Here is a 236,656-nt window from a genome sequence, read left to right on the forward strand (position 1 = left end):
TCTTCATCACACATATTAGAGCCCACTCAGGTCTTCCAGGACCTATGGCTCAAGGAAATAAAACTGCTGACTTGCTAGCAATGCCTATATTTAAATCACCTATAGAGGAACATTCAGCCCTACACACAAATGCTCGCCGTTTACATGTGAATTACCAAATTCCATGGAGGCAAGCTAGAGAAATCGTAGAAAACTGCAACGTATGTGCACCGTTAACAAAAAAGACTCACATAGCAGGAGCAAACCCAAGAGGCTTACAGTCTAACGAACTTTGGCAAATGGATATAACTCAAACAGATTTATTTCCAAGGAAACCTTATCTTCATGTTGTGGTGGACACTTATTCTCGGTTTATGTGGGCAATTCCCATGTCTTCTCAAAAATCTAAGGCTGCTTGTAGTTTTCTTTTACAATGTTTCTCTGTGATGGGTATTCCATATTCTATAAAAACTGATAATGGGCCAGCCTATGTTAGCAAAACTTTTGAATTTTTTTGTAAGGAATGGCAGATAAGACATCTCAGAGGAATTCCTTACAATTGTAGGGGACAGGCCATTGTAGAAAGGACTCACAGAACCTTAAAAACTCAATTGCAAAAAAATAGAAAAAGAGGTTTACCACCAACGGATTTGCTGTCTTTGACTCTTATCACACTAAATTACTTTAACTTACCCCAAGGGGAAAGCTACACTGCAGCGGAAAGACATTTTAAAGAAGATATTCAGAGACAAGAAACAACCCATAAACCTATTTGGATCAAGGAGGATGAAAAATGGATAGCTGGCTATCTTCTCCTAAGAGGAAGGGGTTATGCCTATGTTTCTATAAATGATGACCCTCCCAAAAAATTTTGGGTTCCATTACGTCTTGTTAGAAATCGGGCTAGCACAAATGATCAGGTTCAGACTACAAACTCCCCTTCAGAGAAAAAACAGAATACTTCAGACACTAACAGCAGTAATATTACTAAGGTCTCTGGGGCAGGGAACGATTTAGCTGTCACACACCATACAATGAGTGAGACTGATGGTAGTGATAAACCCTTACACTCCGAGATGCAAAAGGAAAGACAGGAACCTGTCTTAACTGGGCTCCAAAATATAGGAAACTCTTGCTACATGAACTCAATATTGCAATGCTTGTATAATATTTCAGACTTAACTCAGTATTTTTATAAAGATCATTATAAAAAGGATATTAACAAGAAAAATCCGATGGGGCATGAAGGTAAATTAGCCGAAGAATTTGGTCGGCTCATCAAAACCATGGGAAATGGATTTCATAGATATATTAACCCTGAAAGCTTCAAAGTAACAATTGGTTTACTTAATGACCAGTTTGCTGGACACAATCAGCAGGATCCTCACGAACTACTGATGTTCCTAATAGAGGGATTACATCAGGACTTGCTTACTGTAAATCTAATGACAGACAAAACTACACATCTCATGGGAAATGAAAATTATGAACAATTTAGTCCAGAACACCAAAAGGCTCATAAATCTATTATTTATGATCTCTTTCAAGGACAATTCAAATCTATACTCCAGTGTCTCACTTGCCACCAAAAGTCTGAGGTTTATGAGACATTTGTTCATTTGTCTTTGGCTGTTACATCTACAGATAAATGTACATTACAGGAATGCCTCTCTGAATTTTTTAAAGAAGAAGAATTAAGAAATGACAACAAAGTTCTGTGCAACAGTTGCAAAAATAGAAGGGATTTTTCAAAGAAAACGTACTTATGGAAACTGCCACCAGTACTTATAATACACTTGAAACGTTTTGCTTTTGATGGCAAACAAATAAAAAAATTGCATACTTATGTAGATTTTCCTTTAGAAGACCTCAATTTAGAGGAATTCACTTCAGAGAATAAAAGCAAGATTAAGAAATACAACTTATCATCGGTGTCAAACCATTATGGTAAAGTTCACTATGGACACTGTACTTCATACTGTAAAATTGCTGCAAAACAACACTGGATCAATTTTGATGACAAGAAGATCAAAAAAGTCCCTAATACATTGGTGAAATCCACAGCAGCATACATCCTGTTTTATACTTCTTAGAGATCTACAATGAACACCAGATAATCATTTTACTTCCTTATCAGTTGCTATTAATGCTCTAGGATTCTTTCCACAGGCATGATCAATGAATATAGATTGAAAATCATGAATCCCCAATGTGTTTCCTTGTAGGATGGATTTATGTCTTAATTTCATTATTGCTCTAGGTCTCAGTTAATCATGAAATTTTACAAATTAATTTAGTCAAGGTTCACCTGAAAGAGAAATTTCTCATCATATTAATGTTGTTTTTCTTTCTAGGTATACTCATTTAACGACTTTCACTCTTTTTATTTTAACATCATTGCTTTATTTCCCTCAATTTAGGTTTTAAGACGCTTACATAATGATAATTTTAGGTGGACTTTCTTCACAGTGCTTCTTGCCTATGATTGATTATCATAAAGTTACTGTTATACAATAACTTTGTATATATACTGATATACACGTATAGTAGAGTTGTCCATGTTTGTATTATGCATGAAATTCTCTTTCAGATCTGCTAGGCAAAACCATAAAAAAAAAAAATTTTTTTTTTTGTGAATTTGAAATGATTTATCTAAACAATTGCCGGCTATTACATTTTAAGGAGCTTTTAATTGATTCAGCTGAATTCTCTTTTGCTCTATTTTGGATCCTTTCCAACAAATATTTTTTAGTATGAGTGAGTGTTATGGCCATATTTTTTGTGAAGTCTGTGTATGTATGTCTTGTTTAGTGTCTGTCTGTTCTGCATATTTTGTATATAGTTTCCTTTTTCCTAACTTTATCTTCCCCAAATTAGTCTTCCTTATCCTTCCTTCTCTCTTCCTAGTCCTTAACATTTTAATTTTCAGGATTTCACATGTGCAACCCATCTCCTTCACCCACAACTACAAGCTTCCTGATCTCGGCGGGAAGAAGAAATCCATGACTGTTGGAGTTTTACACCATATATGCTGCAAACTTGTTGGAAATGAAGCCACCTGGGATTTGTGTCACAATGTAACACCAGAGAAAAGATCCATGGACAAGACCCACAGTCTCTGGATCCCAGTTAAACTGTGCTATCTGAATTTCTGGTTTTCCATCCACATACAAAATGCTATTGTTGACCGTTTCTACAATGGCTACCCCAAGATTGCACCGATCCCAAAGGAAATACAGAAGCCCAACCAACTTATGATGTAATGATGTAACGCTTGGGGATGCCCCAACACATGGATGACTGTACTGGCCTTCCTTCTTCATTCAGCTTGATGTTATCTCCTGTACAAGGCTTCAACCGGCTTTTCCAGACCCATCAAGTGTCTTCTGCCGGTCTTTTTGGAGTTCCAGACCCCTCATATTTACACATTGGTATTGAACTCTGTAGAAATTACATCTGTTGTTTTTCCTATAACTGTAATCCTTTGAAGTTATGTTTGGTACTTCGCTTCTTTTGACTATCGTAATTAATGTTTTTTTATTTTAGTTTTTAATATTAGGAATCGATGTTGTATTACATTAAGGTTTTGCTTTCTTGACTTTAGGTTTGTGAGTTATATATTATTGTCTATAATTTCCCAAATGATATTTTTGTCTGTTCTCAGGGTTTTTTGCGTGGGCGCATCATAGGCAAAATACTAGGTTTATAGAAGGTTCCATCCATTTTGGATGGGCCCTCAAGTTGTTTATTTACACAGGGAGGGTCTCTGCCTTAAACATTTTGTTTTGGTTTGTGACTTAAGCTCCCATCTATAAATAGTCGACATCAATTTCAGACATCTTATGGACTTCAGACCGGATTAAGAACTTGGACTAAGTTCAGATACCTATTGATCATCATTGCAGTGGCTCCCCACTGTGCAGAGGGTGTATGTGCCACTTCTTCCGAAATAAAGGCCTAGTTCAATGCCCTCAAAGATGGGCTTTCTGGTCTACCTGAACTTGAATAAAAATGGAGCTGGAGAGATAGCATGGAGGCGAGGCGTTGGCCTTTCATGCAGAAGGTCATTGGTTCAAATGCCGGTATCTGCCAGGAGCGATTTCTGAACGTGGAGTCAGGAGTAACTCCTGAGCACTGCCAGGTGTGACCCAAAAACGACCACCACCACCACCTACAACAACAACAAATAAAGAAAAGGTGCTTCTTCTTGCCTGCTACACAACCTTTCTGGTGTCTCTTCGAAAGATCTATGTACGTCTTAGATTTATCTTCTCAGGAGCTTGTAGTTGATTCCTTGATACATGTTTCTGGTTTTAGACACCCTGTGCTTAGGTTAGAAGTTTTTCTTTACATTTTCCTGTGATGCGCTTATGCAAACAGCCACTCTTTTATTATTGACTAATTTTTCTTTTAATAATTGTAGACAATATTGTTTGTTTACTAAAAACAAAAGGGGGAATTGTTGTGTATGTAAATATTTTGGGGGATTACTATGTTGCTCACCCTAATCTGATTAGGTGATTGTGCCCTACCCTAGGGTGTGACCTGGCATTCTGCCCCCACCCTAGGGTAGGACCTGATTCTGCTTCCACCATTGGTTGGTATCTGATCCCACCATTGGGTGGGACCTGACTCTGGACTATAAGAGCAAGGGTCTGTGGAAGGCGAGAGGCTTTTGCTGGCTGGAACTGAATCGGAGTCTTTGGACTTCAGTTTTGTCCATCCAAATAAAGCAAATATTTCCACGAGCCTGATTGTCTGCGAGCTGTTTACCCGCCGTTTCACCTCAGAACCGTGGGCTAGACAGGGTGGCAGATACGTGCTACGAGCTGGAAGAAAAGGGCCTCATTCTCCATCCCTCCATCAGTCAACCTCTTCAGGGGCTGTCCTGCTACACAATACTTTGCTGTTTTGATAACTATTGCTTTGTAATACAGTTTAAAGTTGGGGAAAGTAATGCCTCCCATAGTCCTTTTCCCATTGAGTCCTTTAGCTATTCGAGGGTATTTATTGTTCCAAATGAATTTCAAAAGTGTTTGATCCACTTCTTGAAATAATGTCATGGATATCTTTGGAGGGATTGCATTAAATCTGTATAATGCTTTGAGGAGTATTGCCATTTTAATTATGTTAATCCTGCCAATCCATGAGCAGTGTATGTGTTTCTATTTCCCTGTCCCTGTGTCCTCTCTTATTTTTTGGAGCAGAGTTTTATAATTTTCTTTGTATAGGTCCTTCACGTCTTTGGTCAAGTTGACTCCAAGATATTTGAGATAGTGTGACACTAATATGAATGGGGCTGTTTTCTTAATATCCATTTTTTCTCTATCATTATTGGTGTATAAAAAGGCCATTGATTTCTCTGCCTGTCAATTTGCATTATGAATTACTGTTTCTAGAAGCTTTGTTGGGAGTCTTTAGGGTTTTCTAAGTAGAGTATCATGTCTCTGCAAACAGTGAGAGCTTGACTTCTTCCTTTCCTATCTGGATTCCCTTGATATTTTCTTCTTGCCTAATCACTATAGTAAGTAATTGCAGTACTATGTTGAAAAAGAGTGGTGAGAGAGGATAGCCTTGTCTTGTACCAGAATTTAAAGGGAAGACTTTTTTTCACCATTGCCACTGGCTTGGTGTTTCATTTTCATCTTGCTTAGAGTTTTTATCAAGGATGGGTGTTGAATCTTATCAAATGCTTTCTCTGCACTTATTGATATAATCATGTGATTTTGATTTTTCTTGTTGTTGATGTTGTGTATCATGTTGATAGATTAACAGATGTTCAACCATCCTTGCATTCCTGAGATTCATCTTTTTGATCCATTTAACACTGTGTCTTTTAATTGGTGCATTTAGTCCATTGATATTGAGGAAGATGATTGTTATAGGATTTAATGTCATCTTTGTGTATAGGTTTGGTGGTCTGTCTTTAAAGTTGACCTTTCCTTTGCTGGCTTTGCATCTGTGAATTTTCTGAACTGTTGCTTATCCGTGAAGCTATGTATCCTTCCTTCAAACCTGTATGTAAGGCTAGGTGCAGTATTCTACGTGAGGCACTCATTTTATTATGTTTTGTCACAGTACCCCACAGCTGTCTTCTGGCCGTGAGAGTTTCTGGTGACATGTCTGCTGTAAATCTTTTTTTTTATTTTATTTATTTTTTAAATTTATTTAAGCACCAATTACAGACATGATTGTGTTTGGGTTTCAGTCATGTAAACAACACCACCCATCACCAGTGCAACATTCCCATCACCAATGTCCCAAGTCTCCCTTCACCCCACCCGACCCCCGCCTGTACTCTAGACAGGCTCTCCATTTTCCTCATACATTCTCATTATTAGGACAGTTCAAATGTAGTTATTTCCCTAACTAAACTCATCACTCTTTGTGGTGAGCTTCCTGAGGTGAGCTGGAACTTCCAGCTCTTTTCTCTTTTGTGTCTGAAAATTATTATTACAAGGGTGTCTTTCATTTTTCTTAAAACCCATAGATGAGTGAGACCATTCTGCGCTTTTCTCTCTCTCTCTGACTTATTTCACTCAGCATAATAGATTCTGTGTACATCCATGTATAGGAAAATTTCATGACTTCATCTCTCCTGACAGCTGCATAATATTCCATTGTGTATATGTACCACAGTTTCTTTAGCCATTCGTCTGTTGAAGGGCATCTTGGTTGTTTCCAGAGTCTTGCTATGGTAAATAGTGCTGCAATGAATATAGGTGTAAGGAAGGGGTTTTTGTAGTGTATTTTTGTGTTCCTAGGGTATATTCCTAGGAGTGGTATAGCTGGATTGTATGGGAGCTCGATTTCCAGTTTTTGGAGGAATCTCCATATTGCTTTCCATAAAGGTTGAACTAGACGGCATTCCCACCAGCAGTGGATAAGAGTCCCTTTCTCTCCACATCCCCGCCAACACTGTTTATTCTCATTCTTTGTGATGTGTGCCATTCTCTGGGATGTGAGGTGGTATCTCATCGTTGTTTTGATTTGCATCTCCCTGATGATTAGTGATGTGGAACATTTTTTCATGTGTCTTTTGGCCATTTGTATTTCTTCTTTGTCAAAGTGTCTGTTCATTTCTTCTCCCCATTTTTTGATGGGGTTAGATGTTTTTTTCTTGTAAATTTCTGTCAGTGCCTTGTATATTTTGGAGATTAGCCCCTTATCTGATGGGTATTGGGTGAATAGTTACTCCCACTCAGTGGGTGGCTCTTGTATCCTGGGCACTATTTCCTTTGAGGTGCAGAAGCTTCTCAGCTTAATATATTCCCATCTGTTAATCTCTGCTTTCACTTGCTTGGAGAGTGCAGTTTCCTCCTTGAAGATGCCTGTAATGTCCTGGAGTGTTTTGCCTATGTGCTGTTCTATATATCTTATGGTTTGGGGGCTGATATCGAGGTCTTTAATCCATTTGGATTTTACCTTTGTACATGATGTTAGCTGGGGGTCTAAGTTCAAGTTTTTGCAAGTGGCTATCCAATTGTGCCAACACCACTTGGTGAAGAGGCTTTCCCTGCTCTATTTAGGATTTCCTGCTCCTTTATAAAAAATTAGGTGATTGTATGTCTGGGGAACATTTTCTGAGTATTCAAGCCTATTCCACTGATCTGAGGACCTATCCTTATTCCAATACCATGCTGTTTTGATAACTGTTGCTTTGTAGTACAGTTTAAAGTTGGGGAAAGTAATTCCTCCCATATTCTTTTTCCCAATGATTGCTTTAGCTATTCGAGGGTGTTTATTGTTCCAAATGAATTTCAAAAGTGTCTGATCCACTTCTTTGAAGAATGTCATGGGTATCTTTAGAGGGATGGCATTAAATCTGTATAATGCCTTGGGGAGTATTGCCATTTTGATGATGTTAATCCTGCCAATCCATGAGCAGGGTATGCGTTTCCATTTCCGTGTGTCCTCTCTTATTTCTTGGAGCAGAGTTTTATAGTTTTCTTTGTATAGGTCCTTCACATATTTAGTCAAGTTGATTCCAAGATATTTGAGTTTGTGTGGCACTATTGTGAATGGGGTTGTTTTCTTAATGTCCATTTCATCCTTATTACTATTGGTGTATAGAAAGGCCATTGATTTTTGTGTGTTAATTTTGTAGCCTGCCACCTTGCTATATGAGTCTATTGTTTCTAGAAGCTTTTTGGTAGAGTCTTTAGGGTTTTCTCAGTAGAGTATCATGTCATCTGCAAACAGTGAGAGCTTGACTTCTTCCTTTCCTATCTGGATTCCCTTGATATCCTTTTCTTGCCTAATCGCTATAGCAAGTACTTCCAGTGCTATGTTGAATAGGAGTGGTGAGAGAGGACAGCCTTGTCTTGTGCCAGAATTTAGAGGGAAGGCTTTCAGTTTTTCTCCATTGAGGATAATATTTACCACTGGCTTGTGGTAGATGGCCTTCACTATATTGAGAAAGGTTCCCTCCATTCCCATCGTGCTGAGAGTTTTGATCAAGAATGGGTGTTGGACCTTATCAAATGCTTTCTCTGCATCTATTGATATGATCATGTGGTTTTTATTTTTCTTGTTATTGATGTTGTGTATTATGTTGATGATTTACGGATGTTAAACCAGCCTTGCATTCCTGGGATGAAACGTACTTGATCGTAGTGGATGATCTTTTTAACGAGGCATTGAATCCTATTTGACAGGATTTTGTTGAGGATGTTTGCATCTGCATTCATCAGTGATATTGGTCTGTAATTTTCTTTTTTGGTAGCGTCTCTGTCTGGTTTAGGTATCAAGGTGATGTTGGCTTCATAGAAGCTATTTGGAAGTATTTCTGTTTGTTCAATTTCATGAAAGAGTCTTGCCAAGATTGGCAGTAGTTCCTCTTGGAAAGTTTGATAGAATTCATTAGTGAATCCATCTGGACCTGGGCTTTTGTTTTTCGGCAGACATTTGATTACTGTTTTAATTTCATCAATGGTGATGGGGGTGTTTAGATATGCTACATCCTCTTCCTTCAACCATGGAAGATTATAAGAGTCCAAGAATTTATCCATTTCTTCCAGGTTCTCATTTTTAGTGGTGTAGAGGTTTTCAAAGTAGTTTCTGATTACCCTTTGAATCTCTGTCATATCAGTAGTGATCTCTCCTTTTTCATTCCTGATACGAGTTATCAAGTTTCTCTCTCTCTCTCTCTTTCTTTGTTGGGTTTGCCAGTGGTCTATCAATCTTGTTTATTTTTTCAAAGAACCAACTTCTGCTTTCGTTGATCTTTCGGATTGTTTTTTGAGTTTCCACTTCGTTGATTTCTGCTCTCAGCTTTGTTATTTCCTTCTGTCTTCCTATTCTTCGGTCCTTTTGTTGAGCATTTTCTAGTTCTATTAGCTGTGTCATTAAGCTACTCAGGTAAGCTCCTTCTTCCTTCCTGATGTGTGCTTGCAAAGCTATAAATTTTCCTCTCAGTACTGCTTTTGCTGTGTCCCATCAGTTCTGAGAGTTTGTGTCTTTATTGTCATTTGTTTCCAGGAACCTTTTGATTTCCTCCTTGATTTCATCTCGGACCCACTGGTTATTGAGCATGAGGCTGTTTAACTTCCAGGTGTTAAAGTGTTTCTTCTGAGTCCCTTTGGAGTTCACAAATAATTTCAGAGCCTTGTGGTCAGCGAAGGTAGTCTGCAAAATTTCTATCCTCTTGATCTTATGGAGGTATGTTTTATGTGCCAGCATGTAGTCTATCCTGGAGAATATCCCATGTACATTGGAGAAGAATGTGTATCCAGGTTTCTGGGGATGGAGTGTCCTATATATATCCACTAGGCCTCTTTCTTCCATTTCTCTCCTCAGGTCTAGTATATTCTTGTTGGGTTTCAGTCTGGTTGACCTGTCCAGTGTTGACAAAGCCGTGTTCAGGTCCCCCACAATTATTGTGTTGTTGTTGATATTATTTTTCAGATTTGTCAACAGTTGTATTAAATATTTTGCTGGCCCCTCATTCGGTGCATATATGTTTAGGAGAGTGAATTCTTCCTGCTCTACGTACCCCTTGATTAATATAAAATGTCCATCTTTGTCCCTTACAACCTTCCTGAGTATAAAGTTTGCATTATCTGATATTAGTATGGCCACTCCAGCTTTTTTATGGGTGTTGTTTGCTTGGATAATTTTTCTCCAGCCTTTTATTTTGAGTCTATGTTTGTTCTGACTATTCAGGTGCATTTATTGTAGGCAGCAGAAGGTTGGATTGAGTTTTTTGATCCATTTAGCCACTCTGTGTCTCTTAACTGGTGCATTTAGTCCATTGACGTTGAGAGAAAGAATTGTCCTGGGATTTAACGCCATCTTTATTTCAAAATTTGATGTGTCTTTTGGGTAGTCTTGTCTTAGATTAGGTCTTTCAGTTTTTCTCTTAAGACTGGTTTTGTGTCTGTGAAGTTTCTGAGCTGTTTTTTGTCTATGAAGCCATGTATTCTTCTGTGAAACCGGAAAGTGAGTTTTGCTGGGTATAGTATTCTGGGTGAAGCATTCATTTCATTCAGTCTTGTCACAATATCCCACCACTGCTTTCTGGCATTGAGTGTTTCTGGTGACAGGTCTGCTGTAAATCTCAGGGAAGCTTGCTTGAACGTGATTTCCCCTTTTGATCTTGCTGTTTTCAGAATTCTGTCTCTATCTGTGGGATTTGTCATTGTGATTAGGATGTGTCTTGGGGTGGTTTTTCTGGGGTCTCTTTTGGTTGGTACTCTTCGGGCATGCAGGTTTTGATCACATATATTCTTTAGCTCTGGAAGTTTCTCTTTAATGATGTTCTTGAATGTTGATTCTTCCTGGAAATTTTCTTCCTGGGTCTCTGGGACTCCAATGATTCTTAAGTTGTTTCTGTTGATCTTATCGTAGACTTCTATTTTCATCTGTTCCCATTCTTTGACTAATTTTTCCATTGTCTGCTCATTTGCTTTAAGTTTTTTGTCCAATCTCTCCTGCTGTATGGAATTGTTATGTATCTCATCTTCCACAGCACCAAGTCTATTCTCAGCTTCTGATACCCTGTCCCAGAGCTTATCCATTTTGTCATTCACTTCGTTTACTGACTTTTTCAGTCCTGTTAGTTGACATGTTATTTCAGTTTGGAGTTTTGTGATTTCTGTCTTCATATTTTCTTGGTTCTTATTAGTGTTCTGTTCAACTCGATCCATGGTTTCTTGGAGTCCGTTGAGCATCTTCCATATTGCTAGTCTAAAGTCCTTATCTGAGAGGTTGATTAGTTGGTTGGTCATTATCTGGTCCTCAGAATTGTCATCTTCATTCTCTATGTCTGATGCTGGCCTGCGTTGTTTCCCCATTGTCACACTTGTATTGTTGGTTTTTCTACGTGTTGTGGTGGTATTCATTGTCTATATGATGCAGGCAGCACACTCCTTTGGCTCCTCCCTTTCTGGATGGGCTGACTTGCCTCTAAGGGAGGGGAGTCCTCCGTGGATGAAGCCTCACACTGGGGCAAATCTTAGGCCCGAGCATGCATCAGAGAAGACAGTCCGGAGAGAAATGTTTGCTTCTGTGATATAGCGCCGTTCTTAGTGTGATTTTTCCTTCTTGTTCCAATGGAGTTCTTTCCTTAGAAAGAGTGCACGGCCGCGTAGCGAAGCAGAGCGGCCATGCTCCGCTGGTGCCTCTTTTTGCCCCACTCGCAAGAGTTTCACACAAGAGGACAGTAGACAGACATAGACAGGTCACATTCACAGTTTTTCACAGTTGGGCCCCACTGGGCCGGTGTACTTTCACGGATTTTCCCCGCCTGGTGTCACACACATGGAGCCGGCTTTTGCAAAGCTTAGCCGGTTTTCATGCTCTGTAGTCCCTCCCTGAAAATGGCGTCTGGGCGAGCGAGGTTTCTGGAGCCTCTTTTTGCCCCACTCGCAAGAGTTTCATGCAAGAGGACAGTAGACAGACATAGACAGGTCACACTCACAGTTTTTCACAGTTGGGCCCCACTGGGCTGGTGTACTTTCGCGGATTTTCCCCACCTGGTGTCACACACAGGGAGCCGGCTTTTGCAAAGCTTAGCCAGTTTTCATGCTCTGTAGTCTCTCCCTGAAAATGGCGTCTGGGCGAGCGAGGTTTCTGGAGCCTCTTTTTGCCCCACTCACAAGAGTTTCATGCAAGAGGACAGTAGACAGACATAGACAGGTCACACTCACAGTTTTTCACAGTTGGGCCCCACTGGGCCGGTGTACTTTCATGGATTTTCCCTGCTTGGTGTCACACACAGGGAGCCGGCTTTTGCAAAGCTTTGCCGGTTTTCATGCTCTGTAGTCCCTCCCTGAAAATGGCGTCTGGTCTGCTGGAAATCTTAAGGATGCTCCTTTGATTGTAACCCCCCCAGTGATACTCAGGTTTTACTCCTGGCTCTAGGCTCAGAAATTGCTTCTTGCTTGGGGGACCATATGGGACCCTGGGGGTTTAAACTGTGGTTCATTTTAGGTAAGCCACATGCAAGGCAAATGCCCTACTGCTGCGTCATTGCTCCTGTCCCCTAATTTCTCTTTCTTGATCTTGCTGCTTTCAGTATTCTGAAATACTGGGTCTTTTATAGCTGGTACTCTTCAGGCATGCATCACTAGCTTGCATGCTGTCATTAGCTCTGGAAGTTTCTCTACAATGATTTTCTTTTTTTTTTCTAATCTATTTTTTCATTTAAACAACTTTATTACATACATGATTGTGTTTGGGTTTCAGTCATGTAAAGAACACCACCCATCACCAGTGTAGCATTCCCATCACCAATGTCCCAAATCTCCCTCCTCTCCACCCAACCCTTGCCTGTACTCTAGACAGGCTTTCTATTTCCCTCGTACATTCTCATTATTAGGATAGTTCAAAACGTAGTTATTTCTCTAACTAAACTCATCCCTGTATGTGGTGACCTTCATGAGGTGAGCTGGAACTTCCAGCTCTTTTCTCTTTTGTGTCTGAAAGTTATTATTGCAAGAATGTGTTTCATTTTTCTTAAAACCCACATATGAGTGAGACCATTCTGCATCTTTCTCTCTCTCTGACTTATTTCACTCAGCATAGTACATGTACATAATACATGTACATCATGTATAGGAAAATTTCATGACTTCATCTCTCCTAACAGCTGCATAATATTCCATTGTGTATATGTACCACAGTTTCTTTAGACATTCATCTTTGAAGGATATCTTGGCTGCTTCCAGAGTCTTCCTATGGTAAATAGTGCTGCAATGAATATAGGTGTAAGAAAGTGATTTTTGTATTATATTTTTGTGTTCCTAGGTTATATTCCTAGGAGTGGTATAGCTGGGTCGTATGGGAACTCGATTTCCAGTTTTTGGAGGAATCTCCATATTGCTTTCCATAAAGGTTGAACTAGATGGCATTCCCACCAGCAGTGGATAAGAGTTCCTTTCTCTCCACATCCCCGCCAACACTGTTGATTCTCATTCTTTGTGATGTGTGCCATTCTCTATGGTGTGAGATGGTACCTCATAGTTGTTTTGATTTGCATCTCCCTGATGATTAGTGATGTGGAGCATTTTTTCATGTGTCTTTTGGCCATTTGTATTTCTTCTTTGTCAAAGTGTCTGTTCATTTCTTCTCCCCATTTTTGATGGGATTAGATGTTTTTTTCTTGTAAAGTTCTGTCAGTGCCTTGCATATTTTGGAGATTAGCCCCTTATCTGATGGGTATTGGGTGAATAGTTTCTCCCACTCAGTAAAAGCTCTTGTATCCTGGGCACTATTTCTTTTGAGGTGCAGAAGCTTCTCAGTTTACTATATTCTCATCTGTTAATCTATGCTTTCACTTGCTTGGAGAGTGCAGTTTCCTCTTTAGAGATGCCTTTAGTCTCAATGTTCTGTCAGTGCCTTGTATATTTTGGAGATTAGCCCCTTATCTAATGGGTATTGGGTGAATAGTTTCTCCCACTCAGTGAAGGCTCTTGTATCCTGGGCGCTATTTCTTTTGAGGTGCAGAAGCTTCTTAGTTTACTATATTCTCATCTGTTAATCTCTGCTTTCACTTGCTTGGAGAGTGCAGTTTCCTCTTTAAAGATGCCTTTAGTCTCAATGTCCTGGAGTCTTTACCTACGCGTTTTTCTATATATCTTATGGTTTCGATCTGATATCAAGGTCTTTAGTCCATTTGGATTTAACCTTCATACATGATGTTAGCTGGGGGTCAAAGTTCAATTATTTGCAATTGGCTAGCCAGTGGTGCCAACACCAATTGTTGAAGAGGCTTTCTTTGCTCCATTTAGGATTTCTTGCTCCTTTATCAAAACTTAGGTGATTGTATGTCTGGGGTACATTCTCTGATTATTCAAGCCTATTCCACTGATCTGAGGGCCTGTCCTTATTCCAATACCATGCTATTTTGATAACTATTGTTTTGTAGTACAGTTTAAAGTTGGGGAAAGTAATTCTCCCATATTCTTTTTCTCAATGATTGCTTTAGCTATTCGAGGGTGTTTATTGTTCTAAATGAATTTCAAAAGTGCCTGATCCACTTCTTTGAAGAATGTCATGGGTACCATTTGAGGGATCGCATTAAAGCTGTACAATGCTTTGGGAAGTATTGCCATTTTAATGATGCTAATCCTGCCAATCCATGAGCAGGGTATGTGCGTCCATTTCTGCATGTCCTCTCTTATTTCTTGGAGCAGAATTTTATAGTTTTCTTTGTATAGGTCCTTCACATTTTAAGTCAAGTTGATTCCAAGATATTTGAGTTTGTGTGGCACTATTGTGAATGAAGTTGTTTTTTTAATGTCCATTTCTTCTTTATTACTATTGGTGTATAGAAAGTCCATTGATTTTTGTGTGTTAATTTTGTAGCCTGCCACCTTGCTATGTGAGTCTATTGTTTCTAGAAGCTTTTTCATAGAGACTTTAGGGTTTTCTAAGTAGAGTATCATGTCATCTGCAAACAGCAAGAGCTTGACTTCTTCCTTTCCTATCTAGATTCCCTTGATATTTTTTCTTGCCTAATCGCTATAGCAAGTACTTCCAGTGCTATGTTGAATAGGAGTGGTGAGAGAGGACAGCCTTGTCTTGTGCCAAAATTTAGAGGAAAGGCTTTCAGTTTTTCACCATTGAGGACAATATTTGCCACTGGCTTGTGGTAGATGGCCTTAACTATATTGAAAAAGGTTCCTTCCATTTCCATCTTGCTGAGAGTTTTGATCAAGAATGGGTGTTGGACCTTATCAAATGCTTTCTATACCTCTATTGATATGATCATGTGATTTCTATTTTTCTTGTTGTTGATGTTATGTATTACGTTGATAGATTTACAGATGTTAAACCAGCCTTGCATTCCTGGGATGAAATCTACTTGATTGTAGTAGATGATCTTTTTAATGAGGCATTGAATCCTATTTGCCAGGATTTTGTTCAGGATATTTGCATCTGTATTCATCAGTGATATTGGTCTGTAATTTTCTTCTATGGTAGCATCTCTGTCTGGTTTAGGTATCAAGGTGATGTTGGCGTCATAAAAGCTATTTGGAACTGTTCTTGTTTTTTTTTTCATTTTATAAAGGAGTCTTGCCAGGATTGGTAGAAGTTCCTCTTAAAAGGTTTGAAAGAATTCATTAGTAAATCCATCTGGGCCTGGAATTTTGTTTTTGGGCAAACATTTGATTACTGTCTTAATTTCCTCAATAGTGATGGGTATGTTTAGATATGCTACATCCTCTTCATTTAATTGTGAAGATTTTAAGAGTTAAAAATTTTATCCATTTCTTCCAGGTTTTCATTTTTAGTGGCATAGCGTTTCTCAAAGTAGTTTTTGATTACCCTTTGGATCTCTACCATATCAGTAGTGATCTCTCCTTTTTCATTCCTAATACGAGTTATCAAGTTTCTCTCTATCTTTCTTTGTTAGTTTTGCCAGTGATCTGTCAATCTTGTTTATTTTTTTTTTTAAAGAACCAACTTCTGCTGTCGTTTATCTTTTGGATTGTTTTTTGGTTTCCACTTCATCAATTTCTGCTCTCAGCTTTGTTATTTCCTTCTGTCTCATTAGTTTTGGGTCCTTTTGTTGAGTACTTTATAATTCTATGAGCTGCGTCATTAAGCTATTCAGGTATGCCCCTTCTTCTTTCCTAATGTGCGCTTGCAAAGCTATAAATTTTCCTCTCAATACCACTTTTGCTGTGTCCCATAGGTTCTGATAGTTTGAGTCTCCATTGTCATTTGTTTCTAGGAAGGTTTTGATTTTCTCTTTGATTTCATCTCGGACCTACTTGTTATTCAGTTTTAGGCTGTTTAACTTCCAGGTATTGAATTTTTTTCATCTGTGTTTCTTTGTAGTTCACATATAATTTCAGGGCCTTGTGGTCAGTGAAGGTACCCTGCAAAATTTCTATCCTCTTGATATTATAAAGGTATGTTTTATGTGCTAGCATGTAGTCTATCCTGGAGAATGTCCCATGTACATTAGAAAAGAATGTGTATCCAGGCTTCTGGGGGTGGAGTGTTCTGTATATATCTACTAGGCCTCTTTCTTCCATTTCTCTTTTCAGGTCTAGTATATTCTTGTCGGGTTTCAGTCTGGTTGACCTGTCAAGTGTTAACAATGCCATGTTGAGGTCTCCCACAATTATTGTGTTGTTATTGATATTATTTTTCAGATTTGTCAACAATTTTATTAAATATTTTGCTGGCCCTTCATTCAGTGCATATATGCTTAGGAGAGTGATTTCTTCCTGCTTTACGTATCCCTTGATTAATACAAAATGTCCTTCTTTGTCCCTTACAACTTTCCTAAGTATAAATTTTGCATCATCTGATATTAGTATGGCCACTACAGCTTTTTTATGAGTGTTGTTTGCTGGGATGATTCTCCTCCAGCCTTTTATTTTGAGTCTATATTTGTTCTGACTATTCAGGTGTGTTTCTTGTAGGCAGCAGAAGGTTGGATTGAGTTTTTTGATCCATTTTACCAATCTGTGCCTCTTTACGGGTGTTGAGAGAAATAATTATCATGGGATTTATTGCTATTATTGTGTAAAAGTGTGGTGTGTTTTTTGTTCTGTCTTGTCTTTAGAATAGATCTTTCAGTTTTTCTTTTAAGGGTCGTTTTGAGTCTAATTTTTGAGCTGTTGTTTATCTGTGAAGCCATGTATATTTCCTTCAAACCTGAAAGTGAGTTTTGCTGGGTGCAGTATTCTTGGCGAAGCATTTATTTTATTGAGTTTTTTCACTATGTCCCATCACTGCCTTCTGGCCTTGAGTATTTCCGGTGACAGGTCTGCTGTAAATCTCAAGGATGTTCCCTTGAATGTAATTTCTCTTTTGAATCTTGCTGCTCTCAGAATTCTGTCTCTATCTGTGGGATTCATCATTGTATCTAGGATGTGTCTTGGGGTGTTTATTCTGGGGTCTCTTTTAGTTGGTACTCTTCGGGCATGCAGGATTTGATCGCATGTATTCATTAACTCTGGTAGTTTCTCTTTAATTATGTTCTTGATCATTGATTCTTCCTGCAGATTTTCTTCCTGGGTCTTTGGGACTCCAATGATTCTTAAGTTGTTTCTGTTGAGCTTATCATAGACTTCTATTTTCATCTGTTCCCATTCTTTGAGTAATTTTTCCATTGTTTGATCATTTGCTTTAAGGCTTTTATTTCCAGTTTCTTCTGCTGTATGGAATTGTTATTCATCTCATCTTCCAGTGTACTAATTCTATCCTCAGCTGCTGTTAACCTGTGGGAAAGCTCAACCATCTTTTTCTTCAATTCATCTACTGAATTTTTCAGACCTGTTATTTGACCTGAAATTTCAGTTTGGAGTTTTCTGATTTCTATCTTCATATTCTCTTGATTCTTGTTAGTGTTCTCTTCTATACTTTCTTTGAGTTCTTTGAACATCTTCCATTATGCGACTCAAAAATCCTTATCTGAGAGACTGACTAGTTGGTTGGTCATGTTCAAGTCATCAGAGTTGCCATCGTCATTCTCTATATCTGGCGCTGGCCTGCATTGTTTCCTCATTGTCACACTTGTATTGTGGGTTTTTCTACGTGTTGTAGTTGTATTCATTGTCTAAATAATGTCCACGGCCCAGAAGCGAAGCAGACTGGCCATGCTCATCTGGCTCCACCCTTTCTGGGCTTGTAAACTCACCTCCAGGGAAAGGTCCAGGGAAGGCGAGCTGTCCTCAGATGAGCCACACACAGGATGAAATCAGGCCGAAAATGGAGCACAGCACAGAAGACAGGCAGATATGGGTGGTTGCATCTGAGTTTCAACAGAGTTCAGCGGCTTCCCCTTTCTGGGCTTGTAAAGTCAGCCATTTCTTACTCACTCACTGGCTCGCTGGGTAGCTTCAGAATGCAGTTTTTGGGGGGTTCGCTTCCCAGGGCTCTGAGGAGAGCTTCCAGGATACAGAAAAGACAAAGAAGCACAGGACAGGGCTCTCTTCAGGTCCCTAGTTTCCTCAGAACAAGCACAGCAGGGCGGAGACTCCGCAGGTGAAGCAATCAGCACTTCACCTTGCAGTCCTCACAGTGAGCCATTTCTTACTCACCTACAATGATTTTCTTGACTGTTGATTGATTCTTTCTGGGGTTTGCTCCCTGGGTCTTTGTGATTCCAATGATTCTTATGTTGTTTCTGTTGAGTTTATCAAAGACTTCTATTTTCATCTGTGACATTCTTTGAAGATTTTTTTCATTGTCTGAACATGAGTTTTAAAGCTCTTTTTTTTAAAAATTTCTGTTGTATGGAGTTGTTATGCATTTTATCTTCCAGCTCATTGATTCTGTCCTCAGAGGCTTTTACTCTTTTGGAGAAGCCTTTCAGTGAGATATTTATTTTACCTACCAAGTTTTTTATCCTGTAATTTCAGCTTGGTGTTTTTTTTTTTCATTTCTATTTTCATTTCGTCTTGATTCTTATTTGTGGTTCATTTTGCTCCTTCTAGGATTTCTTTCTATGAGGATTTTCCACATTGCTTCTATAAACTTCTTTTATCTTCCTTCCTTCCTTCCTTCCTTCCTTCCTTCCTTCCTTTCTTCCTTCCCTCCTTCTTTCCTTCCTTCCTTCCTTCCTTTCTTTCTTCCTTCTTTCTTCCTTTCTTCTTTCTCTTTCTTTCTTCCTTCCCTTTTTCATTTTTTCTCTTTCTTCCTCCCTCCCTCCCTCCCTCCCTCCCTCCCTTCCTCCCTCCCTCCCTTCCTCCCTCCCTCCCTCCCTCCCTTCCTCCCTCCCTCCCTTCCTCCCTCCTTCCTTCCTTCCTCCCTCCTTCCCTTTTTCCTTTCTTCCTTCTTCCCTCACTTCCTCCCTTCCTCCCTCACTTCCTCACTTCCTCCCTTCCTCCCTTCCTCCCTTCCTCCCTCTCTTTCTTTCTTTCTTTCTTTCTTTCTTTCTCTTTCTTTCTTTTTTCTCTTTCTTTCTTTCTTTCTTTCTTTCTTTCTTTCTGTTTTTTTAGGGGGGTTGGGCCACACCCACCCAGTGACACTCAGTGATTACTACTGGCCATGTGCTCAGAAATCACTCCTGGCTTGGGGGGACCATATGGCACACGGGGGGATTATACCACAGTCTGACCTATGCTAGCATAGGCAAGGCAGATGTCATATCACTTGTGTCACTGCTCCAGCCCCAGCTTCTCTAAACTTCTTATCTTAGAGGCTAAATAAGTGGTCAGGACTTTTTGGGTCATTGGGCTGCAATCTTCATTCTCTTTGCGTGATAGAGGCCTGCATTTTTCCCCATTGTCATGCTTGTAGTGTAGTGTTTTCTATGTGTTGTTCATTGGCTAAGAGATGTACTCTGCAGTGAAGCAATAGGAGTAGCCAGAAAAAATAGTGAGAGAGTGGGAACCGGAGTGGTGGTGCTAAAGGTAAGGATTCTGTCTTGCAAGCACTAGCCTAGGACTGAATGAAATTATATCCTCTGGTGTTTCATATGATTTCCCAAGCCAAGAGCAATTTCTGAGTGTGTAACCAGGAGTAACCCTGAGAGTCACCAGTTGTGCACCCCCAAAAAAACAAAAAAAGCAAGAATGAAAGAAAGAAAAAGAAGGAATGAAGGGAAAGAAAGTGAGAAAGTAAGAAATAAATAAAGAGTGAGAAGAAATGAAGGAGAGAAAGAAAAAAGGAATGAAAGAAGGAAGAAGGAAAAAAGAAAAAGAAGGGGCCAAAGAGATAGTATGGAGGTAAGGCATTTGCCTTTCATGCAGAAGGATGATGGTTTGAATCTCAGCATCCCATATGGTCCCCTGAGCCTGCCAGCGGTGACTTCTGAGCGTCGAGCCAGGAGTAAGCCCTGAGCGTTGAGCATGTGATGCCCTTCAAAAAAAAAAAAAAAGAAAGAAAGAGGGAAGAAGCAACTAAAAAAGAGCAAGAAAAGAATAAAGAATAAAGAAGAATGAAAGAAAAAAGTAAGATTAAGAAGGAAGAAAGGGAGGAAGAAAAAGTGAGAAAGAAAAAAGAAAGAAAAAAGAAAGGAAGGAAGAATGGAAAAGTTGAAGGAAGAAAAGAAAGAAAAAGAAAAAGAGAGAAGAAAAAAGAAAGAAAGAAAGAAGAAAAAAGGAAGAAAGAAAGAAGAAAGAATGAAAAAGAAAAAAGAAAGGAAGAAAGAAAGGAAGAAAAAAGAAAGAAAATGGGGTACATAAACAGGACACAGGAGATGACGATGAAGGTGCAACCACTCACCAAGATAGGTGCATTTTAAGTTATTATCAATTAATATAATAAAATACTAGTAATTGATATTTAAGTAAAAAGTAGTACTGGATCATGACTCAAAGGCAAAACTAAATCTCGATTAGTCTAATACATGACCGATTATCAATAAATTGAGAAATATTTCCAATGTATAAAAAGTTCAAACAAATTTTATGGATGATTCACTGTCGTGGAGAAAAATCTTAACTGCCCACTCCTTAAGCAATGTTCATTAGAGTGACTGCCTTCAAAGAGCACAGTATGGAAAATGGAATAAAAGAGTCAGCTTAGCAGGGAAAAGTCTGAGAAATACCATCTCTGCCAAGTGATGAAGATCATTGTCAACTGCAATAAATCAGGTAAACAGTCTATTTTCTGAATAGGGTGTAATGAGAATGACACTTTGCCTTTGAGGTTTTTCTCTATAGAATACTGAAATCCCGTTCTAATCCTAAAGAAAACATCACACAAATCCAAGCTGAGAAATAGACTACATATTTGGTCCAATTGTACAAAGATGTTAAGATTATCAAAAACAAGGAAAGTTTATGAAACCATTTATCATACATAAAAGAAAGTAAAGATGACATAACTGCTAAATAAAAAAAATTAACTCTGGCTTTGATTCTGAACATAAAAAGCAAAGTAAAGAAGAACTAAGAAAAAATGAGACAAATTAATAAATTTAGTTAATAATAGATTAATAATGTTGATACATTAATTGTACCAAATGTATCCTAATGGCACAGATGATAATAATAGAATACAGTTCCAAAATATATATGAACATTTCATTTCTATAATATTTCTGTAAATCACAGATAATTCTAAAATTTAAATAAATAAAAGTTAGTTTGAATTGCTGTATCAGCTACATTTAGATGTAGATAGCATTTCACCATATAGTTCTAACAAAGTAGATTAAAATTAACAAAATATCAAAAGATGTTTTCACAGTCAAAGTAATAAATTGTACTAAGACATCACACTTGAAAATATTTGCAAATTTTGAACAGGTTTCCAGCAATCTCCATGCCGACCTCCTCTGCTATCAAGTTGGCAGGCTACAATGATATCTCCTGAAGTGGGTTGACAGTTCTACTCATAACACCTCACACAACTTACACTGGTACTTTGTGTAAATGAATGAATGAACACGGATATAGAGGACAGGAGAAATACACAGCCTGTTTTTTTAGAGACTTCCATGATGAATAATTACAAAGAATTACCATTGGCCCAACAGGACCCCAGCGAATGGGAAGATGAATAGAACCTCTCCAAACTCAATGAGTAAAAATTACAACACAGGAGACTACCAGTATTACCCAGTTCCCATGTTGAAGATTTTTATTGAACTCAAAAATGATGGCATAGATGATAAAAAACAAGAAAGTGTGAGAGCAGACATGAAAAACTACTCTCAGAAGTAACAGAAACGAATAATATTGTTGGTGACATTAAAAAATAAGCTATAAAATGTCTGAGAACCAAAAAAAAAATAACATTATCTAAGGAAAGATCAAGGAGTCCAAGAGGAAATGCAGGAACACTTAAGAAAACAGCTGAAGATAAACATTAAGTTTGAAAAGATATGAATAGCACATCAAAGATCTATGAGATGAGGTCAGGAGGAACAATATATAAATCATCAGAGTCCCTGAAGGAAATGAAAGCAAATTTAATGAAGAACGCCTATCAGTAGTTAAAGAAATCATAGATGTGAATCTTTAGGAGCTGAGGAAAAAAGGCACCGAGCTCCAAGAGGCCAAGAGATCCAAGGGTCCAGGAAAACAGACTCAAAAAGAAAAACTCCAAGACACATTATAATCAGAACAATAAAAGGAAAAGTTACACAAATCTCAGATATATTTCCAGTGATCCATGCAGGGGTAAAATCTTATACAAAGGGCCTTCTGGTTAAATATTATTTGGAGTGAGTGAAAACAGCCATCGTGCTAAAATTATGACACTTTAGTGGGCCTTCTGTTTCATTCCCTACGGAGATACAAGGTCTGACAACCAATGGTGCTATGGTTGCCCTCTAAGAAAGCTTTTCAGGAATTTTTTTTCTTTTGGTTTTTGAGTCACACTCAGCAGTGCTCAGGGGTTACTCCTGGTTCTATGCTCAGAAATCGCTCCTGGCAGGCTTGGGGAACCATATGGGATGCCTGGATTCAAACCACCTTCCTTCTGCATGCAAGGTTAACACCCTACCTCACTTTCCCAATAATTAACTAATACTTCTTTTACATTGAATGGTCTATAACTATTCAGATGATTTTGTTCTATATTCAGAGATTTTTATTACACACCAATAAAATACTTAAGATTCTATATCATATATTTTAAAAGAAAGCATATATTCTCTTTTAGAATAAAACACACTTTTATAACCTATTCAACTTTTTTTTTAATATAATTTTTATTTTGATCATAGTGTCTTACATATTGTTGACAATAACATTTTAGGTACATATTTACATAAAATCAGGGGGGATTTCCATCCCCAAATTGTCCTCCCTAATCCTCCGTTTTTGTTCTACCTCCCATTTCCTCTTCCCTCGCCCCCAGGGCGGCTAGAATATGTGGTCCCCTCTGTATCCAACCCACTACTTAGTAGTCTTGCACCTGTTTGGTCTTGATGCCTCCCTTATCTCCCCCTCTAACTGTAGGCAGGACTAGCTAGTTCAAGTTGCGTGGTTTTGCCTGAAAAGGAGAAGATAAATAAACTGGGGTAAGAGTCTAATACTCCCAAAATGGGTGGAATCCTTCTAGAGGCTCTCATCATCGATTTGGGAGATGAAGGAGAGAAAGAAGGTGAAACACTCCACCAGTACCAAAAAAAGTGTCAATTATCCAGTGAGGACTCCAGCTATATCAATAATCACCACAAAAAACAGACGAAAAACAAAGCAAAACAGACAAAAAACAAAACAAAACAAAACAAAACAAAACAAAAAACACCAAAATCACGCCATGGTCTTGAAATAAGAAACATGGCATAGCACATAACGAAGGAAAAGAAAAGAATAGAAGAAAAAAAAAAGTATATTTGGGGACAACGATTTCAATAATCACACCCAAACAGAGAAATCAACCAAAATAGATAGGTAAATAAAAATAATAATAACAATAATAAATGAAGGTAAAAAAATATATATATATATAAAATACCAAGGTTTTGTGCTTTTTGTATTTTTGTTTTTCCCCTCCTGCCCTGGCACAGTAAATATTGGGGTCATTCGAAAAGGAATTCACATGGCCTAAGAAATATGGGGTTTCTCCGTCCTTGGAGTATACTGTCATGGGATCAGCTCTAGACTTTGCTCAGGATCATTTTTTCCTCCTGGTGGTGTTTTTTGGTGTGTGGAAGACTTCTGTTCTGTCCAGGGTGATACACTCAGAGCTCTGTGTTTAGAGGTCTCAGTATCTGCACAGATCCTGAAGTACGACTTATGGTGAAGTCAGTCTTTGTGGTTTTAGAGGTTCTGTTACCTCAGTGTCGTTTTAGTCCATCTTCTGTGGTTGGTGACCTTGGTCTTTGCACTGAACCTAGGATGACACCTAGGTTAGCGTCTTTCTTTTTGTTTCCAGAAGGCCCATTCTGTTGCAGTTGTCTCTGTCAGACCTTTGGGACTGGGGATCATGTTTATTGTGCAAGTCATAGTTCAAACCCTAAACTAGGGCTTTTTTATTGGTCCAAGATGTACACTGTCTGGTTGTGGTTCTAGTAGCCAGTCATCTGTAAGTCACGATCTTGGCTTTTGGACCTACCAAATGGTGTCGAGTCTTCTGGTTTTGTCTTGTCGTTAGCTGGTAAGGTAGGCTAATCTGCTCTAAGGTCAAGTTGTTCACATTTTCCTCTTTGTCAGGATATCATGTTAGAGCTGGCCCTTGTTTTTGACCCCGCAGTATTAAGGCTGTCCCGGATGGAGTTTGTTTCCTGCAGCTGTTGTGAAGAGCTGTGTTGCTTCTATGTCTGGGATCCAGGGTTCAAGGCTGGATGAATGGTATATAATCATCTGAGGTCTAAGTGATTCCACATGACATATTTTCAAGGTAGGAGATATCCCTGTATTGTAAACAACTATGAGTTCCTATCTCTAGTAGATAAGAGCTCTTTTTTTTTTATATGTAAGATTTCCCCATTATTTAGTGTGTCTTTGCAGGGGGAGGTGGAGCTACATTGTATTGTAGGTGTGGTTGGGGGTGGACAGAGGGGATAACAGACACAGGTCACATGCCCAAAAATGATAAAATATATATATATATATAATAAAATAAAATAAAATAAATAAAAATGTATGTGCTCGCAAATGTATATATAGGACCAACATTTAAAAAAATAAATAAATTTAAGAGAAAGAAAAAAAAAAGGAAAAAAATAACTAAAATGAGTTAGCGAAGTTTTTAAAGGACCAAAGTGGTGCAAAAGACTACCTAACATTTGGGGGAGAGCAGGTAACGAGGTGGTGTATTACAGGTCTTATGCCTATGTTGGAAGTACAGTTTTTCCCATTGTCTTTTGGGTTTTTCTTGTGATGTGTGGGTTCCCAGGCATCTTCCTATCACACCCCCTGACCTTCTTCAGGTTGGTACAAATTTGCGGCAGGGAGGTCTTGGAAGAGTTCTCGCATTGGGGATACTTTTGAACCTAGGTCCGGTTTCAAGAAACAGTCCACGTTAGGGGGAGTTGGTAGGGAGGGCCTCGCAGCATGAGTCCACAGGGGAGTTGGCTGTCTTTTCTTGCCCGGGACGAGGTGTGGGTTTGACTGGGTGTCCCTTCTCTTGGGTGCTGGGTACTGGTTCGTTGGAGTAGGAGGTCGATCTTGTTGCCTAATAGATTAAGGACTGAGGGTGAAGTGTTTTAATATAGAGGGAGGTCTGGATGGGATTGAGGGGTGGAGGGATAGTTGGATTTCCAGAGGGGGGAAAGGGTAAGGTGTATGGAAGGGGTAGAGAGGGAGAATAGAGAAAAATACATTAGAAAGAAAGGGAGAAGAGAAAGAATAGAAAGTAAAGAAAAGAATAGAAAAGAAAAAAAATAACCAAGAAAGTGGTGAGAAGAGAGGAGAGAATAGCAAGGGAATGCTGGTTTGCTTGAATGTGTTCAGTGAATAGAGCATGTAGTTTGGGTCTGTACGTCGCTGTTACTGCTTCGGTGGTCTGACTGGTCACGTGCTTGAAACCCTAAAAGAAGGTAAACCTAGAGATAAAGTGTATGTTAAAAAGTTTTCTCAGGGCCATCTCGTAGTGCAAACTGGGTATGGTATCTCGTGTGGTATCCCGAGCTGCCATCTTAGCTTGTCCGCCCTTTGTATCCAAGAACGCCTGTGGACAGAAAAGCTGAGAGGTTATTTTAAATATAGTAAGATAGAGGCATTAATACGTAGTTTTATGAGATGTTTCCATTGGAGTCAGTGGTTTGCCTTGGTATTCTTTATCTGTGTTCCTGTATACGATCTCTACAGGATTAATATGGGCCATTATTGTAGAAGGTTGATTACGTACCTGTTCTCTCTACGCTGCTGTTCTGGTGTTGCTGTTTTCTTTGTGGTATAATGTGTAGTCGAGAGTTTGTGTTGTTCCTTTTTCATGTGTTTTGGGCACTGTTCCCAGGTATATGTTGACTATTACAGTGATTGGAGTTTCTACCCTGTTAGACCCTGTTATTTGAGTGTTAAATATTAGTTGTGATTGAGATGTATGTTCTATGTGCTTCAGTATAGTGCTACCATTCTGTGTTTATCTTTTGTCTTATGACTTATTTCGTTTAACATAACATGATCTAAGTCCATCCACGTTGCTGCAAAATCTGTGATTGTATCATTTCTGACTGCCATGTAATATTCCATTGTGTATAGATACCACATCTTAATGATCCATTCATCTGTTGTTGGACATCGCGGTTGGTTCCAAGATTTGGCTATTATACTGAGTGCTGCGATAAATAGTGGGGTGCACACGTATTTTGGAATGAATGTTCTTCCAACTTGGGGGTATATACCTAGGAGTGCAATTGCTGGGTCAAAAGGGAGCTCAATTCTGAGTTCTTTGAGTACTCTCCAGACTGTTCTCCATAGATGTTGGACTAGGGGGCATTCCCACCAGCAGTGGATGAGAGTTCCCTTCATACCGCATCCACGCCAACAGAGATTGTTCTCAGTATTTTTGATGTGCGCCATCCTCACTGGTGTAAGGTGGTATCTCATTGTTGTCTTGATTTGGATCTCTCTGATGATGAGTGAAGGTGAGCATGTTTTCATGTGTTTGTTAGCCATCCTTCTGTCTTCCTCAGAGAAGTGTCTATTCATTTCTTCTCCCCATTTTTTATGGCTTTATTTGGTTTTGAGGGGCTCAGTTTTCTGAGTGCTTTGTAAGTTCTAGATATCAGCCCTTTATCTGATATGTCTAGTAAAAAGATTTTTTCCCATTCTGTTAACTGTCTTCTTGCATTAAGTATGGTTTCTTTCGCCATGCAGAAGCTTTTTAGTTTGATGTAGTCCCATTTGTTTATGTTTGCTGCTAAGGTTCTTGCCATTGGTGCTTCATTCTCGAAGACCTTTTTGATATATAGGTCTTCGAGTGTTCTCCCTATTTTATTCTCAATAAACTTTATAGATTCGGGTCTGATTTCAAGGTCTTTGATCCATTTTGAGTTGACTTTTGTATATGGAGTGAGGTATGGGTTGATTTTTACTTTCGTACATGTGGTTTTCCAGTTGTGCCAACACCATTTGTTGAATAGGCTTTCTTTGTTCCATTTCAGATTCTTGCCTCTTTTATCAAATATTAGTTGGCTGTATATCTGGGGGTTTATGTCTGGGAATTCTGTCCTGACCCACTGGTCTGAGGTCCTGTCTCTGTTCCAGTACCATGCTGTTTTGATTACAATGGCTTTATAGTATAGTTTCAAGTTAGGTAAGGAGATGCCTCCCAGCTTCTTGTTTTTCAGTATGTGTTTGGCTATCCTGGGTCTTTTGTGGTTCCAGATAAATTTTGTAAATGATTGTTCTAATTCGTTAAAGAATTGTGTCTGGATTTGGATAGGGATTGCATTAAATCTATATAGGAGTTTGGGTAGGATAGTCATTTTGATTATGTTAATTCTACCTATCCATGAGCATGGGATGTTCTTCCATTTCTTTAGATCGTCTTCAATTTCTTTCTGGAGTGTTTTGAAGTTTTCCTGGTATAGGTCTTTCACTTCTCTTGTAAGGTTGATTCCTAGATACCTGATATTTTTTGATACTATCTTAAATGGAATTGTATTTTTAATCTCTCTCTCCTCAACTTCATTGTTTGTATATAGAAACGCTACTGTCTTTTGTGTATTGACTTTGTATCCAGTCACTTTGCTGTATTGGCTGATTGTTTCTAGGAGTTTTACTGTGGACTCTTTAGGGTTTTTAATGTATATCATCATATCGTCGGCAAATAGAGATAGCTTGTGTTCCTCTTTCCCTATTTGAATTCCTTTGATTCCCTTCTCTTGTCGGATTGCTATTGCTAGAACTTCTAAGGTTATATTGAATAAGAGTGGAGAGAGTGGACAGCCTTGTCTAGTTCCTGACCTTAGTGGGAATGCTTCTAGTTTCTCGCCATTAAGTATAATGTTGGCTGTAGGCTTTTCATATATAGCTGTATCTATCTTGAGGAAAGTTCCTTCTAACCCTATTTTGCTGAGTGTCTTTAACATGAAAGGATGTTGGATTTTGTCAAACGCCTTCTCTGCATCGATTGATATGATCATGTGGTTTTTGTCTTTCGTGTTGTTGATGTGATGTATCAAATTGATTGATTTGCGTATGTTGAACCAACCTTGCATTCCTGGTATGAATCCCACTTGGTCGTGATGTATGATCTTTTTGATGAAGAGCTGGATTCGGTTTGCTAAGATTTTGTTAAGTATCTTTGCATCTATGTTCATTAGTGAGATTGGTCTATAGTTTTCTTTTTTGGTGGTGTCTTTGCCTTCTTTGGGAATGAGTGCGATATTAGCCTCATAAAAGGAGTTGGGGAGGATTCCTGTTTTTTCTATGGTTTGAAAAAGCCTATGGAAAAGTGGTAGTAAGTCTTCTTGAAATGTTTGATAGAATTCACCTGTAAATCCATCTGGGCCTGGGCTTTTGTTCTTAGGGAGTTTTTTAATTACATCTTCAATTTCCTCTGAGGTGATTGGTCTGTTTAGGCTTTCTAGGTCTTCCTTTTCCAGTCTTGGAAGAGGGTGTTTGTCTAAGAATCTGTCGATTTCTACTGGGTTCTCTAGCCTAGTTGAGTATAGTTGTTCATAGTATGATCTCATGATATGTTGTATTTCTTGGGGTTCTGTTGTAATCTCTCCCCTTTCATTTGTGATCCTACTGATTTGGGTGTTTTCCCTCTTTTTTTTGGTGAGTTTTGCCAATGGTTTTTCTATCTTGTTTATTTTTTCGAAAAACCAACTCTTGGTCTCATTGATTTTTTGTATTGTTTTCTTGGTTTCGATGTTATTTCTGCTCTGGTTTTTATTATTTCTTGCCTTCTGGTTGTGGTTGGATTTCTCTGTTGCTGTTGTTCCAATTCTTTGAGGTGATCTTTTAAACTGTTGGTTTTGTTATTTTCCTGTTTCTTGACATAGGCCTGTATTGCTATGAGTTTCCCCCTAATTACTGCTTTTGCTGTGTCCCATAAATTTTGACATGTTGTCTCTTCATTGTCATTTGTCTCAAGGAATCTTTTTATTTCTTCCTTGAGTTGTTCTTTGATCCAACTGTTGTTGAGTAGCATGTTGTTTAATCTCCAGGTACTAGTTTTTCTCCATTGCTTCTTCTTGACATCAATTTTAACCTCTGTTGCATAGTGATCTGAAAGGGTACTTCTTATGATCCTTACCTTTGTGGTCTTATATAGGTTGGCTTTGTATCCTAATACATGGTCTATTCTGGAGAAGGTTCCATGTGGGTTTGAGAAGAATGTGTATTCTGCTTTCTGGGGATGGAGGGCTCTATATAAATCTATTAGCCCTAAATCTTCTAATTTTTCATTTAGAGCTCTTATTTCTTTGCTATTTTTCTATTTTCTTTTTTTCTTATTTCTATTTTCTATTTTCTTATTTCTTTGCTATTTTTTGCTGTTTGGTGGATCTGTCCAGTGGTGATAGTGGAGTATTGAGGTCCCCTACTATTATCACATTTCCCTTCATGTGTTTCTCCAGGTTTGCCAGTAGTTGCCTCACATATTTTGCTGACTCTACATTAGGTGCATAGATATTGACCAGGGTTAGTGTTTCTTGATCTAATGTTCCCCTGATTAGTACGTAGTGTCCCTCTTTGTCTCTGATCACTTTCTTGAGGTTGAATACAATTTGGTCTGATATAAGAATGGCTGTCCCTGCTCTTTTTTGTTTTCCATTGGCCTGAATAATTACTTTCCATCCTTTTATTCTAAGCCTGTGCTTATCCTGTAACTGTAGGTGTGTTTCTTGCAGACAGCAGAAGTCCGGTTTATGTTTCCTAACCCAGTTCTCTACTATGTGTCTTTTAAATGGAGAGTTTAGTCCGTTCACATTTAGGGACATTATTGATAGAGAGGACTGTTGTGCCGTTGTATTGTGTGGAGTGGTTGTTGTTACAATCGGGGGTTTAGATTGTGTAATTTGTCTCTGAGTAAGTCGTTTAGGATCGGCTTGGTTTGCACAAATAGTTCAAGTTCGTTCATGTTTGAGAATGTTTTTAGTCTGCCCTCCCATATGAATGATAGTTTTGCTGGGTATTGGACCCTGGGTTGGAAATTTCTTTCATTCAGTCGTGTAAATATGTCATTCCACTGTCTTCTTGCTTGAATTATTTCAAATGGAAGATCCGGTTTGATTCTTATGTCCTTTCCTTTGTACTTGAGGATTTTTTTCTCCCTTATTGCTTTCAGGAGTTCCTCTTTGTCTTTGTTTTTTGCCATTTGGATTATTATGTGTCTTGGTGTGGGTTTATTAGGGTCTATTTTATTCGGGACTCTCTTGACTTCCTGGATTTGTCCTGACGTGTCTTTCCAGAGTGTGGGGAAGTTCTCTGTTATTATCTCCCTGACTACTTGTTCTTCCCCCTTCCCTTTTTCTTCCCCTTCTGGTATACCCACAATTCTTAGATTGTTTCTTTTGTCTTTATTCATTAGATATTGGATTTTTCCTTCCAGTGCTTTGCCTTTTATTTCTTTGTTGGTTTCTTGATCTTTTTTTGATTGTAGTTTTCCTTCGAGTTCTTCGATGTGCTTCTCCAACTCTGTGTTTCTGCTCATAAGGCTTGTTACTTTGTCTTTTAGGTCCTTCACTTCTTTTTGTATGAATCTCTCATGTTCTTTGACATTTCTTCTTTAATTTGGCTGATTCGTTCATCCATGGTTTTCTTATACTCGGTTGCTAGGGTTTCTTTCATTTGTTTTAGTAATTCTTGCATTTCCTTTCTCATGCCCGCTTTTAGGTCTCCTTCCCATGGATCTGTGCGTTTTGCTGGACTTGGAAACTTGATAGGGTTTGTCATGTTGTCTCCAGTTATTAGGGATCTCCTTGATTTACGCATAATTCTTTGTGTTTAATGGTGTGTTTTGGAGTGCTGTGGCTTCTAATTTCGGCCTGTTTTGGTCCTCTTCCTGAAGGTGTTTCTAGAGGGTGCTGTTGGGTGGGCTTGTTGAACCTAGCTCTTTCTCCTCCCCTTTGCTACCTAGAGTTCAGCCTTCCTGCAGTGGTTATTATGGCTTTTCTGCTCCTTATTTCTGTCAGCGGTGCAGTTCCACTCCTGGCCAAAATGTTTGCTGGCGTTGTTGAGCCTAGCTCTCAATCCCCCCTCCTTTCTCTGGGAGTCAATGGAGCTCCGCCCCCTCCAAACCTCCCTTGAAGGAGTTCCCTCAGTCCAACCCTTGAGGCTCTGCCCTCGCCCTTGGGGAGTCCCTGGTCCGCTCCAGGGCCCAAGGGGCTGGACTGCTCTAGGTCACCTGAGAGTCCAGATGGCTGGCCCTATCTCCCCCATCTATTCGAGTCGCTCAGCTTACCTTTCCAGGCATCCACCCGGGGGGAGGGACTCCCCTAAGTCTCTCTGGGCTGTGCACGGGGTCCTGACGCCGGGCAAAGACACAGAGACTCACCCGGGTCTCTGTTGACGGCGCGCAGGGGTCCTAATGCCGGGCAAAGACACAGAGACTCACCCAAGTCTCTGTTGATGGCGCACAGGGGTCCTAATGCCGGGCAAAGACACAGAGACTCATCCGGATCTCTGTTGACGGCGCGCAGGAAAGACACAGAGACTCACCCGAGTCTCTGTTGACGGTGCGCAGGAGTCCTAATGCCGGGCAAAGACACAGAGACTCACCCAAGTCTCTGTTGACGGCGCGCAGGGGTCCTAATGCTGGGCAAAGACACAGAGACTCACCTGGGTCTCTGTTGACGGCGCGCAGGAAAGACACAGAGACTCACCCGAGTCTCTGTTGACGGCGCGCAGGAGTCCTAATGGCGGGCAAAGACACAGAGACTCATCCGGATCTCTGTTGACGGCGCGCAGGAAAGACACAGAGACTCACCCGAGTCTCTGTTGACGGTGCGCAGGAGTCCTAATGCCGGGCAAAGACACAGAGACTCACCCAAGTCTCTGTTGATGGCGCGCAGGGGTCCTAATGCCGGGCAAAGACACAGAGACTCACCCAAGTCTCTGTTAACGGCGCGCAGGGGTCCTAATGCTGGGCAAAGACACAGAGACTCACCTGGGTCTCTGTTGACGGCACGCAGGAAAGACACAGAGACTCACCCGAGTCTCTGTTGACGGCGCGCAGGAGTCCTAATGGCGGGCAAAGACACAGAGACTCATCCGGATCTCTGTTGACGGCGCGCAGGAAAGACACAGAGACTCACCCGAGTCTCTGTTGATGGCGCGCAGGGGTCCTAATGCCGGGCAAAGACACAGAGACTCATCCGGGTCTCTGTTGACGGCGCGCAGGAAAGACACAGAGACTCACCCGAGTCTCTGTTGACGGCGCGCAGGAGTCCTAATGCCGGGCAAAGACACAGGGACTCATCCGGGTCTCTGTTGACGGCGTGCAGGAAAGACACAGAGACTCACCCGAGTCTCTGTTGAAGGCGCGCAGGAGTCCTAATGCCGGGCAAAGACACAGAGACTCCTCCGGGTCTCTGTTGACGGTGCGCAGGAAAGACACAGAGACTCACCCGAGTCTCTGTTGACGGCGCGCAGGGGTCCTAATGCCGGGCAAAGACACAGAGACTCACCCAAGTCTCTGTTGACTGTGCGCAGAAAAGACACAGAGACTCACCCGAGTCTCTGTTGAAGGCGCGCAGGGGTCCTAATGCCGGGCAAAGACACGGAGACTCACCCAAGTCTCTGTTGATGGCGCGCAGGGGTCCTAATGCCGGGCAAAGACACAGAGACTCACCCAGGTCTCTGTTGATGGCGCGCAGGGAAGACACAGAGACTCACCCGAGTCTCTGTTGATGGCGTGCAGGGGTCCTAATGCCGGGCAAAGACACAGAGACTCATCCGGATCTCTGTTGACGGCGCGCAGGAAAGACACAGAGACTCACCCGAGTCTCTGTTGAAGGCGCGCAGGAGTCCTAATGCCGGGCAAAGACACAGAGACTCCTCCGGGTCTCTGTTGACGGTGCGCAGGAAAGACACAGAGACTCACCCGAGTCTCTGTTGACGGCGCGCAGGGGTCCTAATGCCGGGCAAAGACACAGAGACTCACCCAAGTCTCTGTTGACTGTGCGCAGAAAAGACACAGAGACTCACCCGAGTCTCTGTTGAAGGCGCGCAGGGGTCCTAATGCCGGGCAAAGACACGGAGACTCACCCAAGTCTCTGTTGATGGCGCGCAGGGGTCCTAATGCCGGGCAAAGACACAGAGACTCACCCAGGTCTCTGTTGATGGCGCGCAGGGAAGACACAGAGACTCACCCGAGTCTCTGTTGATGGCGTGCAGGGGTCCTAATGCCGGGCAAAGACACAGAGACTCATCCGGATCTCTGTTGACGGCGCGCAGGAAAGACACAGAGACTCACCCGAGTCTCTGTTGACGGCGCGCAGGAGTCCTAATGCCGGGCAAAGACACAGAGACTCACCCAAGTCTCTGTTGATGGCGCGCAGGGGTCCTAATGCCGGGCCAACCTATTCAACTTTTACCATAACATTTTCTTATTTTTACCATAACATTTCCGTCTTTAATCTTACTAAATTGTAATTTTGTAGGATATTTTTTTTTGTTTGTTTGGGGTTTTTTGTTTGTTTTTTGGGGGGCCACACCTGTGACTCTTAAGAGTCACTCCTGGTTAAGGACTCAGAAATCACTCCTGGCTTGGGGGACCATACGGGGTGCTGAGAATGAAATGAGGTCCACTCTAACTCTGCTGTGTGCAAGGAAAACACCCTATGACTGTGCTAACTCCGGCTCTATATTTGTAGGATATTTCTAATTCACATTCACTTGAAGATATATTTGAATATAAGTAGTCACACTACTAATTTTTGAATGATATATCTATAGAAAGAGAGCTTTAAAGTATACTTATTTACAATTTTGTGGAATTTAAAGAGCGTAGCTTTGATCATTGGTAAGTCTGTAGGTGTTCCCACCTCCACAATACTTTTATAAAAGAAAAATTTCTTAAATATGGAATACAAAGAAACTTAGTAATGGAATAGCAAATAGCCAAAGTGTTTGGAATTGGTTATTTTGTCTCTAGAAATGAACTTACATGGGAGGGTTGTAGCTTTGTAGAGATCCAAAAGACATTGGTGGAGGGACAGAGGGACAGAGAGTTTGGTGGTAGGGATGGGTGTGATTAAAATTATGTGTGCATAAAAGTAGAATTAATAGTACTGTAATCTTAAAGTACAATATCTCAATGCAAATAATTAAAAATATGTTGTAGGCTTTTGCTTTTGTATTAAAAGGCACCAATCTTAAAAACATTAAGATATAAGCAACTATCTTTTCAAGTAGAAAAGATAAAAAGAAACGAAGTCATATTCTAAAATATAATAAAGTGATTCAAAATGTCTATATAATAGTAGTGCAAAGAAACAAAAAGTTACAGTGAAAGGTTCAAATCTACTGGAAGCATATTTAATTCAAGCATTACACTTTGCAAGCTAATTAAAACCAGTAAGATGAGAACTGCTAGCATAACACCCAAGTATATAGAGCAAGCAACACAGTGGTATTGCTGTAATTTGTAGATTTGGATAAAAAAATAAACATAATGAGAAAGAAAACAGAGTATTTATAGTTAAAGAAAAATGTTATTTTTATAGTTATATAATTTAATTTATTTTATTTTTATTTATTTATTTTTATAACAACTTTATTTAAGCACCATGATTACCAACTACATGGAATCCAACTACAATCATGTTTGTAATCATAATTAAGAAAAGATATGTCAAACTATGAACACATTTTATAAAGAAATAATCTCCTGGAAAAAATGTACAAAAATGTTCAGTTTATAATGACAGAGCAATTATATGCCATGAAGAAATAGAAACCTGACAATCAATTCTTCTAGAGATTGATCACAAACTTATTTAAATTTCAATGCTTTAAAAGTTAAGCAAATAAAAAAAAAAGTTAAGCAAATGACAGAGAGACAGATAAACAGGGCCTAAGGCACTTACCTTGCATATGGCAAACTCCTGTTTAATAAGGCTCCATCTTGGGTTCCCCAAGCATCATCAGAAATGATCCCTGAGCACAAAACCAGAAATATGCACCGAGCACCAGTTGGTGTGGCCCCAATCACCCTCTCCAAAATATTAAGTAAAAAAAATCCAACGATATTGTTTGAAACATTTAAAATCCATAACAATATTTTATTTATAAAATGATGTTTCTAAGACAAAGTCATACTAGCTACCTTGCTAAAAGTAAGATAAGGCTTGCAAAGGACACAATCAAATGAGTTAACACTGAATCTTAGAGTCTCTGATTCTTGAAAAAATGTGCTTCACCCTGACTCTATTCCGACCAATACACTATCTCAATATATTAAATAATAAGAAAGCAATACAGTCATATAGAAAAATAATGTCATTGCCACTAAAGACATATAATTATGAACATAATTAGTCATAATTAATGGAAAAGACATCTAATTACCTTCCTTGATATATGATAGAAAAATATTTAGAATAATTCTTCCCTATACAATTAAAAATGCAATCTTAAAATAATAAAGAAATTTAATTTACCTATTCTCTAATGCTGGATTATGGGATATCTGTGAAAAATGAAAATATGTATTAATTTATTAGCATTTTATAATAGCACTTAAATATAAAACATAAGAATGATATGTTATTAGAAATTTAATTGTCAATTAAAAAATTCAGTTATACTGTTAAACTCAAATAGGTGCATAACTTCCAAATTTGCTTTCAGTCTAATGTTCATTTTACTTTTGAAACACAACTAATATATTTTTAAATGAAGATTAATTTAGTAAAGGTGAAAGAAATACACTGGCACTTTTGACTGCTTGATAATTATGCAGTTTAACTTTGTGGCTAAAGGGGAAGGAATTAATTGTGTCTGTCTTGTAGCTTTAACACAGATCATTTATCAAGATTCACTTATTTAACAAATGTTTATTGATCACAAAATTTGCACCAAACACGGTGTGCCATAACTCAGAGACAACAACTATGAGCAAAAATTTAAAAAGTGGCCCCTTGATGTAGTGAGAAAGGAACTCTTATTCACTGCTGGTGAGACTGCTGCCTGGTCCAACAACCCCTATGAAACATAGAATGGAAGTTTCTCTGTAAACTCAAAATTGAGTTGCCATATGACTCAGCAATCCCTCTCGGGTATCTGTTGTGTCTGTAAACATTTTATGGGATTATTATGTTACTGACCCTACCCTGACCTGTGATTGTGCCCTACCCTAGGGCATTCTGCCCCCACCCTAAGGTGGTACCTGATTCTGCTCCCACCATTGGGTGGTACCTGATTCTGGGAGATAAAAGCAAGGGTCTGTGGAAGGCGAGGGATGCTGAGGCTTTGGGCTTCAGTCTTGTCCACCGAATAAAGCTAATATTTCCACAAGCCTGACTGTCTGCGAGCTGTTTACCCTCCGCTTCACCTCAGAACCGCTGGCTGAACAGGGTGGCAGATGCGTGCTCCGAGCTGGAGGGGAAAGACCTCATCCTCCATCCCTCCATTAGTCAACCTCTTCAGGGGCTGACTTGCAACAGGTATCTATCCCCAGGATAGAAAACAATTCATCCAAAAGAATGTATGCACACAGGTATTCATTGCAACACTCAGTACAATACCTAATACTTAGAATCAACCTAGATATCCAACGACAGATGAGTAGATCATGAAGATGTGGTACATATACACAATGGAATAGTGGTAAGAAATAATACAATCATGCGATTTTTAGCAACATGGATGGAACTAGAAGATGCTATGTTAAATAAAGCAAGCCAGAGGAAGAAGAATAAATGCAGAATGATATAACTTGTATGTGTTATTTAGAATTACTGCACAAAGAAACACAATGGCCTAAATGGTAGATATCTCGAATATCGTAGATATCAGGGTCTAGCAAGGTGAAGGAAACAAACTGGATGGAAGAGAAGAAACACAAAAGCCTGTATTCTCTTTTATATTTCAAAGAAACCTGAAGCAATGGTTACAGCTGTTTAGAGGGTGTTCAATCAAATGCTCTTTATAGAGCTCTTTAGTAATGTTCTAATAGTTTTATCCACAAAACCAGGTGCAGATTGGTGCATTTGGGAGCCAGGAACTCCTACCACAGTGCTCACTATAAGAATGTTTTAGTGTCTTAATTTTAATATATAGATAATAATTTTAAATCTGTTCTCAGTCATTTCTGGAGATACAGGTTGGTAGCCCTAGTTTTGCATTTCAGTACTCTATCATATTAGACTCAAAATATAGTGCTCATTATAGTGATGTCTTAACAAAATACTCTAATTTATCCATTTTTATTTGATTACACCTGCTATTATGATCTAATGTTTATGTCCACAGATACCAGTGGAATAGGCAACTGAACACCAGAGACTCTTGTTCATTAATTATGCTTTCACAAATTTTTTCTCAATTCAAGCTAGTTTATTGTTATATCATAATGCCCATATTTTTATGCTCTAGACCTGGTAGACAATACTTCATGGGGTATCATCTTACAGTTCTTACTACCATATTGCCTAGTACTCTAAACATGAAACTTATGAGTGTTCTAAGAATACTCCATGCATAATTTAACTCTGGAAGCCTTTATTTAGCAAAGTTTACCCTCACTAATGATAATTTGCCTCAAAACTGGAGAATCATTAGGCTGTGAGAGCTGAGTGGTTAGACATTGGACTCGAAACTGGACAATCTTTCACCTTGATTTGCTGGCTTCATATTGTTTAAGCACTCTGACTCTTTCACAAAGGTCAGTTCTTCAACTACAACCTATGGATCAATCTTCAATGTGTGTGTGTGTCTGTGTGTGTGTGTGTGTGTGAGAGAGAGAGAGAGAGAGAGAGAGAAAGAGAGAGAGAGAGAGAGAGAGAGAGAGAGAGAGAGAGAAAGACAGAGACAGAGACAGAGACAGAGAGAAAATATGTGGTGGACACCTCTATATCTGTCTAATCTGTATTGTATATAATGCCTGTCTATATTGTATATTGTCTCTGTTATATATAAAACCTCCTTTACCCCACCCTTACATACAAATCCACTTTACAAATCCTCTTCTATCCTTTCACCCCTCTTAACCTGATCTGTTATTTCCCCCTATTTAAGCCTCTTTACCCTCAGTTCTTAACTACTCAGGAACTGGAACCTTCCCCTGCCCCAGCAAGCTGCCAGCTGGCTTTAAAGTGAAAGGACATCTTCCCAGCCTGCCTTATCTCAGCCCAGGAAGAAGCTGCCACCACCACTCCTGCTGACTCACTCTACTAGGCCCTTGTTATCCCACTTCACCTCACCTCACTGTCGACTGTTGCTTGATATAGGATTCAGGTAGGAAGAGACCATAAGCTTTAGGACACTACCTGATCCCTGACTTCTGCAAACCATTTTCCAGACTCCACAAGACCATGATACAGGTTGAAATTGTGCTCTGGATTTTATTTTCCCCTCCAGACTATTTCAAAAATGGTGAGAACTAAAATACTTGAACCAAATTCAATAACAATAGAATCAAGAGATCCAAACTATAACAATCTAAACTTAAAATGGGCCTGTTAAACTGGCAGGCCAGTGGGCTAAGAGGGAGGTATAGGATACAGGCTGGGAACTTTGGTGGAGGGAGGGAAATACTGGTGGTGGGAATAGGTGTAATTCATTGTCACTGTATGTCTGAAATTCAACTATGAAGAACTTGTAATTCACAATGGTTTCAATAAAAAAAAATTTTTTTTTGCAGGGTCACACCCGGCAGTGCTCAGGGGTTTCTCGTGGTTCTACGCTCAGAAATCGCTCTTGGCAGGCTCGGAGGACCATATGGGATGCTGGAATTCAAACCACCAACCTTCTGCACACAAGGCCTGCACGTCTTACCTCCATGCTATCTCTCTGGCCCCACAATAAAAAATTTTTAAAAGTAGTCCCTTGACTCATAGGGTAAAAGAGATATTAAATAAATGCTTGAACAAAGGTTGAGTTGTTTTACAATACTACCAGGAATAACAAAGCAGTGCTATATAATCTAGTTAGAGAGTTATAAATAGCTTCTCTGACAATCACACTTGAGAAGAGATAAAAGAGCAAGTGAAAGTTGCTAAATGGAGAGAAAAGAAAAAATTCCTAGCTAGAGGGAAGAATTTATGCTAACTCCTTATGATAAAGATGATGACCCATGAATAGACTTTGAAGATCATAATAAAAACGTTTTACCTTGAGAGTTGGAAAGCATATAGAAACTCAACCATAGACTTCCATAATAATTTTTGCATTATAAAATGAGACTGCAGACTATTATATGAATACATGATGAGATGGGGTTGGCCTGAATAAGGGTAGATATAGTATTCAGGAGTCAGATATTGAAACTTAAGACATGACACTTTCTCCGGAGACTTAATAAAGTGAACCAATTTGTAAGCCATTTAAAAAACTTATAATGGGGCCGGAGAGATAGCACAGCAGTAGAGCATTTGCCTTGCACACAGCCAATCTAGGACAGATGGTGGTTTGAATCCTGACATCCTATATGGTCCCCCATGCCTGCCAGGAGTGCTTTCTGACTGCAGAGCCAGGAGTAACCCCTGAGCGCCTATGGGTATGACCCAAAAACCAAAAAATAGTTTTTTAATGATATGTACTTGTCCAGGTGATAGATTGAATACAAAGTGGTGAATAAAAAAGATAAAGGGAAACAGAGAGAGAGACATCATCATCTAGTATTCTGGCTAATGCAACTCAGTGTATTTTGAAGCTATTTGCTGAGGTAGACCATGAAAGAATATTATTTGAATGTGGGTAAAATAAAGTAAAATGGAATGAATTCATTAGGAAAGGTTTACATCAAATTTTTAAATACATATCAAAAAGAGTGAGGGAAATAGCACTTCAAAAATGATAAGATAAGAATTTCTGAAAATTTATTCTCCATAAAACCAATGAGACCACTCACAACAATGATCAAAACAAACTTTTATTGAGCCTATGAAAATTAACCCATCTCATAACAACATTGTCTATAAGAAAAGAAAATGGTGAATTTTAGAACTAAGATCTAGATCTTGGTTTTATAGGTTTTATCCTCAACACCCTTTTCCTGGCTCTAGAGGAGTTCTGAGAACCCATTAACTCATATGTAGAGTAGGCTTTCTATTTCCTAAAACCCCCTGATCTCCAGAAGATGATCCAAACTTCACCTTTCTAGTAGCTCTTAAATAAAGCTCGATGTCATGGCTTGCCTTCTTTGACCTAATTCTGAGCTCCTGCTGCTTGAGCAACTGCAATACAAATTAAAAACTGTAATTTTTATATAATTACAATTATTCCCTGTATATTTTAGGCCACACACATACACACACACACACACACACACACACACACACACACACACACATATATATATATACCAATATATAAGCTAGGTGACTAATGTATGAAATTATTTCTTTTATTACCAAAGTCAATGCATCAGTAGATTTTATACCTCATGAATATCTGCTACCTTTACTTTGTTTATTTACATATTTATATTTTGCCACTATCTGACCATACTCAGGGCCTCTTTCTTGTCTGTGGTCAGGGATGACTTTTTGCAATGTTGGGAAGATCATTTGTGGTGATGGCGATTAAAACAGGGTCAGCTGTTTGTAGAGAAAGCTTCTTAACCTCTGATCCTACTTGTTATTTATGAGTCTACACAAAATATGAATGGGAAGGGGGTTCATTTATAAGGTTATATTATCATTCCTGACATCTTTCACCTCATGACCTTCAAAATGACATTACATTAGAGATGGGCAATTTCAAACTCTAATTCTAAAAAGCAAACACTTTATCCATAATAATAATGATATTGCTGAAAACAGTTCTTAGTGGTATTTGATTTGGAGGGGCTTTGGATGGCTTATTAATAAAGTGCCTGCCTACGGATACAAGAAAAGGAGTCAATCTCAGGCATCACTCCAAATTCTGTGCCTGATTATGGTAGCATAGGCCTTGGCAGCTGAACATTTGCATCAAGTATTTAAACCAGCAGTCATCATCACAATAACAGTAAAGGGAAGGGAAAAGCAAATAAATTAATAAATTAAATGATTTAAAAAGTAAAATACTAGCTCTAATAGGGTTCCAGGATTATGAGTCAAGAAGAGAATCTTCTGAAAAATATTGCATACATGGTTCACACAGGCTCAGAGTCATAACAACAGGGTGTATTCCAATGGCAAGTTATGTGTTCTACATCTGTGAGGTCCTTGGTTGAATACGTGGTTCTATCACAAATAAGTATTAGAGCTATTAGGAGAGAGCATAAATATGTCAACAGTTATTTTGAGACTGACCAAAGAACAGCAGTCAGTTTAAAGGAGTCAGCTAGAAAGATGCAACTCTGAGGTCCTTTATTGCTTTTGGTTAACAAAACCAAATCTCAGGTCAGAGCTAAAGGTAGAAGGAGGCACCCATCATCATTGAATGATGATTCAAATGTAAAGGACAAATCATCTTTAAGGCAATGCTACTTACTTTGAGAATATTTGAAGTTTCCTAAAGAAAGATAGAGATGAGCATAGTTTATTTATGGGTGAATAAAAAAGAAATTTAGAGGCCAAAAAATAGTACAGTAGGGAAGACACCTGGATCTCTTTGATATTGTATATGGTCCTCCTTGGCCCACTAGGGTAATCCTAGTAATAACAGGGGGCCAGCTTAAGTTCTCAGAACCACCAGGTGTGGCTCAGAAAGCAAGATGTGAGTGAATGAGGGAATGTGATAAAGTATTCTTTTTCCATACAAATGATATATTAAACCACTACTCAATTTTTATGGACTGATTATATATAATATATATAAGATAGACTAATTTGGAGTATATTAACTTTTCTAAGTATAATAAATATAGCATAACATCAAATAAAATACCCTTTTTCTTGAATCTATTGTCTTTTATAATTTTAGTTGTCGTTATCTGCTTTGCCCACATTAGAGTCTTATCCAAAGAAGAGCTCAGATCTATTCAAACTCTCTTGGCATGATATCCTGCTGGTACTGAAACCATAAATACTAATATCAGAACTATCAACAAAGAATAGAGTGGGCTCTCATTGGTGAACTTGGTTTTGACAGTGGATAAACTTACAAGGTCAACAGTGAATTTTAGATGTAGGATTTTGAAAGGTGGGAATAGAAGAAATTGAGATAGGTGGTGGATTTGAATCAAGTGTATTAGGGATAGCAGTTGTATTCCTTAGCCTCTCTGTGCATTGGTTTTTTTTTCCCTGTAAGTGACAATAATATCTTCTTCATAGAGTGCAATGATGGCTAAATAATGGTGGTAAATCTTTGTGTATCTGGTATGTAACAGGGCCTTAATCAATGTAACTATCTTTATTATACCTGTTATTAAGTCTTATTTTAGATCAAGACAATGAAGAATATAAAAAATGCAACATTGGGGGGTCGAAGAGATGGCATGGAGGTAGGACATTTGCCTTGCATGCAGAGGGACGGTGGTTCGAATCCCAGCATCCCAATGGTCCCCGAGCCTGCCAGGATTGATTTCTGAGCCTAGAGCCAGGAGTGGCCCCTGAGCGCTGCCTGGTGTGGCCCAAAAAACAAACAAAAAAAAGCAACATTGTTGGGACAGAGTTATAGCACAGCTGTAGGGTGCTTGCTCTGAATGTAGCTGATCCAGGATGGACCTTAGTTTGATCCCCAGTATCCCATATAGTCCCCCAACCCAGGAGCTATTTCTGAGCGCATAGCTAGGAGTAACCCCTAAGCAAAAAAAAAAAAAAGCAACATTGTTGTGGCATTACAAAAACTGTCAAAATACTATAATTCATCATAAATAGCACTAGTTGATGCAGTTCCATATTTTAGGAACTTATTTCATGTTCACATGAAGGGTGAGAAAAAAATAAAAATAGCACAGTTCTAGAATCCACTAAATCATTCCCTTCACTTTACCTGTTACAGTAAAAGGAAAAGATTTATCTAAAATGAGATCATGTAACAACTGCAGAATGAGAAGAATGAAAGAAAAGTGCCAATATTTATAAGAGACATTCTCTACTTCACAGATAAAAAGCAAAACAGAAACATCTTTCTTATGTGACTATGTTTGCACTAAAAGATCTTATACACACACACACACACACACATATATATATATATATATGAATTTTTACAATACATTTCAGTGGGATATATTCACATTCTTGTATATCTTACAAAGAAAAATTAGATAAACAGTTTACACAGTGGTATAGATAATTCCAAATTTTCATTCATATAATTTTTATTCTTCTCTACACTTACAGATGTCATGACATCATAACTGTATCTTGTTCACCTGTGTGTACTATATAACATATTATGGTACACTCCAATGCTGACTAAATATAGTTTGAATGATTGAGAAATTGAGAATGGTTATGTATGTAACCATATCATCTCCACTAGAAAGAATAAAGAAAAATATAGTTTTTTTAGACATGGAGAGGCAGGCAAAGACAGTCTCTATACCTGATAATTCTATCAGAAAAATAATGTAATACAGTAGGAAATGATGACAAAAGGGTATAAATTTAAAATAGCACAAAAGGGTTGTGTGACTCTGTGTGTGTGTGTGTGTGTGTGTGTGTGTGTGTGAGAGAGAGAGAGAGAGAGAGAGAGAGAGAGAGAGAGAGAGAGATCACAATAACTGCTGAATAGATAATGGACCCAGTCAGTAGTACAACCCCTGGAGAAATCATCCCTTTTAGAAATTCTAATTGCTCATCTATATGTAATTAAAACTTTGTCACATATAAGAGTAGAGTTGTGTCTTTGTCCACAGTTACAAAAAAAATTTTTTTTTTAAGTCCACATTCATCAGGCAGCTAGGGCTGCCTCCTAGCTCTGTGCTTAGGGATCACTTCTGGCAGACTTGAGGGACCACAGAGATGCTGGAGATAGAATCCAGGTGTTACACATGCAATGCAAATACCGTCGCAAAAGTCCTATTGCTCTGGCCCAGCAGCTACCACCGATTTTTCTGCAGCTGTTGGAAGCTAGTGAGTCTCAGTGCAGTAGTGCTAATTAACAAATTGTCCCTCGCAATGACCAGATATGCATTATAAATACATTCTCCTATAGGCTGGATTTAGAATTTTACCCTGTCTTAATCTGTGTTTTATGCCTAAAAACTGATTTCTGTTTAGTGGTGCTTCAAAACTTACGACAGATTGGAAAGATGGATGTACTCAAGCAAGGTCATCTCTGATTCTTTCCTAAGGAAGTCTGTACATCTATCTATTTATAGAATATTTAAAACATTTGATGCAAGCCTAGCCTACTGTGCAGGGTGACTTTTAATCTTGTCACCTTCTTCCAGGAAACTATTTATTTATATTTATTAAGTTTACAGAGGCTGATTTATTAAGGCAGAATAAAATAAATCCTTCAGGCAAACAGAAACATTTTATAATCCTCATCCATCATTTGTTCTCTATTAGAAATTTTATAGTTATCATAAAGCCAGGAAGAACAATAAACACTGCACACCAGACACAGTGCCAAAAAATTATACAGATTGTCTCATTTGATTTTCACAACAACCTATCTGATGGGTATAATTATGATCCAATTTTACAGAAGTAGAAACAGAGAAAAAGACGTTGAATCATTTGTTAAGGTCAGTAAGATAGTAAACAGTGCATAGAGCTTAAAGTCAGTATGATCTTAAAACAGGGCTTAGTCCTTAAATATACTTTCTCTAAGTACTGGATCATTCCTTACCAAAGGTTTCAACTTCGGTTTTGTATTGAAAGTACAGAGTTCCTAAAATTTTTCTGTACTTAAGAACCTAGGGAAGAGAAAAAGAGCATGTACAGAGCCTATAGTTATTCCCACAACAGTATGCTTCAAGGGGGGAGAAACCCGTTATCTCTTAGGCCAAGGGAACTCCCTTTCTAATCTCCCCAATTTTTACTATACCTATGCAAAAAAAAGCACACATTAATTTTTTTGTTATTGTTGTTGTTGTTGTTGCTTTTTTCTTTTTTGTGTATGCTTTGTTTTATTTTTATTTCAGGACCATGGTTATTGTTTGGTTGTTGTCTTTATTGCTGTGGTGCTTTTCTGGTTCTTTTGTTTGATTTTTTTTTGTATGGTTTTTATGTTTTTTTCCTTTTTCCCTTTCTTCTCTTAAATTGATTTTTATAGCCTCTAGAAGGACTCCTCCTGTTTCTTTCTTGTTTGATTTTATCCTCCCTTTTTTCCTTTCTTTTTTCTTCCCTCCAAACAGAACCACATAACTTGAACAATCTTGTTCTGCCTCACAAATTGAGGGGGGAATAATGGAGGGTACCAAGACCAAACAGGTGTGTACCAAGACACAGTAGAAATAAAATAGAGCAGAAATAAAAAAATTATAGTACTTAAACACCAAATCTAAAGACAACGACAACAGAATTGAAACCCAATCTACAACAAGCTAGACACAGAGAGGACAGCAGCCTGGGGGTCAAAGGAGGGGATATGGGATGCATGCTGGGAACAGAGGTGGAGGGAGGACAACACTGGTGGTGAAAATGCCCCTGAATCAATGTCACTATATATCTAAAATATTACTGTGAAAGATTTGTAATCCACTTTGGTCAAAATAAAAATTATTTAATTAAAAAAAAGAACTACAATAAAAAGGACCAGAGAGGCAGTGTAGTGGATAGGACATATATCTTGCCTACAATCTACCCAGATTTGATCCATAGCAGCCCAAATGGTCTTCCAAGCCCACCACGAGTGATTCCAGAGCATAGAGCCAAAAGGAACCCTGAGCATTGCGCTAAGTGCAGCCGAAAAATCAAACCAAAACAAAAAGAAATTATTATATAAGATATAAATTTCAAGGGGCTGGAGCAGTGGCACAAGCAGTAAGGCATCTGCCTTGCCTGTGTTATCCTAGGACAGACCGTGGCTCAATCCCCTGGCATCCCATATGGTCCCCCAAGACAGGAGTGATTTCTGAGAGCATAGCCAGGAGTAGCCTCTGAGCGTCACATGGTGTGGCCCCAAAACAAAAAACAAACAAAAAAGATATAAATTTCAAACTAAATTTGGTGGATGATTAAAAGGATTTTGCTTTTTTTCCTTGCTAGCTTATTTTAGAATTTAACCCTGGTAAGAAGCAATCAAATGTAATTTGCAAAAAAATTACAGCCAGACTGCAAAACCAAGAATGTAAGTAGAATCTGGCCTGCACTAAGAATGCTTAGATATATATGCCAATTACAGATAACAAATCTAGTTATTGGGGATCAGACTTGGTTTGAAATAGCAGAAGCTTTCCTGCTTTCCTACAGTTACTACATGAAATTTGCATTACAAATAAATGCAGAGAAATACATTAGTCTTATTATTTTTCAGACTAGCTTGAATCTTTATTTGTTCATGTTACCTCTCTTTTTTCCTTTCCTTATATTTGTTTATCATCCACTGACATGCATTTGATGATAGTACAAAATAATAAATAAAAAAGAAACGTGCTCTTCTTGATGAATAGTTTATGACTTTTAAAAAAGTAAGGAATTCCTATTTTTTCTTTCTTTTTTTTGGGGGGGGGGGGTTGGGGCCACACCCGTTTGACGCTCAGGGGTTACTCCTGGCTATGCGCTCAGAAATCGCCCCTGGCTTGGGGGGGACCATATGGGACACCGGGGATCGGCTAGCGCTTGGAAGACAGACACCTTACCTCTAGTGCCACCTTCCTGGCCCTGAATTCCTATTTTTCTATTTAACCTTTAAAAACATGACTAACATACCATATTTGCCAGAGTATAAGATGACCGGAGTATAAGACGACCCCTAATTTTGCAGTTAAAACATAGTTTTAGGCCTATATTCGCTGTATCAGACAGAACTTTCCCGTGCTGCAACTGTATGTACCACAGTGAGCCAATCACAACAAGCAAAATTTCAAAGGTTATACTGTAATAGACGTCCTCTCTGACTCTGGCTAATCTGAGCAGGCTTTTTACAGTGTAGATTCGGGTCCAGAACTTTGTCTAATTTGCATGCATAAAAAACCTGCTTGGATTGGCTGAGTTAGAGAGGCAGTCTGAGCAGCCTTGCAGTGATTGGTGCCGGATGGAGTTGGAGAATTCGTTTTGTGGCAATATTTAGACAATTTTCGTTTAGCGGCATATTGAAACATTTTTCGGGATATACTTGGCATATAAGACTACCCCGATTTTTGGTTGACTTTTTTTTGTTTCAAAAATCGTCTTATACGCTGGAAAATACAGTACCCCATCAAAAATGGGGAGAAGAAATGAACAGACATTTCCTTTATTGTTTTGTTTTTGGGCCACATCTGGTGATGCTCAGGGGTTACACCTGGCTATATACTCAGAAATTGCTCCTGGCTTGAGGGACCATATGGGATGCTGGGGACCAAACTGCAGTTCGTCCTAAGTTAGCGCATGCAAGAAGACACCATACTGCTTGCACCACCACCTCAGCCCCTGAACAGACATTTCCTTAAAGAAGAGATACAGATGGCCAAAGGCACATGAAAAATCTCTCCTCGCCATTAATCATCATGGAGATGCAAATAAAAACAATGATATATCATATCATGTCACAGAGACTGGCACACATCACAAAAAACAAGAACAACCACTAATGGCATGGATGTGGAAAGAAAGGAACTTTCATTCACTGCTGGTGAGACTGTTGTGTAGTCCAGCCTTTCTGAAAAACAAGATTTATTTTTTATATTATATATTTTATAGATAAAAATGATGGATATTTTAATATGGATATTCCTTAAAAACTGGACATTGAACACTCATATGATGCAGCAATGCCACTATTAGGGATATACCCTAGGGCCATAAAGACAATACAAAAAAATCCTCTGCACTCTTATGTTCATAGCAGTGCTATGTACAGTAGCCAAAGTATGGAAATAACCCAGATGCCTGAAAACAGATGAGTGGCTAAAGAGACTGTACTACATTTACACAATGGAATACTATGCAGCTGTTAGAAAAAAATGAAGTCAAGAATTTTTCCTATACATGGATGTATGTTGCATTAAATAATTAACGATGGGGCTGGATGGTGGATGATGCCATCCAGCCCACATGGCTCTGCAACCTCCATGCAGCCGGCGAGTTCCAGGCCCAGGTGAAATCACTCACACGCAGGCTTCAGGAAGAATCATCTTTATTTATGCCCTAGCCACCACAGGTGTGTGGCCTATGTCAACCTTTTAAGCATTCAGCTATATTTTGCTAGCCCTGCATCTTATCTCCTGTTAGCCATCTTCCCTTTGGGCTCCATGCGGCCCAAAGATCCAAAAGCCAGGAAGCCAAGCCAGGCCAAGAGAGAAACGGCAAAAGGGCCCGAATCCCCTGGCTCAGAGGTTTATCTATCCACCTAATAATCGGCCGTACATGGTTCTTCATTTTCGGACCTCTTATGAACTGCTGACTGGACTAGAACTCATCTTGGATTGAATTCAAGTACATATGGATCTTATTTACTTTGGCGCCCATTGTGCGGGTGTGTGTGTGTGCCTCTTCCTTCGAAATAGGGGCCTAATTCACTGCCTCCAAAGATGGGCTTTCTTCTGCTCAAACTGGACTGGAATGGAAAATGTGTGTCTTCTAACCTGCTACGCAGCCTTGTGAGCATCTCATCTAAGGATCTCTGTCTCCGAATTACTTTCGGGCTTTGTGATTGCCCCGGGAGCTCCCCATGGCCTATTAGGTCCTGAATATTGGAATTTCTTACTCGACTTCTGCTTTTCAAGGGAATACTTACTCGGAATTGATCATCTTGGATGCTGTAGATTTTATTCTACTCTGGAGCTTGTAGTTGATTCCTTTACATCTGTTTCTGGTTTTGAACACCCTGTGTTAGGCTAAAAAATTTTTTTCTATACTTTTTCCCGTGATGCACTTATGCAAAAAGCCACTCTTTTACAATTGCTTAGTTATTCTTTTTACAATTAAAAAAAATATATATATATTATTTATTTCTGTACATTATTATTGTTTATTGTTTCTTTACAAAAAAGGGGGAATTGTAGCATATGAAAAAGTTTCCATAAGATGATTCTTGGAATTGTATTTAAAAGTGTTTCCTTAGGATTGTTCTGTGACTTTTGCCCCACCTAACCCTTCCAGGTGGGGCGCTGTGGAGTTGGCAATAAATAGCTTGAGGGACAGGAGTGAGGGGTCCTTCTGTGAAAAGCTGCTGGCTGCAGGAGGATTCTCTGGCTCTCCTTGCCCGATCTTTTAAACCCTATCGTTCTTGTCTGTGTGGATTATTACTTGCTGTGGATAAATATTACCAAGGTCTTCCCCCGAAAGGGGACAAGGGGATGGGAAGTAATTTCTCATTCTGGGGACTGTTCTTGGATTCACAAATACCCAGCCAAGATAACGGCGAAGATATCTTGCAGATGTATATGGAGACTATTATGTTGAGTGAAATAAATCTGAGGGAGATAGATTTACAGAAAAGTCCTACTAATTTGCGAGCTTTAAGAAAAATAATAGTCAGTATAGTAAGACTACCCAGGGACAATAGATATGAGGTCTGGAAGGACCGTCCATGATATGTAGCTTACCACAAAGAATGTTAAGTTCAGTTAGAGAAATAACTACACTAACAACTATCATGACAATGATAGAGAGAAATACAATGCCTATCTCGAAGATAGGCAGGGGATGGGAAAGGAGGAAATGGATATTGGTGGCAGGAAAGTTGCTCTGGTGAAGCAGGTGTGCATTTTATGGCTGAAATTCATTTAGAAACAAGTTTGTAACCATGGTGCTTAAATAAAGAAATTATTTTCATCAAAATAAAATAAAGAAAGAAACATAAGTAACATAAGCAGAATTAGATTTCTGGTTTAAAAACCGAAGGAAATTTAAGATACATAGAATTACATATTAATATCAATATTTTATAATTAATAAAATTTTATAAAAAATATTTGAGGGCCTGGAGAGATAGTACAGCAGCGTTTGCCTTGCAAGCAGCCGATCCAGGACCAAAGGTGGTTGGTTCGAATCCCGGTGTCCCATATGGTCCCCTGTGCCTGCCAAGAGCTATTTCTGAGCAGACAGCCAGGAGTAACCCCTGAGCACTGCGGGGTGTGACCCAAAAACCAAAAAAAAAAAGAAAGAAAGAAAGAAAGAAAGAAAATATTTGAGGGGCTGGAGAGAGAGCACAGCGGTAGGGTGTTTGCCTTGCACACACTTGATCCAGGGAGGATGGTGGTTTGAATACTGGCATTCCATATGGTCCCCATGCCTGCTAGGAGCAATTTCTGAGCACAGAGCCGGGAGTAACCCCTGATAGCCGCCAGGTATAACCCAAAAACCAAAAAAAAAAAAAAATGAAAAAAGAAAAAAAAAGGATGTATTTGAGTTTGGGAAATGCATCATAATAATTTATTTTATTGTTAGATAATATGGATAACATGTTTTGATTTTAAAAATGCCCATCTGTTATCAAGCTGGGGAACGATAGCAGTTGTCTATGTTTTATTTTTATATTTCTACATTTAATCTTCTCTTAATAATAATTCCAGGATTTATCTTCCAAATGTCACAACGATACAAATAAATGTCTTATTCTACAGGAAACCAATGTGTATTCCTCTAGTAAAAAGGCAGAATCTATCCAAGACCCCACTAATAGAAGTAAAAAATACTGCCAACTTTTATGATAATAACACGTTATCCTACTTCAGTATGAGGAGGTTTTATAGAAAATTTGTATTTTATACTCCGAGGAGATATGCACTTCCATATATTTAAAATTTATGGAAACTATGACTTGCACTTTCCACAGAGATTAAATGAGTATGGGGATGATATTCAGAGATGATAGAAATGAGGATTAGGAGACCCAGTCTCTGGTAAGAAGCTTTCTACAAATAATGAAGAGTACAGTTAGAGAAGGGTCTACTATAAAAGTGCCATGCATAGCACCCCTTTATTAACAGTGGTGCAAACCACAGTGTCAAAATAAAGAAGGGGTAGGGGTGTTAGGGAAGAGGGCATCAGGGAGGATGAAAGGGAAACTATTGACACTGGTGGCAGGAAATGTACTCTGGTGAAACTTGTTGTACATTGCATGACTGTAACTCAATCATGAATAAGTTTATCTGTGGAAAAAAACACTGTAGTATGAAAAACCTTGTAATCAACTAGTTTAAATAAAAATTTAAAAAATAGACAAAATGCTATGTAATAACCAAACCCATACTGCAATTTTGCATGGCAATAAAAAGCACTAAAGTGTCAGAACTACAAAAAAAAAAAATAGAAAGAAACTGAGGTCATGAAAAGGTCATTCTTAGTTTAAGCTACACAGCAAACCAACCAATAGCAAGATATGATCACACTGATAATTTTGAACTGGACTCCTATTATTTGTAAAGGATGAACAGGCTATGGCATTAAGCAAAACAAAACTCAGTAATTAAATAAACCATATTTGGTTTAGAAAAAAAATTTAAATCTTAAAAGCAATGATAAAAAATACCTAAAATAGTGAAAAAATTGTTGATAGATATTTAAAGCCTAAAATTCCAAGAGAATTTTCACCTATAGTTTATAATATTTAGCCAGAAGTCTCCTTGCTATACTATTATACTTTAAATAAAATATAAATCACACTGTAAAGATAAAAACTTAGGGAAAAAAGTCAAATTATGGAAGTTGCAGTTCAGAAGTGTGAAACTTTCTCCCATACATGAAGGGAACTTCTGTTGTCATTTTTTTAGTGGACATCAAAGGAATAGGAAACTATTGAAAAAGAAAAAGGGCCTGTTAGATTATCACTAATATTACCTGCAAGTCTAGCTTTGTGGGTGCATCACAATTCCTTGCATGTTAAGAGACATCCAGGAAAAAACATATTTCAAAATCTATTTTCAAGCAGTTTAATTGTTCACGGTATCCATGGAACCGTGGATTCAATTCTATACTGAACATAAAGGAGATTTTTTTCAAATTTCTCTGAAAGATATTTTTATGGAATAGATATTTCAGATCACCCCAGAACTTAAAAGAGAAAAAAATAACAACATGGAATATAAATGATAAGGTAAAAAAATATCAATGTACAAAGAGGACTAAAAATGGAAAAGTAAAAGTACAAGTGATGCCATTCTATCTCTACATTTTCCTCTGAATGATGCTGAATGCAGCAATTAACCTAGTACCAACCTCCACCCACACTTCCCACTGACACTGTGGAGTTCTCAGAGCATCAATTATGAGTGGCACATAACACAGAATTGTTAAGTTGCTCTTTTCCCATCTCTCCTAGTCTCTAAATGTTTTATCTCAACTGCTAATATGAAAGTTCCATTGCCATTCAATGTAAATACTTTTTTTAGATCTATAGAATATATATGTTCCATAAAAATAAATTTGTTTACTCTTTAAGTACCTGTTACACATATCTTTCTCTGCACACTAGCCCCAAAAGTGGCAATTGCTATGTAATAAAAACTAATTAGAAAACCTTTTATTAGAATACTATATGCAAAAAAATAGAAGTAAATGTAGAAAAATACTTCCCAATAATTTCTTAGGCCTTGATGCCATTTTACATTTTTGCATAGGCTTTCTTTTTAGTTTCAAAATTGGTGTTAATAATAATTTTAATAGAAATGACAGAAATGATTATGGGTATGTATGACATGTTAAATCTCTATAGGTACTTGCTCCATCTCTCTCCTCATCTAGTTCATTTTTTCCAAAACATTTCATCTAAATGAGTATATCGTCATTTCAGATCTCATCTTGGAATTGAGAGTTTCCAAAGTAATTTCCTAAAGCTCCTAATGAAAAATCTTACCCTTCATGTACTATAGTACTTTTTATATTATATTTACATTAAAATATTTCATCTTCCCCCATTATTTTATTGTTTTTTCTATACTTTTTAGGGATAAGTAAACTAAAATAATTACTAGGAGTTAAAAAAACAGCAGATTGTTTTAGGACATGTACATAGAACATTTTAGGGAGGATAAAGAGTGAGAATTAAGAAATCAGAACAAACATAAGGAAATACATGGAGTTAAGAAGTTTTGTGGCACCAAAGCAATGACAAGAATGAAAATATACTTGCTGACTAGGAAAAATATTTGCTAACCATTCATCTGAAAACAGGGATAAAGCTAATATTTAAGCTACCTAAAACACTAGTAAAACTTACAAGAAAAATTCAATATCATTAAAAAATGGGAAGAACAAATAACATTTTTTTCATGTAAGGTGTTCAACTGGCCAATAGGTATATGAAAAAAATATTCTGCCTCAATGATCATTAGGGAAATGCAAATCAAGCAACAATGAGATCAATCTCCACAACAGTGAAACTAAACACATAGAGTTCTTGTGCTTATGAGGAAAAAGAAACCTCATCCAGTACTAGGGGGAGGTTGACTGTTTCAACTATTTTGCAAAACAATATTAGACACTTCTTAAAATAATAAAACTAATATTTGAGCTTCTATTTGACTTAGCAACAACATTTCCTGGTTTCTAGATCCACAGTCTCAAAAACTTGTCAGAGGAAAAAAGCATTTGTATTCTCATATTCATTGTAACACTATGCACACACAATAGGTAAAATCTAGAAACAAATAATTGTTCAAGAACAGATTGAATAATAACATAGTCCATGGTACATATACACAATAGAATGTCATTTGGCTATTTAAAAAAAGAGATCAAGTTGCCATATGGATCCATATGAGTGAATTTAGTGAGGACAGGAATATATAGAGATTTAACCTCTTCATGCATGGTAAATAAGAATAAAACACATTAAGAGGGGCTATGGGATAGTATAATTTGTAAAGTTCTTTTTTCTTTATTTAAACATCTTGATTAAATATATGATTGTAATTAGGTTTCAGTCATGTAAAGAACACCCCTTCACCAGTGCAACATTCCCACCACCAATGTCCCAAATCTCCTTCCATCCCACCTGTACTCCCCCACCTGTACTCCAGACAGGCTTTCCAGTTTCCTCATTCATTCACATGATTACAGTAGTTCTCTGTGTAGTTATTTCTATAACCACACTCACCACTCTTTGTGGTGAGCTTCATGAAGTGAGCTGGAAGTTCCAGACCTACTCTCACTGTCTCAGGATTGTTGCAAAAATGACTTTTATTTTTCTTAAAACCCATAGATGAGTGAGATTATTCTGCGTCTCTCTCTCTCCCCCTCTGACTTATTTCACTCAGATGATAGATTCCATGTACATCCATGTATAGGAAAATATCATGACTTCATCTCTCCTGACAGCTGCATAATATTCCATTTCTTTAGCCATTCGTCTGTTGAAGGTCATCTTGGTTGTTTCCAGAGCCTGGCTATTGTGAATAGTGATGCAATAAATATAGGTGTGAGGAAGGGGTTTTTGTATTGTAGTTTTATGTTCTTAGGGTATATCCCTAGGAGTATAATAGCTGGGTCGAATAGGAGCTCAATTTCCAGATTTTGGACTAGACAGCATTCCCACCAGCAGTGGATAAGAGTTCCTTTCTCTCCACATCCCGCCAGCACTGATTGTTCTCATTCTTTGTGACTTATGCCAATCTCTGTGGTGTGAGATGGTATCTCATCGTTGTTTGATTTGCATCTCCATGGTGATTAGTAATGAGGAGCATTTTTTCATGTGCCTTTTGTTCATTTGTATTTCTTTTTTATCAAAGCGTCTGTTCATTTCTTCCCCCCATTTTTTGATGGGATTAGATGTTTTTTTCTTATAAATTTCTGTCAGTGCACTGTGTATTTTGGATATCAGCCCCTTATCTGATGAGTGTTGAGTGAATAGTTTCTCCCACTCGGTGGGTGGCTCTTGTAACCTGGGCACTATTTCTTTTGAGGTGCAGAAGTTTCTCAGCTTAATGTATTCCCATCTGTTGATCTCTGCTTCCACTTGTTTGGAAAGTCCAGTTTCCTCCTTGAAGATGCCTTTATTTCAATGCCTTGAAGTGTTTTACCAACGTGTTGTTCTATATACCTTATGGTATCAGGTCTTATATCAATGTCTTTAATCCACTTGGATTTACCTTCATACATGATGTTAACTGGGGGTCTATGTTCACTTTTTTTGCAAGTGGCTAACCAGTTTTGCAAGCACCACTTGTTGAAGAGGTTTTCCCTGCTCCACTTAGGATTTCTTGCTCCTTTGTCAAAAATTAGGTAATTGTATGTCTGGGGAACATTGCCTGAGTACTCAAGCCTATTCCACTGATCTGAGGGTCTGTCATTCCAATACCATGCTGTTTTAATAACTATTGCTTCGTAGTACTGTTTAAAGTTCGGGAAAGTAATGCCTCCCATACTCATTTTCCCTAGGAGTGCTTTAGCTATTCGAGGGTGTTTATTGTTCCAAATGAACTTCATAAGCGTTTGATCCATTTCTTTGAAGAATGTCCTGGGTGTATTTAGAGGAATCGCATTAAATCTGTGCAATACTTTGGGGAGTATTGCCATTTTAATGATGTTAATCCTGCCAATCCATGAGCAGGGGATGTGTTTCCATTTACGTGTGTCCTCTCTTATTTCTTGGAGCAGGGCTTTATAGCTTTCTTTGTAAAGGTCCTTCAAGTCTTTGGTCAAGTTGACTCCAAGATATTTGAGTTTGTGTGGCACTAATGTGAATGAGATTGCCTTCTTGACTTCCTTCTCTTCCCTATCATTATTGGTGTATAAAAAGGCCATTGATTTCTGTGTGTTAATTTTGTAGCCTGCCACCTTGCTATATGCATCTATTGTTTCTAGAAGCTTTTTGGTAGAGTCTTTAGGGTTTTCTAATTAGAGTATCATGTCATCTGCAAACAATGAGAGCTTGACTTCTTCCTTTCCTATCTGAATTCCCTTGATATCTTTTTCTTGCCTGATCACTATAGCAAGCACTTCCAGTACTATGTTGAAGAGGAGTGGTGAGAGCGGACAACCTTTCTTGTACCAGAATTTAGAGGAAAGGCTTTTAGTTTTTCTCCATTGAGGATAATATTTGTCATTGGCTTGTGGTAGATGGTTTCAACTAAATTGAGAAAGGTTCTTCCATTCCCATCTTGCTGAGAGTTTTGATCAAGAATAGGTATTAGATCTTATCAAATGCTTTATCTGCATCTATTAGTATGATCATGTGAATTTTATTTTTCTTGTTGTTGAAGTTGTGTATGATGTTGATAGATTTATGGATGTTAAACCATCCTTGCATTCCTGGGATGAAACCTACTTGGTTGTAGTGTATGATCTTCTTGATGATGCATTGGATCTTATTTGCCAGAATTTTGTTGAAGATCTTTGAGTCAGCATTCATCAAGGATATTGGTCTGTAATTTTCTTTTTTGGCAGCATCTGTCTGGTTTTTTGTATCAAGGTGATGTTGGCTTCATAAAAGCTGTTTGGGAGTGTCCCCGTTTTTTCTATTTTATGGAAGAGCCTGGCTAGGATTGATAGTAGCTCCTCTTGAAAGATTTGAAAAAAATCATTATGAACTCCATCTGGGTCTGGGCTTTTCTTTTTGGGCAGATGTTTGATTATAGTTTCAATTTCCTCAGTAGTGATGGAGGTGTTTAGATATGCTATATCCTCCTTACTTAACTGTGGAATGTTATGTGTCCAAGAATTTATCCATTTCTTCTAGGTTCTCAAGTTTAGTAGCATAAAGTTTCTCAAAGTCGTCTCTGTTTACCCTTTGGATCTCTTCAATATCTGTCGTGATCTCCCTCTTTTCATTTCTAATACGGGTTATCAGATTTCTCTCTCTCTTTCTTTGTGAGTTTTGCCAATGATCTATAAATCTTGTTTATTTTTTCAAAGAACCAACTTCTGCTTTCGTTGATCTTTCAGGTTGTTTTTTGGTTCTCCACTTCATTGAGTTCTGCTTTCAGCTTTGTTATTTCCTTCTTTCTTTCTATTTTTGGTTCCTTTTGTTGGTCATTTTCTACTTTTGTGAGCTGTGTCATTAAGTTATTCAGGTATGCCCCTTCTTTCTTCCTGATGTGTGCTTGTAGAGCTATAAATTTTCCTCTCAGGACCACTTTTGCTGTGTCCCATAGATTCTGGCAGTTTGTGTCTTCATTATCATTTGTTACCAGGAAAGTTTTGATTTCCTTTTTGATTTCATCTCAGACCCCTGGTTGTTCAGTAGCAGGGTGTTTAATTTTTAATTGTTAAAGTTTTTCTTTTGTGTGCCTTTGTAGTTCACATCTAATTTCAGAGCCTTGTGGTCAGCAAAGGTAGCCTGAAAGATTTCTATCCTCTTGATTTTATGGAAGTATGTTTTATGTGTCAGAATGTAGTCTATCCTGGAGAATGACCCATGTACATTGGAGAAGAATGTGTATCCAGGTTTTGGGATGGAGTGTCCTATATATATCCACTAGTCCTCTTTCTTTCATTACTCTTTTCAGGGCTAGTATGTTTTTGTTGGGTTTCAGTCTGGTTGACCTATGAAGTGTTGATAGGGCTGTGTTGAGGTCTCCCACAATTATTGTGTTATTATTGATGTCTTCTTTCAGATTTGTCAGTAATTGTACTAGATAATTTGCTGATCTCTCATTGGGTGCATATATGTTTAATAGTCTGATTTCTTCCTGTTGCACATATTCCTTGATTAGTACAGAGTCCATCTTTGTCCCTTACCACTTTTTTGAGTCTAAAGTTGGTGTTATCAGATATTAATATGGCCAGCTTTTTTGAGGGTGTTGTTTGCTTGGATGATTTTCCTCCAGCCTTTGATTTTGAGTCTATGCTTGTTCTGACTATTCAGATGTGTTTCTTGTAGGCAGCAGAAGGTTGGATTCATCTTTTTGACCCATTTTGCCACTCTGTGTCTTTTAATTGGTGAATTTAGTCCATTGACATTGAGGGAAGTGATTGTCATAGGATTTAATGTCATCTTTGTAGATAAGTTTGCTGTGTTGGTCTCTCTTGTCTTAGAGTAGACCTGTCAGTTTTTCCTTTAAGGCTCGTTTTTCATCTGTGAAGTTTCTGAGCTTTTGTTTATCCATGAAGCTACGTATTCTTCCTTCAAGCCTGAATGTGAGTCGGCTGGGTGCAGTATTCTCAGTGAGGTATTCATTTCATTCAGTTTTGTCACAATATCCCACCACTATCTTCTGGCCTTGAGAATTTCTTGTGACATGTCTGCTGTAAGTCTTAGGAATGCTCCTTTGAATGTAATTTCCCTTTTTGATCTTGCTGCTTTCAATATTCTATCTCTATCTGTGGGATTTGTCATTGTAATAAAAATGTGTGTTAGGGTGTTTTTCTTTGGGTCTCTTTTAGCTGGTACTCTTCGGGCATGCAGGATTTGATTGCATGTAGTCTTTAACTTTGGGAGTATCTATTTGTTGATGTCTTTGACAGTTGATTCTTTCTGGAAATCTCCTAACTGGGTCTCTGGTACTCCAATGATTCTTATGTTGTTTTTTGTTGAGCTTATCAAAGACTTCTATTTTAATCTGTTCACATTCCTTGAGTACTTTTTCCATTGCCTGTTCATTTGTCTTAAGGTTCTTTTCCAATTTCTTCTGTTGTGTTGAGTTTTTCTGCATCACATCTTCTAGTACCCTGATTCTCTCCTCAGCTGCTGTTACCCTGCTGGCGAGGCCATCCATTGAGTTTTTCAGTTGAGCTACAGTGTTTTTCAGATCTGTTATTTCAGTTTGGAATTTTCTGGTTTCTGTCTTCGTATTCTGTTCAGATGGTTTCTTTTAGTTATACAAACATCTTCCATATTTATATTCTAAGTTTCTTATCCGAGAGGTTAATCAGATGGTTCGAATTTCTTAGGTCATCTGAGCTATCGTCTTCATTCTCTGTGCATGGTATTTACCTGCGAGGTTTCCCCATTGTCACACTTGTAGTGTGGTTTTTCTTGCATGTTGTAGAGGGGTTTATTGGTTAGAAAGAGTGTGTGGCCGTGTGCTCTCTGCTGCCTCCAGTTGACAGTTTTTTGGGGGTGCACTCCCTAGGCTTCTGAGGAGACCTCAGGTATTCAAGAAACACAGACAGGCACAGGAGAAATTTCCTTTGAAGTCCTCAGAGTGAACAAAGGTACAGCAGGGCGGAGCTTCCGCAGGCCAGAGAGCTCAGCTTATTGGATGGCAACCCCCAGAGCTGGAGTTTACTCACTGGGCAGATTCAAAATGCAGTATTTTGGGGGTGCGCACCTAGGCCTCTGAGGAGACCTTCAGGTATTCAAGAAACACAGACAGGCACAGGAGAAATTTTCTTGAAGTCCTCAGATTCGTTTCTAAAGTTCTTGCCTTGCTATGAACTGACCTTGATTATATCCCTGATACAAATACGGTCCCCTGAGCCCATCAAAAGTTATACCTGAATTCAGGGTCAGGAGGAAGCCCTAAATCCAGTTGGATGTGGCCCCAAAACAAAACCGCAATAACAAAATTAACACAATAAGATAACTGTAAAATGGCTGAAGATAACCAAAAGTGAGAATTGGTTTACAGACCTGAGCTTAACAGAGTGGTGGACTGCTGAAAGCATAAATTGAAGGGATACTGCTGGAGTCTGTGGTGATGGGGTGTTGCATACATAAACCCCAACATTAATAGAATTATAATTTTTTTAATTTTGTGCCACACCTGGTAATGCTTATGGGTTACTCCTGGCTATGGGGTCAGAAATCACTCCTGGCTTGGGGGACCATATGGGATGCCAGAGGATCGAACCATTGTCTGTCCTGGGTCAGCCACGTGCAAGGTAACTGCTCTACTGCTGTATTGTTTTTCCGGCCCTGAATTATATGGTGTCTAAAACTAAGACACAAAATCAGGATAGCAAATAATTATTTCATACCAACAATTCTTGGGTATTAACGAGTCTTCTACAGCAATAGTCATTGGCCCTGTTAAAACTAATGTGTTTTTCTTTTAAATTATTGCTTAGGGAACACACTAAAAGCTCAGGAGTTGTGCTAAGGGAACCCTGCAGTGGTGGGGATTAAATTCAGAGCTCTGGGACTTTTACTTCTTACCATTGGCTCAAAACAAGCAGGTGTATTTTTTTTTTTTTTGGTTAATGTCTTTTATGTCAATTAAGAAAATAGCATTAGGCACTATCCAAGCAGCCAACCACACTATAATTTAGTGAAAAGGCCTGTCTCCTTTGCCTTAGCAGGAATGGATTCACTTCATATGTGACAAAATCATTGCAAATTAATAAAAAACTTTCATCTCTATTGTTTTATCTATTGAAAATTTGTAACCATCTCTTCCTGAAAAGAATTTTGAATCAACTATTTAGGCACTTCTTGTCACATCCACCCTCGGGAAACGTGAAAGGAAATTTCTTAGGTGATGACCAGTGTCTCCACAGTACAAATTCTGGCCCTTCCATACCAGGTTCTATGTTTAACTGTTTGTTGCTTTCACCTGCCTTCTATGTTACAGCCATGTTCCCAACTCATATTTTAAAAATAAAAAACTGTTATTTCCTGATTTGTTGTATTTCTGTTAAATTCAGCTGGAATAGATTTCAGTTCTATCCCCATCCAAAATGATCTTTGTTTCTTGTTTTAAATGGTTTCTTTCTTTTTCTTTCTTTCTTTCTTTTTCTTTCTTTCTTTCTCTCTTTCTTTCTTTCTTTCTTTCTTTCTTTCTTTCTTTCTTTCTTTCTTTCTTTCTTTCTTTCTTCTTTCTTTCCTTCTTCCTTCCTTCCTTCCTTATCTTTCTTTCTTTCTTTCTTTCTTTCTTTCTTTCTTTCTTTCTTTCTTTCTTTCTTTCTCTTTCTTTCTTTTTCTTTTTTCTTTCTTTCTTTCTTTCCTTCCTTCCTTCCTTCTTTCCTTCCTCCTTCCTTTCTTCATTCCTTCCTTCCCTCTTTCCTTCTTTTCTTCCTTTCTCTTTCTCTTTTTCTTCTTTCTTCCTTTCTCTTTCTCTTTTCTTTCTTTCTTTCTTTCTTTCTTTCTTTCCCTTTCTTTCTCTTTCTTTCTTTCTTTCTTTCTTTCTTTCTTTCTTTCTTTCTTTCTTTCTTTTCTTTCTTTCTTTCTTTCTTTCTTTCTCTTTTTCTTCTTTCTTCCTTTCTCTTTCTCTTTTCTTCCTTCCTTTTTCTTTCTTTCTTTCTTTCTCCTTTCTTCCTTCCTTTTTCTTTCTTCCTTCCTTTCTCTTTCTCTTTCTCTCTTCCTTCCTTCCTTCCTTCCTTCCTTCCTTCCTTCCTTCCTTCCTTCCTAATAAATTTATTTTTAATTATGAGGATAAAGATGCAAAGAAAGAGGACAAGGTAAAGTTACAGTGGAAGGACAAACACCCATAAACAAAATTCTTAGAAAAAAACCCTTGCTGATACCTTAATTTTGAACTTTCAGCCAAAGAACATTAAGAAAAGTAAAATAGAACCCATGTACAATTACTTTGTCCCTCAAGTCCCCAGATTGTGGTACATTATAACATTTCTTAGCAGTACACAAAGCAATCTAAAGCCATAAAATTTATGTAACTCCTTAAACTTTGAAGGCATAGTATTTTCTTACAATTCCTTGCACATGCATATTAGTTTAAATTAACCTCAAAAGTTTAAGTGGTGTTTTTTTTTAAGGATTAGAGTCAAAGGAGCACTGTAAAAAGAGTGTTAGAGTTGCAGTTTTTGTTTGCATAGGCCCACCAAAATATGAGGGACATGGAAAGGAAAACCCTTGGCCTAAGTACAAGGAGACTCTACCCCTGAAGTTTCCTGGCATAAGACCAACTCTAGGCTCCAGGCAGACTAGTTTGTCCAATCCAAGTCATTGTCAGTAGTGCCAATGCACTTTTATTTTTCACAGTCTCTGTTGTTGGTATCATTGTTCTGTATTAAAGCTCCTGGAAGCTGCATATCCTAAATTGAAGTCAGGAAGGGTAGAGTGTCCTCTAGTTTCACCTCACAATAAAAGGCAATGCAGAGAGCTCTGTCCTGTAAGCATGTTGTTGTTGTCAAGTCTTCTTAGTGTTGAGGGAAGTCTCTTTTGAGCAGGTCAATGTCAGAGCAGCGGTAGGGTCTTCCCTGGTAGAGGATTGCTTCCAGATGATATTATAAATGACCTTGGATGTTTTGTAGTTAGCTTCCCTGGTTCAGGGGTGAATGGAGAATGCCCATTCTTCTGAGGCCTGTGCCAGGTCATTATGTCAATGTTCAGGGTGTAAGGACCCATTGCTCTACAAGATTTCTGTGTTCCTACCTCTATTAGATAAGAACTTATTTGTATGTATAATATTTTCCCATTTTAATGTGCCTATGCAAACAAGGAACAATGCCACATGGCATTATAGGCCCATATGGGGGCTACAAGAACAAGTCCAAAAATCCCCATGACATGGTTAAACATAAGCATTAAACTGAGGGACTCCTTCACCGAATATTCTTTATTGAACAGCTCACAGAGAGAAGAAAAGACAAAAAGTGGGGAAAATCTTCACTGTATAAGGAAATATTTAGTAAGAGTTATAGCTCTCAAAGAAAATAGACATAAAATATTAGAAAGCCATATGTGTCCATGTTAAGTCTTTTAAAATAGTTGGGGGTTGTTAAATCCAGTGCACTGAAGTTAAAAAGGGTAAATGGGGTATACTGTTGGTTGGGGGTGATAGAGTTAAGGAGTGAAAATGAGTTTTATAGGGGTGTGCGAAAGGGCAGAATACCAGATGGACATTCTACATACACAAAACATAACTTAAGGATAGGATATACTATTATATATACCGTGTGCATCGCCCCCACGGGGTTTTGAACATGTAGACTACTAAGAAATTGGCAGAGTTTGCCTTAGTAAAAATGAACAGCTCTAAGCTCCCTCAATTTGGACCCACCTTTTCTGGCCACCTGGGCTGCCACCCCAGGAAGGCCTGGAGGCAGGGGGGCAGGAGAGGGGACGGCTGAGGGCCTACCAAGGACCCCAGCACGCCCAAGCTAGGGAGAAAGCCTTCGACCTGGGGTCTCCTCAGACCCCATGCCGGCTAGAGCCAGCTTCCAGATCAAGAAAGAATTCGGTAAAGAACTGGAAGCCAGGAGCTACCAGCCTTCCTCCCTGTGCCCTACCCCCCTTCACTGGGGGAAGGGCGGGGAAAGCTTGGGACCCCATCCAGGAGGGACCACCCGACACCCACCCCAGGAAGGCCTGGAGGCCGGGGGGGGGGCAGGAGAGGGGACGGCTGGGGGTCTATCAAGGCTCCTAGCATGCCTAAGCTAGAGAGAAAGCCTTCGACCTGGGGTCTCCCCAGACCCTATGCCGGCTAGAGCCAGCCTCCAGATCAAGAAAGCTTCTTTCTTTTCTTTTCTTTTCTTTTCTTTTCTTTTCTTTTTTTTCTTTTCTTTTCTTTTCTTTTCTTTTTCTTTTCTTTTCTTTCTTTCCTTCCTTCCTTCCTTCCTTTCTTTCTTTCTTTCTTTCTTTCTTTCTTTCTTTATTTCTTTCTTCTTTCTTTCTTTCTTGTTCTTTCTTTCTTTCTTTCTTTCTTTCTCTGTCTTTCTTCCTTCTTTCTTTCCTTCTTTCCTTCCTTCCTTCCTTTCTTTCTTTCTCTCTTTCTTTCTTTTTTTCTTGTTCTTTCTTTCTTTCTTTCTTTCTCTGTCTTTCTTCTCTTTTTCGTTCTTTCTTTTTCTTCCTTCCTTTTTCTTTCTTTTTCTTCTCTCTCTTCATTCTTTGTCTTTTTCTTTCTTTTTTCTTTCTCTCTCTCTTTCATGCTTTCATTCGTTCTCTCTTTCTTCCTTCCTTTCTTTTCTTTCTTTCTCTTTCTCTCTCTTTCTTTTTCTTTCTTTCTTTCTCTTTCTCTTTCTTTCTTTCTTTCTTTCTTTTCTTTTTCTTTCTTTCTTTCTTTCTTTCTTTCTTTCTTTCTTTCTTTCTTTCTTTCTTTCTTTCTTCTTTCTTTCTTTCTTTCTTTCTTTTCTTTCTTTCTTTCTTTCTTTCTTTCTTTCTTTCTTTCTTTCTTTCTTTCTTTCTTTCTTTCGTGCCACAGTTGGTATAATTGAGGTTTCCTCTTTTCTCTGTGTCTATAGTTCATTGCTGTTTGTTCTTGAAGATCACATGTAGTATAAAGGATAGAACCTGTGATTGCTACATCCAAGGCAAATGCTGTACACACTGCTTTCATCTCACTGAAAATTCTGCTGTTTTAAAGTTCTAGCACAAAGTCATTTGCTTGGGAAATGGAAACCAAAACAATAATGAGGTATGATCTCACACCACAGTTCATAAAGAACAAAAAATGCTGCTGCTTGGATGTAGGAAGAAAGGAACTCACATTCACTGCTGGTTGGAATGCAGTCTAGTCCAGCTTTTATTGAGAAACAATTTAGATATTCCTCAAAAAACTGGAAATTGAGTCCCACATGATCCACTAATATCACTCCTAGGGATATACCATTTCTAGAAACACAAAACCACAATACAAAACATTCTTTGAACTCCTATATTCATTGCAGAAATAGCCAGAATCTGGAAATATATCAGATACCCAACAATAGATTGTTGGCTAAAACAAACAAACAAACAAACAAAATAACGGTAGTATATCTATACAATGGAATACTATGCAGCTGTTAGAAAGAAACAAAGTCATGGAGACTGAGTAAAATGTGTCAGAGGAAGAGAGATAGACATACAATAGTGTCAATGATGTCTTGGTCTGGACACTGTAGGGAATTCTAACATTCTGAGGAAAGTGGGCACAGGGCTTGGTGAATGACAAAGTCACACTCATTTGTGGGGGTGAATCTGAATTGTGTTTCTTATTGAATTGTACATTGATGTATTTAAACATGAATTTTATGTGTGAGAGAGCACCTGCATCTGCTTCCCTGCAAGGTTTAAAAATTGTACTTTGTTGTTACAAAAAGCTTATCAATACATACTGTTTGTTTTATAAGTTTCTTTACAATAGACAATTTATAGGCCTTTAGTGTGGGTTATAAAGCTTCTGAATGTTAAAATCCAATTAAAAGACAGAGGGGAGTTGAGTCAGAGACTTCTCTGGGATCAAAAGAGCAAATTTTATCATCTAAATGTATTTTACTCCCAGGCCAGACCTTGTGTATATAAATTCTGATATAAATTAAAAGATTAGCAAGTTTTCAAGGTATTCCTCTGAAGGATTTCTTTCATCTGAGTGAGCAGACTGCTTAAAGATACAGAGCATCTTTTAAAAGAATAACTTCACTTTGAGGATTACAAAGTTAATTTTATGTTTCTCTTGATGTTGATTTTCTTAGGTAAAGTGATATTTAATCAAGTTCATATTTGCCCTACTTATTTTGTTATCTGTAGTTTAATGCTCAACTATATACATAATTAGAATAGCAGCAGATAGATTCTTATTAGGCCAAATAAATGTTTGTAACTATTACTAAGCTTGAGAAACACCAACCTCACTTTTCAAGGAGACAACTTGTCTTTGAGGTCTTTTCTCAGCCATCTGTGCTGGTGGAGCCCAGAGGGTCTTTCAATTTTACCTTTTCTTAAACTGTGGTGGCAGTCTTACTTATATGTGAGAATTAAGAAAATAAAGGACAGTATGGTAATAATACCCAGAGACAATAGAGATGAGGGCCAGAATGTCCAGACCTTGGTATGAAGCTTATCACAAAGATTGGTCACTGCAGTTACAGAAATAAATGACAACTACCCTGAGAATGACAGTGTGAGAGAGAAATTGAATGCTTGTTCTAAAGACAGGCAGGGGTTGAAGAGGAGGGAAATGGGCAACACTGGTGGCAGGAAAGTAACAATGGGTGAAGGGTGGTGTACATTCTATGACTGAAACCCAACAACAAAATTTTTCTAAGTATGGTGCTTAAATACAGAAATTATTTTTTTAAAAAGACACCCCTTTAATTAATGCTTCCCTGTTTTATATGATATTTAGTACAATGTATGTTGTGATAACTACATATCTCACCCTTTTCAGTAGAAAATTTTGATAGCTTTTTTTTACTTTGAGAGAACACATTTTATCTTTTTCTTAAAAATATCAATTGGAGAGGCCGGAGTAATAGCACAGCTGTGTGGCATTTGCCTTGCATGCGGCTGACCCAGGACAGACTGTGGTTCAATCTCCTGGCGTCCCATATAGTCCCCCAAGCCAGTAGCAATTTCTGTGTGCATAGCCAGGAGTAACCCCTGAGCAGCACTGTGTGTGACCCAAAAAAACAACAACAAAAAATATCCATTGAACACAATAGATTAAATACCTTGTATAAAGTAAGTAATCAATAAGTACCATTGAACCAATTTTCAGTATATAATATATTTAAATAAAGTTTCTTTGCTAGAAGGTATAGATCAGTCACTCCTCTTTAGCAACCCATTTGTATTTATTTTGCATTGATTATATGTCAAGCAATGAGCATACTATGGCAAATCAAAAATTGTACTTCTGCTTATAAAATTTATAACCATAGCACACAGGTGAACAAATTGTCATCTTTGAATTCAAGTAATATTATTTGCTAGGAAAAGTCAAGTAATTTATATAACCTCTCTGTATTTCATTTTTCCATTGCTTGTTAGAATCAATATTACTTACCAACCATTCTGGTTCAAAATATTATTACATTTCATTTTTACTCTGGAGAAGTACACTCAGGTGGAGGCTACATATGCAATTCATATATGTCATTATCAATACCATCCTGATTTTTTCAGAATCATATTTCCTCTGCACAAACCAATCCATAGGTGGCATACAGTTATTTAGCAAGTCATTTTTGTCACATAGGAATCAAAGTCAATGTCAAACTGGGTATCTTCATTAGCCTAATATACCTTATTAAGGTGAAGTTATTAAAATTAAGAATTAGCAAGTAATGATTTACACATGTGATATAGCCATGTTAAAAAGTCCTGGCTAGAAAATACTGAGTGTTGTCTGCTGCTTTCATTTTTCTTAGATAGCTAGGATGTAAAGGATGATGTTTCTCAAAGCTCACTGCTCCAGAAAAAAAACTGAGATCACTAAAATATGGAGAGAGTTCACTAGCATTTACTTTGAGTTGTAGTGGAGTCAGTCACAAAGTCACCCAGTATCCATTTCTTACTGGAAGGAACTTCTCAATAGAGTGAATATGGCCAGACACTATCAATCAACTCAAGAACAGAACATTCTTCAAAGTCTGATTCAACTTGGATCTCTGCTCATTTTTTAACAAAATTATATTGTAAGGTTATTTTAATTACAGTTTACCTTTCTCCAAACCAATTAGGTCTTAGCAAATGACAGCCTCTATAACCCAAATCAAACAAGTCTTTCCACGGGACATTCCTCAGTTTCTTTACAAATTTCTAATTTGTAGACTCATTAAAACAAAACTTAACATATGAATGGTATTATTTTATTAGATATAAACCATTAGAGACTATTTTTGATAGATATCATTCTCACTGATATAAGATGGCTCATTGTTATCTTGATTTGGCTTTCTCTAAAAGTATGTCATGTTGAACATTTTTTCATGACCCTATTGACCATCCATTGGCCTTCCTCAGAGAAGTGTCTATTCATTTCCTCTTCTAATTTTTTGCTTGGAGTTATAGATTGAAACAAGGTCATTTATATTGAAATTTATTTAGAAATAGGTGATGCAGAGAAAGGGAGAAGTGTGTATTTATGATAGAACATGGACTTCTCCAGAGTAGAAATAGACAAGCAAAAAATAGATAAATACTGTGCTAGGGACAACATGGACTAGAAGGTCAAGCCTGCTGTTTGAGTTTTTATAAAGGAGAAATGCACATGTATGTGTCCATGTAGCTGTATGTTTATATTTTTTGAAAGACAATACAAAATCGTTGTTAAAAATTGGTTTGTAATGAAAGTAGGCATTTCTAATATACTTTGAGAACTATTTTCCATGTATGTTATCTTACACTTAAAATTTGAACACAAAAATACTTTGTGAAATAAAGAATACACATAAGCTATGTAATATGTTTAATAAAGAGTTTACTTACTTGACATAAATTAAAAAATGAAAAATTGCTTACTCTAGTTAAAATTGCCTTGATTTAAGATTTAGGTAAACTGCTATTCAACTTGATTTGCTTCTACTGATGTATGCAAAATTTGAGGTGATAGAAACCTGAAGATACTCAGGTTTAAAGATCTTCATTTGCCTGATTCTCATTCTGTTTGAATCCTTAAGATATCACATTAAGTCATATTAGATTTTTTTTTACTATATGCTTTGAACAAGCAGTAAAATTAAGAATCTTTGAAAGATATTTTTTTTTCAGAAATATTGTATTTTAGGATGTCGATCTTTCCTGCTTAACTCTAGATTGGGGAATGGTATAAGAAGATGACAAGCTTTAGAAAGATGCATTTAGAGGATAATAAAGTCCATGTAGGACAAGAAAGGCAAGGAAGGAAGACAGGATGACAGGGAGGAATTTAATCCAAACCCAATAATAGTTTTAAAAATATGCATTTGATTGGACCCAGAAATACACTTAATCACAAATATATTAAAAATACCATAATTTGCTTTAGCACATTTGAGGATAAACAGGAGAGTTTGGAACTATTTTGGTGTCCCTACCAATGTCATATTTTCCTTTTAAACTGACAAAATTATGTCCTCAACACTTCTGTAGTAAAATCTGTAGTAACCCCCCTCCCCCAAAAGAAACTTTTGTATAGTTTTTAGCCCGTGGTGTAAACACTCTCAGTGACCGATCTTAAGAGACTGACAATTGTGCCAATGAAAGAGAATTTGGAACAAGGTAGTTGTGATCTTCCCCACTAGCTAAGACTATTGGGTTTATCTATTTTATTATTAGTCCAGGATTTTTGGGTAACATTTATTCTCCACAAAGAATGGAATTTCTCAGGTTAAACTAAATCTCTCAAAACAGAATAGTAGATAGTATATAAGAAATGCATGATAAACATTTGTTGGAGAAAAGGATAGTTTTAAATCAGGATTAAATATATCAAAAATTCAAAGATGCAGCTGTAAGAAAAACAAAATTTCATATCCCTCAGATGTGTGGTTTCTAAAACCTTAAAAATATCTCCTGCATCAATGAAAGAAAGAAGTGAGTCCAGTATCACTTTTAAGATGATTTAACTGACTTCTTTTATATACCCCTTAGGTCTCCCCAAGGTTGGGATGCATAAATAAAAAAGAATTAGAAGCTTTGAATTTAGGTCTCATTACAAAAAGATCAATCATAGTTTCCAACTTTGAAAATAGAAAAATGTTCATTTCAAAATGAAACAAAAATAGCATTTTATATTCTATGCATTAAATAGGCATAAATAAAACACTCCAGAATCAAAGTTTTATACCTATTATATGAGCTATAACAAAATCAAAATAAAAGATATTTACAATTGGCAGTATAGCTTTAATAACCTAAAATAATGCTAATAAGACAATAACTGAGGAATTCAGATTTTAAATTTACTTTACTCAAAGGTTTTAATTTCTTTGAAATGGAAGGTCATTAGAAATGACTTATTTCATCTTAAATTTTCTAACATCCACCTTTAAATTAATCATGTTGCTACTATGGCTCAATTTTTTTTTTTAGCCCAGAGACTGCAGTTGTAAATTTCCTTGTATTGTATGATGGTAAAAAAGCAATTCATGAAAGGGCCATTACAATTCCATTAATTATACTATGTTTACAACTGGACTCATGATGGTCCCTTCAAGTTGGTATTATACTTCAAAATAAATGGCCAGTTGTTACCTATGTATTCTCTTTCTCTCCCATCTCTGGCTTTATTTCCTATTTCTCAGAATATCCTTCTCCTTATTTCTTTGTTGTTGTTGTTGTTGTTTTTTGAAGCATTGTGATTTAAAATCCTGTTGTGAATGATTTCATGCATACAACATTCTAATACCACACTTTACACTTTGGGATATAGTTTTAGGTTTCCCTTTTTTGGCTCTATGCTCAAGAATCACTCCTGGCAGGCTCAGGGGACCATATGGGATACTGAGGATTGAATCTAAGTTGGCTGCTTGCAAGGCAAATGCCCTACCTTTTGTGTGCTCCAGCCCCATAGCATCTTTTCATCATGGTAAGCTCATTCTATCTTGTAAACTGGACATTATTTTAGAAGCAATTCAATCATCAACTTATGTATTATTTACAAAATAGTGAATTACTGATATCTCTATTCAGACTTTAAAAACCATTTTCCTTTCTTTGTAGAATATACACCAAACAAATATAGGACTTTATTTGTTGTTTAAGATATCTGGTGCCTAGAACAGTTCAAGGTATATAGTAAATCTACCAAGTGCTTGTTGAGTGAACAAGCAAGTAGTTTATCATTAAATCATATGATAAAATGATTATAGTAAGATCCTCAATATATGGTGATAATAAAAACCCTACAAATATTTATGTTCCAAAACATAGGCTGGCATTTCATCTTAATCTAGTGCTATTTTGACAAAGCTGTAAGAATTAAGGAAGATAATTTGTTATCTTGATTCAGTCAAAAAATTCTAACACCCAGGGCTGAAAGAATTCCAGTTTAAAGGTGCTATTTTTTTCACATGAAACTGTGGTTATTATATTCAATTTATAATCTAACTAAACACATATTCATGCTATGCCAATGCTTTTGCAAACCTCTTGATTTTGTCATATACTTTGAAAAGATTAAATTGAATAGTTCCTTTTTTCCACCCCTAAATTGAATAGTCCTTAATGTTACTTTAATAAATTAAATGAATAATTGGGGAAAGAGATTGCACAATATGAGTAAGGCACTTAGTTGACACAGGGTTATCCCTGATTTGATCACCAACACAGCATATGGTCCCCTAAATATGACCAGGAGTGACCTCTGTGCACAGAGCCAAGAGTAAGCGCTGAACATGGTTGAGTCCCAAAACAAAAACAAAAAACAAAACAAAGAAAAACTTTGAATATTGTTTTTAATAAGAACAGACTGTATAAAGTAAGCAGACTTTTAAATAATCACCACTATTTACATAGAATGGGGTAAATATATTTTTTCCATATTTAACTAAAACTCCTCCACTAATTCTCTTTGTATATATCTGAAACATAATAAAAAGAGATTTGTATACATCTGGAACTCTAAGATGAAAATATAAAGGCACTAAATATTCAATAATACAGAATGAAGTGTAGGTTCATAGTACAAGCTACAGGGGCTACACTCCACATGTTACTGACTATTAATATAAGTTGCTCACCCCTTCTGAGTCTTTTTATTCATAAAATGGGATAACAATAATATGATTTTTAAAAGTTGAAGGAAAAGGAAAGAAACCAGCTTAACCATAAGCCTGGCACATTGTTCAGTAAGTATAGTACTTATTCAATTAAATAATTTCCTTGAAAATAGTCACCACTAAATGAATTAGCTAAATAAAAGTTAGTTTAAATGAGTTTTTTTTTTAACAATTCCTCATAATAACAAACACTCAACTAAACAACATGTGTATGAATAAACACAGGATATTTACATCAACATCACCTTCTAGACAGACATGACTCAAGTAATATCTTAGGACTTGGTAAGTCACAGCTACAAAGGAAAGGAAGAGTTCAAGGTAATTTCTTTATGTCTCTTTGTACCTAGAAGGCTCATAAATTTTATTCAAGAGAAAATAATTGTTTATATTTAATAAAAGCCAGTTTTAATAGTGAGATACTTATCCTCTATGATTTGAGCTAAAGGCATTTATTGACTCTGCAGAAATAGTTGTTAAGATGATTTGTGCTTCCTTTTACTTTCTCTTTTAATCATTACGAAATTCAAACAGAAATAGACAGAGAGGATGAGGATAGTGCCGATTTCCATTTAGGGAGCACAAAGCAAAGATCCCGAAACATGCAGTTAAAGATTTAGGGAGATATCTGAAAACAAAAAAGACAAAAATCCTACTTCATAAAACTCAGAATCTAGGATTTGTACTGATAGAACTACAACAATGGTCTTTTGACTGACATTAAATTTTCATTCAAAATACTGTAGAGTAGGGGACTGGAGAGATAGTACAGTGGTAGGGCATTTGCCTTGCATGTGCTCGACCTAGGATGGACCTGGGTTTGATTCCCAGCATCCCATATAGTCCCTCAACCTGCCAGCAGCGATTTCTGAGCAGTTTCAGGAGTAACCCCTGAGCGCTACCAGGTGTGATCCACCCCCCCACAAATACTGTAGACTATTAAGAGAGAAATACATTGGTAGTCAAGAGATTTGTGAATATTCAATTTTTGTTCTCCATTAACAAATGAGACTTGATATATCTTGCTAAATCCTGAAATGTTCTTTAATGCTATTGGGTGTGTATTTATATACATACATACATACATACATACATACATACATACATACATACATACATAATTCAACTGTTCTCTGCTGCTTGATTTAGGGAATGTCATATGATGTGATGTGCTATGACATGGAAAATGATTGTCTTTTTTATTTTTGTTTTTAGTTTTGGGCCACACCCTGTGGTTTTCAGGGGTTACTCCTGGCACTGCACTCAAATATCCTTCTAGGCAGACTTGGATGTAGGGGGCAATGTGATGCTGGAGATTGAACCCAGGTTGGTCTCAGGTTGGCTGCATGCAAGGCAAACATTCTACCCACTGTGCTATCATTCAGGCCCAGCATGAAAAATTATAAAAAAAATTGTTGCTTCCTCCTTAATCACCACCAAACTTTCTTTCCGTGGTCCCTCAGAACCATTGCTCCACACACTTCGCATAGCTTATTCACTATCTGTGTCCCAGAGCAAAGAGAACTGTCCAGGAAGAGCAGAGTCTTATTAATCTTTGCACGGCAGGGACCTAGAACAAGGTTTGCCCCCCACCCCATGTTCCAATCTTTGTGCATCTGTTCACACAGAGCATCGTGAAATCTTAACAGGCTCTCACCAAACTCAACTAGATGGCAGTTAAACTCACTCATTTTCTGGAATCTCAGTTAGATTTCCTTTTCAATCCTTCTTTTGAAAAAGATGATGTGACTTCTGACTGTTACAGAAAAAATAACACTTAAACTTTAAGACCAGGATTTAGTCTGAAAACATGAAAAAGTATAAGATTAGGCTATTACTTAAGTATGTTTTTAGGAACAACCAATAATCTGACATTCTCATTTAGTGATTTCCTTCCTTCCTTCCTTCCTTCCTTCCTTCCTTCCTTCCTTCCTTCCTTCCTTCCTTCTTCCCTCCTTCCTTCGTTCCTCCTTCCCTCCTCCCTCCCTTCTTCCCTCCTTCCTTCGTTCCTCCTTCCCTCCTCCCTCCCTTCTTCCCTCCTTCCTTCGTTCCTCCTTCCCTCCCCCCTCCCTCCTTCCTTTGTTCCTTCTTCCCTCCTTCCTTCGTTCCTCCTTCCCTCCTTCCTTCCTCTCTCCCTCCCTTCTTTCTCCTTCCTCTCTCCCTCCCTCTTTCCTTCTTCCTCCCTCCCTCCCTCCCTCATTCCTTCTTCCTTCCTTCCTTCCTTCCTTCCTTCCTTCTTCCCTCCTTCCTTTGTTCCTCCTTCCCTCCTCCCTCCCTTCTTCCCTCCTTCCTTCGTTCCTCCTTCCCTCCCCCCTCCCTCCTTCCCTCCTTCCTTTGTTCCTTCTTCCCTCCTTCCTTCGTTCCTCCTTCCCTCCTTCCTTCCTCTCTCCCTCCCTTCTTTCTCCTTCCTCTCTCCCTCCCTCTTTCCTTCTTCCTCCCTCCCTCCCTCCCTCCCTCATTCCTTCTTCCTTCCTTCCTTCCTTCCTTCCTTCCTTCCTTCTTTCCTTCCTTCCTTCCTTCCTTCCTTCCTTCCTTCCTTCCTTCCTTCCTTCCTTCCTTCCTTCCTTCCTTCCTTCCTCTCTCCCTCCTTCCTTCGCTCCTTCACTTATTCCCTTGCTCCCTCTCTCCCTTCTCCCTCCCTCTTCTCCCCTCCCCTCCTCCCCTCCCCTCCTTGCTGCATGCAAGGCAAACGCCCTACCACTGTGCTACAAACTGCCCCATCCTGCTTTTTTCCCTCCTTTTTTAACCATGAGACCATGAGATTTAAAGATCCCCAGAAACCTATACTACAGTATAACGAGACACCTAAATATTTTCTTATGCAACAGTAATTTCCTTTGCAATTTCATAGTGGAAACAATTCTGTACTGTCAAAGGGAAGTGGGTGGAAGCAACTCTGTCATTTCCACCCTAAATCTGGAAGGTGAAACTAGTCTGTTATCATTTTTGAATTCTGCCGATTATCCGGAATTTTCTGCTTAATTTTTTAACCAGTTAAGGAACCAAAACTCTCTGCAGTGGAGAGAGAGGGGGGAAAGCAGGTTTTTTTATTTTTAGCCACCCTGTAGTTGAAGGTTCTAGAGAATGAATCTTGAGCCACTGATCACAAAGTAACCCTATCTTTCTCTAAAGCCATCTTCCACCCTGTCAAGGAAGGAAGGAAGGAAGGAAGGAAGGAAGGAAGGAAGGAAGGAAGGAAGGAAGGAAGGAAGGAAGGAAGGAAGGAAGGAAGGAAGGAAGGAAGGAAGGAAGGAAGGAAGGAAGGAAGGGAGAAAAGGAGGAAGAAAGAAGGGAGGAAGGGAGGGAGAAGGAAGGAGGGAGGGAAGGGAGAAGGAAGAGAGGGAGAGAAGGAAGAGAGGCAGAGTGAGGGAAGGAGAAAGAAAGAAAGGAAGGTAAAAAGGAAAGAAAGGAGGGAGGGAGGGAGGGAGGGTGGGAGAAAGGAGGGAGGGAGGGTGGGAGGGAGGGAGGGAGGGAGGAGAATGACCCCAATTAGGCCACTCTAACATTTACTAAGTGTCAAGTCTGAGTTACAATCGCTTAGAGACCAGCTTTGTCAAGCTCTAGGTACATTTTTCTGATTTAAAACAAAACAATCCTTTTTTACCAAGAGAAACAAAACAAACTATTGCTGATCAAGTCAGTGTTCAGGAAGTTCTTTTCCAAACCTGAGTTCAGGGTAACCCCTGGAAGCTCTGCCTAGAGGCCGTTACCCTGCCAGCAGTTCGAGTCAACATTCCACGGACCAGTAACAGACCTTCCCAGACACGACCACGGGCGAAACCATAAGGTCGTGGCCCCGCGCGGCGTCTTTCCTCTAAAGACGCGGCGAGTGGATGATCTGGTCAGAAAAAAACAAATAACAAAGCCCCCCAAAACCCCAGAAAAACAAAATTCTTCTTTGCATCCCCTCCCCCGGCTCCCCCATCCCCCCCCCCCAACCCCCAGCTTTCATCCGCCTCAAACCCGCGGCCACTAGGTCCCTTCTCCGGCGCGCAAAGTTGCGCCTCGGCGCCTCGGAGGGGCGCGCTGCTGGGGCGGCGGGGCTCAGGGGTGCGGCGCTCCCCGCTCGCTGCCAGCTCAGCCTCCATCTGGGCCTTCCGCGCCGCCGCCGCCCGCCCAGCCTGGTCCTGCAGCCGAGCGTCCCTCGGGCTCCCGGGCAGACATGGCGACCCTGAGCGCTGTGCAGCCGCTGTCGCTGGACCGAGGTAAGGGCAGTGCGCGCCCCGCTGGCTCCCGGGGACCCCCAGGCACCCGCGCGCAGCGCCCAGCCCGGCCCGGGCTTGGCCGGCCCCGGCGCATTCTGCAGCTCCGGCACCGGGGCACCGGCGCACCGGCTCCGTGCTTGGGGAGAGCGCGGGGAACGTCGGGGTTCCGGGTTCCGAGATAGACCCAGGCGCGGCCCCCCGGAGCCCGCACGACGGCCGGGGGGCGCCACCCCAGGGAAGAAGCGCGAAGTTTGTGTCGGTGCTGCGGGCTGCGTGGGTTCCCCTTCTCCTCCGCACCCGTGATCGTGGCCTGCTAAGGTGCAGGGCGCAGGGGCGCTTTAGGGGCGCCCGGGCTGGGCGCGGAGCTCGCCAGCGCGCAGAGGGCGAGGTGGGGCGCAGGCGAGGGTTGCCGGGTGCGGGGAGCAGCGCGCAGACCCGCTGGTCCCCGGATGCCAGCTTGGAGGGCACCAAGCTGGAGGGAACCCGTTTCTCTTGGCCAGCCAGGCGGCCTTTGGGGCTCCAAGCCCGCTCAGCGCCGTGTCCCGGGTGCCGACCCCGAAATAGAACTTGCGACCCTGCGATCCCCTTGCACGGGGGTTTTGGGGATGCGGCGTCCGCCCAGGACCTTCTCGGGCTGCAGGTGTGTGTGTGTGTGTGTGTGTGTGTGTGTGTGTGTGTGTGTGTGTGTGTGTGTGTGTGTGTGTGTGTGTGTGTGTGTGTGTGTGTTGGCTGGAGGGGCTTCTCGGGCTGCAGGGGTGTGTGTGTGTGTGTGTGTGTGTGTGTGTGGCTTGTGTGTGTGTGTGTGTGTGTGGCTTGAGGGGCTCCTCCGAGCGGCTGTCATCTGTCCCCCGTGCTCCCTTGTCCCCTTGGCTGCCTCACGCCCGGTCCCTCGACTCTGCCCCTTCTTGTCCCTGTCCACAGCTGCGGGATTTAGTACCCCAAGCGGCCATTTGGAGGAAGATGCTTTAGTCCAATATGCTCCCTAAAAATACACTTTATAGGGAATGAAACGGGTCTTGGCGATGGGCGGTTGGGGGCGCAAGGGAAAAAAAAAAAAAGATCATTCGGCAGTTGAGTGAACTCAGTGGGCTTAAAATTTGGAGCGATTGTGGGTCACTTAAATGCAATCTCTTGGTGCCAGAATAGATGCTCTGTGGTGCCCATAGCAACCTTACTTGGGAGGAGACTTGAAAGGTCAAGAGGAGCTGATCCGGGACTGGGAAATTGTGGATGTGCAAACTGGTGAATTAATAACAGTCATTCCAGGGCTTACAGATCCATTGTATAAGCCACGATTTCTTCCCCAGAGCAGGGCATGGGCATAGTAGGGTGAAGCGTTGCCACTCAGAGCCCAATAAATGGCAAACTCTTAAAAAAGGATGGTATCCCGAGTGTTCACGTTGCCATGTAAGGAACTCCAGATGAATCACCACCGTCTTTTAAACATCGAGTCAAATAACTAGATGAGGAGGAAAAGAAAGACCAGGAAAAGAAAATGTCCTGGTTGTGAATTTTCAAGACTGCTGCCCCCATTGCTACTGAAAATGCATGACCTTCCCCCCACCCACACCCACACAGTCTTTTGAAGCATCCCTTAGTTGTAGAAAGGAAGTATAATTAGATTAAGACCATTTCTCAAAGTTGCTCTGTTTCACAGCCGGACTGGACCTGTCCCCTGCTGGTGAGATTAGGCAAAGCTAAAAGAGTCCCTGGATGTATGTGGGATTCATTTACTGGCGCCTCCCTGCAAAAGTCCATCATTTACCGATGACGCATGAGGACATCATTGCTGTGCACTGAGTCTGCATAGAAAAATAATTTCTCTCTTTTTATTAAAGTATAATTAATCATAGAATTAGATGAAGCTAAGGAATTTAAATTTTTCCTACTCAAAAAATTATGTCTTTGTTAAAAGACAGTACAAATATGACTCAGATTTAACTCTGACCTTGAATGGATTTATTTGCTTATTGGGGCCTCGGTTCCCTTCTGTGCCATGCAAGATCTTACGTTATGATTCAAACACAGCTTCAAGAGTGTCCAGTTTGATGAATGAATAGTAGGACTCAGTTTTGGGTCTCATACTGGAAGATTTTTTCTAGGTTTCCTAGTGAACTTTGATGCTCTCTGAGGTCAAATCTCTGTGCTTCTGTTTCTTCACTGAATTAAGTACCCAAAGGTGCTGTTTCTAAATCCACTTTTGAGGCTCTTAGTGCTTGCCATACATAGGCTGATTCACAGTAGAAGATCCAAAAGAAATATTGATTGGGCTAGGTGAGCCAAGGCAAACAGCCACTTGTGCTGTGTTAAGATCAGGATTTAATAATGAAGTGCAATGCCTTGAGTCAAAGCATTTGGACCCGACGAGGATAAGGCCCTCAGCCTTTCCTTCCTTCCTTCCTTCCTTCCTTCCTTCCTTCCTTCCTTCCTTCCTTCCTTCCTTCCCTCTTTCTCTTCCTTCCTTCCTTCCTTCCTTTCTCCCTTCCTCCTTCCCTCTTTCTTTCTCTTCCTTCCTTCCTTCCTTCCTTCCTTCCTTCCTTCCTTCCTTCCTCCCTCCCTCCCTCCCTCTTTCTTTCTTTCTTTCTTTCTTTCTTTCTTTCTTTCTTTCTTTCTTTCTTTCTTTCTTTCTTTCTTTCTTTCTTTCTTTCTTTCTTTCTTTCTTTCTTTCTTTCTTTCTTTCTTTTTCTCTTTTCCATCTTGAACCCATTATTGGGGAAGCTTCTCACTAGAAAGTGCACCAGTTCTACCATGAGTCACCAAGGAGGATGGTGAAGAATGAAGAACCTGGGAAGAATGAAAGAAATAAGCACCCTCTAAGAGGCATCTCAGCAAACCTGAGTCTAAAAACACTGATTTGAAAGAGCGAGTTCTGCAGGGTTAATCTAGTAATTCATGGCAGCTGCTAAATTATCCTTTCATTTTTGTTTGGTACCCCTAGGCATCATAAATGGATATATCTGGAATTTTCAGGGCAGGGTTTTAACCAAAAAATTAAAACTATGGATTGAAATTAAGGCACCCATATTTCTCAGAATTCAAAGGTGGTTATATTAAAAGTCTAAAATGCAGATTGCTTTTAACCATTTCTTGAACTTGTCTGGAAAACAAGCCTTTATCAGAACCAGGCTAGACCAAGAAAGTATGAACAGGGTCACCCGAGGTTTTCACTACTGTGTATGTGTTGAATCTTTTCCAGCTGATATGAAATTCCAGATGTAAAACTTGAGTAACCTCTGAGTGGCTGTGGCACACTTGTTCCCTGTTTTCTGCTGTCTTCAAGAATCTTTATATAGTTACTGAATGCCAGTTCTAAGTTAGTATGACTGGTATATATACATTGAAGAATGAAATGCATATATCATTTTCTTCATTATGGTCATAGACAAGAGAAAGAGAAAGAGAAAGAGAAAGATTTATACACACAAACAAACATATTCATTCATTCAGTTTGTCATCATCCATGTACAGAATGCAAGAGGAATGCCTAAATCAGAGTTCACATTTATGGACATTAAGCATCTACTATGGGTGGAAGAGGGAAGAGATACTAAGTAGGGATTCATCCATTCAATACAATTATTTGGTGCCAGCCATAGACAAATGCTATGTGAAGCAATGTGACAGTAATAATGAACAGAAGGAATAAGATCTGATAGAATTTGCATGATAATGAGATTCACACACCTATAGAACTCAAATAAATACTGGAGAGAAAAAAATCAGATAGGATCAAGATGTGACTCTAGTGACTCTAGTAACTAATCTAGTATAAATATATTCTGGAAACTCTAGTAACTCTAGTTTGACTCCTTGAGTAGGTTAATTCTGAGATGTAAAGGAATTCAAGACACAAGTCTCAATTGCCTGGAGAGATGTCCTTTGGTAAAGAATCTCATGTGTGCAGCTTGCAGATGATTTTGGCATAAAAACATGAAATGGGGTGGGGGAGTGATCGAAAATGGAATGTGGGATATTTATAGCTAAGAGCCAGATGATGTACTTTTTATCGAGGATATTTAAAAAGTTCTCTAAAACTAGTGGGACAGAATAGTGATGAATGTGGAATGGCCCAATGCGTTAGGAAGGAAAGTAGGAAGGAAGGAGGTAGGGAGGGAGGGGGAGGGAGGGAAGGAAGGAAGAAAGAAAGAAAAGAAAGAAGGAACAAAGGGAAAGAAAGAAAAAGAAAGGAAGGAAGAAAGAAAGAAGAAAGAAGGGATGAAGGGAAAGAAAGAAAAAAGAAAGGAGGAAAGAAAGAAAGAAGAAGGAAGGAAGAGAAATAAAAAGAAAGAATGAAGAAAGAAAAAGAAAGAAGGAAAGAAGGGAGGGAGGGGGAGGGAGGGAAGGAAGGAAGGAAGAAAGAAAAGGAAAGAAAGAAGGAAGGAAGGGAGAGAAAGAAAGGAAGAAAGAAAGAAGGAAGGAAGGGAGAGAAAGAAAGGAAGAAAGAAAGAAGGAAGGAAGGGAGAGAAAGAAAGAAAAAGAAAGGAAGAAAGAAAGAAAAAGAAAAAGAAGGAAGGAAGGAAGGAAGGAAGGAAGGAAGGAAGGAAGGAAGGAAGGAAGGAAGGAAGGAAGGAAGTTATTTTTCCAGGCTGGCTGCTTGTCTCACTATTACATATATAACCAATCAAGTTTCAGGGAAAAAAGAAATTATCCAGAAAGAACAACACTCTAAGTGAGACCCTTGCATATAAATTCTGTTCTATATATTTCAACAAAATCTACAGTTTTGCTTCTTCCTAGACAAAAACACTATATACATTTTAGCACTACAATTTTTGTCACTATACATAAATCTACATGTTGAATTCAAGTCGTCATTATATTTATTTATTTCCAACCAAATATTTCCTAATAGACAGTGATGTGGAAAGTAATATTGTAATTTAATTTACTCTTGGCCAAGATGTAGATAAGGAGTTTGTCTGTCTCTTTCAACATTTCCAATGTTCACTGCCATTCTTCCCACCTCAGAGTGCAGTTGGCCCTATTTTAATCTCAAAAGCCAAAAAATGACCTTCAGCTAAAGTCAAGGGATGACTTCTACTAAAGTCAAACCTAGGATGTGTTACACCTTCATAATAAAGAACATAGATAGGAATGATTGACCATGAATTCGGAAACATTATTTAGTGTGGTAGAAGCAATTTCTCTTCACTTTCTGTCTCAAGGTCCGAAAAAAGAAAACATCAAAACTCTTTTACACTTGACTTCTGTTTTAAATCATCAACAAATAAATTTTGAAAAAACAATTTAAGAAAAAGTGAATAATTAAAGATATTTCTAGGAGTTAATTAAAATTTGGATTTCAAATAGCTACAGCTTTGTTATGACATGATCATACTATAGAAATGACCCCTGAAAGTATAGTCTTTGTTATGACATGATCAGTAGCTCACAGTTTGAATTTAGGTGATCATAAACAAACAATTGGTGTTAGAATCATCTAACTTTCCTGTGAATTCCACTTGACTTGTATAAGAAGCAGCAATAATGGAAATGGAAATCTTGATTTCTTGGTTTCTTATATAACTCCTTATTTCAAATATCATCTAAACAATTTTGATATATATGTTCTCCCTTTTAAAAAGTCAAACATTGTTTTAGAGTTTTTCAAGTATAAAACTAGGCTGTGTGTGTGTGTGTGTGTGTGTGTGTGTGTGTTCAACCTTACAGGAAAAAAATGAGAAAAATTAATGTAAATGAAAAATCCAGTGGATGCCATAGTTTTCATAGAATTTGTAATAGAGTAAAAAAAAATTCTCTCTTTTCACTTTTCAATACATGCAGAGCTTATTACTTTGTGTATCTCCCAATTCAAGCCTGGGGCAGTCTATAGCTTTTTTAATCAGCTATACTCTCTGCTTTTTTATAATATCTATATTTGCCTGAAAATTGCTTTAACTCACAGTCCAAAGGGCCTTGCCCCTTCTTTCCTTCTCATTATTTTCTTAACATAAGGGGAGATTAAGGAAGAAGAAAAATAAAAGTTTGACTAGTTCTTGGTTGGATTAAAGATGACTGTATGGTGGTTGTGTTGGGGGAGGAGAGGATGTCTTCACTGGCAGTACTAATTCCCTGAACCTCAGCAATCAGCTGCATTTTTAGGCCGTTCCTTTCTCAGTTTTTCTTTAGGCTCCACTGAACATTGAAAATATATATATATATATATATATATATATATATATATATATATATATATATATATATTGAATTTGGGGCTGTTATTAAAAATCAATAGTTCAGTGTTTGTTTCTGCACTCCATGGTGACAGACATTTTCTAAGAGTTAGAATTAGGTCTTCTCCACCTTTTTCTTCTCTTGGGTAACAAAAAGATTTCATGGGAAGGATTCACCTTTCTGAAGAGTTTAATTCCTTCCAAAGATATTTCTCAGGGAGTGAGAATTTTAGCCATATGGAAAAGAAATGAGCAATTACACTTCCATAAGAGGAAAAATAAATCTGGTAATTAGATGCTAAAGTGTTAACTCCACTCTGGCAGCCCTGAGAAGTATTGGATGGACTCTGGTCATTGATGGAATTAAGCCTCTTGCTTTTAGAGCATTTTTTAAAAGTGCTTACATGTAGTAGAAAAAGGGAACTTCTAGGGAGTGAAGCCAATGGGCTGTTGTCTACTAGGCATTAAGGATTGCCTAAGTACAGATCTGTTAACTTTTGAGGAAAGCTCTTAGGTTGACATAAGATCCTGAGAATATAATTTTCCTCTTCTTGGAGATCATACCAGATTCATTTATGTAAGTCTAACTGCTTCTTTTGGAACAGAATTGGTGCACACTTAATATCTGTTTACTGAATAATGAACAAAAATGATGTAGGAGAACTTTAACTTGCAGTCATTTTTTTTTAAGTTGGAATTTATTTTGTTAGAAGGCCATACCCAATTGTGCTCAGGTGCCCAATTGAGTAATTCTGGCTCTGTGCACAGGAAATCACTCCTAGTTAGGCTTGGGGATCTTATAGGATGCCGGGTGATGGAACTTGGATCAACTGAGTGCCATACATATATACAATGATTCAAAAGTGGTGATTCTCTGTGGTTATCACTTTTCCTCTTGTATGTGGCTGTAACAAGTAGAATGCATCACAGGGCTAAGAAAAAATGGGAGATGCTAGCATTTATATTTACAAACCTATTTCTGTTGTGTGTATACCCTTGCTTCCTCAATGTGGACATTGAATTAGGTTAGCTAATGAAAGTGTTTATAACTGGAAAAAAATCTTCACTTCTATTTTTCCAACAAGGTGTTTTCATAAGATTTTCTCCAATACACATGCTCAATTAAACCACACTGCCTCATTGTTTTATGACTGCAAGCAGATAGAACAGTGTCCTGATAACGAAATTGAAATTGATTTAATTTGTACACACTTTCAGTTGGCAGTTATGAACTTACTCTTAAAAAGTACTATTGCTACATCGTTGCTTTTTTCTTCTGTAGGTCATAATGCTGCATTTTTTTTTCATTTCATTTTACTAAGTAATTTGCTAGGTGAATGTGAAGCCTTGTCAAAATAAATATGAATAAAATTTTCACCAAAGGCAACTTGCAGCCATTGCATTGAGCTGAGAGATAATGTTATTTGTCTTGATAGTTGTTTGTCTTGGATTAAGGGACTAAGATTTTTTATTTAAGGTGATAGAACTTTTCCCTAGAAACTCTGGAGCTATTTTAAGTCCTGCCAGTTCTGCCTATTTACCTTTCCATTGCAGTGATAGAATATTTCATTTCATAACAAAATAGGCCTTTTTTCTACCAAATATTTATATTAATAAAAAATAGGTAGAACGGTTAGAATCTTAGAGGAACAATAAAATTTAAGGTACCAGATTAGATGAGAAAACTTTATATGATGAAGAGTTATTACTAATAATGAGAAAATTGGATATTATCAGTGAGCAACTGCTAAGGAATTTTTGAAGAAAATTGAAGAACAATAATTAATGATCACATAAATATTCTGTTTTCTAGAAATGCAATAAAATAGAATATCAGGACACTATAGACAAAACAACCCAACCTAATCTTGGCAGAATTGAAGGCACATTAAGTGAAAAAAACAGATTTGGCACTTAGTTGTGATTCATTCAATGGAGCCACTTGGGCTTTCTAAGAATAACTATACTGTATTCTCATGGGGCCCCGATGCACATGGAAGGTTGTGAAAACTATGCCAGTGTCTAGAGTTGGCTGGATAAACTCTTAGAGTTCTAGTCATTGAAACATTTCTCTAAGGTAGTTTGGTTTTCTCTATCCAAGTCAATATTATTACTTTTGTTTCTCAGGGGTTACTCCTGGCTCTACACTCATAATTCGCTCCTGGCAGGCTTGGGGGATCATATGGGATGCCAAGATTAGAACTACCATCCACCTGCATGCAAGGCAAATGCCCTACCTCCATGCTATCTCTTCAGCCCAATATTATTACTATTATTTGGACGAGAGCTGTGGAAGGTGCTCATAGCTGACAGAAGTCTGGGAACTATTAGCAATAACTTGGCCAACCATAAAACACTCAAATGTTATACCTAACGAATAAGAGGTTATAAAAGAGAAGGTAAACTTTAGTAGAAATGAATGTGGTCTGCCTTGATTCATTCCTTCTGTCAGATGAGAGTGTCTGCTAAGTGGTACCCTTACACTCACTTAACTCATTGCCCTTGATTGCACTGTCTAGTGAATCCCACCTCTTCCAATTTCTCTAAACTACCTGGAAATTCTCAAGTCACATCCATTTACAGTTAACTAAAATTACTGATTCAGTCCTGGTCAGGACAGGGTGGTTTAACATGACACTTAAAAAAAAATACTACCGGGGCCAGAGAGATAGCACAGCAGCATTTGCCTTGCAAGCAGCCAATCCAGGACCTAAGGTGGTTGGTTCGAATCCCGGCGTCCCATATGGTCCCCCGTGCCTGCCAGGAGCTATTTCTGAGCAGATAGCTAGGAGTAACTTCTGAGCACCGCTGGGTGTGACCCCCCCCAAAAAAAATACTACTAAGTTCTTTTGCCCGAGTTTTCATGCAGAATTTCCCATTGACTCCATTTTCCTCAAAATTATAGATTTTTCAGTTCTTTTTTAGGGCTTATTTATTTATTTGTATATATTTATTTTGTTTTGTATATATTATATTTTATTTATATATATATTTGGACCACATCTAGTGGTTCTCGAGAGTTACTCCTGGCTCTGTGCTCAAGAATTTCTCCAGGTTGGATTGGGGGATGCTATGGGAAGCTAGGGATTAACCCTGGTTGTCTGCTTGCAAGGGAAGTAAGTACCCTACCTCCTGTGTAATTGCCCCAACTACTCCAAACTGATTTTGATTTTAGAATATTGCATAAGGCAGAAAAGAGTATGCAAGGACTAGTCAGGAATATGATCTTTGGGGTCCAGACATCTTGATTCAAAATTAAACTCTGCCTCTTATTAGCTATGAAACAGTTAATCTCTTCTCTGTATTTATTTTTCCTTTGTAAAATCAGTGGTAAAAAATGAACCAGGAAAACATGTACAAGTGCTTACAAAACTGTTTGGTTCTTAGTAAATGCTCAATAATGATTAGTTGGGCTTTTCCCTGGGGCTTGCATTTTCTTCAGTGCAATCAATGACAAGTGCACAAGCTTCTGTTTGGACAGATGTAGATTTGAATGCAGTTGTGTATCTTATGGTCTACAAAGACTTAAAATATTGCATACATTTTCTTAATTTTCTTTCATTCTTTGCATAGGGTTAGGGACATTCCCTATGCACAGTAATATTTCCTGTGTACATTCAAATATTTACTTTGCCATTCAAGAAAAAATGTGGGCTGGAACAATAACATTATTAATTATCATTAATTATTATTAAATCATTAAGTATTATTATTAATTATTATTTATTAATAATAGGGCATTTGTCTTGCATTTGGCCAACCCAGGTTCAGTCCCTGGAATTCTATATTGTCCTTCAAGCCTGCCAGAAGTGATTTCTGATTGCAGAGCCATGATTGCTGCTGGGTGTGGCCCCCAAATAAAAAAGAATGAAAGGTTGTTTATTTCCCTTGTGTGTGTGTGTGTGTGTGTGTGTGTGTGTGTGTGTGTGTGTAGACATTAAATGGATCATTTTATAATATGGTCAAACTATTATAATAACTCACAAATAAAAGATATTTTGGGCATGCCATCTAAATAGTAAATTGTAGTTAGTACTTTTCATGTTTGATTTCAGTTAATCCTCACACAGTATCTTTGATGCAGATGCTATTACTGTCTTGACAATGAGGCAGAAGAATGCTCAAGAAAGGAAACAGAGATCAGGAGGGGTGATTTCTAAGGCCTTGGGTTTCATTGCTCTGCAACAATAAAAGAGCAAGGTCAGTGAGGGAATAGGGTCTGTGAGAGGTTCTTGGAAATATAAACTGGTGAGGATCAGCTGAGACCTTACAAAAATTTCAAAGATCAGACAAGAAACAAACACAGGCACATTAGGAAGAATATTGTCAAATTCTTATTCATAAAAGCAATGGATGTTAATGTTGCTGAAGATTGATTTGTATATTTGGGGATCACAGAGAAAATGTTGAAAAATAGCCAGAGTTTTAGAGGCTAGAGGGATGGTACAGCTTCAGGGCATTTTTCTTGTCCATGGTAAACTCAAGTTCAGTCCCCAGCCCTAGCACCAAAGCTACTCTTAAGACAGAGCCAGGAGTGAGTCCTGACCATGGTTGGATGTCACCCCCAAACAAAAAGTATCCAGGGGTAATGAATGATTGTTCCCTTGCCAGTAGAGATTCTTTATTTCTCAATTTTTTTTTTTTTTTGGTTTTTGGGTCACACCCGGCGATGCTCAGGGGTTCCTCCTGGCTGTCTGCTCAGAAATAGCTCCTGGCAGGCACAGGGGACCATATGGGACACCGGGATTCGAACCAACCACCTTTGGTCCTGGATCGGCTGCTTGCAAGGCAAACGCTGCTGTGCTATCTCTCCGGGCCCTTTATTTCTCAATTTTAAAGCTTAAAATAACCAGGGATAGAATTATAAGAAAGAATGGGCAGTTTTCTGCATTTTCTTCCCAATAACACAAGAGATAATAAGGGTGACCTTCAAAAGACCTGCTAGTTCTCTCTTTGGGACAGACAAACGTTTTTTATCATTTCCAAATACTGATGGGCTCATATGAAAAAGTGCCAATGAGAAAATGGGCCTCAAATCCTCTTTCAAAGTAGTTCTTACCTCCAAGAGAGGGATACTTCGAAGGAATGGGCATGAACTGAATTTCAGGTAGGAAAAGAAACATGCCTTTGGAATTTGTTTGGCTTTTTTTTTACTTTCAACATTAGCTCTGAATATCTAGAAGAATATGCATGGTTGGGTTATCCATCATTACTCCATGGCTTGATGTTTTATTGAATTGGATGTTTAGATTTCAGTGATATTTTGTCTAACTTTAAAAGTGAAGAAGACAGTCATTCTATGTAAACCTTTCCAATAACTGAAATTTAATTCTGTAGTCTAAAAGTGATTAATTGGGGATGGTTTGAACCTTAGAAAACAGGACCCCTTTTCTTTTTTTCTCATTCAGTATAGCATATTCTCTGTAAAATATGTTGCTTCCTTCTTTTAATTAAGAACTCGTTTAAGATAAAAACAAACAAGACAGGGAAATGTACTGTGTATTAGTGAAGAAATGCTGAAACAGAAATTTTAATGGCTCTAAGGGAATTTCTACATTTCTCTGACTTCTCATACTTAGTTGCAGTTGATGTATGTTTGCCTCTGGATAAATAAGACATTTTGAATCATGTAGATCTCAGTTCTTCTTACATCACACAATTTCCAAGAATTGTCAGACCAGTGCCCAAATAATCATAAAAGGTTAGTAATATGTCAAGGTGTGTGTGGTATGTACTGACTGTTTCCTTCCAGTCAGAATTTGAAGTTTCTGATCCCCAATGTAATTGTACAACAATGGGATTTTGGAGGCTATGGTTTAATGTATTGAGACAAGAATTTAGGGAGGATATGTATGGCTTGTGTATTGAGATAAGAAATTGGTAAGGTGATATGATTCATGTATTGAGATGGAATTGGGAGAACAGTATGGATGATATTTCAAGGTAGGAGTTTGGGAGGGTAATATAGCTTATGTATTGAGAAGGAATTGAGCGGATAATATTGGTTTAGAAATGGTTGAGAGGTGGTACTAGCATTTGGGTAAGAAGGAATTGGAGCCCCATCTTTCTCTTTGGTCAGAAGATTTATTTAGAAGACACTTGTCTGTAAGTTGGAAAATTGCCTTTCACTAGAAAAATCTGCTGGCACTTTGCTTTGGGACTTTCAAGATTATGAGAAATGTAGAAATAAAGCTGCTGTTTTAAGCTTACTGTATGGCTTGTTGTAGTAACTTTAGTCGCCTGAAATAGTGCAACAATCATTAAATTATCTTGGTCTCAGCAATTTTAGTAGAACAAATTTGCCGCACACATATAATTAGTTGTACACATTAAGGTATGCCCAATTTCCTGCTCAGTTTCATTTTCTTGTCCTCTTCTAAGTTTGGAAATTTCGGCCTAACATTTACTAACAGTTTGAAAGTTTTTCCTCTTGTAATGCTCTCCAAGATTTTTAAAGCTTTTATTTATTTATTTTTTTTTTTGGTTTTTTGGGCCACACCCGGTGACGCTCAGAGGTTACTCCTGGCTATGCGCTCAGAAGTCGCTCCTGGCTTGGGGGACCATATGGGACACCGGGGGATCGAACCGCGGTCCGTCCAAGGCTAGCGCAGGTAAGGCAGGCACCTTACCTCCAGCGCCACCACCCGGCCCCATGAGATTTTTAAAGCTTTTAAAGAAATACATTTTTTTTAAGTCTCCTACTGAATCTTTTTTCAAAATGAGATTTCTTATTTTCTAAGTGTGCAGGAGCACTAACTAATCTTGGGCAAAGCAAGGTTTTTCTTTCTTTTTTTTTTTTTTTTAAAGTTTTGTTTTTTTTTCTATTTCATTTGATATTTCTTTTTTTTTATAATTTTTTTTATTTAAACACCTTGATTACATACATGATTGTGTTTGGGTTTCAGTCATAAAAGGAACACCACCCATCACCAGTGCAACATTCCCATCACCCAAGTCCCAAATCTCCCTCCTCCCCACCCAACCCCCGCCTGTACCCTAAACAGGCTCTACATTTCCCTCATACATTCTCAATATTAGGACAGTTCAAAATGTAGTTATTTCTCTAACTAAACTCATCACTCTTTGTGGTGAGCTTCCTGAGGTGAGCTGGAACTTCCAGCTCTTTTCTCTTTTGTGTCTGAAAATTATTATTACAAGGGTGTCTTTCATTTTTCTTAAAACCCATAGATGAGTGAGACCATTCTGCGTTTTTCTCTCTCTCTCTGACTTATTTCACTCAGCATAATAGATTCCATGTACATCCATGTATAGGAAAATTTCATGACTTCATCTCTCCTGACAGCTGCATAATATTCCATTGTGTATATGTACCACAGTTTCTTTAGCCATTCGTCTATTGAAGGGCATCTTGCTTGTTTCCAGAGTCTTGCTATGGTAAATAGAGCTGCAATGAATATAGGTGTAAGGAAGGGGTTTTTGTATTGTATTTTTGTGTTCCTAGGGTATATTCCTAGGAGTGGTATAGCTGGATCGTATGGGAGCTCGATTTCCAGTTTTTGGAGGAATCTCCATATCGCTTTCCATAAAGGTTGAACTAGACGGCATTCCCACCAGCAGTGGATAAGAGTTCCTTTCTCTCCACATCCCCGCCAACACTGTTTATTCTCATTCTTTGTGATGTGTGCCATTCTCTGGGGTGTGAGGTGGTATCTCATCGTTGTTTTGATTTGCATCTCCCTGATGATTAGTGATGTGGAACATTTTTTCATGTGTCTTTTGGCCATGTGTATTTCTTCTTTGTGAAAGTGTCTGTTCATTTCTTCTCCCCATTTTTTGATGGGGTTAGATGTTTTTTTCTTGTAAAGTTCTGTCAGTGCCTTGTATATTTTGGAGATTAGCCCCTTATCTGATGGGTATTGGGTGAATAGTTTCTCCCACTCAGTGGGTGGCTCTTGTATCCTGGGCACTATTTCCTTTGAGGTGCAGAAGCTTCTCAGCTTAATATATTCCCATCTGTTAATCTCTGCTTTCACTTGCTTGGAGAGTGCAGTTTCCTCCTTGAAGATGCCTGTAATGTCCTGGAGTGTTTTGCCTATGTGCTGTTCTATATATCTTATGGTTTGGGGGCTGATATCGAGGTCTTTAATCCATTTGGATTTTACCTTTGTACATGATGTTAGCTGGGGGTCTAAGTTTAATTTTTTGCAAGTGGCTATCCAATTGTGCCAACACCACTTGTTGAAGAGGCTTTCCCTGCTCCATTTAGGATTTCCTGCTCCTTTATCAAAAATTAGATGGTTGTATCTCTGGGGAACATTTTCTGAGTATTCAAGCCTATTCCACTGATCTGAGGGCCTATCCTTATTCCAATACCATGCTGTTTTGATAACTGTTGCTTTGTAGTACAGTTTAAAGTTGGGAAAAGTAATTCCTCCCATATTCTTTTTCCCAATGATTGCTTTAGCTATTCGAGGGTGTTTATTGTTCCAAATGAATTTCAAAAGTGTCTGATCCACTTCTTTGAAGAATGTCATGGGTATCTTTAGAGGGATGGCATTAAATCTGTATAATGCCTTGGGGAGTATTGACATTTTGATGATGTTAATCCTGCCAATCCATGAGCAGGGTATGCGTTTCCATTTCCGTGTGTCCTCTCTCTTATTTCTTGGAGCAGAGTTTTATAGTTTTCTTTGTATAGGTCCTTCACATATTTAGTCAAGTTGATTCCAAGATATTTGAGTTTGTGTGGCACTATTGTGAATGGGGTTGTTTTCTTAATGTCCATTTCATCCTTATTACTATTGGTATATAGAAAGGCCATTGATTTTTGTGTGTTATTTTTGTAGCCTGCCACCTTGCTATATGAGTCTATTGTTTCTAGAAGCTTTTTGATAGAGTCTTTAGGGTTTTCTCAGTAGAGTATCATGTCATCTGCAAACAGTGAGAGTTTGACTTCTTCCTTTCCTATCTGGATTCCCTTGATATCCTTTTCTTGCCTAATCGCTATAGCAAGTACTTCCAGTGCTATGTTGAATAGGAGTGGTGAGAGAGGACAGCCTTGTCTTGTGCCAGAATTTAGAGGGAAGGCTTTCAGTTTTTCTCCATTGAGGATAATATTTGCCACTGGCTTGTGGTAGATGGCCTTCACTATATTGAGAAAGGTTCCCTCCATTCCCATCTTGCTGAGAGTTTTGATCAAGAATGGGTGTTGGACCTTATCAAATGCTTTCTCTGCATCTATTGATATGATCATGTGGTTTTTATTTTTCTTGTTATTGATGTTGTGTATTATGTTGATAGATTTACGGATGTTAAACCAGCCTTGCATTCCTGGGATGAAACCTACTTGATCGTAGTGGATGATCTTCTTAACGAGGCATTGAATCCTATTTGCCAGGATTTTGTTGAGGATGTTTGCATCTGCATTCATCAGTGATATTGGTCTGTAATTTTCTTTTTTGGTAGCGTCTCTGTCTGGTTTAGGTATCAAGGTGATGTTGGCTTCATAGAAGCTATTTGGAAGTGTTTCTGTTTGTTCAATTTCATGAAAGAGTCTTGCCAAGATTGGCAGTAGTTCCTCTTGGAAAGTTTGATAGAATTCATTAGTCAATCCATCTGGACCTGGGCTTTTGTTTTTCGGCAGACATTTGATTACTGTTTTAATTTCATCAATGGTGATGGGGGTGTTTAGATATGCTACATCCTCTTCCTTCAACCGTGGAAGAGTATAAGAGTCCAAGAATTTATCCATTTCTTCCAGGTTCTCATTTTTAGTGGCGTAGAGTTTTTCAAAGTAGTTTCTGATTACCCTTTGAATCTCTGTCATATCAGTAGTGATCTCTCCTTTTTCATTCCTGATACGAGTTATCAAGTTTCTCTCTCTCTCTTTCTTTGTTAGGTTTGCCAGTGGTCTATCAATCTTGTTTATTTTTTCAAAGAACCAACTTCTGCTTTCGTTGATCTTTCGGATTGTTTTTTGAGTTTCCACTTCGTTGATTTCTGCTCTCAGCTTTGTTATTTCCTTTTGTCTTCCTATTCTTGGGTCCTTTTGTTGAGCATTTTCTAGTTCTATTAGCTGTGTCATTAAGCTACTCAGGTAAGCTCCTTCTTCCTTCCTTATGTGTGCTTGCAAAGCTATAAATTTTCCTCTCAGTACTGCTTTTGCTGTGTCCCATCAGTTCTGAGAGTTTGTGTCTTTATTATCATTTGTTTCCAGGAACCTTTTGATTTCCTCCTTGATTTCATCTCGGACCCACTGGTTATTGAGCATGAGGCTGTTTAACTTCCAGGTGTTAAAGTGTTTCTTCTGAGTCCCTTTGGAGTTCACAAATAATTTCAGAGCCTTGTGGTCAGCGAAGGTAGTCTGCAAAATTTCTATCCTCTTGATCTTATGGAGGTATGTTTCATGTGCCAGCATGTAGTCTATCCTGGAGAATGTCCCGTGTACATTGGAGAAGAATGTGTATCCAGGTTTCTGGGGATGGAGTGTCCTATATATATCCACTAGGCCTCTTTCTTCCATTTCTCTCCTCAGGTCTAGTATATTCTTGTTGGGTTTCAGTCTGGTTGACCTGTCCAGTGTTTACAAAGCCGTGTTAAGGTCCCCCACAATTATTGTGTTGTTGTTGATATTATTTTTCAGATTTGTCAACAGTTGTATTAAATATTTTGCTGGCCCCTCATTCGGTGCATATATGTTTAGGAGAGTGATTCTTCCTGCTCTACGTATCCCTTGATTAATATAAAATGTCCGTCTTTGTCCCTTACAACCTTCCTGAGTATAAAGTTTGCATTATCTGATATTAGTATGGCCACTTCAGCTTTTTTATGGGTGTTGTTTGCTTGGATAATTTTTCTCCAGCCTTTTATTTTTGAGTCTATGTTTGTTCTGACTATTCAGGTGCGTTTCTTGTAGGCAGCAGAAGGTTGGATTGAGTTTTTTTGATCCATTTAGCCACTCTGTGTCTCTTAACTGGTGCATTTAGTCCATTGACGTTGAGAGAAAGAATTGTCCTGGGATTTAACGCCATCTTTATTTCAAAATTTGGTGTGTCTTTTGGGTAGTCTTGTCTTAGATTAGGTCTTTCAGTTTTTCTCTTAAGACTGGTTTTGTGTCTGTGAAGTTTCTGAGCTGTTTTTTGTCTGTGAAACCATGTATTCTTCCATCAAACCGGAAAGTGAGTTTTGCTGGGTATAGTATTCTGGGTGAAGCATTCATTTCATTCAGTCTTGTCAGAATATCCCACCACTGCTTTCTGGCATTGAGTGTTTCTGGTGACAGGTCTGCTGTAAATCTCAGGGAAGCTTGCTTGAACATGATTTCCCCTTTTGATCTTGCTGTTTTCAGAATTCTGTCTCTATCTGTGGGATTTGTCATTGTGACTAGGATGTGTCTTGGGGTGGTTTTTCTGGGGTCTCTTTTGGTTGGTACTCTTCGGGCATGCAGGATTTGATCACATATATTCTTTAGCTCTGGAAGTTTCTCTTTAATGATGTTCTTGACCATTGATTCTTCCTGGAAATTTTCTTCCTGGGTCTCTGGGACTCCAATGATTCTTAAGTTGTTTCTGTTGATCTTATCGTAGACTTCTATTTTCATCTGTTCCCATTCTTTGACTAATTTTTCCATTGTCTGCTCATTTGCTTTAAGTTTTTTGTCCAATCTCTCCTGCTGTATGGAATTGTTATGTATCTCATCTTCCACAGCACCAAGTCTATTCTCAGCTTTTGATACCCTGTCCCAGAGCTTATCTATTTTGTCATTCACTTCGTTTACTGACTTTTTCAGTCCTGTTAGTTGACATGTTATTTCAGTTTGGAGTTTTGTCATTTCTGCCTTCATATTTTCTTGGTTCTTATTAGTGTTCTGTTCAACTCGATCCATGGTTTCTTGGAGTCTGTTGAGCACCTTCCATATTGCTAGTCTAAAGTCCTTATCTGAGAGGTTGATTAGTTGTTCAGTCATTATCTGGTCCTCAGAATTGTCATCTTCATTCTCTATGTCTGATGCTGGCCTGCGTTGTTTCCCCATTGTCACACTTGTATTGTGGGTTTTTCTACGTGTTGTGGTGGTATTCATTGTCTATATGATGTAGGCAGCACACTCCTCTGGCTCCTCCCTTTCTGGATGGGCTGACTTGCCTCTAAGGGAGGGGAGTCCTCCGTGGAAGAAGCCTCACACTGGGTCAAATCTTAGGCCCGAGCATGCAACAGAGAAGACAGTCCAGAGAGAAATGTTTGCTTCTGTGATATAGCGCCGTTCTTAGTGTGATTTTTCCTTCTTGTTGCAATGGAGTTCTTTCCTTAGAAAGAGTGCACGGCCGCGTAGCGAAGCGGAGCGGCCGTGCTCCTCTGAGCCTCTTTTTGCCCCACTCGCAAGAGTTTCACGCAAGAGGACAGTAGACAGACATAGACAGGTCACACTCACAGTCTTTCACAGTTGAGCCCCACTGGGCCGGTGTACTTTCGCGGATTTTCCCCGCCTGGTGTCACACACAGGGAGCCGGCTTTTGCCGCAACGTTTTTCTTATGTAAGACTGATGTAGAATTTTGTTCATCTTGTTGTCTTATTATTATTGTTGAAGTTGAAAACAGTTAAGCTGTCAGTCATTTTTGCACTTATATTCTTTGTATCTGTATATTTCCAATTTTTCCTTCCCATCTGTTATACTATTGTTTCACCCAAGGTATAAATGTGGAGTACATTGCTACTAAATTTGATTTAAGCCTGGTGTCCCAAGCTGTCACCTTAGATCACCAGATGCAGTCTATGGGCTAAGAAAGATCTTTCACATTTTTAAATGATCAGAAAACTCAAAAGAGGAGTATTCCATAATACAGGACGTTTATGATACATTCAAATTTAAGTGTCTTTCAATGAAGTTATATATATATAACAATATAACCTATCTTGTTCAGTTACACAATGCCAGTGGGTCCTTTCATACAGCACTAAAATGCTGTGATTTAGACTTTATGGTCTGTAAACTTAAGAAGTTACTGCTTACTTTTGGGGCTGGAGTGGTGGCGCTAGAGGTAAGTTGTCTGCCTTGCAAGCAGTACCAATCCCCTGGCATCCTATATGGTCCCCTGAAGCCAGGAGCAATTTCAAAGCACATAGCCAGAATAACTCCTGAGCGTCAACAGGTGTGACCCCCCCAAAAAACAAAAATAATCCAACAAAACAAAACAAAAAAGTTACTGTTTACTTTAGTACAACTCACACCTATAGAGCATTTTCTGCATGCCAGATATGTAGTAAGTTGTGTTTAATAATTTTATTGTTTCATTTCCATTAATCATCATAAAAATATATATAGGAATGTTTATTTTTTCCAATCCATTTGCACAGAGAGATCCATTTCTTTGTTGTTGTTTTTTCTCTCTACATTCTAGTAATAGCACATAGTTTTCAGTGATTAGGGGTTTCACTCACTTTTTAAGGTTTACTTCCAGAATTTTTTTTTTTTTTTTTTTTTTTTTTTTGGTTTTTGGGTCACACCCGGCAGTGCTCAGGGGCCACTCCTGGCTCTATGCTCAGAAATTACCCCAGCAGGCTCAGGGGACCATATGGGATACAGGGATTTGAACCACCGTCCTTCTGCATGTAAGGCAAACACCTTATCTCCATGCTATCTCTCTGGCCCCGACTTCAGAATCATTTTTATGAACTATTACATATTATTATTGTATTGATTTACATTTAATTTACTCATTGTTTGCCTGCACAAATACAATTATATGGGTTTATTTTTGTATCTTGTCACTTTACTGAACTCACTTCTTTCTTTTTTTTTTTTAAATAAATTTTTATTGTGACCAAAGTGCATTACAAATCTTTCACAGAATTATTTATGGTACATAGTGACAATAAATAAGGGGCATTCCCACCACAGTGCTGACCTCCCTCCACTTCTGTTCCCAGCATGTATCCCATATCTTCCTCCTTTACCCGCCCAGAATACTAGTGTAACTGGTCTCCACTTTACAGCTTGTTGTAGATTGGGTCGTTGTCTGTTGTCGTTGGAGATAAAAAGGATAAGAAAAAAGAAAGAAAAAGTTTGGTAGCAAGTACAAAGAAAGAAAGAAAGAAAGAAAGAAAGAAAGAAAGAAAGAAAGAAAGAAAGAAAGAAAGAAAGAAAGAAAGAAAGAAAGAGAGAGAGAGAGAGAGAGAAAGAAAGATAGAAAGAAAGAAAGAAAGAAAGAAAGAAAGAAAGAAAGAAAGAAAGAAAGAAAGAAAGAAAGAAAGAAAGAAAAAGAAAGAGAGAGAAGAAAGAAAAGAAAGAGAGAGAGAAAGAAAGAAAGAAAGAAAGAAAGAAAGAAAGAAAGAAAGAAAGAAAGAAAGAAAAAGAAAGAAGAAGAAAGAAAGAAAGAAAGAAAGAGAAGAAAGAAGAAAAAGAAAGAGAGAGAACGAAAGAAAGAAAGAAGAGAAGAAGAAAGAAAGAAAGAAAGAAAGAAAAAGAAAGAAAGAAAGAAAGAAAGAGAAAGAAAGAAAGAAAGAAGAAAGAAAGAATGAAAGAAAAAGAAAAGAAAGAAGAAAGAAAAGAAGAAGAAAAAAGAAAGAAGAAGAAAAGAAAGAAAGAAAGAAATAAGGAAGAAAGAAAGAAGAGAGGGAAGGAGGGAGGGAGGGAGGGAGGGAGGGAGGGAGGGAGGGAGGGAGGGAGGGAGGGAGGGAAAAATGCACCCGGCAAAGAAAAAAAATCACCCAATAATAACCACAAGAGTGAAAAAAAAAAGAAAGAAAGAAAAACGTGGAAGAAAAAAGAGAAGGAAAATAAAGTCAAAAACTAACAAATCAAAACAAAACAAAAAAGAAGGGCTGCTGGAGTGGCAGGGTTTGGTATTCCCTCACTTTTTTTTTTTTTGCATAGGCACAGTAAACATTGGGGAAGAAAGGGAATTCCTGTGGCCTAAGAGATTCAGGGTTTCTCCATCCTTGAAGCATACCATCATGGGATCAACCACTGGCTCCATATATACTCATTACCCCATCCCAAAGACTTTTTTTTTTTTTTTTTTGTGGTGCCAGGAAACTTTTCTTTCAGTGTGGGTGAGAAAATCAGGCCACTGTAGCTAGTGATCATAGGACAGGGTGTAGAATATAGTCTTCACGGTTCTAGAGGTTCTGTTCCCTCATTGTTGTTGTGTTCAGTCTTCTGTAACAAGTGCTCCCTGTTTTCTGAACTCACTTATTTCAAGTACTTTTTTTGGTGGAAATGTTAGGTTTTTTCCTCCATACCCTTATCATTACTTATATATCATTATATATGTAATTCATAATAATGATAGTAATAATATTTTCCTTATTAATTTTTTCTGTATATGTTTTGTTTGGGGGCTATATCTATTAGTGTTTCACACTATTCCTGGTTCTGACACAAGGGTCCTTCTTGCTTTGCTCTGAAGACCATGTAGTGCCAGGGAAGGAACCAGGGTCAGTCACATGCAAGGCTTTAACCTTTGTATTATCTCTTTTAACTCTCATTTTCTTGTTGAATTTCTCTGTCTTGACCTTCCTAAACTAATGTTGATAAGTAGAAGTGCAATGGACTTCCTTATCCTGCACAAGCTCTTAAGAGAGTTCAAACAGATTTTCCATTTGTTTCTGCCTTTTTTTGGTGATAATTTTCCTAGAGAATCATGTTCTTTTTTTTTTTTTACCTCTATATGACTTCTTTCATTTTTTAAAGTGCTGTATCAAACTTGTTCTATAATTTTTGAACCATGCAAGCAGTACTCAGAGAGAACTCTTGACTCTGCAGACCATATGGGTGTTGGTAATAAAACCTGGGTTGGCTACATGCAAGACAAGTGCTCTAGTCACTGTACTAATGCTCCAGATCCCAATTTTATTTTACATTTAAATTTTTTTTGTGGTGGTGATGAACCCACTCATTTTTGTGTGTGGACACATTCTTTCCTTTTTTCCCTCCCTCCCTCCTTTGCTCCCTCCCTCTGTTTCTTTCTGTCTCTCTGTCTCTGTCTCTGTCTCTCTCTGTTTCTCTCACTCTCAATTTTTTTTGGGGGGGTCACACCTGGTGATGCTCAGGGCTTACTCCTGGCTCTGTGCTCAGAAATCGCTCCTGACTTGGCAGACCATATGGGATGCCAGAGATAGAACTGTGGTCCGCCCTAGGTCAGCCATGTGCAAGGCAAATGCCCTACTGCTGCACCACCGCTCAGGTCCCTTCTGTTATTCTTTTGCTGTTGTTTTACTACTATACCTTGAAAAATGTTTTATGTGCTTTTGTTTCTTGTTATCATACAAAAGAACCACTCTTGATATTGTTTGTAGTAAAGGTCTTGTGGTGGTCAACTCTATTGGCTTTTGATGGTCAGAAATATTCCTTATTTTCCCCTGATACTTAATTGATAATTTTGCAGAGCAGAGTGTTATGGATTGGTGGTAGTTGAGTGTGAATACATTATATCTCCCTTTTCTAATCTGTAAGACTTCTTCTGAGAAGTCTGAAGAAAGCTTGGTAGGAATGCATTTGTAGGAATTATTTATTTATATATGTATTTATTTTGGTTTTTCGGGCCACACCCGTTTGATGCTCAGGGGTTACTCCTGGCTAAGCGCTCAGAAATTGCCCCTGGCTTGGGGGGACCATATGGGAGGCAGGGGGGATCGAACCATGGTCCTTCCTTGGCTAGCGCTTGCAAGGCAGACACCTTACCTCTAGCGCCACCTCGCTGGCCCCAGGAATTAATTATTTTTATTTTGCATGATAAATTCAATGTTTTTATGTCACTGATTTTGAAAATATAACAATGATCTGTATTGATGTAGGTCATTTTTGGAGTCAGATAGGTCCATTGTTTCAGTTAGTAGAAAGTAGCTTCAGAAAATAAGTGGTGTCCTCTCAACTCTCTAGACTTCAATGATTAGTTCTTTCCTTAGTTTTGGGATGTTCTCATCTATGTCTTAATAAGTATAGCTGAATGATTTTTCTCTACCCACCTTTTAGAATTCCCGTTATCTTGATATTTACCTTTATACTCAAGTTTGATATTTCTTAGAATTTTATTTCCTGAATTTTAGCTTTATCTTCTCCATCTGAGTTGTTGTATTTATATCTTTTTTTTCCCCATGCATTGAAGGCTATCTAGCATTTTTCCTATGGTAACTGAAGGTTATTCCCTGTCCTCTTCATGAAATTCTCTTTTGTTTCTTTTGTCATGAGGAAGAAAAAAACTGAAGGGAAGGCCAATGATAAGAAGATCCTAATCAAAGCTAAAACACAATTTTGACAGTAGAGGATGAGAGATCTACAGATCAGAACTGATTCATACTCTGCCCCTTTTCTCCACAGACCCTCCTGACTCCTACTTGTGTCCAAAATATTTATTATAGGTGTCCTCGAACCACAGCTTGAGTTCTGTGCTGTTTCTGAAGGAGATTAATTAGGGGACACAATTCAACTGCCACCTGTCTAAAGTACAAAACTCAATTATTACTTTAATTTTTTTTTTTTTTAGGTTTTTTGGGTCACACCCGGCAGTGCTCAGGGGTTACTCCTGGCTGTCTGCTCAGAAATAGCTACTGGCAGGCACGGGGGACCATATGGGACACCGGGATTCGAACCAACCACCTTTGGTCCTGGATCGGCTGCTTGCAAGGCAAACGCCGCTGTGCTATCTCTCCGGGCCCATAATTTTTTTGACCCATAGTTTATTTTCTTTCAAAAGGACAGATCAGATGCTAACCTCTGTCTGGACAGTCTCTGATGCTATTGACAGCAAAGTTAGGTCTACAAACACATAACAGCAAATAATGCCTTCCCCCCATGTCCTACAAGGATTATCTACACCACTTGGTTTGTCCCTGCATTTCTACACCATGGTCACCTACCTTTAGACATTGAGATGCAAGCATTTCTCAAGCACCCTAGACCTAATGAGTTTTCTGGGCTACCTAACTGACACCTACTTGAGCAAGGATCCTTGCTGCTGGCATAAACATATTTTACTATTATTCTATAAATGCTTGCTGACCTGTGCTTTTATAATATTCACCTATCTCTCACCCTCCAAATAGAGAAGAAATAAGAAATCACTTTAAATTTAACCAACTTGTAGGCTTTTTGGTATACCTCTATGGACTTCTCTCATTTTTCTCTTCAGTGTTACTATGAGTCAAACTACCATTAATTGTTACTAGTGTACAGAACAAAAGGCTCTTCTCAGTCCCAGAAATCCCTGGGTTGGGAATCCAGGATGGGATTTTTTTTCTTTTTAAAGGACCCTGACTCTTTTTGGTCGTCTAGGCTAAATTCTTTCCTGGTGTTGATGCAATTTGTGTGGGAGAGTTCCTTGATCTTTCCCTGGTATTGTTGGAGGGGTAGGATTATGGAACCAGGACTACTTCTTGACACCCAACTTTTTGGTTTTTGTCTTTTTCTTTCCTCCCAGTTAATAAGTTTGTTGTTTTGTTTTGTCTTGTTTTGTTATTGCTGTTTCGTAGTTGATATTATTGATTGTTTGGGGGCGCACACCTGTCCATGTATCCAGGATTTATTCCTGGCTTTGCACTTAGAGATCACTTTTGGTTATACTCTGGGGACCATATGAGTTGTTGTCAATGGATGCCAGATCAGATGCATGTAAGGCAAATGTTCCACCTGCTGCAGTATCTCCCTAGCCCAGTTCTGAAGTGTTTTTGCCTCTGCCTTTAACTGATTAACCTTTTCTTAGCAGCTCCTAGTAAACATCTGTTGGGGAAAGGAAAGTCTGTGAGTTTTGCCACTCACCATGGTTTTTACTGTCATGTACTCTCATGTACTGTGTTTGAACTTTCTTCTGCATGTTGAATACTTTAGCTGGATTCTTCTTACACTCTTGTGAGACACTTGATACACTTCTACATGTGTTTTGCCATAGGTAATGTATGGATGATCTCTTGGCTAGAAGGAATTTCTGGATTCTTTATTGTTCATATTTCTGCATAGTTAGCTCATCTTCTGTGAGCTGTAATTCTCATGAATCTACCTAAATATATATGTATATATATATTCAGGTATATATATATATACCTGGGAATACAGACTTTGGAAGCATTTTTGCAGCCTGGTTAATTTTTGGTCCTTATTTGCACATGTGAGCAGCTATTTGCTTAAATAGACTGTCTTTTTTTGCTGCTGCTTATATTCCAAATTAAAATGCAATTTAGGGACTCATTTGAGTGAGTCTGTAACATGGCAGGCTGAGCGAACACAGAATCTCTCCCGTTATAATCCTCATGATATGCCAGATAAACTTAACAATTAAAAACCCATCTCTGCTTTAACTGGCACACAGGAAACTGTAATTGTTAGGTGCCAGAAATGAAAAGGAAGAAATGGCTGCGTGACCAGGGGATGGAGCTGACACCTTTGTGAAAGTGAGAGGAGAAAGATGAAAACAGCACCAAATGGTCCCAGATTTAGAAATCTGTCCTATGGCAGGGTGCAGGGATGGGATGGGGAACAAAGCATGGGATCTTTGTTACTATGCACCAAAAGTAGTAGGAGTCTGAATATATGACCCAGTTGGTTCAGAAAGTTTTCTCTCAAGAAGCATAGATCAAATCTCCTAAGCGAGAACAGACAAATGAAAGAGCACTCTTAAAAAGCAATACTCAGTCCAGAGAGTTAGTGCAGTGGGATAAGCACATGATTGCAAGCAAGACCGGATTCAAATTCTGACACCATGTAGTATCCTGAGCACTGGTAGGAGCAATCCTGTAGTACAAAGCAGGATATGGTCCTTGATACTGTTGGGTGTTCCCACAAACAAAAACAAAACAAAATAAAGAGAAATTAGTTTCATTCTTAAGCTGCACATGTTCCTTACAGAACAAAATAATAGATCCCCAAGGAGCTGCTTCCAGTTAAACATCACGGAACACTTGAAGAGAAGTTGCCACATTGACTGTGCTTACAATACACATGTGTGAGAAACATGCCCATGTTTTGAGCAGAGGCAGCAGAAATTCAGAGAAAGTATGTCAAAAGATCAAAGTGGGGCTGGAGCTATATCACAGCAAGGGGGGTTATCAGAGTAATTTTTGAGCACAGAGCCAGGAGTTACCCCTGAGGACCACTAGATGTAGCCCCAACAACCCAACTTCCAAAGAAAGGGTCTTGGGCTGTAGAGATAGGACAGTGGGGAGAGTGATTGCTTTGCATGCAGCTTAAGGTTTTAATATAGAAATAGACTATAAGATAAGGATATTCATATAATTGTTAAGATATAATTTTAATAATAAGAATTGACAAAGAAGTCCTTATGCATGAGATTTCCCATACTTTTTCTTGTTTTGTTTTGATTTGGTAATTTTTGACTTTATTTTCCTTCTCTTTGTTCTTCCACGTTTCTTTTTCTTTTTCACACTATGGTTATTATTTAGAGATTTATTTTTATTTTTATTTGCCGGGTCCATTTTTTTTCTTCCATTTTTCTTTTTTCTTTTTCCTTTTCTCCTTTCTTTTTTTGGTAGTTGTCACCAAATTTTTTTCTCCCCTTTTTCTTATCCTTTTTTTTTTATCTCCAATGACAGTGGAATGGATGCTCAATCTACAACAAACTGTAAAGTGGAGACCAGCTGCACTGGCATACTGGGGGGGGGGGTAGAGGAGGGAGATGTGGGATGCATGCTGGGAATAGGGATGGAGGGAGGACAGCACTGGTGGTGGGAATGCCCCTCATTCATTGTCACTATGTACCATAAATGATGCAGTGAAAGATTTGTAATGCACTTTGGTCACAATTAAAAAAAAAAAAAGAATTCCAGCACCAAAGATTCTAAGAGAACCCTTTTTCTGGATAATATTTAGCATGTAAAAGCAAAGACAATATTTTTACTCTTTTCCAAATAGTCATTGCAGCTTCAGTTTCTGGTAATCAAGGTCATAGCCAGAATACAGATACTGGGCTACTGACTCTTCTCAAATAAAGTAAACCTCATTTTAGGGGATTTGGTTCATTCTTTTCTTGATCTCTAAAACAATAGAGCCCAGCTCAGGGAAGATCCTGTTCTTAGATTTTTTTCTACTTCCTAATAAACCTTTATTTTGCATTTGAAGTGAGCTTGTAAAGAACTGCCTTGAGTTATAACCTTCTCCTTTGTAATTTAGAATTCTTACAGCCACACCCATAGTTTAAGCATTGACACTGTTGAATTTAGCTTTGTGATTATAATCATTCTTCTCTATTCCTATGACTGGCTTTACCCCTATATATCCCCCCTGCTTAAAGATTAAACTTGTCCACTTCTGCCTAAAAAAAAAGGGGGTGTGTGGATGAGGTGATGTTAGGGATGGATAAGACTTGTGCCTTCACACAGCCTATCTGTGTTTGATCCCTGGTACCACAAAAGTTCCTGGAATATCACCTGGAACTGCACAGAACTAGGAGTAAGCCAAGGACATTGTTGGATATGGCCCCCAAACCATAGTAGTAGTAGTAGTAGTAATAAAAAATTTAAAGTATGATAGTTGTTAGTGTAGTTATTTTCCTAACTTCATTCACCATTCTTTGTGGTGAGCTGCATATTGTGAGCTGGTCCTTCCGGTCCTCATCTCTATTGTCTCTGGGTATTATTACAGTAATGTCCTTAATTTTTCTTAAAACCCATAGATGAGTGAGAATGTTCTGTTCCATCTGTTCTATCTCTCTCAGATAGAACTGCTCTGTTCTATCTCTCTCCCTCTGACTTATTTCACTCAGCATAATATATTTCATGTACATCCGTGAATAGGAAAATTTTATGATTTCATCTCTCTTGATGGCTGCATAATATTCCATATGTGCCACAGTTTCTTTAGCCATTCATCTGTTGAAGGGCATCGTGGTTGGTTCCAGAATCTGGCTATTGTAAACAGCACTGCAATGAATATAGGTGTGAGGAAGGCATTTTTGTATTGTTTTTTTTTTTGTTGTTCCTAGGGTATATCCCTAGGAGTGGTATAGCTGGATCATATGGGAGCTCAGTCCTGGTTTAGAAATACTTTCCATAAATAAAATATCCATTTTTTCTCTTAACTTGGACAAGATACATACATAGACATATATATATATACAGATATATATATATATAAATTTTGTCTCTTCCAGTATCAATATATATATATACACAGATATATATATATATTGATACTGGAAGAGACCAAATTTATCTGCTCACCAACTCTCTAGCTAACTCATTTATGTTAAACACCACAAACAAACTTGATTTGAGAAAAATTAAGCAATTTGGAAATTTCAGATTGCTAAAAAATACTTGGCATAGGGAGCTTTAATGATCCAAGGAAGAGTTTTTCAAGTCATGAAGAGTGGTATGCAAATATATTTTTCTTTAAAAAAGTGAGATTTAAATTTGTAGGACATGAGAAAATCATCAACATTTGTTCAGGATATTTTGGTAATGTTATGCTATGAAAGGTCAATGCATTGGCTGCCAAGTGACAGCATACATTACCTTGAAGGAACATGTTTATTTGATCTCAGGATCATCAATTTGCAGGTCAATATTTCCTAAATTTGACATTTTTGAAGAAATACAGAGATTCATTCATGGAACAAAAAACCAATATAGTTTGAAGATAGGTAGGGTTGTGTTTGAAGTCTAAATAAGTAAAAATTTTGAGCAAAAATGAAAATATTCTGAGTTGTATGTATAGCTAATAAGAAAATTGAAAATAAGGAAAATAAGAATTGAATATAGGAGAATCATTTTATAAACATAACTCAGGAGTATTATGTTGGAGACTATTTGAAGAGAAGATTTATGGTGAAATAAATTAGGAACTGCTGAGCTTCCTAAATATTGAGTTTCTTTTCTGTAGTCTATAATACCACCATGTGGAGCAAGAGAGAGAGACAGAGAGACAGAGATAGTCTGGCCAGGACTGCAGTATATACATTGGGAAGATAGGAGCACTCCTAAGGATGGGGAGTGGGTTAAGGTTTTTGACATGTAAAAGAGAAAGCCATAACTGTTAAGAGTAAAGACTGATATGCCATAATAGTTTAGGGTGAAGGCTGGTTAATTGAACAGAGATGTGAAATTATACTCTGAAAATATGAGTTCTGAGACCTATATTTTTGAAGCCAAAAAATGACCTATGCCAGCCTCCTTTAATTCTCTGCCACCATGAGAACATGGTAAGAAGGTGGTTGTCTGCTTGCTAGGTTAAAAGCCTTCAGTGGAAATGGAATGGCCAAATCTTGGTTTTAAACTTTTCAGCCTCCAGTTCTCTAAGAACATCTCTTTTGTTGAAGAGATACTTCAACATACACATACAACATATTGTGCCCCATACACACCTCCAAAAAGAAGGTATGGAGAGAATTTGAACAGAAGCACTTTTTTTTAAGTGATAGTCTGGCACTGAACCAGATTCTTTAATGTGTACTACTCATTTTTTTTATAATAAGTTTTATTTTGACCAAAGTGGATTACATATCTTTCACAGTAAATTTTAGGTACATAATGACATTGAATCAGGGAAATTCCCACCTCCAAAGTTGTCCTCCCTCCATCCCCGTTCCCATGTTGCATCCCCTTACCCCCCCACCCCCCCACCCCCGCCTGGGCTGCTAGAATGAGTGGTCCCCTCTGTGTCTAGCTTGTTGTAGCTTGGGTATCGATCTGTTGTCGTTAAATTAGGTTTGGTGTTTTTTTTTTTTTTTTTTTTTTTTTGGTTTTTGGGCCACACCCGGCAGTGCTCAGGGGTTCCTCCTGGCTGTCTGCTCAGAAATAGCTCCTGGCAGGCACGGGGGACCATATGGGACACCAGGATTCCAACCAACCACCTTAGGTCCTGGATGGGCTGCTTGCAAGGCAAACACCGCTGTGCTATCTCTCCGGGCCCAAAGTCCGATCTTTTTATTACTACTACTTAGTGATCATACAACTGTTTGGTCTTGGTACCCTCCATTGTTTCCTCCTCATTTTGAGAGGCGGAACAAGATGGTTCAAGTTATGTGGTTCTGTTTGAGGAAAAGAAAAAAATAAAATGGGGGTAAAAATCAAACAAGCAAAAAATGGGCAGAGTCCTTCTAGGTTATAAATATTAATTTGAGAGAAGAAAGGTGAAAAGGAAGAGAAACACATTTTGTTAACAGGATGAGCAATATTTTCAAACTGGTCTGTAAAAAAGAAGATACAAAACAATGTTCTGTTGCTCAGCATTTTAACTAACTATGCAGTCAAAGGTAATGTAACTTTCAGACATCTTGATAGTGTTCAGTGTCACAGAAGTTTCTTCTTATGTGAATTGCTTCAGGATGACCCCTTCTACTTCCCTGATCTCCACTTCTTGACTGCAAGCTTAGAAGCTTTCTAGGTTTTTCTCTTTTTTTCTCCTTTCTCCACTCCTTGGTACTCATGAAGTTCCCTCCTTTGGGGACTACTCATAGAAATGCTTGCTTTGAAGAACTGAGCCTGTCAGATTTGGCAAAAGTGTAGGATTTTAGGGGATGACTGAAGGTCTGCAGTCACCACCCCCAGAAGCATCTTTGAAAACTGAGAGCCCACAAAGCACAATACAATATGGCCCTTCTTATATTCTGGAGAATCAGGTCTACCTGAATTTGCGTTTAGAAGGCCAGGCATGTTCTCAAAATATGCTGATGCACTTTCAAGGTCAGGATGTGAAATTTGGAAGAAAAATATGGAACAGACTGTGAAGTTCAGAAGGAAATTTAGTCAGCCAGAGCTCCCAGATGGTCACCTTTATATTGATTTTTTTTTAATTTTTTTTTTGGCCACTTGTGAATTAGGCGCCTGTGTTTTCTTCAACTCCCTTTTGCCATGTGGATTTTTGCAGTTAATATTTTAATCACAAAGAGATTCATCATTTAAAAAAAACTATTTTAAATGAATCATATTAAATTTATATTTGAATGTTAGTTTATTGGTTAGTATAATAGAAATGCAAAATAGTGCTTTGACAAACATACAGATCTCATTTTTGCATTTTTCAGGAAACTGGCTTAAATCCATTTTAAAATAAATTTAATTTAGAAATATGCACTTGGAGGAAAGTGTGAAGTATTGTGTATTATGCATAAAACCATGTCATTAATAATATCATAAACAGTGGTGCCTAAAATAATATCATAAACAGTGGTGCCTAAAATAAAATATATTACTACATATTCTTTGTAGATTATAATTTTGAAGGAGATCTGTGACTCTTGATAAGGACTGACATATTGATTCCATATTTACTTCATTTTAAAATGTTTAAAACATTTTAAGAGATTTAAGAGTATCTCTTAAATTGTTTTTAAACAATTTAAAAAATTTAAAAAATTTAAAAAATTTTAAATTAAATTTAAAAAATTGTTTTTAAACAATTTAAAAAATTTAAAAAGTATCTTTTAAAATTGTTTTAAAACATTTAAAAATGTTCCCTTATAGCAATTGTCACGTGCAAAGTTGCTTTTTCCTCCCCCTGCACACATGAGAGTAACCAAAATTCTTAAAATAAATAACAATTTTTTGTTTGTTTTTTGGGCCATACCTGGTGTCACTCAGGGGTTACTCCTGGCTATGTGCTCAGAAATTGCTCCTGGCTTGGGGGACCATAAGGGTGCTGGGGATCAAACCACGGTTTGTCCTAGGTCAGCCGCATGCAAGGCAAACATGCTACTGCTGTGCCAATCACTCTGGTCCCAATAAATAACAATTTTTATTAAGTTTATATCAGTCTCTTTTTTAAATTTCCATGGCCTTTGAACTGGTATTCTACTATTGAAATGTCAGGCTAAAGGTAATAAAGAATAACTTCAGTACTAATTATACCAACACAGTAATTTCCTATTTTTTTTTGTTTTTTTGTTTACAACAAAAGTGTTGACATTAAGATGCATGTAAGAGAAAGGGACTTGTAAAAGAGATGTCAAATATTTATGGGTTAGAATGATAAAGCTTAATAAATGTGTTTAAGACATGAATAAAATGTAATCAAGCAGTTGTAACTGAATTAAGGTATTTGGTGCATGTATAATTAAAGATAAAATTACTCAGAAGATATGGGAAGTAGGACAAAAACGGAGGTGTAGGGAGGACAATTTGGTGATGGGAATCCCCCCTGATTTTATGTAAATATGTACCTAAAATATTATTGTCAACAATATGTAAGCCACTATGATCAAAATAAAAATTATATTAAAAAAGATAAAATTACTCATTAAATTATAGCAGGAATGTTTTATGTTGGGGACCAGAGCAATCACACAGTGGTAAGGTGTTTGCCTTGCATGCGGCCAACACAGGATGAACCCCGGTTCAAAATCTGACATCCCATATTGCCCCCCGAGTCTGCCAGAAATTACTTATGAGCGAAGAGCCAGGAATATCTCTTAAGTGTTGCAGAGTGTGACTCCCCCAAAAATAACAAAAACAACAAAACACACACAAAAATATATTGCTCCAGGAAGGCTGGGATGATGGGAATCGAACCACCATCCCTCCTGGGTTGGCAGCGTGCAAGGCAAACCCCCTACTACTGTGCTCCTCTTCTTTATTTTTTATTTTTTTATTTTTTTCCTCTGTGAATGTTGCATTTAGTGAAATATTTATTTACTTTGGATATTTCTTAGATGGAGGATGTACCAATATTTTCTATCATTCTTTAGATGGTTTTTTTGGTGATGATTTATTCTTCAGTACTGGAACTTTTAAATTTGATGTAAATCCCTTTGTTTATTTTATTTTAGTTTTCCTTGCCCCATGGAATCAATCAACAAAGCCATCATTGATGTCAGTAGCAGTAGCACAAAGTGATTTGCATATGTACACCTGAGTCAAATGAAGGGGCAAACACAATTGTTCATTGATGGGAAAGATTAAGTTTGAACTGGCCCTTTAGACAACCTAGATACTTGATAGGAGATGATCAGGGAAAAATTTATTACAAGTTTGGATGTTAGGCATTGGCCACTGAAATTTGGGGCATGTAGGTGCCCAGAAATATCTGTGGGTCAAAATTTTTTTTAGCTGCAATGTGCATCCAGTTTGTCAAGATTTTAAGTGCCCCATTGAATGTGAGTACCAGTTTGGAGAAAGCTTAAGTAAGTACAGATTCTTGGTTTCCAGGTTGAATGTCCTCAGGCTGCCTTTACTGTGGTCATACAGGACAGGTCTGTAGGTAAAGGGGTATGAGGATGTGTGTGTGTGTGTGTGTGTGTGTGTGTGTGTGTGTGTGTGTGTGTGTGTGTGTGTGTGAAAAGCAGGCCCCTTCCAGACAGCAGTGCATGTGCATGATGGGATCAACTGAGAATTCCCCCATTTATAATGGGGCATCAATATTCAATGTCCATGTAATATAGACTGAAATTGTGGTAGAGTGATAATAAAAGAAAGGTTCTTGGAACTTCTCCAAGTAAAATTGTTTAGAAAATAGCAAGCAAATGGGTTCAGACTGATGAGTGAAAATGAGAATAAAACATATAAATAGTAGCAAAAATTATTAAATTTTTGCTAATTACCCAGCACAGTGATGAACTCTTATATTTTATTATGTTATTTAATCCTCAAAATTTATAACATGTTCTGAAGTAGGATATTATGATCTTGTTTCACTGAAAAACAAACTCAATAATAATCCAAACAGGTCAATTTGAAGGGCAGAACTGGGATTTGATCTTGGCACCTTGAGATTTGAGAACACCACCTGATACCATTGACTACCTTTTTAGTCCCCTGCCACCTGAATTTCTTTCACTCTTTGTTTGTTTTTTGTTGCTTTTGTTTTTTTTTTTTGGGGGGGGGCGCACCCTGCCACACTCATGGGCTACTTTTAGCTCTGTGCTCAGAAATCAGTCCTGGCAGGCTCCCATGATTATATGGGACGCCGGGAATTGAAACCATGTCTGTCCGAGGTTGACCTTGTGCAAGGCAAATGCCCTACCGCTGTGCTATGCTCTGGCCCCTCCTTTCACTCTTAATCACAGTGGATATACTGACTTCTAGAACCAACTAAGTCACAGCATGAAGTGAAGAAAGCAAATGAGTGAAAGTGGGGGAAAAAACTTCAGTGAAGACCAGAAAAGAGCAACAATATAAACACAAAATAACAGTCTTGTTCAAAATATATGGTGATTGATGCAAGAACTAAACTAAAAGAGAATTTTGTAATTCTTTAGACTTCAGTACAATAGCCAGTGCTTTTTCCTCCATGAAAGCCTGCAATATTAGGTTATCTAAATTGTAAAACAGGAGTTGAGAGGAGACAAGTGCATATCAATTTTCCTAGATTTTTCAGAAGTGCAAGAGTCTAGTCATCATTTCAGTGGTAACCTATCCTCTTGCTGATTTTGTTATTCCTTATCCACTTGCACAGTTCATCATGGAAATAGGTTACTATTGTTAAAAACCATACTGTTAGAAATAAAATGTTTATCTGATTATAGAACACAAATCTTAAATCTTCATAATTAAGTATAAGGATTAAATAAAAATGAAACAATAATGGCAAATTTTTGAGAATGCCATTATTAAGGCACTGATTTCAAAAAAGTTAACCTCAGCTGAAACAGAATTCATATAAAAATAGATTGGGGCTGGAGCAGTGGCACAAGTGGTAAGGTGTCTGCCTTGCCTGCGCTAGCTTAGGACAGGCCACGGTTCGATCCTCCAGCGTCCATTTTGGTCCCCCAAGCCAGTAGCGATTTCTGAGCTCGTAGCCAGGAGTAATCCCTAAGCGTTACCGGGTGTGGCCCCCTTAAAAAAAAAGCAAAAAAAATTAACCAGATTACTTGTTTAAAAAATAAGTAGAATAAATAAGAGAAGCAATAAACTGGCATGGAAAATAAAACATATATTAAAGGCATAGTTTAAAAGTAGAAAGACAAAAGGTGACACATGAGGGAAACATTAGCTAAAAATTATGGTAGAATAAAATAAATATTAGGGCCCAGAGATAGTAGAGGATGTTGACTTTGTATGTGGCTGACACATATTCAATCTTTGGCACCACATATAGTTCCTCAAACATCACAAAGAGTGATTCCTGAACACAGAACCAGGAAAAAGTCCTGAGCACAAACAGGAATGGTTCCAATCCCCCCCAATAAACACATATTAGTAAATTTTATTACAATACCTAAAATCAAATATGGCAACATGATATTACATTTGTAGGCAATAAGTCTATTAGTATTTAAAATTGTATTGGATTCTATGGTTTCAAAATTGGATTCCATTTTCTACTGAATTTTCAAACAAGAAATAATAATGAGAAAAAAGATGTAATTTAAGCAACTTCTCTGCAGCATATATAGATAAAAATAATATTATTTTATATTCCATAGATTAGTAAGCTTGAACACACATTTTGTATATCATATATTATTTTCAAACATCAAAATTTTGTTGGACCAAATTGGAAACATTATTAAACATAGAAAATGAAACATCATACAAGAAATTTTTGTCATCATTTTTGATGAAATCAAAATGTAAAAAATTCTTTGTAACACCATTTTATTGGGGAAAATGTTTGCTTTAATTTATATCCACTTTAAATAAGAAATTAAAGTTAAATTATGTATTAGAAGGAAATCATCTATTCTGTTAAGAGAAGCAAGGTGTCGTAGCTAAATCAGTTTCTGAGAAAATGTCAGATTTTACATGCAACCACATTTTTACTGTATGCATTCATATGCACCCATAAACTGTAAAGAGACATATTTAAAGAATAAAGATAGCTATTGAAAATAAATGGTGATGGAATAAAGCCTATTCATCAGAACCTCAGTACTAGAAATTTTAGAGGCTCAATAAAGTGAATTTTTTTTATGTTTTACCCTGGGAAAATATTACTGGTAACAATAAATTTGAAAGAAGAAATTGAACATTGCAATATAGAGGTGGTTTATTAAAAGTATAAAATACTACACATACCACCAGAGCAACAAAATAAAAAAAGATGAAATGTCCATTCTAGGATAGTGGAATTATTATGACTTATTTTACGTTTTTGGATCATAGCCTGTGATACTCCAAGCTTACTCTGCACTCAGCAATCAACCCTGCCAGAGGTCAGAGGGCTATAAGGGATGTATAAGGGAATCACATCCCGGTAAATTGCACCAAGCAATGTCCTCGCCCCAAACTGTGCAGCTCTTAAAATTGACAGTGAAGGAATGGAATGAATCAAGAAATGGAAAAGGGCTAATTAAAACACATTAAAAAAAAAAGCTAAATTCTATCACTAAGGAAACTTTGATGCAGACAAATTGGCAAAGATCTATTTTTCAAAAACCAGATACTTCTACAGTACTTTATCATTTCATGAGTTTAATTTAATGGGAACAATTTTTGTAGTACTTCAATAGATTTCTAATCACAGTTCTATTACTAAAATGCAAATAATGTAATGGCAAAAATACGATTTAAAAACCATATTTTAATATAAATTTATAATTTATAAAGCTGGGATTATAATTATTTTTAAAAATGAATTTAGGAAAAACTGGTGATGCTACTTTATCTCTATTGGCTATAGTTATGTATTTTCGAGTTATTTTGAGTCATCTTTAAAAGTTTTAATTTTATTTAAAAAGTGTTGTTGATAATTATCATAATAATATGATAGAAAAATTTTAAGGTTTTTTTTTTTTGGCTGTTAGGCCACACCCAGTGGCGCTCAAGTGTTACTACTTAAAAATCAATTGCTCTTGGCAGACTCGGGAGACCATAGGAGATATGGGATACTAGGATTCGAACCACCGGCTGTTAAAGATTAGCTGCTTGCAAGGCAAACGCCCTACCGCTGTGCTATCTCTCCAGTCCCAGAAAATTTTAAGAATTTTTAATCAAAGCAAATATGTCAAAACATTTAACATTGGATGCATTCATTCTCTTTACTTTCTCCCTTCTATTTAAAAATTAATTGTTGAGGAAAATTTTACTTAGATTTATTTTTATAAACTTTAAATGTGTTTAGTTTTTCACATAAATATTTGTATGACCAAATAAGTGAACATGTAATTTAATGAGTTCACTATTAAATTGCTTTGTAAGTTCAGTAAGTTACTGACAATAATTTTTCTTTATTTTCAATATTTAGTTTATTAAAAAATCAATAAAAAGTCTGAAAAGAGAATACCAGGGAATATAATATGATAAGAAGAAACTATTTCATGAGCTTTACTTGAAAGTTTAAATCTTTCTTTATACAATTTGATAAGTCATGTTCTCTACAAAATATATAAACTATTCACTATAACAATTTCTGCAAATACTGTAAGCTGTACTTTGCCTTTAATCATCTTTTAAAGATGTAGATAGCACCATGCTAAACTCACCATACAATTTCCAAAATAAATTAGAAACTGGATGACAGTGTGATATAGTACTGATAAAAGAAAAGAGGAAACATCTTATTAAGTAGCTTGATAGCAAAATAATATATCAAACTGTCAGTTTAGATAAAACCATTCATTTGTTTTTGAGTATAGGAGATATTTGGGGCATGAAAAGCTAAATTTATAAGGTCGATTTATAATAGACTCTCTAAACACACCCATCTTGATTGGGTATTTCTGGGGCAATTTTCTGATAAAGTCCTTCTCTTCCAATTCCCTTAGTCCTATAAAAAGGGGAGTTGGGATTTACTAATAAAAATTATAAAGGAATACTGCTTTATAGAATCACTATCAAGCTAAAAGCTTAGCTGCATTTTATGTCCTAAAAAGGTAGGGAGCTATTACAACTTACCAAGCCTAAGTGTATACATCTTTTCTTCTTTAATATTCTAAGATGCCAAATAGTGATCGCTTAAGGTTTAATTGAGAAATCATTAAGCCTGTAATTTATATTTAAAAAAAGTTCAAACACATAGAATTAAATTTAAAGTGAGAGTTTTGTTAAAAATGCACCATTATTTCATAGAGATGTATCTAAAACCAAATGTACTCATAGATGTAGGATACAAGAGAAGAATAGAGAATGGAATAGTCTGAATAAATAGAGGTGCTCCAATAATTCCATTTGATAACATATTTACAGTTATTCTAATTGGCTAGTGAATAAGTGTTTATTATACTAATTTTCTGAGCAACTTTAGAAATAATATGTCTGCACATAATTATTATTAAAAATGTAGTCTGGAGATGGTACAAGTGCCATTCTACCAAGTACAACGCTGAGTAACAAGTCTTGTTGCCACTTGCATGTACTAGAGCCATTCCTGGTTGCTCAACTGTTTATGCCAGGCAGCATTTAATCTCTGGCTCCATAATCAGTCCGCAGCCACATCACAATGAAAGGATGCAGCCCTTGCACAAGCCCCATAACTGAAATGATGTGCATCTTTAGATCAACACATGCATATGTGGGACCACAAATAAAAGAGGTTTACTTGCTAGTGCAACTACATCAACCTAGGGGAAAAGGGAGAGATGGAGTAAGCTCCCCAGGGGCCAAAAAATAACTTTAACTTGGAGAGAAAGATCTATGTGCTGGAGTTGTATGTTTTGCATGAGTTCAGTAAGAGATACCACATGTTCCTTGAGAGGGATCCAAAAAAAGATCCCCAAATCATGATAATTTAAAAAAAGAAATGTCCTTTTATAAAAAAAATTACCATGAGTGCTAAAATGAACTATATACACTTGCAAGATACATCCATGGATTGTTACTCTTCCCATTTTGTGGATTAAATTAGATCACTATAGATATATGGAGTTCAGTTCTTGAAGTTCTCATTTTAGCATAATTCACATTTTGTAAGAAACCTAAATCTTTTTTTATTTATCATACATAATTTTAATGATACAAAACAAATGTTTATATAAATGTAATAAGATGCATTTTATAAAAATTTAGCAGATTGTCCAAAATTGTCATCCTATATTGAAGGTGGCAATATGCAAAAATTAGCAGGACACAGGTATTTCTAGCATATTCATAAAAAGGAGCAATAAACTGTTTAATTTCTTTAAGACATACAAAGAATTACAATTTGACTGACACCCCTAAAACAATTAAGTCATATTTATTTCCATGGATGGCATGAAAATTGGAAAGAAATAAGATGAACTAATTTCACTTATTATAAGTAAAGTTACAGTTGACTGTCATAATTTATAGACAGAAACGCAAGATTAAAGAAAACTTAAGTAAAAATACATTAAAAGAAAGACACCAAGTATAAAACAAAGAGCAATTAAAGAAAGCTCAAACTCTAAAGGTAGGTGAGAACTTGTTTCAGTTGTGATCTCAGCTAATGCCAGACAATTTAAGCCACTTGAGAAAATTAGATAAATTTTATCTCTAGAAAAAATAATAAAGGAAAAAAGAAAGATGCAAATTATAATGCTAGAAAAAATAGAAATATTACCAATCCATCCATGCACATAATAGGTTGTTGAAAAAAGAAAGCCATATTTTATGTTTTGTATACCTAAAGATTTGTTTATTGCATAAGTAATCATTTTGAAATGAAATAGGTATGTTCCATTTCAGAGACTTTCTTAGCAATTGCAGCTTTCATTTTGTAGCATAAATTGTTCTCCTGATTACAGTGGGTTTGGCAAACACTTTCAGCAGATTCTGGGCCAGGAATTTGTCATTCATATCAATTCATGATTAAAAAATTCTCCTGTGTCCAATTTATCTTGGTGATACACTTAAGAGTTATCCAAATTCCCATGAAGAAAAATCATTCAGCTTTTAGAAAAGTACAAAGTAGAATTTTCAAAAGACATAATGGTTATATTTTTTTATTATAGAAACACACTGAAATTCAGCCAATTTTTTTCTAGGTTTTGCCAATTTGTTGGCATTATAGGAACATGGCAAGTAGGTGAATCAGAGCAGAGACGAGTTTTAGATGAGACAAATACACTAATTGTCCTGTCTCATTAGTAACACGTAAATTGATGGTTTCCTTATTCACAGGAAGAAATGCAAAGCATTATTGAGCATCTATTTTGTTGGCATGCAGACTTTTCTTACAAAACATGGAACTTTTAAACTAATCAATCAGATCAATTATTAGATACACAGAATTTTATGACTAGTTTCTATTTAAAGTGTTTAAATTGGGCCAGCCTTAGTGCTGCTGCAGCAATACTCTCTACAATAGTATGATGGATAAATTATGGATGAACCAAGATGTTTCTAACCATTCTGCTATAGACATGATATAACAAGAATGTTAACTCTTTTTCATTGTTTTCTTTTTAAATAATGATGCTGTTCTTTCTATATTATTTTTAACTTATAAACACCATATTTATAAGTAAAGCAAAAGTCAGTTATTGATAGACACTGTAATTAGTGTGACTGTGTTTACTTATAAATCCCTACTGAAGAGGTAGATTCTGCTAAGAGCTTATGTAGTTGTGAATCATATGCTTTTTTTTTTTTTTTTTTTTTTTTTGGTTTTTGGGTCATACGTGGCAGTGCTCAGGAGTTACTCATAGCTCTGCGCTCAGAAATCGCTCCTGGTAAGCTCTGGGGATCGTATAGGATGCCAAGAATCAAACCAGGGTCTGTCCTGTGTTGGTCAAATGCAAAGCAAAATGCCTTACTGCTGTGCTCTCACTCTGCACCCCACTCAAATAGCTTTTTGACTTTTACTTTTTCATACTTGATTATGGTAGTTAATATTCCAAGCAACAGACAGAACATGACAAAACTGAGTATAATTATCTTCTTTTGCCAAAAACTCTAATTGACCAATTTCACCAAAATGCCAGAATTAAATAAAAGGATTACTATGTTTTTTTTATTGTGTAGTTTTTAATAAACTGAATATCAAAACAAATGAAGGAGCAAATGATCAAAAAAAAAGCAACAACCACCTTCTGGAGACTAAGAAAGCTATATTATATGGCCAAAGCAATAAGCCTTGCAGAGCAAAGTATTAAAATGATATGAATTTCCCATGAGCAGTGAATAAGAGTTCCTTTCTCTCCACATCCCTGCCAGCACTGATTGTTCTTGTTCTTTGTGATGTGTGCTAGTCTCTTTGGTGTGAAATGGCGCTTCATTGTAGTTATGATTTGAATCTCCCTGATGATTAGTTATGTGGAGCATTTTTTCATGTGCCTTTTGGTCATTTGTATTTCTTCTTTGAGGAAGTGTCTGTTCATTATTTTCCCCATTTTTTTGATGGGGCTATATAGTTTTTTCTTATTAAGTTCTGTCAGTACCTTGTATATTTTCTATATTAGCCCCTGGTTTGATGAGTATTGGGTGAATTGTTTTTCTGATTCTGTGGGTGGCTTTTGTATCTTAGGCACTATTTCCTTTGAGGTGCAGAAGCTTCTCAGCTCAATATATTCCCAGCTGTTTATCTCTGCTTCCACTTGTTTAGAGAGTGCTGTTTCCTCCTTGAAGATGCCTTCAGTCTTAATGTCATATAGTGTGTTGTTCTATATATCTTATGGTTTCAGGTCTGATATTATGGTCTTTAATCCATTTGAATTTGGTCTTTGTGCATGGTATTAGATAGGGGTCTGAGTTCACTTTTTTTGCAAGTGGCAAACAGTTGTGCCAGCACCACCTGTGGAAGAGGCTTTCCTTGCTTCATTTTGCATTTCTTGCCCCTTTTTCAAAGATTAATTGATTTTATGTCTGGGGAACATTCTCTGAATACTCAAGTCAATTCCACTGATCCAAGGGTCTGTCTTTATTCCAATATCATGCTGTTTTGATAACTATTGCTTTATAATAGCTTAAAATTGGGGAAAGTAATGCCTCCCATATCCCCCCCCCCCAAGGATTGCTTTAGCTATTCGTGGGTGTTTATTATTCCAAATGAATTTCAGGAGTGTTTGTTCCACTTCTTTGAAGAATATTCATGGGTATCTTTAGAGGGATTTCATTAAATCTGTACAATGCTTTGGGGAGTATTGCCATTTTAATTATGTTAATCCTGTCAATCCATGAGCAAGGTATGTGTCTCCATTTCCTGTGTGCCTCATTTCTTTTTTTTATGCATCAGAATACTTTTATTTTTTTTTTATATAGGTGACTATAATTTATTTGTTTCCAGGTCAGTAGGAGAAACTATTTAAAAAAAATAGAAAAGAAAAGAGGACCAGCCTAGATTCTATTTCTGGCATCTTATATGGTCCCCTGAGCCTGCCAGGAGTAATTTCTTTCTTTTTTTTAATGTGGAAATACTTTTTTTATTAATAATTTTTATTTTGACCAAAGTGAATTACGAATCTTTTACAGTAATATTTTAGGTACATAATGACATTGAATCAGGGGCAATCCCACCACCAGTGTTGTCCTCCCTCCATCCCTGTTCCCAGCATGCATCCTATATCCTACTCCTTTGCCCCTCTGCCTGCTATAAAAAGTGGTCACCTCTGTGACTAGCTTGTTGTAGATTGGATATTGATTATGTTGTCATTGGCTTTGGATTTGGTGTTTAAGTCTGAACATTTTTTTAATTTTTATTTTTATTTAAACACCTTGATTACATACATGATTGTGTTTGGGTTTCAGTCATGTAAAGAACACCACCCATCACCAGTGCAACATTCCCATCACCCAATGTCCCAAGTCTCCCTCCTCCCCACCCGACCCCCGCCTGTACTCTAAACAGGCTCTCCATTTCCCTCATACATTCTCATTTTTAGGACAGTTCAAAATGTAGTTATTTCTCTTACTAAACTCATCACTCTTTGTGGTGAGCTTCCTGAGGTGAGCTGGAACTTCCAGCTCTTTTCTCTTTTGTGTCTGAAAATTATACATTTTTTTACTTTTTACTCAATGTTCATATGCCTGTTTGGTCTTGGTACCATCCATTATTTCCCTCTCAATTTATGAGGCAGAAAAGATGATTCAAGTTATGTGGTTCTGTTTGAAGGAAAGAAAAAAAAAAGGTGGGGGGAATCCAACAAACAAAAAACAGGGAGGAGTCCAAGCAGGAATTTGTAGTTTTCTTTGCTGGTGGGAATGCCATCTAGTCCAGCCTTATGGAAAACAACGTGGTGATTCCTCAAAAAAACCTAAAAATTTAGCTCCCATATGATCCAGCTATACCACTCCTAGGGATGTAGCCTAGGAACACAAATATCCAATACAAAAATCCCTCATACCTATATTCATTGCAGCATTTTTTTTTATAATAGCCAGCCTCTGGAACAACCAAAATGCCCTTCAACAGATGAATGGCTAAAGAAACTGTGGTACATATACACAGTGGAATATTATGCAGCTGTTAGGAGAGATGAAGTCATGAAATTTTCTTGTATGTGGATGTACATGGAATCTATTATGTTGAGTGAAATAAGTCAGAGAGATAGACACAGATTAGTCTCTCTATGAGTTTTGAAAAAAATGTAACACTTTATTGTAATAAGGCCCAGAGACAATAGAGTTAAGGGTTGGAAGGGCCGGAAGGACCAGCTCACAATTTGAAGCTCAGCACCAAGAGTGGTGAATGCTGTTAGGGAAATAACTACACTAATAACTAGCATGACGATGTTAAAGAATGAGAGAAGTAGAATTTGCCTGTACAGGCAGGGGTGTGGGAAAAGAGGGGGCACTGGTGGTGGGAATGTTGCAATGTTGCACTGATGAAGGGGGTTATTCTGTTTATGACTGAAACCCAACTACAAACATGCTTGTAATCATGGTGCTTAAATATTTATTAAAATAAATAAAAATGATATGAATTTGACTCCAGTCAAGTTCCATGATTTAATCTTCCTGCACATAATTGAAAAGATAATAGAAATTAAGCAATAAATGTCAGACAATTTTGCTTTTCAAATATAGCTTTATGCACTGCTGTAAACTAGCAGTAATAGCACCACACACAGTATTGAGAATTAACTCTGTCATGATATTTTAGTATAAGTAATGTGCTGACAGTATTGTCATAAGGCTCTTCTGGGCCATCCTTATAGGGCTCCAGAGTCCTATTCTATAGTATTTGATCCACAACATCCCATATGGTCCCCCGAGCCAGGAACATTCTCTAGTGTTTAATTAATAAATCAGTAACCTGGTTATGCTAGGGACTGGTTATGTTGGGGGTTAACAAGTTCTGCCCAGGGGTATTTGGTTTCTATTAGGTTTAAGGTTGGAAGTGGCTGAGGGGGCCAAGCACAATGGGGCATAGAACTCAAGTATTTTTAACCTCTTGGTGTCATTTCTTCAGTCATGATGGTATATTTTGGTCATTGAAGAATAGTTCAAGCTTCAGTTGCCTGATAACACTATAATTAATATTTTAGGTATATTTCTTTTAATTTTAAATGAAAAAAAAAAAACCCCAAAATATTGGCACATAAGTAGTATAAAATCCCAGTGGTCTGATATAGACTAATAATCTCATTCGCTGATAATATATATTAAATACATTATGTATATATGTATATATATACACACATATATATGTTTTTTGGGATACACCCGGCAGCACTCAGGGGCTACTAGCTCTGCACTCAGAAATCACTCCTGGCAGGCTCTCAGGACCATATGGAATGCCAGAGTTCGAACCTAGGTCCATCCAGGGTCAGCTGAATGTAAGGCAAACTCCTTACCGCTGTGCTATCTTTTTGCACTCCCCAGATGACTTTTTTTATTAACCCCCATGGATAGATTATACAATTTGATCTATGATTCCTCTGAATCTGGAAGTTGACTGAAGAAGAAGCTCGATCATTTAAAATAGATCACATTCAAATTCCCTAAAAATATAGACATTGTGACCAACATTGAGAATTATGTTCCCCATGTCCTCATAATTTTGTTTCTTAGAACAAAAGCTGGAGAGGAAACATATTTATCTTTCCAGGTTTTAGCCATTTGGCCATGCTAATAGACATATAAAGGCACTGAATATAGCTTCTGGAAAGGATTTTAAATAGATGAATGGCTGTATAATAACTATAACACATTGGCCTTTGCACTCTTCTTTCTCTGTGCTCTGCTAGCTAAAATGCATTAAAGGATCCAAAGGCAAAATAGCTATTTTGAAATTATGCTAATAAACTCCATCACAAAGAGGGTGGTGAAATTAGAAAAGGGAAGTAGATCTTGGTGCCAGCTGAGCTATTACTCTAACTTTGAGTTGGACAACTCCCTCATTCTTGTCTCTGAGATGAATATATGCTTCGTTAGTTGGTTCTCTGGGCCTTTCAACAGGATACAAACATAGGACATAACAGCATAAAACTGTAAAGCACTGCCAGTGACTGACAGTATATTGATGATGGTTCAAAATAACTGAAATCACTTGTGGTGGTCTGAAGATTTTTAGTTATAGAAAACCAATTTGAGATGGTGACATTTACACCAAAACTCAAAGGTTGAGAAGGAGTCCTTCTCCCCGTATGAATCTGAATTAGGAACATGCATGTAATTATCAATAACCTATAAAGCACATTTGCCAACTACTTACTGCTTCAGAATTTTTTGAAGTGTCCTACTCTGAGATGGAAGAGATGATAAAATTTTGTCTTTGCTCTCTCTCACCTCCATTTTTATCTCTAATAAATGGCCTACAGTTAGTTTTGTTTTTATTGAATAAAATTTTGAAAACCACTACTTTCAATGCTTAAGAAAATTATTTGGATCTGATGAAATTAATCCAAAAACTTTGGAGAAGGAAAATGGCTAAGAATAATTTTAATTATTTGTATCTTTGATCCTTATCTCAAATGCATCCTATGTCTAGAGCTCTGTTGTAGAATTTAAAATATGAATGCTAACTTATCAGCAGTTCCACTATAGATGTAAAGTCAACTCTATGTGCCTCAATAGCATAAAAGCTGTAAGGAAATAATTTTTAAAATTGAGGATATTCTTGTACTAAACTCCTAATGCAACAGAAATTAGTCATGTAATTAATAAAATGTTGCTTTAAAAATAATAAACTTTAGATTTTAAATCAACATGACCACACATTAAAATTACTGAGGACTCTGAAGATCTCCTGGTCTTAGCTTAGAACAATGAAGTAAAAAACAAAAATTTGGTTAGTACCTACGTATCTGTCCTTAGGTTCATTGACCCCAATGATTCTAACACCAAGAGCCATGTGTCATTTAAGAGTTCTTCAAGTGATTCTGATAATCAACATATACTACTCAAGAGAGACACATTGATTAATGGAATAGGTGTTAATCCTTATTGAAGGGAGCAGAGATTATATGGAATAAAAATAAAATACCCAGGGCATTAAGTTACTTAGATTCGGGCTCCACAGAACAACAACTTCTCTTTGTCAGTGTGATACTAACATTCTCAAAACTCAATTTTTCTAACTTGCAGAACAAGGATATTTACTACTTCATAGGCTTAGTATCACATAGAGGAAGTTAAAATATATAAAGCTCTTTAATATAGACTCACTCTCCTTTCATGGCATTAAATATAAATTTGTGATTATTACAACTTCTAAAACTATGGTTTATTGGAATTTCAAATTTCAATTCCAATTTCAAGGAATTTCAAATTCCTTATTCTCATATAAGGGAGAATACGGAAAAGAATAAGGGAAAGAACACTTAACTTAAATATTTTCCTTAGGCAATAGGATAGATGGTAAAGTTAGAAACCCAAGAGATACGAGGGGCAGGTTTTAAAAATCAAATATCTGGAATTTTACTTTCATGTATTTGTCTCATACACTTTATTTCAAATGTTCTTTTTGCCATTCTCTTGTTTCAGATCTACACCGAGTTAATGCTCAAAGTTCTGTTCTTTTCTTAGTGCTTGGTGGTTACTCATGATGGTTATTGGGGTACCAAGTGCTGTTGGGGATTGAACCTAGAGCACCCAACTACAAAACAAACACTCATTTCGGGTTATCTTCATAGTATTTTGCTGACAAAAAACTTTTTAAATTTACTTCCAGATCAATATCTTGCATGTTTCTGGTTCTTTTTTGTTTGTTTGTTTTTGTTTTTTTGGTCTTTTGGGCCACACCCAGTGACACTCAGGAGTTGCTCCTGGCTTGAGGGAACATATGGGATGCCAGGGGATTGAACCGAGGTTCCTCCTAGGTTAGCGAGTGCAAGGCAAATGCCTTACCGCTTGAGCGACTGCTCTGGCCCCAGATGACTTAGTTTTTGTACAAAAGGACAAATCTTTGAAGCTAGCAGGTTCATATTAGTATTGTAACTTGTGCTTCTTTAGGCCTCAATTAGCATTCTATTTGAACTATTTTTAGGAATATTCTTCATTAAAGTAACATGAGTATTTTATTGATTACATGTATACTCCTCTAGCAACATCATTTGATATGAGATGTTAGTCATTTAATTATAGGTATCTACTCTGATATATTTGTGTTTTGTTATATTTGTGGAGTTCCACAAGTTCAAAAAGGATGGTGCCATATCTTATTAAAATTTGGACTAAGTAGTAGAAAAATGAAATAGTGAATCGTCATATACCTAAATAGTTGTGTGAATGAAGCAAAGAGATGATCAACCTCATGGACATGACTGGTTTCTGGAGCTAATATATAAGGAATGAAAAAAAGTATTTTATACTTAATATCTAAGTGACTTACTTTAAATTGATTACAATCACAAAGGTAGAAGAGATCTTATTAAGTATTTTTAGAAATGATCTATTTCATTTTCTCTATAACATTTTCTATAATCAGAATTATATGTGGGGGCCGGAGAGATAGCACAGTGGTAAGGTGTTTGTCATGCATGGAGAAGGACGGTGGTTCAAATCCCGGCATTCCATATGGTCCCCCGAACCTGCTGGGGGTGATTTCTGAGCACAGAGCCAGAAGTAACCCCTGAGCACTGCTGGGTGTGACCCAAAAACAAAAACAAAAAGTAGTATATGTGAAAATTTAAAGACATGGCTATAAAGGTCTGTTTTTGATATGAGACTGATACTGTCAAGCAAAAGAGAGAAAATTTAAGTGTTATTGAAAATAGATTAGGGAGATAACTTAGTGCAATTGAACATATCTGGGTAACTTTGGTGAATGCAATACCCCTGGGCCTGAGCACTGAACCAGCAAATTTACAGTGAGGCCAAGTTTTATGAGGACTGACTTCTGTGACCTCTAACTATTCTGCTTAGGAGCTTTTCCACAAAATATGATTTTAAAAGTACTACTGAACCTAGCAGTGATTCAATAAAAATGTTACTTAAAACTCTTATTTTGGGATTATATTGATCTAGAAGCTGGTGGTGGGTGAATAATCAGAATATTTGATGAGGTTAACTTTGTGAGATATATAAAATGCATAAAGGAAAATAAATAGTTTCTGTTGAACAGAAAGAAGATGATATTTTAGGCTTGGAATAATACAGTAACTGTGAAATGGAAAGCGAGAGAGAGAGAAGCACAGTCATGAGTGTATTTTCTTTTTATCAAATATTGATTCAATTATTATACAAGACTCTGAAAATGCAATGATGATGAAACCTTAGAAGTTTCTAGCCCAAAAAAGTTTTACACAAGTGACAGAGATGAACATTAGGCAGATCATCATGCTAATAAATATAAAAATGCAGATATGGTAGATGTGGAGTAAGGTAGGAAAAGTCTTACTAAAAAATAGCATATCAGAAATAAAATTGACAGGATTCCTTTAGTGACTGGATTATCTGAATTTATAAATGACACCATTCCTGAAATTTTTTCCTGAAGGTAATATTAAAGCTGATTTGTGTGACAAATAATATACCAAAAAGTGCCACCAAAGAAGGCATATTGTGATAAATTGTGTCTATAAGATTAAGTGACTTTTACAAAAGATGAAATCACTAAGTTCTGAATTGAAAATTCTTATTGTACAATTAATTCCTCTTCCTTTTTATTGTAATGATTCACTTTGAATATTGTACTTTGACTGGGATCAATTTATTCCAGGTTTCTTTGTTTACTTATTTTTTTTCATCCAGATGTTGCCAGAGCAATTGAATTACTGGAAAAACTACAGGAATCTGGCGAGGTACCAGTGCACAAGTTACAATCCCTCAAAAAAGTGCTTCAGAGTGAGTTTTGTACGGCTATTCGAGAGGTATGAGATTAATGATTTTAATAAATATATTTAGTTGTGTGGCTTTCGAAAAGAAAATGTTCTTTTAACACAAGCAGTTGAGATCTTTCAAATGATAATTCATTTTTTGCTTTCTTTTTTTAGCTCCTTCGATAAGCACTAAAATATAATTTAGTGAATTAAATGATATACAATTACAATTGATGTATACAGATAAAATAAAACAAAGTGTCCCGAAGATGACTCAAATATACAGTCTAGACTAATTGTAGTCATATGAAGTCATTGGGAAATTCAGCTAGAAAGAGTCACAAGTACTTGGGGTAAGGATGGGGTGTGTGGGAGCATTGAGTTTCTTTAAGAAAACTCAGCTATATATTTCACAGGTGTATCTGAACACCAATTATGTACTGGGAAAAGTTATACATGGCCAAACAATATCTAATACAATACTGGAAAATTTCTGAAAAGGTTGATATCCTTTTGATATATTTACAAAGCTTGCTTGGTAAATATTCTAAAAATGTCCAATGTGAAACAAGAGTATTAAATATTAAGACTAAAATAATTGAGTCATACACTGACTTATAATGGAGCTAATTAGTTAACTACTGAATTTAATTTATTACAAGAAATCTGACTTGAGATATATGTATGTTTTTCACAATTTTCATGTGGAGTTAAAAAATAAATGATTAATTAGAAACTCAAGTGTTTGTACCAGCATCATTTTCCTTCTTAAAGAACCAGGGCACAGGGGTCGGAGAGATAGCGTGGAGGTAGGGCATTTGCCTTACATCCAGAAGGACGTGGTTCGAATCCCGGCATCCCATATGGTCCTCCGTGCCTGCCAGCGGCGATTTCTGAGCACAGAGCCAGGAGTAACCTCTGAGCGCTGCTGGGTGTGACCCAAAAACAAAAACAAAAACAAAACAAAACAAAAAAACCACCAGGGCACAGAGATTGTGTAACCTGTCGTTCTTACCCTCAAATGCACCAGCAATATAATATGGCATTTTTCCTTTTTGCAAAGGCATACTACAAAAGAGGAAATTTTATGTATAGAAACAAGCTCTTATCTACGAAGGATAAGAACTCATACAAGATGCCTCACATCATGAACATGTGTCATGTGGACCCAACTTAGAAGCAATGTGATCAGACAGCGACCATCCAATCCCGAACCCTAGAACCAAGACATGAACTGACACAACTCCCTGCAACAGCAACAGGAGCCAAACTCACCCTCAGAAAATCCTAATATGCTCTGGCACCAACATGCGCCAATTTTGATAAGACATCCTGACAATGAAGAAACTACAACAACTTGATCTAATAGCAGGTTGTCTTATCTCATCACCTAATGGTAAGAAGAAATCAGAAGACATGGTGTCCTTTGATCTGTACAAAAACCTAAATTGCTAACTAAATAAGACTGACTTTGACAATCATGACTGGGCAGAACTTATCCTGGGACCAATAAGAAAGACCCTAGCCTAGGCTTTGGCCTAGGATTTATACAATAACCAAGATCTTTAATTCCAGAGGTATGACTTTGACAAGTGCAACTGAACAAAACTTCTAGGCTTTGTTCTAGGATCTGTGCAAAAACCAAGACCACTAATTACAGAAGACTGATTACCACAACAGTGATGGAACAGAACAGAATCATAAAGAAAGAAGCTATCCTAGGCTTCATTCTATGAACTGTGTAAATACCAAGATTTTTAGTTACAGAGGCCTGATTTTATCATCCACAACTGAGCGGCAGGTTTCCTGGCATCATAAAGAGACCTTGGGATGTGAAAATGAGCGTGTATGGAGATTGTAGTTGTTCCCATGACAGTATGCTTCAAAGGTGGAGAAACCCTGTATCTCTTAGGCCAAGGAAATTCCCTTTCAATTTCCTTAATACTTACAGTGCCTATGTAAAAAAGAAAAAAAAAAAAGAAAAAAAGCACAAAACCTTGCCATACCGGCCATCCTTCCTCTTTTTTTTTTTTTTTTCCATTGTTGTGATTGTTATTTGGTGGTTGTTTTTTGTTGCTGGTGTGCTTTTTTTGTAATTGCTGTTTTTTTTTGTTGTTGTTGTTGTTATGTTTTTCTTTTTCTTTTCCCCTTCTTTTGAATTGAATTGAAATTTATAACCTCAAGATGGACTCCTCCCAGCTTTTTTTCTTCTTTTTTCATTTCTTTCCTTTTTTTTTTTTCAAAAAGAACCACATAACTTGAATCATCTTGTTCTGCCTCATAAATTAGGGGGAAATATGGATGTTACCAAGACCAAACAGTTGTATGATCATTGAATAGAAATATAAAATGATCAGACTTAAACACCAAACCCAAAGTCAATGGCAACAGAATCAATACCCAATCTACAATAAGCTATACACAGAGGGGACCAGTTATATTAGCAGTCGGTGGGGCGGGGAGGCAATGGAGGGAGATATAGGATGCATGATGGGTTCAGGGGTGGAGGGAGAACAACACTGGTGGTGGGAATGCCCCTGATTCATTGTCACTATGGACCTTAAATATTACTGTGAAAGACTCTTAATTCACTTTGTTCATAATAAAAATAAGAAAAAGATACCCTGTAATGAATTAGCTACTGTTATCTTCTTCCAAGTCAGTAAAATTCATTGACTACTTAGAAAGTTTGATGAACATAGCCATTCATGTTAGTCTCTTCCCTTTTTCAGTACTCTAATGTTTATTTTTGTGCCTAAGAATGTGGGTTTATGAGTACTCTGCAATTGGAAAAGACCAGGGTGACTGAATTAGAACCTTACAAAATATTTTAGATACAGATTTAAACCACAGCATACCCAATGTGGTCACAAGTTAAATTTTGTATCAATTTGCTGAGACTATTTATGCCAAATCTTGTTTTGTTTGAAGCTAAACATGGCAGTACTTAAGGATTTTCTCCTAACTCTGTACTCAGGGGTCTTTCTTAGGGTTGCTCAGGGGACCATATGTGATGTCAGGATTGAACTAAGGTGTGCAATATGCAAAGCAAATAGCTTACCTCCTGTACTACATTATGTGCCCTGTGCCAAATCTTTATGAAGAGAAATGCTTCAATATCTTTGTTTATAATGAAAACATTAAATAAATTATCAAATAGCATCTCCAAATTTTGAATTATCTGGTCAAAGTCTTATAGGAAATTTCTTAAGCCTATGAAATCCTGGTCAGTAGTTAAAAAAAAGGCATAAGGTGCCTGAAAACCTTTTTGGCCTCCTCTTACTTAAAATCCTGATTTCATTCCCAATTTTAATGGATTTTATAATTCAATTATAAAATTATGAGAAGTAAATAAATATACAATACAATTTCGGAGAATGAATAGAATAGAATGAATGAATGAATGAATAGAATAGAATGAATAGAAATGAAGCAGAATTAAGGGAGAGGTTAAGGGAAAGACTCTGGCATGTTAGCATGGTCAAAAACTTGCTGGAAATGGGTGGAGGGAGGACAATTTTGATGGTGGGAACTCCCCTGATCCAATGTCAATATGTGCCTAAAATATTACTATGAAAGATATGTAATCCACTTTGGTCAAAATAAAATCAATAATAAAAATGTGTTAATAAGAGAAACCAAAGATCTAAAAAACAAAACAAAACAAAAAAACAACTTAAATGTGAAGCTTGGATGAAGTAAGTCAGAGGCAAAAGGACAAATATTGGATGATCTCATTTATGTGTGGTAGATAGAATAAAATAGGGAACTGACAGTAATTTGGGCATTTATGACAGAACTGAAGTTCCCAAATGATGTTATAGAGGAAAAAAGAGAAAACTAGACGTGATCTAAGGACATTGGGCCAGGATCTTTGATATTTTGTTGGGGGTGAAGGTTCTTTAACTTGCATATCAAAAAAATAAAATGTCAATGTCATTGTAATCATGTTATCACAACTGCAAGAAAGCACACTTTAAGTTAGTGTGTGTTTTCCATGCTTATGAGAAAACACACTTTGTTTTAAATTAGTCTTTGGGTTCAATACTGATGAGACCATCGATTTGCTTTGTCATGTGCTGCAGAGGGAGGTCCATTGCAAGGAATTGGTTCATACCTTTACAAAGGTTTTCATTTTTTAATGACATAACAAGGCAGAACTTCATGACATACACATCATAAATTATCGTCCTTACTCCTTCATAGGATGTCTTATTTCTTCTACTGTAGTCAATTTTAGAGCAAAGAAAGAACATGATTCTAAATGGAATCTGTCATCCTGTGGTATACATGACAAGAAGATTGTCAAAAATGGTTCTAGTCTCTCTTATTTTGATTATTACAACTGGATTTCCTCCTCTTACTCTTCATCCCTCAAATTAGATGTGGTTAAGGAAATGTGAAGATATGTGGTCCATAGTCATTGAAATCTTTGACCCAATATGTAATTTATTCTGCTACATAATTATAATACTAAATATGGTAAATGATCAATTATCCTGGGATGCTTATTAAGGATGAGAAGCATAGTTTTTAGCCTGTTCTTTACCCAAAACTGGACTGTATAAAAAAATAAATATCCATTACTTGAAATCCCCACTACACTGGAGTTATGTAACCAGTGCTACCTTTAACTGATAATATATTATCATCAAGTGAATTTACTTTGGAAAATTTTATCAGAAGCATTAAAAAAGAAATTAATTTTGATATCATTATAGTTTTTAAAAGCTGTGATAATTTTTTAAAAAATTGTGTTGGGAACCAATATTTATGCCTCTTCTAGTTCATAATTTAAGTTTTGGAGGTATTTACAGTCAGATTTTGTTTGCTTCTTAATGATCTCCCACTTGCTCATACTCGTGTTTCTTTCTGAGTTTGGATCTTCGTACGTTTTAGCATTATTTCCCTCATGAATTCTCATTCCACCTCTTTATAAAAGGATTTGATTCTTAGACTTGAAAGTATAAAAGCATAAGAAAGTATAAAGTATAGAAACATGAGAAATAGTTGTAAAGTATCAGCCTGTTGTTCAAGTGTTATTAGTTTCCAATAAGAAGATATTTTCCCCTACAACAAGCAACCTATTTCTTGGGAGTTATGACTGCAATAGTACTCATAATTGGAAGGCAGGAAATGCAACTGTGAGGTCTCCTGTTAGAACAGGGAAGCAGCAAAATCGTTAGATTGGTGCTAATGTCTTCTCATCCCAACTTGACAACTTATTTTTCACCTTTCTAAAAGACTGTCAGTTTTAATAATGGTTAAATACCTCCATCTTCACAGAGTTGTTAACTAAACTCATATATATATATATATATATATATATAGTATAGTATATTATTTGACAATAAATATGCCATTGTTATTACCACGTTAAAATTATTACTAGGGCCGGTGTTTCTGGTAAGTCAGAAAATGGATAACAGATGGAAAGAGAAATGGCAGTTGCTCTCATTTACAGCTAAGAAAAACTGAGGGACTAAATGATTGAATTCATTTCCCCACAACCAACCTTTTAAACAAATTAAATTGATTCATGGCACCCTGGATTTACAAATATTTGGGGCAAACATTAGGACACAAATGTTAGTTATTGATACTGTTCTGTAAAAGAACCAAATCTACTGCTGTGGATTAAAATACAGATGGCAAATGTAAAACATTTTATGAAAAAGTTGAATGGTGATTGTAGAATATATTACAGATAGAGAATTACCTTAAAGAAACATGTACAATGACAAATAAGATGAACTAAGGATGCAGAAGGAAAAATGAGATATAAGGAAGGAGAGAATGTGGAGATAGGTAGGAAGAAAAGAAACCAAAGTAGAAGCAAATAAAAGTGACTGATGAAGAATCATGGCTTAATATAATATAAAAAGTCAATGGGAAGAATACTGCATGAAATAAGAGTTAAAATAGTTGAGAAAGAGAACTTGGACTTTTTGCTTAGTAATTTATTTTTTGATTATGTGCAAGCTACTTAATCTTGGTTTGTGCATATCTGTTTAATTTTAGATATAAGACAACAACTATTAGATTTGGTAAAAAAAAAGGAAATAAAATGAGGACATGCATAAATTGCCTTGTTATCAGCTCCTGCTTAAAAATAAGGCAATTAATAAAAATATATTAAAATTAATTATAGTAATCTAGCATTTTAAAGTGTTATAAATATTAGACATATGGACAATAATATTAATTATCTAAACAAATATAAAATATTTTATGAGACTCTGTTTTAAGAAAATTAAGAAAATAATTGGGAATGCTTTTAGAATAGACTATACTATAAGGAATCTGAAAATCTTTTCATAGGACACAAAATTAAGGACTTTATATTTAAGCCACACCAAACAAAAGTATGTAATATATTTGTCATCTAGTATTTTGTAGGATAAAGGGGAGGGGGGGAAGCCCACTTGATAAGGTGACAAAAAAATACACGTTACTAAGATAATTAGATATGCTTTATTATTTCACTTAATAAGAAGTTGCTTGTAACACATCATCGATGGTACTATTTTAGATTTTAGGTCATTTTTTAATAGTTTTTATAAAGAGGCTTATGTATAAATGCCTTTATATGAAGTGAGTGAGAGAATATTTATCTGTAATATATATTTTGAATGTTTTCTTCCCTTTTGCACATATTTATGGAAAGTATATATTACTCTTGTAAATGTAGAGTGCTTGTATTCATTATGTAAAAATATTCTTGTTATATAATGGAGTTTAGAATAGATTAACAAAAATATATCTGACATTATAGCTTCTATCTCTCTGTTCATATTGAATTTCACTTACTTAAGTTTGCAAATGACAAAAAAGGAAAGTTTGATGGCCCTACATTTTATTTCATTTTATTTGCATTGCTAAATGTGATGGGACCTCTAAAGCCAGGCTGCTCTTTTATGCTAAGTTTCTTCCAAGGAGAGTCAATAAGGAAGCTTGATTATGAGCATCCTGAAAAATAATCATATACAGAAATTTTTTTATTCTCTGGATAAAAGTTTAAATTTTAAAGAATGGAAATTTACCAAATTTCCTCCACTGTATCTGGACAATTTCCCAATAAAACAAACCATAAATACTTGGACAAATCTTGATCAAATCAAGTACTTGAGCAATGTTTGAACTGGTGGGTTGTTCTGAACAAGGATAAAAGTTAAAATAGTATTTCTGTTCATTTGCTATAACCTACTTCTGAACTCTGGCATTTTGCTAGCATTTGAAGCCAGTTATAATGAAGATAATATATGTCATTCTCTATTGATAGCAGTTGGATGAAATCAATGATTGTCTTAGTAATGCCTTGATTTTGTTTTATCTCAAATTAATGCTGGGTGTGTGTGTGTGTGTGTATGTGTGTGTGTGTGTGTGTATGTAAAAATATTTCTGGGGCACCTTTAAAGTCCAAATTGTTCTAGTAAGTGAAAAGTTTCTTTGTCAGACAAAACTTATAATGGAAGAAAAATCTTGATATTGATGTGTCCAAGTGGAGTACATAAAGAGTTTCTAAGTTCCATAGCCAATTTGATTACTCTGCATTATTATCAAAGACTGCTAATTATAAAAAAAAACTCATAATGCTTTGCTTTATATAAGATATGATGGAATCATTTTATTCATAGCCTGGAAACTTTATGTTCAGGGTCTTTTTAAGAAATAAAGCCAAACCTGGTCTTTTTGCTGTCAAAAGTTGACCATCTCAAGGATGTGTATTTAATGCACTCAATAGAACTTGGGGTGGAATAGATGTTTTATTTATTTTAAGTAAAAGATTGCTTATCATAGACTAGTTTGCTAGAGTTTTCAACTATGCAAGTTTCTTTTGTGGCTAGGCATTTTTTGAGATAGTAGGTTCTAAGGAAACTGTTTCTTTGATTCCAAATACTTGCCCATCTATAATGTGTTGCTATTAGAAATGCTCGCCTTCTGGGGAGGAATAAAATAGAGCCCCAAACTAGTGACCTTTCCAGGACTGTGAGAAAGGAAAAGGAAGCTGCAAATGAAAATGCTTGTGGGTTTATCCAGAGGAAAGGTCTATAACTGGAAAGGCTTTGAAAGATTACTTCTGCTTAGTAATTTACAACTGAAAACGGGATTCAAATGTTGTTTCTGGCTTACAGAACTTGCTTTGTTGATGCTTACCTTTTCAAAAATTAATGACTTTGACTTGAGGAGAGAGGATTTGGTATAAACTTTCCCTTGAGTAAAATTTTAGCGAAATCTTCTGTAACATGACTAATGTCATCTCTGCTGTAATAGAGAATTTTAATATTTTACTGCTTCAAAACTATGTGAACTACAACATGGAGCATTTGCTGCTTCCATATTTAATATTAGTCAGTTCAAATCTATTTTGAGTCTGTTTCAAAGTCTTAAAATGTACCAAATACCAGAGATGACAAATATTTCCAAGTAAGTGATCACTCTAAGCCTTAAATTCTTTTGAACCAAATGAATCAACTTATTTTTGAAATGCATTTTAATCCATTTTCTTTATTTTATATGATTGACTAATTTTGAATTGCACCTTAGAAAGTAGTTATTTTTATTTAAAATAAAAACAGGCAAGAACTATATTCATTTTCTATAGTATATAAGTTTTCTTAATTACTTTATTTAAAGATCAAGATTACAAGATTTTTCAGAATACAATTGGTTTTTCTTTTTTCTACAGATAAAAAGTTGTTCATGATTGAGTTTCAGGCATACAATATTCAGTACACTTCCTCAGTGTCCATTTCTGTCACTAGTGCCCCAGGTTGGTTGGTTTCCTTCCACCCCTCTCAGTGCCTGCCTCTTCCACATATATATTCCACATATACTCTGTGTCTCTGTCTTTGTCTCTCTCTCTCTCTCTCTCTTCTAATTCTTTGTAGACCCTGTGTTTTTTAATATTGTTACTGAAAGGTTTCATGCCTATCACTTTTATTACCTTTTAACACCCAATTCTTCTCTAGAGTTATCATTTCCCGCATTAATATAGTTTTGAATACAAAATAATCAAACTTAATACAGTTGAGAAAGCATTTATTCAAAAATAGGAAAAGGATGCACATACCTCCTCTTATTCCCTAATTTCTACATATTTTGATACCTATTAGGAAGAATTATTGGGTTAGGCTCTTATTTCTGTAATCCTCCCAATTTTGGGGGCTTTATAGGATCAGAGCAAGAAAACTATTTTTGTTACAAGAGTAACAGAGATACTGTTACTGAACAGAGATAGATAGTAGGAATATGAACTATTTCAAATCTATATGAATGGAATGGGTAAGACAGAATTAGTATTTTTAATCTTATAAAATAATGAAAATAAATGTACTCATTGTATTGAATTTGGGGAGCATATACTATATTATTTGATCATAGAAATTTGAAAAAAATAAGACCATAGCCACTGAAAACAGAATTAAAAAAATAGTTACTTTTTCCTGTGTGTGGCTTTCTCAGAGAAGACTTATTTTTACCCTAATGGAGTGTTTATAGCATCAACATGTCACATTTGGGTAGGAAGAACAAGAACTGTGTGGCAGGAACCATCTTCGACTGTAATTGCATTAATGGATCATTGCCCTTAAGAATATTGAGACAGACCCTCACAAATAGTCTGTAATGACTAGGGAAGCTGTTAGCATCGCTATTGTATAAATACACAATCCAATCCTATTTGCTGTTAAACAGTACATATTTTCAGAAGCTCATAATTACATATACTAACAGTACTTCAAAATAATAGAGTCCTTCAAGAAGTGCTATTCTGTATTAGTCAGAACAAGCGAACATTCTGAACATTTTGTCTTCTGTTGAGATCACAGGGCTAAGAAATCAGAATTTCTTTTTTTGGTACCATAAATGCCAACTATTTTCCCCCGAAGAACAAGTTCATTTAAGCTTTTCTGTTTTCTTTTTTCCTTGCTTTTATTTATTTATCTATTTACGTTATTTTGAGTCACATCTGTATGTGCTCATTGGTCACCCCTGTTTGGTTTGGGGAACCTTAGTGGGTACTGATATGAAACCCACTGACCACATGTAAGGCAAATGCACTATCTACTGCACTATGTTTCTATCTCACATTAAACACTTTCCTGCTTTTTCAGTATTTCTTGCAAATGTATAGACAAGCTTGTGTATACAAATCATCTGAAATGAGTGTTAAACTACAAGGCAGTATTTTAAATCAGTTTACAGTTATTCCTGAGTGTGATTTAAACACAGAAAAAAATGGAATTAGTATCACTTATTTTAAGAGAAGCCTCAGGCTCCAAAACTAGGACCTGGAGAGATGCAAGATGGGAAAAAATGTCAATGCAGGAAATAATCCACACAGTTAAAGGGTTCAAGAATTCCAAGCCAGGAATCCTGCCATACAAGCTTTTGCTTCTAGGAGGAAAGCAGTTTAGTGTAGGAAGACCAAAGAATGAGCCCTGTCTTCCTAAAACCGGTGCTTTTATTAGCAAAAACCAAATCATGCCCAAAATAGAGAAAAACTCAGTAATCCAATCACCAGATCACTCCCTAGGGTGGAGTATGAATACTGAGTAGGGTAGGACATAATCATCTGACAATTTATAATTCAAATATATGCAAGGCAATTATTAACTTCCCCTTTCCCTTCCTTTCTTCCTCTTATCTCTCATAAGATGTAGGTCTGAAAACTGTTCACTACACATTGCATTTATCATTTCCTAGCTTTTTATATGCAGTCATGCATCTGTTAATGATAGGCACATACTTCTAAATAATGAGGTCTTAGACAATTTTATCACTGGGACGTCATAGAGTATAATTACACTAACCTAAAATATAGGCACCTTTATCACTAACTTACATTAGTTGTTTTGGTAATATTTTCCACTCCTGACCACTTCTTTTTTATTTTTTACTGAAGAAGTTTTGATGATCCAGGTATATAGGTGTATATATTGTTATACAAATTAAATATTTACAGATAATAATTTACAGATAATAAATTATAAAGAAATTGTTTTTAAAACAAATTACGTAAAGTTAAGCAACTGCATGGAGGGGGGTCACAGCTCACAGTGTATGATATAGCCCATGAGTCCCAATGTTCAATGTCAAAATGTTAAGTGATTCATATCTGATATATGAGTATATTTTCCTTAAACGTATTTAAAATTATTACATAAGAAAATATTGTAAAATGTCAAAAAGATAATCAAATTATGTGTATATTTGTTTTTAACCTGGTGTAATACTGCTGAGATTCCATCATGTTTTGTGTGTTGCTATAATTCATTCCCTTGTAGTGATAGCCCCTTATGTGAACTATATTGTTTATTTAATCAGAATCTCATAATTGAGCAACCCAGTTTTTACCAGCTTTCATTATGAATATTAGCACTGCTATTGATGTGAAAGCATTTCTGTTAAATGATTAAATTTAATGTAGGTATTTACTTATATGTGTAATTACTGGATCATAGGGTACAAATATATTCAACTTTAAGACAGAATATCAAGAATTTCAATAATAATGTGCTTTCAATAATTATATGCCAACAAGTAATATAGAAGTTCTGTATCATATTACTTTCAACACATCACAAATATAACATTAACCAATTCACCAATTGTATGTTATTAAATGGTAACATTTAATAACAGTCAACATTCTCATGGAAATGATTGCTAAATATGCTCTTAGAATTAGTAACTAGTTTCTTTTTCAATTAAATATCTGTTCATTTATATTTATACCAATTTGTATATTTTAATATATTTATATATAAGTATATATACATAGTGAAAGAACATATTCTTGTTACTAGTTCTTTAATGGAAGTATATATAATTAATATATTCTACTTACCTTTTATATCTTTTATTAATGTGTTTATGAATTTAAAATATTTATTGATAATTATTTTATTTTATTTTATTTTAATGTTTTTGTTCTTGTGCCACGCCAGAAAAATCCTGGCTGGTGCAACTCCTGGCTTTGCAACTCAGGGATCATTTCTGCTGTGACTCAGAAGAACATATGGGATTCCAGGAATTGAACCCATGGCTATAGTGTGCATAGCTAGTGCTCTAATGCTATACTGTGGTTCCTGTCCCATATAGTTTTTGAATAATCAGTGATTTTTGCCTTTTTCTTAAATATCTCCTATGCTGATTTCTAAAAGAGATTTTGTTTTGATTTGTTTTTGTTTTGGGGCCACAACTGGTATGATCAGGGATTATTCCTGGCTCTATGCTCAGAAATCACTCCAGGAATGCTTAGGGGAATTCTGTGAGATGCTGGGGATCAAACCTGGGTTGGCAGTGTGTAAGGCATTAGCCCTATATGCTCTGCTATTGTTCCAGCCACTAAAGGCAATGTTATTAATTCATCAAGACTTGTTTTTGTATGTGAGATAAGGATATGACTTTTATCTCTAACTTAACTACTTTCAGTATTATTTATTGAATAATTCATCATTTTCTCCTCACATGTCTCATTAGTATGTTCTAAATCTCTGTACATAATTTTTTGTTCTTTTGATTAATTGGTTGATTTATCATTTCATTTATTAATGCCCTACACAGTGTCCTTTGGGAGAGCCAAAGCAATGAGTATTGGTAGAGAGCTTTGCAATTTTAATTTTAACAGTTCTAATCCTAGTTTTTATTTCATTTGAACATAAATGAAGAGTGTATGTTTTTATGTGTATACATGTGTTTATGCATGTTTTGTGTGTAAAAGAAAATAAAATCACTCAAGGATTAGTGAATTCTCTTAATACATAAACTAAGGATTATTGTTAGCTCCATTTTTTGTTCATTGTAACTGAAGTCTAATAGAAAGAGAAAAAAGCTCCAAATTTTCTAAAAATAAAAAAAGTCAGCTACATTAATGATTTTTATATTTCTTTACATTTCTTTCAGAATGATTAGTTTTAAGTAAAAGTCACCTCTTTTTAGTAGTCTATAGGCAGAGAGTGTCAGTTTTCAACATAAGCAAAATTGCTTCTTTTGTAGAACTCAGTAAGAAATAAAACTGTTGGTCCCTAATACAGAGATTAGGTTCAGCAGATCCATGCTGGAAGCAATTCAAGCATGCCAGTCAGAGGAAAATAATGTGGGGAAGAGCTTCATAGGGACTAGTATACACTGGAGATTCAGAATGTATGCAGATTTATTGTAGGTTGGAGAATTAACTGCACTAAAGTAGATCTGGTGGCTTGTCAATTAGCTATTAGGTCTGACTCCTGACTAGCTCACTATGGTATGAAAATGACTTGAATGGGAATGGTTGAATGGGAAAGGAGGCAGTCTCAAAAGAGGAATGCTGTATTCCTGCTCTATGCCCTCAATTATAAAGTGACTGGTAAAATGCCTGGTGAGATATATCACCACCCCCTACTTCAAGTGCACACTAGTGTTCTTATAAGACCCACGGGGCAATTGTCAGGCTGTAGCTAAAGTCCACTTGAAATACACTCTACAGGAACTGGTCCCACCATCTGAGTCCTAGGGAACCTTGAACTCAGTTGTCAGGCTAGGGGAAGAATTGCTCTTGGTAGGAAAGGTCACCCTAAGTTCTGCCCAGTTTTTCTAGGACCATTGTCTTCCCTTACAGGAAAGAACTTTAGGATATGAATAGTGAAGAAAACTCAGAAAAACAAAGAACTGAGGGAGAGAAAGTAAGAGAGGGAGTGAAGGAGAGCAAAAGGGAGGAAATGAGAATGGGAGAGGAAGGGAGGGAGCAAAAGGGAGAGAAGAGGAAAGGAAGAGAGAGGGAATGTGAGAGGGAATGCTGGAGAGAAGAAGGCGATAGAGATTGAGAGAAAGGGAGGAAGATGAAGATAGAGAGTAAGGGAGGAAGAGAGAAAGGGAGAGAGTGGGAAGGAGATAGTGGGAATGTGAGAAAGAGAAAGGGCAGTGTAGAATTCACATGAGAACACTAACTTGTGAGAGCAGAGAGTATGTGTATGAAGCTGAGATATACATACATCAATCCTAAATGGAGAATATGCCCTGTTTGCATTTACAAAGGAGACTTTAGGGTGGGGCTTTTCATAAAATGCCTTCCTTGGAGCTTTCCCTGTTCTTGGGGAACAAGTGAGAAGAGCCTTGGACTTGCTGGTCTTTTCCACAATCTTACCATGGCCTTTGTCCTCTGGAAACTTCTTTTCTTAGGGCCCATTCTTCTCAGGAGGTTCCATAGTTTCTGCATCTGGGTAGTTGATTTTCTAGAGCTCCCAGTAGTTCAATACTTGTTATCTCAATGAGGTGTGGTCTTCATGTCTTGAACTACTTCAGGTCTAGTGACTCAACAACTTGTTCAAATTCCCTCAGTTATTTTACTTCCTGAAAGACTCTTCTCCAGAAGTGCCTTCTATCTGTCTACTTGCTACACATTCACATGAGGGGTAGAGGAGTAGCTAAGTACTTCCAGAGGGGTAGCTAAGTACTCAAAGGAAGACACGAATTTTTAAAAGCAAGAGGAACACCTTTCAAAAGTCAAAGTGTGGGCGTATTCCAGAGATGGAAGCTCCATTCTACACAGTTTCTAGTTTATCTGAAGATATATAGAAAGAAACAGGTCGGATTAATCATGAATGGAATAGTCATGAAATTTAAAAGAAACAGGAGGGCTTTAGGGTGGAGATTTTCATGACTCAAGATTCCACACTGAGTCTGAAAATTTGATCATTTCCCAGGGTTGCCATGGCAACTTGACACTGTCAGAGTGGAGGTGGGTGTGATTTTTTTTTAATTGGCAACTGTATTATAATGAGTGAATAATGAAGTTGGGAGTCATCCATCAGTCACTAAGTCCTTCATCTTGAATTTTTTGCTTCTACGTGATCTGAGGACTTCATTGTTCTCACTTTAGAGGTGTTAAACATCTGTAGTAAAGTGATCACTCTGGCAACATCTTAAGCATAGTGTTTGGATATATAAAAGGTACATGATCAGAGTTCAAAGGAATTAAACAGAGATGGAAGGGGGTAAGATATAAACAGTAGTTATTCCTTATATTTTAGAAACAAAGAAGTTTGCTAAAGGGAATTACCAGAAGAAATAACAATGACTAAGTTTTATAATGTTTGCAGAGGGAATATGAGATCTTAAAAAAAAGAGTAAATTTCAGTAAAATTGTTAGCTAAGTCAGAGGTTGGGGAGAAAGGGAATGATCTGTTAGGGTAGTTAAAAAGGAAGATTAAAAAAAGGGATTCATATGATTTAAATCACATATTTTTGGGAGAAAGACAGAGAATTGGATCTCTTTAAGTATAGGAAGGAAACTGCATCAAAGTAAGAATTTACTTGCTTACTTACTCTCTTTCAAAAGTGACATTCATTCTTCTTGTAGCGCCCTTTGGATGACATTAGCCTTCTGCCAAAAATATTTTGGTGTAGCAGATTTTTTTTTCCCTCTTTATAATGGCTCACATCTTTTTTTTTTTTTTTTTTTTTTTTTTTGGTTTTTGAGCCACTCCTGGTGATGCTCAGGGGCTACTCCTGGCTATGGACTCAAAAATCTCTCCTGGCTAGTGGGATCATATGGGACACCGGGGATTGAAGCAGGTCTGTCCTGGATCTGCTGCATGCAAGTCAAACACCTTACAGCTGTGCTGTTGCTCAGGCCTCAATAATGGCTTACATCTTGAGTAGAAAATACATACTTAATTTTCATATCTTGAGTTTCAGTTATACAAATTCCAGGCAAAATAAAAAATAATTCTACTCAAATAATATCATACTCAATAAAAACAGCTTTTGACCTTAAAATATGTAATTAGAATGGAATTTTAATTTATATTAAAAGCAAAAAACTGTTTCCAGAGAGTACAGGAGGTTAAGGTGCTTGCTTTGTATATGACTGATCTGAATTTAATCCTCAGTACCACATATGGTTCCTCAGCAGGAGTGATCCCAGAGTACAAAGTCACTGTGACTTTGACACAAGTCACACTGTACAAATAGACTTTGGGCAGCCAGATGTGGCCCAAATAATCCCTTCCCAAGTGACACCTTAAGAGGTTTTGTTTATGTCTATTGCTGTTCAATTGTTTAGTTGGCCCAAAACAAACCAGAAATGTTTCTACCTTAAAAATGATTTGTAGTTAAAATTAAAATTGTATGGTCCTTATTTGCATACCTGAATATATATAAATTACATGAATATATGTATTGATATGATTATTACATTATATGTAATGAAGATATAAGTATTATATGGCTCATTAAATTTAGTAACATGTGTAAGATAAAATAGAAAAGCACCTTGCCTTGTGGTTCTGAGCCTTTGTGAAGTCCTAGACATTTCTGTAAAAGCAGTAACTGTATATCTAGTGAGATCATGGATTCTGTCCTCAGAATACTTACATGGATTCTTTCCCCATGAATACTTACATGTACAAATACCTTCCCCCCAACTTCAGAGGGTGGTGAAAATTCTGATCTGTTGGGCTTTCTGTTCTGTTGTAACCATATCATTTCCCAAGTAAGAAAAATAAGATTTAGAAATTTTAAGTAGCCTTTCAAGCTAGTTATTGCCCCAGTTTATCTTACAGCAAGAAGCTTTTGAACCATAGAGTGGTAGACATTCTGTAGTCCTCATCTTTACCAACTGAGCTATAGAAGGGTGCACAAAAGTGCATCTAAATAAACAATGAAACATTTTTCAGTCCTTATTGGTATTGAGTGAAATCTTTTCTAAAATGCATTATGATTCTTACTCAGCAATCACTCTTTTTACTTACCAGAGTTCCACTCTACTGGAAGCATTATTTTTATTTAGCCTTCTATTCTAGTTTTTTTTTCCTCATTTAACATAAGACAACACAGGATTTTAGTGATATGTTTTTTCATATCTTTGCTATCCAAATTTCCAGGAGACAATATAAAAACTTAGTTAATCATTGTATAATTAGCATCATATTATCATAACAACCATGCCATTTTCATTAATTCTATAATAACTTAGTTGTATATTGGTTAACAACACTACATAATTTCAGGAACTTCAGTGAATGTATTTATTATGTATTTATTTCCCTTCTTTTCCCTGAAAGTAGAAAACCAATCAGTGTTTTCTCACTTTTGTTTGTTGTTGCTGTTGTAATGACCAAGGCTCACACATATACTTGGTTGTGATGTTTACACACTCAGATGTGTTGCTCACCAGGGCCCCACATTTTAGTTGTGGTATACCTGTACTAGACCCTTTTGGTTGTGATGGCCACCAGCTCCAGTTATAGGACTTGCACAAATTTCTTCACGCATCAAAAATCAATCACTGTTGCGGACAACATCGAGGACCAAGCCATTGGCCTCACACTTATTAGCAGGTAATTTTTACTTTGAGTCATCCTGGGACCACAGCTTAGTATCTTTAAGACCTTAGTGTATAAATTTATATTCTTACAGATGTTTTATTAATCTCTTAGTAGTATAGTTCTGAAACTCATTTCACCACAAAGCCTCACTATTAAGGAGAAGACTTTGTTTATGATAGAAAAAGAATTAATATGTTAATGATAACTTTCCCTGCTAAACTACCTTGTCCTTCCCATGTTTACCTAAAACCTATCTAATAAAAAGGTTCTAAATGTTTATTAAACTTGATAACTGGAAACTTTTCTACTTGATTCTACTTGATTTCTCCTGGCTGTTGTTTTCATAGCACAGCAAGAGTTAGTTCATCCCAGACTGTATGGTAATGAAGAAAATCCAGCTCCAAATCATGTCACTGTTTTTTTCCCCATGAATGAGAATATGAGTGTTTAGCTATGGCACAGAGACTTACTCTTTCATAGATAAGAAACAGCACAGCTTTCAAAAGGTGGAGAAAAATAAGTTAATCAAAGAACCAAGCATAATGAAGCAACAAAATCTCTGTAACAAACAATTGACTTTTGCCCACAGAGAAGGATGCAGCAGAGAGACATCCTCCTCTCCTGATTCTTACTCCTGGAGAAACAGGGCTATTAGCCCAGGGCATAGGGTCAGAAATTATGTCCATCTGAGTAGCTTCAGAAACAACATTTACCCTGCTTACCTTGGGCAGGGGTGTATTTTCTGCATTAAATGCAATCAAGTTCCTCTTTCTGGCCATAAAAACAGAGGGTAAGTTATCTGTCTGCAATCCCCAGGCAAGCAGAAATTTCCCTTTCCCTAGTTTCATTGACCCTTTTTGTTTTCCTTTACCCTTTTTGTTTTCTTCACACATTATTCTAAACAATTTTCTGGTCTTATCCACATAAGAATATTGGTAAGAGAAAACCAACCATGCCTTTCTAAATACTCAGACCCAACTAGTCTGAGAAACAATTACTTGTGGAGTTAATGTAGGAAAGGCTCCTTATTAGTGCTCATGCCATGAAATGAATGAATCCCACTTCCCAGGGGGTACTGATTCCTGCTTGATTTTGTGAAATTTCCTCTGTGTCCACCTGCTTGGCTGCCAGGGACTAGGAATGCCTTATAGTTAAAAACTGAATTGTAACTTGAACCTGTTAATATAGCTTTGAAAAAATTCTTCTATTACTTCACAGATGGCATATTAATTACTTGTATTTTTCTAAGATAAGATCAAAGCAACAATCACAGAACATTGAGAGATTTGGGATTGCTAGAAATTTGCTAATAAATTAGATTAAAAAGTAAAAAAGCTTTAAAATATGTTTCCCTTCTTGCTGTGCAAAACTCTGTTATCCATAGCAATTCAAAATTAAGATAGCTAAATACTAAGATTGGGAGAACTTCAAGGTCTTAGGAATTGTGAAAAGGCTGCAATGATTTAATAGAAATTTTTAATAATATTTAGAAATTGAAAGTAGTTTCAAGAGGGGGCAATAATTTATTGCTATGGTTGAAAGATTTGTAATTATGAATGAGATTCAAATCACATTGTTGATATTTTATGAAAAATACCTTTCAGGCAAAGGCAATTTTTCAAACAATAGTTAAAATGAAAAGGTTCATTTAGAATATTCATGTGCCTTAATTAATTTTGACACATTATTAAAGCTGAGGGAGAAATTCATGATCTCCATCATATAAAGACTGAAAATAATAGAATCATTGATTTATACATGGCATTCAGATTTGATCATAGAAAAAAAACTTGAGAAATGGAATGTCTACACAAATTTTGATTTAATCATCATGTTTAAAAGTAAAAACATGAATCAAGCATAGTTACAATTATGGCTTTGTAGGGTTATATTGACAAATACAAAGACAAATCAAAGTCATCCCATATTTGAGTAATATGACAATACAAGTAAATTTTTCTGAACTAGACTTTTTTCTTTTTGGGGCCACACCCTTTGATGTTCAGGGGTTACTCCTGTCTATGTGCTCAGAAATAACTCCTGGCTTGAGGGACCATATGAATTGCTGGAGATCGAACCAAGGTCCATCCTGGATCAGCTGCGTGCAAGGCAAATGCCCTACTGCCGGGCTGTCACTCATTGAGAGATTTGGGATTGCTAGAAATTTGTTAGTAACTTAGATTTAAAAAAAAACACTTTAAAATAAATTTCCCCTTCAGATGTGGCAAAACTGTATGCTATCCATAGCAATTCAAAATTAAGATAGCCAAATGCTAAGATTGGTAGAACTTCAGGGTCTTAGGAATTCACGAAAAGGCCACAATGTTTTTTTTTCTTTTTTCTTCTTCTTTTTTTTATTAATATTTTATTTAAACACCTTGATTACAAATATGATTGTAGTTGGGTTTCAGTCATTTAAAGAACACCCCCCTTTCCCAGTGTAACATTTCCACCACCAGTGTCCCAGCTCTTCCTCCTCTCTACCCCACCCCCACTTGTACTCTAGACAGGCTTTCTACTTCCTGAATAAGCACTATTTAGTGGTCTGAAAGTTCCTACAGGGATAAGGAACATGTATTTTGAAGTAAAAGTAAATATTTTATATAAAATATCTGATCTAGTAGTATAAGTATATTTTTCTTTTAGGATCCAGTTGCTTCCAAAGAGTTGGAATTCTAAAGAAGATATATAGGAGAATATCTAAATAAATCTGGTCTTATTTACATCTTGTTTGATATAAAAACATCACATGAAAATGAAGTGCAATAAAGATAAAAGCCAAAAACCTTTACAAAGTTTTCACCCAAGAAAGGGTAAAGGGATGCATGTTATATAAAAGAGAACAATAATATGAAGAAAATATTTAATTTTTTATAATCAAATTTTTATTAATTTTTTTAATATATTTTATTTAAACACCTTCATTGCATACATGATTGTGTTTGGGTTTTAGTCATGTAAAGAACACCACCCATCACCAGTGCAACATTCCCATCACCAATGTCCCAAATTTCCCTCCTCCCCAACCAACCCCCGCCTGTACTCTTTTAATATACATTTTGAATAATATTTAGCCAAATATTGGACTTTGAAAGCTATAACTGAAAGAAAATCTCAGAATATTTTTTGTTTTTGTTTTTGTTTTGGGGGGGAGAGGCATACCGGTGATGCTCTTGGTTTACTCCTGGCTCTACACTCAGAAATCGTTCCTGGCTTGGGGGACCATATGGGATGCCAGGAGATAAAACCATGGTTCTTCCTACATTAGCACGGGCAAGGAAGATGCCTTACCGCTTGCGCCACCACTCTGGCCCCTCTCAGAAAATTTTTATCTTCAGTCTTCTAACAATTATAATGATCTAATATTGAGAAAATATATTGACTGAATATATGTGATAAAATAAATCCACTTTGTGAAAGATGAAATGATAGCTGCCTCCCATTGATTTACATGAATAAAACATTTATATTTGTTAGTAGCAAGAATTTAGAAAATTTTGACCATAAAATATTTAAATTATATAAATGTTTTTATAATGACTGCTTAAATTCAAATGATTATATAAGCAAGATATGTCTAAGTTACTTCTATCTTTAAAATTTGTTAATTCATTGCCAGATACTAAACATGTTCAGATGTGTACAACTATTGATTTCCCATTAGGAAAGAAATATTTATCATTTTTACAAATGCATATGCTTATTGAACTCATTTTCAGTGTGTTTGCTATTTATATACATAAAGAATGTGTAAGGGATAGCTTTTCTAACTAGGGTGGCTAATTAGTTTTTATTCTTTATTTTTTAATTTATAGCATTGTGATATACAAAAGTTATTCATAGTTGAGTTTTGGAGATTCACCGTTTCAGCACCAATCTCTTTTCACCAGTGTGCTTACAGTCCATCCCATGCCATTACCCCCATCCCAGCCTGCCATTGTCACAGGCCCATTTTTAAGTTTGGTTGTTATATTATGTTAAGTTTGGGACTGACGATTTCATTGTTATTAACCCTGTGGCTTGACTGTTTAGTTCTGTTCTTTCTTAACTCCAACAATGCACTTAAGCCCCCTTACCCTTTGTTCCTTGTTATTTCACATCTGTATTTCTCCCCTTCCACTCTATTTTTTTCTTTCTTCTCACTATCCTTTAGAGATAATGACAACCCCTTTTAAACCATTCCATTAATTGATGCAGTAATTCTAAATACCACATATAAATGATCTCATCCTGTATTTATCCTTCTCCTTCTGGTTTTCTTCATTTAACATAACATCTTCCAGTTTAGATGGTTTGATTGAATACATATATGTATTTGGATTTTAAAGCATCTGCTTTGGTAAGGCCAGGAGAGAGAGTAGAGCAAGATCCTTTTATGAGACAAGCATGGCTTGCAGTTTCTTACCGGAAAGTTCATCCTTATGTAGATTGCGCATCACCTTCTGACTTAATTTTTCGGTGTCAATGTCGAACAGCTGAGATGCAGTAGGTGGGGGTTTTGACATAGGAGAATAGTTTTAAATGCTACCTAATAGTGGTGAAGGTTGATAGAAGTCCTCTTGGAACCAGCCCAGAGCTACTTGCTGGAGGTTAGGATAGCAATTCTCTAATGTCAAGAAACCTGAGTAAAATGACTGCTGTGCAGTTGAGTCGGTAGCATTCTGATGTTTTCTTATGGGACACTGAGGATCGAACCTAGGTCTGTCCTATCACTGCACTATTGCTCTGGCTCCATGATCTGTCCTCCTTAAGGGACAGGTGAAAGGAATAGTAGCGACTCCCTCCTCTCTGAAAAGTTCCCAGTGCTTTGACCTTCATTTCAACCTAAAGACAAAGAACAAACAGCTATGAAGAAATTCTTCTTTCTCCTATCGACAGCGATAGCAGCTCTTTATTTTTAAGTATGCAAACATGGACAAGTCTGAAGAACTTTGTGAACGATTTAACTTGGTGGGTGGCAGATGCCCTCACATGATTATCATTAAACTCTCATGGGAGGCAACTTCAACATTATTGCAGAGAAGAAATGCCACCAAGATGTAAGTAAGTTGCAAACCATTCATTATTTCACTGTAGGAGACTGAAAATTATTACTACCAGCATTTTCTTTATTCTTTTATCAATAGAGCATTTCAGGGCTCAGTATTTTCATGTGGACTTTAAAACTGAAAAATTCTTACATGAAAATTGAAATAGCAGTATATTAAACTGGTATTATAAAAGCATATGCCACAGAAAATAATTTACATATGTTTGCATCAGAAAGGATGGGTTGTAAATATTAGTATAGCATAAATGGAAAAGAATTGAGAGTTACTTTAATAGTTTTTACTGCCATTGGGAGCCTGTTTTGAGAATGGGGTTGTTTTCAGTTCACATTCCTCTGAGAACTGACATCTTTATGTTTTCTTTTTTATAGAACATAATGTTTTTTTTTATAATGACAAGGATATTAAAACAATAAAAAGAAGGGAACCTATTTAGGTAGATAACAAGCTATGGAGCAGAACATGGAAAAAAGGAGCAGATCAGATATTCCAAGTTTCTTATACAGATCCCTTTCATTATCTTGAACTAGACAAAATTTGGCTTCATTCATGTGCCCACACACTCTTTCTCTTTTCACTTTCTCCACTCTGTCAGGAAAAAGTAATCCTGAATTCAACTTGAAAAAGAAGTCTGACATATTTAATCTATAATATGTTGGGAATCCTTGATCTAGGCAATGTGACATGATTAGAAGCCCAAAGATGAGTTTTCAAGAAAAAAAAATAGCAAGGAAACAGATAACATTATTTTATGGTGTATTGTCAATGTGATTTTTGGAAGTATGACAATCTTTTGAGAACTAGAAAAGGAACCAAATCTTCCAGACAGAGGTGATATCCTGCCTGACAAGTAGAAAACCTGAGCAAGATTGTATTTATCGACCATATGTTTCAGATTTGCCTTCCCATAAACATTCTTATTATTAGCATCCCTCTGTTTTGGAATCAGTGTATCCCAAATTTTGTACCACATGAGAATCAAGAGGGTTTTTGAAATCCTGTTTAGGCTTCACCTCACAGGAATTTGATCATGTTGGGTAGGAAACCAAAACAGCAGTGTATTTTAAAGGTCTCCAGGTTATTCCAGTATAAAATAGCACTTGGGTACCATCTGCTTTGAGCCATTTTGAATTATACTCTTTGTTATTTTCATATGAGTTCTTCATAACTAAACAACATAATTTAAGCCAAAAGAAAGAAAAAGAGAAACTAAAAACATCATTTGTATGAGTAACTACAATAGATAAAAAACAGAAACAAAATGAGAGTATTATAGTCAGAAAAATTGCTTTCATGTTTTCAGAAGAACTTTAAGGCAGTTGCTAAGAAATTTAATTGAAGCATATTCAAATGTAATTAAGTGTCCACTACTTTCCATACAGCAGAATCACTGATTATTTCATTTCCTGAAGCTTAGTATCTGTTTAATTATTTGAAGCATAGGTAAATTAATTAAAAGGGAGAAAATCTTTTCACCTGTATTAAATTTGGTCTTTAAAGTCTATGAATACATAATAAATCAATTATTGTTGACTGTTTCATATAACTTTTAATAAAAGCATATTCATTCTGCACAAACACACATATACAGATACACTTTGAAACATTGATGAACCCTAGATTAAAGCTAGATATCTTACTCCCTTTGCAGGCCTTTAATAGTTAATAATATTAATTTTAGCTCTTCTGTGCTCTTGGAGATAAACCGAAGATTTACAAGAAATCCTTGCCATGTACTCAAGTCTTGACCCATTTACAGTTAGAAACATTTCCTACTGTCTGAAAAGCTGTTTGTCTAACTCTGAGGATTTTTTTGTCACTGACCTCTAGGTTGAGATAACCAAATAGAGACTCTCTAGTTCTCTTGTCTACACAGGTGCTTCCCCTATTATATCACACTCTTAGTAAGTGTTCAATCAACCCTTGGTTTCATTAAAAACCTTAAAGTTATATGGTGGTCTAGGAGTGGATGTTTTGGATATCTTAAATATTCACATATTTGTAATGGGGCTAAATCATGACTCTGAGTATTGTCCTAGAAAATTACCACTTTAAGGAAGGATGTTGTTGATAGCAGACAGTTATCTTTTTTATTTACTTTGTTTTTTTGAGTCATACCAGACTGTGCTTAGTGATTCATTCTGTCTCTGTGTTCTGGGATCACTCTTATTAGCATTAGGGGATTATATGGAGTGCTGGAGATGTAACCTGAGTTATCCAAATGCAAAGCAAGTTCTCTCCGCACTCTACTGTCACTATATCCCATACCCAGCTAACTTTGAAGTTTCTCAGTTGTCAGATTATACCTTGATGTCTTTTTTCTTTAGAGTTTTGCTAGTTCTCTGAGTAGACTTGATAGATCATGTGGGTGGTTTTGTAATTATTTCCACACTATTACTAATAGCACTATAAGTAAAAAATAATAAGCCGAAAAACAGGATAGTATGTAATCATCCTAACATCATCAATAGCAGGATCATAAACAGTTTAATAAACAAACTTGGAATATTGAGAGATCAATGGGTATTTCATATTATTGGTGAAATTAGTAGATCATAATTTCATAAAAGATAAAATTTTCTTATCAAATGAGAAAAGTGTGTTCATTCTTATACTGTGTATAAAAACATTGGGAAGGTACATGAAATTTCTAGAACATTGTTTGTCTGAAATTATTAGTGGTATTATGAATCATGGTGCCTAAATTAACAATAGATGGAATGGCTTAAAAATACAATAATGTAAAAGAAGGCAGTATAGATTTTGGAAACAGCAGCCAGAACACTGTCTTCCTTTGTCAGTTGAATGATACTGACAATGAACTGAGATAAAATGGATGAATCAAGTGACAGGAATAATCAGTGGGATCCTTTACACAAACCTGAATTGATAGCATTTACCTGATTGAGGACAGGTAATAATGAAGCACTTCAACCTGATTTCTCTCTTTTTTCAACTTTGACTTTCCTAAACTTTCAAGGATATAGAAATACAAAGCAAATTTTTGTCATGCCTAAGGACAGGTTAATAATGCATTTAGATTCCAATCATTTTGTACATTGTTCAAACTGACCTACTTTTCCCTACAGAGAGAAAACTAGGAAATATTTTCACGGGAAAACTGTTGCATTTTGGCATCTCTCTTTTTACATTCCATAATTAAACCTGGCATATCACTTCCAAAAGTTAAATAAAGTTTCGTTCATTTTCATGTCCGGGTTTTTAATGAGTTAGCATCTCTTGTTGAATACAAGCAGCTTTAACTGCTTTGCATGCCAAAGAATTTTTCTGACAGTAGTGATAATGATGCAGATGTTTTCCTTTGTGGGGATCATCCAACAATATCCCTAATGAAAACACATGCCTACTTCCTGACAACCAAAAAAATAAACAAAAAGAAAAAAAAACTTTCTTCCAAACAAAAACTTCTGATACTTTAATCCTAAAATGGCAAATGTAAGCAACCTTTTATTATTTCTACATCATTTTTGACTGTGCTATATTGCAGCAATAATGTCATTCTTTTCTACTTTTTTCTTCCTCATCTTTGTAGAAAATCAACTTTTGCAAAATGTCATGCAGATTACAGGTGATGTAGGAATATTTAGAGCGATCTTGTTATAATTAGAATAGAGAGGTCATGCATTGTGGCATGATTCTTGAAATTGATTTGCCATGTCATCTTGAGCCTTATGTCCAAATCAGCTGAATTAATTTCCACATAAAAAAATAAATTAAAACCAAAAATCGACTTGAAGAACTACATCCTTAACCATTTGCCTGTAGTTTGTCCTTTGAGATTTGCAGAGATTGGTAGAATTACAGATATTTTTATAAATGTCAGAGCTGTAGGGAGGTAGTGCCGACCTTGATTCAGTTCCCAGCACCACATATGGTTGCTTGATCCCAAACAGAAATGATCCCTGAGTGCCCAAGTAGGTGTAAACCCTAGGTGTGATCTGTTTGGCTCAAAAATAAGTAAATAAACAAAAAATAGTGGTGAAATTTCATAAAATTGTACCTGGAATTTTACTCTATGTTTTGGGTTTAAATAAACATTTGCTATTTCTCTTTTCTCAAAGGAATATTAAGTTGTGTTCCATAAAACAATTACCTCATCAGATTAATTTTTTTAAAAAGAAAATTTCACAGGGAGATGCCTCACATACTCTCATAAGCACCTTAGGAAGAAACTCTTGAACACTGTCACTGCTAAGCTTGACTTCTAACTTAAACATATTTGCCATACCCTATTGTTAAGACCTGCTGTTGAGTGAGAATATTCAAGCTGCAAGACAACTTCAATGTTTAACTATGTTTCATTGGTGATAAGACATAAAATATTTTATAGTAGATATTTAGAATTTATTCTTTTTTTATTTTTACACCTGGTGAAGCTCAGGGATTACTACTGGCTACGTGCTCAGAAATTGCTCCTGGTTTGGGGGATTATATGGAACGCTGGGGGATTGAACTGCAGTCCAGCCTAGGTCACCGCATGTAAGGCAAACTCCCTACTGCTTGTGCCACCACTCTAGCCCCTATTCATCATTTTTATTTGAAACTTTATGACCCTTGTTTACCAGCTCACCATTTAACCATTTGCTTTCATCCTTTGAAACCACCATTTCTTCTTTTGATTTAATAACTTATTTTAGTTTCCTTATATAAAGAAAACACTCATCTTTTTTATTTCTGTAACTGGCTTAGTTTATTTAGCTTCAACAGAAGACAAATTTTGGCAAGAATGTAGAGCAACTGGAATGTTACATATTGTTTGTGGGAAGGCAAATTGGATCACTATTATGGAAAACACTATGGAGGTTTCTTTAAAAAAAACCTGAAAGTAAGATTAGCATGAGACCCAGCAGTCACACTTTTGGGTACAAAAGAATAGAGATCAGGTTCTTAAAGAATTATTATTGCTTACTTTGTCCCTGAGTATCAAGCATTGCCCACAAGCCACGGCATCATCTCTATAAGCTTGACCTGTGCACTCTGAGAAAGTGTACAGGTTGTGGTAAGAACAATTACCATCTGTTTGAACCCATTGCTTGGTGCCGAAAACAATATACAATACTCGAATTTTCCATGTTTATGTTATGAAGAATATGCTAAAATGTATCAGTATGACAGTTTGAAAGCATTTTCTTTGTCAAAGCTGGGTTGCCACAAAGAATTTAGTAGGCACCACCTTTCTCTCCTTCTTGGGTGATGAATATGCATAATAGACATTAGCACAGATAAATACACAACTACTCAAAATAGAAGACAAAGACCCTGGGCAGGCTGGATAATTCAAGCTAATGTACACTATGTTGCAATGTGGCTTAGTATGCTGTGATGAATAGTTGATGACTTTTTCCCTTTTTCTTATTTTTGAAAGTACATTTGGTTGGGGGGGGAGGTTGGGTCACATCCAGCAGTGCTCAGGGGTTACTCCTGGCTCTACGCTCAGAAATTGCTTCTGACAGACTTGGGGGACCATATGGGATGCCGGGATTAAACCACCGTCCTTCCTCTTGCCAAGCAAACGCCCTACCTCCATGCTATCTTTCCGGCCCCAAAAGTACATTTTAGTCTACCTCTTTGTCCAACCAACAGTTTATTATTCAACTTTGCCTTCATAAACAACGCTACCTCTTTGTCCAACCAACAATTTATTTTTTGACTTTACCTTCATAAACAATGCCCATTTTACTGTTTGCTTACTTGTGTGTCTCTGCCCCCTTTTAATTCTACAAGCAAATAGAGAACAAAATAGATCCTTTTAAACTTCTTTTTAGCTCTCCCCCTCTCTTATTTTTGCAAAGGAACTCTTGAAGAAGTCAACCTTAAATTGATATTAAACAAATTCAAGGATCAGAGAGGAGAACAGTAGGGCAGGTGCTAGTCTTACATGCTGCTGACTAAATTCTATCTCTGGCAAAACATATATTTGATTTGATTATCCAAGATCACCACTAGGAGTGATCCATGAACACAGAGTCAGAATAAACCCTGAAACTGAAAAAAATCAATTCTTCCTGGGGCCAGAGAGATAATATATCATGCGAAGCACTAACTTCACATGTGTGGTTAAACTGGGTTCAATCCCTAGCATACCTTTAGCCCTTGTGAGCCAGAGCCAGCCCTGAAATTCTTGGGTGTGGCCCCAAACAACCAATATTTTATTATTTTTTTTTACTCCTTTATATCAAACAGTCAGATGTTAAAAATATAGGGATCATATTTTATTACAAATTAGAACGAAATTATTGCTTAATGTACATGAATGTGCATTAATTATACAAACCTGGTTCTAGCCACCTACGTTAAATTTAACAGCATTGGAGGGAAAATAATTAAATGAAAAACTACACTTTGTGAGAGATGGAGTTTGGTATTTTGGTGATTTGATAAGCCAAGATAGTCTTAGGGATTGCCAGCTTAGGCTTATTTTTTATTCTTCAATTTTCTTATATGATTTATTATTCATATTTAAAATCCACAGATTTCATACTTGTAAATTCTCCCACTCAGTGGTCATTCTCTAATATTCTGCATTGCAAAAAAAATAATTGATTCACTTTGAGAATGGTCACACTTTCAATTAAGGATAAAAAAGCAAAGTTCAGATTTTTCTTGTTTCAGTTCATATACTATGAGCAAATAATTTTTTGTTTTGTGTGTCTGATTTTGGGGTTACATCTGGCTGTCATTTCTTTGGGGGTGACTCTTGGATTTGCCCACAGGAACCACTCCTTGTGGTGCTGGGCAGAAAGGGGCACCTTTCTCCTCAGGGATGTGAAGCAGGGGTCCAACCCAGTCAGCTGTATGCAAAGCAAGCATCCTGCCTGAGATACTATTGCTCTAGTGAACAATTTTATCAGCCAAGTCCCATTTTTGTCAAACTTCTCTATGTAATATTTAAAAATATTTTTCTATTTAAAATTGCTTCTAACATAGTTCTCTGGTCTTATCAAATCCAAAAAATTTATGATGTGCCTTACAGAGAGAATTCTCATACTATATGTTTTATTTAGGTATTAATCACTTTATGATCTATTTTATTTTTCCCTCAATACAGAGGTTTGATATTGGCTAGATCAGTATTTGAAGAGACTTTATAGGCTATAACTGTATGTAATAATAAACTGTGCTCCTTATTTGAAAAAATATTTTTTGCTTTGAGAAGTTATACCTGATGCATCTGTATAAGAAATTTGTATAATTCAGAGCTTTTGAATGCATGAAAATGTTGAAATATGACAAAAATGTTATCACAGATTTTGGAAATATTACCAAAATGAATGTGACTTAGGGTTAGTGTTTGCTGAAGGATTTCTGTAATCTGATAAATTTTTGGAAAATGATCAAATATTGTACTTCTATTTTGAATACCTTTCATTATTTTTGGTATGTGTATATTTCTTTGCTTTATTTTGTCTTTGGGTCACACATAGCAGTGCACAGGACTTACTGTTAGCTTTGTACTCAGGGATCACTCCTGGCAAAGCTCCTGAGATCACACAGGATACCAGGGATCAAACTTGGGTTGGCAGCCTACAAGACAAGTGTTCCTTGCACTGTACTCTCTCTATATATTTGAGTATCTATTTTGAAGGCTATACAGATACTAACTAAAGATAGCTAAAAAGCCTTTAAATGATAAGTTTACATGTTTTGAGATAAGTTCAAGTATATTGAAAACAGGCTTTCTATTTTTTTAATTTTTATTTAGACACTATGATTATAAAGTTATGTAATAGGTTGTTTCAGACATTTTATCACATAAAATATTCCATCACAAATTCCACTAATTTCCTTTCTCTTCACCAATGGTCATAAGTTTCCTTCCATCTCCAAACCTGCCACTTCTTGTGAAACTGGTTTTAAGACTATGAATTCTCTAAGCTGTTTGCCTGTCCTGTATTGTTCCTTCAAAGATGAATGATAATCTACTGGATAGGGTATTCTTGGTGAAGTGGTCAATTCATTGAGTTTTTTTGTACTATATCTTCCATTCTGACCTGACTCATATTTGATAGATCTGCTCTGCATCTTATATGTGTTTCTTTGTATATAAGTTCCTTGTTTTTATCTCTCTGCTTTCAATATTTAACTTCTATCTTTGGGTTTTGTTTTTTTGGGTATCCTATATCTTGGAATTTTTCTATGTGGCTCTATTTTGGCTGGGATCCTTCAGGACTCTTGGTTCCCCATGCTATAATCTTGAACTATGGGGAATTATTTTTTAAATTATATTTTATTTATTTATATTGAGGGGCTTTGGGCCACACACAGTTGGTCTCAGAGGATACTCCTGGCTTTGTGCTCAGAAATTGCTCTTGGCAGGCTCAGGGGACCATAAGGGATGTTGGGGATCAATCCTGAGTCAGGCCAGTTGTGTGCAAGGCAGATGCCTTATCTGCTGTGCTATTGCTCCAGCCCCAAATTTGGGAAATTCTTACCAATACTTTCTTTGAATTATTTGTTTGTTTTCTTTTTTTTTCATCACATTTGCCTTCCTGTCCATAAGGGGCACTGATGATTCTTTGTCTCATGAGTCCTTATTATCTCAGAGCTATTTTCTGCTATTCAGAACATTTTTTGTGAGTATTTTTTAATTTTTTTATAATATCTTTATTTAAACACTATGATTACATGTTTGTAGTTGGGTTTTAAGTATAAAGTAAAAACAAACCCTTCACCGGTGCCACAATGAGAAACAAAGATTTTTTTTTCATTTATCATTTATATAATAGTTTTTAATAATATTCTTTATTTAAACACCTTGATTACACACATGATTGTGGTTGGGTTTCAGTCATATAAGAGGACACCCCCCCATCACCAGTGCAACATTCCCACCACTAATGTCCCAAATCTCCCTCCTCCCCACCCTGCCCCCACCCATACTCTAGACAGGCTTTCTATTTCCCTCATACATTCTCATTGTTAAGATAGTTGTGAATATTTTTTAAATATAACCTGCTGTGCATTTCTGCACTTCTGATTCTAGTGGTTTTTTTCATTTCCACTATCATGCATTCTTGTACTTTGTTTATCATCAGTACCTTTTTTAAAAAAATTTTTATTCATTAGATATATCACTATGAGGAGGATTTACTAAGCTAATCTACCTTGATGTTACTTCACTTATTGAACTTGCTGGGTTTCTACTTGTTTCCCCCAGTGGTTTTCTAGTTGTCTTACTGAGCTGGAAGTGAGTCTCTGAAGTTAGAACCTCTGAAATATGTAGAGGCCTTAGGCTGGAATTTGCTCTTTCCTCTCTACTCCTTTCCTCTGGAATGATGGAATAGCAAGCAGAAGTCCAAAACTTGCTTTCTTAATGGAAGGAGATTGCTTGGAACATTTAGAAAATAGAAGTGCTGGTGTATTGATTGGATAATTTAAAAAAAATTCAGAATTCATTTTTGGTCGTTTTTCACTGTGTAATTTTTTTTACTTGTAAAATTTATTACCCATTTTTAAATAATGACATAGTTTAAAAATATTGTAATCTATCTCATACTGAATTTCTATATGAAAACTTTTATTTATTGCAAGGATTACTTTCTGAATAGAGAAGAAATCTGTTTCATTTTTTGTTTGTTTGCTTTCAAGCCATACCTAAATGCGCTCAGGTATGGCTTTATTTCAGGTATCGCTTCTGGTGAGCTTGGGAACTACATAGGGTAGCAGGGATTGAACCCAGGTCAGCCTGTGCAGGCAAGTGCCTTACCCACTGTATTATCTCTTTGGCCCCTGGAACAATTTGTTTCTATATAATACATAAATATACATATATGTTAGTATTTTATCTATATTAAAGCATCCTTTTTCAAATTACATTTTAAAAACTATGCATTATTATTAAAGAAATAAAGTGAATTTTTTACAACAGTGCTAATGCTTATGCTTTGACATACAAAATTGCTGTGCCTTTGTCACTCCCAAAGATCCTTCAGAACTGACTTTGTATTCCTTTTAGCTTGCATCAAAGACCCTCCCATGTTCTTCTCTAGTTGGTAATCTCAGTTTTGTTGTCTAAATCCATTGGTCTTTGTTAATTCCCTTTCTTGTATCCCCGATCTTGTCATCAAGATGGAATTATTCTCAGTTTTTTCTACTTTGAACCTCTCTCCCATTACCAAATTCTGTTCAGTTTGTGCCTTAATTATATTTACTCTTTAATTCTGAATGTATTCAGTATTTCTTGCCTGGCAGGCTGCTAAAATAATGTTCTCTCATTCAGTCTATTTACGGTGTCCCTAATATTTTGAACAACATATTTCAGTTAAGATATTGCTTGTTTATCTGCAATTTTACTTTAGCTGGACTTAACTATTTTTTACGGATGCTTCTTGCAACTTTATTAACCAGTTATCATAATTCTAATTCAATAAATGGAATGACTAAGTTTGTTCTCAATAATTGAGACACATTATTTGCTTTCTGTATAAATACATCATTTACATAATATATACATAAAGTTTAATATTCATTTGGTTAACTGATATGACTCCCATGAATACATGAAAGCAACAATATACATACACTTAAAGTCAACCGAAATAATTACATCTAAATATTAGTAATTAACTTTAATATTCCTGTTTGTTTTTGTGTTGCTGTGTTTAGGGCTAATTCTTGGCTATCTCCTCAGAGATCACTCCTGGCATGCTCAGGGTACTGGTAATTAAATTCACATTTGCCATTTGCAAGGCAACTGCCTTAACTACTGTACTATTATTCTAGCCGTTTAACTTTGTTATTCTAGCAGATTTTCTTAAAACTGTAATATAGGTATCCTAGTTATAACAGTGTTCATATCTTCTGTAATTAAATTAATCCAATCAATAAAATTAGGAGTCATTTTAAATCCCAAACCTTGTTTGAATTTTACCCAAAGAAGCAAGCAGATGTAATCTAGTGTCTTTGGAGCAGTACTAATTAGAAATGACATCTTCCCAAAATACTGTTTAGGCATTTGTGTCACAGAGAACTCTGGCTATGTAACAAGGACAGGACAGAATCAACTGCCTCAAGGGAATTCTTTTTTAGACAGCCATAAGGAGTGAGGATACTCCCTGGTGGTTTGACCACCTGCTATGTTTTCCTGGTGAACAAAATGCACTCTTATATTTTGTTCTTGTATTTTCTCCCAGTTATAAAATGATTTATATAACATATTTAATTTGGGCAACATTATAAAAATTGTATGTAATAAGAACCCATGAGGAAATACCAACAATTATAAAGTAGGTGCAGAAATGAGTGGTTAATGACAGCTTTTAAAATGATAATCATTGGTTTTACAACTAATTGTTCTGTATTTATATAACAGTGTAATTAGTTGTGAAAGTATAAAAGCAAACAATATATTGCTGTTCCCTTTGGAAAATTAAATATATGGCACAGTCATTATAATTTGTTTAAAATAAATGATATGAACATTTTTTGATATGAACATTTTTAAAGTTTTAAAATTGATAGAAATTCTGATAACTATGTTATATAACATACCAATAATCCAGAAATCTCCCCAGAGAACTGAAAAACATTAAATGATTTGTCTCATCAGGCATGAGAAGTTATTGAATTTGTTAAATAATCCCAGAGTATCCTCCTTGAGTACGTGTTATGACTTCCACATCCCTTAGAAGAGCAAGATGGAGAGCCTATTAATATGTTTTAACCACTGGAAGTAATTACTAAGTGAAATTAGAAAGAGTTGTAATTTGTATATTATAGATGGATAGATATTATAGCCGTTATTTTGTCCAAAGGTATTACATGTTCTTTGTCTTCACCTAACTTGAGCATTGAAGATCACTTGCAACTTGCTACTGGAGTTCCTTCAGTCTGAAAATGCTATTTTCATACACTCCACTGAGACACAATGCAGACCACAAATGATGGACTCTCTTGATTCAGCTTTTCTGCTACTTGATATAAAGGAAATCATAAACATTATATAATATGTCAACAGAAAATCTGAGTCTTGTAATGGAACTGGGAAATACATGTGGGGGCTGGGAGAGGGAGACCAGGTTTCTGAACTTCTGGTATCATAGTCAATGAGTTATCCAAGAAGATCTAGATCTTCCTGTGTAGTCCAGTTTCCCTTTTAAGGGAGCTACCAGTCAAAGAAACTGGATGGCAGGCCCATATATAAGTAAGAAACAAATAACCACTCAGTCATTATAACAAATGTCTAGTAAAATGTAAGTAGGAGAATAAAGCTGCTTGTTGGAGTATGAGATATGTAGTTTGAACTAATAAATTGAATTATAAACTAAAGTGCTCCAGATTGTAGTCTACAACTCATAGCAAAATTCTTGCTGAATGGATGAAGAGAGAGGTATATCTGGGCTCATGGCTGTTTCTTATCACTGATAAGCATTAACTTTTACAACTATTAAAATCAGAGCTCCAAGGGGCTCTCTGATTAGAGATCTTTGAGTATTTCTGAAGGCATTGGAATAACAAGGAAGCAAACTGTGCAGAGGGTACCATGGGGATAGGAAAGCTAGATATTTTATTCCCCAATCAGTAGGTCTGTTTACATGGTCAAATTTAGTAGGTTTTTGTTTTTGTTTTCAATGATTATTCTTTGCGATTTTGTTGTCAGAAGAATCCTGTCAAAATATAGTTGAAGAAGATCTCTCTAGTAAGGCTGGTTTTATTTCTTGAAAATGGTACTTGCATTGGAGAGTAAACTGAGGTTTTTTTGTTCAGCTTACTAAAAGAAAACCTTATTCATTAAAGAAATTTGCATTGGTCGAAAAAGTAATGAAAGAATGAAGCAGTCTACAAGAAGGTTGTTGTATTCTTTGTAACAAACACAAAAACGAATCATAATGACTAGTCAGATTCAGAGGACTTGAAACTAAGAAGAGAAATATTTAGTCTGCTTGAAGAGACAGGAAATGCTGAACAGAGAAGATAATATTTAAATGGAGCTTTTATGTATCATATTTAACTTGGAAAAATAGAGTCTGCCAAGTAAAAGGACATTCCTAATAAAGCCAATAGCACATGCATAGGCCTGGCAATGGGAGGCTGGGATCTGTTTGGAAAATAATGGAGGCAGAAGTAAAAAGATAGGACAATAAAACTGAAGAGAAAACTAAATAATGCATTATTATCAGTGACTTGATTCATCATAGTCATAGTTGTTAAACATTGAAACATTTACTGTAAGGGCAAAGGACCTCTAAAATCAGAGGAGCAAATTGGTGAGTAGGTTTGCTATGATAAATGATAGCATTTAAGGAAATGTGAGCACTGTAAGACAATGATAATTAAAAATGATCAGTCTGGACAAGAACTGACTAGTAAAGGGAGATAAAGTGATATGCATTGATATGCATGATATCTTTTCCATAAAAATATTGCAAATCATAGTGTCTAAATTGAACAAAAGGAAAAAAGAAAAAGAGAGGGAGAGAGAGAGAAAGAGAGAGAGAGAGAGAGAAAAGAGAGGAGGGGAGGAAGCAGAGGGAGGAGGAGGAGGAGAAAATTGTCTACCTCAGACAGGGAGGGCAGAAGGAAGACTGGGAACATTGATGACAGGGAATGTGCACCGGTGAAGGGTGTTCTACATGGTATAACTGAAGCTCAGTCATGAAAACCTTTGTAACAGTGAAAAAATTCCACTGTATTATGAACAACCTTGTAACCATGGTTTTTAAATAATGAATTCAAAAAAATTGAACAATATTGCAAACCATAGTGTCTAAAATAAACAAAAAGAAAAGAGAGAGAGAGAGAGAGAAACACCTTGAGGCAAAAAGAATAAGTAATGCGTGCTCGCTTCGGCAGCACATATACTAAAATTGGAACGATACAGAGAAGATTAGCATGGCCCCTGCGCAAGGATGACACGCAAATTCGTGAAGCGTTCCATATTTAAAAAAAAAAAAAAAGAATAAGTAATGCATGTTAAATGAGCGAAAATGCTGTTCTGGTAACTGGAGAATTTGATTGAACAAAAATCGGTTTCTATAGAAGCCCTTGTACAAAATTGATCTCCCCCATCAGATATTTGGTATTCTAATTTATTTGATGGAGAGAGAGGCTCAATGTGACAGAATAGGGTGACCACCTTTCTCGTTCTTGTTTCTATCCTTAAAGTTTGCATAATTCTAAACAAACTACCTGGAGAAATGATTTGATATTTCTGGAGAATCAACCAAAATGTTTTTAGGAAATGATGAGCCAGCAAAAAAGTAAGGGAAAAAATTAATCCCAGCTACAACATGAATGATTGATTGTTGGTTTGGATTACACCTAGCTGTACTTAGTACTTCCTACTGTCTCTTGTGCTCAGGGATCATCCCTGGAAGGATTAAGAAGACATAATATGAAATATACTTCCAGAAAACAAGGGAAAATACTATCATACAAAGTTCTTGGGATACTTATATAGAAAACTTTTAGATTTAGATTCAAGGAAGTACTATATGAATTAGTCTTATCACTTATTAGAAATTGTAAAAGTAATGATAAAAAATATTTTTGTTTATTTGAGCCACACTCAGTGGTGCTCAGTAGTTACTCATGGTTCTATGTTCAGGAATCACTCCTGACAGGCTCAGGGAACCATATGGGATGCAGAGGATTAAAACCAGGTGGGCTGCAAGCAAGACAAATGCTCTACCCACTGTTTTATTACTCTGGCTTCGATTTTTTTATTTCTATAGTAGAATTTTTATGCAAGTAAATAGAAAGGAATTTTTATTTAAGAGGAAATAGTGCCCAGGATACAAGAGCCACCCACTGAGTGGGAGAAACTATTCACCCAATACCCATCAGATAAGGGGCTAATCTCTAAAATATACAAGGCACTGACAGAAATTTACAAGAAAAAAACATCTAATCCCATCAAAAAATGGGGAGAAGAAATGAACAGACACTTTGACAAAGAAGAAATACAAATGGCCAAAAGACACATGAAGAAATGCTCCACATCACTAATCATCAGGGAGATGCAAATCAAAACAACGATGAGATACCACCTCACACCACAGAGAATGGCACACATCACAAAGAATGAGAACAAACAGTGCTGGCGGGGATGTGGAGAGAAAGGAACCCTTATCCAATGCTGGTGGGAATGCCGTCTAGTTCAACCTTTATGGAAAGCAATATGGAGATTCCTCCAAAAACTGGAAATCGAGCTCCCATACGATCCAGCTATACCACTCCTAGGAATATACCCTAAGAACACAAAAATACAATACAAAAATCCCTTCCTTACACCTATATTCATTGCAGCACTATTTACCATAGCAAGACTCTGGAAACAACCAAGATGCCCTTCAACAGACGAATGGCTAAAGAAACTGTGGTACATATACACAATGGAATATTATGCAGCTGTCAGGAGAGATGAAGTCATGAAATTTTCCTATACATGGATGTACACAGAATCTATTATGCTGAGTGAAATAAGTCAGAGAGAGAGAGAGAAAAACGCAGAATGGTCTCACTCATCTATGGGTTTTAAGAAAAATGAAAGACATTCTTGCAATAATAAATTTCAGACACAAAAGAGAAAAGAGCTGGAAGTTCCAGCTCACCTCAGGAAGCTCACCACAAAGAGTGATGAGTTTAGTTTGAGAAATAACTACATTTTGAACTGTCCTAATATTGAGAATGTATAAGGGAAATGCAGAGCCTGTTTAGAGTACAGGCAGGGGTTGGGTGGGGAGGAGGGAGATTTGGGACATTGGTGATGGGAATGTTGCACTGGTGATGGGTGGTGTTCCTTTTATGACTGAAACCCAAACACAATCATGTATGTAATCAAGGTGTTTAAAAAAAAAAGAGATATAGATTTTCTTTAAAAAAAAGTTTACAATTTATTTCTAAAAGTGATTGGCTTCTCTGCTCTAAACTTTTAAATTCTACTTAACCTTCTCCAAAGTAGTCATAATTTTTGTCTAAATTGCCATAATTAATTCTAATTTATTTTATATAGTAAGTTGAATCTTCTGTATTACAGTGAAACATTTTTTTCCTCCTCTTAGTGTGTAAAAATTGATGCTATTCAAATTCTTACACCTTTTTTTTCTATGTGAAAATTTTAGGTGTATCAATATATGCATGAAACAATTACGGTCAGTGGCTGTCCTGAATTCCGTGCGAGGGCGACGGCCAAGGTAAGTCTTGAGTAACTTTAAAAATACCCTCTAGCTCAGTGATGTAGTAATTGACTGTGCGCGTGTGTGTTTCAGGTATTCTCGTGTGTACACTGTAAGAGAATTTAGACATCAGTGGCAGCCCAGAGTCTAGAACCAGTACTACTTCTCAGGTAAAAAATTCCTAATGGAAAATTGAACGTTTCTGCTGCTTCTGTAGCTTAAGAAAGGAGAATGATTTCATTAAACTCACTCACAGTCCATTTGGCACAAGCAAATCTACTGGTCCATCTATGAAATGTTCCATTTTTTTTTCTTGGATCCAAACAAAACCATTTCTGAATAATTGTATGAATATTTATTTGCACAGGTTTCATGCAATGATGTAAGATAGACTTAAAACAGAATTAGATGACACATTGATGCAGGGTCCCTCTGTATATTCAGCAGCGTAGTCAATGTCTCTTGCTGAAGTAATATGAAGTGGACTTTGAGAATTGTCTCCTTTTAAGATAGTGACTTAGAAATTTAAACCCAGATATTGCTAAAACCATCCAACTGGAGATTTTGGGATAATAGGATCTTGAAATTATCTGGAAAATATACCATTGGGAAACAATAGTTTTACACAGAAATCATTGTGCATTTCTTATTTTATAAATATGAAGATATTCTAGATACACCACTTACTTATATAAAACTTTCTCTTCCCAATGAAGGATAAGAAATGGTGAAAAAGGGGCTGGGCAGTGGCGCTAAAGGTAAGGTACCTGCCTTGCCTGTGCTAGCCTTGGATGGACCGTGGTTCGATCCCCCGGTGTCCCATATGGTCCCCCAAGCCAGGAGCAACTTCTGAGCACATAGCCAGGAGTAACCCCTGAGCGTTACCGGGTGTGGCCCAAAAACCAAAAAAAAAAAAAAAAAAAAAAAAGAAATGGTGAAAATAATACAAATATTTCATTTGATTCATTTGATTATTTTGTGTTACATCATTTCTTTTTTTGGGTTCTATTATGACATTTTTGTTTTCATTCTGTAAAGGAACACTGTAGATTTAATCATTGTTTTTGCTCCCCCCTTTTTAACCTGGGGTCTTGTTATCATGACATCAGTATTTGCTTGTACTGAAGTGGAATACACAGAAAAATGATCCCTACTTTGTTTAATTAAGGGCAAAGTGAATTATATAGTATTTTACCATTCTCATTTCTTATTCATGTAGAACAGCAGGAGAGCAGCATAATGTTGCAATAGCACAATCTTTTCTGGTTGTTTCTGGGCTGTCTGTGTTGCATCCATGTCAGCCATTAAAATCTATGCATGACAATGAGGTTTGCATGAGCAAATGCATGTAGCTAAAGTCAAGCCATTATTTCCATATCACCCACTCTCTTTCACTAAATGCAGACAGTAGCCTAATGCTAAATGGATGTGATAATGTGGTGCGTGGAAAAGAATGTACAGTACCCAGAAATCAATATTTTCATAGTGTGTTGACTAAATTACTTTCTAGTAGGCATATAATCAACTGTGGTTAATGCAGACTAATAGAAATGGAAAAGAAAATATAGGCAAGAATCTCCTCTTGATAGACATGATTTAATTGCTGTTATTTTACTGGTTAGGGTGAGAACTCTGGTAAGTTGTTTACTCAAAGTAATACTTTGCATAAAACAATTTTAAAATAAATTTAAGGATGCATGAAGTAGTACCTTATAAATCTGGGTATAAAACATAGACTGTTTAGTTTGCCTACATTTCTATCTATAGTGTTTATAGTTGAACTATTAGTATAAAATGTAGAATGGGAGATATTATGCTAAAAGCCTCCAATCAAAATATGGAATATCATTGTGAAATTTCACAGTAAATATGAAATAGCAAAACTCTATTATTGAGTATATTACTTATTATTATATTATTTATTTTAGCTTTTATTTTATTTTAGATAATCTTCAAGCTTTTAAAATGTGAACTAAGTGAGCTACAGGCCTGGCAATATTAAAGTTATAGATGTACTCACTCGCATATGTATATGTGTATATTTATATCATACATATAAATGGCCTTTTGTATATCAATTAAATATTTTTGAATATTTGTGTGCAAGTACTTTTAGTTTGTTTATCAAAGTCCTCTGGGTGCATAGAATGAACATTTACACAGAGGTGACAATGCATCATGTGTAGGTACTATATAGACCATAGCTAATTGGAGTCCAAAGACAAGATAGAAAGAAATTCATTTAGTCATCATAGTTGGGAGAGATTTTATATTTGGGAAGAAATTCCCATTCAGCTGTGCTTGGGATTTACTCTTGGTTTTGACTGTGTGCTCAGGAATCACTTCTGCTGGGGCTCAGACACCCTATGTGGTTTTGGCGATTGAACTCAGGCTGGCTAAGGTGAGGCAAATGCCTTCCCTACTGCATTGTGTCTTAGGGTGCACTGGGAATGCTTATTTATGAAGAAAAGATTGTTTATCTGAGTGGAATCTCTCTACCTGTCTGCAAATAGCTGGGCTGGGCCTGGCCAGAGAAAGGCACTATGAACAGTGCCATAGAAGAAAGATGTTCTACCTTCTGTGCTTTCTTCCACAGGAGAATGTCAGAAAAGTTTAAGGAGCACCGTGTGTCCCACTGCAGCATGCGTGTCTTATTTGCTTTGCTCCTTTACCAAACGACCATCTTTTCTTGCAGGCCACAGTGGCAGCTTTTGCAGCTAGTGAAGGCCACTCCCACCCTCGGGTCGTTGAACTGCCCAAGACTGAAGAAGGCCTTGGGTTTAACGTGATGGGTGGAAAGGAGCAGAACTCACCCATTTATATCTCTCGCATCATTCCTGGAGGGGTGGCTGAAAGGCATGGAGGCCTCAAAAGAGGGGACCAGCTGCTCTCAGTGAACGGAGTGGTAAGTTCATAAGTTAACCAGATGTTTTCTCCCTAGCAACATTGTGTTTTGATGCCTTATAGGAATACACGTAGTAATCTTAGACCACATCAGGAGTTTGTGTCCAGTAACTTCCTAAGTATCAATGGGTGTTACAGCTAGAATAGCAGTAACTTTATATTTCTTTCCCATTTAGTCTTGGTCTGGTAGGATGAATAAGTTAAAGAGCCATTCCAAAAATTAAATGTAACTTGTACAATTTCCTTATGAAATGCTGGAGCTTGAGCTGGAGTACAACTGTCTGCTATAGCACTTGTCTTCTGTGTGTGTCTTCAGTTTCCTTCCTGGCATACTACCAAAACAGAGTTTGACTGAACTCTTGTTTAGGTCATAATGATATTCACACACTGTTTTTGATGGGGGTAGTTGGTTGACACCCAGAGGAACTCAGGGGTTACTCCTGGCTCTGTGATCATAAATTGCTCCTGCCAGGCTCTGGGGACCATATAGGATGCTAGGAATTGAACCGTGTTCTGTACGAGATTGGACATATGCAAGGCAAACGCCCTACTGCTATGCTATCACTCCAGATTGATATTCACACACTTTTAATTCAAAGTTAAGTAAATATATACATTTAGCAATAAAGAGAAATAGTACAGAGAAATAGTACAATGAAGATGAGTGCGGACCTTGCATGTTAATGACCCAGGCTCAGTGCATATTGTGGCATCTCATAGGGCCCTCTGAATACCGAATACCACCCAGAATAATTTTTGAGTGGAGAACCAGGTACTAGTAATCTTTGAGCATCACTGGGTGTGAATTGACCTTCCCCCCAAATTTATATAAAAGATAAACTTACTTTAGCATATGTATAGGCCCCCCCCTTTTTTTTTTCTTTTTGAGGTCATTTGGGCCACATCCAGCAATACTTCAGGGTTTACTCCTGGTTCTATCTCAGAAATTACTCCCCATAGGCTTGAATTATCATATGGGATGCCAGGGATTAAACCCAGGTCGGCTGTGGGCAAGGCAAATGTTTACCCCCTGTGCTATCTCTCCAGCCCCTGTATAGATTCTTTGAACTAAATAATATTACTAAATATATATTAATTATCCTGTGAATTATTATCTTACCTATTTATCATATGTATTTATATTTCACATAAAGTAAATTAACAAGTATAACATTTTATAGTAGAACTATTTCTTATTTTTTTATATATTTTTGTTTGGGTTATAATTTAATTTGGGTCACACCCACCACTGCTTATGATCCTATATCTGTGCTCAAGAATTATTTCTGATAGTGTATGGAAGACCATATTTGATACCAGGCATATAGGATCTTTCCCATGAATAGATCAGCATGAGTTTTTGAGGTTACTGTTATATTCTGCTAATAAAATTGAGAATTTATCGATTTTGGATTCCATTTTAATTTATTTAGTGTTTAGGTATAAGTTTCTTAGTGCTAGAAAATTCTACAAAGCCTGGGTTTAGACTGACCTAGATCTCAATTTCTGTTGCCAGAAATGATGAACACTTGACTGTTTGATTCAGGTACTGGCTCAAACATTCTTCTAGTGAGTTTTGTGTGTGTTTGTGTGTGTTTTGGGTCACACCTGGCAAGTGCTTAGGAGTTACTCCTGGCTCTAGGCTCAGAAATTGCTCCTGGCAGGTTCAGGGGACTATATGGGATGCCAGGATTCAAACCATTGCCCTTCTGCATGCAAGGCAAATGCCCTATCTCCATGCTGTCTTTCTGGCCCCTCTTTTATTTATTTTTGCATTTGCTCTTTTGTTTCCTTCATGTTTGTTGTTATTTTAGTAGTCCTTTCTGTTCTTGCAATGATGAATTGTAGAGCAGTTATTGTAAAACAGCTACAAAGCTAAGCCTTGTGTTTAGATGGTGAGCAAAGAAAAACGGTGTAAGGGAATTTCTGCCTTATGGAGTATAGGATAGCAATGATTATAAGAAACATATAAAAAGTAGTAACATCCCAACTACTTATTTCAGTCTAAAGGAGAGTCTCCTTTTAGTTCAGATATGCAGTATACAGAGTAATGATTTTCTGCCATATGTGTGTAGTAGTTTCCAGAGAAAATTGACTTCTGAAAAAAACATGAATTATTGATAATTCACTGGAGTTTGGGGAATTTTTATATGTTCAAAGTGTTATAAATTCTATCCTTTCTATTTTTTTCTAATAGTAATGAAGGTGAAAGAGAGAAATAGGCAAATAGAGCCTTGCTTTTCCATAAAGACATGATTACTGTGGTATATGATTATCGAGTATCCCTATTAGCCTTCCAAATGGCTCTCTACATTCTCTATATCTGTATATCTAAAAGTATTTATTTATATCAGCAGAAAATGTAAACAGATTAATGACATTCTTCTGTAGTTTGAGATCAGAGCAGCCCAGCTCAAAGGAACACTGCATTTGTCTTCATTCTGGGCTAGGTCAGAGTCGGCTAGCACTTAAGCTATATGGAATTCACCAGCCCAACTATCAGTTCTCTTTCTAAACATTAAGAAGAGGCCCCTTTCTTTTGCCTAAAAATTATGCTTTATGATTCAATTTAAGGCTACCTTATGGGGAAGGAACATTCTTCTATGAACCGCATGGTATTAGCCCAAGCACAGTTAAAATGTTTTTAATATATGGCAGCTTTATTAGTACATCTCAAATCAGGGATACATTTGGCTAAGTTTGAGTCCTTAGCTCTCTATTATAGATCTTGATCTTGTCTTGCATTTGTTTGTTTCCTCAAATTAATAACTAGATAAAACTAAATCTCTAGATAAATCAATCAAGACATCATGAGCTGTCTGTGATTGCTTATAGTTTTATGTCAAATTCCTATATAAATGTAGTTTTCTGAGGTATGGACATATAAATGTAGTTTTCTGAGGTATGGACATGAGAAGAGAAAGAGAGAGAGGGAGAGAGGGAGAGAAATAGAGAAACTTGGAATAGTTGTCCCAAAAAGAACTATTTCATCTAGATTTAGAGCAACTAGTGTTTTTATTTGGAGATGCCTTCTCAGAGAAGCTAACTCAAAAGTAACCATGTTCTGGCAAACTGAGAGCACTTCAGAGTCAAAACCTTTATTGTTAGCAATACTTATAGTGATAAACTTGAAATAGTAATTGTCTCAACCAAAATTTTCAGAACCTGGGAACAGATGATATTTTTAATTAGAAACTTGTTCATATGTGACTGCTTTGTGTGCTGTAGGATACTGAGCAGTGTTCCTAATTAGCAGTGCTTCCTTCTTCAGTATTGACAGCTGAAATATCTGTCTACATAAATTTCTGTGAACTAGTTTAAAGATCATACTTTAAATGCTTCCATAAAACTGTCAGAAAAGATTAAAGAGGGCCCCTTATGGATGCCTCTGGGAAAGGGACAATTTCAACAAACCAGAGATGAAATCATAGAGAAGGTCGGTATGATGTGATACACCTAGAAACATGAAACTTAAGTTTTTTGGAAATAGAAACTTATCACTACCAAGTTTCTCATGTCTGACCTTAACTTTAATTTAGAGTGATTGGTAGAAATTCTTTGACAACATGTCAGGAAGAGAAATGTGCTAAGCCCTCACCCCTTGCTTGAGCTTCTGCCTAGGCTCTTCTAGAAGAGCCTGTTTTGGTTTGGTCACTCAGTAAAATCTGTGAGTGAAATCTCAAGAGAGACAGAGAAATGTTGAAATTTCCCACTAGGTTTACAGTGAGACTGGCCACTAAACTAGAAGCACTGCCACTGTCAGTCCTGAAATTCTTTTGTGCTTGTTTCTAGGAATACTGAAAATGTTAACTCTATATTAAATTATCATGATTCCATTTCTATTGACTGGGAAGCAATGCATGAACCAGCTTTAAATATCATTGCATGGGTGATGGCCATCTAAAGAGATAGAGCTAATTACTGCAGAAGTCCTCTGCATACAACATTCACAAGAGTCTCATTTTATTAAATGAGATTAGCAGGAGGAATAACGTAGAGACATATATGAAAGAGGTTACTTGGTCACCATTCAGGATTATAAATAAGGGTAAGAAAATATGCTTTTATGCAGATATATGGTTAAACAAGTTTGTTCGGAATCTGTGAAAAATTTTGCTATTGATTCACTTAAAAATAATTTATTATGCAAATAAAATAATGTGCCAGGGATTATTTAAGGCAGCCAGGATTCTTTGGCTAAGCAAGAATAGAAATATTCTATCATGGAATTTGCATTTGAGGCATTCAAGGAAGACAAGCTGCAAAAAAAAAAAAAAAAAAAAAAAAAGTAAATACCAAAATGTTAGATGATCTCAAGGACTAAAGGAGCAAAGAGGGCCAATGTCATGGAAAGAGGCTAGTGATGGGAGACAAAATGAGATTGCAGGGCTGGATGGGCAGAGGGCCTCAGTGAGGCAATATTTGAAGAGAGAAGAAGAGAGTAGATGTGAGCCACATGAATATACAGAAAAAAAAAAAAAAACTGTTCATTCAATGAAAAGTTGATCTGCAAGTTCCTAATGGTGAAGATTAGGAGCAGATTCCTCACCAGGAACTTGGAAATGAAGTCAGAGATTATACTAACATTCTATTAAGGGTTTATTTATTTTAAAAATAAAAGCACCTCTTTAGAAATCTGATTTCTCTACATATCTGCCACTACATTGAAAGGCAGTTTAACTTATCTGGCTCTTAGGATTAGCAAGAACCCCCATCACCCTTCCAAGTATTATAATGAAACCAATAATCAATGTAAAAACCATCTTCATGAAAGTTTCCAACCGAGGCATTTGGTAAACATTCTAAGTGCACTATGCACAAACCTTTTTCAATCTCACCAAATCCCTATAGAATGTCAAATAATTTAGTCATTTTTTGAAGTTGTAAAGCAGTGGTAGCTTCTCTCTACCATAGTTTTGTCATTGTTAAGAAATGCTAATAGGGTCTTTTCTGAATCCCTCCTCAGAGGGCTCCAAAGGGCACCCCCAAAAAACTGTGTCCTGGAGCTGCGCAGGCCTAGAGACTAAGAAACAACCAGTGAGTAAGGACTGCGGTGGGAGTTACCAGGCAGAGAGCTGATTCCTATGTCTGTGGAGCTTCTCCCCTGCTGTGCCCTTGATGACTGTGATAACCTGAAGGGACCTGTTGGCTTTGCTGTGTTTCCTCTCTGTCCCTAGAGGCCAAGAAGAGCGCTACTGCTTTGCTTTGCTTCATGGCTATGCACTCTTTCTAACCAATGAACCCCACCAAAACACGCAGAAAAAAATCACACTACAATGACAATGACAATGGGGAAACCTTGCAGGCAAACACCATGCACAGAGAATGAAGATGATAGCTGTGATGATCCAAAAAATTCCAACCATCTTGTTAACCTTCAGATAAGGAGTTTAGAATAGAAATATGGAGGATGGGCATAGAACTCAAAGAAAGCATAGATCGATCTGAACAGACCACAAAGACAGAAATCAGAAAAATCCAAACTGAAATAACAGATCCGAAAAACATGGTAGCTCAACTGAAAAAGTCAGTGGATGGACTCTCCAGCAGGGTAAGAGCAGCTGAGGACAGAATCAGTGTGCTGAAAGATCAGATACAGAACAATGCAATAGAGCAGAAGAAACTGGAAAAAACCCTTAAGACAAACAATCGGACAATGGCAAAAGTACTCAAGGAACGTGAACAGATGAGAATAGAAGTCTTTGATAAATTCAACAGAAACAACAGAAGAATCATTGGAGTGCCAGAGGCCAAGGTAGGAGATCACCAGGAAGAATCAATAACAAAGACATCAGCAAAGAGATACTCCTGGAGTTAAAGACAGCATGCTATCAAATCCTGCATGCCTGAAGAGTACCACCTAAAAGAAACCCAAAGAAAAACACCCCAAGACACATCTTTGTTACAACAACAAATCAGACAGATAGAGATAGAATATTGAAAGTAGCAAGTTTAGTAATAGCACATAAAGCAAGGCTTTGAGTTACTTCTCCTATTGTCCAGCTCAGCCTAAGTTTTTCCTGGTAAAATTCTGGCCTCGATTATCTTAGTCAGAGTAGTGAAGGCATATACAGCTTTTAGTTCTGTCATGACCAGTCTGCTACAACCAGTAAATCCATTTAATTCAGTCAGTTCCATAAAAAGACAGGTTTTTTTCCTCCACCTTAACCTTCAACCTTGCCAGATAGCTGAAAAAATTTGGCTTGTTCCATTTCATAAACCCAGCAAGACTGAATAGATTTTCATTTCAGCATCCCATTATTTACAGATAATTTCTGGGGATTGGTCAAGGATAGAGCAATTGGTTTATTAATACTTTACTAGTCATGTTAGGTTTACCCAGGCGTGGCCAATGTAACGAAATGAATGTTGAGGTCAGCATAATGAGTGGGAGCTGGCCCTGAGCCTCTCATCCTCTGTAAGTAGGAGAGAGTCTGTCCCATCCCTCTTCAGCATTGGGAGAGATTCTGATCTCCAGAACTTTTCTCAATGCTGAGAGTAGGGCCCAGGCTGTGGCCAGTCCTTGCAGATCTAAACTTTCATAAATGATTTCTGATTTCCCTAGGCCAGTCTGCCTCTATGGTTAGCAGAGTAACAGTATCAAAGATTACTAGACCTGCTCCTGTTATTTAACCTCAACCTCTTTCAGCTCTATCTTCCTAGAAGAGAGCTATGGGTTCCCCTAGCTGACTTTTAAGATTTCTATCTACATGAAGAGTAAACTACACTATGAGAGAGAAAAACTTTCTGCCTGTATTTATGCAAACCAACATAGTGCATTGAAGCCTAAAAATACTGAAGGTGCCAAGAAAAGAGAAAAAACATTGCTTCCCAATTTACAAAACACATAGAACAATCATTATGGAAATAAAATTTTAAATTCATTTGGAAAACCTTTATTTCCCTTCATTTCTAAAGGCCCAATTTTATAACACTTCCATAGAGTTCTCTATAAAAACATTAGCTCATTTCTAATTTAGAGACACTAATAATAATCATCCAGTTTGGCAATAGTTTCTTTCCTTACTACACATCCTCAAACTTTCTGCCCATACCTTTACATTCACTCTGAAATAAAAATGCATGTTTATTTCTTTCTATGTTTAAGGTATATTTCTCCACTAGTGAAGCTGAACATCTTTTAACTGGGAATTTTCTGAGAGGAAATGAATCATACAGAAATCTGATAGCAGTGCACTAAAAAGATACGATACAGATGTGAATCATTGCATGATTTGAGGTATGACTGATAAGAAATGTCTATAAGACAAAGTTGGAGAGGCAAACCAGGAGCAGACAGTAAAATGTAGGCTGTCACAAAGGTTTTACATTTTATTGTGAGCAAGATTATCTAATAGAAAATAAGTATTATTTGGAATGGACTTTAAAAATTGATCAAAACTTAAGTTAGTAGAATGGAGAAAGGGCATTCTAGACAGGGAAAAAAACAGTAGTTGGAAATAGTAAAATATATGCTGAAATCAAAAGCTGTTGGTGCTCATTTACTGAAGATGAATATAAAAACACAACTTGATTTATTCATAACTGAAGTACATTTTATGTATTGGATGTTTTTATCCCCTTATATCTAAAATAGGGAATTATTCACCTGGTAAAGGAACTCTTTCTTGGGTAAATTCAGGGGTTCCAGTTTAGTCTTTGGTACATCATAGGAATAGTTATTTTTTTTGTATAGTTCCTGATTGCAGTAGGAATAGTTATTTAAGCCATAATTTACATCATAAAATGAGATGCACTTTTTGTCATTTTCTCTATTTGGGAATTAAAGTTCAGGGACAGTAAATACCTTTTTCCAAATCTTACTTTTCTCCAAATCTGTAAACTTTGGTCCTAATTTCCCAAACCCAATCTCCACTGAATCCAGCATCCTGAACAATACTGCTGCACTTTTTTTCTGTCTTTATTCCTCTTTCTGCAACCTAGGGAGAGACTCTTTGAATTTGTCTAGGAGAGAGGCCTCTCTGCACCTTTCTCTGCCTGAACTCGGTCTGTTTCTATCTTGGAAATGAGCCACAAAGTATAGAGATCATTCTAAATGTCATGCTCTTTATTGGTGATCTGGCTATAATTCAAATCCTGATACTCCAAATCTCGTTGCTGGTAATTCTGCCCTTTTCACCCAGAGTGCTCTTAGGGTTCCTGGGATGAGTGTCAGGGTAGCTCTCCATTTTAATTATGAAATGCATTTATGAGCTTCAGGAGCTTGGAAGCAAAGATGGTGTGCACCCAATCTTCATTATCCTGCTCACAAACATTTCAAGAAGAGAGAGTGAGGGGTCCCACAAGTCTGGGAAACTCACCATTGGAAAATCTGGCCCTCTTGACTTCCTGAGTGATATCACTCAAAACTATGCCGACTGATCTAAAGAGTTTATTTTCTAGAAATATTTTTCCACTCAGCCTTTTTCTGTTCATCATATGTCTAATGCTCACTTGAGAAGATGAAGATGAGCATGTGTGGATGTGTGGACTTGAATTATAGCCAGATCATCAATAAAGAGCATGTGTGGATGTGTGTCTGTAAAATAGTTGCATGTGTATTGTGTGTGAGCATGTTTCATCTCAGTTCAAGATTTTCCCTTTCTTTTACTTCAGAATTTCAACTGAGTTATTGTAGTTACATCGATAACCAGGTAGACTGCAATCCTGCAAGATGAGTGAAGTCAACCTAATGTTGGGTTTATGATTTCTGGCACTCGCTTCCTTCTAACTCTTGAGGTCATTTTAAATTTCAGCCTTCAGGATCTCCTGCTAATCATCTGCACTCTCCTTGATCATTACCATGGTTTAAACATTTGTGGGGGAGGATCAGTACTCTCCTTACATAAAAATGTGTGTTCTTACTATAAAAGTGGATTTTCCTGTGCAGATGGGTTCTCGAGAATTGTATTAAATATTTTCAAATCTCAGAAAGTTAAGCTGGAAGAGTTGATTGTGAATTTCAGACAGAGACCTGGATTCCTCTCCACTGTTTAGGCTTTATGTTTTATCAGTACAGTGTCACTTGTCCTGCCCTGACCCATATATGCCTTCTTAATTCCCCCCCCCCTTTTTTTTTTTGCTTTGTTGGTTTTTGTTATGAAGGAAGAGGACCAAATCCTGTCTCTCAATATATCTGCTCTTTCTAGTCTATACTTTTCTAATTGCCAATTTTCTCACTGTGCAATCCATTTAATACAATGCCCCAGAAATTGTCTATCATCCTGTCCTGACTTTTCTTACATCTCAAGGTTTCTATCTGTCTAGCAGAAGATGCCCTTCTTGATTTTGCCTTTTGTTAGGTGCTGTGAGTTTTACCTCATCTTTCCTTTCTTCTACCAACTAATTCCTTACCTGATCCTGCTTGAGTGTAGCTGAATGTGATGCTAGAAACAACCAGAGAAGGGAGAGGGCTGGACCTGGCCGAGAACTTTCTTTCTGTCTGTCTGAACCTTCTACCATCCCCAGTGAACCCATTATCTATTTTGTTTGGATACCTTTTAAATTGGCAAGATTTAAAGTGACCGATTAAGTTAAGACACGCTGATGGCATAACTCCATCCCACACACAATGTAACAGTGTGATGATACATGCATGTACACACCCTTAAAGTCTTTTTTTCTTTTAGATTGATCAGTTTTCTGATGGATTCCCCCTCTCAAACCCACCAACATTCTGTATGCTTCTAGCTTGTCCAATTCAGCACATAGCTGTCTTTGTCGAAACAAAGTGCGATACTGTGAAGGGACTGAGAGCACCATCTCTCATTAATAAATAATTGTTTGTAATTAACATAACAATTGTATACATAGAAATGATGCTTCTGAATTACTTAACTGTGATTAAAGGCAATCATTTAGTTCCCAAAGTTCTCCCAACATACTCCATATACTATTAATTTATTGAATAAAGGTTTGCTTCCTAAATGATCAAAAGGAAGCTTCTAACTACTGCAAATACAAATTCTATTGTGCTGTTACAATGCTCTTCCAAAGTACCTGAAGTTTCCGGATATATTCATACACACAATACACACAGGAATAATTTCTGAGTGCTGGGTCAGGAGTAAGCCCTGAGCACATCTGGATTTTGCTCCCAAAGAAAATAAAACAAAAGCCCTACAATTATATATCACAGAGCTTATGGTTTTTTTCTTGGTATTTTTTTTAGAGGTGGGGGCTGGTGACACTTATAAGTATGATGGACTCTCCTAAGAACTTTATATAGATGAAATTTTAGGGACAAAGTAATCCAACAAAGTAGATATTTTATGATATCCATTTTACAGAGATAGAAATTGAGACTCATATACTAAGCAGTTTTTCTGAGCTTACAAATCTAAGAAGTGTTAATTCAAACTCAGGGTGTATTGGTTTCTTATCCCAATAGAAGACTATGTACATATTGATGATTTATTCATTGACTATGTGAGTATACAACGAATGTGGAGTAGAGATAAATAAGACTCATCATACCATTAGACTGTTAATAGCAGAATGATTACAGATAGCAGAATGACTGTGATAGCAGAATGATTACAAACTGATGGATTTTAGTGCCCTACCATAGATATTAGTGTTTAGGCAGGCACAATGCACATTAATAGAATATTAGCATTTTTTCAAGGAATCAATGGCATATTTTTCTATACTGTGGCCACTTTTCTTTAACAAAAGAGAATACATTCAGAACAGATGAACATAGCTGAAAAAGAAAGAAAATTTTAAAGAGTCATCAAGATTCTTTCTGATTATATCCTATAATTTGTGTGGAGACATTATATTCTGAATTAAATGTCCAACTGATGTAATGCTTTTTCATGACCAAAACTGTTGACTATGGAGTTGCACTAAAGAACACTTAAAAGAATTCTCTCCTACCCAACCCTCTTGCCAGTAGTACCATAGTATAAGTTTTTTTCTGATTGCTTTGTTTGTTTGGGGCCACAATCTAGCTGTGCTTGCGGCTTACTCCTGTCTGTTTGGCCCTCAAACAAAAAATTATAATTGTAAAAAATAATAAGTTTTTACAACATTCTGCAACTAACATGTTGAAAGCTTATAGCTTGTTGATAAATTGGTAAGATTATAGCCATTTTTGGTCTTTGTTTACTAATATATTAATAGCTAAATAAATAAGATTTATTCTAAGGGCCCTTAAACAGGAATAATGTTCTGAGTTTCTGAATGACTTTACTGCACCGTTACCATTGCCCAATACCCTTGATATCCTTTACTGCCTGATAACTTCTTTGAGTTTTAATCCAAAAAAACAAATGATGGCATATATAAACCTAGACCTTTTTTTTTTCCTCATTTTTGTATTTTTTATTCTCTTTAATTTTTTTTAATATAAATTTTTATTTTGATCATAGTGGCTTACATATTGTTGACAATAATATTTTAGGTACATATTTACATAAAATCAGGGGAGGTTCCCATCACCAAATTGTCCTCCCTACCCCTCCGTTTCTGTCCTACCTCCCTTTTCCTTTTCCCTCACCCCAGGGCGGCTAGAATATGTGGTCCCCTCTGTATCTAACCCACTACTTAGTAGTCTTGCACCTGTTTGGTCTTGATGCCTCCCTTATTTCCCCCTCTAACTGGAGTCAGGACTAGCTAGTTCAAGTTGCGTGGTTTTGTTTGAAGGAGAGAAAAGTAATAAACTGGGATAAGAGTCTAATCCCCCGAAATTGGGTGGAGTCCTTCTAAAGGCTCTCATCATCAATTTGGGAGATGGAGAAAAAGAAGGTGAAACACTCCACTAGTACCAAAAGAAGTGTCAAATATCCAGTGAGGGCTCCAGCTATATCGATAAGCACCACACAGAGCAGACAAAACAAACAAACAAACAAACAAATAGAAAAAAAACAAAAACAAAAACAGACAAACAAAAATCACGCCATGGTCATGAATTGAGAAACATGGCATAGCACATAACGAAAGAGAAGAAAGGAAGAGAAAAAAATAAAAGTATAATTGGGGACTACACTTTCAATAATCACACCCAAACAGAGAAATCGACCAAAATAGATTGGTAAATCAAAAATAATAACAATAATAAATGAAGGTAATATATATATTTATATAAAAAATAACCAAGGTTTTGTGCTTTTTGTATTTTTGTTTTTTCCCTCCTGCCCTGGCACAGTAAATATTGGGGTCATTCGAAAAAGAATTCACTTGGCCTAAGAGATATGGGGTTTCTCCGTCCTTGGAGCATACTGTCATGGGATCAACTCTAGACTTTGCTCAGGATCCTTTACTTTCCCGTTGGTGTTTTTTGTTTTTGTTTTTTTTGTGTGTGTGTGTTTTTTTTTTTTTTTTTTTTTTGTGTGTGTGTGTGGAAGACTTCTGCTCTGTGTTTAGATGTCTCAGTATCTGCACAGATCCTGAGGTGGGATTTATGATGAAGTCAGTCTTGTGGTTCTAGCGGTTCTGTTACCTCAGTGTCATTTTAGTCCATCTTCTGTGGTTGGTGATCTTGGTCTTTGCACTGAACGTAGGGTGGCACCTAGGATAGCGTCTTTCTTTGTGCTTCCAAAAGCCCCATTCCGTTACTATTGCCTCTGCCGGACCTTTGGGACTGGGGATCATGATTATTGTGCAGGTCATAGTTCAAACCCTAAACTGGGCTTTTTTATTGGACCCAAGATGTATACAGTCTGGTCGTGGATCTAGCAGCCAGTCATCTGTAAATCCCGATCTTGGCTTTTGGACCTACCAAAGGGTGCCACGACTTCTGTTTTTGTCTTGTCGTTAGTTGGTAAGGTAGGCTAATCTGCTCTAAGGTCAAGATGTTCGCATTTTCCTCGTTGTCAGGATATCATGTTAGAGCTGGGCCTTGTTGTTGGTCTCGTCGTATTAAGGCCATCCCGGATGGAGTTTGTTTCCTGCAGCTGTTGTGAAGAGCTGTGCCGTTTCTATGTCAGGGATCAAGGGTTCAAGGCTGGATGAATGGTATCTAATCACCTGAGGTCTAATTTGATTCCACATGACATATTTTCAAGGCAGGAGATATCCCTATATTTTAAACAACTGAGTTCCTATCTCTAGTAGATAAGAGCTCTTTTTTTTTATATGTAATATTTCCCCTTTACTTAGTGTGCCTTTGCAGAGGGAAGTGGTGCTACATTATAATGTCTGTGTATTCGTGGTAGGACTGATGGGATAACAGACACAGGTCACATAACAAAAAACGAAGAGAGAAAAATAAAAAAAAAGGGAATTAAAAATGTATGTGCTCACAAATATATATGTAGGACGAACATTTAAAAAAAGATAAATAAATAAATTAAAAAGAAAAAAAAATAAAATGAGTTAGCGAAATTTTTAAGGGACCAAAGTGGTGCAAAAGATTACCTTACATTTGGGGGAGGGCAGGTAAAGAGGTGGTGTATTACAGGTCTTATGCCTATGTTGGAAGTACAGTTTTTCCCATTGTCTTTTGGGTTTTTCTTGTGGTGTGTGGGTTCCCAGGCATCTTCCTATCCCACCCCCTGACCTTCTTCAGATTGGTAAAAATTTGCGGCAGGGAGGTCTTGGAAGAGTTCTTGCATTGGGGATACTTTTGGATCTAGGCCCGGTTTCAAGGAGTAGTCCGCGTTAGGGGGAGTTGGTAGGGAGGGCCTCGCAGCGTCAGTCCACAGGGGAGTTGGCTGTCTTTTCTTTCAGGAGACGAGGTGTGGGTTTATCTGGGTGTCCTCTCGCCTGGGTGCTGGGTACTGGTTCATTGGGTAGGGGGTCGATCTTGATGCCTAATAGAATAAGGACTGGGGGTGAAGAGTTTTAATATGGTGGGAGATCTGGATGGGATTGAGGGGTGAAGGGATAGTTGGATTTCCAGAGGGGGGAAAGGGGAAGGTATATGGGAAGGGTTTGAAGGGAGAGAAAAGAGAAAATACCTTAGAGAGAAAAGGGGGAGAGAGAGGGAAAAAAGTAATGCACAGAATAGAGAAAAAAAAATAGTGAGAAGAGAGGAGAGAATAGCAAGGGAATGCTGGTTTGATTGAATGTGTTCGAAGAATAGAGCCTGTAGTTTAAGTCTGTACGTCTCAGGTACTGCTTCAGTGGTCTGACTGGTCTTGTGCTTCAATTCCTTAATGTAGGTATTACCTAGAGATAAAGTGTATGTTAAAGAGTTTTCCTGTGGCCATCTCGTAGTGCAAGCAAGGTATGGTATCCCGTGTGGTATCCCGAGTTGCCACCTTAGTTTGTTCACCCTTTGTATCCAAGGGCACCTGTGGACAGAAAAGCTGAGAGGTTATTTAAAGTATAGTAGGATAAAGGCATTAAAAGGTAGTGTTATGGTATGTTGCCATTGCAGTCCGTGATTTCCCTTGGTGTTCTATACTTCTGTTCCTGTATACAAACTCTAAGGGGTTATTGTGGACCTTTGTTGTAGAAGTCTGATTACATACCTGTTCTCTCTATGCTGCCGTTTCTGTTGTTGCTGTTTTCTTTGTGGTATAATGTGTAGTCAAGAGTTTGCGTTGTTCCTTTTTCATGTATTTTGGACACCGCTCCCACGTCTATGTTGACTATTACAGTGTTCGGAGTTTCTACCCTGTTGAACCCTGTTATTTGATTGTTAGATATTAGTTGTGTATAAAATATGTGTTCTAGGTGTTTCAGAATAGTGCTACCATTCTGTGTTTATCTTTTGTCTTCCGACTTACTTCGTTTAACATAACATGATCTAGGTCCATCCACATTGCTGCAAAGTCTGTGATTGTATCATTTCTGACTGCCATGTAATATTCCATTGTGTATATGTACCACATCTTAATGATCCATTCATCTGTTGTTGGACATCGAGGTTGGTTCCAAGATTTGGCTATTATACTGAGTGCTGCAATAAATAGTGGGGTGCATACATATTTTGGAATGAATGTCCTTCCATCTTGGGGGTATATGCCTAGAAGAGCAATTGCTGGGTCAAATGGCAGCTCAATTCTGAGTTCTTTGAGCACTCTCCAGACTTTTCTCCATAGATGTTGGACTAGGGGGCATTCCCACCAGCAGTGGATGAGAGTTCCTTTCATACCGCATCCTCGCCAACAAACGTTTCCATTATTTTTGATGTGAGCCAACCTCACTGGTGTAAGGTGGTATCTCATTGTTGTCTTGATTTGGATCTCCCTGATGATGAGTGAAGGTGAGCATGTTTTCATGTGTTTGTTGGCCATCCTTCTGTCTTCCTCAGAGAAGTGTCTATTCATTTCATCTCCCCATTTTTTTATGGCTTTATTTGGTTTTCAGGGGCTCAGCTTTCTGAGTGCTTTGTATGTTCTAGATATCAGCCCTTTATCTGATATATCAAGTGAAAAGATTTTTTCCCATTCTGTTAGCTGTCTTCTTGCATTAAGTAGGGTTTCTTTTGCCATGCAGAAGCTTTTTAGTTTGATATAGTCCCAGTTGTTTATATTTGATGCTAACGTTCTTGACATTGGTGCTCCGTTCTCAAAGACCTTTTTGATATATAGGTCTTCGAGTGTTCTGCCTATTTTATTCTCGATAAACTTTATAGATTCGGGTCTGATTTCAAGGTCTTTGATCCATTTTGAGTTAACTTTTGTATAAGGAGTGAGATATGGGTCGATTTTCACTTTCGTACATGTGGTTTTCCAGTTGTACCAACACCATTTGTTGAATAGGCTTTCTTTGTTCCATTTCAGATTCTTGCCTCTTTTATCAAATATTAGTTGGCTGTATATCTGGGGGTTTATGTCTGGGAATTCTGTTCTGATCCACTGGTCTGAGGTCCTGTCTTTGTTCCAGTACCATGCTGTTTTAATTACAGTGGCTTTATAGTATAGTTTCAAGTTAGGTAAGGAGATGCCTCCCAGCTTCTTGTTTTTCAGTATGTGTTTGGCTATCCTGGGTCTTTCGTGGTTCCAGATGAATTTTGTGATTGATTGTTCTATTTCTTTAAAGAATTGTGTCTGGATTTGGATAGGGATTGCATTAAATCTATATAGAAGTTTGGGTAAAATAGTCATTTTGACTATGTTAATTCTACCTATCCATGAGGATGGGATGTTCTTCCATTTCTTTAGATCGTCGTCAATTTCTTTCTGAAGTGTTTTGAAGTTTCCCTGGTATAGGTCTTTCACTTCTCTTGTAAGGTTGATTCCTAGATACTTAATATTTTTTGATACTATCTTAAATGGGATTGTATTTTTAATCTCTCTCTCCTCAACTTCATTGTTTGTATATAGAAACGCTACTGTCTTTTGTGTATTGACTTTGTATCCAGCCACTTTGCTGTATTGGTTGATTGCTTCTAGGAGTTTTACTGTGGACTCTTTAGGGTTTTTGATGTATATCATCATATCATCGGCAAATAGAGCTAGCTTGTGTTCAACTTTCCCTACTTGAATTCCTTTGATTCCCTTCTCTTGTCGGATTGCTATTGCTAGGACTTCTAAGGTTATATTGAATAAGAGTGGAGAGAGTGGACAGCCTTGCCTAGTTCCTGACCTTAGTGAGAATGCTTCTAGTTTCTCACCATTAAGTATAATGTTGGCTGTAGGCTTTTCATAAATAGCCGTAACTATCTTGAGGAAGGTTCCTTCTAACCCTATTTTGCTGAGTGTCTTTAACATGAAAGGATGTTCTAACTTAAGTACTCTTGAGTCCTAATTCACAGACCAAAGTGGTGCCCTAGAGTTAACACCCACACAACTATTTTAAAAGGCATAAAAAGGACACATATCTTTTCAACATTTTATGCGTGTTTTCTTTGACGGCTATAACTTTTGCTAAATACTTTCTTATACAGTGATGATCCCCCCCCATTTTTTTTTATCTTCTCTTTGTGAACTACTCAATATGGAATTTGGTGTGAAAGAATCCCTCAGTTTAATACTTATGTTTGAACCAAGTCATGGGTCTTGTTGGAAATGTTCTTATGCCCCCATATATCTGATAGCACCACGTGGCTTTATATCTTGTTTGCGTAGGCACACTGACATGGGAAAATACTATACATACCAATAAGTTCTTATCTAATAGAAAGGGGAACACACAAATCTTGTAGTACAATGAGACCTTACACCCTGAACATTGACATAAAGACCTGGCACAGGCCTCAGAAGAATGGACATTCTCCATTTACCCCTTGATCTACAGAAGACATTTACAAAACATCCAAGGTTGTATATAACATCACCCGGAGGCATTCCTGTACCAGGGACGACCCTACAGCTGCTCTGACATCGATCTACTCAAAAGAGACATCCCTTAGCACTGAGAAGACAACAAGAACAATGACCTGTTTACTGGACAGGGCTTGCTGTATTGCCCATTTATGGTGAGGTTTGTCTATAACATCACCTGGAAGCAATCCTCTACCACGGAAGACCCTACCACTGCTCAGACATCGTCCTGCTCAAAAGAGACTTCCTTTAACACTGAGAAGACTTAACAACAACAACAACCTGCTTATAGGACAGGGCTTCCTGCATTCCCCTTTCATGGTGAAGTGAAACGAGAAGGCACTCCTCATCATGACTTCAATGTAGGACATGCAGATTCCAGAATCTTTAATACAGAAACATGAGACCAACAACAGAGACTCTGTGATAAGTGTGTTGGCGCTACGGACAATGTCTTGGAGCGAACGATAACTTTCCTGAGGCCTAGAGCTGGTCTTATGCCAGGAAACTTCAGGGGTAGGATCTCTTTGTATTTAGGCCAAGGCTATTCCTTTCCATGCCTCTCATATTTTGGTGGGCCTATGCAAACAACAATTGCCACTCTAACACCGTTTTTACTGTGCTCCTTTGACTCTAATCCTTAAAACACACCCACTTAAAATTTGAGGTTAACTTAAGCTAATATGCATGTACATGGAAATGTAAAAAACACTATGCCTCTAATGTTTAAGGAGTTACGTAAGCTTGATGGCTTTAGATTGCCTTGTGTGCTGTTAAGAAATATTATAATGTGCTACAATCTGGGGACTTGAGGGAAAAAGTAATTGCACATGGATTCTGTTTTATTTATCTTAACTTTTTTTGGTGAAAATTCAAAGTTAAGATATCAGCAAGGGGACTTCTTCTGATAATTATGTTATGGGTGATTGTCCTTCCACTGTAACTTTACCTTATCCTCTTTCTTTGCATCTTTTGTTCTCATAATTCATAATAAAAAATTATAAAAAAAAAAAAAAAAAAAAAAAAAAAAAAAAAACATGAAAGGATGTTGGATTTTGTCAAACGCCTTCTCGGCATCGATTGATATGATCATGTGGTTTTTGTCTTTCATGTTGTTGATGTGATGTATCATGTTTATTGATTTGCGTATGTTGAACCAACTTTGCATTCCTGGTATGAATCCCACTTGGTCGTGATGTATGATCTTTTTGATGAAGTGTTGGATTCGGTTTGCTAAGATTTTGTTGAGTATCTTTGCATCTATGTTCATTAGTGAGATTGGTCTGTACTTTTCTTTTTTGGTGGTGTCTTTGCCTTCTTTGGGGATGAGTGTGATATTAGCCTCATAAAAGGAGTTGGGGAGGATTCCTGTTTTTTCTATGGTTTGGAAAAGCCTATGGAACAGTGGTAATAGGTCTTCTTGAAATGTTTGATAGAATTCACCTGTAAATCCATCTGGGCCTGGGCATTTGTTCTTAGGGAGTTTTTTAATTACATCTTCAATTTCCTCTGAAGTGATTGGTCTGTTTAGACTTTCTAGATCTTCCTTTTCCAGTCTTGGAAGAGGGTGTTTGTCCAAGAATCTGTCGATTTCTACTGGGTTCTCTAGCCTAGTTGAGTATAGTTGTTCATAATATGATCTCATGATATGTTGTATTTCTTGGGGTTCTGTTGTAATCTCTCCCCTTTCATTTGTGATCCTAGTGATTTGGGTGTTTTCCCTCTATTTTTGGTGAGTCTTGCCAATGGTTTGTCTATCTTGTTTATTTTTTCGAAAAACCAACTCCTGGTCTCATTGATTTTTTGTATTGTTTTCTTAGTTTCGATGTTGTTTATTTCTGCTCTGGTTTTTATTATTTCTTGCCTTCTGGATGTGGTTGGATTTCTTTGTTGCTGTTGTTCCAATTCTTTGAGGTGATCTTTGAAAATGTTGTTTTTGTTGTTTTCCTGTTTCTTGACATAGGCCTGTATTGCTATGAGTTTCCCCCTGATTACTGCTTTTGCTGTGTCCCATAAATTTTGACATGTTGTCTCTTCATTGTCATTTGTCTCAAGGAATCTTTTTATTTCTTCCTTGAGTTGTTCTTTGACCCAGCTGTTGTTAAGCAGCATGTTGTTTAGTCTCCAGGTATTAGTTTTCCTCAATTGCTTCTTCTTGACATCAATTTTAAGCTCTGTTGCATAGTGATCTGAAATGTTACTTCTAATGATCCTTACATTTGTGGTCTTACATAGGTTCGCTTTGTATCCTAAGACATGGTCTATTCTGGAGAAGGTTCCATGTGGATTTGAGAAGAATGTGTATTCTGCTTTCTGGGGATGGAGGGCTCTATATAATTCTTATTAGCCCTAAATCTTCTAATTTTTCATTTAGAGTTCTTATTTCTTTGCTATTTTTCTGCTTGGAGGATCTGTCCAGTGGTGATAGTGGAGTATTGAGGTCCCCTACTATTATCACAATTCCCTTCATGTGTTTCTCCAGGTTTGCCAGTAGTTGCCTCACATATTTTGGTGACTCTACATTAGGTGCATAGATATTGACCAGGGTTAGTGTTTCTTGATCTAATGTTCCCCTGATCAGTAAGTAGTGACCCTCTTTGTCTCTGATCACTTTCTTGAGGTTGAATACAATTTGGTCTGAAATAAGAATGGCTGTCCCTGCTCTTTTTTGTTTTCCATTAGCCTGAATAATTACTTTCCATCCTTTTATTCTAAGCCTGTGCTTATCCTGTAACTGTAGGTGTGTTTCTTGTAGACAGCAGAAGTCCGGTTTATATTTCCTAACCCAGTTCTCTACTATGTGTCTTTTAATTGGAGAGTTTAGTCCGTTAACATTTAGGGAAATTATTGATAGAGAGGACTGTTGTGCAGTTGTATTGTGTGGAGTGGTTGTTGTTACAATCGGGGGTTTGGATTGTGTAATTCGTCTCTGAGTAAGTCGCTTAGGGTCGGTTTAGTTTGCAGAAATAGTTAAAGTTCGTTCATGTTTGAGAATGTTTTTAGTCTGCTCTCCCATATGAATGATAGTTTTGCTGTGTATTGGACCCTGGGTTGGAAATTTCTTTCATTCAGTCATTTAAATATGTCATTCCACTGTCTTCTTGCTTGAATTATTTCAAATGGGAGATCTGGTTTGATTCTTATATCCTTTCCTTTGTACCTGAGGTTTTTTTTCTCCCTTATTGCTTTCAGGAGTTCCTCTTTCTCTTTGTTTTTTGCCATTTGGATTATTATGTGTCTTGGTGTGGGTTTATTAGGGTCTATTTTATTAGGGACTCTCTTGACTTCTTGGATTTGTCCTGAATTGTCTTTCCAGAGGGTGAGAAAGTTCTCTGTTATTATCTCCCTGACTACCTGTTCTTCCCCCTTCCCTATTTTCTCCCCTTCTGGTATACCCACAATCCTTAGGTTGTTTCTTTTGTCCTTGTTCATTAGATATTGGATTTTTCCTTCCAGTGCTTTGCCTTTTATTTCTTTGTTGGTTTCTTTATCATTTTTTGATTGCAGTTTTCCTTCGAGTTCTTCGATGTGCTTCTCCAACTCTGTGTTTCTGCTCGTAAGGCTTGTTACCTTGTCTTTTAATTCCTTAACTTCTTTTTGTATGGAATCTCTCATGTTCTTTGACATTTCTTCTTTAATTTGGCTGATTCGTTCGTCCATGGATTTCTTATACTCGGTTGCTAGGGTTTCTTTCAATTCTTTTTATTAATTCTTGCATTTCCTTCCTCATGACAGCTTTTAGGTCTTCTTCCCGTGGATCTGTGCGTTTTGGTGGACTTGGAAATTTGATAGGGTTTGTCATGGTGTCTCCAGTTATTAGAGATCTCTTGATTTACGCATTGTTCTTTGTATTTAATGGTGTATTTTGGAGTGCTGTGGCTTCTAATTTTGGCCTGCTTTGGTCCCCTTCCTGACGGTGTTTCTAGAGGGGCCTGTTGGGTGAGTTTGTTGAGCCTAGCCCTTTCTCCTCCCCTTTGCTACCTAGAGTTCAGCCTTCCTGCTGTGGGTCTTTTCCCTTTTCTGCTCCTTATTTCTGTCAGCGGTGCAGTTCCACTCCTGGCCACAATGGTTACTGGCACTGCTGAGCCTAGCTCTCAATCCCCCCTCCTTTCTCTTGGAGTCAATGGAGCTCCGCCCCCTCCATGCCTCCCTTGAAGGGTTCCCTCAGTCCAACCCTTCAGGCTCTGTCCTCACCTTTGGGGATCCCTGGTCCACTCCAGGGTCCAGGAGGGTGGACTGCTCTAGATCACCTGCAAGTCCAGATGGCTGGCCCTATCTCTCCCGTCTATTCGGGTTGTTCAACTTTCCTTTCTAGGCACCCACCTGGGGGAAGGGAGTCACTCAACCCTCTCCGGCTGGCATGCAGGGGTCCCTGGGGGGAGGTGCCGACCCAAGCCGCGCAAAGGGACAGAAATTCCCTCAGCCTCTCCTCACTCACTCCTCCAGCCGGCACGCCGGGGTCCCTGGGGGGAGGGTCCGACCCAAACGCCGCGCGCAAAGAGACAGAAATTCCCTCAGCCCCTCCTCACTCACTCCTCCAGCCGGTACGCCGGAGGGTCCGATCCAAACTCCGCGTGCAAAGGGACAGAAATTCCCTCAGCCCCTCCTCACTCACTCCTCTAGCCGGCACGCCGGAGGTTCCGACCCAAACGCCACGCGCAAAGGGACAGAAATTTCCTCCACCCCTCCTCACTCCCTCCTCCAGCCGGCACGCCAGACGGTCCGATCCAAACGCTGCATGCAAAGGGACACAAATTCCCTCAGCCCCTCCTCACTCACTCCTCCAGCCCGCACGCCGGAGGGTCCGACCCAAACGCCGCGCAAAAAGAGACAGCAAACCTAGACCTTTTGATGCATTAAGAAAAACAAAGAGAAATAGACAAAACTTGTTTATCAAACACAGTGTCTAAACAATATATAAAGTGCCAAACTGGGTCAGAATAATGCCCATTAATCCTTAAGAGAAAGGATAAAACTTGCATGAAAATCCTGGCATAGGCCATTTGGCAACTGATTGCACAGCATTCATAAGACTTCATTTCAATTAAACTTTCCTTCTGCTAATCTCATGGGGTCAGTGTTTAGCAAGTGGTCTTGATGCTGAGAGAAGGAGTGCACATACCACAAATCAATTTGTGTTGACAGGTGATATGAACTTTTCTTTGTTTTTTCTTTTTTCTATTTTTAGTTTTTTAATGACCTTATTTAAACACCGTGATTACAAGATTGTTTATAAAACTTTTTTTTTATTTCCACAGTTAAAGAGTTGTTCATGATTAAGTTTCAGTCATACAATGTATAACACCCTTCACCAGTGCACATTTTCTGCCACCAATGTCCTCAGTTTCCCTCCCACCCTCCTCCTTGCCTTTCTCTGGGGCAGACATTTATCTTCTTTCTCTCTCTTTTCCTCTCTCTCTCTCTTCATTATTTTCTTTTAGAAAACACTATGGTTTGCAATATTTTTACTGCAGGGGTATCATGTATCTCACTTTCCTTTCTTTCAGCACCCAGTTCTTATCTAGAGTGGTCATTTCCCACTATCACTGTTATAGTGGTTCCTTCTCTACCCTAACTGCACTCACAGCTCTTTGTGACAAGCTTCCTCCCATGGACTGGTACTCCTGGCCCTTGTCATTATTGTCTCTGAATATTCTTTCATACTCCTCCCATTTTTTCATATCCTAAAATGAAGTTATCTTTCCCCAGAGAGTATCCTTAACTAGGAACTTGAACTGCTGCCATTTTTATAGCTGACTGAGTGGAAATAAAAAACGTTTACAAATTCAAAATGCACCATTTTAAAAATGTGCTTAATTTACCACCCAATTATGTTCTAAATTTTTATCAGAGGAACAAACTTTCAAGTTTCTGAGGAGAGAAAACTGCATCTGGTGATGTGAGCCCTTTCCTAAGTTTCCTGGATGAAAATATATTATTTCTATATAGATTAACTGTATGGGAAAGTCATTCTTGGGATTTTGCATCAATTTGCTATTTTAATCCCTTATATTTATATAATCAGAAATAGTCATGTACTATAGAAATGCTACCTTCTATTTGCATGTGGTTCATTTATTTTTATTTTGGGGGGGTTTTGGGTCACACCCAGTGGTGACGCTCAGGGGTTACTCCTGGCTCTGCAGTCAGAAACTGCTCTTGACAGGCTTGGAGTACCATATGAGATACCAGTATTTGACCCACCATCCATCCTAGATCGGCTGTGTGCAAGGCAAATGCACTACTTGCTAATACAGCAGTATATCCAGCCCTAACCATGTTTTTTTTTTTTTAAAGAAAAACAGGAGAAAGAGAATATTTTCATGAAGGCTGTGCCTGTTCTGCCCTATGAGTTCTAATTAATATCAGTGAGGGTTTGTGGCCAATTCACAACTGTGGGACAAGCAATATTTCTTTGGGAGGCTTTGCTCTTTCAGAACCACACTTCTCTTTGCTCTAAATATTTCTGGAATAGAATACTCCCATACTTATACCCTCATTAACCTTCATCATTTAATAAAATACAAGTTGAGGATGACGTCTGCTAATTTATTCCAGCAAAATCCTCAAATTGTAAAAGAACAATGAAACCCCTCAATAAAGCAAAGAATCTTTTTGTTAGTTTTTTTGGGGGGCCACACATGGTGGCTGTGAGGGGTTACTCCTGGCTCTGTGCTCAGAAATTACTTCTGCAGACTAGGGAGCCATATGGGATCAAACCTGAGTCAGTCCCAGGTATGCTGCGTGCAAGGCCAATGTCTTACCTGCTCTCATTCTGGGCCCAGAATCTTAAATATATGTAAAACTTTAGATTTTATAGGGAAGAGAATGTTTCACATTCAAATTGAAAATATTCTGGATATTCTGGAGCCAGAGTGATAAGACATTGAGTGTGTGTGGCCATATTAGGCTAGGTCCCCAGCACCCATATGGCCCCTTAAGCCTGACAAGGAGTAAGCCAGAAGTACCACCAGGCATGCTCTCCCCTAAAATATCTGGTCATCTTCTCTAGATCCCCATTTCATAAACAGGTCCTTTTTTAATCCTATGTGAAAAGTTGGTTCTGTTAATTTTTATTTCCAACCCCAAATGAGTTAATATGGAACTAATTTGGAAATGTGGAAGATTTCTATGTGTAGTTTTGATTTAAAAAAATAAATCTGGATACATAGTACAGAGGCTAAGGTATTTACTTTACATGCAGTCTTGGCCATGGCAGTGATTCAAATCTGGCCACCACAGAATATCATCTCAAAAAAAATAAAAGGATAAAACTATCATTGGACTCAAAAAATATCACTTCTTGGTATTTATCCACAAACACAAAAATAATAAAATTGTAGGGATATATTCAAACCTATGTTCATCATGGCATATAATAGTGGTGATAGGAAATACTGGGCAGAGAGAGAGGAGAGAGAGAGGGGGAGAGAAGAGAGCGAGAGAGAGAGAGAAAGAGAGAGAAAGAGAGAAGGCAGAGAAAGAGGGGAGAGAGAGAAAGAACCAGAATACCTGATTATGGATGAATGGAACAGGAAATTATGGAAAACATACACAGCTCAAAAAAAGAACACAAATCATGCATTTTCAGAAGTAGGGATGGAATATCATATTGAGTGAATACCTCATATGTGGGACTTAAAGATACACGTAAGGGTCAACCAAGGGCCAAAGGCAATACACTAGGAAAACTGAATCACACAATTGAGTTGATGAGCAATGTGGGCTTGTGGGGAGATTGGGTCCTTGGAAAATGAATATGGGAACACTGATGATGGACATTATTTTGGAATTATGCACATAAGAAACTCTTATTAACAGTATTGTGAACCACAGAATCTCAGTCAATAAAACTTTTTCCCACTCCCCTCAATTAATCAAATTTTTATGCAATCCTGTCACTGCATAAGTCCCCTGAGTACTACTAGCAGGTGGAGTCCTGAGGAAAAAGCCAATTATGCCCCCAAATAAAGCAAAAATTGCTGATAAATAATTAGTCCCATTTTAGAAGATTTATTTTAAATGTTTATCTTGAAAAAAGAAACAGATTCCTTAGGAGAGAGAACGTTTCTAAGTGTCAAGTAGAAACAGTTTAGAAGAGTTCAGGACACTATTAATAAATATTGCTTCATCACTCTGTACACTCTAGTTAAACAGCTTGACCTCTTTTTTGAACATTGGTTATTTTCCTTTATTCTTTTCTCTTTTTATTTTTTATTAATATCTTTATTTAAACTCCTTGATTACAAATATGATTGTAGTTGGGGTTCAGTCATGTAAAGAACACCCCCCTTCACTAGTGCAGCATTACCCCACAATGTCCCAAATCTCCCTCCTTTACCTCCGCCTGCCTGTACTTGAGACAGACTTTCTACTTTCCTCATTTATTCACATTGTTATGGTAGTTCTCAGTGTAGTTATTTCTCTAACTGCACTCAGCACTTTTTGTGGTGAGCTTCATGTTGTAAACTGTACCTTCCAGTTCTCATCTCATTTGTCTCTGAGAATTATTGCAAAAATGTCTTTTATTTATCGTAAAACCCATAGATGAGTGAGACTATTCGTGCCTATCTCTCTCCCTCTGACTTATTTCACTCAGTATAATAGGTTCCATGTCCACCCATGTATAGGAAAATTTCATGACTTCATCTCTCCTGATGGCTGCATAATATTCCATTATGTATATGTGCCACAGTTTCTTTAGCCATTCATCTGTTGAAGGACATCTTGGTTATTTCCAGAGTCTGGCTATTGTGAATAGTGCTGCAATGAATATAGGTGTGAGGAAGGAGTTTTCATATAGTATTTTTGTGTTCCTAAGGTATATCCCTAGGAGTGGTATAGCTGGATCATGTGGGAGCTCAGTTAAAAACATTCTCAGACAAAAGAGAACTCAAAATATTTGCACTAACCAAACCGACCCTAAATGAACTACTCAAAGAGGATTGCACAAACCAAATCACCTACACAATATAATGGCACAACAGTCCTTTGTCAATAGTTTCCTTAAATGACAGTGGATTTAATTTTTCCATCAAGAGCAGATACAGCTATTTAGTTTGAGGTGTCCAATCTAGGGATCTTTGTAGATATCTATGATAATTTTCTAGTGCTTTTATCCATACAAATGGGTGCATAATGAATTTGGAAGCATTTGGACTCCCACTACAGTGCTCATTATAAGTAGTTTTAATGTCTTAATTTTACTATGTCTATAATAACTCCTTGATCTTTTTGTCAACAGTGGTACATGGAGATATAGGTTGATCACCCCAGTTCCACATCACAATGCTATACTGTATTAGACTCAGAAGACAGGGCTCATTATGATAATGTCACAACAAAAATTCTAATCTATTCATTTTCTATTTGACTATGCCTAATAATATAATATAATATAATGTTTATGTCCACAGATAACAATAGAATATGCAACTGCATGCCATGAACTCCTGTTACATTACTCGTTCATTGAATATGTTATTGTCTCTTTTTGATTGTAGTTAGTTTACCATTATACTATAATGCTCATAATTTTAGAATGCTTTTAGGAAAGGAAACTGGATGTTCAAGACCCGCTAGACAGTATTTCATGTGATAAACTCCTCTTACAATGCTCATTAACATATCACTTAGTTTTCGAGACTTGAAAATTATAATTGTTTTTAAAAATGCTCTATACACAATCTAACCCAAGAAGCCTTTCTTCAGTAAAGTTTATCCTCACCAATCATGATTGGCCTAGAAAATGGAAAATCTTTCCATCTGACTTGCTGACATTATATTTTCTTAAGTGTTCTGTCCCATTTCACCTGGATCAGTCTTTCAACTGTAAACCTTGGATCGATCCTATGTGTATGCATGAGTGTATGTGTTGGCCATCTCAATATCTATTGTCTGTCTTGCAATTTTTATTTAAAGGTTATTTATTTAATATTTATATTTTTTTAATATTTTATATAGAACCCCGATGATGTGATTGGGTTAACATTATTTTATGTTATTTAAGTATTAGAAATAACCCCTTCTTTTGAACTTAAATTTTACTTATATTAAAAAGTTTTATCTATGGAGAATCTGCTTCTCATTCTGTTTTTTCTTAGTATACCACTATACAATGCTTGAGTCATTTTAGATTTTTTCCGTTTTTTTTTTTTTTCTTTTTGGAGCCACATATTTGAAAATTTCTCTTGGATCTGTGCTCAAGGGGTTGCTCCAAGTGGTACTTAAAAGCGCAATTAGTGCTGGTGATCAAACTTAGAACTCCAGTGTGCAAATTATGTGCTCCAGTCAGTCTGGGGAGCTTCTGCCCCTCCCAGTCAATATAATTTTTTTACAGGGTGGGCAACTCTTAATAGTGCTCAGAGCTTAATGCTGTCAGTGCCCAGAGCTTACTCTCTGCTTGGTGCTGAGGGAACACTGTGGAAGTATTCAAGGAACCATGTACTGTGTCTGAGAATGAGCCAGGGTTGACTTTGTGGGATGTAAGATTCTTAACTGTTTAACTGCTTTATTATTACTCCAGAACCCTCATCTATTTTATTTTTTCCACTTTGTTCTTTTATTTTTTAAATAATATCTTTAAGCACCATGATTACAAACATGTTTGTAGTTGGGTTTCAGTCATAAAAAGAATACTCTTCACCAGTGCAACATTTCTTTCACCAATACCCCTCATCACGCTCCTCCCACAACCATTGCATATATTCAAGTCAGACATTCTACTTCTCTCACTCATGACCATTATCATGATAGTTGTTAGTGTAGTTATTTCTCTAGCTTCACTCACCATTATTTGTGATATTCATCATATAATGGGTTGGTCCTACCAGCTCTCATGTCTATGTTTTTTATTTTTCAACTTGACCAAAGACATGAAGAACCAATACAAAGAAAGCTATAAAACCCTGCTCCAAGAAATGTAAAAGGACACATGGAAATGGAAACACATACCCTGCTCATGGATTGGCAGAATTACCATCATTAAAATGGCAATACTCTCCAAAGCATTGTACAGATTTAATGTGATACCTCTAAAGATACCCATGACATTTTTCAAAGAAGTAGATTAAACACTACAGAAATTCATTTGGAACAATAAACTCCCTCAAATAGCTGAAGCAATACTTGGGAAAAGAAATATGGGATGCATTACTTTCCACAGTTTTAAACTATAATTCAAAGCAATAGTTATCTAAAAAGCATGTTATTAGAATAAAGACATAATCAGATCAGTGGAATAAACTTGAGTACTCAGAGAATGCACCCCAGATATACAATCACTTAGTTTTTGATAAACGGGCAAGAAATCCTAAATGAAAGAAGCCTTTCAACAAGTGGTGTTGGCACAACTGGTTAGCCACTTGCAAAAAACCAAACTCAGACCCACACTAACACCATGTACAAAGGTCAAATCCAAATGGATTAAAGACCTTGATATCAGACCTAAACCATAAAGTATATAGAATAACATGTAGGTAAAACACTCCATGACATTGAGACTAAAGACATTTTCAGGGAGAAAACTGCACTCCCCAAACAAGTACAAGCAGAGATAAACAGATGGAAATATATAAAGCTGAGAAGCTTCTGCACCTCAAAGTAAATAGTGCCCTGGATAGAAGATCCACCCACTGAGCGGGAGATACCATTCACTCAATACCCATCAGATAAGAGGATAATATTCAAAATATACAAGGCACTGACAGAACTTTACTCGAAAAAAATATTTAATCCCATCAAAATATGGGGAGAAGATATGAACATTTTGTCAAAGAAAAAATATAAATTGCCAAAAGGCACATGAAATAATGCTCCACATAATTAATCATTAGGGAGGTGCAAATTAAAACAACTATGAGAAAACTTCTCACACCACAGTGATTGGCACACATCAAAAAGAATGGGAACAAGTAGTGCTGGCGAGGATGTGGAGAGAAAGGAACTATTATTCACTGCTGGTCGGAATGCCATCTATTCCAACCTATATGGAAAGCAATATGGAGATTTCTCCAAAAGCTGGAGGTTGAGCTCCAGCTATACCACTCCTATGGATATAGCCTAGGAACACAAAAATACAATACAAAAATTTCTTCCTCACACCAACATTTATTGCAGCGGTATTTACAATAGCCAGACTCTGGAAACAATCAAGATGCCCTTCTAACAGATAAATGGCTGAGTGAAAAATCAGCATTTAGTGGTAACTTGCAGAAAGGCAGATCCCTTTGTGAAGTCAGGCAGGAGGAATCTGGCCCTGCTGTGTGATTACCAATTGGAGAGACTGTGTGTGTGTCACCTGTGCACATTTGTCTACTGTTCTTTCCTGTACCTCTCCTGAATGGGCCAAGAAAGGCCCAACAAAATCGCTCTCCTAGAGTTTCCCAGGCTGAAAAGCCAAGGAAGACTGAGTCCATGAGTGAAAACCAGCATTCAACGGTAACTAGCAAATAGGCAGATCCCTTTGTCTGTGAAGACAGGCAGGAGGAATCTGGCCCTGCTGTGTGATTACCAATTTGGAGAGAATGGGCCTGTCGTCTGTGTGTGTTTATCTACTGTTCTTCTCCTGAAACTCTCCTGAATGAGCTGAGAAGGGCCCAGCAAAATCACTTTCCTAGAGGTTCCAAAAGAGCATAGCAACTCTGCCTTGCTTTACAGCTGGGCACTCTTTGTAACAAATGCAACCCACTATAACACGCAGACAAAATCACACTACAAGCATGACAATGGGGAAACGTTGCAGGCAAACACCAAGCACAGAGAATGAAGAAGATAGCTCTGATGACCCAAAAAATACCAAACTTCTTCTTATCCTCTCAGATAAGGAGTTTAGAATAGAAATGTGGAGAATGCTCATGGAAATCAAAGAAAACAGAACACAAATATAGAAATCAGAAAACTCCAAACTGAAATGACAGATCTGAAAAACATGGTAGCTGAACTGAAAAACATAATGGAAAACCTATCCAGCAGTTTAACAGCAGCGGAGGACAGATTCAGTGAACTAGAAGATCAAATATAGTTCAACTTCATACAGCAGAAGCGATTGCAAAAGAACCTTAAGGCAAATGATCATACAATGAAAAAAGTACTCAAAAAATGTGAACAGATGAAAATAGAAATCTTTGATAAACTCAACAGAAACAACATAAGAATCATTGAAGTCCCAGAGGCCCAGGAAGGGGGTCCACAAGAAGAAACAACAGTCAAAAACATCATCACAGAGCAACTGCCAGAGCTAAAGACTTCATTAAATCAAATCCTGCAAGCCCCAAGAGTACCAGCTAAAGAGACCCGAAGAGAAACACCCCAAGACACATCCTAATCACAGTGATGAATCCTGCAGATAGAGATAGAATACTGAAAGCAGAAGATCAAAAATGGAAAGTACATTCAAAGGAGCATCCATAAGATTTGCAGCAGACATGTCACAAACTCTCAAGGCCAGAATACAATGGTGGGATATTGTGACAAGACTGAATGAAATGGTTGCTTCACCTAATAGTGGTCAGCAACCTGCAGCTCACGAGCCATATGTGACTCTTTACACTTTTAATTTGGCTCTTCTGTCTGCTAGGCAGCTGCTCCAGGAGTCAGGACTCTGCTCCTAGCCTCTGTCAGTGTGCACCCTGTGTGGCTCTCAAAATAAATTTCAGTCATGGTTTTGGCGAGATTTTGCTCAGTTGAAAAAAAATGTTGCTGACCACTGACTAGAATACTGCACCCAGCAAGGTTCACATTCAGGTTTGAAGGAAGGATAAATAGCTTCACGGATAAGCAACAGCTCAGAAACTTTACAGATGCAAAACCAGCCATAAAGGAAAAACTGAAAGGTCTACTTTAAGACAAGAAAACCAACAGACATGCCAAACTTATACACAATGATTAGATTAAATCCCATGTCAATCATCTTCCTCCATTTCAATGGACTAAATGCACAGTTAGGAGACACAGGGTGGCTAAATGCAAAAAGTTGAATCCAACATTCTGCTACGTACAAGAAACACACCTGAATAGTCAGAATAAACATAGACTCAAAATCAAAGGCTGGAGGAAAATCATCCAAACAAACAACACCCTTAAAAATGCTGGGATGGCCATATTAATATCAGACAACACAAACTTTAGACTCAAAGTAGTTGTAAGGGACAAAGATGGACACTTCATAGTAATCAAAGGATATTTGCAACAGGAAGAAATCACACTACTAAAAATATATGAACCCAATGAGAGACCATCAAATTATCTAATACAATTATTGACAAATCAGAAAGAGGACATAAATAATAGCACAATAATTGTGGGAGACCTCAATATGGCCCTGTCGACACTTGATAGGTCAACCAGACTGAAACCCAACAAAAATATACTAGATTTGAAAAGAGAAATGTAGGAAAGAGGACTAGTGTATATATATATATATATATATATATATATATATATATATATATATATATATATATACACATACACACTATCCCCAGAAACCTGGATACACATTCTTTTCCAATGTACATGGATCCTTCTTTAAGACCACATACTGGCACATAAAATATACCTCCATAAAATCAAAAGGATAGAAATTTTGCAGGCTATTTCACTGATGACAAGGCTCTGAAATTAGACATTAACTACAAAGGGACACAGAAGAATAACATTACCCACTGGAAATTAAACAGCCTACTATTTAACAACCAGTAGGTCTGAGAGGAAATCAAAGAAGAAATCAAAATTTTTCTGGAAACAAATGACAATGAAGAAACAAACTACCAGAATCTATGGGATACAGCAAAAGAAGTACTGAGAGTAAAGTTTATAGCTTTGCAAGCACACATCAAGAGGTAAGAAGGGGCCTACCTCAATAGCCTAATGATGCAGCTCATAAAATTAGAAAATGATCAACAAGAGGAACCAAAAATAGGGTGACAGAAAAAAATAACAAAACTTAGAGCAAAAATCAATGAAGAAGAAACCCAAAAAACAATCTGAAAGATAAACAAAAGCAGACTTTGGTTCTTTGAAAAAATAAACAAGATTAATAGACTATTGGCAAAACTCAGAAAGGGAGAAACTTGATAACCTTTATTAGAAATTAAAAAGCGGGAAATCACTACAGATATTGCAGAGATACAAAGGGTAATCAGAGACTACTTTAAGAAACTCTATGTGACCAAATATGAGAATCTGGAAGAAATGAATAAATTCTTGGACTCCTATAACTTTTCATGGCTGAATATAGAAGATGTAGTATATCTTAACACCCCGTCACCATTGAGGAAATTAAAATGGTGATCAAATGTTTGCCCAACAACAAAAGCCCAGACCCAGATGGATTCACTATTGAATTCTTTCAAAAGGAACTACTACCAATTCTGGCCAGGCTCTTTCATGAAATTGAAAAACGGGTACACTTCCAAATAGCTATTATGAAGGCAACATCACCTTGATACGAAAGCCATAGAGATGCTGCTAAAAAAGAAAATTAAAGACCAATATCCGTGATGAACACAGATGCAAATATCCTCAACAAAATCCTGGCAAATAGAATCCAATGCCTCATCAAGAATATCATTCACGGGGCTGGGCAGTGGCGCTAGAGGTAAGGTGCCTGCCTTGCCTGCGCTAGCCTTGGATGGACCGCGGTTCGATCCCTCGGTTTCCCATATGGTCCCCCAAGCCAGGAACGACTTCTGAGTGCATAGCCAGGAGTAACCCCTGAGCATCACTGGGTGTGGCCCCCCCCCAAAAAAAAGAATATCATTCACTATGATCAAGTAGGTTTCATCCCAGAAAGGCAAAGGTGATTTAACATCCATAAATCTATCAACATAATACACATCATCAACAACAAGAAAAATAAATACAACATGGTCATATCAGTAGATGAAACTCTCAGCAAAATGGGGATAAAAGGAACATTTCTTAATATAGTAAAGGCCATCTACCACAAGCCAATGGCAAATATCCTCAATGGATGATCTAAATTCTGGTACAAGACTGGCTTGTCCTCTCACCACTACTATTCAACATACCACTGGAAGTATTTGCTATAGCGATTAGGCAAGAAAAAGATATCAAGGGAATCCATATAGGAAAGGAAGAAGTCAAACTTTTATTCTTTGCAAATAACATGATACTTACTTAGGAAACTCTAAAAGCTCTGCCAAAAAGCTTCTAGAAGCAATAGATTCATATAGTAATGTGGCAGACTACAAAATTAACACACAAAAATCAATGGCTTTTTTATACACCAATAATAATAAGGAAGAAAAGGACATTAAGAAAACAACCCCATTCCCATTAGTGCCACACAAACTCCAATATCCTGGAGTCAACTTGACCAAAAACGTGAAAAACCTATCCAAAGAAAACTATAAAACTCTGCTCCAAGAAATAAGAGAGGACAAGCAGAAATGGAAACATATCTCTCTAAAGATACCCATGAAATTCTTTAAGGAAGTCGATCAAATACTTCTGAAATTCATTTGGAAAAATAAACACCCACAAATAGCTAAAGCAATTATTGGGGAAAAGATAATGGGGTTCACTACATTTCCAATTTTAAACTGTATTACAAAGCAATAGTTATAAAAACAGCATGGTATTGGAATAAAGACAGACCTGAGATCAGTGGAATAGGCTTTTGTACTCAGGGAATGTTCCCCAAACATAGAGTGACCTAATATTTTATAAATGAGCAAGTAATCCTAAATATAGTAGAGAAAGCCTCTTCAAGAAGAGTTGTTGGCACAACTGGTTAGCAACTTGCTAAAAGGCAAATTTAGACCCACAACTAACATCATGTATGAAGGTCAAATCCATATAGATTAAAGACCTTGATATGATATCAAGACCTGAAACCATAAGGAATATAGAACAACATGCTGGTAAAACACTCCATGACATCGATACTAAAGGCATTTTCAGGAGGAAACTGCACTCTCCAAATAAGTGGAAGCAGAGATAAACAGATGGGAATATATAAAGCTGAGAAGCTTCTGCACCTCAAAGGAAACAGTGCCCAGGATACAAGAGCAACCCACTGAATGGGAGAAACTATTGACTCAATACCCATCAGATAAGGGGTTAATATCCAAAATATACAGGGCACTGATGGAACTTTACAAGAAAAATAATCTAATCTCATCAAAAAATGGGGAGAAGAAATTAACAGACACTTTGATAAAGAAGAAATACAAATGGCCAAAAGACAAATGAAAAAATACTCCACATCACTAATCATCAGGGAGATGCAAATCAAAACAACTGTGAGGTACCATCTCAATCCACAGAGATTGGTGCACATCACAAAGAATGGTAATAATCTAGTGAGGATGTGGAGAGAAAGAAACTCTTGTTGACTTCTGCTGGGAATGCCATCTACTCAACCTTTATAGAAAATGATATGGAGATTCCTCCAAAAATTTGAAAGTGAGCTCCCATAGAATCCAGCTATATCACTTCTAGCAATAAATCCTAGGAACAAAAAAATACAATACAAAAATGTCTTACTCATACCTATATTCATTGCAGCACTATTTAAAATAGCCAGACTCTGGAAACAAACAAGATGCCCTTCAACAGATGAATGGCTAAAGAAACTGTGGTACATATACACAATGGAATATTATGTAGCCTTCAGGAGAGATGAAGTCATGAAATTTTCCTATACATGGATGTACATGGAATCTATTATGCTGAGTGAAATAAGTCAGAGGGAGAGAGATAGACATGATAGTCTCACTCATCTATGGGTTTTAAGATAAATACAAGACATTTTTGCAATAATCCTCAGAGACCAAGAGAGGGGGTCTGGAGGCCCAGCACAAAACATGAAGCTCACCACAAAGAGTTGTGAGTGCACTTAGAGAAATAACTTACTGAGAACTGTCATAACAATGTTAATGAATGAGGGAAGTGGAAAAACCTGTCTTGAATACAGGTGGTGTGGGAGGAAAGGAGAGTTATTTGGGACATTGGTGGTGGGATTGTTGCACCGGTGAAGGGGGGGTTTTCTTTATATGACTGAAACCCAACTACAATAATATTTGTAATCAATGTGTTTAAATAAAGATATTAATTAGAAAATAAATAGAAAACAGATGAATTGCTAAAGGAACTGTGGTATATATACACAATGCAAATTTATGCAGCTGTCAGGAGATATGGAAGTCATGATATTTTCCTATAAAATGATGTACATGGAATCTATTTTGCTGAGTGAAATAAATCAGAGGGAGAGAGATAGATGCAGAATAGTCGCCCTCATCTTTGGGTTTTCAGAAAAATTAAAGACATTCTTGCAATAATTCTTAGAGACTAACAAGAGAAGGGCTGGAAGGTTCGATTCACGACATCACCACAAAGAGTGCTGAGTACAGTTAGAGAAATAACTACATTGTGAACTATCATAACAATGTGAATGAATGAGGGAAGAACAAGGCCTGTCTAGTGTACAAGTGGGGGTGGGGTGGGGAGGAGGGATATTTGGGACATTGGTGATGGGAATGTTGCCTGGTGAAGGGGGGTGGGTGATATTTACATGATTGAAACCCAACTCCAATCTTGTTTGTAATCAAGGTGTTTAAGTAAAGATATTAATTAAAAAAGCCCATTCACATTAGTGACACACAAACTCAAATACCTTGGATTCAACTTAACTATAGAGGTGAAGGACCTTTATGAAGAAAACTACAAAATACTACTTCAGAAATAAAACAAATTGAAAACACATCCCCTGCTCATCACTGTTCAAACAAGTGGAAGTAGAGATACACAATGGGGCTATTTTGAACTGAGAAGCTTCTGCATCTCAAAGGAAATAGTGACTAGGATAAAAAGGCAACCTGAAGAATGGGAAAAACTATTCACTAAATACCCATTGGATTAGGGGCTAACATCTAAGATATACAAGGTACTGACAGAACTTAATAAGAAAAAAAATCTAGCCCCATCAAAAATTAGAAGAAATGAATAGACACTTCCTCAAAGAAGAAATACAAATGGCTATAAAGTACTTGAAAAAATGCTTCAGATCACTAAACATCACGGAAATACAAATCAAAACAACAATGAGGTACCATCTCATGCCTCTGAGACTGGCATACATGACAAAAAACAAAACAAACAAACAAAAACAACAATCAGTGCTGGCGTGGATGTGTGGAGAAAGGAACTTTCATTCACTGCTGATGGGAATGCCGTCTACTCCAGCCTTTCAGGAAAAATAATATGTAGACTCCTCAAAAAGCTGGACATTGAGCTCCTATATGATATAGCTATACCACTCTTAGGGATATACCTAGAAACACAAAAACACAATATAAAAATGCCTTCAGAACCCTTATTTTAAAAAAAAAGCAGATGATAATAGGGAAAGATGATCCTTCCCTTATGTATCAATTTACTATAGAAGGTGAACGCTAACAACTAGCATGACAATGTTAAAGAATGAGAGAAGTAGAATGCCTGTCTCAATACAGGGAGGGGTAGAGGAGGAGAGGGGCATTAGTGGTGGGAATGTTGCACTGGTGAAGGGGGGGTGTTCTGTTTATGGCTGAAACCCAACTATAATCATGCTTGTAATTATGGGGCTTAAATAAAGATATTTTTAAAAAGGTAAACTTTAGGAGTCCCATTCCAAATGTTACTGTCATCTTGTTGGTTCTTTTTTTTTATTACTTTATTTAAACATAGTGGTTATAAGGCTATTCATAAAACAATTGGTTTTATTTTCACAGTTACAAAGTTGTTCAAGATTGAATTTTAATCATACAATGCAATTCACCACTGCACATTTCCCACCACAATGTCCCAGTCCCCTCATACCCTTACCCTGCCTGCCTCTGTGGCAGACATTTTCTCTTTCTCTTCTCTCTCTCTCTCTCTCTCTCTCTCTCTCTCTCTCTCTCTCTCTCTCTCTCTCTCTCTCTCCCTCTCTCCCTGTCTCTCCCTGTCTCTCTTCCTCAATTATTTTTAGACCTTATGTTTTGAAATATTGTTCCTGAAGGGGATATTATGCCTATCACTTTATTTCATTTCAGCACCCACTTTTTGTCCAGTATGATCATTCCCAACTATCATTGTCATAGTGGTCCCTTTTCTTCCCTAACTGCACTCCCCACTATTTGTGGCAAAGCTTCCTTCCAAGGACTTGTCATCATTACTCTTGTCACTTCATTCTACCTTCCTAACTTAAATGCCCCTTCAAGGAAACCACTCTGTGCCTCAGAACAGCTTTAAGAGTTGATGCATCAACTACAAACATAAAGAGTGCAGAAGATGCAGTGAATCCTAGTGTTCATGCTCTCTTCCAATTTCAGACTTTGAGGTCTACGTTTGATGCTCATTTCCTAAATGTGTTCTGGGTGGGAATTAATGGAGATTTTGCTGTTTTGCAGAGTGTGGAAGGAGAGCACCATGAGAAAGCCGTGGAGCTCCTCAAAGCTGCAAAGGATAGCGTCAAACTGGTGGTGCGATACACCCCCAAAGTCCTAGAAGAGATGGAGGCACGCTTCGAGAAGCTTCGGACAGCCCGACGTCGACAGCAGCAGCAACTCCTGATTCAGCAACAGCAGCAGCAACAGCAGCAACAACAGCAGCAAACACAGCAGAACCACATGTCCTAGGTGAGAGAGAAACACTGTTTCCTGTGCGTGGAAAGACACCGAACATGCACCTGATTTGTTTGATTTGCCTTTAGTTTGCAAGTGATGGGCAGAACTCAAGTCCAGAGGCTTCCTTATGCCAGGGAAATGCTACTTGGGTGAACCACATGGTAGTTTCTTACAGATATCCAGAGCAATTGCTTCCATCACTTGTTAAAAGAAATCTAAGTGCTCAATCATTTCAAAATGGATGTATACCAGACAGTTGCTGACTTTCTGTGTTGTTCCCTTATTCATATTCCCTACCAAAGGAAGAGAAGTTGGAAATAATATGCCTTAGAAAGTCCAAGCACACAATGTTGGCACCTAAATTAGAAGTAAAAAACAAAAACAAAAAAAATAATGTTGTAATTGATCCAGGTTTTTGTGGGTTTTTTTGTTTGTTTGTTTTAAGTTTAATATTTTAATCCTAATCATCTGCCAAAAAGGCCCCCATATGGACCAGCCAGGGCCATCTCCCAAGGGAGATGAGCCTTGCCCAAGTCATGAGGAAGATTAAATAAGAAAAGGATATAGGGAGGCTCCAACTTTCTGATGATTTTTCATATGATTGGCTATTGTCTAGGCTTACTTTCCTACTGCTCCCTTGTTGTTGCAACCTGTTATGGCCAGATAGCTCAAGGCAGTGTCTATGGACATAGGCTTGTGGTTCTTACAAAGAAAAACAAAGGACACCATGTGGTTCTTACAAAATGGTGTCTTTCCCTGCCTAGAAACTGAGAAGAAACCTGCCAGGTGGCCTTTACAAAATGACATCCCTCCTTATTCAGAACACAGGTCCCAACATTTCCTCCTCTTATTATGGACTCAAGTCAAATTTTTTACTCTCCTTGAGGTTCATCATTTTAGTCCCTACTTGTGAGCACATACTGGGACCTTAGCATAAGTATATTATCAGGGAGGTTTTTTAGGGTGATTAAACCATTGTTCATAACAGGTGGCAGAATCTTTCCATTGCCTTTCTGCTCCTGAAAACTAGCCTTCCGCTGCTGCAGTGTCTCATGCATGACCCTGACTTGTTAGCATAGAATCATTGTTTTTCCAGAGCATAATTCTAGTTCCCACCTGTTCTGGAGAGCAACTTCTGCTAACATCCCAATCAGAATCCACTTGATGGGGCAACTCAATTTGTTCTCACCCATCCTCTCCTGCCAAATATGATACATATGGTGGGAAAATGACAATGATGTAAAACTTATCTGGTTTTTCAAAAACAGTGCCAAACACACAGGGGCGTCATTCCCTTGATACACAAAGCCTTGTCCCATTTAGTCTCGATGGGGATTACTTCACCATGCAACATTAGTGGCCTCTACAGTCTCACCACAATAGTTCAAGTAAGGGAGCAACCTCCCCTAAATCCATTCTGTTATCTGGAACCACTGCCCCCATTATTATTGTCCTGAGAGCCTCTTTCCCTTCAGTCGACTGCAACCCTGATTGTGCAGTGACTGCAGGATGACCAAAAAAAATGAACACCCTCTTAGCTAGACTCTGAATGGAAGGTTTGTGGGTCAGACACTGAGGATCTCTCCCCTACACTTTGACTTATGTGATTTTTTTGTGGTGTCTGGTTATGCTCTACAAGATCTCCTACTGAGGCGTAGGTGTTTAAAGAAGTGGATACCAACCCATAGGTTCGGGTTCTGGGATAAGTAATTTGGCCCAAGAGCATTCTTATTTCATGCTGGTAAAGAAGGGAGTTCCTAAAAATGTGGGGAGAGGAATTTTCTCTGCAAGCTATAGGAATGTGTTAGGGAAGCCACCTGGCAGCACAGAGGGAGCTGAACCCTGAGGCTAAAGAAGGAGTTTTTAGGCAGAGTTTTGGGAGTTCTTTTAGCCAGAGCTTTCTGGCCCAAATATTAGCAAGGCCTTCAAGAGATTGTGCCCAGACTAACTTCCTAGTTTGAAAGCATTAGTTAGGGCAAATAAGTAGTCATCAGCTCAACACTGCCTTAAGGTGCCAGTGGAAGCCCCATAACCCTGTGAGCTGACTGTGTGACTCTACCAGCAAAAAGAAAGGAGCTTACTTCTTCTTTAGTCTTGCAACTTAAACAGCTGTTGTGGTGGAAAGATCAACATAGGGCCCTAAAATCCAGTTGCCTTCCTGCACTGGGTTAGACAGAGATGAAAAAGTGCCTCCCACACCTGGTGTTAATTTTTTTTACCCTTAACACTAACAAGGGTAAACCATAATTTTTGCTCTTTTTTTTTTATATTCCCATCCTTGTTAATTCTTGCTACTTGTTCCAACCTCTGGGATAGATAGGCATAATGTAATTTCCAATTGATGTCAATGGCCTTAGCTCATTGAATTCCCATAGCCCTTCTTTGCCCTTATTCCCCTGGAAGCTTTCCTGATGACCTTCCTGCTCCATATTTTACCTAGAGATTTCACCATCTTAGAAGTCATTAAAAGGGAGTGTGGCCAAAGGTCCATCTTCTGTAATTTCTTCAGGCTGGAAAAGGACTATGGTCTCTACTCAAGAAGAGGCAAATCTCATGCTACCTTAGCTACAAGTGAGCAATAAACTGGTTTAGTTCTGAAGTTTCAGCACCTGAAAAGAATCAGATTAACTACACAGGGGAATATTACTTAAACTGATCAGGTCCTAGAGCAGTAAATGTTACAGCAATGAGATATTTCTTCTTACTTCTTTTATTCAGGTTATTTTCCCAGGTAAAGTTCTAGCCAGACTAGTGATTACATTTACAGCCTTTAGTTCTTTATGGTATGGTCTATTACAAATGGTAAGGTCATTTCCACATAGGTTATCCAAGAGGAATGGGTTTTAAGTTAAGCCCACTAGAATTCATTTAATATAATCAGCTACAGAAAAATAGTTTTTATCTCCACTGTCACCTTGAACCTTCCCTCATAACTGAATAACCTTGGCTTGTTCCTTTGCATCAACACAGCAATATGGGAGAAATCTCTATCTAGAGCACCCCATTATTTACAGAGAATTTCTGGAGATTGGTCAAGGACAGAGCAGGTGGTTCACCAATAAAGGCATCAATATTTTACTTGTCATGTTATGGATACCCAGTTGTGGCCAAGGTGAAGATAAGAAAGTCAGTTCAGAATGATAATCTGAAGGATGGCCCCTGTCATCTCACCCTCTATAGGGGTTGGGAGGGATTCTAACCTCCAGAAATTTTCTTGAGACTGAGAGCAGAGCTGTGGCCATTTGGTGCAGATGCAGAAACTCCAGTTTCCTCAGGCATTGCACCTCTATGGCCTCCCTGTCATGTCAGCCACATGCTGCTTAACAGTAGGGACCTGCATGTGACTCAAAGTCAACCCATTTTAACTCTGGTTCCCTGAAAAAGGACTCTGGGGTTTCCTACTTGACTCTTAAGATTTCCTGTTGCATAAGGAGTGATCCACACTACAGAGAGGAAAACATCCTTCCTATATATATGTAAATCAATATAATGCCATGAAACATCATATATACTAAAGGTAACAAGAAAAGACAAAAAGCAATGCATCTCAATTTACAGTACTACCATTATGCATATAATTTTAAATCCCATTGGAAAACCATGATTTCCTGTAGTTTATAAAGATCCAATTTTTCTAAAAGAACTGTAACATGAGTCTAGAGAATCTAAGCTCCTTTTCCATAGAATCCTCTACATAAAATATTAGGTCATTTGTAATTAAGAGATATGCTAATTAATAACAATACAGTTTGACCATACAGTTCTTTTCTAACACAAACCTCAAGCCTTCTGCACATTATTTTGTTAGGATTTTAAATTATCTTGCATAAAACACCCATATATACTTCTTTTTTCTAACCTTTGCTTCTTTCTCTCTATCCTCTGAAGGCAGTCTTGCTGCCTTGCCTGCCACAGGCAGCTACGTACACCCAGCTTGGAGCACTGGATGGCCTTTGTTGGTTCTGTGCTCCAACCTGTCCTGAAGAAAGATTAGCTTCCCAAGTTAACAGCCTAGAATCCAGCACTAAAGCCCTAGGAGAGATGTTTTAAATTGCTTGCAGCCAATTTGGAACCAAATTGATAAACATTCTTATACCTAGTGAGACCAAATTGTTCTTTATGATACCTATTAAAGACCTTTACACCAGTTCTGTTGATTTTTTTCTTTCAGTAATTTCAGACAATTTAGTATCACTGAAATTTTCAAATCAAATCTTAAGACCAACATTAAGTTTGATATGATAAATTTGACATGGAATTGAGTTACTTCAACAATATCATGCACTCAAAAATTAACTGCTGTCTATAACAGCCAACTACAATAATTTGCAACATTTTCCACACACTTCTTCATTCTTAGAAACCTCTAAAGTCAGAGAAATTTTCTCCAGTAGAAAATTTTAAAAGGCCCAATTTTTTTTTCTTTCTGAACTCTCAGGCATTAATGAAACATATACATTATCCTCCCTTAGCCAAATCTCTCCTTTGATATATAAAGGACCCAACTGGATCACTCTGCCCTATCCTGCCCAGGTGGAGTTTGTTTTGGGATTATAGACAAAAACATTCTAGAGTGAAGGGGATCTGGGAAGTTTTCATTTTCAGACAAGGAACAAATTCTAATCTTACTGTAGCATGCTGGATTGGGTATCTTTTCCTCCCTTCCCCCCCCCCCCTTTTCAGCCAGTTTTTAACCTAAAACATGGCAAGGCAAATATCTTTCATGATCTTTTTTGATTTAATTTGATTCTGCCCTCGCCCTCTTTATATACACATGCAGATAACGCCATCTTTCTCTGCCCTCAAATAAGCATGGCAGAAAAGCGACTGAGATTGGTCACATAGTCTAAATTTTCTCAAGGACAAATTTAGGTCCTGATGGCCATTGAGAAAAGTCCAGAGTTTATGACCCTCCTAACTGCTCTCTTCCCTGTCTTTATTTTTTTTTCTTTAAACATCTTGATTACATACATGATTGTTATTAGGTTTCAGTCATGTAAAGAATACCCCCTTCACCAGTGCAACATTCCCACCACCAATGTCCCAAATCTCCCTCCATCCCACCACACACCCACCTGTACTCCAGACAGGCTTTCCAGTTCCCTCATTCATTCACATGATTATGGTAGTTCTCTGTGTAGTTATTTCTATAGCTGCACTCACCACTCTTTGTGGAGAGCTTCATGAAGTGAGCTGGATGTTCCAGCCCTCCTCTCATTGTCTCTGATATTGTTGCAAAAATGACTTTTATGTTTCTTAAAACCCATAGATGACTGAGACTATTCTACATCTCTCTCTCTCCCTCTGACTTATTTGACTCAGCATGAGAGATTCCATGTACATCCATGTATAGGAAAATTTCATGGCTTCATCTCTCCTGACGGCTACATAATATTTCATTGTGTATATGTAACTTAGTTTCTTTAGCCATTCGTCTGTTGGTTGTTTCCAGAGCCTGGCTATTGTGAATAGTGCTACAGTAAATATAGGTGTGAGGAAGGGGTTTTTGTATTGTATTCTTTTTTTTTTTTTGCATTTTATTTAAACACCTTGATTACATACATGATTGTGTTTGGGTTTCAGTCATGTAAAGAACACCACCCATCACCAGTGCAACATTCCCATCACCAATGTCCCAAATCTCCCTCATCCCCACCCGACCCCCGCCTGGACTCTAAACAGGCTCTCCATTTCCCTCATACATTCTCATTATTAGGACAGTTCAAAATGTAGTTATTTCTCTACCTAAACTCATCACTCTTTGTGGTGAGCTTCCTGAGGTGAGCTGGAACTTCCAGCTCTTTTCTCTTTTGTGTCTGAAAATTATTATTGCAAGAATGTCTTTCATTTTTCTTAAAACCCATAGATGAGTGAGACCATTCTGCTTTTTTTTCTCTCTCTCTGACTTATTTCACTCAGCATAATAAATTCCGTGTACATCCATGTATAGGAAAAGTTCATGACTTCATCTCTCCTCACAGCTGCATAATATTCCATTGTGTATATGTACCAGAGTTTCTTTAGCCATTTGTCTGTTGAAGGGCATCTGGGTTGTTTCCAGAGTCTTGCTATGGTAAATAGTGCTGCAATGAATATAGGTGTAAGGAAGGGGTTTTTGTATTGTATTTTTGTGTTCCTAGGGTATATTCCTAGGAGTGGTATAGCTGGATCGTATGGGAGCTCTATTTCCAGTTTTTGGAGGAATCTCCATATCGCTTTCCATAAAGGTTGAACTAGACGGCATTCCCACCAGCAGAGGATAAGAGTTCCTTTCTCTCCACATCCCCGCCAACACTGCTTATTCTCATTCTTTGTGATGTGTGCCATTCTCTGTGGTGTGAGGTGGTATCTCATCATTGTTTTGATTTGCATCTCCCTGATGATTAGTGATGTGGAGCATTTTTTCATGTGTCTTTTGGCCATGTGTATTTCTTCTTTGTCAAAGTGTCTGTTCGTTTCTTCTCCCCATTTTTTGATGGGATGTATTGTATTCTTGTGTTCTTAGGGTATATCCCTAGGAGTGGAATAGCTGGGTCTAATGGGAGCTCAAATTTTCCAGATTTTGGAGGACTCTCCATATGGCTTTCCATAGAGGTTGGACTAGATGGCATTCCCACCAGCAGTGGATAAGAGTTCCTTTCTAATTCTTTGTGATGTGCACCACTCTCTGTAGTGTGAGGTGGTATCTCATCATTGTTTTGATTTGCATTTCCCTGATGAGTAGTGACGAGGAGCATTTTTTCATGTGCCTTTTGGCCATTTGTATTTCTTTTTTAACAAAGTGTCTGTTCATTTCTTCTCCCCATTTTTTATGGGATTAGATTTTTTTTCTTGTAAAGTTCATACAGTGCCCTGTATATTTTGGATATTAGCCCCTTATCTGATGGGTGTTGGGTGAATAGTTTCTCACACTCAGTGGGTGACTCTTGTATCCTGGGCACTATTTCTTTTGTGGTGCAGAAGCTTCTCAGTTTAATGTATTCCCATCTGTTGATCTCTGCTTCCACTTGTTTGGAAAGTGCAGTTTCCTACTTGAAGATGCCTTTAGTCTCAATGGAGTGTTTTACCGACGTGTTGTTCTATATACCTTATGGTATCAGGTCTGATATCAAGGTCTTTAATCCATTTGGATTTTACCTTCGTACATGATGTTAACTGGGGATCTATGTTCACTTTTATGCAAGTGGCTAACCAGTTCTGCCAGCACCACTTGTTGAAGAAGTTTTCCCTGCTCCACTTAGGATTTCTTGCTCCTTTGTCAAAAATTAGGTGCTTGTATGTTTGGGGGACAATATCTGAGAACTCAAGCCTGTTCTATTGATCTGAGGGTCTGTCTTTATTACAATACCATGCTGTTTTGATAACTATTGCTTTGTAGTACAGTTTAAAGTTGGGGAAAGTAATGCCTCGCATTTTCCTTTTCCCTAGGAATGCTTTAACTATTCAAGGGTGTTTATTGTTCCAGATGAACTTCATAAGTGTTTGATACACTTCTTTGAAGAATGTCATGGGTATTTTTAAGGGGATCGCATTAAATCTGTATAATGCTTTGGGGAGTATTGGCAGTTTAATGATGTTAATCCTGCCAATTTATGAGCAGGAGATGTGTTTCCATTTCTGTGTGTTCTCTCTTATTTCTTGGAGTAGGGCTTTGTAGGTTTTTTTTACAGGTACTTTACATCTTTGGTCAAGTTGACTCCAATATATTTGAGTTTGTGTGGCACTATTGTGAATGGGATTGCCTTCCTGGCATCCATCTCTTCCCTTTCATTATTGCTGTATAAAAATGCCATTGATTTCTGTGTGCTGATTTTGTAGCCTGCCACCTTGCTATATAAATCTATTGTTTCTAGAAGCTTTTTTGTAGAGTCTCTAGGGTTTTCTAAGTAGAGTGTCCTGTTGTCTGCAAACAATGAGAGCTTGACTTCTTCCTTTTCTATCTGGATTCCCTTGATATCTTTTTCTTGCCTGATAGCTACAGCAAGCACTCCCAGTACTATGTTGAAGAGGAGTGGTAAGAGAGGACAGCCTTGTCTTGCACCAGAATTTGGAGGAAAGGCTTTTAGTTTTTCTCCGTTGAGGATAATATTTGCCATTAGCTTGTGGTAGATGGCTTCAACTAGATTGAGAATGGTTCCTTCCATTCCCATCTTGCTGAGAGTTTTGATCAAGAATGGGTATTGGACCTTATCAAATGCTTTCTCTGTGTCTATTGATATTATGTGATTTTATTTTTCTTGTTGTTGAGGTTGTGTGTGACCTTGATACTGCCCTACAAAGCTCATTTCTAATATTTTCTGCCTCAGTCACAAGCCTTACTTCCCCCCATCTTCCCATGTAGGTGCAGCTAATGACATGAAGCTCACCATATAGAGTGATAAGTGCAGTTAGAAAAATCACTACACTGAAAACTATCATAACAATGTGAATGAATGAGAGAAAAAGAAAGCCTGTCTCGAGTACAGGTGTGGGTGGGGTGGGGAGTAGGTAGATCTGGAAAATTGGTGGTGGGAATCCTGCACTGGTGAAGGGGAGTGTTCTTTACATGACTGTAATCATACAAGTACAATTATATTTGTAATCACAGTGTTTAAATAAAGATAATTAAAAATTTTTGAAGGTATCATTTGTTTCTGGGAAAGTTTTGATTTTTCTTTTTGATTTCATCTCGGACCCACTGGTTGTTCAGTAACAGGGTGTTTAATTTCCAATTGTTAAAATTTCTCTTCTGTGTCCCTTTGTAGTTCACATCTAATTTCAGAGCCTTGTGGTCACAAAGGTAGCCTGCAAAATTTCTATCCTCTTGATTTTATGGAGGTATGTTTTATGTGTCAGCATGTAGTCTATTCTGGAGAATGACCCATGTACATTGGAAAGAATGTGTATCCAGGTTTTTTGGTATGGAGTGTCCTGTATATACCTACTAGTTCTCTTTCTTCCATAACTCTTTTCAGGGCTAGTATGTTTTTGTTGGGTTTCAATCTGGTTGACCTATCAAGTTTTGATAGGGCCTTGTTGAGGTCTCCAACAATGATTGTGTTATTATTGATTTCATCTTTCAGATTTGTCAGTAATTGTATTAGATAATTTTCTGGTAACTCATTGGGTGCATATATGTTTAATAGTGTGATTTCTTCCTGTTGCAAATATCCTTTGATTAGTACATAGTGTCCAACTTTGTCCCTTACCACATTTCTGAGTATAAATTTGGTGTCATCAGATATTAATATGGCCACCCTAGCTTTTTTGAGGGTGTTATTTGCTTGGATGATTTTCCTCCAGCCTTTGATTTTGAGTCTATGTTTGTTCTAACTATTCAGATGTGTTTCTTGTAGGCAGCAGAAGGTTGGATTCATCTTTTTGACCCATTTTGCCACTCTGTGTCTTTTAATTGGTGAATTTAGTCCATTGACATTGAGGGTGATGATTGTCATAGGATTTAATGTCATCTTTGTAGATAACTTTACTGTGTTTGTTGGTCTCTCTTGTCTTAGAGTAGACCTGTCAGTTTTTCCTTTAAGGCTGGTTTATCATCTGTGAAGTTTCTGAGCTTTTGTTTATCCATGAAGCTATGTATTCTTCCTTCAAACCTGAACGTGAGTCAGGATGGGTGCAGTATTCTCGGTGAGGCATTCATTTCATTCAGTCTTGTCACAATATCCCACCACTGCCTTCTGGCCTTGAGAGTTTCTTGTGTAAGTCTTAGAGATGCTCCTTTGAATGTAATTTCCCTTTTTGATCTTGCTGCTTTCAGTATTCTATCTCTATCTGTGGGATTTGTCGTTGTAACGAAAATGTGTCATGGGGTGTTTTTCTTTGGGTCTCTTTTAGCTGGTACTCTTCGGGCATGCAGGATTTGATTGCATGTAGTCTTTAACTCTGGGAGTATCTCTTTGATGATGCCTTTGACAGTTGATTCTTTCTGGAGATCTCCTACCTGGGTCTCTGGGACTCCAATGATTCTTATGTTGTTTCTGTTGAGTTTATCAAAGACATCTATTTTCATCTGTTCCCATTCCTTGAGTACTTTTTCCATTGCCTGTTCGTTTGTCTTAAGGTTCTTTTCCAATTTCTTCTGTTGTGTTGAGTTTTTCTGCATCACATCTTCCAGTACTCCAATTCTCTCCTCAGCTGATGATACTCTGCTGGCAAGGCTATCCATTGAGTTTTTCAGTTGAGCTACTGTGTTTTTCAGATCTGTTATTTCAGTTTGGAGTTCTGATTTCTGTCTTTCTGTTCTGTTCAGATCGATTTATGCTTTCCATATTGCTATTTTAAGTTCCTTATCTGAGAGGTTAATCAGATGGTTGGAATTTAATATGTCATTCGAGCTTTCGTCTTCATTCTCTGTGCATGGTGTTTGCCTGTGAGTTTTCCCCATTGTCACGCTTGTAGTGTGGTTTTTCCTGAGTGTTGTGGTGGGGTTCAATGGTTAGAAAGAGTGTGTGGCCGCATGACAGTCCTCAGAGTGAACAAAGGCACAGCAGGGCAGAGCCTCTACAGGCCAGCGAGCTCAGCTTATTGGACGGCAACCCCCACATCTAGAATGTACTCACTGGGCAGCTTCAAAATGCAGTTTTTTGGGGGCACACTCCCTAGACCTCTGAGGAAACCTTCAGGGATTCGAAACACAGGCAAACAGGCACAGGAGCTCTTCCCTGTCTTTAGTAGAGCAATCAGAGTTGCAAATACAAAGACTAATACAACACACAATTTCTGCTGAAATCAGACTAAATTCTACCAACCGTAAGGGGGGTAGTATTCTCCCTAGAATGTCTTCCCATATTCTGACAAGACAAGACAGAGAAACCACAGAATGACAAACATAAAGACAGAGACACAGTGATGGAACTCTCAGTGGCAATTAAACCTATAGTGGGTCCATGTTGCACCCAAACCCAGATATCAATCCTGGCACCAGACACAAAACAGACACTGGAACCCCTGGTGGGACTTAAACCCACATATTACCTTAGTAATGATGCTAGCACACCCCAAGAGTGACTCTAACCAAGGGAGACTAAGTGGGACTTGAACCCTTGTGGGTGTCCCCTGATGGTGGACTTGGTAAGGACTAAAGCATCCCCATAGGTTCCAGCCCTGGGGAGCAATACTGCATCCAATTTTTCTCTTTCTGGGCTTTCCCAGAGCACCATTTCCTTAGGCCTTTACATACTCAAGAGTGTCCTTGTGTATGTTCATGGGACCTAAGCAGCCTTGTTGGTGACTGAGTCATCATCATTTCTCTCCAAAACTAGCCTCCACTCAAGTCAAACAAAGTTTAATACCATAATCCATCTACCAAAAAGGCCCCTACACTGGCAGCCATGGCCATCTCCCAAAGGAGATGAGCTGGGTTTTGTGGTTTTTTTTCTTCTTTATTTGAATATCTTGATTACATAAATGATTGTGATTAGGTTTCAGTCATGTAAAGAACACCCCCCTTCACCAGTGCAACATTCTCGCCACCAATGTCCCAAATCTCCCTCCATCCCACCACACACCCACCTGTACTTCAGACAGGCTTTCCAGTTCCCTCATTCATTCACTTGATCATGGTAGTGCTCTGTGTAGTTATTTCTATAGCTGTACTCACCACTCTTTGTGGTGAGCTTCATGGAGTGAGCTGGTGTTCCAGCCCTCCTCTCACTGTCTCTGAGGATTGTTACAAAAATGACTTTTATTTTTCTTAAAACCCATAGATGAGTGAGACTATTCTGCGTCTCTCTCCTTCTGACTTATTTCACTCAGCATGATAGATTCCATGTACATCCATGTATAGGAAAATTTCATGACTTCATCTCTCCTGACGGCTGCATAATATTCCATTGTGTATATGTACCACAGTTTCTTTAGCCATTCGTTTGTTGAAGAGCATCTTGTTTGTTTCCAGAGCCTGGGTATTGTGAATAGTGCTGCAATAAATATAGGTGTGAGGAAGGGGGTTTTGTATTGTATTCTTGTGTTCTTAGGGTATATCCCTAGGAGTGGAATAGCTGGGTCGAATGGGAGCTCAATTTCCAGATTTTGAAGGAACCTCCATATCGCTTTCCATAGAGGCTATACTAGGTGGCATTCCCACCAGCAGTGAATAAGAGTTCCTTTCTCTCCACATGCCCGACAGCACTGATTGTTCTCATTCTTTGTGATGTGTGCCAATCTCTGCGGTGTGAGGTGGTATCTCATTGTTGTTTTGATTTGCATCTCCCTGATGATTAGTGATGAGGAACATTTTTTCATGTGCCTTTTGGCCATTTGTATTTCTTTGTTATCAAAGTGTCTGTTCATTTCTTCTCCCCATTTTTTATGGGATTAGATGTTTTTTTCTTGTAAAGTTCTGTCAGTGCCCTGTATATTTTGGATATTAGCCCCTTATCTGAAGGGTGTTGGGTGAATAGTTTCTCCCACTCAGTGGGTGACTCTTGTATCCTGGGCACTATTTCTTTTGACTGCTAATGATGATTTTTTTATGCATATAATTCCAACATCATTCCCATCACAAGTGGACCCACCTGAGCAATAGGGTATTTTTGTTTGTTTGTTTTTGGGCCACACTCACTGATGCTCAGGAATTACTCCTGGCTATGCACTCAGAAATTGCTCCTGGCTTGAAGGACCAATATGGAACCCTGGGGATCAAACCATGGTCCGCCTTAGATCAGTGCATGCAAGGCAAATGCCGTACCACTGTGCCACCACTCCAGCCCCCAATAGGGTCTTTTTAATCAAGGAACTAATATGATCTGATTTAGGGTTAAAATTTATAAATATATGTAATGTATTTTTATTAAAATAAAAATTTAACATATAAATAATATGTTTTATATGAAATTATGTGTCATAACATTTTATAAAATGTAAAATATAAATTGTATTAAAATAAAAAAATATATATTACTCTGGGTGTTCTGTGGTAGATGATGGAAAGAATAACAGTGAAAATATACACCAATTAGGAGACTGACATATGTTAAGACTTGTGCTAGAATGATATATCTGAGATATAGTATTGAATCAATATAGACAAGGACATTTTATTCCTATCTTGTTTTCTTATTTATTCCAAATGCTCTTTTCACACTCCTCTTCACTGTCCTCTTGAAGGTTTATTTTGTTAATAAAACAATCCACTCTTCTTTGCTAAAACAGTGCTGCTCTTTCTACTCATTTTTTGTTCCTCCTTAATATTTGAAACTAATGCCAACTCTCCTATTTGATATACCACATTACTTGTAGGAAATTGTCTTGAAGGGCTTTGAAAGCTATATGCTGTGAGTTAGTCATATGGGGCCTTATTAAAAGCCTCTTCTGTTATTCTTCACTCAAATATGTTATTCTTCACCATTCAAAACTGAAATTTTACATACTGGCCATTAATATGGGTCGGTTGCATGCAAAGCAAATGCCTTACTGCTGTGCTATAACTGCAGCCCCTGGAAGAGGGTTTGTTACACTAACATACTGTGTTTGCTTTTGTGAGATTTGAAAGGAATTTGATTATTTACTTTAAACATACACCTGACTATTTTAAGAGCCTGACAAATCAAACAGCAAAATACTTGCAAGATACCTTATCATGTATTATAAGTAATACAATCTATATTCTCTCAATCAGAACCTTTTTATTTGAAAATGATACACTCTGAAGAAACTAGTGTTATTAAATAGTGTATCCAAATGGAAATAAGTTGCAAGCAATAGTGTATAAAAGTGTCTCATACTCTGTTTAAATTTAAATTCTCCTAACGTAAATCTCAATTTGCTCCTTAAATATTTATTTTTGATCATCAGGAGTAGATTCTGTTTTTGGGCATGTAAAAGATAGGGTTATCATACTATTATATAATAAACATCTATATAGATTCTATAAATAGAAACTAGTATCAGATCCTCACTTTTATGAGATAGAAGATGGCATTTTTTTTAGCCCTAAATGCCTAATTTTTGAGGTATACCAAGAAGTGACAGAAGGCCTGGTGTCTTCTGTTTGTGAATCTCTGCTGACCTGTCTTGTTGGGTCAGTGTGAAAGAAGACCAAGCATGAGTGCTCTACAGGTCTGCAGGGCCAGGGATTAATTGGCTCACCTTGACAATGTTAGGAGGCCTCTGTGGCTACAGTCAAAGAAAGCAGCATCTTCTTTTAAAATTGGTTCATTTATATCCATAGTTGTCTGTAGAATTAGGAAAATAAACCATCCTTGAATGCCAACACCTGAGAAAGTCAAGACCAAATCTCTGTTTAATTTGTCACTTCCTATTGCTAAATCTCCCTGGAAAATTCATTACCTTTGAAAGCATGCTCAATGCTAACAGATTTATAAAGTTGATGGCATTTGCCAGTGGACTTCCTAACTTTCTTTTCCTTAGTTTACTTCAGACCCTATTTACTTATTTTGGCCAGTAACTGTCTGGCTCTCCCAACTAACACTTCTGATGTTAAGGTTCTTAAGGTTCTGATCCAGGCAACCCCTAACTGTATTATCCAGCCAAATTACTAAGAAATCAACATACCAGAAGATGATTCTAATGAAGCTAAATTCAAGTAACTTAGAATTATCTAGCAGAAAAATGGGCCATATAAAATTGAATGCTAAGCTAGATAATATTTATCCAGCAATTTGGGCATTCCAAGCACTCATTAACTGGAATAATTTGATAAAACCTATGTTGTCTAAACTCTTTATCTTTAAAAACAAATATTGTTTTTAACACTAACTACCTTTCTCTCTGAAGGCAAAGATTCTGTATTGGAAGAGTGAGAATAAGAACCTAATCTCCCATAGCTGATCCTTTGGGCAGTTGCCTTTCTGGTCTGCTCTGTACTGGAATGATTTGAGACCAAGGGTCCTCAAACTTTTTAAGCAAGAGAGAAGTTCACTGTCCCTAAGAATATTGAAGGGCTGGATACATGTGGTCCGCTGGACCTAGTTTGGGGACACCTGCTTAATACCATGTGGACAGGCCAAATATGTCCTTCAAAAAAAGGATACTTGTGCTTGCAACATGTCAAAGAGAGAATTTACCAATTTGTGTCTTAGAGACAACATTACTAATTATCTTAAGAGTCATAATGTACAAGTAGTTTTTTATTTTCCTTTGTAAAGAAAAATCGTTATCTGGGATTTGGAAGAAGAAATGTTTTACATTTGAAGTGTTTTCAAACTACTGTTCCTTATTTCACTTGGGAAACTAGCTGTCTTTTCATTCTTGTTCAATAATTACTTCCTTAGCAAACATCCAACATTTTCCCCCAGTGCAAGAGTGTGCATGAAAGATAGACCTAACAATAACCCTTGCTGCTCTTTCATAACACTTGCTCCTGGATATTTTTTGCATTTTGTCATTATTAAATGAAAACTAATCATGGGTACTTTTTTTCTTTCCGCTCTTGCAGATCTTTGAAGACTTGCTACCAGATCAAACATCTGAAAGTCCCAAATTTGAAATTGTGCTTCAGAATCCCAGCACATAGTAAAAGAAAAATATGGATAATTACTACCTGTCAAGAAGCTGTGAACATGTGACCACGTGGTGTATAAATTATTTTCCAAGGCAGCTCAACACCTTTCTGTGAGGCTGTACACCCAGTGCTCACACACTCTCTCCACACCCAGACCTTCCATTCACTGCCAGGGCCATTCTCTGAGAGTTAAAGGGAGAGAGATTTCCCAATCTATACACTGAAACCCTACCCAAAAAAAAAAAAAAAGTCTGTGGCTTCTAAATGAACCACCAGGGCCAAGATTAAGCAAATCATTGATCTGTAACATCTTCAGAGTTAAAAAAAAAAAAAAAACCCTTCATTGCATTGTAGTTCAATCTGCCTCAGTTCAAAGTATCACCACTTAAGCCTACACTTGACCTGCCCCTCACTCTTCCATGTTGTCCTGTTGCTGATTTGTCTGAGACAAAATTTCAGTACATAGCAAATTCAAGATATTTCCCTCTTAAAAACAGAGTTATTTTAACCATATTTGTACTGTGTTCAGGTTCTATAAGCAACTGACCTTTTATTTTGTTTCTATGAATTTTAGTAGGCAGTCATTGCATGGAAAATTTGGGCATACCTTTTAATTTCCTAGAAGTGAGGCCAGAGAAGTCTAGCATTCTATTTTTTTGTATTGCTTGTACTTATTATTAATTCTAACAGACTTTAATGTATATTTATTTCATAAATATATATGTCAGAATGTATTTGTTATAACTAAGTATTTTCTTACCTTGTTCTGGACCTGGTAAGAGAAAAGTGAGCAATGGACCTAACTTTATGGCCTAAGCTTAGGACGTCTGTAGAGAGAACCCTGGACACAATATAGTTTTTGGTTATATAGGTTTTGGTTAAGTTTTATGTTTTTATTTGATAAAATGAAGAAATTCAAAACACAACCTCCTTGACATGCTGCCATAGAATTTTATTGACATTTTAAGTTTGGAGATTATATAGTTAAAGTTTAACAGAAGTTCATATATTAGCAGATATGTTACTCAAGATTAAGAATCTTTTCTCTATATATAAATCAGATATTTTTGACAGTCTTAAACCAAAAGTATTGTTTCTTTCAAAATAGTTTATAGGAACCAATGAATGTTATGAATAAAAATATATGGTTCCTTCTAAAGGGAAAATATTTCTGCTTCTTTACATATATTCATGTATGTAAATAAGAATGTCATATGTTTCAGAGAGACTCACCCAAAAATCATTTATTTTAACTTATGCAAACGAGGCATGTAGATCCATATTTACTCCAGGCAATGACTAGAAACAATAATTATTTTGTTACTTATTCCCCTTAAGCAGATACTTGAAATAGAAATATCCATCTGAAATATAGAAAATAATAGAAATTTTAAAAGAAATAGAAAATATAGAAAATGATAAATCATTTAAATCAAGGCATATAATTTCTCAAATGTAGAAACATTTTTTTAGGAAACTATACATTTCATATAGGCCCTCAAAATTTTATGAGACTCAATTTAGGAATTATATCTTTGAAAATCATTTAAATACATCTTTAAACTAGTATATTTTATTTTTCACTGTTGGTTGATATTTTTGCCATTTGTTTTCACTTAGATAACCACCCAGATAAAACAAATAGTAAGGAGATAAGAAGTTTCACCAATTTTAACAATGACCTGCTGTGGTAGAATTACTGATTCCTGTAAACAAAACATTTTTCACTAGAGAAAACTTGGATGAGGGTTCCTGAGTATTATGTAAAATAAATTTATAAAAGGACAAGTATGATCAAAGGGTATGAATGAAGATTACATGAGTAGTATTCAGTTTGAAAAAGGTATTTCTCATTTTTATAAGAAAGATTTTATAAAGCATATATTTTAGTTATCCTTTAGCAAAAACTATCAAAGCTATTCAGGTAATTTCCACACATTCTCATAAAAGAAAAACATTGTATCCTTGGAATGACAAAATAGTCATTTCAAGATATTTCTATACGTTGTATGAGTTTGCAGCTTAAGGTATGTTTTCATTAACTGTTTGTTTAATGGTTTGGTTTTTACTTCAGTATAAATTTTCCCATAATGTTTCAGAAGCAACTATCCAATGAGCATGACATCTTATAATTGTGTTTCTTTTTTTAGAAATCTTTGTCTTCAAGTTTTATTTGCATCATTTGTTAATAAGTGAATGCCAAGTTATTTATGAAACATAAGTGCAGTGCATCACACCAAAGGTATCTAATAACAAAAGATATGTTGCCAAGTTCCAGATTCATATGACAAATCATAAGATCAGTTTTCTTCAGTCAATTCTAGTTATCAAAACTTAAGCTTTTTCTTCCAGTTTAAATTAAAAGTTACCATTTTTAAGACTTAGAAAGGTCTCTTATAATTGGTGACTGTATTTTAACATTCTTTCCTGTCATGATTATATTTGGAGGTTAAAAACAGGTAGAACAGTTTAGTAAAAGAATTAATAGCTGTACCTTTTCATGGGGGCATTTACATTTTTAATCTTTGCCATTTGAAATAGAGCAGTCTCTGGGAGATAAGCTTCAATGACAATTGACTTTGGAAAGAATAAGTGACTTGTGCTTCCTCAGTCATGTCATCAGTAGGGAATTCTCTGACTTTGTGAGCTCCAATATTCATCAAGACACTGCTAAGGACTCTATACAAAATCAAGTATGCAGTTTTTTTTCTTTATTTAAGAATTCAAGGCAGAGATGGAGTACATCAATTTACAAAAGCAGTTCTCAAGCATGATCAAAAGAGCTGATGTCATTTTATTTTACTCTGCTGTTCCAATAGGACTCCAAGACACTGTCATATTTGGTCCACCTTAATTTAAACCTCTATGACTATCTGCAATTGTTGGATAATGCCTGAATATCTATCTCATAGCTTAGCTAATTTGTATTTATTCTACAGACACAGATTATTAGTAAAAACAGTAGTAGATAACACTGCAAAGTAGAAATCCACCTCCTTCAGGGAAGCGACATGAGACATAATTTCCTAGTACATGGGGTAGATCTACCTATCTTTATTCCTTCAAAGAAACTCTCAAGAGAAAGGGTTGCTTGCCTTGTGGGCTATTGTATCCCTATCATCCAATATGATGTCCATCTTAATGTCAATGTTCAATATTTGTTGAATGAATGAATAATGGTATAGAGGGGCTGACAACTAAATATCTCCCAAGAATTTCAAAAATGTCACCAGCTTATCTAATTCTAAAATTTCTGAATTTTCATAGAATCAGAATGGACTCTTTATAATCCTTTTAGATATATGAATTTGAAATGAATCAGTTCAAAGCATTCTAGGGTTTGTGGACATGTAGATATCAAATAGTATTTGGGGCGTCAGTTTTATAACAACTAAATTTTAATCTTTCTATTTTTTTAATTTTTGAGAACTCTTACATTAGTTGGCAAGGCCAATTCAAACATGGAATTCTCTTTATAAATTTTATAGAAAAGAGGTCTTGTTTTTTTAAAATAAATCATATCAAGTTTATTATTACTAATCCATTCAAAATTTATAGCCTTATGGAATTTGTCATATTGAGACAATTTCCCTAAGTCATCTCAGTTTTAAAAGTGTCACATCTGCTTTAAGAAAGGAATGAAACTTTATTCCTGTCACTAGCATAACACTGATCACGAATGTCTTTTAATGACAGAAATCAATTTTCATGTCCATACAAAAAGGATCTGCAATAAGCACTATTTATTCTTCTACATTTGATTCCAAGAATTTGAATTTGAGATTCCCAGCTAAAAAGACATTTTCTTGCATTTTTTCATTTAATTTAACAAATATTGATTGTTCTGCTAGTACATAAGCTTTGGAAATACAATAGCAAACAAGATAAGCGTAGGCCACTAATTGAGCTAACTATTGAGAAAACCCTTTACACTTACTTGAGCAATAGTTTATCACCATTAATATTTACATTAGATAGAAGAAATAAAAATCCCTCACCCCATGGATATCATAGAAATTCCCCTGCACAGATTTATGTGAGCATGCTTTTCTAGAAAAACCACTCAAAATGCTGCTGGATTTATCCATATACTATAGTTATAATATACAGAGGTAGACAAATGATCATTTTTATTTAATTCTTGGTATGTTCTATTGCACTCCTTGCTCTCATATTCTATCTTGTTGAATACACAACTCAATTAGTAGGCTAGAGATAAGAATATTGAAGCCCAGACATGTGATTTGTCCATGATCACACAGTTAATAAGTAATACTGGGATTTGAACCCATGCAGGGTAACACAACAGCTCGTATTTAACCATTTTCTGTGGTCTGGGGATACCATGAAAACAGGTAAATCACCATTAATAAACAATCCTTTGAAAAGATAAAGTAATATACAGCATCGAATTAGTGAATATTATAGTCAATAAGTCATATAAATATCAGAAACAACTCAATCTTACGTTATATCTTATGTTCATGAAGAAGTCTTGAAGCCAGGGAAATGGATGAAAATCATATACAGAAAGTGTCTATGTGGTCAATATTTCAGTGATTTTTTTCAGAGCTATTTACTGCTAGTCACTGTGTCTATTTGGTGCTAACAAAAAGAAGCAAACAAGAACCCCCTTTGCTATAAGGGCTTATAATACACAGTGTGGAGATGAGCCAATGCTATTTTATGACTGTAGGGAAAATATGGTAATGGTACTATTTTCTCACCATTGCATGTGATTACATCTTTCTAATTGTTTTCTTTATTTTTCTGAAAGAACTGCAAAACTGTGCAGTGGTTCAACCTGACCAAAGTGGTTATTATGCTGCTGGGAAGTAAAAGTGTTATACATCATACTAGAAATCTTGTCTTTATTTTTCAATGACTTTGTTCTTTCAAAGCATGGTTAGAAGGTTTATAAGTACTGAAGGTGACCAAAAATGTGTATATACCAAGTTCTCACTGTCTGAGCGCCAACATGGAAATGGAATAAAAGATTAGCTTAATATGACCACACTTAGGTAAAATAATATCCACACTTGCAGACTCAAGCAGGAAATAATGTGTGCGGTGGGTAACAAACTCTTCAATTTCAGCTCATTTTCTCAAAAAGAGGAATCCTACATGGCAGGGTGAGGTAAATTTGTTCTCTCTCACCCCTACAGCTAAATGGGCTCATTTTCCAATATCAATTGTTGGTTCATGTTGGTGAAAGCAGTTTCCTCAAATTTTATTTTTATTTTTTGAAATTTATTTTTATTATAATTTTTAATTTTTATTTAAACACCATGGTTCAAGGTTATTTATAATAGTTTTTATACAGATAAAGTTGTTTAGATAAAGTTACAGTCAACAACCTTCACCAGTGTGCATTTCTCACTACCAATGCCCCCAGTTTCCCTCAAAATTTTGTCACCTCATTATTCTTTCCTAATACTTTATAAACTTTTTAACTACGTTTATTTAATTCACCAGTGAGTAAGTTAAAATACTTTATACTAAAATCTTGTATTAATATCTATCTCTCTTTTGACACCTTTAATTTTATTAACTGTACCATTGTTCATTCTTCCCAAGTAGACTGGTCTGGGCTGATAATTCAGAGGCCTTCTCTAAATGGAGATGGTAAGAATTATCAGCCCAGACCAGTCTACTTGAGAAGAATCATAGCCCTTAATTTTTTTTTTTTGGGGGGGGAGGTGCTTAATAATGGATCTGGGCATTTTTCTGTCAGCAAGGTGGGGTCAGGGAGGGGCTTCTGGTTTGTGGTGGAGGAGTGTGGGAAGAGACTTGGCTCATCTTCATTCTGAATATACCTCAGTTTTCAGTTTGTAGATTAATCCCACTTGGGAAGATCCAACTTCTCATCATACGTTTTGTGTTTAATCCTGGAGTTGGTCAATTTTGTCAGAGGGCATCGGGTTTGGCTGAGGGCTGCTGTGGCTTCGGGGATAGAGGGAGAACTTACCACGCCCATTTGAAGAAGGCCCCAGAGATAGCACAGCGGCGTTTGCCTTGCAAGCAGCCGATCCAGGACCAAAGGTGGTTGGTTCGAATCCCAGTGTCCCATATGGTCCCCCGTGCCTGCCAGGAGCTATTTCTGAGAAGACAGCCAGGAGTAACCCCTGAGCATCGCCGGGTGTGGCCCAAAAACCAAAAAAAAAAAAAAAAAAAGAAGGCCCCAGAGCTGACAGTTTGGACTAGTCTATCTGAGACGAGTTTGGCAGTCATCATATTCTTCTGGAACTTAAAAGTGGAGTTGCATTTTTCCCTGCTTATTTTATGCCATGGATGATGGAAAATATTTTACATAGACTAAGGCCTATATTATTTAATTCATTGAGCTGGAATTAATGCAAAATAATTTTAGAAAATATTCTTCTTGAACCCTCATGGTTCTACAGATCCATGCTTCCAAGAACCTTTTTATTCATGAGTGACATTGTTATAGTTACAATAGTCGTAAAAGGAAGAGGCAGACTGACTTCTCTTGCTTTTATCTAGAGACTATTCCAATATCTTTTGAAATAACCATCCAGTATTTCATTAACTTTGCATATACAGATTCACTTGTTGTTTGGATGTTTTTTTGTAAATCACAGAGGCAGTTTTAGCTAACTAGTTTCTCAGAATAATTTTAAAAAGTCCTCCCTTAACTCTCACAAATGCTCCATTTTAGAAGATACCTTATGTTGTCACTCCATTTAGAAGTGATTACACAAATGATGGTTCCAATTAACTTCACAGGATGATTTGATGTTTTTTTGTTGAAAGAAACCAAATCCGGATTCCACTCAACAGTGGGAAAAAATCAAGATGACTTTTCTACTACAAGAAAAGCTAAGAAAAGAATTACAATGGGACACAATGGTCCCATTGTGGGAAAAATCTTGGGAAAAATTGCAGGAGAAATAATATGTTACCCTCCCTTGCCCCATTTCTGAATTTTTTAAAAAGATACCAGGTGAAATAAACTTAAGTTATAAAAGGAGATAACTTTGGGATATATATTGACTGGAAGAGGTACAGTACCCCAAATTCTGATATAAAATAAGAGCAATTTTAGTTCTTATTTTTATTCTTAATATGAAGTTCTCCCATATTAGATAGCCTCAGAATGAGAGTTAATGGATTTTGTGGTCTGGAAATATAAGCAGTTGCATAGCAGGTCTGTAGCTCTAAGCCTGGAGTTGATTTGACTTTAACTAATGAGCCTCAGTAATCACTTTATAGTTTTTACTTCCAGAAGACTAGTTTTAGTGTATTTTTATAGCAAAAACAGAAATTCAAGACAAAGAAGAAATCCATATTGCTTTTGAGAATTGGCTTCAGACTAGACTGAAGCAAGTCACAAAACCAGAGTCCAAGATGGAGAGCGCAGGTGGGGAGATTATTTTCTATGGGGAAACTCATTTTAAGGAGCAAGGCTGCCACAGAAGCTTTGGACCATTTTGAAGGCACTCTACAGCAGTGCTGCTACTGAGTAAGATAATGGTGACAGTATCTCAGTAAGGTAAGGCTATAGATCCAGCTAACACTTATTAAATGTATGTGGTGCACCAAGAACCGATTTAAAAATATATATATTAGCACATTTTAATTATTGCATTACCCTTTTTACTAGAAAAATATAAGACCTGTGTATATTTTGTAGATTGTTATAAGAAAAAATAAACAGTCCTACGTTAGGGATACCCATCTCATAAGTCAAACTATTTTAAATATTTGCCACATGGGTACAGCTTCCCAAGTAAAATTTATGAGTATATAGAATATTTCCATAGAGAAATAGAAGCAATAAAAGGATAGATAGGTAGGAAAGTATTATGGAATTAGCTCAAAAGTTTTGATCCACTGGTTCTTAATAAGGATGTGAACTTAATTCCATTTGCTTTCCAAAATGAAAGTGGTCTAATAAATTTCAATTCTGGAGAACAAAAAAAGTCTATGTCAAAGAATAGAACACAATGAGCCTTTCAGCTCAAGCAGAGACCAAACTCTAGTCTTTCCACACATTTTGTTCTGATCAAGTTCATAAAAGTTTGCCTTGATGCTTACCTGCATCGGTGGAAATGATATTTACTCAGACTTCTGCTTCAAGTCTAATTTCCTCCAGAAACATCCTGGCAGAATAAACACAGAAATTTATTTTTCAAATGCCCATGGCATCTTATAGCTCATCCATATTGATATAAAATTCCCAAACAGAATTTAATCTACTAAGACACACACAATCAATTGTGAGAAACTTTTTCTTCCTATGGGGCAGAATTGTAGCTAAGTAATAAAGCTAAAATTAGAATTCTTTATATATTTCCCTAATCTAAAGTGCTATATGTCAGAACTTTAAACATTAACACTATTGTAATCATGTGACCTAAATTGCAATAAAATACTTTAAGTACAGTCTTAATCATTATAAATCAAAATAGAATTGGCTTCCTTCTCCAGCACCAAATGAAAGACATAAAAATATAGAGGAGAAGGGAGAAAGAGAGAGAGAGAGAGAGTGTACAGGAAATGCAAGGTTTTAGAGTTATATATCTCTACCCCATTCCCATGGAGCCCAAATCATGTAAGAAAAGAAAATCTCAAAACAATCCCTCATAAAGAAATAGGGGTGACTAAGGAAACATTACTACAGTCTGTATAGAAATTTATTCTTCATAGAAACCCATTTTCCAGTTTAATGGCTGCTGAGTTACAGAAATCTTACTACTCCTAAAGGTGCCATTGCATCTGTAGTGGTACAATGAAGGAGCTCTGTGATGTGCTTTGACATATGTCCCTCGGGATGGATATACAGGCATAAATGAACAAAAAGACTAAGGAAAAGGGAACCTTCTTTAGAACTGTGAATTCAGGTCTTGAAAAGAATGTGAATTATGAAAAAAAAGTTGGGACAAATCTTTGCTTCATTCTAATTTCCCATGGCTCTCAGCATTTACAGAATAGTGTCATAGGCTTTGGGTCCATGTTATGAGCCATAGAAGTCAGATAAGTCTTGAAACTGAAATCAATACCAAGTAGCTAAACAATTTCTTATTCTTACTTCTGTAAGAATGATTTACTTTTTTCCAATAGCAAATCATGTGTGAGCCAAAATAAATCTATGTATCCCACTTTAAACATTGTAGCTCATTCATTTAAAAAAAAATTTACACTCAGAGAATTTAGTTTCAAAGAAATTTGGGTTTCAATTTACTGAACAACCAAAAGTAGTGAAATCTGCCCTTGACATTATCAAAAAGGGTTTTGGGGGAAATTCTACAGAACATTATCAAAAATGGGCAATTGACAGAAAATATTATTTATACTTTGTTCAGAAATTTACAGAAATGTTTATGTTTTGTGAAAAAAACATAAATATTCCTTTTACAACTAATTTCCAAATTTACAAATTTCACTTCAACTGAACTTGTAAGGAGGAGGAGAAAGTAGTGGACTCAACATAGCTTTAGGAGACTTAAACATTTTTAAAATTTACTACTGGATCTTGCTTGGAACTTACACTTGACTTTTGCTCGGCATTCAGACCCTGCAGTGCTCAGGGAACCACATGTGATGCTGAAGTCAAACTGAAGTCAGCTGCCTGCAAGACAAGTGTCTTAACTCCTGTAATGGTTTCTTGGGTCATTGAGATATTATTAGTAGTATTTGGTGGGTTCATGCCTAACTATGCTTGGGGCTTAGTCCTGAATACATGGAGACACTCCCTACTGTGCTGCCAAGTCATGCTTGATATGTGCTAGGAATTGAATTTAGGTTGGCTGTGCTCAATGCCAGCACTTTTACACCTGTACTACTTCTACAGCCCCCAAATATTAATTTTTTAAATATATTAATTACAACTTTATTAATTTAAAATAAAACATGATTTTCCAGGGATTGAAAGTGCAATATTTTCTCCAACCACCAGGTAGCAGACAAATACCTTGAAAGAAAGACTCTTTAATCAGACAGGAAATATCAAAAACTTGAAGTGTGTTAATAAACAAATGTTTTTTTGTAAAATAAAGAAGGCCAGAGCTCTCATGCTGAAAGAAAACAGATCATCTAATTTTTCATCTCAACCAATTTAAAAGTTTTACCAACCATCCATCCATGGCCTTCTTGCTTTGATTTGAGGAATGGTAGCTTGTATATCAGCTAATTTTTCATTTCAACCAATTTAAAGGTTTTACCAACCATCCATCCATGGTCTTCTTCGTTTGGATTGAGGAATGTTAGCTCCTCTCTCTGATAGTGATTAATTACTGATTAAAGAAAAGATAGACTCATGCACTTGCTCATTTCCTGGAATTATTTAATTACTAGGAATGTAACTGTTGAACTAAAGGAAACAAATATTTTGAGGCAATTCCATAGATAATCAATAGGCACAAAGTTCCTTATACACAGATAGCAAAGATAGACAGGAAGGAGTAATTTCCCAATAACATTTCAGATTTGTATATGCCAAAACAGAGTATAGTGTAGTCTTTGTAACATTTTGAATCAAATTTTATTTCATTAATTTCTGAGTCATTAAATTGTATAAGATTATTATTTATGGGAAAGTAAGTTCAATATATTATTATTTTATATATAAGATAAACATGGCATATCATATACATTTAAAATAATTATTTAATAGTAAAAAGAAATCGCATGTACTTTTTTAAAAATAATTCTACTCCAAAGCATATTAGTTTAAGTTCATTGAAACCTTATTTTTGAAATCTGGGGGTGGTTTGTTTCCCTTCCCTTTTCCTTATTTAACACATCCATATTTTTTTATTTACCAAGTGTACATGTGACTTTAATACCTACTATCAACCTCAAGGCCACAAAATACACAGTGAAAAGCTTTGCCCTTGAAGCAATGCCTACATTTTTATAGGGCTTGAAAATTTAAAAAGAAAGATTGACATAGGACCTTCAATTTGGAAGTCAGGCTGTGGCACTAAAATCACAGTTTTGCCCTTCACTGACAAGTGTTCATCTTCCTGTAATTTCCTTTGCAGGTCTGGAAAGTGGGAGAGACAGTTACTGCTGGAGCTCCCAAAACTGCTGTGCACCTTAAATAACATTTGAACACTGTGCCTGGTCTGACACAAACTCTCAGAAAGTACCAGTTTATAGTTTAAATCTGAGGAAAGTGTGTTAGAAGCCCCTTCTTGAGTAACAGAAATTATTACCTCCAGTCAGGTTTTCCTTAAACAGGCCAGAAGATTCTGAGCATGACTAAAATTTAATGCTTCCAGAACCATGTCAAAGAATATCTGTTTGTCTGTTTGTGATAATAATTATATGACCTTGGTTGCATCATCCTGTCCTTTTTACAGATGAAAGCCTTCCTCCTTAGAAATGGCCGTGGCCAGGCAATATTGTACTAGAGAGATGAATGCAGGATTCAGTGTGGTTTCCATGGCTGTTCTCAACTAAATACTAAGGCGTAGTTTCTGAATCAAACACAAGCACTATACAGCCACAACAGAACTTGACCACACAATCCCCATATTCAGGACATACCAAACCCAATCACAATCTATTGCTGTTATGTTCTGGCACTTTGTGAAATACAGTCACATTGAACAATAAAGGCTGTTCTTTTCTTTCACATCCAGTGTCCAGTCTGTTAGAAAGATCTGTTGAAATAGTATCAGACTTACACATTTAGCACTTTTAGTGCAGTGCCTTCACTGCTACAAACCTGGTTCAGCTGCATCTTTTGCCTAAACTTCTACAATAACTTCCCAACTATATTGTATAATTTCATAGCCCCCAATCTAAATCACAGCAAGCCTGAATAATTCCTGAAGATCTTTCAAAGCTATACCCAGGTTCTATTTTTTGCAATATGACACAGGGGTCTCAAACTCAATTTACCTAGGGGCCACAGGAGGCAAAGTGGGGGTGATCCTTGAGTGCAAAGTCAGTAGTAAGCCTTGAACATTGGGGTGTGACCCAAACAACTAAAACAAAACAAAACAAAAATAGATTCCTCTAGGGCAGGGCCACAAAATGTTGTACGGAGGGCCACAAACGGCCTGCAGGCTGCAAGTTTGAGACCCCTGATACCCTAATTACACTATTTCATAAATATTACAACTTACTTATCTATACTCCTTAACTCAAAATATACACCACTTTGTTTTACATTTTTTGATTTTTAGCACTTACCATTCTCCATATATATATATATATATATATATATATATATGTATGTATGTATGTATCTCTCTCCCTAATCTGCCAATTCAGCTATTCTGATGCTTATTTTATTTTGTCTTTATCCTTTCTTGGGGAAATAAGTGCCATAATTGGTAGAAATTTTGATTTGTTGATATCCTTCAACTACCAAAAACATTCAATAAACATTTTATCAATTGCTGCATTAGAGTAGAAAAAGAAAAGTTAGAGAAAAACTAAATCACAGAAAAATTTTCGATCAATTTTCTATGTATTTACATATACACTACTTAGTTTCTCTTTTGTAGGAGTTTGGGGAACATCCAAGGTTCTCTTAGAATAGACTCCCATCAACATTTATTGCCTAGACACTTTTCAAATACCAATACCAATCTTCAAATATTTTCAAATATCAATTTTCAAACATATCTGAAACCCTACAAATAGCTACTGCTTTGTGTACATTTGAGTTGCAAGTACAACTAGCAGAAAGCAAACAAAATTAGAAAGAGAAATAAAATTGTAATATTTTTGAAAAGAACTTCAGTAGGTATATAAATATAGCCCTTACATGCTTCAGAATCTAACAGTCAGTTTTATTTTAAATCATTTTCTTAGTCTGGCATCAGACTACTGAAAAACTAATTTGAACAGAAGTTAAATTCAACCAGCTTATATTGAATTATTACTATACACTAAGGAGTGTGTTAGCAGCAAGTAGATACACACACACACACACACACACACACACACACACACTCACACACATACACAATGAAACTTTGCCCAGGAAGAAGTTATAATTTTGTAGGAGACATAAATCTTGTAAAATTAATAATTATAATTCACTGTTGAATGTGATAAGGAATATCATAAAGCAACAGAGCACAATAGAGAGATAGGAGTAGGCATGCTTTAGTCTAAAAGCGATATTCACTTTTAATTTCATTGGAATTTATTGGTGTGTTTATCTCCTGCAAAGTGCTTCAACTAGACAGACTTCAGTAACCACAAATAATTATTCAGTTTATTTATGTTAACAGACTCAAGTCACTTGTCCTACTCCAACTTACTTAATGTTTAGTAAAGCAAAGCAAAAAGCCCTAACGTGAAGTTTTTAAGATTATTCTTAATTTTCATTTATTTTTTTATTTTTCACTTAGTTATTTTAATTTTAATTGGTAGCATTTCATAATCTAAAATACAGCCTGAATTTAATTGAGTTCTGCTGGACTTGATTAGCATTGCATCCTCAGACCTGTACCTCATGGGACTGCTGGCCTGGTTGGTAAAGAATCAGGACTGTTTGGAATAAGAGAAAAAAAAAAGGTAAAGAAAGTAAGAAAGCAAAAAAAATGTGATAAAAAAGAAAAGTGAAAAAAAAAAAACCCAAGAAAATAAAAATAAAATAAGAAAGAAAAATGAAGGAATAAGAGAAGGTAAGAAAGGATTATATAATTATATAATATATATAATACATCACATATAATATATTATATTAATATAATATATATATTTGTTTTTGGACTTTATCAAATATTTTTCTGAATATATTGAGATGGTCAGATGGTTTTAATTTTCTTTTTGATGATATAGTGTATTATGTTGATTTATGTATGTTAAACTATTCTTGCATTCCTGAAATGAAACCTACTTGGTTGTGGTGAGCGCCTTCTTGATGGATCCTTCTTTGGATCCTATTTTCTAAGATTTTGTTGAGGTTCTTTGCATCTGTGTTTATCAGGGATATTGTTCTGTAATTTTTTGGGTTTTTTTGTTTTGTTTTGTTTTGTTTTTGGTTCACACACACCATCGCTCATGGGTTACTTCTGGCTCCACACTCAGAAATCGCTACTGGCAGGCTCGGGGGACCATATGGGACGCCAGGATTCAAACCACTGACCTTCTGCATGAAAGGCAAATGCCTTACCTCCATGCTATCTCTTCAACCCCAGTTTTTCTTTTTTTTTATTGCATCATCTCGGTATCCAGGTGATGTTAGCTCATAAAAACTATTTGGTAGTGTCCCTGATTCTTCAATTTCATAAAAGAGACTGAAAAGTATTGGTAGTAGTTTCTCTAGAAAGGTTTGAAAAAATTCTTTAGTGAATCTATGTGGGCCTGGACTTTTTTGTTGGGAAGACTTTTGATTACCATTTTAATTTCCTCAGTAGTGGTGGGTCTGTTTAGATATGTTATATCATCCTGTTTTAACCATGGAATATTATGAGTTCAAGAATTTTCCAATTCTCCCAGATTCTCATGTTTTGTAGCATAGAGTTTCTCAAAGTAGTTTCTGATTACCCTTTGAATCTCTGCAGTATCTGTAGTGATCTCCCCCTTTTTATTTTTAATTCAATTTAAGTCTCTCTCTTCAATTCTTTGTGTGTTTTGCTAGTGGTTTATCAATCTTGTTTATTTTTTTTAAAGAACCAACTTTTACTTTCCTTGATTTTCAGATTGTTTTTTTGATGTCCACTTCACTTATTACTGCTTGTTATTCCCTTCTACCTACCACAAATATTTTTTCTTCACTGAAAAAACACTCAAGTATATTCAAAGAAGTGTAGTTGCTGGGTCAAATAAAAGTTAATTATTTTTAAGAGATGTCTATATTGTTTTTTAGAAAGTTTGGGCAAAATGACTGTTCCAACTAGCAATGAATAATAATCTCTTTACCCCAGCATCTATGTCAGTGCTACTAAATATTGTTCTTTTAGATGTGTGCCACAATCTGTGATATGAAGTGATGTCTCATTCCATTTCCTTAATGATTAGTGATGCAGAGCATTTTTATGTGCCTTTTGGCCATTTGCATTTTCTTTTTTGAGAAAGTAGTTCATTTATTTCCTCACTTTGTTTATGTAAGAAGAAAGATAATTTTTATTGAAACTTACTTAGAAAGATTTGAGGGAAGAGACAGGGAGAAGTGTGTGTTCAAAAGAGAACACAGACTTCTTCAAGTGGAAATAGGTTCGAAAAAAACATAAAAATAACTACATGAGATATGTGTTCAAAGTACAATATAGACTTGAAGAGCCAACTTAAACACTCGATTTTTGAGTGTTTTGTATTTCAGGTACACAGTGTCAGTGAATTAGGGCCATTCTCACCACCAGTGTTTACCTCTCTCCACCATAGTTCCCAGTATACATCCCATTCATCTACCCTTTGCGTCTGGTCTATCAGTATAACAGGTTCATTTGTGTTTAGCTTATTATAGTTTGTGTCTCTTGATGCTATTGTCATTGACTTTGGCTTGGGTATTTCGTTCTGACCTTATTTTTTCCTCTCAGTGCACCTGAGACCACATGGCCCCTGAGTCCCATCCACTTTTTTTTTCTTTTCTCAATTTGTTGGAAGACATAGAAATATGAGGCAGAACAAAATGATTCATGTTCTAAGGTTCTATGAAAAAGGCAAGAGCCCCTATGTAGAAGATATAAATAAAATTTTAAATGGGGGGAAGATCTGGCAAGTTTTTTGTTTTATTTTGTTTTGTTTTTGCATAGGTGCAATAAACATTGGGGAAATTAGAAAGGAAATTCCTTTGGCATAAGAGATACAAGATGTCTCTACCCATGGAGCATACTGTCATAAGATCGACTACATGCTCCGGGCATGTTATTTGTCCAACATCAAGGTCTTTCTTTCTTTTTTTTTTTAGTATTTGTAAGAAAAGAAAACTAAAAGATCAACTTTTGGATATGTATAAATTTTGTGTCTCGAGTACTGACCGCTGTGTTAGTGAGGTCTATCTATATAGGTGTTTACCCTTTGCAGTATTGTCCACAGCACCCTATAAGACAGCTTTCCTTTCCTATAGAGGAGGTAACCTTGTGGTTTTTATTTGACATAGATTGAATTGATGATAGTGAGAAGGAGAAGGTGGAAGAAGAAGGAGACAAGAAGTGAGAGGAGAAAACAAAACAAAACAAGCCTACAATCAAACAACAACAACAACAAAAATACAAAGTAATGAGAACATAGGGTACAAGAGCAAGGCCTGTTAATTTGCTTGAACATGTTCAATGCTTAGGCCCTGTGGTAAAAATCTGTAGGTCACGGTTGTTACTTCAGTGATCTGGCTGGTCGTGTGTTTCAGGTCCTAAAAGAAGGCATAATCTAGAGATAAAGGGTATATTAAAGAGTTTAATCCGGCCATTTTCATGATTCAAGCTGAGTATGGTGCCTCGTATGACTGAGCACTGAGGTACCACCGTAGTATGTTCACCCTTTGTCTCCAGAAACCCCTATGGACAGAAAAACTGAGAGGTTATTTTAAATGTGTTAAGGTTAAGGCATTCAAACATAATGTTTTGAATTGTTTCCGTTGGACCCAGTAATTTCCCATCATAATCTTTCCTGTAATCCTGTATAAAATCCCTAGTAAATTATTATGGGCCTTTGTAGTAAAACAATGATTATATACCTGTTCTCTCTATGCTGCTGTTTCTGCTGTTGCTGGTTTCTTTATGATATAATGTGCAGTCGGGCTTTGTGCTGTTTCTCTTCCCTTTGTTTTTGGGCTCTACTCCCTAGTATATGGTGATTATTACAGTGTTTAAGGTTTCTATCCTGTTACACCCTGTTATTTAATTGCGGGGTATTGGTTGTAGATCTGGTTTATATTCTAGGTACTTCTGAATAGTGCTATTATTCTGTGTTTATCTTTTGTCTTCTGGCTTGCTTTGTTTAACATAATATGTTCTAGGTCCATCCATGTTGCTGCAAAGTCTGTGATTGTATCATTTCTGACTGCGATGTAGTATTCCATTGTGTATAGATACCACATCTTAATGATCCACTCATCTGTTGTTGGACATCGAGGTTGGTTCCAAGACTTGGCTATTATACTGAGTGCTGCGATAAATAGTGTGGTGCACACATACTTTGGGATGAATGTCCTTCTGACTTGGGGGTAGATACCTAGAAGAGCAATTGCTGGGTCAAATGGCAGCTCAATTCTGAGTTCCTTGAGCACTCAACAGACAGTTTTCCATAGGTGTTGGACTAGGGGGCATTCCC

General features: G+C 37.1%; 1 protein-coding gene, 1 non-coding gene and 1 pseudogene across 2 annotated transcripts; 2 read left to right on the forward strand and 1 right to left on the reverse strand.

The window, feature by feature from the left end:
• The first annotated feature begins 75,591 nt into the window (after positions 1-75,591).
• Positions 75,592-219,443, forward strand: LIN7A (lin-7 homolog A, crumbs cell polarity complex component). The gene is made up of 6 exons (XM_049783601.1): positions 75,592-75,768; positions 124,753-124,871; positions 163,263-163,334; positions 166,012-166,221; positions 203,779-204,006; positions 219,389-219,443. Exons 1-5 carry the CDS (start codon positions 75,726-75,728, stop codon positions 204,004-204,006), a joined length of 672 nt encoding a protein of 223 aa, XP_049639558.1. The 5' UTR covers positions 75,592-75,725; the 3' UTR covers positions 219,389-219,443.
• LOC126023370 (uncharacterized) lies at positions 81,042-81,136 on the reverse strand (annotated as a pseudogene).
• On the forward strand, positions 160,977-161,083 carry LOC126023422 (U6 spliceosomal RNA). Its single transcript, XR_007500546.1, has one exon. It is a non-coding gene; the product is annotated as a U6 spliceosomal RNA (small nuclear RNA).
• Positions 219,444-236,656: the final 17,213 nt, after the last annotated feature.

The sequence above is a fragment of the Suncus etruscus genome, chromosome 11 (genome assembly GCF_024139225.1).
Source record: "Suncus etruscus isolate mSunEtr1 chromosome 11, mSunEtr1.pri.cur, whole genome shotgun sequence".
In the NCBI taxonomy this organism is placed as follows: Eukaryota; Metazoa; Chordata; class Mammalia; order Eulipotyphla; family Soricidae; genus Suncus; species Suncus etruscus.

Coding starts and splice junctions, on each gene's coding strand:
- LIN7A (XM_049783601.1), top strand. CDS start 75,726: ATGGCGACCCTGAGCGCTGTGCAGCCGCTGTCGCTGGACCGAG. Junction 124,872..163,262: donor TTTGTACGGCTATTCGAGAG/GTATGAGATTAA, acceptor TGAAAATTTTAG/GTGTATCAATATATGCATGA. Junction 163,335..166,011: donor GTGCGAGGGCGACGGCCAAG/GTAAGTCTTGAG, acceptor CTTTTCTTGCAG/GCCACAGTGGCAGCTTTTGC.